The 251,010-nt window shown below is 43.1% G+C and overlaps 1 protein-coding gene across 6 annotated transcripts; it reads left to right on the forward strand.

The window, feature by feature from the left end:
- Positions 1 to 20,172: 20,172 nt before the first annotated feature.
- ASXL2 (ASXL transcriptional regulator 2) lies at positions 20,173 to 242,654 on the forward strand. Of its 6 annotated transcripts, XM_067550474.1 has the most exons (12): positions 20,173 to 20,405; positions 89,744 to 89,826; positions 107,188 to 107,296; positions 118,980 to 119,139; positions 197,055 to 197,170; positions 208,318 to 208,441; positions 214,208 to 214,360; positions 216,742 to 216,905; positions 225,133 to 225,229; positions 226,741 to 226,846; positions 228,961 to 229,690; positions 231,196 to 242,654. In XM_067550474.1, the coding sequence occupies exons 1-12, from the start codon at positions 20,349 to 20,351 to the stop codon at positions 233,644 to 233,646; spliced, it is 4,350 nt and encodes a 1,449-aa protein (XP_067406575.1). In that variant the 5' UTR covers positions 20,173 to 20,348; the 3' UTR covers positions 233,647 to 242,654. The 6 variants fall into 6 exon arrangements, 4 of the variants coding, with proteins under 4 accessions (XP_067406575.1, XP_067406576.1, XP_067406578.1 ...); XM_067550475.1 differs by lacking the exons at positions 20,173 to 20,405; positions 89,744 to 89,826 and adding an exon at positions 100,743 to 100,856; XM_067550477.1 differs by lacking the exons at positions 20,173 to 20,405; positions 89,744 to 89,826; positions 107,188 to 107,296; positions 118,980 to 119,139 and adding an exon at positions 119,817 to 119,908.
- The last annotated feature ends 8,356 nt before the right edge of the window (positions 242,655 to 251,010 follow it).

Here is a 251,010-nt window from a genome sequence, read left to right on the forward strand (position 1 = left end):
GATCCAAGATCTCAGATCGACTCCAGACTGGAGCACATTTGGGGCGTGCAGTCACCATAATCAGTTGTGCTGGCAAGTTCTCTCCATGCTGACCAAACAGGAAACGGGAATTCAAAATTTCCCGGGCTTGTGGGGAGGAACTATTTCCTGTTTATGTGGCCACAGTGCAGCAGACAGCGAATGTGCAAAGCGGTCACAACAGAGCATTATGGGATACCTCCCAGAGGCCAATGATGTCGATTTACGTTGCACTCTGCCTACACAGATGCTCATTTGACCGACAGAATTCGACTTCAGCGCTATGCCACTTGCGGAGGTGGTTTTATTAAGTCGAATTTTTCCGCAATTTGGTTGGCGGGACTGACATGCCAGTGGAGACGCATTTGTTATGTGGTTGACATAAGCCACGTTACGTTGACCTATATTGTCAGTGTAGACCAGGCCTCACTGTTAGCTAGTGCTTCCGCCATCTTTTTAATGTAGCCACCTGTTGTCTTTCTTCATATACATAGAGTGGAAAGTCTTTGAGGCTGGAACCATTGCTTCAATATCTGTGTGTACAGGGCCTAACACAGTGGGACAATATGGTCTGCAGTACAAATAATACTAGGAAGGATCTACAGATCATGCCAAAGCTTCAAGTTGAATGATTGGGAGAATATTGGCGTTCTCAGCAGTGATGGGAAAAGGGGGAGAGGAGCAAAGCTTATAAGGGAAGATGAAAGGTCAGTTTTTGCCATTTTTTAGTTTAATTAAGTGTTGTGACACCCTAAGGAGATTTTTGGTCAACAAGAAGGGCTGAGAACCCAGATGATAGGGGAGAGGGCAGGTCTGGAGAAATAGATTGGTGGGTAGCAGCACAGCAGAGCAATCGCAAGGCTTAATGAATGAGGGCTTGTAAGTGCTCTGGATGTCTCACATGAAAGATGCCAGAAGGGCAAAGGTTTATTTTATGTCATCCATAGTTGCCTAGAGAATTTAGAATGGCCAGCCTTGGTAATGCGTACATTACATCCCCCACAAGATGAGAAAGTGACTTCCAGCAGGGAAGAAGGGCCCAGCCACCAGCAATACTGTTTCCCTACAAAGTTTGCTCTCTGTTTTATTATATGAAGTTCTTAGGATCATATGATTGTCTCTATGCCAATGGCAGAGCTCCAGCAGTAGCCATCTTGGATTAATGTAAGTAACATATTTGCTCAATGTTTGTTTCCCTCTTCTGCCTCAGTCTCCCCATGCACAAATGCAGAAGATACAAGGGCACAGTCACCTGAAGAATATGCACATGCTTTCTAGGCTGCAATTGGATGTCCCTGAGTTCCGGTACTCTATGAATAACAGTGATAACCTTCTCACAAATACATGCAGTGCACAAACCAGCTACGGACTTCCGTGTTTTCTAGGCATGGATTGATTTTTAAACACAAATGTACTGCTATTTCCGTGATGACATGGTCCAGTGGATTTAACAGTACTTGAAATATTTCAAATTCACAGCATTTTCACTTCTCCAGAACTGCCATAGTTTATGGGAAAGTCCTATAGAATTAAATGCTGTGACAGGGCCAGACCGGATGGCTATGAAAGAGTGCTGGAAGGCATGTATGTTAGCCCCAGGCTCCAGAAAGCCCTCTTCCCTGGGTAACCCAGCTGGGGCTAATTCAAGACAATTGGGCCAGTTAGGCCACCTGGAGCCTATCAAAGAAGCTGCCCCAGCAGTTAAAAGCCTCCACTTCAGGCAGGCCAGGAGGGCTGAAAGGGAGTTACCAGCCAGAGGAGAGGAGAGGAGAGGAGAGGAGAGGAGAGGAGAGGAGAGGAGAGGAGAGGAGAGGAGAGGAGAGGAGAGGAGAGGAGAGGCAGAGCAAAGTGAAGCAACGCAGAGAAAAGCAAAGCGGAGCGGAGCGAAGCTGCCCTGCCCTGCCCTGCCCTGCTGCAGCAATAGCCGCAGGGCTTGGGACTATCATCTGCTGCTGCTACCACACCGAGACGGAGAGGCTCCAGCCGGGGAAGGCTGAACAACCCTTCATGCCGGTACCAGGGAGAAGGCTACAGGCCGGGGGGGCCACGGACAGGCGACCCAGGGAAGGTAGTCGGTCTCAGGGACTAAGCAGGGTGAGACCACTTCTCACAGGGTCCCTGGGTCGGGGGCTTGGGGCAGAGGGCGGGACCGGGTCCCCCCCTTCACTCCCCTCCCAGCCGCACCACTGGCGTAGCCGGTGAAGCGCAGGATCCACAGGGCGGAACAGGCGCACCCCGCCACAATGCAAATAATAATAATACCCTTCCTGCAAGAGCTCATAGGACTGGAAGGGACCTCCTGGGTCATCAAGTCCAGTCCCTGCTATCGCAGGCAACCCTGTCATATAATACCATTCGTAAACGTATCGAGCTCCAGCTTTAAACCAGTAGTTGGACTGTTTGGCCCCACTTTTTGTATTGGGAGGTTATTCCAGAACCTCACTCCTCTGATGGTTAGAAAACTTCTTTTAATTTCCACATAAAATGTATTCAAGGCCAGTTTATACCCTTTGTTCTTGTGCCAGCCAAGATTGTTCTTTAACTTAAATAGTTCTTCTCCCTTCCTGGTCTTTACCCCCGATGCATTTATAGCGAACAAGTATATCATTTTGTTAGGTTAAACAAGCCAAGCTCTTTTAATCCCCTCTCGTAAGATAGACACTCCATTCCTCTGATCATCCCTAGTACCTCTTCTCTGCACCTATTCCAGTATGAATTCATCTTTCTTGAACAGGGGTGGACAGAATTACACATAGTATTCCAAATGAGGTCTTATGTGCCTTCCACTATGGCATTAATACGTCCCGATCTCTACTGGAAATACCTTCACTGATACACACTAGCCTCACATTTGCCTTTTTCAGTGCAGCATCACACTGGTGGATCACAATCATTCTGTGATCAACCAACGCATCCAGGTCTCTCTCCTCTTGTCATTTCCAACTGACAAGCCCTCAGTTTATTGCAGAAATTCCTGTTGTTAGTCCCTAAGTGTGTGACCTTGGAATTTGTACTGTTAAATTTCATCCAATTTCTATTATTTCAGTCCTCAAGGTCTTCCAGTTTTTCCCATATAATGTTTCTGATCCTCCTCACTATTGACAATGCCTTCCAACTTTAACTCAACAGCAAATTTAATTAGCACACTCCTACTTTATATCCTGTATCACTGTATCCTTTATATAAGATGGATCAAAAAAGCCTACAGCAAGGTTATCATCCTCTGTCAGAGGGTATAGAATTTAGAGGAATTTCATTAGAGCCCTATTGGTTTCTTCCTCATTAAATTCAATAGAACTTTTCCATACGAGATCCAAAGCCTGTGGCCAAGATTTTCAAATATAGGTGCTAAAGTTAGGCTCATAAATGTACAATTAGGCACATAAATAAGTGACCTGATTTCCAGAGGGGCTGATTACACACAACTCCTATTAACTTCAGTTTTGCAGACAAGTGCCCACTGAATCTAGGAGAGCCAAGACAGACATAGAAGCAAAAAGAGCTGCAGTGAACCGTGCAAGACAAGGGAGCTGAGTGAGACATTCAGTAAAGTAAGGGGAGGTGAAAAGTACATGCAGTGGGCAGCCAATACATACAGAGAAACATGCAGGCTGGGGGAGCCGAGCAAACAGTTACAATCAACATATAGTCTACGAGCTTCGAGAGGCATATGCCAAAGCAGCCAAGGTTAGGGCAGCTATAGGGGACACTTGCTGGGTGTCTGGCTGGTTTTTGTGAGGAGCTGAGTCCCATCGGAGGAAGGCTGATATTACTGAACTTAATCACTCCTGACAGTCCCTGAAGACCAGTAACCAAGGTGCACACTGTTTGGATGGGGAGAGACATTGACAAGACATTATTTAGGAAGACCGTTGGCATTCAGACATGAGTCTGTCTCTCTTTAAGAGCCGGACACAGCAGGAGATTGATGTGCAGAACACATATGGCTACCATGGCAGGGGCTGGACTCCTTAGCAACCGTGCGTAACTATGGGCTCCCAGAAGAGCACCCAGCTCTGTGTGAATCTTTTTTCCAGCTCAGACAGTGAAGAGGAAGCAGCGTCTCGTGTGAAAAAAATACACCCCATGGTTCATTGGAATCATAAAGGTGTGACACACAGATGCACTTGTATTAAAGACCAATGTTTATGTCCTAGCCCAGTCACTCCTGGGTCCAAGGTATCAAAGATTTATACCTCCATCACATGGCAGAGGTCAGTATCAATTGACTCCAGTGGCTGCTGCTGCACTCAACCATAGCTAATCATGGTGATGCAGTATGCCTAAGAAGAGGCCAGGAGCCAGGCACGCTGCAGGAAATGCACCCCATTGTTCCCGGCTCAATGTACACTCTGACTGGAGACCTGAAATAAAGAGCCGTTCGTTGTACTGTTGGCAGTCTTTAGGCTATTTTTTCACCGCTTGTACAACTTCATTTCCTTCATCAGTGCTGTGAATCTAGGCCTCAGGGTCTGATTCACAGATAGATAGTAGAGCATGACCATCATAAATACATCTCAGCTGTGAAATATGCCCAGCCTCAAACCTTTCATTAGTAAGTTGGAGGGATCTGTTTGGGGAAGGTTTATGTAATCACATGCTCTGCTCCTTCCTGCTCTCCTGCTCTACTAGAAGAGTGAGCAACCCACGCAATGTCCTCTCTCCGGGTCTGGGACATGTACTAACAGAGCTAGAGGTCACAAGTGCCATAAATGATCTCAAGCGAAGGCAGCTCTGCAGAGAGGAGGTCCCAGCTGTTGTAAGGACGGCACATGCACACACGGGTTCCCGAGGAAGAAGCTGTGCAAGAAACCTTCAAATCCAGAAAGGAAGGTACATTTTCTTTTTATTGTCATGCTATGTTTCCTTTCCATGGTGCTGTGGTGACACCCAGTGGACTTTCTCCTGTATTACCTTACCCTGCAAGACCCGTAAAACACTAGCCTTTTCTTACCAAGCTCCCTCTCGTGTTCCCTAGATCTGTCTTTCTCTAACACACTCTTTCCTCACATTCTCAACTTTCTCTTTTCTCTCTGCCATGCTCCTTTTCTTCTTCTCGCTCTTCTCTTTCACTCCCTTACTCTTCTTCTCTAACTCTGTCCTCAGCTCTCCCTTGCTCTTTTGTCTCTGTTTATTAGGGATCCTTGTCATTTATAAATATGTTACCACCTTTTGTTCTTGTGGATTGTTTTTCTAACATCTGCTGCTCTTAAATTAAATCATGGATTGGATTAGGCATCCCCATAACCAGCCTGGCCCAATTCCAGGCTCTTCTCTAGTGTGTCCCTTCCATCACTGGATACCCTGCTAGACGCTAGATCCTGGCCTGGTAGCTCTTCCTGTCCCATACATCCTATGCCTTTACATTTCTAATTAATTTGTTCGCATGCTGGAGTATGATGGAATATTGCAAACACCTGGTGCCATTACCCACACTGCTGGGCGTGGTATTTCTTTTTTTTACTATTAATTCAGAATCACGTCTGGGACCAATAGATCCTAAAGATCATTTATTCACTCAACATGCTTGCATCCCTTACACTTGGCTCTTGTCCAGGTCATTAAGCATTCCCCGTGCACCTGGATAACTGCAGCCCTAAAACAAAACCTCATGGGAAAGTTGTAGAATAGAAAGCAAAACCTTCCATTTCTAAAGAACTCACCCTCGCTCTTCCAGTATGTCTCGTTTTCCCTGACCCTTTGGTATGTGACACATGTGAGGGATTCATTATCTGGGATCAGGTGTGTCACACATTCTTCCCTTCCCTTTGTCTCCCTTGGGGCCCCTCAGTTATACCTTGCAAGAGATACCACTCAGATACTATGGAGATGAGCACAGTATCAGATCCTGAATAGAAGTTACTTTTATCAGTCCCCATGACCACCCTCTCCCACAATGTGCTCTCCTAGAAGAATATGCCAGACTCTAGTGAAATGTCCATTGTTTGTTTCCCTGTTCCAATCAGGTTTGTAGTCACTGCTTTGCAAAAATAGTTTGGGTTCCTGGTTTGCGTTGATTGCTGTATTTCTTCTACAACTTAAAATAGTTCTTTTGAAGCTGTTACCGTACAATTGTCTCCCAGCCGCCTTCTCATCTTAATTCTAAATAAACCTCTGCCCCCACTACAGGGCCATCTGCTCATTGTTTTAGCTTTCTGACTCTACATTAGCATATTAAAGTTCCTGCCTAGCGGTAGCAACCTAAATTCTGCTCCCTGCCTGACCTGCATCTGAGTTTAAAGAGACGGGATTAAGATAGTCTCATAATTCTGTTTTAACATTCATTTTTCTTTCTATCAGCTATGAATCATTGGTAAATTAAAGGCATCTTTCATGAAACTGTCTTGCTCCTGACTTCTACGGAGCAAGATAATGCTGGGCTCTTATAAAGGTTAATCTCTCTTTTTTACACCGCCAGTCTCAAAAGTGATTAATTGATCCCTTTATGGTACTATGCACCGCTTTTTCTTCCACAGCTACAAGGGGATTAGAGCCAAGGAGAATGACCTCTCAGGGCGGCTAACCAACCAAACATTTTCTGAAGCAGTTTCCAAACGTCATTTCCATTTCAGCCACACCATTGTATGTGGTACATTGAGAGCTGTACAAATACTGAATTTAAAAAAGATTAAGGAAGTTTCTGCAATAAAACCTGCTTTGCACAACCTCTTTTATTCATTTTCCATGGGCATTTGTATAACTGATGTACCCAAAAATCTTTGCAGAAAGCAAATGTGTCCCAACTACTCATGTAAATGTGCATGTGCACAGGTCTTCATGCTGGAAATGGCATGAATTATTGAGCAAATTTATTTTCACACCACAAAGTACTTATTCAAGTCTTCCCCCTCTTGTTTATAAAAGTTTTGATCAACCAGGGAGCAGAAACAACACCATGTAACTTAGGTGACCAATCAGACCATGCAGATTATGACTAGTGAAATAGCTGAAGTAACAGTGTGGTGGTGTATACAGACCCCACACTGGGCAACACAGGGCCAATGAGCTATTGTGGGCTCAGTCAGGCCCACCCCAACACACCTGTCAGAGATGTCAGTCCTGGAGGGAGGAACTTAAAAAGGGAAAACACAGCATAGACAGACCAGAATGAGGAGGGTGGACCGCTAGTCCTTAAGAGAAGGCAGACTGCAGGCAAGAGCTCCTCTGAGGACTGCTGCCCGACCGCCCCTCCCTAGAGGAAAGAAGGGAGGGAGAGCCCGATGCCAATCCACCTCTTATGGGACGATTTCTCCATCTGAGCCTGAGCCTAGTTGGGGCCACAACTTAACAAAAGCCCTTTGAGAAAAGCAAGCCTTAGTCCACATATAGGACAATTCATTTGTGTTCATTTCTTTTTGTGGTCATGGACAACCCCGGAAAGGGCAGACTGTGGCTCAGTCGGAGGCTCTTACGACTGGGCTGGCATGGTGGACCAGCCAGACATCATAGAGCAAAGGCCTGGTTGACTGCAGGGGCCTTGCTCAGGGCCTAAGGGGCACCATGAGGAAGGAACCCAGTGACAACATGGTGGAGAACTTGGGCATGATCTTCCTATCCCTGGAGAAAAGGGAGTGGCCTGAATTATTGAACAGCCTGGGCCTAAACACATGGGTTGGTAAGAAAGTGACACCATGGATCTGAAATGTCTTCTGAAGTGGATGGCCAAGAACCAGCAGCAGCATCTTGTGCTGCATCTAGCCACAATAGCTAGTCTGGGACTTGGGGGCAATAATAGGAACAGCAGCAATGGCCAACAGGGAGTGGCGTTGATGTAGCCACCAGGCCTTCACCTCCAGGGCTATAGGCCCAGGCCCAGAAATGGTGGCTCGCCAATGAGGCTTGTGAAATTGGGCTCCTCCGTCAACCTGGAAGCTTTCCTCGTGACATTTGAGTGAGTGATGATGGCTGTCCACTGGCTACCTGAGCAGCAGACCCATTTGTTTGCAGCTTATGTGACCGGGCCTTTCCCCAGGGGCTGGATGCAGCAGCAACACAAAACATTGCCCAGGTGAAAGTACCTGTACTGAACTACCTTGGTATCAGGGAGGAGACATCAGTTCTTCTTCGAGTGCTTGCTCATGTCCATTCCACTATATGTGTGTGCATGCCTCCATGCCCGGTTCCTGGAACTTTTTTCCCCTTAGCAGATCCCGTAGGGCTGGCCCTACGCCCCCTCAGTTCCTTCTTTCTGCCCGTGCCGGTTGCTGGAACTTGCCTTGCTCTCAACAAGTTCCATTCCCCTTGTTTGGACTTGTTTGTTATTCTAAGTTAGTTTTAGTTAGTTAAGTAGTTAAGTGTGTTTAAAGTAGTTAGAGATAAGGCAAGTCCCTGCGGGGACTCAGAGCGGCCGGGCTATGCCCCAGTTGCCGGGATTCAAGCCGTGTGCCTCCTGCGGGAAGGCTTTCCTGTTCAGCGACCCCCATGACCACTGCCTTAAGTGCTTGGGGGAAGCGCACAGAAAAGACAAATATAAGATCTGCAGGGCTTTTAAACTGAGGACCATAAGGACCGAGAAATTCAGTTGAAAGCCCTGCTGATGGAGGCAGCGCTCCGCCCGGCATCCGAGCTGGCCCACTCCACTTCGGTACTGAGTGTGACCTCAGTGCAGAGTGCACCGCCGGCACCAGCCTCGACTCGGCAACATGCAACATCGCTGGCACCGAAGAGGAAGAAGCAGCGCGCAGAGTGCGGACACTCCCCTGCACCGTTGCACGGAGATGCACCAGACATGGCCTGTTGAGTCTTCTCCGGTGCCTGCATCTCCAGTCAGGGAGCCTCCCCCAGCTCCTGAGAATGGGATAGTGCCCCTGTCGATGCCGTCGACACCGGAGGCTTTTCAGGCAGCAAGAGCCTTGCTGACCTTGCCTACACCACCGCTGGGACCCCACTCCATCCTGTCATTGGGGGTGCAGTCCATGCCTCAGGCACAGGAAAAGGCCCATAGATACCACTTCTTGGACAAGGAGTTGGACCCCATGGAGGGACCCTCAACAGGTGCAACCCTTCGCCAGGAGGGGTCGCACGCACAGGACGCACCTCGGCAGTCCTCTTCCTCCTCACCGGACGAGGCAGTCTCCTGGGACCACTTGGCACCACTGGAGCATTTCAGGATGCACTATGAGCTGCTCAAGAGGGTGGCCTCCAACTTGGGGCTGGAGGTGAAAGAGTTAGAAGAGGCCGAAGATAGCCTCTTTAATGTGCTGGCGGCGGCTGCCCCAGCAAGAGTGGCCCTCCCAGTCCACGAAAGGGTCCTTAAAATTGTAAAGGCCCTGTGGCAAACCCCTTCCTCAGTCGCCCCTACGTCAAAGGTGGCCGAGAAAAAGTATTATGTCCCAGCCAAAAGGTTTGAGTATTTGTTCACTCACCCCGCTCCGGGAACCCTGATGGTAGATGCGGCTAAACAGAGAGACAGGCAAGGTCAGCCAGAGTCCACTCCCAAGAACAAAGACAATAAAAAGCTGGATTTGTTTGGGAGAAAGGTTTATTCCATGGCAACCCTGCAGTTCAGGATTGCCAACCATCAGGCCCTCCTGGGTAGATACAGTTTCAATCTGTGGGACTCCCTCAGGCAGTTCGCTGAGGCCCTGCCCCAGGACCAGGCCGCAGACTTTAACACCATCATGGAGGAAGGAACCATGGTGGCTAGGACAGTGCTCCAGACATCCTTTGATGCTGCTGACTCGGCGGGCAGGGCCATAGCCTCTGCCATCTGCATGAGAAGATGTTCCCCCCGCCCTTCTTAGCCTCCCTAAACTGGTGGCAGACTCCCAGGGCAGTGATGAAGGGCGTTGTGCTAAGGGAGCTGGTCCCGTCAGTCGCCCTAATTTCCGATGCTTCGGATGTAGGGTGGGGAGCCCACATCAGCACCAACTTAGGCACTCAGGGGCTCTGGTCAGGGGAGGAGAGGCACCTGCATATCAACGTGAAGGAGCTGAGGGCCATTCGCCTAGGTGTTCCTCTGTTTCCTGACAGGCAGAGTGGTATGAGTGCTGACGGACACCACCACAGTCATGTTCTACATAAACAGGCAGGGGGGAGCGCGCTCCTCAGCTCTCTGCGAGGAAGCTATCCGTCTGTGGGACTTTGCCGTGAGGCATGATTTCCACTTGACTGCCTCTCACCTCCCGGGAGTGAGGAATGACAAGGCGGGTCACCTCAGCAGGTCGTTTCTACCCTGCCATGACTGGTTGTTGCACCAAGAGGTGGTGGCTATGATCTTCCAGAAGTGGGGTGTTCCCCAACTGGACCTATTCGAGTCGGCCTGGAACACAAAGTGCCTGAGGTTCTGCTAGCTCCAGGGTCGCGAGACTGGGTCCATTTCCGACACGTTCCTCATCGACTGGATGGGGACCCTCATGTATGCGTTCCTGCCCATTCTGCTCCTGCCCAAGGTCCTGCTGAAAATAAAGAGGGACAGGGCGGACGTTATACTCATTGTTTTGGCCTGGCCGAGACAGCACTGGTTCAGCATGCTGCTGGACCTTTCGATCGCCCCACCCCTGGAGCTCCCGAGGCAACACGACCTTCTCTCCCAGGACCATGGTCGCCTGTTGCCCCTGGACCTGGACTCCCTGCACCTCATGGCCTGGAGGCTCTGTGGCTGACGGAGGGAAAGAGAGCCTGCTCAGTGCAGGTCTAACAAGTCCTGCTTGGCAGCAGGAAACCTTCCATACAGGTCGTGTATCGGGCTAAGTGGAAACAGTTTACCTCTTGGGCGGAGTCCCGGGGCATTCCGCCCAGCCTCTCGCCTTTACAGGCAATCCTGGAGTACCTGCTCCAGCTAAAGCTCCAGGGTCTGACGCTGGCCTCACTGAAGTTTCACCTGGCGGCCATTTCCATTTCTATTATCCACTTCCATCAGCCGCTAGAGGGGAGATCCCTGTTCTCCCATCCCATGTCGGTCAGGTTCCTCAAGGGGGTGGAGAGGCTTTATCCACAGGTCCATGACCTGGTGCCTCCCTGGGATCTCAACCTGGTCCTCTTGAGACTCACGGAGCCCCCCTTTGAACCCATGGCTTCATGCCCTCTGCTCATGCTTTCATGGAAGGTAGCCTTCCTAGTGGCCATTACCTCAGCTAGGAGGATCTTCCAGATTAGGGCCTTGACCTTGGAGCCCCCTTATACAGTATTCTATGACTAGTGACTAGTGAGGAAACATTCATGTGCTTCCACCATTCTTTCACCATTTTCCTTCTCTGGGCCCCCCTCTAGGACACAGCTCTCTATGCTCTTTACAGTGGTATCGGCTCCTTGTTCAGCTGCAAAGGGCTTGCAACTAACATCTGGAATTGCTTTCTCAGTGACAGGCACTCTACCCCTCACCCCCCACTCCATTCCCGAGGAGGTGCTAACTGTAGTTGCATTGCAGGAGCCGGTCTCAACCTCCCACACACCTGGAAGCATGCTGCTTCTCTTTGCTGCAGAGGAATTAAAGAGACTTTCTCCCTTTCCTTCAGCAATTTTGGGACTTCACTTTACTCTTTCCCCCTGGGGTCCCAGCAAAATATTCCTTCTTGCTGCAGGCAGGCAAACCACCTTAACAGCTTGAGCTACATGGAAAAAATCTTTCCCAATAAATATGTCAACAGGGCTATTGTCCACTACCCCAACCTTTAATTCACTTTCTAATCCATTTGTTTCTATGTGCATTTTAGCCAAAGGCACAAGAATCCTGAATCCTCCTCCTAATAAAAGTTCTGCCCTTTGTCCTGGCAATATGTTATCTTCTTGAATTACACCCTGCTTAGTCACAGAAATCTCTGCACCTGTATCTTCCCATCCTAACTATGCCCTGCCAATAATTTAGACAGTCTTTATGTGCTCTGTGTCTGGTTCTGCAGAGTCCAGGACCACAAAACCAATATGATAAGTTTCAGGTGTCTCAGAGGCTTCTGTGCTGAGGACAGCAGGATTAACATGGGTTACTTGTTGCCTGCTTCCTCCCAGCACAGGGCATTTATTCCTCAGGTGATCAGTGGAAGTACAGTGATAGCACTTTTTGGGCTCTTCTGTTTGCACAGGCGGTTTTGGATGGGGATTAGAGGAATGGTTTTGGAGAGGTGAGTGCCCAGCCTCCCTGCCACCCTCCTTCTTCCCAGGAGTAAAATGGGAGCCCTGCTTCCCACCAGGTTTAAACCCCTCTTTCTGTGGTTTACTCTCAATAGGTGCCTGGGTCTGCTCAAAGGCACCAGCTAGAGATGCCATCTCCTCCCCAGTCCTCACATTTTTATCCCATAGGCACTGTTTCACATCATCTTTACATATGCTTAGGAAATGCTCCTGAGCAACAAGGCCAAACATTTGTTCAAAACCTTCAACACCTTTTCCCCGGACCCATTTCCCCATTAGATCTGTCATCCTATTTACGTATTCCCTATTACTCAGAGCAGCATTTCTCTTAAAATTTCTAAATTTTACCTAATCTGTAGTAGGGCTAATTTGAAATCTCTTTAAAATAGTTTCTTTGAATTTACAGTAATCTAAAGCATCCTGAATTGGTATTTCATTGAATATATTCAGAGCTTTACCAGTTAGCTTTGAAATCAGAGTGGGGACTTTCTTATCTGCAGGAATTTCATGACCTGCACACAGCCTCCCAAAAGTAGTAAAATATTCTGTGATATCGTCTGTCTCCTTGTATACAGGACAGAACTGGTCCCAATAGTGGATTTTTGGAGAGATGGGAATAAGTGGGGTGTGGGGATTCTGGTTCTGCTTTTCCAGTTGGTGTTTTCACTCTCTCTCTCTCTTTCCTCAGCTTCTTTGGCGTTCAGCTTGATGTGCTGACCCCTCTCTGGCAGCCTCTTTCTCTTTCTCCTTTGTCTCGAGTTCCTTCATTCTCAACTGATGGACAGTCTCTCACTTTTTCTGCTACGTACAGTCTGGATATTTCTAACTTTGCAGCTGCATCACTCTTGCTCATTATTATGCCTTTCTGCTCCTATTTCCCTTTCCTGAAATAAGCAAACAGAAAATAACAAAAGTGTAACTTTTTCTTGACTGTATTCAGCCAACCCACGTAAAGCCTCACTCAAAATCACTACACCAGGGTATGAAGTGCAAATCTCACTCAGAACAGCAAGCTGTGCATTTCACCCTGTTCGCTGCGCCACTGTGACGGGATCCCCAGGGTACAACCTGGAAATGTGAGACTGCTGCGTTTCCTTAAACTCTCCAGTATGGGTTGTCTCTCACAATGCTCTACTAGTGATTAGCAATAAACTCTCCATGTGCTGTGGTCACGCAGCATCAACGAATGGAGACACATCCAGCCAAGTTGCATGAATGCTCTCTAAGCCACTCATGAACTGTACAGAGAGATACCAGCAATTGTTTCCAGCCCCCAGCATTGCACCCCAGTAACTTACCATCTAACACTGCTCAAAGACCTTCTCTTGAACAGTGCAAGCTCATTAATTAGTTTGCCACTTCATCAAAGGAAAGTGGATATGCACCAGCCTTGCTAATCTGAGCAGATTCCCCAAGCACTTCAAAAACACTTTTAGATAAAATATAAAACAGATTTATTAACTACAGAGAGATAGATTTTAAGTGATTATAAGTGGTAGGCATAGAAATCAAAGATGGTTACATAAGAAATAAAAATAAAATCGCAATCTATATACTACAGACTAAGCAAGATTTGAATCAAGCAGTTTCTCACCCCACTGGATGTCCTAGGTAGTTTACAGTTCTTAATACACAGGCTGAATTCCTTTTATGATACCTCATAAGGCATACTTTTTAAAAAACATATCGTAATCATATCACAGTGGTGAATATGGGAGTTCCAGGGTGCTATTTTGAGGTACAGAGTGTCACAGTGAGTTTAGACATTAATTTACCTGACCAGATCTGTGATACAGTCAGCCCATTTGTGCTGCTCAGGCAACATGGTGGAGCTGGATTCTGATCATAAATAGCCAGTAGAGCATCCTCTTTTGAAGAATTGCATTCTGTTTCTCTAATTTCCTCCTGTAGTTGCATATAGTATTCTTTACTTCCTGTCACAGACTGCTGAATATTATTCCTCTGTGCTGTTAAACAACAGCTAAGAGGTGGCTATAGTTCAGCAAATGCTAAATTGATTCCTGTCTAGTCTGTAAAGTACATTAAGATCCTTTGAGCTGATAGATGTTGTAGAAATATTAAATTATTATTACTTATGATTTTCAGTTTTTGGAACATGCACCTGTTGCTGTTTTCTTTCTAATTTAATGATGACCTGCTTGTTTATGTTAATATATATGGTGTTAGAAATAATCAAACAGGTTGTCCCGGGCGTGGATTGGGGAGACGGAACCCTTTATTGCCTGCTTGTTCCACCTCGATGCCGCGAGTGAGCAACGAGGGGGTTACTTTACAATTCTTTTATCCATAACAGTATGTAAATGTATACATTTTCAGCAACTCCCCATAGACCCTTATTTGGTTACATTGACACCTATAAAATGAATATTAACAATTACATTATATGAATACAATTATACCCACCCCTGTTTGTTGTTTACAGGATTACCATACAGAGGTCAAGCACATCACCTTAAAGCATACACATTTTACACTAACATTCTTTGAAGTAAAGGCATGCTAGGGGGAGAAGGAAGATAATACTTTTTTCCCACCAAAAGACCTTGCACAGGAATGCTGATTAACTTATCCCCTGCACAGATGGCCAGGAAGGAAGAAGAGAGATAAGACTCTAACTAAAATTCACACCAATTAACAGAAACAAAGTTTTGCCTGTAGCTTTGGCCTGATTACTTGTCCAGCTTTTAACTCTTTACTCTCCTACATATGGTTGTTAAATCTGAGGAATTATTTCACTCTGGGCACAATCTTTACCTGGAAAAGTGAATTACCTCTTGCCTTTCTGATTTATTTGTAAAGAGTAAATGTTTGTAATTGCCAAGCAATTAAAGTAATACTTGTTTCTATACATCTGCCTGGATATGTGTCTCTGTTCGGTGTCTAGAGGATCTTTGAGACAACAGGCAGGAGAGCTGATAATGTCAGATCATAATGGTCTGCACTCTCTAGTTTAGGAAAAGTAGTCAAGGTTAGGTGGGGTTAGCTGACATGTTAGCTTGTAGCGAGGTGGAGTGGCCTCTGTCCCCAGTTGAGAGCAAATTACCACTACATTCCCCTGGTAGGCGGAGCCACTGCCTGCCTCCCTGGAAGCAGAAGGGTGGGACAGGAAGGGGAAGTACAAAAGACGGGCCCTGGTTCAGCTCAATTTAGCTGGAGCTGTGGGAGGAGAAGGATGTCTCTCCCCTTTCTCACCACTAGCGCTTAAGCCCTACTGCACAGAGGACCAGGAGCAGCTGCTGCTGCCACCTATCCACCCCCGAACCCCAGGGAGACAGGCAATGAACCTGAAATCTAGGTACCCCAGAGAAGTGTAGGAAGCAGGCCAGGGAAACCAGGCTTTAAATGGGGGTGGTTGTTGGAATGTGCATTGATGTGTTTTGATTGGGACCCTGCTGACTAAGTGGTGGAACTCTCTTCCACCGATAGGGATTTGAGTTGGGACCCAGTGGAGTAGGGTGGGGCTGGGTCCCTCTCCCCTGCTGCCAAACCCATCTTTGGGGTGGCAACTACCTCACACTAGGCCAGGAGGCCTGATTTATAGCTCAGCCCTACTACAAAGCCAGAGCTCCCAGAGTCAGACTGCTTATCTGCAGGCTGCCTAGGCAAAAGCTCCCTGCCTCTGCCTTGGCATTTTAGTTGCCTGATGTAGTGACACAGAGTGGCCTGCCTCCCCACTTGAGAGTGAAGGACCACCATATAGGTAACCCAACTTCCTTGTCTGACCTAGACAAACCCCAAAAGGGTGCTTGGAGCTTGACTTTTTATTTTTTAGAGTTTTTTTTAGTACCTTGACAGAATCTCACTTTTATGCTCTAGTACCACATGGTTTCCTGTAGAATGTATTGACTAATGATGGAATCTTCTGCCACTCCCGAGCAAAAGAGGACAGAGCCTGCAAATGTTCCATGCCAGTTTATATGCAGAATTAAATAAAGATGTCCTCTTCCTCCTGCTGACGGTTCCTCATCCCTGCTCTGTGGGACTAGTATTTCCATCTTAGTTGCTGTACAAACACCATGAAAGTCTCTTACAGAAAGCTTTATAAGTAGGGAATGTATTTTGGGGAGTAAAGCCCCTGTGACAGACTGACACTATCCTGTAATATCTTGGACAAACCTCAAGGAATTAAGATAAACCTTTGGGTTAATATCTTTGGGGTTTATTGTACTAAAATTGCAATTGTGTATGAGTTATTGTGGAAGTGTATGTCCCTCCTCTAGGAGGATGGGATGCTAATGTATTTCCTGTAGTTATCAGCCCTTGGAAGCCAACCTCTTGGAGAGATACGCATCTATGCCTTCACACTGGGTTCTCCAAGGACCAACACACAAAGAGAGGCTTTTGAATAAATAACCTGGTTTTAAACAGGCTCAGGGCCTTCTTCCTGATTCAGGAAACAGACATGGTCTCTGGTTCATAGAAGGCCCCAAACCTTAGCAAAGGGTTGGAAGGACTGGGCCTGCAGAGGCCCCATAAGACTGTGTGCTTGCTCTGAGCTGAAGCTGTGATGAACTTGAAACCACAACCCCATGGATGGGGTATTGAAGGACTGCTTCTGCCAGAGCCTGTGTTAGGGTTTGAGTGATCTCTGGTAAGCTTATTAGTGAGTGTGGGTTCTTTTGTTTTTAATGTCTCTCCTGTAGTGCTTTTATCTTAAGAATAATAGAATGATAACTGTGGACCGTCACAGTTAATTATCTCCGCAGAGAAAGCAAGCAGGCCTGCTTGGACAACCTGTCTCTGCTGGGAACAACACAGCAAAGGGAGGGAACTGTTCAACCTGGAAATACCTTGGTAAGAAGGGAAGGAGATGGGGGTCTCCACTCAAGAGAGCTGATAACCAGGGGATCTGGAAGCCCGTGTGGGTGCCCTTGCTAAATCACTGAGGGGAAATACATGTGCAGTTTCCCTGAACTGTGACAACCCCCATTGTTTCCCCCTTAGTGAAAATCTCAATTTATTTTAACCTTTCCTAGAAAATGACTTACATCCCCCATTCCCCTCATATAGTCATATACCATTTTAATGGGCTGTTTGCTGCTGATGTTTTGCCACTAGCCAATCAAAAAGCCAGTGGCTTGACTCTTAAGTGGTCGCTTATAGCTAGATTGGAAATTAAAAGGCCTTCAGCTGGTTACTTGAAGTTTTGACTTGAAAGTTGCATGTAAAAATTGCTTTTTAAAATTTAATGTAGATCTTGAATGGAACATGGTGGATCACTCTTAAGATGAAACAGATACATGTCCCCTTATCTTTAGCTTTTTGGAGAAATGATCAACTTTAATTTACTTCTAAAACTTAACAAGATTTTTAATTGTTATTGTACTGTTTTACTTGATTTTTATAATTCCAAGCCCTCCCTACATCTTAAATTTACTGAACCTTTTTAGTAACATCCTGCTGGCTTTATCAGTGATTCCAGCACAAAAGGGCTCAATGTACTATCCCTAAGGTGATTTTTCTGGCTGCCAGAGCCATAAATTTCTCTTGGGACTTGAGAATCCAACCACAATCTTTCTGCCTTATTTATCATCACTGGAAATAAAGACTCTGCAGTAAGAGCTCAGATGGCAATTCTGCTAATCATAGATATGTAGGGCTAGAGGGGAGCTTGAGAAGTCATTATGAATAATGCATGAAACTGCGTTCAATCCAGTTTGCTCTCCTGGGTCTATGCTGGTTGTGCAGGCCTAACAGGAGTATATACTTGCCATAGCAGTAAAGTCAGCACATGGTGCTCATGTCTGCAGGAAGCTGAGAAGCTGTTGGGTGAGACTGTTTTACATAGAAAGATAGGTGTTATAAGTACTTAGTCACTTTTCTAAATATAACCATGTTTCAGTAAAACAATAAAACTGAAATTCCAGGATTCATTCAATAGATTCATAGCTTCTAAAGCCAGAACGGAACATTGTGATAATCTAATCTGACCTCCTGCACAACACAGGGCATAGAACTTCTCTAAAATAATTCCTGTTAGAACTAGAGCATATCTTTTAGAAAAACATTGACTTAAATTAAAAATTGCCAGTGATGGAGAATCCACAATGGCCCTTAGTAAATTGTTCTAAGGGTTAATTATCTCACTGTTTAGAGACTTACTAAAACAAATGAACTTTAATGTCAAATGCTGACTTTGCTCACCCCTCCAGGGGCCACTTTGGTCATAGACTTTCTTCAAATCTTCTATTTTGAAACTTTGGTCTAGTCTACACTAGAAAATTAGGCCAGTTTAACCACATTGGTCGGGGTGTGAAAAATCCATACCCCTGAGCAGCATAGGTAAGTTGACCTTAGTCTCCAGTGAAGCACTGCAGTGGCACTGCTGTAGTGTTTTAAGCATAGACATACCCTTCTTAATTCTAGTTAGGGCCTGATTATTCACTGCTTTGCAGCTTGCATAGTCACTTCCACCTGCACAAAGAACATGTCAAATGTTCCCCTTCTAACTGGGCATCACTTTATATCCATTTTGCACAGAAGTAACAACACCACAAGGTGCAAGGCACTGGAGAATCCGGCATTTCCTTCATTTCAGGCAATGTCTGCTCTCCCACACACATACAGCAATAAGGGTTTCACGTTATCCTTCCTGATGAAACAGGCGCATACGATACTGTGCCGTGTGAGAAGCTGTGTCCTTTCCCTGTGAATCAAGGAAACCTGGAACAGCAGGCAGCTGAGAGATTGCATGGAGAGCACTGTGAAAGAATGATACACGTGTGTAACGGGGACCAAGGTACAAACGGGGTGATAATTCGTGCAGAGAGGGGAGAGCATGTTGTGTGTGACGGCCCTGTAACAGGAAAGACGGGACAAGTGCTGGAAGCAGCAGTGTATATATGGGTGGGGAATGACAAGGGCCAGTTGTGGTGGCTGCAGAGAGGGGGGGGAGATTCACGGCAGTGGGGTGGGCGCTGGTGGCTGGGATTGTCCTTCTCGGAGCAGCGAGGGGGGCGCTGAGGATGGGAACGGGGAGCCGCAGCAGGGGTGGCAGTGAGGCGTGGTCTACACAGGCCAGCAGCGGGGAACATGTCCTGACAAGGGGGAGACGGGCGGGGAATGAGGACGTGTGAGGAGGAGCAGTTGTTAGGGGGCAGTGGCAGGGGTGAGGGAGTGGGCACCAGCTGGGACTGGCAGCTGAGGGTGGGTGTAGGTGGCAGCCCTGGGAGGGACCCTGGCAGCAGAGGTGGGGGGAAGGGACCATGGGGCTGTTGGGACTGGCGATGGCAGTTGAGGGTGGCAGTTGGGGTGGGGCCAGTGGGGGTGGTGGGAGTGGGTGGCAGGGGGGGAGGGTGAGCGGGTGGCAGTTGGAGGATCCAGCGGGGAGCAGCAGCGAGGAATAAGAAGGGCGGGGGATGGAGGCGGGGAGCCAGGGCCAACGGCTGGAGGTGGGGCTGGCTGGGGAGGGGCAGTGGCGTGTATGGCAGTTGGGGATAGCAACTGAAGAGGCAGTTGGGGGGAGGGAAGGCGATGGCCGGTGGGGTGAGGAGCGGGGGCAGTTGGAGGCCGTTTGGGGGAGAGGAGCGGGGGGCAGATAGGGGCCGTGGGGAGGAACCATCGGGGAGCGGGTGGGAGTTGGGCGGAACCATCGGGGAGCAGCAGCGAGGAATGAGGAGGGAGGTAAATGGCGGCGGCGGCAGTCAGAGGCAGCAGCAGTAGCCGGGCCCGGCCGCTGGCGAGGGCAGGCAGACACGCCCCGTCTCTGTCATCGCCAGTCCAGGCAGGCTGCTGTGCGCTCTCGAGGGGCGGGGGCGGGGGCGGGGGCGGCAGCCGGCGGACCCAATGGGGCGTGGCAGCCAGGAAAAGGGAGGACAGCTAACGCCGTTTGGAAAAAGCCGTTGAGAGTGGCCGTGGGGGGAGGGGAGGTAGGCGGGCTCAGCGTCGGAGCGCGGCGGGGGGGAGGGGCGGGACTAGTGCAGAGCGCAGGCGTGGCGCTCGCTCTCGCTCGCTCTCTCTCTCTGTCGGGGGCGGGGCCGTTCGTCTCCCGGGCCCGCCTCTCTCCTCGGCCAATACAGTAGGTGGAGTCACGCGGGCGGGGTCACATGACCGCAGACTGTACAGTAGGAGCCCAATATGGCAGCGGCAGCGGCCGTAGGGGGAGCTGGAGCCTGCAGCGCTCGGACCTAAGGCCACCCACCTCTCTCCCCCTTGGTACCGGAGCAGCTGCGGCCCCCCCCAGCTCGGGCGGAAGGATCGGCCGGGAACCTCCGAGCCAGCTGCACCCCATCGCGTGCGACATGAGGGAGAAGGGCCGCAGGAAGAAGGGCAGGACCTGGGCAGAGGCCGCCAGAACGGTACGTGGGGCCTGGGGGCAGAGGCTACCCGGCCTGGACAAGGCAGGGGCATACGAGGGCGGGGGAGGCAGGCGCCGGACTGGGATAGAGGCTTGCGGGGGCTGGGCTGACGGCAGGAGGACGGGGCCAGGGGTGCCCCGAGGAGCCGGACGTCGCTAGGGCGGGTCAGAGGCCTTCTCCTGGCTGGCCCAGGTCGGGCGGGCTCCCTCCTTCACAGTGCGGCCACTTCTGTTGCGCTCTGAAGCTGCAGCCGCCCGCGGGACTGGGACGGGGAGTCCCCGCGCCGGTGGCGCTGGACGGAGCTGACCCCTTGGAGAGCAGGTTGCGATGGGTCCTACGGCCGGCAGTGCCCCGACCTGGACAGGGGTCTCTGGCAGCGAGGTGCATGTGATGCCTCCTGGGCTGTTGGCCAGGAAGGGCTTGCTGAGTTCCTGTGCTGCGAGCAGGGTTTAAGTAGGCTGCCAGGCAGCTCTGTCTTTGATACCCTGCCAGGGCTAGAGGCTTCCCTGCAAGAGTCGGGGCTGAGCAGAGCATCTCTCTCCAAACACTAGTTGAGCTGTTGCAATAGTTTGTCTTGGGCAATTACAGTCTGGGCTTGTCGTTTTTGCTGAAAGTGGGTGTGGTAAACCAAAAATGCTTATGTGGTGATTCAGGAATATTTCGTTTTACAAAGATACCTGCCTTTTGTACTTGGTACTGACAGTTCTTGCTCATTGATGGTAGCTTAAACACAAATGCTTATTCTGAATGCTCTATCTGACTCCATTTGGTCCTGTTAGAGAGAAGACTCTGTTATAGTGACGAGGTGGGCAAGGTAATTGTCATTGATAACTGGCTTAATGCTTTGCAAAACTAAACCAAACTGTGACCTAGTGAAGAGTTATAAACATTTGGCTGGTATCTGACAGATTAAATTCAAGAGAGAGTTTCTCCAGGGAGTAGGTATATGTGTAAATAAAAGGATTTCAGTGACAAGCAACAACTTGACAGGGTGCTGGAGAATACTTAACAATCAGTCTCTGCAGGCAGGAGGCTATTCAGGTGGAAATAGGGATTTGTATGCTGGGAACTGTACTCCCCAGGGACCATGTTAAAGATGAGGCTAGAGATAGCACTTGGTTAAGCAGCTTTACATGGTGACCAGTGTTCTCATTGTTTTCATGTACTTCTCCTGTGTGTTTGTTTCCACCTGTTGTTCTAGTTGTACTTAGCTTGTAAGCTCTTTAAGGCAGGGACTGCCTCATGTTATGTTTTTGTAGGGCTGAGAACAGTAGGACTCTGGTATCTAGATACTACTGCAATGAAAATAAATAACTTATGCATTGCTATTCACCCATAATTCTCAATGCTCTCAACGTGAGTAGAGCATCAGTATTCACATTTTATAAATGGGAAACTGAGTCACAGAGAGGGTAAATCTAAGGTAATTCAGTGAGTCAGTTGCAAACCTGGACATAGAATTTTGGTTTCCCAATTTCATAGTCCAGTGGTCTGTTACATTATCTGCCTTATAGAACTCTATGTAGGTTGTATTTGGGGCATCCTGGTTTTAGAGGATGAACAAAGGAAAAGGGCAGTTCATCAGTTTCTTCTATAGTCCAAGTGTAAGGTAATGGCAAAACCAAACAAAGTGTAAATTGTAGTCAACACAATTATTGACTTAACTGAAAGAGTTCAGTTAAATCCAAAGCTGAAGACTTATAAAGGGATCTCACTAAATTGAGTGACCAGGCAACGAAGTGGTAGTGAAATTCAATGTTGATAAATGCAAAGTAATGCACATTGGGAGGGGAAAAATAATCCCAACTATACATACAAAGTGAGATCTAAATTAGCTGTTCCCACTTAAGAAAGATGTCTTGGAATTACTGTGCATAGTTCTCTGAAAACATCCATTCAATGTGCAGTGACAGTCAAAAAAGCTAACAGAATGAGGAGCTGTTAGGAAAAAGAGATAATAAAACAGAAAATATCATAATGCTACTACATAAATCCATGGTACGCCCACACCTTGAATACTGCATGCAGTTCTAATATCTTTTTTTAAATAAGGCAAACAGAAGTGGAAAAGGTACAGAGAAGGGCAACAAAAATGATTAGGGGTATGGAACAGCTGCCATATGAAGAGAGCTCTAAAAAGATTGGGACTGTTCATCTTTTTAGAAAAAGAAAAAAAGATGACTAAAGGAGATTTGATGGTCTATAAAATTGTGAATGGCGTGAATAGGGAAGTAGTATTTATCCCTTCAAATAACACAAGAACCAGAGGTCACCCAATGAAATTAATAGGCAGCAGGTTTAAACAAACATAAGGAAGTACTTCACACAATGCAAGTCAGCCTATGGAACTCATTGCCATGGGATATTGTGAAGGCCAAGACTATAAGTGGGTTAAAAAAAGAACTAGGTCCATCACGGAGTACTAGCCAAGATGGTCAGGACACAACCCCATACTCTGGGTGTCTCTAAATCTCCAACTGCCAGAAATTGGGACTAGATGACACAGGATGGATCACTTGAAATTACCTTGTTCTGTTCATTCCCTCTGAAGCCTATGTCATTGGTTACTGTCAGAGACAGGATACAGGGCTAGCTTGACCATTGGTCTGACCCATGGCTGTTATGTTCTCTTCTTCTTAACAGCAAATAAAACTTAAGTTCCTGGGAAGTGTTACAGTAGAACCTCAGAGTTACGAACACCTCGGGAATGGAGGTTGTTCGTAACTCTGAAATGTTTGTAACTCTGAGCAGAACGTTATGGTGGTTCTTTCAAAAGTTTATACCTGAACATTGACTTAATACAGCTTTGGAACTTTACTATGCAAAAGGAAAATAATGCTTTCCCTTATTTTTTAGTAGTTTACATATAACATTGTACTGTATTTGCTTTTTTGTTTTGGTCTCTGCTGCTGCCTGATTGTGTACATCCGGTTCCAAATGAGGCGTGTGGTTGATTCATCAGTTCATAGTTCTGGTGTTTGTATCTCTGAGGTTCTACTGTACTTTGTCAAATGAAGCCATATTAGGTTTGCTCAAGATGGAGGTTTGACTCTGTTTCTTGTCCGGTTCGAGTTATACTAGACTCTGGTGTCATCAAAACTAATCCTGGTAACTGTGATTAGATAGCTTCCCATGTGTATGTGAAGGAGACCCCTGGGTCTGTTCATTCTCTGGTGGAAAAATTCTAACGATCTTAAGAGTTTTTGCCCTCCCAGCAAGGAGCCTGTGGATCCTGGGGACTTGAATTTGTTGTTAACCACTTGATAGAAAAATCCAAGGGTAAATGCATCCATTCATTCTGTAGACTGAGGGAATAAAAGGAATCCTAACTATGGTATTGGTCCACTACTCGATGTATATAGTAGAATTATCAATAATAATCAGAAAAGATAGAAGTGTGAAATAAATATTTCTGTTCTTGCTTTTCCCAATTACAGGAGAAAAATCAAATCCTGTCCTAAGATAGTAATGAAATTCCTGCAGTAACTCAGGAAGATGTAGCTGTTTAACTAAAGCTAGACATTTTTAAATCAGCAAGTCCAGATAGGTTGCATCCAAGAACTTTCTAAAAAAGCTTGTTGTGGCACTCTCTGGACTGTTAATGTAAAATTTCAATAAGTCTTGAGGCATTGGAGTATTCCAGATGACTGGGAGACAGCTAATGTTGTGCCAATACTTAAAAAGGGTAAAAGGGATGAGTTGGGAAATTATAGTCCTGTTAGCCTGACATTGATCCTGGGTAAAATAATAGAACAGTTGATATGGGTCTCAATAAAGAATTAAGAGGTAATTAATGCCAATGAATATGAGTTTATGGAAAATAGATTTTATCCAGTTAAATATCTTTTTTGATGAGCATACAACTTGGGTTAATAAAAAATGTTGATGTAATTTATTTTGTAAGGCATTTGACTTGGTACAACATGACATTTTGATAAAGCTAGAATGATACAAAATCAACATGGCGTGCATTAAATGGATTACATGTTTGCTAACAGGTCTCGTAATTGTAAATGGGGAATGATCGGTGAGTGGGTCTGTTTCTATTGGGGTTCCCCTGGGATCACTTGTTGGGCCTTTGCTATTTAACATTTTTATTAATGACCTGAAAAAAACCCAGAATCACTGATAAAACTTACAAATGGCACAAAAATTGGGGAAATAGTAAATAATGCAGAGGACAGGCTACCAATACAGAGCACTCTGGGTTGCTTGGCAAGTTGGGCACGAGCAAACAATATGTGTTTTTAGTACAGCTAAATATAAATTTATATATCTAGGAACAAAGAATGTAGGCCATACTTACAGGATGGAGGACTGTATCCTGGGAAGCAGTGACTCTGAAAATGACTGGAGCAGGGGGACTGGAAATCAGGCATACGTTTTTAACAGTAACCATTGAACAACTTACCATGGCTTGTCGTGGATTCTCTGTCACTGAGAACTTTTACAAAAGCATCCAAAGTTGATTTAAAAGATACATTTTAGTTCAAACAGGAATACATTCTGGGAAGTTCTATGTCCAATGTTATGCAGGAGATCAGAGTAGATGGGCACAATGGTGCCTTCTAGCCTTATTTCCAGAGGGGTAGCCATGCTAGTCTGTATACAGCAAAAACAAGGAGAGTTCTGTGGCACTGCAAATATTAAATTTGTTAGTCTTTAAAGTGCCACAGAACTCTCATTGTTTTTGCTTCTAGCCTTATGTTATATATGAAATACCCCATCTTCTTTTTACCAAGCCTTAGTTCGTCTCTACATCCACAACACTTATTTGGAGCTGAATTACGAAGTGGAGGTAAGGAGGGAGAGCCTGTGTGGAGGCAATACATTCAGATAATAAGAGTTACTCGTGGTGAACTCCTTTTTCCTTCTTCCTGACTCTGTCAGTAGGGCTCGGTAGCTGCTGGCTGGTTTACAGTGACTCTTCTCAGGACAAGGGCTGAGGAACCCTGCTAGTTGAATAGAGGAATTCATGAATGTGAACCAGATGCCACATACAGCAAGAGGTATGTTTTGTTGAACTGTAGTATGCATAGGGCCCTGATTACATGTACTTCAGAAAACTATAACTAAAGAAAAATCTCACCTCTTATCTGGTGCAGTTAGTAATTCAAGGTGAGAATTAATAAGATTAAACCATCAGGTTCTTTTAAATAGTTATGTATGCCAGTCTTTCTTTATTCTGCATGAAGTTCTAATGGTGAATTTGGAGAGCATGGTGGACATTTGTGTGTTATCACTGAGGTTTTGAAATGTGATGTCCCTGGAAATTGTATCTTGTTTGTCGTTCAGTGTAACTGCGTGTGTGTGGTTTTGTTTTGTTTTTTCTTTTTAACAAGATATCTTCTGAACCTGGAAAGAATCCTCAGTATACCAGTACAATTATTCATCCTTCAGCCAGTGTCCCTTGCTATCTCTGTAGGCTGTGTACATGAAAATGCTATCCAGATGTGTTGTGGGCTCATTCTCAAATTCAGTATAGAAATTTTGTTGGTGGGAGCGCCATTGATAGGCGTCTTTGTGCTCCGAGTTGTATAAGGGAAGCATTTAGAGTTGAGCCAGAGTTAAAAAAAAACAAAAAACTTGGTAGCGTATCTGACCATGCTTATTCTGTGAGAAGTCCCCATGTGTGATAGAAATGGTTTTTGTCAACAACATAGTTTGCACTCAATCCATAAGCAGTTCCAAAGTACCTGGGCCCTTAGGCTGTGACATTTTTTCAACAGCAACTCATGATCACAAGGACTGAGTATTATAAATTCCCTGTAAGAGTTTCAGCAGGGCTCTTCTGTTTAACTGTGGGATGTAGAATGCAGCACTTCATGCCACCTGATCACAGGGTTGTGCAGTTGTCATTATATTATGGTTCTCAATACTGACTGCTTATTAAGGGGCAGACAGACTTTTAAATTGGCTCTGGTGGGTATTTAAAGCTTTCAGTGAGCCCAGGTTCTTGTTCATTCAAACAGAGCAAAACCTTGTTCTTATATGTACCTGCACTTTCACACCTTTCATCTAGGTCGGAGTTTTGCCATCATGCTTTGGATCATTGTGATTGCACTCTTTGCTGTGTTAACTCCTGTGAAGTGATGTCTGCTTCCTCCTGCCATAGAAATCTGCCTTGGCTCATTCCTCTGCGCTATAAAGTCAAATCATAACGCTGTTTTTCAGGGGTGTTATAATGCCACAGAATTTGTGATCAGACATCCATCCTAGAGATGATGGAAGGAAACATGCAGGCCCCTTTGTTAGACAGTATTGTTATAACTATTCCTCATTCCAAAGTGTACGGCAGAGAGGGAAGGAACACAAAATGGAAAAATTGCCCACCTGTGCACAGAAGCGTAGAGTCCACTTACCACTTCATGCACAAACCTGCAAATCTTCAGAGGTTCAGAGAATATTGTAAAAACATTTACAGAGAGTTCAAAGGGCATTGTAAAACTTTAATTGTGATTTTCTGAATAATATGAGTTGGCTTTTGGCATAAGATGATACTGTTTGCATTTTAAAAAAACCCTGCAAATGCAATTCAGTTGTGCTGTGATATAAATTAAAGAGCTGTCACTGGAAGCTTAATGTGAACAGTAGCCCAAACCATATTGGCTGCTGAGCTTCTCAACAATCAAGCATTTGGCTCACTTGCCTGCAAAATGCAGGTCAGATCCAAAATGGTATGGTGGGCTCTGGGAAAGTCAGGTGAATGAAGATATGAATCAGGACAAGGCTGGTGGAGGATCTGGAATGTTGGCAAAGACTACCTGTTAATTGTTTTTCAATTGGTATTGTTGGGTTTTAGGGCTAGTCTTTCACTACTAGACTGCCAGTGTAAAGAACCTAGCATCAGAGTAGCTCAAACTACTGAGAAGCATGTTGCAGGATTCTGAAACGGCAAGCGATGTGTAAGCCCTTTAAGAGGGAACTACAGTAACTGAGCCCTGTGGTTCTGAGAGCATGTATTTCTGTTTTGAGATCCTTAATGGGTAAATAAAGGCACATCCTCTACATAGCTGGCATTGGGGGGAAATATCTTTATATCACCACAGATAATTGGGGCATTCCATGGAAAGAATATGGCAGAAAGTGAAGCCAGAATTGTTAATCTGGCTGGCTACCTCAGAATAAATCTCTTCAAGTATGATCATGGTGTTACCTTTACCTAGCACCAGGGCTTGTTTTCAGGTGTTCAAGGACAAGGCAGCTCTGATTTATCCATTAATAATATTGTCCAAACGTTCTTCCAGAACAGCTATGATAGAGTCTGTGGGGATAGAGGGATATAGTTGCTTGCTGTCAGCATGACAATCTGCCCTGCACTTAGAAATCTGCTACAGGCTTCATTTGCATTGAGCAAAACAGTGAGGATGTTGCTTTGGGTAAATGTTGCATAGTAAATATCTGATGTACCTGTCCACCTTGATGTTCTTGCTTTAAATAGCAGTGAGTCTACATGATCCAATTGTATTTGTTCAGAGAATGTACAGACCATGCATGCTACACTGACAGTTGGGTATACACACTTTTTCCCTGTCCAGCAGGAGTTTCACTTTTACCCTAAAAACAACAAAACTGGCATTTTTCATAGAAGAATATTAAATATCTTGTAAATTCTTCTGTAGATCCGCACTCTTTCTGGAAGAGTGTGTGCAGTGAGTATCTCTTGTTTTTGACTTCTTATTCCACTGATGCCAAAACTTTGCCCCCAAAAAGTCTTTTTCACTACTTTTTAGGAGTTAGAGTGGTGCACAAATTTCATTGACTAGAATCAGTTGCAGCCACAGTCTGGAAAAATTTTATTTCCAGCATGCAACATGGTTTATGTTTTTGAACATCATTCTCTGTTCAAGATGGATTAATACATGTGGGATTCTGTAGTCTCCTCTGCCTGCACTGCTATGATTCAGTTAAAGGTATAGGACTCTGTAGGTATATGTGACAGGTGCTTTGTATGTGGTGGTCTTTGGGACGAGACAAAAATCTACCCTTAAAAACGTTAACTATATTCTTGTTGTTTTGTGAATGACATTTGGGAATATTAGCAAAATTCTATCTGTCACTTGCAAAATCCTGCTCTTTACCGAAACTTCAGTGTTTTGTGTTAAGACTATTTATCCTAGCAGGACTACTGACAACTGTGTGCTTGTTAAGTATGTGGTGCAGAGTTAGGTTGAATGAAGTGAGTTTGAAAACAGAGTTTACCCTGTATGTTTGCATAGAAAACTTAAGTGGCATGGTCTTCCTCCATTCTCTTGTTTAGGGTAATTCACAGTAAGCCTGAACATGCTGTGACCTTGATTTAATTTTGTGCAGAAATTTTTACAAAGTGCCTTTTTATAAAAAGACTCAAATGCAAGTTGATTTAAAAGAAAATAAATCAAGGTAATTGAACCTGCAGAATGTTTCTACCAGAGCCACTGATGTTTTGTTTCAATGCAAATCAGTTTTTCCCGGAACTGGCAAACATCTGTTCCCGAAAGGCTCGTTATTGAGGTCTCATCAGGTGTTGGGATCTGACTCGGTCCTGCTGGAGATTAAATCTCTCCTTATTTCCTAATTCCCAGAAGGAAAATGTAGTTTTCAAATACATAGGATATTTATATATAGATATGGTTAAAAGACACTTGAGAATGACTGCATATGAGATGAATTTAAGACTTTTTTCCTTTAAAAATATGATTAGTATCTGAGAGGAACTAACTCAATGTAATCACTACCTCTAATATGCAGAACCAGTTATTTGGTTATGTACTGAAGGGGGTCTCTGTCCTTCAAACCAATTGTGCAAGCAGAGAAGGAAAGTGCATCTGAAGATACTGTGTGAATTTACCTTGGTTTAACTGCACAGTTAAAACAGCTGTTCTCCTGACAAGGTTGTAATCTCATAGATTCCCAGGCCAGAAGGGATCATTGTTAATCTAGTTTGACCTCCTGTATAACACAGGTCAGAGAACGTCCCCTAAATAATTCCAGATCTTTTAGAAAAATCTCCAGTCTTGATTTAAAAATTGTCAGTGATGTAAAATCCACTGTGACCCTTTGCAAATAGTTCAGGGGTTAATTACTCTCACCATTAGATTTATGCCTTGTTTCCAGTCTGAGTTTGTGGCGCTTCAACTTCCAATCGTTGGATCATGTTATAACTTTCTCTGCTAGATCGAAGAGACCATTATTAAATATTTGTTCCCCTTGTAGATACTACTTATAGCCTGCAATCAGGTCACTGTTTTACCTTCTCTTTGTCAAGTTAAATAAATTGAGCTCCTTGAGTGTCACCATAAGCCATGCTTTCTAGTCCTTTAATCATTCTTGTGGCTCTTCTCTGAACCTTCTCCAATTTGTCAACATCTTTCTTGAATTGTGGACACCAGAACTGGACACAATATTGGTTGCACTGGTGCCAAATATTAGAGATAAAATAGCCTCTAGCCCTCTCTACTCCTACTTGCGAATCCCTTTTTTATGCATCCCAGGGTCGCATTAGCTCTTTTGGGCAAAGTGTCACATTGGGAGCTCATGTTCAGCTGATTGTCCACCATGACCCCAAATCTCTTTTGTAACTGCTTCCCAGGGTAGAGTCCCTCATCCTGTAAGTATTGCCTATGTTCTTTGTTCCTGTACACATTTAAATTTAGCTGTATTAAAATGCATATTGTTTGTTTGCACCCAGTTTACCAAGTGATCCAGATTGCTCTGTATCCGTGATCTGTCTTCTTCATTATTTACCATTCCTCCAATTTTTGTTTCATCTGCAGACTTCATCAGTGACACAAAATGATCCCCTTTCCTTCAATCCTGTTAGAAGAGATGTGTGGATATACAAGTTCTGGAACACTTTTCTCAGTACACCAACTTCCTAATAGGAACACTTTGGGAATAGAACCCACAGTGTATTTTCCTCTGACTTAACTATTTTCAGTGAGTCCGCAGCAAATGTTTGTTTTAATTTTTTTTGTGATCTTGTTTTGATCCTTATATCAGCCAAAAATGCCACTCAGTATCTTTCTAGAGAAACAAATCCTATAAGAAAACCAGCGTGTTTTTAAAGCGTAGTGAGACGTTAAGAATATGAGATGTATCTTCTGTAGAAAATTTGATATTTTTTTGACTCCATACTATAGCAGCAAAAATGTTAGATAACTTACACACAGCAGAACAAAAAATGTGGAAACATTTTATTCTCTCAGATAATTTTGTTTATTGAATGGTACAGTTGGTGTGAATGGCAATGGAGCAGCTTTGCTGTTCACGTAAGGTTGTTACCTGTATATGCAAATATTGGGGAAACTGTACATTAAAATAGTGACTTCTAACCTTAGTCCTGCAAATTCATGTATTGCTAGTATATTACATGTATTGTAGGCATGCTGTTTTAATATAAAGAATTAATAAAATTAACATTGAATCTTTTAATATTCTCAGTTTTCTAACCCTTTACTTGAACAAGTAATGCCATTAACCTGGGAGGGGGATCAAGCATCGTGTTTGAAAGTGGAACATGTCCCACTTAATTTCAGTGAGATACCCAGCTATTTCCTTACAAATGTCATTAGCAACAACTCTTCTCTGAAAGGGCCTGATCCAAATTCTAGTGAAATTAAAATTGAGGTTTCTTTACATTTTCTATGTTTGTCAAGTGAGAAACTTCATTGTATTTCCAGAAGTCATCTTTGTGACAGATTTAGAATACTGATAAGTCTCTTCCTCTGGAAATAATCAGTTGACCTGTTTTATCGTCACTGTTTTAATTTTCGCATCTTTGCAGTTTTTATGGCTTCAAGGTCTTAGCCTGAATCTATCCACATTACAGACTGGGACCTAATGTCAGCCTTTTCCTTCATAAATGTAAACTCAAGTTTGAGATATGAGGGTCATACTACCTTGCATGCCTTTGTGCCACACCTTTTGGAAGAAGTAGATGTCTCTGGTATTTTTCCACCACTGCTCACTTCTTAAGCAGTTGGTCATTTTTCTTAAACACGTGTATCCAATTTTCAAGATGAGCATAAAAATATAAAATCACATGATCTCTGTATTATGTGGGGTGGCTGGTGTACAGAAGACATAGCTTATTCAGTGGCTTTCCTACTGTAGACCAAGAGTTTAGCAGGATTCCAAAAAAGAAATGGTCATGTATGTGGATAACTGTATTCTCATTATATTAGTGAGCATTTAGGAAGGGATAAAAACTTTTCTGTACAGAGCATAAACCAGTTCTTGACTGAGTCAATTAGGAAGAAATTTCTTTTATGGTAAGATTATTCCACAATTGCCCACTTCCGGATTTCTTGTATTTTCCTTTGAAGTATCTGACACTGACTGCTGTCATGTGATATAATTCTAAACTAGATGGATTGTTGGTCTGATCCAGCATGACAGTTTATCTGTAGGTTTTTATAGACTTTAAGGCCAGAAGGAACCATCATAATCCTCCAGGCTAACCTCCTGCACAATGCAGGACACAGAACCTCACCCGGTCCTGTAATAGACCCCTAATCTCTGGCTGAGTTACTGAAGTCCTTAAATCATGGTTTAAAGACTTCAAGTTACAGAGAATTCACTGTTTACACTAGTTTAAAGCTGCCAGTGACCCGTGCCTCATGCTGCAGAGGAAGGTGAAAACTCCCCCAGGGTCTCTGCCAATCTGACCAGCGGGAAAATTCCTTCTCGACTCCAAATATGGCGATCAATTAGAGCATGAGGGCAAGAACCAACTGGCAGATACCTGGGAAAAAATTGACTATAGTAACTCAGAGCCTTCCCATCTAGTGTTCTATCTCCAGCAGTTGGGGATATTTACTACTTGCAGTTGTGGATGGGCCACATGCCATTGTTGGCAATCTCATTATATCATTCCCTCCATAAACTTATCAAGCTCAGTCTTGAAGCCAATTAGGGTTTTTTGCTCCCACTGCTCCCCTTGGAAGGCTGTTCCAGAAGTTCACTCTTCTGATGGTTAGAAATGTTTGCCTAATTTCAAGCCTAGGTTATAGGCTAAAGCCCCAATCCTGTGAATATTTATGCCTCTACTTAACTTTATGCATGTAAGTGTTTGTTTGCTGAGTCAGGGCTTTAGTTGCATAAGGATGAGGGAAAGATCCAGATTAACAGTCAAGCGTAGGAAGCAAACAAGTCACTAGTGGTAGATTCTGAAACTTTATCCCACTTGTGCATATGAAATTAACATAATATAGAAATTAGGTATGGCCTAAATATTATTGTGCAGCTGTTGCTGTTCTACTTCAATGCAGACAGGAAAACCATTTCTTTCAAAGTCAGGGTGTGTATGGGCTGTCTTATGAGGGTGAGGAGGGGGAAATGAAAAGTGGTGGGAACCCTGACTGTCTAGTTCTATACATTTTAAAATTTCTAACTCTGTATCTTGATTGTTGGGGAGACCAAAGCCCATACTTCAGCGTTAAGCGTGGAATCCTTTACTCTATTTAGTTCAATCTTGAACTTCAACAGATGTCTCTGCTTTCTTTCGCACTGCCCCAATGCATGGAATGTCTTCTTTGTAAAGCCGTTACCACCACCTTGTAGACTTTACAGAAGAAGTGGATTTTGAGGAAGGTGTTTAAAGAGAAATCAATGTTTGTTAGGTGATTGGTGATAGCGTGTGTTTGGAGTTTTTTTTTTTAAACTTCAGAACCATCAAGCTCTGAACATTTAGATTGTGCACCTGTGTTAATTTATTTTCACCCCCAAACACACGTACAATCTTTTCTCTCCAATTGTTTTTCACCTGCTTTGTCTTCTCCTCCTCCCCCCAAAAATTAGTTTGCAGTATCCTGGGAGGGCCTAGGTCTCCAGGAATGTGTGTACAGCACCCAGTACAATGGGGCCCTGATGACCTGGGGATTACTGCAGAACATATGTTTGAGAATGTATTAACTGTATTGCACTTGTATGGAGGTGTTTTTTCCAGGAGTTTACAAGTCCAGTGGTTGAAGTTGGAGCTTGCAAGTGCTGCTAACCCATAACTCAGGTTCAAAGTTTACAATCTCAGCAAGTCTAACTTTGCTTTCCTTTCTCTGTGGAAAATTTACAGGAAACAAAAAAAATCACATTAATGCAGTGTTAAAACTGCATTGTTTAAAAATCACTAAGGAATTGTTTCTAAACTGAAAAGTGACCCTGTTCCAAGGTGTTTTGAATGCCCATGTCTGCCACTATTTCCATATCCCATTGCTCTGTTTTACAAGTAAAATGATTAATAAACATTCTTGTATGCTTTTGTTGAGAGAGGTTTTGGATTGGCTAAAAGTATGGGACTTTAATTTTATCCCAACACATTTTTATTCTAAAATCCTCTTTGTATAGTTAAAATAGTCTGAGAGACAAAACTATAAACTTTCTGAAACACTGGCACCCCAAAGCAGAGATCTGCTGGCTGGCAAGCAGCCTTTGTTTCTCCCAAGCAATAGTGTATACAACAGTAATACTATTGAATTCAGAGTCTGGTCTAGAGAGCCTTCACTACTGGTGGCGATCCACAAGAGGAGAGGAACCTGCCTTAACTCTCTGATTTTGGGATGAGTTTTCATGATTGGCAGGTAAAGAAACTTTATGAATTAGCATTTACAATACTGGGTGTTTCACTGACTGGAAAATCTGCTCTTTAAGCCATTCAGAAAGCAGTAAGTCACTGAATGTCCAAACAAAACTCAATCTACGTCAGACCCTTGATACAAACAGAAATAACGTAATTGTAATAGAATATTCTCCAGGATCAGTATCTCTTGCTTTGGAAATAAGTGTCTTGCTGTTTATAAGTGCCTTGGTATTAATATATTGTTGTAACTATGTTGGTACCAGAATATTTGAGCGACAAGGTGGGTGAGGTAATATCTTTTATTGGATCAACTTTTGTTTGTGAAAGAGACAAGCTTTCAAGCCACACAGAGCTCTTGTTTAGGTCTGTATAGCTCGAAAGCTTTCACAAACAGAAGTTGGTTCAATAAAAGAGAGTACCTCACGCACCTTGGCACTAGTATAGCAGAAGGTGGCCACTTTTCTGTGACCATGTTATATTTCACTAATGTTATCCTATAATTAAAATGCATTTTAAAATTTGTTAGTAATGCCCAAGAAATCTGAAAAGGATAATGCTAGATGTTGGATATGATCATGAGAATTAGTTAATGGAGTTGTAGCTTCTGTCTAGCTTAGGTACTTATATGACTCTCATTGCTGTAGTACCTGAGTGTCTGTCTTTAGTTTATTTTCTTCTCAAGACACCCTTGTAAAGTAGGGAAATGCTATTATCACAGTTTTGCAAATGAAGAGCTGAGATACAGAGGCTAAGTGACTTGGCAAAATAAATGTATGTTGGAGCAACGAATAGATCCCTGGTCCCTTGAGTCTCATGTTAACGTGCTAACCACTGGACCATCATTCCCCCTCAGTTAGCTCACTACTCCTGTACGTATCTACAAACATAAAAGATACTTAAACAAATTATTTTTGAATAAATGGGAATCCAGCCCTCATTCCTGATTTCTCTGATAAATGAAGTTTTGTGTCCAACAATCTCTTTTATGGCTTAATTGCGGTGTAGGTTGGCTTTTTAATACATAAAAGCAAATATCTGGTATTGGTCACAGATCTACTAAGTGCTAAAACCTTATCTTTCTTTGTCGTAATCAATTTTAATGTGAAATATTTTGTCTGTCAGCACTTTTTTTAAGTGGGGGGGGGAGGGACTACTGCTCAGCAGAACTTTTGTAGACTAAACCTTAGTGTTGGCAAGTTCTTCATTCAATGACATGACTTCCTTTTTAATACAAATAGAACTTAAACAAAATAGATTTTTGTGTCTTAGTTTGTTGTTTTTTGTTCTTAATCTCTCCCTGTCCATTATATTTTTGGTCCTTACTGGAGGAGTTTCATGTGGTGCTGTTGGCACTCTACATTCTTAATGAGAAAAAAACATGACAGGATTAAAAACATATGGGGTGAAATCCTGGCTCTTTTGAAGGCAAAGAGAGTCTTGCCAGAGAATTCAGTAATTGCAGAATTAGGATCTTCATTACTGACTTTTCTCATGAAATTGGGGATTCATCAATATAATGTCTCACCAGAGAATTGTGTATATCACGTAAACTTCCACTAACGTGAGAATTGAAGCCCCATATTTCTTTTAACGAAAAACACTCACTTTATAACTTAAATATTTAAGGTCTAACATGACTTCACAGACCAGCCAATTCAAAGTAAATGCTGCTGCTGCTGCTCTATTGTGCTTTCAATACCTAGGTAGAAAAAGACATTCTAGAGTCTTCTTAGAATTCACTTTCTTTTTGCTTGTGTGAGGACCCTAAAGCGGTGATCTGCTATGAAAGTTGACTCTCTAAAAATAATAGTAGTAGTTATTTTTATTGATGGGTTTCATATTTGTTTCTCAATGACACTATAAAACTCTTGGAATTTAGAGAGAATTTAAATTCTAACCTGCAAATTTAATCTGGGATTTAAATCCACGAGTGCTCTATTTAATTAATGCATAATCGCTAATAAAAATGGTGTCCAAATTCTGACCTTTTCAGAGCTGTGCTGTCTTCAGTGAGGTTACACAAATGTAACAAAGGTCAGACTTTTCCCTGCAATGGGAATTGAGTGAGCATCACTGATGCATGAGTCACACTAAATTCTATCTCACTCCCTGATAGCTGTGCTGGTTCTGTAAAGCTACTGGTAGTAAAAAGGAGTGAACTTACTTATTTTCATTGTTAATTTGTGTTGATTGGACTGAATAAATAAGATACCTTGATTACAAAAATACCACTTTAATGTGTTGTGTTAATTTTATTTTTTATTATAACTACATGCCTACCTGTTGCTCTAACAGAGTGTCTTCTTTAGTTTTCCCACTTCTTCCTGTCTGGGGAAATCTGAACTGGCTCTTAAGCCTCTGCCTAGATCCAGGAGTAAACATTACCTCTTATGGTTTACACAATTTTGTTGTTCAAAAGCATAGTTTTGTTGAACTGCATCTACAATGTCTCACCTAATCTGTCATCACTTGAGAGCAAGGAAAGAGCCTTTTAGCTTCTCCATGCACCCTCTCCGAGGTTTCTGGCACATTTTCCAAAAACTTTCAGTCTGTGGGTGTTGTGGCTGCTGGGAAGCTGCAGGAGGTTAGTGTTCTTGGCAGCTATTGCTCATGCAAGCTGAGTAACTGTCGTACAAGGCAAACTCGAAAGGATTTTTAAATCCATTTCACAGTGTTCAGTGTGTTGACGTTAGTGTAGCCACAGGGAATGAACACTTCACATGTTTCAGTTTTGGAGACGCTTCAGTTGGGTTGTACTGGCTGCCCTGTAAAGTTAAATATGCATTTGATTGTAAATTTGAAGGCATTCTAAAGAAAGCTGCCCCTTTAAGGAGGCTTGCAGAGATGAACTTCAGAAAGGTGGCTCAAGGATTACTGAAGCCAAGTGGCACAACTCTTTAAAGACACGTGTGTTATGGTTTGAGGAGTGAACTGTGCCTTTGGCCTTTTTCTCTCTCTCATTTGCATGCTTTCCAAGTGACAAGCCTACATCTCCACTTCTGAGTGGAATACTGTCGTTTATCCCACTTTAGACTGAAGTACCAGGCTGCATCAGCTGCTGCTCACCATCTGTATTATCTCATGAGGCTTGACTGAGTTTGGAAATGCTATAGGAACTGGAGACCAGTATGAAAATGCAGGGACAGAACAGATTGCTCAAACCAGAGGGCCATCAGAGAGCAAAGGGTTAAAAATAAAAACCTAAACACACATTGTCTTTGCTAACTGTAGCATTTGCCTCATCACAGTAGGTAGGCCCAGTTTAGTCTTGGTACCCCATTCTCCTGGGGACTGAGTTTCAGCCTGCTTTCCTGCAGGTCCACTGTCTTTGTCTTCTCTAATGCACAGCTTTTAAAGGACTGACACCTGTATTATGTAGAGAACGTGGGTGAGGTAATATCTTTTATTGGACCAATGTCTGTTGGGGTGAGAGCAGGGTGGATTGATTTAATTTTCCCACTGATACTTCTTCACATATTTCTTAAACAATGGTGCAAATCTGATCACTAAAACATGTTAATGTACAACTGAGTACAGCATTGTACAACATCTAGGAGGGTATACTTTGTGTAATTTTTTAGATAACTTGATTTTTTATTAATTTAGGAAATAGTACATAATACTCATTACCTGTGTCAAGCTGCAGAGCAGCAGCAGCACATTAGGAATGGTAAGAACTAAATCACACACACAAACACAATAGCACTTATATTTTATTAAACTAAATCTTAAATATTGTATAAATGTATCACATTTGCAATTGCAGCAGTCTCCTCAGTTGCTAGCTGATGGCTGTCCTTAAATTTTGTTTTTAATTTTCAAATTTTATTAACTCCAGCAGACAAGTCATCACAACACTAAACATACGCTGTCCTTAAAATTTCTACAACTAGCTCTCATCTTCCCCACTCCCATTTTTATTCATAGACTGAAACAGAAATATGAGATTTTCTGCTTTTTCAACTCCCAGTTGATTTCTTAGCTTTGAGTGAATAATACCAAACGATGAAAATATTCTCTCTCTGCCTGCAGAGGAAGCTACTGCTGTGAAAAGTTGGCTTAGCAACTGAAGGAACTCTGTTTCAAGGTGCCTGGCTAATGATTTCCACCAATTCAGGGGAGTGACTTTGTTCAAAACATCATCAGCAAACATGTACTGTTTAAATGGTTCCGCTCCAGCCCTGAAATTTATGACTGGCATAACTGAAGAGTGATTTTTGAGATGCCCATTCCATGGGAGCAGCATCTTCTTCTGAAGTTAGGCATCTATCTTTATATTTGGGGTCAAGAATGTTTGCAAGAAAATTAGGTGGAGTTAGTGCTTGATCCATTCGCTTCTTTATTGCCTGCAGTTTCTTTCTGGTGAGGTATTTCTTTCTTCAATGTCTCTTGAAGTGCCTTCCAAATTTTGACAGCATCAGCAATGCAGCAACAATTTCTCAAGTTTGTTTAAGGCTTCAGTATACTGAGCTTCAGTATACTGAGCATATCTTCTACATTCCTCTTTAACCCAATGTTAGATACTGTGGATGAGATACTTCCATCTATTTGATCACACTTTTCTTCACAAAGTTTTATGAGACTAGGCCAGTTCTTAATAAATTGACGAAATTCTGTGGTTGATTGTTTTGAACAAACATCTTGAGGGAGAATTAGTTTGGATCCTCCTGCTCTCTTCAGTGAAGTTGAAGCAAAATGGTTGTTACGGAAGTATTTTGCCACTTCAACAACATTTTCTTTTATTCCTGGAGAAGACGTACTTAAGTCTTTGGCTAAAAGATGCATGAAATGGGCACTCCAGCCATATGTTGTTAAGGAGCATCCTTCCGTTTTTTTCTTCTAACTATCTTCTCATCTTTGCCACGTTTGCAGCATTGTCTGTGACAACACTGCACAAGTGACAGTTGAATTTTTTTCAGTTTATTACAGTTTTCACTGCCACTTCTTTTAAATATTCTGTTGTGTGGGCATTTCCCAATGCATCTATTATTTCTGAAAGATATGCAACTCCATCTTCTGTTGTCACACAGGCACATATTACTGGATCATTGTGTACATTGCTCCACCTATCAAGGCTTAAACTGGCAAATTTCCCTTCAGTATTTCTTGCACACTGTTCAAGTTCCCTCTCATACGCTGTATCTAGCAACCTTCCACCAATGTCTGCTCTACCAAGTAGAGAGTAGCCTGGTTGTAAGGGCTCAACCATGTCAATTAAGTGTTTATTGTTAACAATGCAAAAAGGAGAATTTATGGCATAAATGAACTGAGCAATCTTTCCATCTATGGCGTCTTGTTGGTATTTGCTGGTCCTTACTACAAACCCATCCATGGTGGTGATTTTACTGGATGATTGAAATCTTTTTCTTGCTACTGATACTTCGTTGTCTGAAATATGTTTAGTTGCAGCACTGCTACTAAAAGTACCAGTGAATGACTCTGAAGTTGTTGCAGATGGACAGTCACAGTCTCTTATGCTTAAATGAGATCCTGAAACAAAATTCAAAAATGATTTTGAATAGTTGTTCTCAGTTCTTCACTCTATTATTCAGTTAATCGTTTACACTTTTTTCAGCAAGGATGTAGATCTGATTCCAAATTACCAAAAAAGCTACGAGAGATTGCACTTACTCCAAAATTAAGTGCATTCTAATCCCCATAGAACACACTGGCACTTGTTTTCTTAAAAAAAAAAAAAAAAAAAAAAAAAAAAAAAGTATACGATGGAGTTGCCTTGGGAAAGCTGAGTTATGCTGAAGTAAAATAGGGAACAGACTTATGGCATTACTATTATGGTCTGTGGCCATGATGTTCCAAAATAAGGGGCATGTATTATGTAATATAAAATAAGAAAATGATACCCAGTGGCAACTGGCAACTCTAGATTTCTCTTACTGCAGCTTTCTGTATCGTATACTTGGGTGATTAATTAGCTAACTAGGTTTAGAATCTATCAAGCTAAACTAAACTTTTTTTTGTTTCTAGCAACATCCAACATAGCTAACAGCTTGGGAATTTACTTGTTAAATCACATTTATAGTAAAAGGCATAGAGAGACTTGAAGAATGATGCATTGCAAAGTGAATTATTTAAGTTACTAACCAGTTGATCCACATGTTTTTCAGACATATCCATATTTTCATCCACATCATTTTCTACCAATAGGCGGTTTTCATATGAAGTTTCGTTCTTGCAGCTAGGATCTGTATTTCCTTCTTGGACTGCTTACACTTGACATGTTTTCTTTTTTTACCTGGGGAAGGAATTTTTTATGCCCAGAAGCCATAACACTTTTTCTGTGGCTAAAGTGTGGGGGAATATAGGAAGCTGTGTGTACTGAATAAGGTCTTGCCTTTTTCTTTCCAGTCCACTCCACTGTTCCTTTCTATTTTGCCTCCGTTCTTTGTCTCTCTGTCTTTAAGACAGTGTCTTAACTAACTCCTCTGCCTTGCTTGGCCCAGTTCCTCCTCCACATAAGCACAGAACAACAACAATCCTATCCAGCCTGTGTCTTTCTTTGCACATGTGAATTTAGTCTGCTGAGGAACAGAAACTGACGCAGAAACTGAAAGCCCAGAACTTTCAAGAAGCAAAAGCTGGTAGTTAGGCTGGACAGACTAGAGCTATTAATTCATTTTTATGAGACTGTAGGTTTAGCATGTTTATGATGAGATTTATTTGTAACTGTTATTTTTTTAAACGAGAGAAATTTAGTATTTTATTGACTTTAAAAAAAAAAAATCCGATTTAAATAAAAACTTTTTTTTTATTTAAAAAAAAAAATCATTGATTTTTATTCACCCTGGGTGAGTGACAAACTTTTGAGCTTCAGAAGAGTTCTGGGTAAGCTCAAAAGTGTCTCTCTCTCACCAACAGAATTTGGTCCAATTAAAGATATTACCTCCCCACTTTGTGTTTCTAATATCCTGGAACCAACATGGCTACAACAACACTACATACCTGTATTATGTGTCAGGTATTGGTGATTGGGGTTAACAACACCCATTGTCTGCCTTCCTACAACATTACAGAGCCTCCTGTGACTCAGCTAACACTTGTGTTCCATGTGGCAGTCGCCCACTTGTAATCAGTTGGACATTCATACATTATTCATAAAAAATAATGTAGCTTCTGCTTTCTTCACAATATGTAATTTAAAGATTTAAAGATCAAATGTGCTGCTGAACATGCTGACTAGTCCTCGTTTATAGTTCGGAAGAGTGCTGACAATTACAGAAGTTGCAATGTTAATATCTGAATCAGTATGAAAGTTTCTTTGTGTTTTGTGCCTTCTTCCTAACTGCAGTTGCAAAAGTGAGCTTGTAGAGATGCTATCTTTACTGGCTGAATCAACATTTATTATATCTTCCAGGTAAAATATACTTGCACCCGAAAGGCCAGGACACCCTTTCTGCTAGCATGATCCCCCTCACAGTACCCCCCAAAAACCTGCTGTCTGTCGCATCTCTGCAACAAAGTACAGGACCTGAGGGTCTGCTGTGACCTGGGTGCCTTGGGTAAAGTTAATTGTTTGTTTTTCTCTGGCTTTTCTGAGGTTAGAACTTGCATAGTCAGTGAGCCAGCACTTATTCCCTGGTATTAGATCAAATCCAAATTACAATTACATTGAAATAAGATCTTGTTCAAATAGATGCATAGAAAAGCATTGAAACAGGTAGACACAGGCTACAAAAAGCATTCCTAATATAGGTTGTGACCTTTATTATTGTGTTTTATATGGTATGGTCTATGTACCTCACATGATATTAGTCTCATATGCTAGGCATTATATAAAACACACAGAAAAATGGTCCCTTCCATGAAGAGCATGTGCTCTTTTTCAGTTATAAAGGTTAGATTGCGGGCTGTGGGTCTTATGAGACCTATCTCTGACCATTCTCTGAGCTCTTAAAAGGTTCCTCCTAATATGTGTGGGGGAATTTCAAAGGGAGTTGGCTCATGTCAGAAACTTAATTTGGATCTGGGTAAGGGGATTTTTCTTCAGATTGTGCATTCATTCTCTTGCAATTTAGACACTTATATTTTTCAAAGGCTATCCACCAAGTAGGTTTACCTGCGTTGGGAAATGACCTCTCCGAAATAAAAGGGTTTATTCCTTTGTGGAAATGTTGGGCTCTCCCAAGTAGTCTTTCTGGTTTCAGGATGGTGAGTTCATTATCTTGTTTTATGGCTTTCAGGCTGCTGATAGTGTACAGTACAAAAAATCATAATTCAGGCAAGCACATTTTTATATCTGTAAAACTGGTATAGTTCTTAATGGACATTGTCCTAAAACCAAATCGTAAAGGGCTTTTCATTGTATGAATTAAAAAAGGGAAATGCCAGCTGTCTAGTACTTGTCAATGGTTGCCCCTGGTCCTGAATGCTGCAGCAAACTGGACATTTTGTGGCAGTGTTCAAATGCATGAAGGACATTTCAGTGCAGAGGGTTTTTAGTGAAGTGCATTATGAATGTTCGTTTTAGCATTTGATACTAAAAAAATTGTTAAAGGGAGCAGTTCATATACAGTGCAGTAAAAGTCTGTTTGAATTCATTTCAAGCAATTGTAACTTCCATTTAGCTGCAGAAATTATAATAGGCTGGTGTAGCCTTTAGGTTGAGGGTACAGCACAATATGCAGCTCTCTCACTTTCCCTTCTCCATTGGAGGAGATAGGGGTTTTTAAGGCTTCTTCCACGTAAATCTTCTCTTGAGCCAGTGGGTGGCAGCTTCATCCATGCCCTGCTTGCCTAAAATGGACATGCCCCTGAAATCAAACTGTGCTTCAGTTGGAACAGATTTCTGAGGTTTATCCCCTTGATATCCCCCCTCTCCCCTCCATTTGTGCAACTTTCAACAGGGGTGGCTGGTGACTAATTCCTGTGATGCTTCCCAGGTGTAGCTAGGGCTGCCAGCTGCCCTTAGTGTGAGGAAGCCTTGTCTCTGCTGTGGGTCAGCTCCCTGACTCCACCAGTCATGGAAACACAAATCCTCCCCTTTCAGCTTACGCCAGCTGGTCTGTCCCGCTAAAGGCACTCTCCATCTTCCATGCATCCCCTTGGAGTGCCCAGCCCCCCTTCCACCGGACACTCCAGCAGTATTCAGAGCCGCTGCTTCCAAAGAAGCAGTACCCTCCATCCAGCTCACTTGTTACATCTCAGATCACCACTTTGCTTGATACACAGCACTTGGAAAAGTTTATTGTTAAACCAGATCAGTGTTTCTTTAATAAAGTATAGACATTCCAGTGCTAGGAAGTAGAAGTATTGGAAACAAATGATTACATATAAAATAAAATCATAACACGCATTCTAGAATTTAGATTTCTTTAACTAGATATTTTCAGAACTTAGAGCAAAGCTCCACCACAAAGGCCTTCCACTATTTTTCAGCGAGGCCTGGCTAATGGTTTTTTCATGAGACAAAACAAGCTGCCAGCTTGTCCCCTAGGTAAAGAATCTTAGGTGTCCCTGGGCACCTCCAGATGATCAAAAGTCCTTTGAGCTTTATTCATAAACCAGAAATTCTCCTGTTGTTTGGTCCTTACTGTAGATTTCACAATCTTTTGTTGATTTTTGAGATCTTGATTAGCTGGTGTATCAGTACGCTAATAGACGTACTTTGTGAGACACAGTACCCAATGACCAGACAGAGAGGGAAACATCAGTTACCCCCTGCCTGAAAGGAACCTGTCCAAGGCATGTCACATCCTAGTGACCTGCCTTTAATTTTAATGATGGATTTAAAAACCTAATTTCTGGTATAAATACATAACTTCTTAAATATTATCCATACATACATTTTGCCATACTTATGATGGTTAGTGGGCCACTAGATCTCCATAGAGATTTTATATACCACCTGTTGGTGAATCATTATGCATATATCTGACCCAGGGGGTCCCTGTACAACTCTATGCATCGCCTCTGCCAGTTGGCATCAAGAGGTCCCTGGGTCACACTCCCACTGCCTACCTGAACCAGTTTCTTGTTGGCACATAGGCAATAGGGATTAGTTGAAGTGGCTCAGGCAGCAAGATGGAGGAAACAGTGACCAATGTCTCCTGCATACTCAGCAACTCCCCACTGGCAGAAGGCTGGCATTGCTTTGGGGGAAATCAGTAGAAGCTCTGCCTGCAAATGCTTGGACTAGGTCTGTAAAATCTAGGACAGTCATAGCCACAATGAAACTGAGGAGGCCACCTCTGTGTTCCACAGGGATGTTTCCATCATTGACAGCAGCAAAGAAGCCTCATGGGCATCTTCTTTCACTTGCTGAGCATTATTGGTTGGATTCTGCTGCCACGAGGGAACACTGTTTTGGACTCTCCGTGCTCTTGAATTCATAGAATCATAGAATCATAGGGCTGGAAAGGACCTTGAGAAGTCATCAAATCCAGCCCCCCTGTGCTGAGCCAGGACCGAGTAAACCTAGATCATCCCTCAAGTGTTTGTCTAATCTGTTTTTGAAAACCTAATCCTGTCCTCCAAAGTACTCACAACCCCTCCCATCTTGGTGTCATCTGCATGTTTTATAAGCATACTCTCCACTCCATTATCTAAGTCATTAATAACCCTGCAGGACCCCCCTCGATTCATTCTCCCTGTTTGACAGCAAACCATTGATAACTACTCTTGCCAGTTGTGCACCCACCTTATAGTAATTTCATCTTGGCTACTAGCATTGTCTTTGGTGTGAGGGCAGAGGTACAAGTTGACCTGGGGTAAGTAGCTGGTCTCTTGGGACTGGAAGCAACTTGAATCTTTTGTGATCTTTGGTATATGGCAACTAATTGACACTAAGTCCAGCTTGCCTGGGTGGCAAGATAGACTGAAGTGCCCAAAGGGACTGTGACTCCATGGTAAAACCGTTACAGTGCTTCAGGAGTTCACATTTGTTACTGGATTGGTTAAATCTAATTATAGAACATGCAACTAGTTTAGGGTGTCTGACCTGCTTTCTGGCAGTCTGCCCTGAGGTTGGCACTCATCATCGTGAATGATGCCAGACAGCGTGACAGCTGCTATCACAACTCTCTGAGTTAAAAAATCAAATAAAGAAAGGTAGTGGGAATTCTACCAGTTTTGTGCTAAGGAGGAAAGATTCAGCATTTTACAAAATGACAACTTAAGCAGAAATACAAGGCAGTTCTTCCTTTTGGACACATACAAGTGCTTATATCATACATGCCGATTCTGGTCTCTCCTCCTCCTCCTCCTCTCCCCCCCCCCCAGTACTGGGAGTCAAAGGTTTTGAGAGAGCAGAGGGAGAGGAGAAGAATGAGATGGTGTGTTTCTATAAGGGGAGACTTCAGCAAGAATAAAGCAGCTTGACAGAGTATGCACGCTGTCCCTTTATTATGAAGCAAAGTATATAACTTAAAAAAAAAAATATTTTCTCAAAACGGGGGGGAGGTTCTTTGACAGCAAATGTCAGCATGAGCTGAGGAGTGATGAGATGGTGCTGGGATAAAGATCAGGTTCAAAACTAGTCTGTCTCCATGGAGAGAGTGCAGGAAAGGGTGTGACCCAGGGACCTCTTGGTGCCAATTGGTAGAGAGCACAGGGGGTGCATAGAGTCTTACAGAGATCCCCTGGGTCAAATGGATGCATAATAATTAATTAAAGAGTGGTATGAGAGGTCTCAGAGAGCCAGTAGCCTACTGGTCATTATCATCATTGCAAAATATATATACAGATAATATTTAAGGAGTTGTGGGTTGTGACTGAGTCCCCAGGAACAGTGCTCTGGAACTACTTTGGAGGCAGCCAGTCAGGACTCTAGTGCTTTGGAATCTGCCCCCCTCGGGTCTCCACACACCTGTGCAACCGCCTATTGACTCTGGCCTCATAGCATTCAGCACCCTTGCTATGCCCAAGTTCCCCTTATGAATCCCTCCTGGCTGGGACTCTGGGAAGCTCTACATGCCCACAAAGGGGCCATGCACCCCGCCTTGCAGTCAGAAGCAATTCACAGCCAGCATGGAAGTCAGAAGGGTTTAATAGTTCTCAGGATCACAGCGTAGAAAGACTTTGTTAGCAGCTTACTTAGAAGTTACAGCAGCGTCCACCTGGAGAGCCCCATTCTCGGGCCATATTCCCCCGATCCCTCCTGGGGGACTGCCCTCTTCCAGCCAGCCACTCACAGACCCGTCCCCTTGGCCCTCCCCAGTCCTTTCTCTTTCCTGGGCAAGGTGGTCACTCCTCCTGGTCTCCACCTGGCACAACCTGGCTGACTCAGGAACAAAGGGGTCTGGTCAGTGGGTCCCATCACTGAAATACATGAGTAACATATGGGGGAAACTGAGGCACACATACAGCTCTCAGAGAAAATCCCCAAAATACCTCCACTTTGTCACATCGGTCTACACTGAAAATTATGTTCTTAAGGCAGGTAATCAGGAGGCAATGTATCTTGGAGAAGTGTCTGTTACTTCTGGCTTCAAAGGAACCTATCTGTCTGGTAGTGTATTGGGTGGAGTCTCTCCATGGATGACTGTATAGTGAGCTAAATGCTAATCAAGAGATCTTCAACAGAGGAAATTTACAGGAAGAAATAAACATGATGAGGGGATCCTGTTTATGGGTAAAGACAATGGATTGCAGGGGTGTAGTTGGGAATGCAGCGGTAAACTTGAGTCTTTCACCGAGGAGGCAATCTGTTACAGCGTGACTTGTCTCACTGAACAGAAGATCACAGCCAAGCCTTTAGGTGAGCACTGCTCTATAATACATGAAAGAGTCTAGTTAAGTCTAGGTTCTAGAATGCGTGTCATGATTTGATTTTATATATAACCATATGTTTGGAAACCATTTGTCTCCAATACTACTGCTACTTATCACTTGAATCTCTATACTTTGTTAAATAAACTCTTATTTGTTTTCACTATTAACTTTTCCTAAAGCTGTGTGTCGAGTGGAGTGGTGATCTGAATTGAAACTGATAAGCTGGAGTGTACTGCTTCTTTGGGAGCAACAAATATGGATTCTAGTGGAACAGGACCTGGACGCTCCAGGGAAGTGCTCGCGGAGTTCAGGGGTTGAAGTGCGCCTATCACTGATCTGTAGAGAGAGAGTGGGGCCTGCGTAGGCCTAAAGGGGAGTGCTTGCTTTGCCCATTGCCAGTAGAGTCATGAAGCTGGCTGACGGCAGGCCCAGACAATCCTTCCTCACACTAAGGGCAGGTGGTAACAAAATGCTTCACAACCTTGGGTATTTTGGAAAGTGAAAATCCAGATATATGGAGTCAGTTGAAGGGAAAGAAAGCTGCTAGATATTTGCTACTGCTTCTGGGGGGGAAAAAAAAAAAGACTTCCTTGAAATGCTTAACTCTTAAAACGAACAAGCAAACAAACAGACCCTGAACAACCTCAAGAGCCAATTGAAAAGCTGTTTTGTTGTTCTACAACAGCCATACAACTTATCACCTGCATAGCTAAGCCAGGGTAGGGAAACACAAAGCAGTGGTTTGAGGTAGGGGAAGCCAGTCTAAAAATGGCCTCTGAATAGTAACTGAAGTTTCTTGCCTGGCAGCATGAATTGGCAGCCAGGTCTCTGAGGGTATGTCTAGACTGCAATAAAAAACGTAAAGCACCAAGTCTCAGAGCCCGGGGCAATTGGCTCGGGCTGCAGGGCTAAAAATTGCAATGTAGATGTTTGGACTTGGGCTGGATTAGGCAGTGAGACTCACCCCCTGTGTGTGCTCCAGCCCAAGCATCTCCACTGCACTTTTCAGCTCTGCAGCCCGAGCCAGTCAGCTGACCTGGGCCACAAGCAGTTGTGGTAAGGCTTTTTTATTGCAGTGTAGATGCACCCTGACTTGTTAAAGACTGCAGTTCTGGGATAGATCTTTGTTTGATAGAGAGCTTGAGAGGCTCTGTCGCTCTATAGGCAGAGGGCATAGTGACCTCATAAATGAAATCCTAAGGATAATCCTCTGCTGGGAGGAATTGTTGGTGCTGCTGCTTGTTTAAAGATGAATTTTGCTGCACTGTTGAAAACTGAGATGGGCTAGGTTACAATGCTGGCTGCAGAGTTTAACTTCACCTTCCAAACTGAAAATGAATTTGAACTCTGGCAGCAGAGGTAAAATCCTAATGAAGGCAAGTCAGTCTTCGTGAGTTAGGAGGTTGAGGTGAGCCATAGGCATCCCCATTGTCTTCACCTTGTCTTTCTAATGTTCAGAAAGAACATACCTTTCTTCTTTGAGTAGTATCCCTATGAGTGCTCCACTCTAGGTGCGCTTGTGCCTCTTTGATTGGAGATTTCTCATAGTAGTGTCTGTTTGGCCCTCGCATGTGTGTTACTTGGTCTCATGCTCCGCCCATGCAGTGCTATGTAACAAACAGCACGAACCACCCTCTATTTTTTCTCAACTGCCTCAGCCTAAGATTGAGCTTTAGTAGTTGTCCACATTGTTTTACCTCAGCTGTGTTCCTTTAGTTCTTTTAGTATTTGTTCTTAGTAGTAGATAGTACTTAGTAGTAGTTTTAGCTGTAGTAGTTATATAAAAAAAATTTTTTGAAAAATTTTTCAGACAGACAGAGAGCACTTTTAGACTGTTTCTCCCCTCCTGGAAGTTTTTACTTTACTGTGGGGGCATACCTGGTTTTCCGAGTTTCAAATATTGCCTGTTACGGCGGGAAGCAATCCAGCTGAGTGCCAGACACTCCCAGTGCATCTGTTGCTGTGGAGAATTTCATATTTCCCAGAAGTGCAGCTTCTGTCTGGCATTAAAATCTAGAGGTCAGGGGAAAAAAAGGGGGTGGTGGTGGTGGGGAAAATCAAAGGTCTCCTGCTCATGATGGAGAGCTCTCTGCATCTGGCCTCTGTCCTTGGCCAGGGCCCTGCATACGCTGGTCTTAAGTAAGTCTGCTGCTTCCACTGTCTCCAAACTGCACTCCTCAATGGCATCTGAGAGAGACTCAAGATTCCTCTCATAAGGCTCCCAAAGACTGTCCCTCAAGTTCTCCAGGCAGAGAATCTACCTCAAAAGTCAGTCTCTGAAGACTGCAGCCACTTCAGCACCGACTGCTTTCCAGTGTGGGTCCCACAAGGGTGCTGGCTCCTCAGGCACTGAGGACACAGCCAAACCTAAAGACGACTGTAAAGTCCAGAGCTCAGAGAGGTCATTGGTACTGTCAACAGAGCCAGGCAGGAAGAAGAGCACTACTGCTTCTCCCTTGGTACTGGAGAAGAAGTCCACTCCTGCTCTGTCTGGACTCTCCTAGGAGCAGTCAAGATTCATGGTACTGTCAGTTCCCTCAGCCCCTATCACTTTGGCACAAGCCATAGACATGATACTGACAATGCTGTCAGTACTGTGGGAGTTACATTTTCTCCAAGATCTTGCTGTGTCTGAGACTGCTAACTCACCATGGCTTGGCTATGGTATATTCTTGATCCTGAGGACTACCAGAGCTCTGTTTGCCTGGTACTGATGGTTTCAACTTCACATTTCTTCCCGAGCTCCACCACTACAGAGTGATTTGGAAGAGGCGGTTTCTGATGAAGATCTTGCCTAAGTCTTCCAGATATTTGTGCAAAGCTCTCCTTTCCATTCCTACAGAGGTTCTTTTCCAGAGATCTGGGAGGAGATTGGTCTCACTTGTGAAAGACGACCACAACACCATCTCACTGGTATGAACACCCATGGCTGCCTCCACACATGCCATATGTGCCACCTTCTTGGCCAGACTCAGACCCTTGGGTGATTTATCACCAGCAATTCCTTAGAGCACCGTCAGTCAGAGAGAGAGAGACACACACACATCTTCATCATCATCCTTCTCTTGAGGACTAGAACGTCAGAAAGAAACCTTTGAGGAACAAAAAGCTGGGGTGATGAATGTGTCTCTACTGGCCAACATCTCTTCATTTTTGGATGAAGACGTTTTGCAACCTCCTCCATCCCTGGCAGATGATTTCAAGCAGTTTCAGGAGTTTGTCAAGAGAATTGCAGATTCTTTGCAGATCCCTCTTGAGGAGGTCAAAAAATCACATCATAAGCTGCTTGACATCCTTCATCTGCCCCCATTGCTTTGACTGTTAACCTGTGCAGGGTCAAGTAGGGCCTCATTATCTGGCAAATTCTGGCCACAATTCTGCCTACGTGCAAGAAAGCGAATGAGAAATATGTTTCTTTTAAGGACTCAATTTTTATTCCTCATCCCTCTCCTAACTCTTTGGTTGATGCAGTTAATGAACATGGGATGCAGCACTGTGCTAAATTCATGTCCTACGACAAGGATCACAAGCGCCTTGGTCTGTTTGGTAGAAAATGGTATTTGTCAGCTACTTTACAATTCATAACCACCAACTACTAGGCTTTAATGGTGAAATACAATCATACAAATTGTACCAAGCTGAACCCATTTATTGAGCATCTACTAGCATAACATAGAGAGCAATTCCAGGTGATTATTGCAGAAGGCTAGCTGCTCTCCAGAACATCTCTGCAGGCCTCGCTTGACGCTGCTGCCCCTTTGATTTCTACAATGGTAGTTATGAGGAGGTCCTCCTGGTTTCAGCTCAAGATTTCCAAAGGAGGTCCAAATTATGGTTGAACGCCTCCATTTTGATGGTACTAAACTGTTTGTGAACAATATGGATGAATCTTTGTACATATTAAAGGACTCCAGGGCTACTTTGCGTTTTCTTTGGATCTATGCACCTGCTTACAAGGGAAAGTTCAGTAAGTCCCAAATGGTGCAGAGGTCCCGTCTCGCCCAATTCTCAAGCTCCCAGAGGTGATATGAACTTCAACACAAGAGGCAGAGGTTCCAAAGGAGAAAACAACCCACTTCTCAACCTCCCAGCCTTCTGTCTTCAAGCACCAATTTTGACAGGGTGATTGCGGTCCTGAGGTGTCATCCCTATTCTTACCAGCTGCATTGATTCACCTGTCTTCCTTCCTTCAGTGACCGCCTTTACCGTTTCCGGCAGACTTGGGGCAGGATCTAGTTTGACAATCTGTTTTTCCATAAACCCATGTTGATTGGCATTAATTTTAATTATATTACACTTCTTTACTAATCGAGTTCTCTATCAGCTGTTCCGTTATCTTAGCCAGGATCTATGTCTGACTGACAGGCCTATAATCACCTGGGCATCCCATTTACCCTTTTAAAATATTGGCACAATGTTAGCTGTCTTCCAGCCTTCTGGAACTTCTCCAGTTTTCCAAGACTTACTGAAAATCATCATTAATGATGCAGTGAGCTCCTCAGCTAGTTCTTTTAACACTCTTGTATGCAAGTTGTTTGGAACTGCTGATTTAAAAGTCTAATTTTTAGTAGCTTCTGTTTAACATCCTCCAGAGATACAAGTGGAATGAGAAGAGTTTAGTAAAGAGTAAAATGGAGAGCATAAACAGTGAAACATAACTAGGTGAATTCTCAGATTTAATAATCTGTGGTGTTACTAATATTCTTAAATGATTGATGTAAGTATTCCTTTTAGTTCCACTTTGTACTTCATTCTTATAAGGCGCTGATCCTAGAGATGAACCAATTACACTTGGTCAGGGCTGCTGCAGCAGAAGTAGATTGGGCATGGTATAGAATGGACATGCCAATCCTCCTTAAGCCTGAACCAAGAGGAACTGTAGTAGGGACACCTCTCTGACATGTAAGATGATGCCTTCCTAGGCCCAATAGTGGCCTTTAACATTGAGTGTAATCTTCAGTGAATGTTACTGACTTTGATAACTGGCTTTCTTGGCCTTGTCTACATAGGGAAAGTGAGGTGTATATTTAGCAAACATGTTAGCTAACCCATGTATGACAGTCTGTTCCTCTATGTTCACCACTTTTACAAGACTATGGTAAATTTCATACAAAGTGTGCCTTGTGGCATCATTTGAAAACTCATAATTTGTTGATGATTGTCCTGATAAAATGTGTGGTAGCATTGTATGCAGTTATAAAATTCTACTGTATAAGAAATGTTCCAAGTCTAGGGAAATAGCTTCAAACCAGTTCCCCAGAGCCAAAAGGCTATCCAGCACCTCAGCCAAGTGTCAGAATAATCAAAGAAACTATCACCAGGGTAAGCAGCCACTCTTTGGCAGGAAGAAGAGTGTGAGCGAGAAATTTACATCTTAGCAAACAGACTTTGTCTCCTGAGCCTCAGCTGGAGATGATTTTCAAAAAGGAGGAAGAGAGATAAAAATGAGGAACAGAGGCCTCAGATCCCCTCTTTTCCCCACATGTCTACTCATGACATCCACAACACCTGAAAAACAAGGAAAGGAACGTTGTACTGGAGGAGGGATCCTTGCTGAAAGAAATCCAACCAGACTGCTGTAAGCATGTGGTCAGAGAAACCATTTTGCATTAAATTCACTTAGCTTGTTAAGTATTACTTTGTGTTTTTTACCTTTTATTTTTTTGTAACCAGTTCTGACTTCTATGTCTCATTACTAAGGTTAAGGTTTTGTTGGTTATTTTTAGTAAAAATCATGGACAGGTTGAGGGCAATAAACAAAAATTCACAGGAGCTGTGACCTATCTGTGACTTTTACTAAAAATAACTGGGGAATGAGGGACTGGGGTGGGGGTGGACTGATAGCCTTAGCACTGCTGCTGGGGAGGGGGGCAAATGCACAGCCCCGGATGGCAGGGATGCATGGCCCCATCCCTGGCTGCTGACAGCTTAAGTAGTCACGGAGATCCAGTAAAGTCATGGAATCTGTGACCAAATCGTATCCTTACTCATTACTTGTAATCACTTAAAATCTTTTTCTGTAGTCAATATACTTGTTTTATTGTTTTATCTAAGCTAGTGTGTTCGGAGTGAAGTGTTTGGGAGCCTCCGTTTGAGACAAAAAGGTTTGTGCATATCATTTTCTATTAATAAAATGATGGATTTTCTATGAACTTGTATTGTCCAGAAGGAAAGAGCTGGGCAATCTGAGACGCACATTTTTGGGGACAAGTCTGCGGCTGGGAATTTGCTGGAGTCACTCTGCAATATAATTCAAACGTGGCTGGCTAGAACACTCATAACTGAGCTGAGAGTCATTTACATGTTGTGTGAGAGCAGGCCAGGAGTGTTTGCTCTTAGACTGAAGCAGTGTAAAAGGCACCCCAGGTTGGAGAATTGAGGGGACATAGCTGTTTAACAGTCCAGATTGTGACCCATCCGTGCCTAGGGTAACCCACCTGAAAATGCCAAGTTCAGGATAGGCTGCAAAAAGGAGAGCAGATTCTCCCAGCACTGGTGGCTAACATTGCACTTAGATTCCCCAACCAGTTACAAACAGTACTTCTGGTCCCCCACACTGGTTATCAGGAAGCTAAAACAAAAAGATTACACAGCCCTCTTTACTGCATTTCAGTTTCTGGCTCTTTAAAAGTTTGGATCTTACCCAAATTACCATGCTGCCAGTCAATCTTTTAGTAACTAAAATTAAAGGTTTATTATCAAAGAAAAGAAACAAACGATAAGAGAAATGTTAAATGGTCAAAGCAATCAGATTATATACAAATGATGCCGAAGTCCATATATATATATATATATATATATCAGATTCTCAGTAGAATTGTGGAGTTTGCCTCTGGTGCACATCCAGTATCTGAATGGGTCTCAGTCCTTTCTTTCACAGCTTCAGTTGCATATGAGTTGATCCAGAGGTAAGAAGCAGGAATGAAGACAAGATGGAGATGGTGCAGTTGCATTTTATAGTCTCCGGTCTGCCATGTGGCTTGTTTCAAACACAAGTTGACAGCACATGTGCAGGGAAAGGCACTTGCAGCCCCCCTGACCACAGGCATGTCCCTACATGTCCTGATGACTCATAGGTACTGTCCTGACTTTTCTTCCTGGGCTCATTGTAAAGGTAATGGCCCTCAATGAGTCATTGGTGTTGACACTGACCTGCCTAGGATACAGACATATATTACACATATCCATAACTTGAAGTACAAATATGATACATACACACAAACAACATGGTCATATTTAGCAAATGATAACCTTTCCAATGCTACTTGATATGGCATATCTTGTATGAATCATTGCAATTTTGTCATATAAAATACGTAAAAAATAATAAAATGGTTACTCAGAAACCAAAAATACAGCTCCCTTAAAACAATTCAGCCCAGGGCTTCTATCCAGATGTACCCTATTTAACCATGTAAAATATGAGGATTACTGAGAATCTTGTTCATCATATATAAAGTTCTGCCAATCTCGAAAGACCGAACATATTACTCACCAGGTCAATGAATATTTTAGATCTTACCCAAATACATGCTTACAGCCAATTCTTATTAACTGCACTAAATTTTATTTAAAAAAGAAAAAAGAGAGTATTGGTTAAAAGATCATTATACATACAGACATGAATAAAGTTCTTAGGTCAGTTTCATAGTAGAGATAGTAAGCTGAGTTGCAAAAGTTCTTACAGATTCTTGCAGAATCAGTTCATAGGTTATAATCCAATAGACAGCCCACGTGCAGAGTCTGTATAATTTTTTCCATGAGAAATAGCAGAGTACGCCAGACTGGTGGTGAAGATCTCAATCTTGTGACTCAAGCTTCCGCTATCAAAGCTTAAGCAGATCTGAGGTACAGAATCAGGGCCCTAGAGTCCTTTTTAAAGACCTTTAGCCGGTTTAGCGATATTTTCGGGGCAGCAGTGTCCCTTGAGAGAAGAATAGAATGCACAATGTCATTTGAAGTAAAACCTCCTATTTCCTAGGCACACATGGGCAATTAGCTGCATTGGTTAGCATATGGTAACTAACCATCTCCAGTCATTCACAGGTAGTTACTATAAACTTCAGAGAAATAAAGGCAATGACATTCTACTTTCAAGTTTACTCTAAATGTTAATATCTCCTTTTGATTTCTGAATTAACAGAATATAGTGACAGACCGGAACCATTTGGTTACATTGATAACCTCTAACAATATGTTAGATATGTAGTAAGTTAAATACAGTGATAGACAAATACAATCTTCTTCCTATTTTCTAACAATACAAGTCTATCTAACATGGCTTTGCTAGCTATTTACAATGAATGGCCCTAATTACCATTTATATATTCTTCTGATGTGTCTCTAGAGGTTGAATCTGGGTCATTCGGCCTGCTAGTGGCTTACCCCTTTTGGGCTCAGTGTCACAAACTTATACATACACAACTAAAAGGAACTAACATATTTTATCCCACGATCTTGTAGGATTCTAACACTTGTACTTCTCATCCATCTTTTCTTTTTAATCATCCCTTGCTGTTCTTTATCTAGATTAGTCAGTCCTGTCCTTGCGCTGGGGAGTTCACAATATTTTAAATTCAGTAACTTCAGTAAATTCAAACTTTAGAAGGCCTGTTTGGACTGAATTGTCTGTGGAAAGACACTTCTCTGCAAAGTGCTTAACGTACTTCTGATGCTGTAGAGGGTAAGGAAGGGGCAAAGGGGCAGTGTACTCTTCCTATGTGGGAAGAACATTGTTCCATTTCAGAGAACTTTTGAAACAGAAATGGAGATGTTGTTTTTCAAGTGTTTGCTCATGTCTATTCCACTATAGGTGCATGCACGCCTCTGTGCCCAGCTCCCGGAACTTTTTCCCCCTTAGCAGATCCCGTAGGGCCGGCTCTGGCGCCCCCTGGAGTCCCGCGCACATGCCGCGGTATATGAGGTGCTGCCGGCCCTACGTCTCCTCAGTTCCTTCTTTCCGCTCGTGATGGTTGCTGGAACTAGCCTTACTCTCAGCAAGTACTGTTCCCCTTGTTTGAACTTGTTTGATATTCTAAGTTAGTTTTAGTTAAGTAGTTAAGTGTTGTTTAGAGTAGTTAGAGGTAAGGCAGGTCCTTGCGGGGACTCAGAGCAGCCGAGCTATGCCGCGGTCGCTGGGATTCAAGCCGTGTACCTCCTGCAGGAAGGCCTTCCCTCCACTGGAACAGCCAGTCAGAAGAAGCATGCTTTGCGACAGTGTGAATTTTATAAGTTAAAACACTGGGGAAACACTAACGTGTAAATGTATTTTATGGCTCTCGGTGTCTGATTACATCAGTGCTGCCTCTTCCTTCTTGACCTCATTTCTGATTAAAACCTTGAATAACACTTGGCTAATTGGATGAGTAGAAAAGATACTTGAAATTAGGTCAAGTCCTCTTAGAACTCTTCTCTCTCCTCCTTCCTCCTCTCCCCACCCCCATTGTTGCCGGGACGAAATGACAGCATTTAATATGCTGACTGTGTCCACAAACTGTCTTGTCTAAGAATTAATGAGGAGGAATTTCACAGGAGACACATGGTGTCATTCTTTAAATGTTTGTGGTGCAGAGACAGGTTACTGTTCCCTCTATTCTCAAAGGCACATAATGAGCACCTACAAATGACACCCTGCACTGTTACCTAATCTTTTAGTTGTTGAAGATGGAATTTTGGTTGCAGAGAGGAGGTACTAGGATTTAATGGCTTGTCTCAGTGGAGGACTAAATGCTCTGTTTGATTTTAAAGAACAAACCTTACTGAGAGAAAAATGTTAGAATATGGGGCTACTAATGCACAAAGTGGTGAAACAAACATGGAAGTACATGTCAGATGTTTTCTTCAGTGCTCTGTGAGGCTCAACATTTGTCAGAGCTGTCCTGTGTTAGAATATAGATATTTAGGTCTGCCTGTAAAGGCCTATGATTTTTCCTATGATTTTTTTAAAGTATATTCTTATTACTTAGCTAGTTACCGGGGTATAAAAGCGAAGAATCAAAATCACAAGCCACCTGTTTATGGGCCTTCTCTCACTGTGACAGTCTGAGGCCTTGTACTTTGGCTAAGCAAAAATAAAATCAGCAGAGGCAGCCATAAACTGGGAAGCATGCGGTCACATCCACACATGCCAAACAAATTACATTAAAACAAGGTGTTTAGAAGGCAGTACAGTCTAACACCTCCGGATAAAGAAAAGACCCTAGAATACTTAAAGAAAACTTTGTTTGATAGCATGCTCTCTGGTTTTTAAACGTATCAACAGTTGTGGTTGTAAAATCTACACTTCGTATTGTTTGGTCATTATGATATCCACTGTTCTGATAATTTCTGTCTGATTCTTTGATTGTTTCTATCTGTCCCATAACTAACTGTAATCCATTAAGGGGTGGGGTATGATTGGTTAGAGAATTATGTTACAGTATGTTAGGACTGTTTAAAGAATTATCCTGTAATGTCTTTAAGAAAATGATTGGTTAAAATACACTATAAAAACTGAGGTCAAACAGGAAGTAAAGGGGAAGAAATTACTGGTATGAAGAATTGGAATTGATGCTTGTATGATTATCCCAATAAACTCATTGTATTGCCCGCTGCTGGACTCTGGACTTCTGCTTCTGTCAGCGAACCAAGAACTGAGGGAGGGGACCTTAACATCATGGACTCCATGTCTCTCCAGTTGCATTTAAAAATAAAGCCAATTTCATGCATTCTAGGGCTTCCTGCAAGTGGCAGGAGATGACAAACAGCTAAAGAAACTTCAATTAGAACTGGTAAATTTAACCCCTCATTTACATGGGAAGCTAATAAATAGCAAGAGTTCAACAATATGGTGACACAACACCAGACTCAGAATGTTCACTGAAAATTCATTAACAGGTCAAATTCTTTCTCCTTCCTGATGTTGATCAAGAAAACAAGTCTTAAATAAATATGTAGAGAGCAGATAACTTGGATTACTGTAAACAAAACCTTTGTTCCGACTCTTGCTAGGAGACGCCTCAATATTTATTCTAACAAACCTCCAGGCTTGAACACTGCATAGCTGGTATGGTGCACTTTAGAGGGTTTCGCTCTTCAATCTCAGACTGACTAGACCAGTGGTTTTCAATCTTTTTTTCATTTGCGGACCCCTACAAAATTTCGAATGGAGGCGCAGATTCCTTTGACATTTGACATTGAAATCTTAGACATTTTCGATGGAGCCCCAGGAGTCTGCAGACCTCAAACCACTGATCTGTGGTAACCACAGCCTTTTGTGGATCCCTTAGACATAGACTGCGGACCCCTGAGGGTGTGCAGACCATAGGTTGAAAACCACTGAACTAGGCCAATCATCTGTTCCAAAGCGACAACTACGGCATATGCAACTTGTTTAACTAGATTACAAATGGGAAAAAACTTGTGTTATAGAAATGTAGGGCTGGAAGGGACCTTGAGAGGTCATCTAGTCCTGCCTGCAGTGCTGAGCCAGGACCATACCCAATCACCTAAAGATTTCAAGGATTCATTGAGCAGGACCCATGGAAAGGGCTACAGTGACATACAAAGTATATTTACAGTATATAAGGCATTGTCAAATATTTCCACAACATTTTTTTCTAAGGAATGGAAGATATAATTTAATTAAGTTGTAGTAGAAACCTTCCTCAGAAAATAAAAGGGTGTGTTTAAAACATAGACAGGTCCAGCTTAATCATTTCTTTTTGGGAGGGCCATTTTCATTTCGGAGATGGTAAATCCATTTCCATGGAAAGTCTGTAATATTCATTGAACAGATAGGACCCACAGACAAAATTATAAACAAGTCACCACAAAAAGCAATCCCCTTTCCCCACACCTGTTTTACCTGTGCTTGTTTGCAACTCTTCTAGAAAGGTTTGAATAGTCCTCCAAGATGCCAAGCTTTTGTAGAAAACTAGCAACAGACGTTTTTAAAGAAGAAAAGATAGGATCGAGTTCTGCTCACCATTACACTTGGGTGATCCCCAGTGATATAAGAGGAGTTTCTCTGATGTAATAGAACAGAATGTGGCCAAAAGAATGCTCTGATTATATATTCAGTAGTTTATTACTCTTAGGATATATTTATGACTTCAGTGGGAGTTTTGTCTGGCTAATAACAGGATTGGGTCCCAATAACCATCCCTCAGTTACCTAAGAAGAGTCAATGTAATATACCTACTGGGATCAACAGTAATTTACCAGAGCATTCAAATCCACTGCCTCTATAGCCCTGTTTACATTTGCACTTGAGTATGGAGGCACTCTGCATGGATATTCAAGCACATTCATTTATATCTACACAGTCATAACTGTTCTCTCTCTTTTTTCCTCCCTCCTTCCAGGAAATAAACTCACCAGAGAAAATCTTTTTGCATAATGATATATGTCACCTACCTGTAGACAAGACTGTCATTCATCCTGAATCTGCTCTTTCCCACAGTGCACAAAATATGCAAGGAGCTGCTTCATGCCTTCTCCATCTTTCTCTTCCTGAAGTCATGGAAAAATCATCACTGCTTTCCTGTGGTGTGCCCCTTTTAACGTATTGGATGGTACTATTCAGATATCAGGCATTCAAATTCTACTTTAACTTCCTCGTATGGCGACTCCTGTGTTATGCTCACTCTCCAGACAGAAGTGAGTAGGCTAATGTGGAGAGGTTCTCTAGTGAGTTTAAATGGGTTAGTTCATCATTCTTTGTCTAATGCCAGAATCTAGTGTCTGGAAATGGTGCAAGCCAAATGATCTCTAGTTCAGCTTGGAGCGCAGTTTTACTTTGCAGATTTTGAATTCCATCAGGAGGGCTATAGAGGAGTCTGATACTCACTACTAAGCTTATAGTAGACTGCTGGAGAAACCAAGCACTAGCATCTGTCTATATGTTTGCACTATTCTAATAAGTTAGTTGCCAGGCTAATAGTCTGGACTGCAGTTTATCTTGAGTTTTGCTTTTAGCTTCCCTTTAATTTCTGATTGAAACTTTTTTAGAAAGGCTGCAACAATGCAGTAAACAAGATTGACTAGTTAGGAATGGGTTGGGGAAGTATGAGAGCAAAATGTAGTCTATGGAAAATGGATGTGCGCTCTCAAAGATTGTCTAAGAAATTACATTTGGCAGTATAACTTTTTAAAAAATTTTGCATCAATATCTCCCAGGAAATAAAAACATGAGAGAGGCTTGTAAGGACTCTAGAGGAATTATAGCCATGCAGAAGGAGGATGAAAACCAGTGCAATAAGTAAAGCCTCGTAAAAACCGTTCTTCAAATGTCCAAGTAGTGTGAGCAGCCAGCCAAGGCTGTAGTGGTATTAAGGACAGCAATGAAAACTTACTGACGGATGAGACTGAGATGGCTCAATGCTGGAATTGCTTTTTCTTTCTTGCTTTTTCTTTTCTGTTGTTCCTTACCCTTGGATGTGTGTGTGTGTGTGTGTGTGTGTGTATATATATATATATATATATATATATATATATATATATATATACACACCCCCCTATCTGATTTCTATTACTTGCATCTGACGAAGTGGGTTGCAGCCCACAAAAGCTTATGCCTGCAGAAATTAAATGTGTTAGTCTTTAAAGTGCTACAGGACTCTCGTTGTTTTTGCTGTATACAGACTAACACGGCTACCCTTCTGGAATTTTTCTTTCTTGGTATTCATGCAGGTGGCTGAAGGTCAGATCCCTAGGATACATTGTCCTACTGATGATAACTTCAAGGTTTCATGATTTTAAAAAAGGGCAGATTGTTGGAAAATGAAGGTGGTTGATGCATTATGCCTAGCTGAATGACGTTCCAGGCTCTTTGAAAGGGAGCATGTAGGGAGTAATGAAGCAAAATAACACTACTTATGCCAGACTTTTTTTCATGTCTTGAGAATGAAGTATTGGTACCAAAGCACTAGACTTGTGGAGTAGTAAAATCCATATGGATTCAGGTGATCCTAGATAGCTACAGAATTGTCATTTCTAACTTTCTGTGTGAGCTGATGGAAATGCTGATAATTTGGGCATATTGATATGTATCACTTGGTGAAAAGGGCTGTTTGCTAGAGTTGGGAATGGCCAATGAGATGGATCGCTTGCTGATTACCTGTTCTATTCATTCCCTCTAAAGCACCTGGCATTGGCCACTGCCGGAATATAGGATACTATGCTAGATGGACCATTGGTCTGACGCAGTCTGACCTTTATGTTCTTAAGGCTTCTTGAGAGAACATTCTGGTAGATGGTTTTTTTTGTTCACTGGAAAATTATTGTAAGTGAAACAGCGGGCATAAGGTAAGTCAGTCTTAGAAAGTCATTGACTAACTTGATACACAAAAGTGGCATCTACAGAACTTGGAAGAATAGCGGTGGGGAAACGCAACTACTGTCTTGGAGATAGTGGGTGGCAGAAAAAAGTGTCTGATAGAGTACCCCAAATGTACTCTAGTGTTAGCCATACTTCTGGTTACATCGTATGCATTTAGATCAAAACATTTGGACTGAAATGTTTTTGTCTAACTAAAGTTATGGGGCTTACTATGGAGTATCTGGGTGAAATTAATGGTCTGTGATACACAGGAGATATGATGGTCCATTCTGGCCTTAAGTTCTGAGTTGTAGCAGAATGCAGAGCTTTAAAAAAAGTTGTTATGCTGATTAACCAAAACGGCCTGCTGGCCCGAAGGGTAGAAGTCTCCGGTTCTAATGACCCAATACACTGTAAGAATACTTGTTGTTTTGGGGACTGTATAGCACTCTTGCTTGCTAGAGTGACGTTAGCAGTAGTAACTAGGGTTGGTAAGCTAGGATAACTTGACTGCATTTTTCAGCCCTGGAGAGTAGATTTCGCATTCTAGTGGTGCCCATTACTGATTTTGCTGTGTGGCATTATGGTACAAGCAACAATTGAACTGCCATTTTTATAAACTGGATTCAGTAGGTGCTTGCTGACCCACATGAGGCCAAACTGTTGTGTGGCACCTATACCAGCTGGGCACCCTTCCTGGCCACTCACCAGACTGCTGTGAGGGAATCCAGCTGCTGAATTTCTGGGTGTTTTTAAGCCCTTGGGGATCTGAATGGAGTCTCGGCACTGTCATTGTCTTAGGGCCTCTGCGCACATGCTCTTGGAGTGCAGATCTTCTATCTGCCCCCTGTCCTGAGGTCTGCAACCCCACGGTCCCCTGTCCAGCCCCTATAACCGGTGTTGAACCCCTCAGATTCTCTGCATAGCTTAAACACATCCTCCCCCAGAACTCCACCTGAAAGTGTGAGCCTTCAGGGTTACCTCTTCAAAGGCTAAGTTTCTTGTGCAGCTTACCTATATGCTGTGTATTATCAACTTTTTTCTCTTTTTGAGATCTCCTATAAAATCATTAATCACATAGCAACTTCTTTTCTCCCAATTGTGTGCAATTCTAGGAAGTATTTTGAAGTACAAGTTATGTGAATGCTACTGAGCAATATTAAGTTGTAACATGTTGATGCCAAATTGAGGATTGTGATTAAGTGCTAAGAATTATTTTCTAGTTGGAATACTTTTTTCTCTCTGTTTCCCCCATTATTCAAATGGTGCTTTCCCACCACCTGCAAAAGAAACAAACAACCTAACAGTACTACTGCAGGAAGGAAGGCCAGGCTCTTAGTTTGTAGTGAGTGAGTTTAATTTGTATGGAATGTCTAAACTACAGGCTTACTCCATGTTCTTACGAGTCTTAGCCCAAACCTCCTGCCATACATAGGCAAACAACTCTTAAGACCGTGCTTACATATACTTTGAACCTGACTTTGCTTGTGTGGCTGGGAGTTATGGGTTAAAGCACTTGTCTTGCTTTAAGGCATGCTCCTACTTTGCAGTCAGGATAGAACTAAAGCATGTGTAGTTGAGCTTGGTTAGGTAGCCCTCCAATACCATCCCAGAAATCCTGGTTCCTGTATGTTTTGGCCCTTCTTACTTCCCACTTGCCTCCTATGCACTGGAAGCTAATTGCTGGTTTATGTTCACCTGGCTAGCATTTAATCCTTCATTCCGGGAGACTTCTCCATTTTTTAAACAGTTCAGCCCAGCTCTACCAAACAGCTTACAAAAGGCTTGTCCAGGATGCTGCTACATGACCAAACGAGCACATCAGGTTTTGGTTAACCTCTTGTATGAGTCAGGCAGGAAGCATGATTTTGAGAGAAGCATCTGAAACCTGCACTTGTATGAGACCACTGAAAAGGCTTGTAGAAGTGGGGATCAGGTGAACTGGTGTCCAGTGCAGGTAGTGCATCAAACATATAAAAACCTTCTGCATCAAAGCTAAGGATGGCAACAGTAAGTCTGGCACACTCCGTCTACCTGTCGTACTACAAGACTTGGATCAGGTGCTTGCCTTCACCACAAGCACAGAGCCTGCAGTGCTGTATGACAGGCTTCTGAGCAGACACAGTATGATTTCTAGATCAGAGGAAGAGAAGATGGTAATGGGACTGAATCAGATAGAAGAGAGTCGCAATAACAGACTGGTGCATGAACCGATACAGGATCAGGCCATGTGTCTGGATGGGCTAATGACATCCTGGGAGTATTTTCCGACGATCTGTTCAGGGATGAGCCTGGGAACTGCCTGCAGAGGAAGTGCTACTGGAGCAGGAGGTGAAGCTGCAATTATTATGTGGGAAATTGCAGCCTAGTGGGAAGGATTTGTTATGACCAATAACATTTTTATTATGAAAGATATTACATGCAATGAGGTGGGTCTAGTTTCAGTTGAAGGTGGAAGCCATGACACTTCCCTGAGCCTGGCAGATGGCACAGTTCATGAGATCATGGAGCTCCCACTCATGTTGAGGTACCAAGTACTGAGTGCATCCACAAGAGAGTTCTGCACCCCTGGGAGGTATGCTACGTGGGACACGATGTTGTGGTGGAGACACCAGTTCCAGAGGCAGATGGCATTTGTGCAAAGTGACCAGGATCTGGTGCTGCCCTCGCTTTCTATGTACGCCACAGCGGTGGTGTTATCTGAGAGGATCTGAACGTGTCAATTGCAGAAGAGAGGCAGGAATGCATAGCAGGCCTAGTGGACCGCACACAGCTCCAGTGTGTTGATGTGCATGTGTGCTTTCCTGGGAGTCCACCTCCCTTATAGCATGGCTTGCCACATGTGGTCCCACTCTGCCAGGGAGTCATCTGTGGTGAGGGTGGCTGTCGGGATGGCGGTGGTGAATGGAGTGCCTCAGCGCGCCTTGATAGGATCGGTCCACTAGGTCAGCAATGCGCGGATCCAGCTGGGAATGGTCAAGGCCGAGTCCAGGTGGTCTATATGGGGCTTGCAGACTGAGAGAAGCCACAATTGTAGGTAGTGCATATGGAGGGACCCATGCAGCCTCAGATAAGTGCAGGCAGCCATATGGCCAAGAAGGCAGAGGCAACAACACACTGTTGTGCGCAGGTTGCGGCGCAGGATCTTCATCAAGGCTGTGAGGATGGTGAGTCAGTCTGTTGGGAGGAAGGTGCGTGCTGCAATCAAGTCTAGGCATGCTCTGATGAAGTGGATCGTCTGTGTCGGGATTTCTCCATGTTGACATAGATGCCCAGAGAAGTGAGAAGCGAGCGTAGGGTTGTGACTGCTGTCGCCACCTTGGCAAGGGATGGAGCCATCAATAGCCCGTCATCCAAGTAGGGGAAAACAAAGCACCCCCCTTGGTGGAGGTGGGCTGCTATGACCTCAAAGATCTTAGTGAAGATCCTGGGGGCTGTGGTGATGTTGAATGGAAGGACCCTGAAGTGATAGTGGTTATTGCCCACATGTAAGTGAAGGAACTTGTGTTAGGCCTGGTGGACATCGATATGGAAATATGCGTCTTTCGTGTTGAGGGCTGCAAACCACGCTCCTCAGGGGAGGGAGGGAATGATGGAAGTTAGTCTTTCTGATGGAAGTATTAATTAAGTGGAGATCGAGGGTAGGATGGAGGCCTCTATCCTTCAGGATAAGAAAGTATGGGGAGTAGAAGCCCCTACTGATGAATGGGTGGACTCAGGTTCGATAGCACCCTTCTTGACCAGGGTGTCTGCCTTGTCTTGAAAGAGGGTGTCGTATGTGGAGCTCCCTGGGGAAAGCCAGGGGCTGGGGAGTGGTGAAGTGGGAAGGTGAGAAATTTTATTGAGTAGCTGTGTCGCACGATCTCCGATACACATCAATCTGTGGTGATCTTGCCCCAATGGTGGACGAATATGGCAAGATGGCTCCCAAAGGTGGCAAAGGGAGCTGCACACAGTGATGTGGGGGGGTTTGCAGCTCTTGATCGTTGCGTCAAAATTGGGCCTTCTGCTGATGGCATGGTGGCTGAGGTGGTTGTGGGAGTGGGGATGCTGGTGGGCTGGCTCCTGATACCTAGTATAGATAGGTTGGTACAGTGAGTATGGGTGCTGCTGGAACTGCATCTTAGATTGTTGGCCGCGGGGGTATAGATCCCGAAGGGTCTCCTGTGAGTCCTTCAATGAATGCAAAGCCTCATCTGTTTTTGTGGAGAAGAGCTTGTCCTCATTGAAAAGGAGGTCTTGGACAGTGGATTGGACCTCCCTGGGACCAGATGACTGGAGCCACGTCATGTCTTATCGCCACCCTCTTGGCCAGGGAGCGAGAGGACATGTCCGCTGCATCCACCATGGCCTGCAGGCTGACCTTGCCCATCAGGTGGCTCTCATCCAGCAGGGCCTGGAACCGCTGGAGTTTGTCCCGCGGGATATCCTTCAAGAACTCTGTCAGTTTGGTATAATTGTTGAAAGCATAGTTCACTAGCAGAGCTTGATAGTTAGAAATGCAGAATTGAAGGGCTGTGGAGGAGTAGAATTTGCGGCCCATGAGGCCCAGGTGTTTTGCCGCCTTATCTGTGGGAGTGGTGGAAGAGGTGGAGTGTTGGCATGCCCATTTCGTGGCTGCATGCACAGGGGTGGGAAAACAGAGAGTCAGCTCCCTTAGCTGGCACGAAGTACCTGAGTCGCCTTCTTGGGTGTGGAGGCACAGGACGCCACTGTGAGCCCCCCTGCTTGTGTGTGTTGTAGAATGGCGTCGTGAATGGGCAGAGCTACATGTGTCAGGCCTCGAGACTGGAGAATATCCAACAATGGTCCAGTTGGTTTTGAACCTCATTCAGGGGTATTCCCAAGTCAGGAACCCCCCCCGTCCGAAGAAGCCTCCGGCAGTGGTGGAGTCGTCGGTGTGGGTGGTACCATGACTGGTGGGGGCGGGTCGTGGCTGAGGAGGAGCATCTCATCTTCTGGTAAAGGTGGCTGAGGGGGCTGAAAGAAGCGGCGAGGGTGAGTGCAGCAACTCGAGATGAGATATGGGGAACAGTGGATCTATCTAGCCTGGTGTCCAGGGCACATCCCACTGGCTGCCGCTCCAAGAAGGGGTATGCAGAACAGAGCCCGGAGTGTCCTGCCGCAACTGAGTAGTGCGCACCAGCAGGCTGTCGGGACACTCAGTCTTCGCAGGAACCGGTGGTGCTGGTGGGTCTTGCTTATGCTTCGCCTTGCTCCCTGCCAATGTGGGGGGGCCCTGCAGAGTTGTCACACGATGTCTCACCTGACCAAATGTGGCTCAGGGAGGAAATGTGGTGCGGGGCACAGATCTGTGACCAGGATCTGCTGTTGTGTTCATGAGAGTGCTTGTGACAGATCTTGTGTACCTTTTCACATCTTGGTGGTGCTGATGTATTTGGGCATGAAACAGAGGTTGGGGCACTCACTGCCAGTGATGGGTGCTGCACCGGTGGTCCAAGATCGGACTCTGCACGAGGCTGGAATGCTTCCATCATGAAGAACTTGTGAATGCATTGAAGTTGAGTGTCGCAGGTCCTTGAGGGGAAGGACTTGCAGCTATCACAGCGGGCAACGAAGTGAGTCTTGCTCAGGCAGTAGAGGCAGCATGTGTATTCGTTGCTCATGGAGAACAAGCAAGGACATGAGGCTCAGTTCTTGACCCCTGCAACATGGGGCATAATCCCTTGAAGGGGTTGGGAGAGGTCTATAAGGGGTTTCTATATACACTAACTAAACTAACGTATTTACAGAAGTACTAAGAGAAAGGAAACAGAACTAACTAATTATCTACAAAGGACCATCGCTTTCGTAGAGTGTACAAGTGCAAAGAGGATTCTGACTCCAACTAGGCAGTAAGAGGGAGCTGAGGATAAGTCGCCCCACCCGGCCTTATGTGGCGTCATAAGGTCGTCATGCAGATCAACTGGACATTGCTGCTGAAAAACTTCTGGCTCCAGCACATGGCGTGCATGCGTACCCACGTTTGGAATACATATCACCATCACTTGAACAAAAATCAGAGTTACCCTTTGCCTGTGGCCAGTGTTGTCCAGCCTTTTTAAAGTCAGTGGCTTTTTAAAATTTCTCCCTGGAAAGGAGGCATTGGCTTGGTTCTTAACAAAATCTACTACTTGTTGGATCAAGAGTTGCAATCCAGGGTGTCTCAGAGTGAGATCTGAGACTTGGTTGAGCATTGTGAACCCCTTAATGTGTTTAGATGTTGAGGAATCCTAGCTAAATAAGAATTCTGATTAGTGTGGGTTCCTTAATAATTGCGTAGTGAACAGTTGGGACAAAGATGAAAGAGGCACAGATATCAGAGGAGGAAGAAGAGCCTATTATATTAGTCAATCCCCACCTCTGTGCCAGCACAGGGAAGTTCATTCCAGTTTGTTCTAGTGTTTTTGTCCATTGTATGTCTGAAGTAGAAGAGCCTCTGCTTCCTTACTACAAGGGGGTATTATAAAAAAAGAGAATAATGGGAGAATATATAAAACAAATTCAGGCTGCACATTTCTGGAAATTATCTAGATTGTGTGATCTTTTAGACCAGAAGAGACATTTCCCCAAAGTTCAGCTTAAATTCTTCATAACTTCAGCCCAGTTACAGCCCCATGTACCATCCACCCTGATTAATTCTTTCTCCTTGGTATTACAGTCAACAGTTACTTGAAAGGTGAAATCTTATTCCCTGTTCTCTTCCTTTAACCTTTCATCAGTCAGTAATTCCAGCCCTTTAATCATTCTTGTTACTTTTATTCTCTGAATCTTTTCCTGTTTTTTTTTCTTTTTCATCTCTGGTTTAAAGAATCTAGAAACTGTGTGAAATTTAAAGCTGTTGGTCTACTCGAAATATTTAATCTGTGTTGCATTTCCTTAACTTTAAAATAACAGCCTACAGTAATGAATGGAAACATTCAGAATGCAGCAAACTGTAGTGGGTTAAATATGTAGCTCCTAGCTAGACTTGTAATATCAGTTTTCTTGAGCTTCATGTTACTTGCTTCATAGATTCCAAGCCCAGAAGGAACCATTGTGATCATCTAGTCTGACTTCCTGTCTAACACAGGCCAGAGAATTTCCCCAAAATAATTCCAAGAGCGTATCTTTTAGAAAAACATCTACTCTTGATTTTAAAATTGCCAATGATTGGAGAATTCACCACAACTCTTAATAAATTGTTCAATGGTTAATTACCCTCATGGTTAAAAATTTGTCTAGCTGCAACTTCCAGCCATTGAATTGTATTATATCTTTTTCTGCTAGATTAAAAAGTCCATTATTAAATATTTGTTCCCCACGTAAGTACTTACAGGCTGTAATCAAGTCACTCCTTTACCTTCTCTTTGTTTAAGCTAAAGAGATTGAGCTCCCTGAGTTTATCACTACAAGGCATGTTTTCTAATCCTTTAATAATTCTCATGGCTCTTCTCTGAACCCTCTCCAGTTTATCAACATCCTTTTTGAATTGTGGATACCGGAACTAGACAGTATGCCAGCAGCAGTCACACCACTGCTAAACATAGAAGTAAAATAACCTTCACGCCTACTTGAGAATCCCCTATTTATGCATCCCAGGATCTCATTAGGTCTTTTGGCCATGTTGTGCTGAGAGCTCGTGTTCAACTGATTATCTACCACGACCCCAGATCTTATTCAGTCACTGCTTCCCAAGGTAGAGTCCCCCATCTTGTATATATGCTCTGCATTCTCTGTTCCACTTTACATTTAGCCCTATTAAAGCACACATTGTTCACTTGTGCCTAGTTTACCAAGTGATCCAAATCACTCTGTCCTCTTCATTATTTACTACTCCCAATTTTTTGTCACTTGCAAACTTCATCTGTGATTTTATTTTTTCTTCCAGGTCATTGATAAAAATGCTAACTAACATAGGGCCAAGAACCAATCTCTGTATGACCCCACTAGAAACACACCAGCTTAGTTTTTGATTCATTTATAAACTAGCGCTCATCATTTGGTACAACTGCAACTGGAAAATGGTTTAGTTCTCATTGATCAGCACAAAAGTATGTTGTAAATTTCCTAGCATAGAAGCTGAATGACCAGATGAAACTGAATGACTGCAATAATGCCCAGTCATCTCTAGAGACCAGATTAGAGATCTATGTATCTAAACGCATGAACTGAATCACTGTTTAAGTGTAGGACTTAATTTGTGATTTCATTAGTACACTTTGCAAGAGGCACAAGTGGCCGTTATGGGAGTTTCCACCTTCAAAGTGATGGGAGTTCTACACCTGCATACGATCAAGAAATTCCAAAATGCTACATTTACTTGTTTTGTGGAAAATTATTTCCAAAGGCAAGGAGAAAAACTTCAGCTGGCTGAAGTGGATGTGAAATCATTTACCAACCTCAGAAGTTAAAAAATTATAAATGAAATATTCTCCCCCCTCACTCCAAAAAAAAAAAAAAAAGAGGTCCAGAAATGATTTTAAAAAATCATTAGGGTTTATGGTCTGTGGATTTTTAAAAATGTATTTGACAGTTATTGTATTGACAACTTACAGACCTATAGTGAGGAAGGTGATTTTTTTGGATATGCTGCAGGAGCTCTCACTGGGGGACTCAACTGAGATCAGGGCTGTAAGTACTATGCTAGGCTCTGTACAAATACACAAGACAATCCATGCTGTATGTAGCTTGCAATCTAGTGGAGAGTTTGGTGTGTATGAGAGTGAGAGACATGGGAGCTGGAACTGGGACTCTCAAAACTTCTGTTGTATTGTGTTGCCAAATATCCATTAGATGGGAACAGTTTTTAATCTCTGACGCTCTGGGCTGGATTAAATCTAGTACCCTATAGGCCAGAGACTCTACAGCTTGTTAATAATGCGTACAGGCAGCTAGCCCCCAAATTTTGAATGTTGACATCTTTTGAGAATGAAACTTGCTTTCTGAGAAGTTTTAAGTCAAGTTCTGATATCTTTTGGAGTTTATAGAGGAGGCTCTTCCACTCTCAGGACATAGGCAAAATTACCCACATGTTGCTGTATCTCAAACATTCTAAATCACATCTTGCACAACTTGTACTTAATGGGACAGCTCCCATTAACTGATGATACCGACGATAAATTCATCAGAAACAGATATTAGCATGATCTCCACATTTATTTTTAAATACAAATTGTTTTGTAATTCAAAATTCTAACAGTTGCTCCAGGGCCCTTTCCCTAACTTCTGATTTTTCCCCATCAAATTTAGGTCATCATCTGGATCCGAACTGCCAATCTTCAAATATGCACAGACCTCTTTTGCCAAAATGACAGGAGTAACTGATGACAGGAACACATGCTGCTGTTCTGTGAATTATCCCATTCAGGGAGACATAACAAACATAGTTTATACAAGTGTCTGTGAGGCGGCATTGAAACCCTTGCGCTTCAGGATTCTTGGTTTTTATTCCTCATTTTGGTAGCAGATTATGGTTACAGATGACATAGCCAAATATAATGTAGAACCTGTTGGAACTGTCTGTGGGGACTGAATCCAGAACCTCTGGAATTTAGGCCATACAGCTGCGCCACTGCTCTATGTTGGCAGGAGAGAGCTTTCCTGTTGGCATAAAAAGCCCACCCCCGTGAATGGCATAAGCCATGTTGGCAGAAGAAGCTCTCTCACCGACATAGCACTGGGCACACCTGCGCTTATGTCAGTATAACTTATGTCGCTCAGAGGGGTGGAATATTCACACCTCTGAGCAACATAAGTTTTGCTAATGTAGGCGGTAATGTAGGCATAGCCTTAAAAGCATGTGCTTCTACCACTTGATCTAAAAAACCATCTCTCTTAGCAAGGAAGCAGTCGCAGTTGTAAACCTTCATGTTGTTTAGCTGCTAGTGGATGACACTAATCACACTGTGAACATGCTTACACAAGCACCCAATTTTTTCACATTCCTTCTGAAAGACTGTGGCAAAGTGCATGAGACTCAGTTCTGTCATAGTGGAGATCTGGATTCTCTTCCCAGCTCCGCCTAAAGTGGCCTTCTGGAAGCTCTGTTACCTGTGAAATAAATGAATGGTAGTTATGCCACTGGAAGTATGTCTACACTGCGGAGTGAAGTCTATTTATTTTAAATCGACTTTCACCCGCCGAATTTTAGAAGTCGCACCAGCGTGATCACACCACACTCGTGTCAAGGGATTGTGTCCCCACTAGCCATGCTTGGGTTGACAATCAAAGCAGTGCACCATGTGTAGTTGTTCCACAGTGCAACTAGCTGCAGAGGCTTTTGGGGGGAAGGTTGTTGTCCTCCCATGATGCAATGTCCTCCCTCCCTTTTTGTCCCAAATGCTTTTTCGTGCCATTTTTCTAATCCCTTCAGTCTCTGCTGCGCGCACGCCATTGCTGGAGAGGCATGGAGCCCGTTCAACTCTGTACTATCATTGTGAGCATCACAAACATTTCACGTCTTATCCTGCAGTATTTTCAAGGGCGAGACAGGGATTTCAGTGCTGAAAATTGTGATGTTACTCAAGATGTCCTGCTCCAAGCCATAAAACGAAACAATTCCCGTTTGCTGCTGCGGTCAGTGGAGCACCGTTTCTGGTCCTGGGAAACAAGCAGTGACTGTTGGGATCCTTATGAAGGTGTGGGATGATGAGCAGTGGCTGAAAAACTTTCATATGCGAAAGGCCACTTTCTTGAAACTCTGCGCAGAGCTGTCCCCAGCTCTGAAATGCATGAACACTCACTTGAGACCTGCTCTGACAGCGGAGAAGTGGGTGGCCATCGCTCTGTGGAAGCTAACAATTCCAGACTGCTACCGGTCATTTGGGAATCAATTTGGAGTTGGTAAATCCACCTTGGGAGCTGCTGTAATACAAGTTTGCAGAGCCATTAACAGACTTCTGCTAAGAAGGGTAGTGACTTTGGGAAACATGCAGGACATAGTGGATGGGTTTCCCACAATGGCGTTCCCATAGATGGCATGCATATCCCTATCTTAGCACCAGACCACCTACCCACAGAGTTCATTAATCAAAAGGGGTACTTGTCAATGGTGTTGCAGGCCCTTGTGGATCACAAGGGGCGCTTCACCGACATCATTGTGGGGTGGTCTGGAAAAGTGCATGACACGCGCATCTTTAGGAACTCAGGTCTGTTCCAAAAGATACAAGCAGGGACTTTCTTCCCTGACCAAAAAATAAATATTGGCAATGTTGAAATGCCAATAGTGATCCTGGGAGACCCTGCGTACCCATTGCTCCCCTGCCTGATGAAGCTGTACACTGGGCACCTGGACAGCGAGAAGGAGAGATTCAATAATAGGCTCAGCAAGTGTAGAATGGTCATGGAATGTGCATTTGGATGTTTAAAGGCTCGCTGGCGCAGTTTACTCAGTAGGCTAGACCTCAGTGAAAAAAACATCCAAGCAGTTACTTCTGCATGCTGTGTGCTCCCTAATGTCTGTGAGATGAAGGGGGAGACGTTAGGCTGACTGCCAATTTTGAGCGGCCAGACAGCAGTGCAACACTAAGAGCCAACCGCAGAGCGCTGCATCTCAGAGAAGCCTTGAAAAATTGGTTTTGCAGTGAGACCTAATGTTTCTGAAAAATCTGTGTTCTGTCTTCCCTTCCCATCCCCTACCCATTCCCTGGCAATACAGCACTTTGCTAGGTGCCCCCCCACCCTTCCTCCGGCGCTAATACCCGCGGTCTCAATAAAGAAAGAGTAATGATCTCTAAAGCAGTACATTTTTATTGTTGGTCGTTAACAGTGGAGGGAAAGGAAGTTATTTCAACACTTTTCATGCATTGTAATGAGGATGTGAGGGGACACAGAGCAAAGTGTCAATGAGCAAACAACACAGTGCCATTTCTTAAAGACCGGCGGCTCTTTCTGCTCCCCTCACCTGGCGTGGAGTGGAGCACGTATGGCACCCTGCTCAACCTCCTCCTAGAGCACTTGGGGAATGGGGGCTAGGAAAGAGTGCATGAATTCAGAGTTTTGCAGGGGCTGCAGAGGGAGTCTGTCCTGCAATTGCTCTTCTTGAAGCTCAGTCAAATGCCTCAACATGTCCCACTGATCCCTCATTATGCGCAGCATCTCATCCTGCGTTGCATGCTCACATTCTTGGGCCGCCTTCCTGCTCTCCATGTCCATGTTTATTTTCTCCGATACTGAAATCCTCCAGGGTCTTAGCTCTGTGTCATCCATGAAGGCGTTTATTATCTCAGTGAACATGTCATCCCGAGTCGTCGTCATTGTCCCCTCCCCCCGCCCCCGACTTCTAATCTGCAATTGGTGATCAATGGGAGTAGTAGATGCTGAGCTGAAGGCCGTGCTGTCCACTGAAAGGCAAGCAAAGCACAAGATATTCATTGTTAGCTGGTCCCATGGACAAAAAGCAATGTTACAATGTGAAAATAACTCCCCTTTATATTCTCAAGGGAACAGCAGACCCACATATCAATCTTTACCTATTGTAGGGGTCGTGGTGCCGTTCCATTCCAGCCATGGTAAGCAAGCAGCTGGTGCATCCATTTCAGGGAAATCCCCGTACTGCATGCTGCATAAGTCCATAGTTCCCCAACCAGCAGAATTGTTGTGCCCCCCGACCCTCCCAAAAATTGGGTTTTGAAAAGTTGATACAGAAGGGGGGTGGGGGTGGGGTGAAATTCCCACGGGCAAAACCATTTCCCCACGATTTAAGTTGACGGAACTGACCAGCCAGTGAAGACGTGTACGTTATGTGGTCGACGGAAGCCGCATTCAGTCAACTTACCTTCGCAATGTAGACCAGGCCTAAGTAAGGTCATGAAAGGCATAGAAATATTGTCAGTGCAAGAAATGGATTGGAACTTGGGATCTCAGAGCCTGCAATTTAGTGCACCTTTCTGTTGACTACAGGACACTGTTTAGGGAAGTCTCTCTCTCCTCCTCCTCCCCCTCCCCCCATTTTCCTTCCCTAAATTTGGTGGCGGTTGCAGCTGCTCACATCATTCATGGAAGCTAGCGACACTGTGTCTTGCTCAGATACTGATTCAGTAGGTGATTGAATGGCCTCTTACCAAGACTATTTTGACTCAGGATTGTTAATGTTGTTGCTCTTTGTTGTTTTACTGCCTTCCCTACTTTGCTTTTACTGACCTCACTGTGTAGTTCATGGCAGTATCAGGACTTGCTTTTGCTGGGAAAAAAACATAGTTCAGTGAATTTTCAGGCATTGACAAAGACAATCAAATGATGTGGCCAGAGGCTTCAGACAGGCATTCATTGCTCAGGGTTAGTTACTCATGGAGTTGCTTAGTAGTGTTGCTAGTATCTTTGTTGATGCTGCTGATTGGAAAAGCCCAACAGAGGTGATACACTGACCGCAAAACTGTATAAATATTCTGAGCTTCAGCTGTTCAGAAGAGCCTTGAAGCACTTGCAGAGGGAGGATGGGGAGCTATGTTTCAGAACCAAGTCACTCTTCCTTACGACTTATGAAATGTGTTGTAAATGTCAGTTAGTGCTGTGGAGAGATGGCAAATGCACAATCCTGGAGCTTAAATTCCCAGAATGCACAAAGTGAAAGTTTGACTCTCCCTGACGTGAAGGGATCATCTCCATAGATAAGACCCATGTTTAGTTCTTCATGTCTCACTGAATCCTCCTCAGAGTACTAACAAGTAACAATGGCAATTGTGGATTGGACGCCTGTCCACCAGGAACTGCAGTGGTGGGGTTATAATGGTTCAATATAGCAAAGTGTTGGCTGTAAATATAGCATGGACTATTTTTTATCAATTTTGCAGTTTTGAGTTTGTGGTGCTCTCACAAGAAAGGAGGTTGTCAAGTTTTAGGGCTTTGTCATCTTTGGTTTAGATGAACATTTTAAGTGTGGGATAAAGGAGTGGAGGAATTGTCAGACTGGATCAGTCCCAAAGTCCATCTAGTCCAGTATTCTGTCTTTGGTAGTGGCCAGCACCAGATTTTTCAGAGGAAGGTGCATGAACCCTGCAGTATGCAGATGTGGCATAGTGTGCTCCCCATGTTAGATGTCTCCTTATCCCTGTTGTTAAGATTAAACCTTGAAGTATGAGGTTTAATATCCTTTCCACAATTGTTAGCATTAACTGTTTCTAAAATCTTGTCAACCATAAAAGTGTCCACTCCCTCTTAGCAAGATTCAAAGTTTGTCTCAATGACATCTTGAGGCAGATTTCCAAAGTCTAATTATGCATTGTTTGAAGAAGTATTTCCTCTTACCAGTTTTGAATTTACCTTTCAACTTCATTCAATGTCCCCTTACTGTCAGGGAGAACAGAAGTTTTCAATCTCTGTTCCATTCTTCGCCTCTTCTTTGTATGGCATTGGTTTGGTTTGCAACGATCAGTTTATAGGTCAATGTCCAGGTTTGAAATCCAGTTCATTGCATCAGGGGTAAGTCAGTGAATGTCAGTGAGGCTACACTTAACTGAACACTTAGAGGCGGAGTATATATGTTCCATGGTTTGAGGCACTGGTCCACAATTCCATTCTATTTTATTCCATTCACTATTTTCTATCATGTACCCTCTTACTCATCTCCTTTCTAAGATGTACAGTCCTCAAATATTTTCAGTCTCTTCAGTTTCTTCTCCGTGCTTTTAATGTCTCTTGTTGTCTATCTCTGAATCATCTTGAATTTTGTAACTTCCTTTTTGAGGTAGGCTGACAGGAACGCATACACTATTCTACATGAGGCAGCATATAATTTGGTGAAATTCCTTAGTCCTTTGTGGTCTTGATTTACCTAAATAACAGTCATTTTCTCCTTCTGCTCTCAACCTTGAATAAAAAGAACAAGAACAAAACATCCACTTCAGCAATCTGAGTATTAAAATGAAAAGCAAAGAACTCACAATATGTAAATTAAGTCTGATGTAAATTTAAAAAAAAAAAATTTTTAAATCACCCTACTGTGGAGTTGTGTGTTGTTTTAACTCCCCCATTTGCAAAGGTGGTGATAGTTGGGGATTTGCATAGGTGTTGTGAAGGTTAAAAGGTTGAAGTGTTTGGAGATGTAAAGCTCTATATCAGTGCTCAGCATTTTGTTCCTCCAGGTAGTGTTTGTATCCAAAGGAGGCCTTTCGATACCTTTGTTTTCCTCAGGTCTATCTGCTGTGGATGGAGTTATCTGCCTTTCAGATTTAATGGTGCTTTCAACTTTAGTTGCGGTTGGTGTAACAATTTCTCACTCCATAAACAGTGCGGAGGGCAGCTTTACAAAACACCTTCTCCTGGGAGTTTGATTCCTTGCTCTTAACAGGAATCTGCTTTTTGATGACTGCCAGTGAGTGGACAGTCTGCTCCTCTGCTCCTGATTGCTCAATAGAATCCTAGAGCTGTGGCATAGTTGAGTGATTTATGCAGTGCAGACTTCTGAAAACTGATAAACACCTATTGACATATACAGTATAAACAGAAAATTCTCTTAAGCCGATTAAAGTTATTTCTGATCCTCTGTTTGGTTTATCTGTAACACTAAAAGGTGGCATAACCTGCAATACCAACAAGATGGTGGGAAACCTGTAAAAGACTGTACACTTGCTTCCATTTAAAGTCAATATCTGGTAAAACAAACAGTAGAAGCTCCTTAGATGATTAAACACTTGATTCAAGTATTAAAATTCTCCTTAAACCAGTATTGGGAGCAGGAGAGAAACTGTTTAGTTTGATGCTGGTGTCCCTGACCAATGCTGACATCACTCTTACTACCAGAGCATAGCTGCAGGCAGGTGGCTTAGAAATGTCACTTTTAATCTAGAACTCCCTTTTCAAATCCAGTAGTCTGCAGGTGGATGAGTGTTGCTCATTTTGTGTGAGCTTTCCAACCAGTGCACTGAGATAAACAAGGTCAGCTTAGTTTTAAAGCTGCAACAGTACTGATAGGCGTAAGAAGAAAAGCCTTGTGGATAAAGTTGCCTTTGCTGAAGAGACTGAGAGGCCTAGACAGTATTGCAGGTCCAAGGAGATTCTTTTGAGCTGTGGCTCTTTGAGAGGTGTGAACTGCTTCCATTCATCTCAATAGACAATTAATTCTAAAATCTAATTGTACTACTTTTAAATATCAGTATTAACTATTTCACCATTGATCAAAGAACACTAAGAAGCGGTATGATCCTTTAATAAAAGTTCTGCACCAGATACTATGTATTGCATCTCATGTTGGTGTTGAATAAGTAGAGCTTTTACCTCTGCTTTAGGAAAATACAGTCACGGAAATAGAAAGCACCAAGTCCAGTTTAGTTAATTTCTATCAGCCAATGGAGGCTTCTGTACAATGTATATTACTGTATTGTCCATGTGGCTATAAACTGGGTGGCCACAAGGTGTTGCTCATGATTCACATTCAGATGTGCTTTAGCTGGTTTCTGTGGCAGCAGGACAGTTCTATCCTTAAAGGTAGCTATGAACGTAAGATGTAGGTGAAGCTATCTTCCCCCAACATGGGATTTAAATGTATACTAATCTCTGTCATATTGGCATGTGCTTAAGGTTGAGCATGCTGCTTTTAAAACCATTTAAAATAACTTGTTTCTCTTTGCTATTTTTTGGTACTTTTCTTCCTCTTGTTTTCCACCTGTTTCTTTTTTGGTCTCATTTGCATGCTATCCTGTTTGTATTGGTAGTGTACTGAAAAATTCAGTTACATCAGGAATTGATCCCTCTGCAGAAGTCTTGTGTAGCAGAACTTAATAATGAGCCCTTTCCTCTTCCCTAGAAAGTTCCTGCTCGGAAGGAAGCTGTTGTTGGCAGAGTGGATCTGAGACACAGCAGCTATTGTGTGATTACTTTTTTATTTTACAAGAAAGAAAAGGGTCTAATTACACTAAGCTGGGTGTGGAATGTGAAATGTGGGTGTTACCGCAAGTTTTAGCACCTACACTAATGGGAATCTAGAAGCTTGCTCTTGTTTTGTAAGTGTGCTTGGTTTTTGCTAGTCATTGTGGATAACTAGTTGTGCTTTCGAGATGGGAGAAGAAATATGTGATATCCAAAGTAGCTTTATCCTGAATTGTACTTTCATGTCTAGAGCTATCTGGTGTCATTATTTATAAAACTATGCAGTGCTGTAGGCGTGTTGGTCTCAGGATATTAGAGAGACAAGATGGGTGAGGTAATGTCTTTTGCTGAACCAACTTCTGTTGGTGAGAGACAGATGCTTTTGAGCTTACACAGAGCTCTGCGTAAGCTCAAAAGCATCTCTCTCATCATCAGAAGTTAGTCTAATAAAATATATTACCTCACCCACCTTGTCACACTGAAGTTATGATTTATTATAACCCACTTAAACCTCCCCCTCCCCCCGCTTTGTTTTCCTTTCCCCCTAACACTGAAGAAGTGTTAACAGGCCACTTCACCTTGAATGGCCTCTTGAAATATGTGTTAACTATTTATGCTAACAAATCTGCTCCACCTTGTATTTAGCTGTGACACTCTGAGTATGTCTACACTGCAGTTAGACACCCACAGGTGTCCCGTGCTGACTGACTCGGGCTTGTGGGGCTCAGATTAAAGGGTGTTTGATTGCAATGTAGATGTTCGGGCTTGGGCTGTAGCCCAGGCTCTAGGACATGTGAGAGGGGAGGGAACTTTCCTAAATCAATTTCTGTTTAAAGCAGAGCAGATCTTTTAGAAAAAATCCAATCTTGATTTAAAAATTTCCAGTGATGGAGAACCTTTGCTTTAGCATAAAGTACAAATATGTGCCTTTTGCCACTTACAGTTTCAGTTACTGCAGCATGTTTTGTATTAGGTTACTTCAGAACACGCAAACATCAGCGAGTGCAGAACAAGTTGCCTGCCTACTTAGGCTATGTCTGCACTGACGGCGGCAAAGTTGCCGCCGTCAAATCGACTTATCTGGATTGACTGAGCGGTCAGTGAAGACCTGCTCAGTTGATCCAGCAGTCGACGTTATTAATCCATCCCCGCAAGTGGCGCAGTGCAGTGAAGACGGTGGGCAGAAGAGAAGCACAGCAGTTGATGGGAGTTACGCAAGTTCTTTGCATACTTTGCATAACTCCCGTCGACTGCTGCCAAATCGCGGAGGTAAGTGTAGACCAAGCCTCTGTTGGGTATCATATAGGGAGCAGTCTACACTTACGCGTCACAGCTGGCACTCACTTCCACTCTAAAATCCCATTTAAAGTGTTTCTTTGAAATGCGACCTGCAAGGAATGTGTATTTTAAAAAGGGTCTGGTAGCCCTCTTGCTGCTTTATAAATTCATAAATTTTAAGTCGGATGGAATTGCTATGATCTAGTCTGACCTCTCCTGTGTAACACAGTCCATAGAATTTCATCCAGTAATTCTTGCATAAAACCTGTAACCTGTGGTTGAACTAAAGCATATTTTCTAATCTTGATTTTGAAGACTCAAAGCGATGAAGCCACTACATCCCTTCGTAAATTGTTTCAATGGTTAATTACCCTTATTGTTACAAATGTGCACCTTTCATTTTCAGTTCAAATTTATCTAGCTTCAGTTTCCAGGCATTGGAACTGCCTGCACCCTGAGTGGTTTTCCAGTTTTTTGAGCTGAGCATCTGCCTTTGAGTTATAATTCTTGGTTGTGTGCCCCCCACCCTCCGACCCAGACAGGCTGGGTAGCCTGCTGAGGTGAGTCAAGGGGTGGAGATGGCACTTCATCCCTGGGCCCTGCTGTGCAGCACTGGCCTGATCTCTCCCGGGCCCTGCTCGCCCTCCCAATAGAAGTCAAATTATGCCCAAGGGCCCCTCCCAGTATTCAGAGCCTGGAGCCCCAAGTAACCCTCTTCACCCTTGCTGGGCCCAGGAATTTTTATAGCATATTGGGGGTTAGCCTCAGAAAGAAAAAGGTTGAGACCCCTGGTCTACAGTAAAGACTAGTGCAAACAACAATTCTTCTGCTACTTCACAATTCTCTTTAATTATCTTCCTTACCACTTAGTGTACAGGTCCAACAGTCATGCACCGTTATCTTTTGAATTGCAGTAATGTCTTGAGGATCAGGGTCCCATTGTGCTAGTCACTGTATACATAGACCGTGAAGAAAGACATTGTCCCACAGAGCTCAGTCTAAGTCCATGATGAAAGCCCACACAGGTGGCTGCAGTGGTGGGGGAGCACAAGCTAACAGTCGATAAACATAACTACTGCTTATTATACTTACGTTTCTTGTTTCTAAAGTGTTGACATCAAGTATCTAATGTTTATCTTTTGTATTGTTTGTTAGTAGCAGCATTATCTAGTGGATTGGTTTCAGAGCTGGATGCCAAGGTCTCCTGAACTCTAACACTTGTATCACTTCCTTTCCATAGACTTGGGCATATCACTTAGACCAACACTTTAAAATTTTATTTTTTAAAAGATAGTCACCTAAATAAAACAGGCTTGAGTTTTGGAAGTACTGGACAAACTCTAACTGGGGGCTCGTCTTAAACACAGTAATTGCTTATATGGTTTTTTAAAATCAATTAAAACTGTGCAAACTTTGGTGTGTGGACACTCTTAGCTGATCTATTTATCTAGTATTCAAATTAAATGAAATCAATATGGCAGGCTGAAATCGATGTAAGAGTGTCCATACAGAGGTTTGAGTACTGGATTAGCTTAAATTGATTTTAAAAACTCACCTTTAGTTTAAACTAATGCAAGTCTGTGTCTAGACTAACCCCTAGATGAAGCCTTTACCGGCTTCTTTAGACTAGATGAGAAAACTGTTTCAGGATCCTGAACTTGGTTTTGAGAATGTTCTCTGTTTGTTACTGGCTATGGCATCTCGATGACAGCAGCTATGAATCCTGGCTCTAAACAAATGAGGAATGGATTCATTCCTCTTGCTGACTTTTATGACTAACAATAACACAGTAGTTCATGTTAAAACAACAGTAATCAAATCTCATTCTTCTGGGTACATATGTGTTTTCTGCAGAGGTCAAGATGAATTCCTCCTCACCCACAGCCCTTCTTAACAACATTGTGCAACTGACAGGTGCATTGTGGGTTTCTTGTTTTTTTTGTTTTTTGTTTTGTTTTGTTTTTTCTTCAGAAGCATCAGATAGGGACTGCTGCCAGTGGTTTGTTTGAGGTTTCAATTTCTGTGTTCCTAAGTAGAACTAAGTCCTGTGTAGGTCAAGAGAATTCATATGTTGCTATCTCAGAACAAAAGTAAACCTATTCCAAAGCGCTGGGAGGAATGAGTGAAAAAGAAATGGAGAAATGGCATGATCTGTGCAAATGTCAAAAGATTAAAATAACAATAGAGGTTTTAATACCCTGCTAGAAAAAGTCACTTCTGTCAGCTCACCCTCAGACAATAACCACAACTTCTGCTCCTTAGCCAACATGACAAAATGTTAATATATGTAGAACTTCAAGATCCCAGTCCAGATTGGGCCACCTCATTCTGGGCTTTGTACGACAACATAAAAGGACATTAATTTTTTTTTAAAAGCCTCCCTAGAACTAACAAGCCACTGTTTTAACAGTCTAAATTACATGATTTTTTTTGTCTCAGTTGCCTTTAAACATTTGTTTTATATCCCTCAGTGCTGTGTCTGTATAGAGCAGTATATTTTGACATCTATGCTTTTCTTGGAAAAAGTCAGGCCAGGTCTACACTACAAACCTAGTGAAATCCACACCCCTGAGTGACATACTTCTACTGACCTAATGCCTGGTGTAGACAGTGGTATGTCCACAGGAGAGCTTCTCGGGGAGGTGGATTAATTACGCAGACGGGAGAAGCTCTCCTGTCTGCATAGTAGTGTCATTACTAAAGCGCTACTGTGGTGCAGCTGCACCGGTGCTGTGCTATATGTGAAGACAGACCCTGACTGTGTTTTATGTCTGTAAAGTGCTAGGCCTACTTGAGGAAAAAAGGCTATATATGTAACTCCTTTGCAGGAAACATTATTTGATCATTATACAGTATTTTATGGAGCTTCCAAAGTAGTAGTCTAGGGGAGTTGGGCACCCAGCTCCCTTAGAGGCCTCTTTGAAAATCTCAGCCTCAGTGTAAATGTAAAAGTTTCCATTTGCTCCACTGTGGTAGTTACCCTGTAAAATCAAAATTGAGGCAGTCTCTTGCATTCTGATCCAAAGCCCCCGACAAACCTGTGTTGTAAAACCTTAGTTCCAGTGGTTGACCTTATAATTACATCCAGATCCATGTGAAAAATCAGTGCCTTTACACTTCTCAATAAGATTATACAAGTGCCACAGCACATGTTGGGCTTTTGCGTATTTTACTGTATGTAGAGGCTCTTCCCTAATATATGGGTTTAATTTTAGTAAAGTATTAATCCTGCGTTTAGTAATTGCATGGAGTCTAGTAGGCTTGTGACATGTAGGAGTTTAGTAGCCACTTCTGTTGTTGGTGACTTCTTAAATCTTGAGGGCAAGCTTAGCTTCCTTGCCTGACATTTATTATGCATTCATTCATGTTCTCTGTAGTGATTCTCTTCATGGCTCTTCCAGGTCTCTTTTTAGCTTCAAAAAGAGACAATTAAGGCGGGATAAGATAGAAGTCTATAAAATCATGGATGGTCTAGAGAAAGTGAATGTGAAGTGTTATTTACCCCTTCACATAATTGTAACCATAACTAGTGGTCACCTGATGAAATTAATAGACATCAGGTTTAAAACAAACAAAAGGAAGTACTCCTTCACACAACACAGTCAGCTTGTGGAACTTGTTGCCAGGGGATCTCGTGAAGGTCCAAAGTATAATTGGGTTCAAAAAAGAATTAGATAAGTTCATGTCGGAAGGGTCCATCAATGGCTGTTAGCGAGATGGTCAGGGACACAACCCCATAATCTGGAGGTTCCTAAACTTCTAATCGCCAGAAGCTGGGACTGGATAATGGGGTAGATCCTGTCCATTCCACCTGGCACTGGCCACTTTTAGAGACAGGATACTGGGCTAGATGGACCATTGGGCTGACCTTGTATGGCATTTCTTATGTTCATGGCTGGAATACTGGCCATCAGGCTGTTGGTGTGTGTGATGTGGCTAGAAGGCACAACAATCTTAGGTTACTAGTAAATCATGGAATTGATGACAAGGATGTAATTTTAGATTGAAGCAAACTGTGACCACTCCTCCCTCTGTTCTTAAGGGAATGTTAGCAGTTGCTGGATTCTAGGCTCTGGATCCAATGCTATTGGTAGGGCACATATAAAAATAATAAAAATGTATGCCTATTACAGTAATGCCTAAGGACTGATGAAGAATGGGACCCCACTGTGCTAGGTGCTGTACGAACACAATGGAACACTCCCTGCCCCAAAGATCTTATAATCTAAATAGACAAGACAAAAACGGGGGAAAGGGATTTAACACACTAAGTAAACAACATGAAGGCAGTGACCGTCATATTAGTTCCACCTTTATTTTGGGGGGCAGGGGGAGGAGGAGGGATGGTTTAGCTGGGAGGGAGGGAGGGAATGATGGGTATAGTAGAAGTTGGCCAAGTATCTTCATTCAAAAGGGTCATTTAAATTTTTGTATAATTTATTCCTATTTGGTTGATAACTTGACAGGTTTGTTCAGGAGTGTTGGTTTGTCCTGAAAGTTTGAGTAAATGGTTATATAGATTTCAGGCATGGAAAGAATAGAGGTGGGGAATCAAAATTGCCAATGCTAAGGTTCAGACAATATTGTCATGATCAGCAAAGTAAAAAATAGTGAGCGTGTGCCTTCGGTGCTGCTTTATGATGTTTTAAAGACTGAAAAGTTGCTCTTATTAAAAATGTTGCTCATGTCTTACATCCCTTTTCTGCTCTGGAAGACAGACGACTGGAGAATGAGTGAAATTTTAGCATCACTATTTGAGTGTGAAAGTTGAACAGAGTTATGGGATTTTTAGTTTAAAACTTTGTTTTGGTTAACAAATATGCCTTTTATCCAAAATGTTAGTCATTGACGTTCAATAGTTAAAGATTCAACCTCCCCCTCCCTCCACTCTATCACTTAGGACAGTGGTTCCCAACCTTTTTGGCTTGAGGACCACAGATATAATTTTTACAACCCTGAAGGGCCACCAGTCTCTGCCAGCAGTCCCTCCTCCCCTGCAGCCAGACAGAAAGAATTCAGGGAGAAGGCTGCCTCCCTCCTCGCTGATCTCCCGTCCCCCTGGCTGCAGCAGGGAAACTGCATGCATCCTGTAGCCCCACACACTCCATCTGGGTCCCTAGACAGAGGTTCCCTTCTGCATCCAGGGGGACTGGCTCTCTGGCTCCAGCAAGGACCCCAGTGCCTAGGGACTCAGGCAGAGCGGAGCACTTTGCCATGCTCTCTGCTACAGCCAGGGAGAGGTTCACAATACAGCCTCTGAAACATCCCAGACGTTCTCCAGCAAAACCAGGGAAGGCCAGACTTCAGATTTCTCATCTCTAAAATATAAATAGGCAGAACCCCTGCACACATTTGCTCCCTATTTTTATTATATTTTGGGGCCTGGATGGGTAGAGGGACTCAGGAGAAATCTTTATTCATCTAAAAAGCAACTAGCTCAATTATATACTAAAAATCCTTTCCAGATCATCTTTAACTTAGCCACATTGCAAATATTTAGTTTCTAATCATGTTCTTGTAGTCAAATATAAACTCAAAGGGCTTGTCTATATGGGGATTTATTCTGGAGTCTATTCCTGATTAATTCCATGTGTGGATGGTTTTATTCTGAATTAGTTTAATGCAGGTCGATTAAACTAATTTGGACTAAAGTATTATTATTCAGGAATAAAATAACCCACTCACTGACGTAATCTGGAATAGTTAATCTGCTATACATTCACACCCTACCTTATTCTGGATTAATTTTCACATGTAGTCAGCCTTAAATTACTGTTGGTTGTAAAAATGCATGTGAGTTAAAGTTGTTAGTGAAATTTATAAATTTTGCAGTAAGTGCTTTGTTGAATTTTAGCTACGCAAACAATGTAGTTTTATCAGAAGTTCTTGTATCTTAAATATTATCCTAATTGTTGAAATATATACAATTGTAAGTAAATATATTTTGCTGTCAAGTGGTGCTCTAAAAGATTGCTGATGTGAAAATTGTTGCTGGCTCTTGTTGGTTCTTTATTGTGAATGAAGATTTGGTGGGAGTTGTTTTGGAGTTTTGTTTTTAAAACCTTAGCTCCTGGAGTCCTTTATTGTCAGAATCTGTTTTAATTTTTAAAAAAGGTCTACCCCTCATAGTTGTGGAGAGAAGCTTGATAATCTCTAACATTAAAGTCTTAAAAGCCAGAAGGCAAATAAAAGGACCTAAATATATATCTCTATATATCTATATATTAGTTTTATATATATTTATAAACATCTCATGGATTTTGTGGCCCTAACTGGTGATATTTTTTGACACTTCAGGTTGGCAATACTGGGAAAATTTTCTGGTAGCTGTGAAGGAATTGGATATCCATTTCACTCAGTTCTGTATAGGTACTTTTAGTTGATTCTGTCACTGTATTTATTCTCTGAGTACCTACCACATATTTAAAAACACAACTATTTCTTCCTTCCCACTCATCAGGAAAAATTGTTTGACTAACTTTATAGGGTCTTGTATGTATGAAAGAGATTATTGTGGGAAAGCCAAGTTGAAGAGACAAGCTTCTCATTTAGTTTGGAATGGGGGATAAGGTTAGTAGTTATTCTTCGTTCTGCTGGTAGCGAATTCCACAACTGATGTCTTGCCCCTAATAAAACTTTGGTTGTTCTACACTTTACTGGCAGTGGTCTCAGTCAGTTTACCTGGTGGTAGATCTGGCAATCAGGTAAAACAAGGAGGAAGACAATTCTCAGTCTAACACAGTGGTGAAAGAGCAGGTTCAGGACTATTTAGAACAGCTGGACATGCACAAGTCCATGGTGCTAGATGCAATGCCTCTGAGGGTGCTGAGGGAGTTGGCTGATATGATTTCAGAATCATTGGCCATTGTGTTTGAAAACTCGTGGTGATTGGGGGAGGTCGTGGATGATTGGAAAAAGGCAAATATAGTGCCCATCTTTAAAAAAGGGAAGGAGGAGGATCCAGGGAACAACAGACTGGTCAGCCTCACCTCAGTCACTGGAAAAATCATGGAGCAGGTCCTCAAGGAATCCATTTTGAGGCACTTGGAAGAGAGGAAGGTGATCAGGAACAGTCAGCATGGATTGACTAACGTGATTGCCTTCTACGATGAGATAACTGACTCTGTGGATGTGCGGAAAGTGGTGGACGTGATATACCTGGACTTCAGTAAAGCTTTTGATACAGTTTCACAATTTTCTTGATGACAAGTTAAAGTAGAATGGGTTGGGTGAATGGACCATAAGGTAGATAGACTGTCTAGATCATAGGGCTCAATGGTAGTGATCAATGGGTCAGTCTAGTTGGCAGCTGGTATCAAGCAGAGTCGGTCCTGTGGCCAATTTTGTTCAACATCTTCATTAGTGATCTGGATGATAAGGTGTATTGCACCCTCAGCAAGTTTGCAAATGACACTAAGATGGGGGAAGTGGTAGATACATTGGAGGGTAGGGATAAAATACAGAGTGACGTAGACAAATTGGAGGATTGGGCCAAAAGAAATCTGAAGAGGTTCTGCAATTATGCAGAAAAGGATCTGTTGGTAACAGTGGACAAGAAGCTGGATATGAGTCAACAGTGTGCCCTTATTGCCAAGAAGGCTAATGACATATTGGGCTGCATTAGTCAGAGCATTGCCAGCAGACTGAGGGAAGTGATTATTCCCTCTATTCGGCAGTGGTGAGGCCACATTTGGAGTATTGTGTCCAGTTTTGGGCCTCCCCCACTTACAGGAAGGATGTGGAGAAATTGGAAAGAGTCCAGCGAATGGCAACGAAAATGATTAGGGGGCTGGAGAGGCTGAGGGAACTGGGCTTATTTAGTCTGGAGAAGAGAAGAGTGAGGGGGGTTTGATAGCAGCCTTCAACTACTTGAAGGGGGGTTCCAAAGAGGATGGAGCTAGGCTGTTCTCAGTGGTGGCTGATGACAGAACAAGGAGCAATGGTCTCAAGTTGCAACAGGGGAGAGGTCTAGGTTGGATATTAGGAAAAGCTTTTTCCCTTGGAGGGTGGTGAAGTACTGGAATGGGTACCCCAGGGAGGTGGTGGAATTTCCATCCTTATATGTTTTTAAGGCCTGGCTTGACAGAGCCCTGGCTGGGATGATTTAGTTGATGTTGGTCCTGCTTTGAGCTGGAAGTTGGACTAGATGACCTCCTGCAGTCCCTTAGAACCCTAATCTTCTATGATTCTTTGAGTGCCTCTCTAGTGGTAGACGGCCAGCTGTATTCCACTGGAATAATGTCATGGTTGCAAAGGGAGACTTGACTTGGGGTGATGTTAACACTGATCTGTTTGCTAAGCAAAATAGCTGCTGGATTTTGTATCCGTTGGAGCTTTTTCAGGATATGTGGCTTCATGCCATAGAAGAATTGCAGTACTGAATATTTGGATTGCTGTATCTGGATCTACTTCTGATGAGATGGGCCACAGTCTTGTCCATCTAGAAATGTGCATCAGTGTAGAATATTTACTATTCTGGAGGAAGGAAGAATGTTTGTAGTACCTTCTAAACCTAGTTTTTTCTTTTCACCCCTTCTCCTCTTCCCAGCCCTCCTGTGGTGATTTGAGTAATCTGTCTGTACAATTTAAGAATTCTGGTTGATATTATGGAGCTATTATAGCAATTTTCATGTTATCGTTGAATAACTATATGTATGTGGATTCTATCGTAGGCTGACAGGACTGTCACATCTCTGCCAGACCAGGGACAAAAGTCTGTCATTAAATGTATATGGGTGGCTATTCAGGTGGAAATATATTGGGACAATGGGGTTAGCTCAAGTCTCAAAGGGCCAGTATTCTTCTGTCCTTCAGCAAGTGGCTGACATTTAGAGCAGTGGAAAATGTCTCGCATCGGAACAAAGGAACCAAGTATTGGTGGTGACACACAAAACTCGAGTGACTCAGACACAAGAAGCTTTGGGCAGGAAGGTGGGGTATGCTTTCATAGGAGTGAGGGCTCAGTTCACCTATGTGACAACCAAGGTCAGAAAACACAAGCTGAGTTAGAGGGGAAGAAAAGCTTCATGGTTCAGAAGTCAAGTCATGAGCTGCATTAGAAGAGTCTTCGGACACCCACTGAGGACCTGGACCTTTGTCCAAAATATACTCCAAGGCAGTGATACTCAGACCTCAGTGGTTCAGGAGCCAAATTAGCGATCAACATTACCCAGAAGAGCCACAGTAGTGTGAATTCATTGTTTCATTTACTATTTTTATGTAATATTTTCACAGCAAAATGACTGACCAAGTATTTTACAATTGGTTAATTACATAGTAAAAGCATCCTGATTGGTTAGTAACTTAGACTGGTTAATAATTAAATCAGTGTTTTTATATTGTGTGCTGCAAAGAGCAACAGGAGATACACTGAAGAGCCAATGTGGCTCCCGAGCCTCAGTCTGAGTATCACTGCTTCAAGGTGTTGAGGAAAGTGAAACACGGCCTGTGTGTAGGGTTTATTACTTTTGTATAGATCTCTGCATTTCTTGTGCTACTAAAGAAAGAGGAGTGGTTTTAGAAACCTGTGCAAAGTGTGGTTTCTGTGTTAAGTCTATCATGTGCTGTTGTGTTAATTTTGATGGCCCCAAAGAGTCAAACATGTTAACATGACCTTATCACTGTGCAATGTTCAACAGTTTAAATGAAATTCCAGATGCATACACACCAGCCTGCTCGATACCATGGCAAACATACCAGTAAATTAATGTTAGAGGTTAAAGGTTAGAAGTGTATTGATTGAAACACACAGAAGGAAAAGAATTAAAATACGACAAAAAGCATTGACACTGAAATTGAGTGATTATGCAAAACAAAAGATCTGATCTTTTAGAAAAACACCCAGTCTTAATTTAAAAACTGTAAGTGGGGTGGTGGATTCTCCATGACCCTTGGTAAATTGTTTACCAAATTTACGTCTTACTTGCTGTCTGTTTTTACAACCGTGACCCTTTAAGGTGTAAACTGTAAACCAGATGACTCACACCTTCGGGTGCCCTTCTGGGAGAAGATGTGCTTAAGCTATGGGGGCGGGCCTGAAGCGTTTAGGGACTAGGCGGTTGGACTGCGAGGTCTTACTTCTCAGGTGGAGGTGCTAGAGTAAATGCACCCCAAGAGTGTGCATAGAGTCCTAGCCTCTGTTCAGACTCTGCAGGCATAAAGAACATGGGATCCAGTGATCAGTTACCTCACAGCAGTCTGGTAAGTGCCTAATAGAGGGTGTTCATCTAGCTCTGTGACGCACCCCCCCCCCCATTCACTTTCACTGTAAACTCATCTTTTCCCAGTGTACATGCTAAAACAGGCATCCTGCTGTCTTTCAGTATACAGCCCTTTTTTTTTTTTTTTTTGCATTTGTAAGTTTACTGAAGGTGTAGCCTACATAGACCCAATCAGGTTTGTCCATCCACTGAAGTAAGAATGGAGAATCCCAATAACCTTACGTTTTAAATGGTTAAAAGAAATTTGAAGTTATGATGCAGGGTTTATGTATTTAATCTACACAAGGCTTGCAGTTATAGTCTCAGGTAAAAAGGGTAGGGAAGAGATTTCAGCAAACCCAATAATTCCCATCTCTGAATGCACTTCTTGGAGACATGAAAATGGTTAAGTGTGGATTTATCTAAGATAAAATATTTTGTTTTTAAAAAATTGCAGATAAGTAATTTGCCCTCTTAATCTGTTTTTTCATGCTAGGTCCTGGAGAAATATCCCAATACACCTATGAGCCATAAAGAAATTCTTCAAGTTATTCAGAAAGAAGGACTGAAAGAAATCAGGTGAGTTGTTCTACCATTCAATCCTATATTGTGCATTTTTTGTTACTAAAGATAAAATTGTAAAATTTTCAAGTGCATAAAGGACTTAGGCCCCTAAATTCTATTTTAAGAAATGATTCCCAAGTGACTTAGGCACTGTTGAAAATTTTACTCCCAAGTGATTGGTGCAGTTCATACTTCATTCGTAAGGAAGCTCTCTATCTGTTCCGCAGCCTTTGTAATTGCTTGTAAAAAGGGACATGCTGTGGTAGATAGGGTTCCAGTTTTATTGGGATAATCTTTTTATTGTAAAACTGAAAATTACTATACTAACTTTTCTTAACTTACATTCACTTTTAAAAATTTGTAATTAAACATTTTTCTGGAGTGTTTTTAGCTTAAACATTGTCACATTGTGCCAGTGCAGAACTGGAAAGAAAAATTAACTGGAAACAAACTAAAACAAACACAAAAACTGACCTTTTTTCTTCTACAGTCCAAGCTTGAGAGAAACACAGGAGACAAACAAGCAGCATCAGCTATGAAAAGTGCAACTGGATTTTTAAAACTTTCAGTAGTTCTTTAAGTGCTTGTCCATATAATTTCCACTCTTCATGCACATATGCTCAAGTTTGGAATCACTTGGCCAGCAATGTATGTTGGCTCAGCTGTTTCTCAATTCCTTTTTACTGTCTCTGGTTGTGAGTTGGAACACCTCCACCTCTTGCTCACTGTGCAATTGTTTTTTCTTGTACATAGTTTAGTTAGGTAGTTCTTAGTTGTTAGCTTTTCCTCCTTAAAAGAATCCCCTCGTGACTGGCTGTGAGACTTTGCCAGTTCTGGGTTCTGCCCTTACAGCAGAGCTGAATTCTCCTGGTTTTAAAAACCATGTCTTGTGATGTGGTAATGATACTTAACGATGGGCATATGAGATGCCTTCTGTGATGAGGGAGGTTTCCTGAGGAATGTGCCATTTGCACATCATTTTCTAAGGAAAGGCAAAAGGCTAGGGAGACTCACCTTAAACTCATTTGTGTTAGCGAGATTTATGTTAACCTCATCAGATCTATGGTAGAGAGGCTGACAAACTAGAACAAGCCTCTTCTCATAGACTCATAGATTTTTAAGGTCAGAAGGGACCATGGTGATCATCTAATCTGACCCTCCTGCACATTGCAGGCCACAGAACCTCACCCTTTCTGAAATACACCCCAACCTCCGGCTGAGTTACTGAAGTCTTCAAATCATGGTTTAAAGATGTCAAAAAACAGTTCAAGAGAGTTGGCGGTTTTTCAAGGAGATGTTAGTAAGGGCACAAGAGCAAACTATCCTACTGCATAGGAAAGATAGGAAGTATGTCAAGAGACCACCCTGACTTAACCAGGAGATCTTCAATGATCTGAAACTCAAAGAAGAGTTCTGCGCCAATCTCCTCTCCTTGTGGCTCCAGCTGGGACCCCAGCGCCTATGAACCCAGGCAGAGTGCTTTGCTGTGCTCCCTGCTACAGCCAAGGGGAGGGAAGTGCTGATCTCCAGTCGCCTTGGCTGCAGCAAGGAGCCCGCACCGGTCTTGTAGCCCCACAGAAACAAGCTCCGATGGGAACCACAGACCTAGATGGAGCTACTATTATAAGGTGGGTGCATAATTGGTTGGAAAACCATTCCCAGAGAGTATTTTATCAGTGCTTCACAGTCAAACTGGAAGGGCATATCAAGTGGAATCCTGCAGGTATCCGTTCTGGGTCTGCTTCTGTTCAATATCTTCATCAAGGATTTAGATAATGGCATAGAGAGAACACTTATAAAGTTTGCGGACGATACCAAGCTGGGAGGATTGCAAGTGTTTTGGAGGATAGGATTAAAATTGAAAATGATCTGGACAAACTGGAGAAATGGTCTGAAGTAAATAGGATGAAATTCAATAAGGACAAATACAAAGCACTCCACTTAGGAAGGAACAATCAGTTGCATGCTTACAAAATTGGAAATGACTGCCTAGGAAGGAGTACTGTGGAAAGGGATCTGGGGCTCATAGGGGAGCGCAAGCTAAATATGAGTCAACATTGTAACACTTGCAAAAAAAGCAAACATCATTCTGGGATGTATTAGCAGGATCTCTCAAGGTCCATTCAGTCCTATGAGTCTGTGATTCTCTATGGTATCCACCCTCCTGGCCCTTTACCCCTACTACCAATCTTGGGCCTATTGGGCACCTTTGGGATTATAGCCAGCTAGGAAGCCGCCTTCTGCGGCTTCATCTAGAGTGAGATCTCCTCCTCCCACAAAACACAGGGGAATGCTACTAGGACCATAGACGGCAGTTCCTAGGAACAAGGCTTCAAGGAAGAGGATCTGCATGCTGAAGAACTTATATGAGCAGGTATTTCTTCTTCTTCACTGGCTAAGACAATTGTACTTTCTTTATCAAACACCAAGTTGATGATTACAAGACCTTTTATGTGCAATTATACCATATTACAAACACCCCTGAAATACTAGTGGAAGTTCTCCGAGAGAAATCCCATAACTCCTAGACACTTTTCATGGATCTCTGCCTAAACAGTTGGCAATGCCAATGAACAAGTGACTGCTGGAACCAACTACACACCTCTGGCAGACATCAGCATCTCCAGTGCCTACATCCAAAAGAGCTGGTAGATACCAAGGCCCATTGTCAGGCTTTGAGCAATTCTGTATGCATCCTTTTTCAGGCTCTTCAGTTGTGGCTGCAGTCCATGAATGAACCCGGGAGGATTTGATAGCAGCCTTCCGCTACCTGAAAGGGGATTCCAAAGAGGATGGAGCTAGGCTGTTCTCAGTGGTGGCAGATGCAGAACAAGGAGCAATAGTCTCAAGTTGCAGTGGGGGAGGTCTAGGTTGGATATTAGGAAAAACTTTTTCACTAGGAGGGTGGTGAAGCACTGGAATGGGTTACCTGGGGAGGTGGAGGAATCTCCATCTTTATAGGTTTTTAAGGCCTGGCTGGGATGATTTAGTTGGGGTTGGCCCTTCTTTGAGCAGGAGGATGGACTAGAAGATATTCTCCTGAGGTCCCTTCAAACCCTAATCTTCTATGATTCTTTGTAACTTTCCTACCATATTCTCAATCCCACGAGTTCTTCACAGATTAGGGAAGATGAAGAAAATCTGATTCTCATAACTCCAGATTAGTCCAGATACTTTGTGAGACAGATATGGCAATTTCCTTGAAAAACCTTATTCAATTAAGCTTAAGTATCTTTGGCCACATTGCCAGAAATGTGGATATGCCATTCTCCTCTTATACTTAAGGGAATTCCCTGAAGACCTGTCAAAAATGTTTTGTGCCTGATTCAGTGGTAACCTCATCTAGGAAGAGAGTGATCCTAATTTCTAATTAGGAAAGAAAGCCTAGTGAGTCTGTATTATTGGGCTGCATGAGCAGAAAACACTTTATAGACAGGAAAAGATTCTAAATATTTATGATATAAGTGATTCTTTTGGGTGAATTCCTTGCCCTGTCCTTAGCTTTCACTTTTTTATTTGATTTGTAGTCAAAGGGAGAGGACCTTTGCCTTTCAACTTAGTCAGCCTCCCCATTGCTTTAGCTTTCAGCCATTGATGGCAGTGAGCTTCTGCCCTCCTCATTCAAATAAAAGGAGTCTGTGACATGTTCATCTAAACTGAATTTCTCTTCCACTTATAGTAGAACACTGGTTATGAGAAGTACTGAACATGTTGTGCTTTTAAGAATGCATCAGCTGCAGGAGCATGCTTCCCTCTGACTGCTGCTTACCTGTAGATTTTCAGAATAGTCTCGGGAGGGAAATGAGAGCCCAGTCATGTCAATCACTAAACAGTTGGACAGAGTGCTTTGGAATATATGTTGCGGACTTTGTGTTGGCCAGGGTGATCAACTAGATATTTTCCATCTCTATTTTATATGATTCTAATTTTTAAGAGGATTTTTCCTGTCTTTAAAAACACCATAAAATGGTTCTGATTTTTAATCAGTTTTTATTTTTTGCATTACAAATAATCCAAAATGAATATCTTCAATTTTGGAAGAGAAAGTTAGAATTCTACATCATGGACGAAAGCAGTGAGAAAGGCAGGGCAGCTAAAGTGAAATATGTTTCTGCTGACTTAACTTTTTGCCTCTAAAGGTTTCTGTATTGATGGTTCCAAATAGGTTTGAAATACACACCTTGGTAATTCAGGAGTTGACTACTGCCATAGAAAAGAGTTTCTCCTGCTTTCTTTGTTGCTGCCCACACTGTATGTTGCCAGCATCATTTTACCTTCCATCCTGCAGAAGAAGAAAGGGAGTTAGTGACTACTGTGTTGTGGAACAGCTGGCAACAAATATTCTTTCATGAAGTGGGCGCAGTGATTTCCACCTTGAAATGGCGCACACTGCATCTCTGGCAATTTCATTTTCTGCTCCCTAAGAGGCCATAACGATTGTTTCTTCCCTGTTCCTTGAGCTGAGAGTGCGTTTTCATCTCATGGCATGCGATTTTAGATAATGGACAATATTTGTAACCACAAGGAACCAACAGATGGGGAAAAACATACAGAACTAATTTTATAATGAAAAAATATCAAAACCCAGGACAGAACAGCAATGGACAGCGTTATTTTTCAACTGACTACCTGTAACCTGCTGTGCTTGCTTCCTTCAGCGAGTCTGCATTTTTAGCATCGCTGGTGAATACCTATCAGGTTTTCATTCCCTGCATTAGGGCCATTTCTTTCATAGTGCCAGTGGTCCTGACTTGACAATTCTTTCAGTGTTGCTTAAACTGTTGAATTTAAATTTGTTCTCCTGCTATAGTCTCTGTGGGTGGGTGCTTAGTCTTCTCTTAATGAAATCCTTGGCTCCAAGAAAATTGTTGATATTGCATAGCAACATGAAGCAACTAACTGGACTTACTATATTCTTTAGCAAATTGAAGTAGAAAAGTTCTGAATTTTGGGGTCTTAACACAGCTGTCATTCCTTCCTCCCCCAGTGAAATACTTCATCTGATGGCATGGTAGCATATTAATTTATAAGACCCACACTTGGGGAGAAGGACTGGATTTCAAGGCTCTGGCTGCTGGAAGAGGAGTACAGAACATGGATTTAATTCTGTGCACTAGGAAAAGGAATTATCATAGTAAGCCAGCCTTATTCTAGGACTTGATTTACTTTGATAAATATCAGAAACAGCTGCACATTTTTTTTTCAAGATTACCTAATTTCACCTTGGAACAGATGGGCACACCACCCAAAATACTACTACATAAGAAAATGCTGCTAAATTTTGCAAACAAATATTTTGCTCTTCCGATTCAATAAGGCACATAATGAACTTTCTGTGGTTTCTTTTGGGTGAAAATAGCTTGGAGTGTGCAGGAGCCCATCTTTAAAAAAAAAAAAAAAAAAAAAGACCCTGAGTCATCTGATCCAACTGCACCAAGCCCTGCTGTTAAAACCATTAATGCTATTGGCTTCAGACTTGCTTCCGTGTTTGACATAATAGTAAATCTCCAGTAGTTGATGTAAAGTAGCTCATGCCACAGGGGCTCTTACTATACCTTAAAGCAGCGGTTCTCAACCGGTGGTACGCATACCACCGGTGGTACTTCAAAGAAGGCTGGGTGGTACGCAAGTCGTACCGTGCCGCCGAATCTGCCGCCGAAGGTTCCCCCTCCTGCCGCCGCAAAACCCCGCTGCTGCCGCAAGTCCTCCCCCCCCCCCTTTTTTTGCCCCCCCGAGTGGTACTCTGGTCAGGTACAGTCAGGTCAAGTACCACTTGACCTAACTGTACCTGACCTGAGTGGTACTCGCGGGGGGGTGGGGAGGGGGGTGGGGGGGTGTTGAGAACTGCTGCCTTAAAGCACGGTTTGGTTTTTGTGAAAGCAAAATAGAAGAAAAGGGAATATTTTTTCATGTGTATAAATGAAGAAATTTGGCTGTTTGGAAATATTTAGATGCTTAAGGAGATAAAGCACAGGATCCTGGAATGCTCATACTCCTCCTTTCCTTATATTTCCAGGAAATCTGTATGACTTTTCCCTTTTAATTTACAGGGAAATTATATATGAAGGTTTAGAAGGAATCCAAGTTGGATAAAGGCATGAATTGCCAGCACCCTCTTAAAATATATTAATCAGAGGAAGGCAGGCAACCAAGAGCTAAAGAATCATATTGTTTAAGAAAATAATGTATACATTGATCTCCTGGCTAAAGCATTGGATTTGGGACTCAGGAGATCTCAGTTCAGTTCCCAGCATTGACGGAAACTTCCTGAATGGACTTGGGCAAATGGCTTACTTTCTCTGCCTGTTATCCATTTATAAAATGGGATGCTACTTACTTTCCTAGGGTGTTGTGAAAATAAATTAAGGTAAAGTAGTTGGATACTGTTGTTATAGAGGTCATATAAAAGCCTGCATACATTTATTTGTGTGTCAGTGAGGATATTTGCAGGATTGTGGGGTTCGTATTAGATAATTACTGCTGCAAGGCAAACACAAAATGGAATATTAAATGTGTAATTGACATTTACTAACAGAAGGTGCTTAATTGACAGCAGTGGGGACTGAACCACATCAGAGGTACAGCAGGAGTATAATGTTTATACTCCTAAACATATAGTGTACATATATACATACAGTATAATGTTTTCCCCACTGGTGTGCCTCAGTTGTGAGCTGGCAGGCCAAAGTTTAAGCGTGAGGTGGTATTTTGGCAGTTTTCATGCTTATTCACCCCTGGATTGAGAATAACGACAGGACCTATATTCCAGTCCGCTGATAAATATTTTTAAGATAGTTCTAAAATTGAAATCTGTGGGTTTGTTAGGAACAAAACTGGAAATGGTTTTTCATTCTTACACCAGTTTGGTAATACAGAAAAAGATGAGGCTTTACAATGCAGTCTCTTACATAATCAAGACAAGCCATGCTCAGTTTACCTCTCATTCTCTTCCTTTTCAGGCTATGTACATTCTCTGGCAAATACTGCTAGGAATGCAAAATTATAAAATACCCGGACACAAACAATTGCCACAACATAGGGAAATTTGCAGTTCTTGTCTAATAGTGCTCAGCAACAAGCATTTTCAAACTGTAGTTGCAGTACTGAGAGATCCTGTGTAAATGTTTTATTATTGGCTGCAACTGCACCTTCACCATCAGTGCCAGTAATGCTTCAGGGAGAAAGAAGGATAGAAGCATAGAGTTAAACCAGCCTTTCATTTATGCATACTCTCACTTCAGGTTTCTTGGATTATCACCCATGACCTATAAAGTATCTTGTAGGTATTCAGAGAGAAGAAACTGGAAAAAGTGGAGGCTAATTAAATAAGTGCAGGTGTAATCCACACTTGGGGCTTGTCTTCACTTACCTCCGAGATTCGGCGGCAGTCGACCGGAGTTACGCAACCTACGCAAAAAACTTGTGTAACTCCTGTCAACTTCTCTTCTGTGCTCCATCTTCACTGCACTGCGCCGACAGGAACACCGTTCCCGTCAGTGCAGCGCTACACTACTTGAGGAGGTGGTCTTAATATGTCGATTTCTGGATCGACTGAGCGGGTCTTCACTCACTGCTCAGTTGATCCAGAGAAGTTGATCTGACGGCGGCGAATTTGCTGCTGTCAGTGAAGACATAGCCTTGGTTTCTTAGGGTATGTCTACACTGACGGAGGCAAAGTCGCTGCTGTCAGATCGATCTTTCTGTATCAATTGAGTGGTCAGTGAAGACCCGCTCAGTTGATCAGGAAGTCGACCTAGTAAAACCACCTCCTCAAGTGGCGCAGTGGAGTGAAGACACTGTGCAGAACGGAAGTACAGCAGTTGATGGGAGTTATGCAAGGTACTCTGCGTAGCTTGCATAACTCCCGTCGACTGCTGCCGAATTTCAGGTAAGTGTAAACCAGGCCTTAGTCACTGTCAGTAGAATCTTTCTTGGTCTTTATGATAGATGATCTCTGAGGTGGATAAATCTCCTTGAACTGACCCGGTTGAAACTGGAGTCACTTTCCAATTTACATTGCAATTAACAATTGTAATGTACAAATGTAACATATATATATATATAATATATATTGTATATAATATATTATATATAATGTAATATATAATGTTCCTATTGAGCTCAATGAAAGATGTTCATTTTGACTTCTTTACATATAGGCATGTCTAAAACATGTGACTTTTGGTATAAAATGTCCGTTATTAGAATGAGAGCCTCTTGAATTCAAATGCTTGTAGCATCTTCAAACTGTACAGGTGACATCCAAAAGGTAAATGAAAATATTTATGAAGTTGAGACTTTTGGCTTCATTTCCAAAGCTGCCTCATGGTTAAGCCCATGGGGATGTAGGGTGTGGTTGTCCAAAAGAAATGTAGCCACTATCCCCCTGTTCCTTGTTTTAGGATTAAATGTTTCAGAATTTTTTTGTACCAGCCAAAGGCTTTGAGATTCAGACTCTAGTTTGGAACCCGAGTCTTTTAGATCAAGACCATGTTCCGCTTAATTGAAGATTCCTTCTTTGTCTGGCCCATAATATATGACAAGGCAAAATTCTTTTTTCTGTTCCTCAGCTGAAGCATATGCTTCTATTATGTGCTCCCATGACATTTTTTCTCCTCTTGTTCCTCATTTGAGTCCAGTTCTTTTCTTTTAACTGTTCGTTGTCTGGTTCATTCATATGAGTCAAGTTTTACTTATTGACCCTAATTGCAAGAAATAAGGATAGAAAATATGTTCTCCTCTGTTTTTGAAGATCCTTCTGCACACCTTTGGAGAAATGTGACTCTTAACATATTCGTTTTGTTTGTTGTGCTCTCGCCCATACTTTTACAAATGTTGACTGATAGGGCTTGCTGCAATCTAATGCTTTATGAAAATTGAAGAAACTGGTCACTAGCCCCGTTAGTGGTATAGAACAGTGACTTGTATCTGCTTTTACAGACCTTAAAACAAGGCATTCTCATCCCAGCACTGGTGCCTGCCACTTAAAGGGGCTTCAAACGTGACTTATTTGTACCCTGAGTACATTCATCTGCTCATAGAGAAGTCAGAGGTGGTGTAGAAGCATGTGTGGTGGGTACCTATCCCCTCCTTGTAAGCTTTCCTTTGGGCAGTCTCTCTAACATTACGTTTTGTTTATCTCCTTTGTAGAGTTTGAATCTTATTCTAATGAGCATGTGTCCTATTTACTGAGCCACTGGTTGTCTGATTCCCTGCCTTTAAGGTTCTCTTTCTAGTGGAAATTGGCTCTAATAGCTGTGTGGGGAGTTGTTCTTTCTTGCTTCCTATTGCTTTTTGCCAAGGATGTTCTTGGTTCTGTTAAGAGTTTTGTTTTTTAACTGGAAATAGTATCCAAGTTTTACTTGCTACAAGAGATCCCTTTCTATGCTTTGTTCATCTCCTATATCACAAAATGAAAAGCTCCGACACACCTCTAGGTTTTTGGAGGGCACTTAAATTCTGTCTGGACTGTTCACAGCTGTTCCATAAACTGGAATTTTTTTGTTCCTTTGTTAGTAAAAGGGCAAATGCATCAAAACACTGCTAGCAAAGTGAGATCTAGTATCACCTATTACGTTCTGTTTCTTGAGCATTTTTTAGTACTTACACCAGTTAGGATAAGAATAGTCTGGCTCATATAATAAGGTAAGGACTTAATGGGACAAGAGACACATAACCAATTTTCACTACGCTCCCTGGCAGCTGTGCCTGGCTTTTCTCTCCCCATTGCAATAGCCCAGGCTTGTTGATATTCAGGGCATATCACAAAGCCTATTTCTTCACTTAAGCCTTTGGTTAAGAAGAAGCTTCATGAGGGCTTACGTTAATGGAAAGAAAAGTTTAGTTGGGGGCTGCTTGTGAGTTAGCTGCTGGTTTTATTTTGATTTTTTAGTAAATGTGTAGTAAAAGCTGCTGATGGGTGAGTATATATGCATATGTAGATATAAAACTTAAGAAATTTGTATGAGCTCCACCTAAAAGTACAGAGGGGTGAAAAATCACTGCTTGTTGAATGGACAAAGACAAGTATATAAAGATTGTGGTGGTGTACCTAATGTAATGAACATTAATATTCGTAGGAGAAAGGTAGACTGGGTCTTTTCCATATCAAAGTTTTCTTAGGGCAGAGAAGACTTCCCTACTCAGAGAGACTTGCAATCAGTGCAGAATGAACTAAATACATAGAATTATTTGGCACATTAACTTCTGAAACTTTTCCCAGCACTGTTGTCTTAGCTGAGATCTTTGTAAGGTTCAGGCAGACCTGAAGAAGAGCTCTGTGTAAGCTTGAAAGCTTGCCTTCACTCACCAATAGAAGATATTACCTCATCCACTTTGTCTCTCTAATATCCTGGGACCAGCAGGGCTACAATAACACTGTATCCCACTCTACAGCTCAGTTGCCAGCAAAAAGTTGCCATGTATCCAGCAGTTGCTAATAAGCAGAAGGCAGGTTTGTGGGGCTGCATCCAGGGAAGGAAGTGCTGTGAGGTGCCTTCCTTGCGTGCAGACCAGCAAACCTGCCTGTGGGCAGGGTAGCACAGCTGCAGGAAGGGGGAGCTGCATTTGCAATCCAGATACTGGGGCGTTCTATGGGGAGCGAGAGAAATGGGGGCCTGTGATGCTGCACCATGCCTCTCCCTGTGCTCTCTGGGAGTCAGGGTTCAACATGTGCCAGCACTTCCTTCCCTGGGTGCAGCCCCCTGACAGGGCAGAGCCTGGAGAGCGCAGGGAAGGTACTGTGTCCTTTTGTGCAGGCAGGTTTGCAGGGCAGCAGCCAGGGAAGGCACGTCCCCAGCACTTCCTTCCCTGGCTGCAGCCTCCCAAACCTGCCTGCAGCTGTGGCCTTTCTTCCAAAACACCTTGTTAAAGCAGCACTATTGAACTCTGTTCCAAAAATGTGTATTGGTGCAGCTATGCGCTCCCTCTGAAGGTCTTCTGTGGATGGGGATGAGAGATTATATTAATTATTAGATCATTGCTTTGCTTACGTTTTTAAAGGGGTGTCTCTCTCCTTTTTTTGGGTTGCAATCCAACTCCAGAAGGTAAGACCCACTGCTAATGTTCTAAAGCTACTATTATGTGTAAGCTTAATTGAACTTAACTCACAGCCGCAGAATTAAGTCTTAATTAAGAAACCAACCAGCTTGCTTCATGCACCGGTCTATAAACAGTGTAGTAGCTGTATAATAAGTGTTAAAGCTTTCAGTAGTTGAATCTTCCTTTTTGGTGCATGCTGTTTGCATTAGCACTAGAGTGCAATGCAAATTTGAAACTAATCTGCTTGTGAAGTTTGTAGAAGATGTCAATTAGGTTAACAGCATGTGAATGCCTAGTGTCTTACAAATTAACATGAGAACTGTTCGTGAACCTGAAATGTGAGAGCAAAAGCTTGATTTGCATGATAGTGTATGTTTGTGCACCTCTTTATTTTTGTTGTTTTGGAGGAGAATTGTCTTGTTCTGAGTGAAATAAGTTTAACGCATGCTTTATAACTGAGGGTTTTTTACTATGCACAGATACAGCTATTTTGAATTGTAAATGTACATTCTAGAGTTTGGAAATTAGTACAAACAGTATCAATTCTTAATTCAATCCCTCCATGCTAAAATATTCCAGTAAACAGACAAATTAAACTGCATTTTTAATCAGAGTTCACCTCAAATTTTCTGTGTGCTCCATTTTTTAATGCAAAAAAAATCTTATGGAGGGAAATCGAAAACTCTGTTCATATCTATGTAGCTCAGATGCAAAAACACTGAGTAAGGGAGGGGAACTAATTAAAAATCTAAACAAAGCTAACAGTGTTCAAAAGCATAAGATGAAAAAAATTCCAACTTGAATGTGTATATATTTATTACACATAGCACTACATTACTTGGACATATTTTATTTTAAGGTTCCATTAATAAATAAAGGGTTAATGTTTAATAGATGTCATAAATAGTTAATTTAGTCCAACAGGTGGTTAGGTTGCTTATAGCTATTTACAACACTTTCTGCAGATTTGTAATTCTTACTACTCACATCTGCAAGATGTTTATAAAATCTATTATTATTAACCTGTTATAAACCATTCCTAAATATAAAGTGTGCTCTATTACTCTAGTAAATAAACCTCCCTTCGGTTGAAATTTTCCGTGGAGCTATGTTGGTGTTCCAAACATATACACACATTTAGAAACAAAACCCCTTTTTGTGCATGTTTCAACCAGAAATCTTGTTCACATATAACTCTGAACGAATTTTGCTGAAAATTGAGATCAAAGAAACAAGCCCAGTTTGAAAGAAGTCTGTAATAGGTTTGAAATTGAATGTGGGAAGAGTGGTCCCCTATAGAGACACAGGCATGTGTGCATAATAGGAATTTGTTAGGCTTCTCTGTTTGATTTAAACTTTTTAGAATGTTAGTATACCTTAATCTAAACTAACAAAGATTTAAATTTGGCTACTCTTACAAAATATCAGGATATGCATAACTTACCTGAATAGTCAAGTATTTTAGAGGAATGAGTGGAATAAGAGGGCTGGTGGCCCAGAACAATTGGGTACTCTTTTTCTCATTTCTGTTAGACTGACTGACTTTAACAATACTTTGCAGTTTGCCCTTGTGTAGCATATTATAAATGCTGTTTAATTAACACTCACAGTAACTCCCCTCAAAAGTGAATATTGTTAGAAATAATCAAACAGGTTGTCCGGGGGTGGGTTGGGGAGGCAGAACCCTTTATTGCCTGCTCGTTCCACCTGGACGCTGTGAGTGAGCAACGAGGGGGTTACTTTACAATTCTTTTATCCATAACAGTATGTAAATGTACACATTTTCTGCAACTCCCCATAGACCCTTATTTGGTTACACTGACACCTATAAAATGAATATTAACAACTACATAATGAATATAATTATACCCACCTCCGTTTGTTGTTTACAGGATTACCATACAGAGGTCAGGCACATTACCTTGAAACTTATTAACATTCTTTAAAATACACTGTATGCAAGAGAGGGAAGGAAGATAATGCTGCATTCCCAGCAAATACCTTTAACAGAAGGGAGAATAGTTATTTGTTAGTCTCATTCCTTGCGCAAATGGCTAGGAAGGGAGGGAAAGAGAGATAACAGACTCTAGCTAAAATTCACACCAGGTAACAAAAACAAGGTTTTGCCCGTGCCATGACTCCATTCCCTTTAGTTTAGGCCTGATTACTTGTCCAGCTTTTAACTCTTTACTCTCCTACAAATATAATAATTTTAATTTTACAGATGGAGTAGCTATCTTATTATATTGCATGTCGAGTCTCTCTTTGAAAGAAGAATTATGATTCTTAACATTTTCATTCATGAATTGGAAGAGGGGATAAGGAACATATTAAATTTTCAGAAGATATTAAGTGAGAGAGATGTGTGACTATTTGAAGGCTACCAAATAAACTTCCAACCTGATGGAAATAAATCAAGTATACAGTATAATAGTTGAGGTATGAGACTGTTGGGGAAATATGGTGATAAGTATTAATGGAAATTAGAGAATGAGTCAATGGAAGCTAATACAGTCAGTACACAACTTTTCAGTGGGAATGGTAAACTTTGAAAACAGTAATCCTGAAGAGGCCTGCAAGCAGAAGTTTGTTTAATATAGTGCCTAATATATACAGAGCTTCATAAACACATATAAGATGCATGTCCAAAGAATTGATAAATATGGTATGTTGGGGAATAGTTAATGCACGACAATGAGTGTAGACATACAGAAATAAAAACTAATGAATAGCACACTTGCTCTGACCAAGGCTCCTGTGTTCATAGAATCATAGAAGAGTAGAGTTGGAAGGGACCTCAGGAGGTCATCAAGTCCAACCCTCTGCTCAAAGCAGGACTAACTTCAGCTAAATCATCTCAGCCAGGGCTTTGTCAAGCCACAGCTTAAAAACCTCTAAACAGTGCTTCACCACCCTCCTAGTGAAAAACTTTCCTAATATCCAACCTAGACCTCCCTCAATGCAACTTGAGACCTTTGCTCCTTGTTCTGTCATCTGCTACCATTGAGAACAGCCTAGCTCCATCCTCCTGAAACCCCCTTTCAGGTAGTTGAAGGCTGCTATCAAATCCCTCCCTCATTCTTCTCTTTTGCAGACTAAACAAGCCTAGTTCCCTCAGCCTCTCCTCATAAGTCTTATGCTCCAGCCCTCTAATCATTTTTGTTGCCCTCAGCTGGACTCTTTCCAACTTGTCCAGATCCTTTTTGTAGTCAGGGGCCCCAAACTGGACACAGTACTCCAAATGCAGCCTCACCAATGCCGAATAGAGGGAAATAATCACTTCCCTCGATCTGCTGGCAATGCTCCTACTAATGCAGCTCAATATGCTGTTAGCCGTCTTGGCAACCAGGGCACACTGCTGACTCATATCCAGCTTCTTGTCCTCTGTAAACCCCAGGTCCTTTTCTGCAGAGCTGCTGCCTAGTCCATTGGTCCCCAGTCTGTAGCTGTGCATGCGATTCTTCCATCCTAAATGTTCTCTAAAATTATCTGGAAACTACCATGGATACCACACGAGCTTCTAGAAACGAAAAACCATAGCACACTGGCAACATCATGGATACGTCTGTGTGCACACATACCCTTTCAGTCTGGATATTGCACTTGGTACAGTTGCTGGATAAGGGTTGATGTGCTGTGTTGGCCCCATCTTTCATCAGGATGTTATGGTACTTTATAGATGCTCCTTAGGCACTTCATTTGTTACTGTGTCCTATAAAACTAGGACAAGTAATGAGAGGCACGTTTATACTGTTGCTCTTCCTGCTTTTTAATAAAGGTAGTTCAGGGTTGGCTCTGTGTTTGCCTCACACTGCAGCATCTCACCAAGAAAGCCTAAAGGTGCTCCAGTTAAGGACAGTAATGGAATACCTGGGAAAGTAATCGAAGTTAACACTTCCTTAGAGAGTGAAGATCACAGAAACTGAAATTTTGTGAAGCGTTTTATTCTTCATAGAAGATTTTTCTGGATCTAGACACAATGCCTGAGTATATTGGATACGTGGATCAGTATGGCTAATCCTGTAAGAAATAGGAATTATATACTGAAAGACTGGAGTAGTCCTTTGCTGCTAATAATGTAACAGATAGCAAAGATACCATCTCTTTTGAGCTTTATTAGAAGTGAAACTTAGGAAAACTGTTGCATATGCACACAACATCAGTTAAGCCAAAAGGATAGTTAGAGATATAAGGTGTGACAGCCATTTTACAAACAAATTTGTTTCCAAAAGCTCTCCAGAAAACATAATCCGTTTCGTAAGCAGACAGCAGAATCCATGTTTGCATTATGTCAGGACTCTGGTCATTGGGCTCAATGCAGGAGTGACTGGATGAAATTCTATGGCCTGTGTTAAATAGAAAGTCAAACTAGATGATACAGGGCTTTAGATTTGGAGTCCGGATACCTGGATTAAATTTCTGGCTCTCACTGGCCTTCTGTGTGAGTGGGGCAAGTCACTTCATGCATCTGTGCCTGTTTCCTGTCCCAGCCATTGACTTGTCTCTACAGACTGTAAGTTGTCTAAGGCAGGAACAGTCTCTCACCATGTATTTGCATAGTGCCTACCAGAATGGGCCTCCAATTTGAGTTGGGGTCGTGAGGCCCTACAGCAGTATAAAAGTTAAATACTAAATTCTCACTGACTCTCCATTCTGTATACCATTTGTGTGTTGTCTTAACCTATACTCCAAGTTTTTTTGGGAGACTGTCTCGTTTTCTGTTTGTATAACATTCAGCACAATGGGACCCTGATCTGTTTGGGGACTCTTCGTGCTATTGTAATAGAACTCAGTGATGATTAATGAACTAATAAACTATTAAGTGCTATAATGTATAGCACTTAATATGTTAATGTCTAATTTTGGAGTGCATATATGCTGCCTGAAACTTCTGTGTACTGTCTTCTGCCCCACATTTCCCCTCTTATCCCCTATCCCAAATGGAAGGGAGGAAAACAGTACAAGGTGACTTCACTTCTACAAGGCTAATTTTGTTAAACTTTCATAGTAAAATTTATTCACTATAAGTTAAAAGATGGAAAAATATATCGTATCTGAAATGTTGAATCCGTTTACAGTTTTTGACTAGTAGCTCCTGCATAGGAGCGGTGGAGGGGACTGGAAGATAGAAGCTTCCTACCAGTGCTTAATACTTGCATGGTATTTTTCATGTGTAGATCTCAAAATTCTTTACCACATAGGGTAAGTATCATTATCTCTATTTTACAGAAAAGATAAGTGACTTGCCTGAGCCCACACACACAATCTGTGGTAGTTCTGGGAATAGATGCCAGGTCACTTGACTCCTCGTCTCATGCCCTATCCACCCAACTTTTGTGCCTGCAAATTGAGAACAGTGTGAAATGTAAATTGTATAGGGGAAAGCAGCATTAACAGGGAAAAATGCCTATATGAGTCTTCATGTTTCAGTTCTAGTGGCCCAGAATTAAGGATCCAGACACTTTATACTAGTTTTCTCAGTGGGCAACATTTCATTGTTCCCCTCCCTTCCTTATCCCTCATCTCTTATTTCATTACAGTGCGTATTACACACACACAGCTTTTGGTATCTCTTCACCTGGCATTTTTCCACATATAGCGGCCAGCTTACAGCAAATCGGAGCATACATTTTTAATAGTGATCTGAATATTTGTTTTTTAAAATAAATTTGACTGCTCTTGAAGCTAACCCCCCTTCCCCAGTTTCATTCTTCTGCTCATCTTCTCTCACCCTCTTCCCCTCCTACCCCAAAGCTCCATTTGAGGTTATTGTAACTGTTTGTCTCCCATTTTGGCTACACTACAGTATAGCAAATCATTTTCTCTCCCCTGCCCCTCAGCTCAAGGAAAACTGAACAGGAGCAGGTTACGTTCTTTCTCTCTTGTTCTCTGCATCTAACTAGACTTTGCACTGCTTTCTTCGAGAGATTTTCTAATTTCGCTGCTTGAAGCGGAAGGATTTTCATAAGTTAGGGTGTTTAAAAATAAAGCTGTCTGTCGGTATACTTACTTCATTAGCTTGGAGGATTTGAAGAGAGGGTTTGAGGTGTTCAAATTTGACTGGAATTTTTTTTCCCTTGACTTGGACAAGGGCATATTGAATCTGTCCTAACATTGCTTGAAAATAGCAACTTCAGCTCCTCTCTCCTCTGTGGCTGATTTAAATAAATGAAATCTTTCCATCACTGTATGCTTTAGAGTCTAATTATGAAAGGTTTTGAGAAGTCATTAGTGTCTCATGCCTGTTTCTCAGAAAATGACTAATATTGACCAAGTAAACAATCTCTAGTAGTGTTTCTTCAACATCAGAGGCTAATCCTGTGCTTTTGTTTTCAGTGGGACTTCTCCTCTTGCATGTCTGAATGCTATGCTGCATACAAACTCCCGAGGGGAAGAGGGCATTTTCTATAAGGTCCCAGGGAGAATGGGAGTGTACACACTGAAGGTAAGTCTCAGCTGGGGGAACTTTCTTTAAAATATGAAGTGAACTTTTAGCCATTTTAATAGCTGTTGGATCGATAGCCCTGATGAGTGAAATGCTCCATGTCCATTGGTCCTCAGCAGCATAAGCAATTGCAGTAGAAGCTTCCTCAGTGAACCTCAAACCTGATGTGGAGGGACCATTTCCACATGAGAAGAATGTTTAGTCCTCATGCCTCAGCAGTTCTACTTTCTGCTGAGCCTACAAATAAAGGGTGCCAACTCCTGCTAATAAGTTGATATGAATTCGTGTCCCCTCAGAACAGGACTGACACATTGATTGAATGTAGCCCATTTATTAGCCATCAAGTGGTAACTTTGTCCACCACTGATCTGGATTTGTACCTAGAGCGAAAGGATTCCCTCTTCCATTACCAACTGACTCAAACCATCCAGTCCTTCAGCCTGGGAATTTATTAAAAAGAAAAGCCTAGGATTATTTTATTTTGAATCAGTCTCATTTGTAAACTATTACAATCTTTATTTGAAATCTTATTCTCCAATTAAACTATTGAATTAACCAGACTCTGGCACTGTTATAGATTTTCTATAGATTAAATGTAAAAACTCACTCACTGTCATTAATCACGTATATGTAATCAGAGATCAGCACCTGTGTGTAATGCATGGAAAGAAAATTTGAGTTATGAGGGTCTTCAGTTTGGGGGAAATATGCTGGAGGTCTCATGCATCCATTAGCATTTTTTAAAATTACAGATAATTTTCAAACAGAATATACTGCACTGAGCGTGAAGTAACTCTATTTTGGACATCATTATGGCAGGTGAAGATGAACAGATCATTAGACTGGAATTTGGTGGTTCCGTAGAGACCAGTGACCATGACCTGATTACATTCAGTATAGGCACACCCAGGAGCGGCCCAACCAGGAATATATCTATACTTGCTTTAAAAGGGCAAGTCTCCTACAGCTGGGGAAAATTATGAGCAAAATTGTTCAAGAGGAATAATTTAGACAGAAAAATTAATGAAAATTCAGAAGAGTTAAAGAAGAGTTTATTAGATGGCCTGAAAGTCGCAATTCCATGTTCAAGGAAAAAGGACAACTTTAGTTAAGAGCCCATCATAGTTAAGAGGGGAAGTGAAGGTAGCAATTAGAAATAAAAAAGCAATATATAACAAATTGAAAAAGGGGAATTAGACAGCAATCAATGTAAATTAAAAATTCTTCTGGTGTTTGTCCTCACACTCACACTCTCTCTCTCTCTCTCTCTCTCTCACTCACTCTCTCTCACACACACACACTCACTCTCTCTCTCTCTCTCTCTCTCACACACACACACTCACTCACACACACACAAAATCAGAATCTTTTGGCTATCAATATCTGTTGCAGCCACTCATGTCCTTATGCTCCCATATAAAGGGCAGAGGAGCCCACCTGCTATTCATTTCCTTCCTGCTATCCACAACTGTGAGACAGGGCTTCACAGTGACTGCATCTTGATGCAGTCTCTTATCTGTTTACTCTATTTTTTGGTAAGTATTAGTGTCAGTTTAGAAATAGTTCTTATTTCAGTGATTGCACATGCCAATTCCACTTCAGTGTGTGCAAGCCCAGTGCACTGTCATCAGAGATTTTTCCCTCAGCAGTTCCTATCAGGATGGCACATGTGCCCTCTGCTGCCTCTCACCTTTGCATGAGGGAAGAGCTGCACCAACCCCTCTCAGTTCCTTCTTACCAGTTGTGACAGTTGTTGTAGTGTATTATCTTGCTACTGCAAGTTTCCCTTCTGTCTATATATAGTTGGTACTTGATTTTAGTCGTAGCTTTAGCGTTAAGTAAGCTATAGTTTTAGGTTTTCTTTAATAAAGTGTGTTTTTTCTATACTCAGTTCCCTTTGTTGGGTACTGCTTTCAGTGCTGGGGCATGCCTCAGGCTTCAAGCCCTTTGAGTCCTGCAAGAAACTGATATGAGTGAGCAACCTACACTCCAGTTGTCTGAAGTGTCTCAGGGAGACTCACACTGCAAAATCTCCAGGGTCTTTAAACAAAGAATCAAAAAAGACAAGGAGACTAGATTTAATTTTTTTCTGATGGTGGCAGCCCTGTGCCCACCCTCAAAGCTTTTCTGCTTGGAGTGGATATCGAGCACACCTGCTTCAGTCAGGAGTGCTCCTCCTGTTCTGGTGGAATCCCATTGCAAGTCATCATCCTTTGAGAACAAGGAAGAGGCACCAGAACATAGCTTCAAAGGACTCCGTATCTGGGAGATCAGGGTGCCAGACACCAAAGTCCAGCAAGTATGCTGAAAAAGATGACGGAGTACACTCAAAGCCAAGGCACTCCCAAAGCAATAATCTGTTCAGGTGGGACTGTTGACTCCAGTGCAGCACGGGCCCTGTTGAGACCAGACCCTGAAGCAGTACCATCTAGTTCAGCAGTGCTGTCCTTGTTGATTCAGCAGCAAGACGCTATCCTGTTGCCTTTAACTCTGGAAGTTTATGCTGTGGCATGTGATCGGCTAAGTTTCTTGATACCAGTTGTACCAGTGATCAAGAATCCACTTGCCAGGTACAGTTGGCTACTAATAAATATTTTCTGGCTACTACATTTCAACATTCGGTAATGTAGGCTCCTCCGGATACCTTTGAGCCTCATCCAATGGTGCTGTCCAGAAGGAAACCAGTGATCTCTCTGGTACCATCTTCTCTGGGCTAGCAACATCAATACCTGGCACAGACAAGAACAGTTGCCTTCACCCCTCCCCCCCAGCCCTCTCCTCCTTCTCAGCACCACCACCACCACTTGGTCAGAGTTGAGTTAGTTTAAGCAAGAGTTGAATCAAACCATGTATATCACCCTGACAGATAGTACAAGCAGGCTAGAGTAATACACAGGCGGAGACTACTATCCAGCCTGGGACTACCCTTCCCCAGTTCAAAGTCTTTGTTCTCCAGACATTCTTCCAAGAGCTGAGATGCATGGGGAGAGAGGCTAAGTGATTGTCACTTATCCTCTTTTATGCTTTCTTCCAGCTTGCTGGAAAGATCATTGCTGTGATGTGGGAGTCAGGCAGCCCCCAATGGACAGGCAGTCTCCATTGCCTATGTGCTCTCTCTGAGGAGTCTCTGGGACGACCATTGGAAGAGTGGATTCCCTTTATTGGGCCATCAGCACATATCTGGCTGGTCCTTTGTTGCAATTAAAAGGCATCTCTCAACCTCACAACATATTTCAGTGCCACACATTGCAATACTTCCAAACTTCACATATAATGATAGCACATACAATCCAATAGGATATTCAGCAGCTTAAGACTTACAGAATGATTCCTCACAAGGCATACTTTGTACAAAACATGTCCTAATCATACCACACTGCTGAATATGCAGGTGCCAGTGTGCTACTTCAAGATGCAGAGTGTCACACTGTAGGAGCTGCTCAAGTGGTGCTCCCCATTAGTAAAGCTAGCCTGGAGGCCACCAAGGCGCTGTAGTAAATGCCATCTTCCCTCTCCCATGCCCCTCCATACTCAAGAAAGGGCTGAGTGCAGGTATTGTCCACTCTTACAGGAATGTACGCATTTTTATGCCCACCCCCTCAGTGGTTGTTGGTGGATTCAGCTGCTACTCTGAAAGCAAAGGCTGCACACAAGCTCTATTTGGCAGAAAACCTTATTCAACAGCAGGACTGCAGCTCAGGATTGCTAATCAGCAGGTATTGCTGGGCTGCTATGACTTCAATCTCTGGGACAATGTCTTGAAGTTTAAGGACAGATTGCCAGAGGACACAAGGTAAGAGTTCCTTGCTATGGTGGATGAGTGAAAGTCTCTCTCTTCTGGGATGGGGAGCAAACTTGGACCATCACCAGGCACAGGCCTATGAACTGAAGAAGAGACAAGACTTCACCTAATTGTTGGATCTCAGGTTTGCAAAGCCTGCGCTATGCTATGTTCCTACCATTCACTGAGGGCAGGTTGATTCAAGTGTTGTGTGTCAGCAGGCAGGGCTGAGCACAATCATAAAAAAGAGTTTTTTAAATATATTAGGAAAAATAGAATCCTGACAAGGGTATTGGTCCATTACTGGATGGAAATGGTAGGCTTATCAATCATAATTCAGAAAAGGCAGAGGTTCAATAAATACTCCTGTTCTGTATTTGGGGAAAACAGATGATGCAGTCTCAACATATGGTGGTAACACTCTTTCCATTCCATTGGTATCTCTGGAGGATGTTAAATAGAAGCTACTAAAGTTATTTGCAGTGTTGTTCTAGCTGTATTGGTCCCAGGATATTAGAGAGAGCTTTTTATGGATCAATTTCTGTTGGTGAAAGAGATAAGCATTTAAGCTTACACAGAGCTCCTCTTCTGGTCTGGGAAAGATACTCAATGGCACAGCTAAATACAAGGGTGAAATAGATAAGGAGTTAACACATGTTGCAAAAGACCATTCAAGGTGAAGTGGGCAGTTAGCACCTCTACAATCTTAGGACAAAGGAGGATTAGTACACTCTGGGTTCCTGGACATGAAGAAGAGCTCCCCGTAAGCTCAAAAGCTTGTCTTTTTCCTGAACGTAAGTTGGTCTAATAAAAGATACTATGTCACCCACCTTGTTTTGCTATTAAAGGGAGACATTTTTAAGTCCGCAGGTCCAGATAACTTGCTTAAAAGAGTTTTAAAAGAGCCAGCTGAACCATTAAAGTTAATTTTTTTCAGTAATTCTTGGAGCACTAGGGAATTTCCAGAAGACGGGAAGAAAGCTGATGTTCCAATTTTTAAAAAGGGCAAATGAAATGAGCCTGATAATAATAGTCCTGTCAGTCTGACACCGATTCCAGGCAAGAAACTGGAGCAGCTGATATGGGACTTGATTAACAATGAACTAAAGAAAAGTAATGTAATTAATGCAAATCAACATAGATTTATGGAAAATAGAGCCTGTCAAAATAATTTGCTATCTTTTTTTGATGGGATTACATGTTTAGTGGTTAAAGGTTGATGTAATATATTTAGACTTCTGTAAGGCATATGACTTGATGCTGCATGACATATGGATTGAAAAACTAGAACGATATAAAGTTAATATGGCACACATTAAATGGATTAAAAATTGGCTGTTAGGTCACAAACTGTAAACAGGGGATTGTCATCAAGTGAGTGTGTTTCCAGTGGAGTCCTGATCGGTTCTTGGCCCTATGCTATTTAACAACTTTATTAATGACCTTGAAAAAAACATAAAATCATCACTGATAAAGTTTGCAGATGAGACAAAAATTGAGGGAGTGATAAATAATGAAGACTTGTCATTATTCAGAGTGATCTGGATCACTTGGTATACTGGGTGCAAGCAAATAATATGCATTTTAATACGGCTAAATTTATACATCTGGGAACAAAGAATGTAGGCCATACTTAAGAGCTACAAAAGAATTAATGCGATCCTGGGGTGCGTAAAGAGGGGAATCTCAAGTAGGAACACAGAGGAAATATATTATTAATATAACCTCTGTATTCCTACGTGAGATTCCCCTCTTTACGCACCCCAGGATCGCATTAATTCTTTTGTAGCTCTTAAGCATGACCTACATTCTTTGTTATATTATTTGCTATATTAACAATATTTGTTATATTTACCTCTGTGCCACTGAGTATCTTTTCCAGACCTGGGACCTAATTGGGAAAGTGAATGGATGGTTAAGTTGTAAATAGGGTCTTGACAAACAGTATGGTGGAAACACAGGATGTTTCTACTAGCTAAGAAATATGAGGTTCAGCAAAGAAAAGTGCAGAGTCCTCCACTTAAGAAGGAAGAATCCCATGCACAGCTATAGACTGGGGACCGACGAGCTAGGCAGCAGTTCTGCAGAAAAGGACCTGGGGGTAACAGTGGATAAAAAGCTGGATATGAGTCAGCAGTGTGCCCTGGTTGTCAAGAGGCTAATAGCATATTGGGCTGCATTAGGAGGGGCATTGCCAGTAGGTCGTGGGAAATGATTATTCCCCTCTATTTGGCATTGGTGAGGCCGCATTTAGAGTATTGTGTCCAGTTTTGGACCCCCCACTACAAAAAGGATGTAGACAAGTTGGAGACAGTCCAGTGGAGGGCAACCAAAATGATTAGGGGGCTGGAGCACAGGACATATGAGGAGAGGCTAAGGGAAGTGGGCTTGTTTAGTCTGCAGAAGAGAAGAATGAGGGGGGATTTGATAGCAGCCTTTAACTACCTGAAAGGGGTTCCAGGGAGGATGGGGCTAGGCTGTTCTCGGTGGTGGCAGATGACAGAACAAGGAGCAACGGTCTCAAGTTGCAGTTGGGGAGGTCTAGGTTGGACATTAGGAAAAAGTTTTTCACTAGGAGGGTGGTGAAGCACTGGAATGGGTTACGGGTGCTGCTCATGGTAGAATTGGGATATTCTCTTCAAACCTCTCCTCCCTCTTCAGGGACTCCTCTCAGGTAACTTCTTATGAAGGACGTGTAAAGGCTCCTAAGAGCAGGAGTAGGAGGTGGTGGAATCTCCATCTTTAGAGGTTTTTAAGCTGATGCTTGACAAAGCCCTGGCTGGGATGATATAGCTGAGGTTCGTCCTGCTTTGAGCAGGGGATTGGACTAGATGACCTCCTGAGGTCCCTTCCAACTCTAATATTCTATGATTCTAAGATAGACTGCAACACATTGATGCTAGAGACTATGGCCAAGATAAACCTGGAATGTAAAGATCAGGTTCCACATGAAGAAATGATTCAATGACTGGCTCTCTGGAAGTGGGGAAAGCGGTGGACATGATATATCTTGACGTTAGCAAAGCTTTTGATACGGTCTCCCACAGTATTCTTGCCAGAAAGCTACAGAAGTACGGGTTGGATGAATGGACTATAAGGTGGATAGAAAGCTGACAGCATTGGTGTACGACACTACTGGAACTGTCAGTAGTCACTCTGATCACCCTGCCTTTGGTGCTGGACCTAATCACACAGAACTGCAACCTCCTCACAACCTCACGGCATGTAAGCTCGAGTCTCAACCTCATGGTGTGGAAGCTTCATGGTTAAATCCCATGGAGTCTGCATGCTCAGGGCCTGTCAGAGAGGTCCTCCTTGGCAGCAGGAAACTGTCCACTAGGGCTATGTACTTGGCCAAGTGGAAGAGGATTTCCATTTGGGCAATGCAGAAGGGCAGCCCTCCGATGCAAGCTGCATTACCCTTCTTTTTGGGCTATCTACTGCACTTGAAGCAGCTAGATCTGGCAGTGTCATCCATAAATGTGCACCTAGTGGTGATTTCTGCATTCCATCCTGGGGTAGATGGTCGATCAGTTTTTGCTAATCCAATGGTGACCTGTTTTCTCAAGGACCTGAATAGGCTTTACCCTCAAGTTGGCTGTCCAGTACCAGCATGGGACCTTAACTTGGTGCTCTCCAGGCTAATGGGGCCTCTCTTTGAGCTCTTAGCAACATGTTCGCTCCTCTACTTCTCATGGAAGGTAGCATTCCTGGCCGTGATAATCTCAGCTAGGAGAGGGTGTCTGAGCTTGAGGTTCCAACATCCAAACCTCCATACACGGTGTTCCATAAGGATAAGGTCCAGTTGTGACTGCATCCAGCCTTCCTCCCTAAAGTGGTATCCCAGTTTCATATGAGCCAGGACATCTTCCTCCCAGTATTCTTCCCTAAGCCACATGCCAGTAGCAGGGAATAACATCTTCATTCCCTAGATGTCAGGCAGGCACTGGCTTTCTACATTGAAAGGACAAAACCATTTTATAAATCAAGCCAACTCTTTGTTGCAGTAGTGGACAGGATAAAGGGTCTCCCAGTGTCATTCCAGAGGTTTTCATCATGGATCACGTCCTCCATTAGGACTTGCTATGACCCGTCAAAGGTTCTCGGCACTGACAGTGCACTCCAGAAGGGCTCAAGCCTACTCAGCAGCATTTCTGGTGCATGTCCCTACACAGGAGATCTGAAGGGCTGTAACATGGTCATTGATCCATACGTTTATGTTGCATTATGCCGTCACCCAACAGGTTATGGACAATGCAGCATTTGGCAGAGCAGTGCTTCAGTCAACGATTCCTTGAGCTCCGACCTCTCCTCCTATGATCAGCTTGGGAGTCACCTACTTGGAATCGCCATGAGCAAGCACTCGAAGAAAAAATGGTTACCTTCCTTTTTCATAACTGTTATTCTTTGAGATGTGTTGCTCATGTCCATTCCAAGATCCACCCGCCTTCTCCTCTGTCGGAGCCAGTGGGCAAGAAGGAACCGAAGAGGTGGTGGGTCAGCAAGGCCGTACATATGGCACCATGGAGGTGCAACTCAAGGGGGCTCCTGCACCAACCCGATGAGTACTGCTAGGGGGAAAACCTTCTGACAACTGTGCACACGGCGCTTACACACTTACTTGGAATGGACATGACAACACATCTCAAAGAACAGTTACGAAATAATAGGTAACCATTTTTTTTGCTCTTATCCAGGCAGTTAAGCTTTTACCTTAAAACACACTCCTGCCATGAAGCTTAGAAACCCTAGTCTTCCCTTCAAACAGTTAACGTTGTTGCTATTATAGTCTTCCCTTCAAACAGTTAACGTTGTTGCTATTATTATTTGTATTTGTATTTTATTAGTACCTAGGAGCTCCGGTCATGGACCAGAAGTTTATGCTAGATGCTGAACAAATACAGCACAGGCAGACAGACTCTGCTCCTATGATGCTGTCTGGATTAGGGATGACCATTTATTATAATATATCAGTATTGCAGAGTTACAATAATTTGTACAAGATATGCCATGTACTGTTGGAAAGGTTATAATTTGCTAAGATTGATAAGCACATTTATATGTATGTGCTAAATATATATGGCATATTTGGCAGCAGCACTAAGCCTACTTAATAGCTCATTAAGGGAACTCACAGGTACAATGAATCTAGTGAAAGAACCCAGGGGCTACACTTTGATTCACCAGGGCATGTAAGAACATGCTTATGGACAGGGGACTCTGTGGCTTTTCCATGCCACGTGCTGCGTGGCTGGGTTTGGGACAAGCCACATGACAAAGGAACATAAAGAGCTACTGTACCATCCTCATCTTGTCTTCATTCCTGCATTACCTCTGGATCAACTCATATGCAACTGAAGCTGTGAAACAAAGGACTGAGACCCATCCAAGTACTGGATGTGCACCAGAGGGTCTGTACAAGCCTTCAACTCTATAGTTCTACTGAGAATCTGATATATATGGACTTTACAGTCATTTGTATGTATCTGATTCTTTGGCCATTTAACATTTCTTCTGATTTGTTTCTTTCCTTTTATAATACACCTTTAGTTTTAGTTACTATTTTGGGGGAGATCCAAACTTACATTGATCTTTGGGGTCAGGAGAACATTTTGGTAAAGGGAATAGAGTTTTTTAAATGACTTTTCTTTACTAGAACTAGTTGCTAACTGGGAGCCAGAAATGTGTTAAAGGGTGCTGTGCAACTTCTTGTTTTAGCTTCTTGATAACCAGTGTGGGAAATAAGAGGCACTGTTTTGTAACTGGTTGGTGAATCTAAGTGCAGTGTTAGCCAGCAGTTTGGAAGAATGTGCTTTCCTTTTTGCAGCCTGCCCTGCGCTTGGTATTTTCAGGTGAGCTACCCTAGGCATGGACAGTTCATAGCTTCTAAGAACTTTCAATCTAAGACAAGAGAAAACGGATACAGACCAATGGGCAAGCCCAAGGAAACAATGAGACAGTACTGGCCAGTCTGATAAGCACTGGTCCTAGCACACCAGCTGCCCAGTCATTGTGAAGTTTTTTTAATAGGCATCACGGCAAAAGAGAGTTTTGAAGAGGGATTTAAAGAAGGCTAGTGAGGTGGCTTTGTGGATGTTTGAGGAGTTTCTGCCAAGTGTGAAAGGCAGCATGAAAGGTGGTTGAGTTGCTATTGGACACTTTGTGATCGGTGTGGATACCAGTGAGACCCGGTACGCCCTATTTGCAGATCAATAAGGTTTAATGTGCAAGGTTTTTTGTAAATATACTAGTTAAGTACAAAGCCTAAAATTAACTACAATATATTATACTTACTAAGCCTGGAGAGCTAAGCAGTCACTCAGAAGGCTGTACACAGGAACAGCTTTCTTCAGGGGCCCCGCCAGGGAGTCAGTGGATCCTTTGGTTCGACTGGCAGCACCTCCCGCGGAGTCAGGTGTTGATGGAGCGCCCCCCTTTGTCTAAGTAGTGACTTTTTATACTCTTTTATACACAGCTTTTACCTAATTATTTGTTATTTATTATATATGCTAATTACTTACATTGGGTTTTTACTTTTAATTACATTTTATTTTTACTATAATAATTAGTCGTTAAAACAACATCTAGTGATAAGAGGGGTGGTGTAAAAGTATTTCCCTTGGCAATGAAACAGTGTACCCCCAGATGTTCAGGAATAACTTCTTGTTCCCATTACCGTTACCTATGTGCAGCTGCAAGCAATACATGCTGTGTATTTTGTCTTGTGCCGTAATATGCAAAAACTAAAACATCTACAAAGTTATTCAGTAGTCCTATTCATTTCTGCCAACTAAAAAATATCATGCTACAAAAATCAAAATAGCCAAGCAAGCAACTTAAAGCTATGCTAGGCCTGTAAAACAGTAGTCAAGCAATTCAAATTGTACTGGGCCTCCAACAGTTGTTCAAAACAAATCTAAGTAGACAGTGAAGGCTGGCGTCAGTGGTAGAGGTGGGAGTTGACATCTGGATAGGTAGGGGTATGGAGTTTAAAAAAAAAAAAAATTCCCATGCAAAATGATCCCTTCTCCCCCACAGAAAATCAAAACAAAAACATTGAAAATATTAGGCTAAATTCCCCATCTTAATCAATTACTTTTTATGGCTCATCCACCATCCTCTTTTTAGAAGTAATCGATTTGGATTCTAAGCTCATCAGAGGATGGGATAATGTCATATTCATAGAATCAGATTCCTACTTATCCGTAAAGCATCTTGTACACTTGATGTTACATGAATAATCGGTAAGAAAACGATTATATTTGTATGGTTGCAGTCTTTTGTGGCTGTGTGGTGGAAGAAGATTTGTTATTATTTAACTCACCTTGTGCTAGGTGCTTTCAAACAGCCAAGGAAGGGTCCCTTTCCTCGGGAGCTTGCAATCTAAGGCCAGACATAGAGGTTAGGGAGCAGGACTACAACAAATAAAGAGCTTGTTCAAGAGGGACTTAGATCTGGAGAAGGGAGGTGCTGTGCTCAAGAGTTCAGAAAGGGCAGTGTGAAAGAAGGAACAGATAATTATACAAGAAGCTGACAAATAATTAAATAGTATTATCGATGAGCAATGTGTGCAGGTTAAGATGTGGAATGAGACAAAGGCAGATATGTGAGGAAGGACAGAGCAATTGAAGGATTAGGAAAATATAATAGGATGATATGACAAAAATGACAGGCAAGATAGAGGAGTTTAGTGGCAGCATGTTGTATGAACTATTATAACATAATGTGGATGTGTGAGAAGCCAGAGAAGAGGATGGTCTCTGACATCACTCTGCTGCATTGTTAGTGCTTAGTAATTAATACAGAAACCCTTCTCCTTTGAGGTTCTTTTAGTTTCCCGTTCATTTTCTATGGAATTGGAGTAGGCTACATTGACTCTGCCTGTTTTTCTTTCATTTGCAGAAGGATGTTCCAGATGGATTAAAAGAGCTGTCTGATGGCTCTGAAGAGAGCAGTGATGCACAGTCAGACTCTCACAGTTCGGAGAACAGCAGCAGCAGCAGTAGTAGCAGCGATGGCGTCAATAACAAAGAAAGAAAGAAAAGCAGGTGGAAAAGGAAAGGTAATTTGCCCCTTCAAAAGTGACGTTGCCATGTTCTAGTTCTAAAAGTGTCTGCAAAAAGCACTGAAACTCTTACAGATCACCTGTTGCTTCCTAAAGAAAAACTATACAAAAAGCATGCTTTTCCCTATCCTGTTCATGTCTGAGCTCACCAGATGAAGGAATGTTTCCTTCATGTTGCACCTGTGCTCAAGAAAGGATTTCCTGGAAAGGCAACTGCATGTAGCAGTTTCTGTGTTGGGAACTCAATCTGAGTCACAGGCCAGTATGTTATGCTACAAGCCCAGGCCACAGCAGGCATATCTCTTCCTCAGTGCAAGCAGACACCAGCCTTCCTCCCCAACCCCCAGCATGCAGGAAGGCAATGCCTTTACATTCTGGTCTCCTTGGGCAGTGGAGGAAATTCCAGCTACTGGTGAGCAGTGGTAGTCCAGGTGAGTAGCAGTGGTGCTGAAAATGCGGGGCTGAAAGTGTTCTCACTTACCAGTCCAGAAAACATGTGGACTGGTCCTGCTGCAGTGTTTTTCTTTCGTGCCATGTTCCATGATACTGGATATTGCCTAGTTTATTATATTTTCAATATTTTGTTGATATTGATGTATGTACATCATCAGTATTTGCACACACATTAAAGAAAACTTAATTGTCCCTTGTTTGGCATTTTCTCTCCCAGCAAAGTCTGAGGAGGCATTGGAGTCCAATGCTGCCGCTGACATCACAAGCAATTCCTGTTTCCAAAATCAAGAGCAGCTGCACTGGCTCAATAAAGGTAAGTGGAGGAAATATCATGTTTCACTATCTGTTTTCTGCTAAACCTGATATTTTCTCCACTTTATGGAGCCATTGCTGCTCCTCCTGGATATTGAAACATGCCATGTTATGGAAATCAGCAGCAGCAGAGACTATATATTGTGGTAGTGTCTAGAGCTCTCATCCAGGTTGAGGCCCCAGTGTGCTAAGCGCTGTACAAGTGTTTGGTAAATGACCCCAAAAAGTCTGCAGTCTAAAAATGTGAGGTGGGGGGAAGGAAGAGCAAGTTGGGTAACAAAATTAATAGAATTTTTTAGCTCACGCTATCTGTGAGTACAGTTCTCAGGCAATCCGCATTCATAATCACAACTACCCATCTGTCTTGTCTGTTCAGGCAAACTGGTCCAGAATAGAAGTGAGGACATTATTACTCTTGATTCTGTGCTATTTCCCCAGATCATGCTGCCTCTGTTTTCTTTGACCAAGCCAATGTGAAATGCAGAAAGATAACCAATAAGATTTTAAAAATAATTTGTGTTAATTACCTAACGATGTGTTAGTAACATACGTAAGGATTGTTTTTGAAAGATAGCTTTTAATCTCTCTCTTTTTAAATAGAGTTTTTGGGTTCATTTGCTGTTCATATCCAACAGAACATCCTCCCCTCCTTCCTTTCCTTTTTTCACACCCATGTTATATGCAATATTATTTTAAAATATTCTTTTCTCATCCTACCACCTGTGATTGCATTCCAGACACTGAATGCACTGTGCCATATCTGCATTCTCTTCCTTTCACAGAAGTTCTTCCAGCCTTAGTCCCAGACTTGTTGTTTCACCTACAATGTTTTCTCAAGAGTTGATGTGCTGAAACGTGTCCCATACATATTCTTAGAAAGAAATGGGTCAGCAAAAGTAAACAGGAACAAACCAGTTTGTGGAAGAACTACAGTAATTAGTTTCAGTTAAATACAATGGCTGATTTTTTGCCAACTTTTTTTTCTCTGCTGTTGAATCATTTTGAGAGGTATAGTCTGGATCTTAAGCAAAAGGGTTATGTCTGTATTGATTCTGGTATATTAAGAGCCATGGAACCTGGTTCATTCCAGAAAATGCAGTTCTCTGGCCAGTAGTTCTAATGAGGTATAGAGGGGATAACTTCATTTCAACATGGCCATGCTCAGGAGTGTGTGGTGTTGTGATGATTGTGCCTACAAATTTACCCTAATTGTAAGCTCAATTGTAAAAAAGCATATGAAAGTTCATAAGATATTACAATAACCTGTAACAAATGTTGATGGAAAAAGTTTTCTGTAATAAATGTTATAAATAGGTGCAAGAAAACAATACAGAGAACCTAAATTAGTCCCAACAAAAGAAGGCCATGTTAATATAACTCAAGGACTCTGTTGCAATCATGCTTGATAAAAACAAAAGAAGCAGCAGCATCAAAGAAGAAGCAGAAGAAATAATGCTCTGAGAGAGGTCACTCCCCCGCATCGAAGAAGTCGAAGGACTCGGGCAAGCATAGGGCCACAACAGGTCCAACAGGCTGAGCCGAATTAGCTGGAGCAGAGCTTGCCACCTAGGGCCCTGAGCCCTCTGAGAGAGCCATCTCTGACTCCGGGAAGTGGAAGAGGGCCTCTACAGCTCATGGTGCTGTCGATGCCGGAGGCATTTCAAGTGGCAAGGGACTTGATGGCCCTGCCTTTGCCTCCAACGCCTGTGCCCCAAATGGAACAGATGAGGGGGAAGGCACCGTTGTTGAAGGGAAAGCCCCAATGGGACCCCCCCAATGGCTGCACCATTCCGTGGAGCCCTGGTGTGCCTCCCCACGAGCCAGGTTGCTGCGGAGAAGGTCTTCTCCCTCGAGGCACCGATTCCTGAGGATGCGTTCCTCGTCAGTGTCGGCGCGGCACTGCTCTTGGTCACTGGAACTGAAGGTCTCGTACTTGGAATGGCAGCACTGATCCCATTCCAGGTCTAGCAGACACTCACCATCTGGGAGTCTGCACTGATCGTGATCCCCGGCAATGAAGAGTTGGCCCATTATTTCACGGTGCAGAACCAGGTTACTGGCATCTGGATGCTCACCCACCGAGCACCAAGACACACATGCCTGTTTCTCCTCCCAGTAAAGGTCCCCTCTGCTGCGGCACAAGTCTAGCAAGTGGTACCACTGGTCACTGACATTGCGCTCCCCAATGCCGAAGTGGCGTTTGCCAGAGCACCAAGGGGTTTGGGAGCCCAGACACCACTCCCGCTCTCCGCAGCACTGCTGTGTGGGAAGAGAATCAGGCACAGCCCATCATTGGTCATTGGGAAATGAGTCATGTTCCTCATGGGAGGACAGAACCTCGGCTTCCCGCCCCAGTCAGCACCACCAACTTGGGGTTCAGGAGTAAGGTCCTGGCCCAGCCGCTCCTGGTTGGCCTCAGGGCCAGTGGCCGGCTCAATGGCCATACTGGAATCCCTGGGGGTTCCCGGTGGCCCAGGACATTATTCCTTCAGGTCTTCGGGGAAGCAATCCGCAGCCCCAGTGCCGCCAGAAGAGTTTCACAGCTCCACTTCAGAGGCAGAGTCGGACCGGCTGGAAGGGACATCTGCAGCAGTCCCTATGTAGCAGGGGAAGATGCCACCATGTCCTGCGCTGGGGCAGTCTTCCTCCTCTTCCTCTGACAAGGTGGTTACGATAGGTCCATCAGCTCCCCTAGGCCCACTAAGAGTTCCTTAAGAGTGTGGCCTTGAACTTGGGTTTGGAAGTAGAGGAGCTTAAGGAGACATTGGACAGCCTCTTCAATGTGCTGGCAGCTGCAGCCCTGGCCTGGGGTTGCCCTGCCAGTCCATGAAGGGGTTCTCAAGGTGGTTAAAGCCCTATTGCAAACACCATCTTTCCTGCCTTCGATGTCTAAAAGGGCAGAGAAGAAGTATTATGTTCCTGCAAAAGGGTTTGAATACTTATTTACGCACCATCCCCACAATTCCCTGGTGGTGGTGGCCCGCCAACGATCGGGACAGATGGGGACAACCCGGCACGACTCCCAAAAACAAAGACAATAAAAAAACTGGATTTGTTTGGGAGAAACGTATATTCAATGGTGAGCCTGCAATTCCGAATTGCTAATCAACAAGCGCTGTTGAGGAGGTACAACTATAACCTCTGGGATTCCCTCGAGCGCTTCAGTGAGGCTCTGCAGCAGGAGCAGGCACTAGACTTTTCCACCATTTTGGAGGAGGGCAGAACTGTGGCCAGAGCCGCTTTGCAGGTGGCCTCGGATGTGGCTGATTCAGCTGCAAGATCTATGGTCTCTGCGATCTCCATGTGCCTGTGCTCATGGCTACAATCATCTGGTCTGTCCCAAGAGTACACCAGGACCTTCTGTTCGGTGGAAACTCACTCCTCTTGGACCAGACCGACACTAAGCTCCACTGGTTGAAGCATTCAAGGGCCACCTTGCGCTCTTTAGGCCTTTACATGCCTGAGGCCTCGAGAAGGCAGTTCCATCCCCAGCAGCAGCAGCTTAGGTACCAGGCCCAGAGCTTTGGGATCTACAGAAGGAAGGACAGAGAGAGAAGCTTCAGGCATCGTTGGCCAGCTCTGTCTTCCTCCTCGGCTAACCAGCTGGGTTTTTCGCGGTGCTCTAGTGGGCAGCGTCAGTCGTTTTGATGGTCTGCCTGAGGACAGCCTTCCAGTCTCATGCCAGGATCCTAATTCCTTGAGATTCTTGAACTGTCATGCCCCCTTCCTCCCAGCATGGGCCCATAGAACATGGGATTGTTGGGTCCTTGGAACCATCGCAGAGGGCTATATTTGCAATTTTCTTCCCCCCCCCCCCACTCCACTTCCTGTCCCTCTTCAGAGATCCCTCTTGTTGTTGGTGTTGATACCAGTGTGGGTGCTTGTCAGTGTAGACTGCGTGTGTGTCCCCGTGTAGGTGCTGTCTTAGCTCTGCAGATAGCTGAGACAGCGCTCACGATTGAATGAATCGACATGACCACGGATTAGCTGAGCAACTAAGGCACCTGGGCCAGGTTTTATTGCATGTGGCACAGTGAGAAGCGACCTACAGAGCATCTACGGGTCTGCTTCTTATATGAGTGAGGTGTTACAATGGACAACGGCGGGACTTTCCGTTATCTCCTACGCCGGACAAAGTTGTTCCCTCTGACACCCTCTTTTTATACACTGTTACAGACAATTTCGTTCTGCCCCCTTCGACTTAGGTAGTTGCCACCCTCTTGAGGTTGTCTAATACCACTCTTTACCATAAATTGGACAATTTGGGAAAAACAACTCCATTTATTACCTTATTAGACATTTCTATTTATTAAAGTGTAATTTCAGGGAGTTAGTATTTTTAGTAACATTTTGATAATAGTACTATTTTTGGAAACGTGTATGCTTGCAGTATCAGTGTTTTCTCTGTGCCAGTTTCAGTTAGGTTGTAAGTTCACAGGCTGGTTTCCGTTAACTTGGTTTTTTCCACTTAAGCCTTAACCTGTTTGCAGGCCTTAAGCTCTCACTTCTTACTACACCTCTCATGAGCAACTCTTCATGCAGGAGGTGAAGAGCCTTCTCGCACTGGGGGCCGTGGAGGAAGTTCTACTGGACATGAGAGGAAGAAGTTTCTATTCCCGTTACTTCCTCATTCCCAAGGCATAAGGGGGCCTCAGGCCCATTTTGGACCTGAGTGGCCTGAACAGGTACCTCAGAAGGCTAAAGGTCTGCATATTCTCCCTAGCCTCTACATTATCCCCTCTTTGGATCCAGGAGACTGGTATGCTGCCCTCGACCTAAAGGATGCATATTTCCATATTGCGATATTCCCTGGCCATAGACGTTTCCTCCAGTTTGTGATGGGTCATTTTTGCTGTCAGTTTACAGCCCTCTCCTTTAGCCTGTCTTCTGCTCCAAGGATATTTACAAAATGTAGGTCCGTGGTGGCTGCATATATCAGGTGTCAAGGGGTACAGATTTACCCGTATATGGATGACTGGCTGGTCAGGGGCAGGTCCCAACATCAGGTCCAAGCCAGTGTCGACTTAGTTCAGAGCACCTGTCACTACCTAGGCCTGCTGATGAATGAACAGAAGTCCACATTAACACGGGTGCAGAGAATAGAATTCATTGGGGCTATTCTCGACTCCATGTGGGCCAGGGCGTTCCTGCCACTGACTCAATTCGAGGCCATATCAAACCTTATCACGAGCCTCTGCGCCTGTCCTCTTATGACGGCATGGACCTGCGTACAGTTGCTAAGCCATATGGCAGCATGCACGTACGTGGTGCGTCACGCACGTCTGAAACTTGTCGCTCCAGTTATTGATGGCCTCTGTGTCTATGAACAGACACTCCTTGGACAGGGTAATCACCATACACCCTCAACTCCTAGCCTCCCTGAGTTGGTGGTTAGACCCCCGGTCGTGATGGAAGGAATGCCCTTTGCGGATCTAGTCCGCGCCCCCTCCTGTTGGATGTTTCGGAGCTGGGGTGGGGAGTGCATATCAGCTCCAATCACAGTACCCGAGGGACCTGGTCAAAGGAGGACTGTGGATTACACACAAATATCAGGGAGCTCAGGGCAATTCGCTTGGCATGAGGGGTGTTCCTTCCCTTCTTGAGAGGCAAAGTAGTCCAGGTCCTGATGGACAATGCTGCTGTGATATATTATATCAACAGACAGGGTGGGGCCTGCTCCCCAGGCCTGTGTCAGGAGGTAGTGTGTCTGTGGGATCTAGTGATAAGCCACGATATTCACCACATGCCTTCCTACCTCCCGGGTACATTACATTTGCAAAAACGCCACAGCGGACCTCCTCAGCAGGTCCTTCTTACCTTGCCACAAGTGATCTCACCACCCGTCAGTAGCCTACATGATCGTCTGGAAGTGGGGATTTCTCTAAGTGGACCTCTTTGCCTTCAGGTTCAACAAAAAGTGCCATCAGTTCTTCTCCATTTGCGTGCTCAAGGATGGGGTGCAGTCAGATGCCTTTCTCTTTCCATTGTCTGGGAAGCTTTTGTACGTCTTTTCACCCATTCTGCTGATTCAAATGGTCCTGTTAAAAATCAAAAGGGACAAGGTGAATGTCATCCTCATAACGCCCGAGTGGCCTCAGCACCATTGGTTCACAACGCTACTGGAGCTGTTGGTTGCTGCCCCCGCCCTCCTCCCCCACAACACCACAGAGCTGCCTCGTTGGCAGAACCTCCTCTCTCAGGATCAGGGACGGCTCCTGCACCCAGACCTGTAATCTCTGCATTTGACAGCATGGAGGCTGAGTGACTGAGCCCAGAGGAACAGGCTTGTTCGTCTCAGGTGCAGAGAATATTAATGGGCAGCAGAAAACCTTCCAACAGGGCGTCCTATTTAGCCAAATGGAAAAGGTTTATCTGCTGGGCCACATCCCAGGGAGTCTTGCCCCAGCAGGCATCGATGCAGATGGTGCTGGACTACTTGCTACACCTTAAACTTCAAGGCTTAGCTCTTGCCTTGTTGAAGGTGCATCTGGCGACTATTTCTGCCTTTCACCCACTGATCCAAGGGAAGTCAGTTTTCTCCCATGCCATGGCAGCTAGGTTCCTGAAGGGCATAGAGAGACTTTACCTCCAGGTTAGGTATGCGTTCCCTCCTTGGGATCTGAATTTTGTTCTCTCTAGGGTCACAGGGGCCCCATTCGAGCCCTTGGCAACCTGTCCCTCTTGTTGCTCTCCTGGAAGGTGGCCTTTCTAGTTGCAATTACCTTGGCCAGAAAGGTATCTGAAATAAAGACACTTAACTTGGAGCTGCCTTACAGTCTTTTATAAGGACAAGGTCCAACTGAGGCCCTACCCGGCCTTCTTGCCCAAGGTGGTGTCCCAGTTTCACTGGTCAGGATATTTTCCTGCCGGTTTTCTTTCTGAAGCCTCATGATTCGAAGAAGGCGCAGAGATGGCACACGCTGGACGTGTGAGAGCCCTGGCATTCTATACTGAGAGGACAAAACCGGTCCGTAAGTCTATGCAGCTCTTTGTGGCAGTGGCTGACAGAATGAGGGGCCTACCTGTATCTACCCAGCAGATCGTCTCTTAGATAACCACCTGCATTAGGGTCTGCCAAGTGCAGGCAAAGGTTCCTCTTCTGGAAAGCATCACAGCCCATTTGACCAGAGCACAGGCCTCATCGGTATCGTTCCTAGCACAAGTGCCCATTTAAGACATATGTAAAGCTGCTACATGGTCATCAGTGCACACCTTCATGTCCCACTATGCCGTCGTTCAGCAGGTGCGGGATGACGCCAGCTTTGGCAGAGCGGTGCTGCAAACAGCTCAGCTGTGAACTCTGAACCCACCTCTCAGGTACTGCTTGTGAATCACCTAAAATGGAATCGACATGAGCAAGCACTTGAAGGAAAAACAGTTACTTACCTTATAACTGTTGTTCTTCGAGATGTGTTGCTCATGTCCATTCCATGATCCGCCTCCTCTCCCCACCCCTGCTGTCGGAGTTGATGGCAAGAAGGAACTGAGGAGGTATAGGGCCACCGGCGCCTAATATACTGCGGCATGCACACGGGACTCCAGGGGGTGCCGGAGCTAGTGCTACGGATACTGCTAAAAGGAAAAAAATTCCGGTAACCGTGCACGGAGGTGCGCACACACCTAGAATGGAATGGACATGAGCAACACATCTTGAAGAACAACAGTTACAAGTAAGTAACCGTCTTTACTTTAGTTTCACACAAAAAATAACATATGACCAGATGACTAGCGAAGATAGCATAGATGACAAAGGGGAAGGGATACAGGTCAGGATAAATAAAGAACATCTCAGAGATCTTCTGAGTAATTTGAAATGAATTCAAGTTAGCAGAGTTTGATGCTATTCACTCCTCGGTGCTGAAGGAATTAGCTGAAGAAATCTCTGCACCACTGGTGGTAATATTTGCAAACTCATGGATGACGGAGAAGTCCCAGAAGACTTGAAATGGGCTAATGTAGTGCCCATCTTTAAGAAGGGGGAAAAAAGGAGGAGCTGGGGAACTATAGACCAGTCAGCCTGACCTCGATATCTGGGAAGCTACTAGAGCAATGCATAAAACATTACATTTGCAAATAGCTGGGGGATGAAAGGGTGAGCACTAACAGCCAGCATGGATTTATCAAGAACAAATCATGCCAAACCAGCTGGATTTCCTTCTCTGACAAGGTAACTGTTGGTGGACAGGGAGAATGTGGTGGACATAATATACCTGGACTCCAGCAAGGCTTTTGACACAGCCCCACATTACGTTCTCATAAGTAAGATGGAGAAATGTGGATCCTTGGGTGCATAAGGGGGCTGTGTTGCACAGCAGTTCCCTCTGGTGGAAGTATTTGGCGCCCTGTCGTCCTGTGGGGATCCCTCCATCCTCTTGGGCTTAGCCAGGATACACTCGGTGCTGTCTGAGTGGGTTGTGGGGAGGGGGTGAGCCTGGGTGTTGCGAGAAGATCAGCCAGGGACCCTGATCCCAGCAAGTCTCATTAACACTTCCCTACGTTGCTCCCCCTCCCCCCAATCTCTCTACATCCCAGAAGTGGATGTACAGGGGCCTGGAGACCAACATCTCGCCTAATCTCTTCGCAATTTGTGTGCCCTACCACACAGGTATTTTCTTCGCAGTGCATGCATACAATTACAGCAATGCAGCCGGGACCTAGTTCAATGTAAAAAGACTTAACCAAAAAAAAAAAAGGTTGTCCGAGGATAAGAAGTGTTCACTGGAGTTTGTTGCTTGCCCAGCACAAAGCAAATTTAGAGGGAACTTTGGGCACAAGCCTGTTTTTGTCTTTTATACTGTTAAAGGTGAAACAAGAACTGAGTGCCAGCTAACAAAGCAACAGAAATGTGATTGACCTCCATGGACAGCTCAGTTCAGCTGGAACAAGGGAACTATCAACCGTTCAGTGACCAGGCCCACGAAATGGGAACTTGTTCCTGAAGAAATCGGATTGTGACAAACTGCAGCATCTTCATCAAACTGCAAACCCTGTTCTTCACCTGCTATGACACTTGCTTCCCCCTCCAAAAGACTCCAGTCTCTGCAGAGTGAAGTGGTGGTGGGGAAATGTATAAAGCAAACATACAAATGGTCACACTGGGTCAGACCCAGGGTCCCCACATGGGCAGGAAAAAGGGTACACTTTACCAGGGCCTGGAGGCCCCCCAAGCTGCAACCCCCATTACCATGAAAAAATTTGTCATGGCTCATGAGAGTGTATGTATGGGATGAGGGATTGTGGTATGTGTGTGGGAGGGGCCTATGTTACAAGTTTGTACTGGGCCCAAAAAAATTATGCTTGGACCCTGGTCAGACCAATAGTCCATTTAGCCCAGTATCCTGTCTTCCGACAGTGGCCAATACCAGGTGCTTCAGAGGGAATGAGTAGAAGAGGCAATCAAGTGATCCATCCCGTCGTCCACTCCCCAGCTCCCAGGTGTTTTTGTGAGATGTTCACTGGTGGTGGTCATAGGAGCCTAGATCAATGAACATGCACACAGTGATAACTATTTTAAGGTCAGTCAGTCAAAAAAAACACTGACAACTTGCTATTTGGTGCTCCTTGCCCAAAGGCCTCTGGGTGTCACAAGACTAAATGAAACTGCAAAATTAACGGTTAGGGTGGGCACTCAGAAAATCTGGTAAATGAGACTAGGGAATACTTGTTTCACCTCCACCAAAATAATGCACAAAGTCTACAAGCCTGCTGCTGGTGCTCAGTGTCGCAGGACAGAGAATTCAAGCCTCATGCACCCAAAGTAGCAAAGGCCTTGCCTCCTGTCCTGAGCATGCTCATGATGGCTAACGCTGCAGTCCCTCCCATCTCTGTCTGACTTTGGGGCAGAATGCAAATATGTTGCAGCAACTCTGAGTTCCCCAAAGGGTCTTCTTGGTCTGAGGGACTAGATTGCAGACAGTGCTTTCTGTTTAGCTCACAGCTGGACTATTGTTGCAAGAGGTCTGACCTTGAGATCTTGGATTGGGAACCTGTCGTGATGTGGCAAAGAGCCAGGAATGTTGTTGAGCAACTTCTTAATTTCTCTGTGTCCTGGTTTCTCTTTGTGTGAAATGGGGATAACATTTACCTACCTTCCAGGGATGGGTGAGAGTTAATGTTTGCAAAGCACTTTGTGGATGAAATGCACTGTAGAAAAACAAAGCACTTTGAAGATGAAATGCACTGTAGAAATACTAAGTATTTATTGTTCATTTTACAGAGTGGCGTTTGCAAGAATTGCTTTATAGAATTGTTCTGGCTTCTTGTTTATAAGTAATTAAAGGTTTTAAAGTCCTGTATGAAAAAGTGGCACACATCAATATCATGTTTTCCAAAAGGCTGTACAACAACATGAATTTACAATTATCCTACAAGTACCAATTATGAGATGGTGTCTAATAATAATACTGAACACCTTTCATCATCTTTTTTTACCTGGATGAGTTAAACATGAGTTAAACAAGAGTTTAATCACCTAAACATCTCTGGAAAGTGTAAGCATTCTTACATGAGTTAGTTTAGCAGTAATCTTATTTGGCCAGTCACCAATGAGCATGTGAAAAGAGAACAAAATTAAACAAAATATTCAGAGGATTTGGATCAGTCCGGATAGAAACTCATTTTAAAATCAAGTACAGTGACTTCTGGGATTAAACTTCATATTATTCAAAAACATAGCTGCTTTTTATTTTTTGTCCCTCCTCAGGATTGAGTGTGATGTGATTGTCCATATGCCAATGCAGAGGGAAGGACATTTTTTAATAGAAAGCAGTAAAAAGAACAATGTCCTTAGCACAATGTTACCACTATGTCAATGGAATTATGAGCCCTCAGCACTTCTTAGGATGAGGTCCTAAGCGTCTAACCTTGGAGCTCAACTGGTGGGAACATAGACTGGCTGCAAACATTTATATCACTGTATCTTCTAGACCAGCTCTGAGCAGTGCTATATGATTCTGGTAAAAATGTCAGCTGCTGGCTTTGTCCTCTGTGCAAGCACTCCTGATATTGGTACCGTCAGTGGAGCCACCATGGTGGTAGTGCAGCAGTGAATGATTTTAAGAAAGATGTTAATGCAGCCATGCCTTTGGGGAAAGGTATAATATTGTGACCCGCTACCTCATCTCTAGTCGACACAGTGTCGGCCATATCCTGTGACAAGTTCCAACACGTTCTTATAGTATTTCTTGCTTCTAAATGTTTGCACACTATAAAAAGACACAAGGAATATTTATAGATATCAGTGAGGTTGATTATTAAATGTTTTTTTAAAAAATAGTAAAGTCATTATGTGCTTCACAACATTTTTAAAAAAGGAACTCCAAGTCTTAGAAATTAGGGAAAAGACTTACAAGGTCATGGAATTCATCCACATGATTGTTCCCTACAAGGCTTTTTCCAGTCATGTTTTAAATGACCCCAGTGATGAGGCCTCCCTCTGTTCTCTTGAGAGAGGATTCCACAGGCTAAAAGATTTCACTGTTGGGAAATTTTCCCTGATAGTCAACCTATAATTTCCTTTTATTTCTTCCCATTTGCCCTAGTTTGATCCCTGTGTATCATTCCACATAATTCCTCTATTTCTTTGTTGTTAACCCCTTCAAATACTTGTAAACTGTTTATCATACCCCTCTTGGGCATTTGGCCAACTTAGGCCTGGTCTACACTGGCCGCGGGTTTCAGTGGCAGCCTACGGAGATACGTGAGCTACGTACAATAACTTGCGTATCTCCCGTCGACTTCCTAACGCCTCCACTGCACTGCGTCAATGGGAAGTGCCCTCCCGTCGACGTAGCGCTATGCTTCTTGCCGGGGTGGTTTAAAAGAGTCAACTCCTGGGTTCGATTGAGCAAGTCTTTACTGCCGCTCAATCTAGTCCGCAAAATTGATTTTGCACTGCCACTGTGCCACTGGCGGTATACGTATATTTAATTAGTTTACTCTAATTAGTTTAATTAGTTTATGCTCTTATACATATTTAATTACTTTACTCTTTCCTCAACAATAAATACCTCCAGCTGTAATTACTATTGCTCTTCTCTAAATTCATTTTCTAAAAGAAAAGTATTTTTCCTTGGATTACAGTTGGCACTAAAGGAAAAAGGCATGAGCAGACTTTATTAGAAGCGTAATTGCTAAGTTTATTTCTTCTGCGGATCAAAATAACTGTGAAAAGAGGTGTATCCTGCGTAAAGAGCAGCAACAATCCAACAGTATGACTGGCTCTGTGCTCTGTTTGTGGCCTCTATACAGCAGCAGTCTGCAAAACTACCTGAGAGTGAGCTTCATAGCTTTTGAAAAAGTTTATGATCCCAAATCATTAACACTGCATATATGTACACTTAAAAATGATAAATACAGCTACATTTTATAGCAAAAGATTTGAAAATCACTCTTCCTTCATTTACCTGCCAAGTCCCAAGTCCAAGATTCAGTGTCTCCCGTACAAGAGTTGACGAGATCACAAATGCCTGGAGCAATGGAGGAAACTGCTCTCTTCTCTGTTTTAGGTATTTGATGTCATCAACTGAGGCGGAGGACACATGGAATCCTGAACTTGGGGCTTGGCAGGTATGTAAATGAGGAACTGATTTTCAGACATTTAAAAAAACCCCAAACCCTACATTACTTATATTTCTGATCTCTCCAATGCCTAGTGCTGTGGCGTTCCTGCACTTCAGTTTCACAGATTAAAACACTAATTGGATGTGCTCTTCGCAAAAACAGCAGACAGGAGCTAAACAAAATAAATGTGACTTGCTTCTTACCCTGAAGGTAGCTAGATTCAGGCAGTAACTGGCACCCGAAAGCAGCAAAGGAGGGGGAAAAAAAGCCTCTATGAGCAAAGCACTGACACTGGACTTATGATGTTCCCAATTAGTTTACAGCAACAGATGTTTTTCATCTAATCATAACGGGTGGTAGGGCACAGGCAACAGGTGAGATTTCCAGATACATGGCATGAAATTCTGACTTCTCTTGAAGTCAAAGAGAATTTTGCCTATGGCTTTGGTGGGGCCAGGATTTCACCCTTGGGTCTTAGACCCTTCAGGACTCATGCAGCATATTATATTTATTACTTTGCATTAATTAACCCTCATATCCACTCTAAGAGATGGATTAGTTAATTATTCACATTGTACAACTCTCTGGAAGCATAGACAAAGGGACTTACCCAAGAGCAGTTTGTTGTCAAAGGTCAGATTGGAAAGTAGGAGTCCTGCCTGGCAGTTGCCTGCACTAATGATTGGTGAACACACCTTGGTATGTAAAGAGCAGGCGAGATGGTGATGTGTAGTGGTTTGATCACAGCCCAGAAAATCAGGACTCATGCATTCTAATCCAACCTCTGGGACTGACTTACTGTGTGTGCTTGGGTAGTAAATCACTTGGGCTGAAATTTTCAAGTGACTGCTACTTTTGGGTCCATCAGTTTGTGACCAGTTTCAGACATCTAGCGTCTGGCTTTCAGAAGCACTGTGCACCTGCAGCTTCCTTTGAAGCTAGCTGGAGTTGTGTGTGTTTGGCATAACTAAACATCAAGCCCTACTGTGTCGAAGTAGATTACCTGTAATTATGGATATTTTTGTAAATTTTGGCCTCAATGTCTCTGTATCTCAGATACCTGTATTTGAAGTAAATAGAATAACAAACAGTCCTGTGTGATAGGTGTGAATATTAATGACATAAGGTGCCAAACTCTGCTTGGTAAATTCATGCAACCCCAGTAGGAGCAGAAGAGTTGAAGAGGCATACCTGAGGGTAAAAATTGACCCTATGCTCAAAAAGCTCTTTGAACCAAAAAAAAAGAGCTTATTAATGTAATGATGTGACTGATATTTATCCTTTAAATGATTTGGGATCCTGAGGAATTTCTGTTATCTTAATAAAAATACTGGCATTCATTTTTAATAGAAGTTCTGCTTTTTAATAAAATGTAGTTTTGGAATACTGAATGCATTATTTCTTGCCAGATGTAACTTCTGTTGAGTACAAAGAAATTATACCCAGTGTATAATCAGCAGCTAACCCTGAAATGTATACACAAGGAATGAAGCTGAGTGCAATTTAAATAGCTCGGTAAATAACAAGTTACTATAGTTCAAACCAAAATAGCAAATTGCCCAACAGTGAAAATGTGACCCAAGACAAGCAATGAAACTTCATTCACATTGTGGTGAGTAGCTAAAATGATGGCCTTGAGGAGCTTAGTTGATATCATTATTGGTCTGGCTTTGGGGATGGGGGTGAGGACATAGGATGTGCATTTAGGGAAGTCAAACCAAATCAACGATGCACTATAGGACCAAGAGCTTGATGTTTCTTAGGTCTTCAATTCCAATATGTCTGTGCTAGGCAGGGACTCCATCTGATCTGCACCGACTCTTGCCAGATTAATCAAACTAAGTTGGTAGTGATTGTTAGATGTACAAGAAATAGGGGGTTGCTCAACTGAGGGTTTCATTGACAACTTGTAATATTAATACAAATCAACATGGGTTTATGGAAAATAGATCCTGTCGGATTAATTTGATACTGTTTTTTGATAAGATGGTGAGTTTGGTTGATGAAGGCAATAGTGTTAACATAATATACTTAGACTTTTGGAAGTATATTGGTTTGATTTCTGGAAGTATGTTGGTTTGATTTAGTATCACACAACATTTAGATTAAAAACTACAACTATATAAAATTAACATAGCACACATTAAATGGATTAAAAACTGGCTAACTGATAGGTCTCAAATGTAATTGTAAATGGAGAATTGTCAAGTGGGTGTGTTTCCAGTGGAGTCCCACAGGGGATCAGTTCTTGGCCCTACACCATTTAATGTTTTTTTTTCCAAGAAAACATGAAATCATTATTGATATAGTTTGTAGATGATACAAAATTTGGATTAAGGGGACAGGTCACTGATACCAAATGATCTGGATCACTTGGTAAACAGGGTGCAAGCAGTAAATGTTTACATCTAGAAACAAAGAATGTTGGCCAGAGTCCAGAGGATGGAGGGCTCTATTCTGGAAAGCAGTGACTCTGAAAAATATTTGGGGGTTGTGATGGATAATCAACTGAACATGACCTTCCAGTATGATGACTCTGTGGCCAAAAGAGCTAATGTGATCCTGGATGCCTAAACGGGGGAATCCTTGAGTAGGAGTAAAGAGGTTATTTTACCTCTGTATTTAGTACTGGTGTGACTGCTGCTGGAATCCTGTGTCCAGTTCTGGTGGCCACAATTTGGAGAGGGTTCAGAGAAGAGTAATGAGACTGATTAGAGGATTAGAAAACGTGCCTTACAGTTAGGACCCTACCAAATTCATAGTCCATTTTCGTCAGTTTCACAGTCATAGGATTTTTAAAATAGTAAATTTTATTGTTTCAGACATTTAAATCTGAAATTTCACAGCTTTGTAACCAGGGGGATCCTGATCCAAAAGAGGGTTGCTGTGGGGGGTGGGGTTGCAAGATTATTGGGGGATGGGGGGGAGAGGGTCAAGGTATTGCCACCCTTACTTCTGTGTTGCTGCCTTTAGAGCTGGGCGGACTGCTGGCCGGGCACCCAGTTCTGAAGGCAGCGCCACCACCAGCAGCAGTGCAGAAATGAGGGTGGCATGGTATTGCCGCCCTTACTTCTGCACAACCTCCCCCTCCGTGGCTCCAGGCCCAGTGCTTAGGAGTTAGAGGCTTGGGCTGGCTGTGTGTTTGTGTGGGGTGACCATGGCACACCCCTGACCACGGGGCTCTAGGCAGGCACCCACGCACCCACCCGTAAGGCTGGCCCTGTCCCCCCCAGTAACACTCCCCCAACCCCCATTACCATACCACCCTCACTCAGCTGCTGCTCTCCGGGCGCCCAGCTCTGTGGAATCTGGTCTCCCCTACAAGAGCCAGATTTTACAGTCCATGACGCGTTTTGCATGGCTGTGAATTTGGTAAGGCTCTATAAGTAGAGCCTTGATAGACTCAAGGAGCTTAACCTGTTTAGTTTAACAAAGAGACGGTTTAAGGGGTGGCTTGCTCACAGTTTATAAATGTGATAGCGGGCTCGTCAGTCTAGCAGAGAAGTGCATAATGCTATCCAGTGGCTGGAAGTTGAAGATAGACAAATTCAGACTGGAAATGAGTAAATTTTTGACAATGAGGGTAATTAACCACTGGAACAACTTACCAAGGGGCCTGGTGGATTCCCCATCACGGACAATTTCTGACTCAAGATTGGATGATTTTCTAAAAGATCTGCTCTAGGAATTATTTAGGGAAAGTTCTCTGGTGTGTGTTATACAGGAAGTCAGACTAGATGATCACAATGCTCCCTTCTGGCCTTGGAATCTATGAATATAGAGTTGTAGCTAATTTGCCTAATAGTGAGCAGAGAGGTTGTTGCTCAGACCGAACTGGACTTCTTGAAAGCTTTAGTCTCTGTAGAGTACAACCCATTTGTAAAGATGAAGATGTCCACAATCCACACGGTAGCGCTCTGTGATCTCTATGCTTTGACCACCTCGATCTAAAGGATTCCTGCCAGTGTGACTCATATAATTAGTAGGCAGAGCTAGAATTGCTGTATTAGAAACTTTGAAATCTGGAGACTTCGTTTGACCATCCTGAACACTGATCAAGATTGGATGTTTCTTCCTAAAGATATGTTCTATTTCAACTTACTATTTGGTACTAAATACTAGTATGCATAGGCCAGAACGTATAGGAGTCATTAGTTCTAGCGCCAATACCATGCAGCTAAAATACGGAAGGAATGTTTTTATTACAGTTTAATGTCTTTCTAGTTATTTTTAAGCAGAGCACACAAACATAGAAGCTAAAAATAAAATGTGCTTTTCCATGCCTCTGTAGCAGAGCACAGCAGCAATAGGTAGTGAGTTTCTCTCTCTCCATGCCACCTCTACAGGGCATTGGCAATGGCATTGCCACATCTTCTGATCTAAAGATGCTGTAATTTCTATTGCCAAGAGGTATTGCAGGTTCCAGAGGCACTCACTTCAGCTTCCCCAGTTTCAAACTGCTGATTTTAAAGTGCTCACTAAGCCGGTAAAGTCTGTGTGTGGGGGTAGGGGGAGGGAAGCTGCTTTGCACTTTCAACCGGATTATATTTTTCACACTAGTTTCCTGGAAATTAAATGTCATTTTTATTTTCATCTGGTAGTGGCATGAAACCCCAGTGGACAATGCAATAGGAAAGATAAGATAGAACAAGTGAACGTTTGCTTCAAGGCTAAATTTGACATCCATATCAGCTTGGCCATTGATATGAGCACATGGCTCCCTGTTTTTCACTGCACATAGTTTTAAACTTTGCCCTTGCCTTCAAAGCTTTGCACTACTCGACCTTCATCTGTGTATCCACTCTGGTCTTTGTTATATAGCTCTGCCAATGATACCAACTACAGGACCCCATTTGTCTCACTTTTCCATTCCCACCTCTGTTCCTTTACTTTTTCTATTTCTATATGGAATTTCCTTGCCCAGTAGCAACTTACATGTATGAACTTCCTCATCAGATGAAGTTCAGAAAAGCACCCATCAGATGAACAGACATAAAATTGTTGTGAAATCTTAAAGGCAAAATCCCAGTTGCCATGACACTGTCTGCTCAGCATGAACATCAGCAGATTGACATAGTTTATCTGATCAGATACACCAGACATGCCCAATTCTTTCACAGCATCACAAGGGCTTTAGCGCTTTGATTTTAGGTTTCTATGCAAAGTTAGTGTAACAAAAAGCGGTGACATTTCCCTCCTCTCGGAGACAGCAGGTGCGTCCTGGAGCACCTCTGCTATTGAAAACATGTAAGCAGCTGTAAGCAGACATGGCTGAGAGTAACCCATCATCAGGCACCCACAATGTAGCAAGTCTAAACCACCCAACTATACAAGACAGCTGTTATTTGCCTGGACTCCAAAGAATGCATTCTAGGGTGAGGAGTATTGCAGGGAATTTTTCAAGCCTGTGTTGTTCAGGTTTTGTTTTGTTTTTTAAATTAAAGATAATATCTATATGTGAGTGACTCCTTCAGTGTCTGGGGGAGCCCCCAAAGAGCTGGTGTAGATAGAGACTTCTGGTAAAGAGTGACAAGCCAAGTTCAGTGGTGATTCTTTTGTTACCATCACAAGGGATGGATGGTAACAATGAAGCAATAAAGGGAGAATAATAAGGGAGGAAACATGCTCTTTAGACTAGACTCTAAACCAAAAACTAAAGAAATCACTAGCAAAGCAAAAATTAGTTAGGGAAAACCCCTGGTGTGGTTGTTGACTTCCTACAGCTTATCACCGAAACAGCAATGTGAGAAATAATCACAATGAAGGGCAAATTTCTTTAGTCTGAATTTAACCCTATGCAGAGTGTTTGCAAAAGCCCATATACTACTTAAGTCCACGTAAGGATTTTTGCATTTCAGGACAAACACAAGCTTATTTCACTGAGTTTATCAAATGCTGTACATATCTTGCTTGAAATTGGGCTTCTTTAGCTAATTTTCAAGCAAAATTCAAATCTGTGCATTGGTGTTCAGTGCAAAGGTAGCCATCCACAAAACAAGAGGCGAGAAAGAGGCAGGTGTGTTTTATATGGCCCCAGGCTACAATGTGAAGGAAAAATCTCACTACCTACAGTCAGATCTGTAAGCCACCCCAGAAGCCATATGAGTTCGAGTGGGGCAGCATGGCACCATTTTTCTACAAGACTCTCTAGAGAGAATGGATTGTTTGTTTTCTCTCATAAGATAACAATATTCATATTTGGTCCTTAAGTACATTTTCTGTAAAGGTCTCAAAGTGCTTTAAAAACAAATGAATTAAGTCTCACTTCCTGCTGTAGATTACACGGCAAAAGTGGCCCATCGTGATCATAGTCTGACTTCCTGTATCGAGCACATAATTTGGTATACTTCCTTTCTTAAAATTCCAATTGCTGTAATCCAGGAGTAGTCAAAATGCAGCCTGCAGGTGAGAAGTGACCTACAATTGTAACGTTTCCAGGTAACCATGGATCATTTTTATATCCATGTGTCATTTAAAAGACCTTTTGAATTTTATCTTCTATTCATGTGAACACAAACTGAGTCCTGTGTAATTTGAACTGGTCTGAGAATTGAAATAGCAAGCAATGCTTGTACAGCATGTGGAAACTAAGTTGCAAGGCTTGGTGAGCCTGACTTCTCATTGGGAGAAGACAGAATTCTAACAGGGAAGTGAATGCAAACTGGGTTAGCGGATGAACAGATGAGCTGTGTTCTCCCCTCCTCCCTTTGCTTAGAGGCTTTGAGCTGAGCTCTGTGGAACTTTGCAGTGTAGCTTAATGTGACATCATTTTTGCTCATATACATATAAAACAGGAAACACATTCAGATAACATCAACAGCCACTTCCTTATATGTACAAAAATAAAGAGCTCTGACAGCAGCAAAACTGACACTTTGATTTTAAAATGGATAGAAACCCAGCATTTTGTAGACCCACATGGGTATTACCCTGAGCCAATCAGGAGCATAGGGGAAAAAATTTAAAAACAAACCTCATACATTGCAATTAGAATCCATGCATCTCTGCATTAGCTGAGGGTGGGCGGAAGCCTGGAACATTATTGCAAATCTTCACAACGAGAAACAATGTTGAGAGAGCAGCCTTATGAAATTCCACTCCAAGGTAAGATGAAGTTACTCGAGCGGGCAGTTGCTAACAAACTTTCCTTTGTAAAGAGCTAGGCGTTTGTTTTTTTGCAGGGCTTGCTCGTAGTTTCTGCTATTGTAGGAATTGGTAAGACCAGCTAGATACCTTTCTCTCTGGACGTGAAATGGAACAGCTGCCAAACTTTCTCCTTTTTGGTTTAACAATAAAAATGCAGCTTTTCTGGACACAGCCCAGTGTTTGTAAAAGGGCGTTGCCAAGTCTCTTTGGATTATACATATTCTTTCACATTATCCTGGAAGCTGGAAATTGAAATGTTTCCTTGCCAAATGCCTTTTCCACCATTTCACATATGTTTGTTTTTGCAGGGTTACAAGCAAGCAGTGGGTGACACAAATTAGTTTATCCTGGTATAGTTGCTCAGTATTACTAGGCTGTGTGTGCATCCTGGATTGTCATTCTAGGGACACTTGTGAGCACTGGATTACTGGCATTGACTTGTTTACTTAAAAAAATAAAAAAGGCTGTGCTGAACTGGCCTGAAAAGAAAAACACATAGAAACAAGCTCTGCTTCCATAGAGGTCAGTAGCAAAACTTCATTTGACCTTGATAGAATCAGAATCAAGCCCATAAAGCATAAAAAGAAAAAACTGACTTTGCCAGTTGAGGTAAGGAAATAAAGGGTAATTGGCTCCAGTATGAGATTGTCCACATTTGACAAAGTCTCTTAACAGTTGATGCAACAGGAGGTGGTTTTATTTTGTAGTTTGTCTGAGATTTTTGGTGTCCTTAGCTGACCCTCTCTAATCAACAGGGCATGGATAGAGAGAGCCCTTATTTTGTGTAAACTGGCACTTTTCTAAGGGTTTCCTTGTGATCAGATGGCTGTCTAGCTCTCTGTAGCAAACTGAAGAATAAGTTCAGCTGACGAAACGTTAGTAAAGAACCTGGGGCCAAAAAGAAGGAGGGGAAATTTGTATTCCTTAAGCATGTATGTGTAATGTGTGGCAAGAAGAATTGCAATAATCTGGGAGATTTATACTGGCAGTCACATACAGTCACTGGTAAAACATCACTGGCTTTTCTAAAAAAGTATATTTTTCTAACATAAAAGATATTCCATGATAAAGATGAATTGATTACTGGACAGGAAGTTGGTGGTTCCATAGGGACAGAGGAGAATCACAACCAGTAATATATTGGCAGATTTCCCAAAGCTGAGGAAAATTATGATAAAAAATTGATGAGGAAAAATATGAATGGAAATTAAGTTATTTAAAATTCCTTACCAGATGGCTAAACTACCACAATTCCACAATTATGAAAGAAAACAATTTCAGTTAAAAGCCCATCCTGGTTAAGAGGGGAAGTGAAGGCAGTATTAGAAATTTGTATACAGTATATATAAAACAAAGGGAAAAGGCATAAGTAGAGAGCCATCATATAAATTATAAGTTATTAAGTGTAGAAAGTTGATTGGGGAAGCTAAAGACATGCTGGTTCAAGGACAGTAAGTAGAAATTTTTTATGTATGTTAGAAACAGAAATCTAACTGGAGTAGACTTATTACTAGATTGAGATGGTAAAATTGTTAATGGAGAAAAGGCAGAGGTGTTTAGTAAATATTTCTGTTCTGTATTTGAAAGACATAGATGATGTATTCATATCATACGAGGATGATAAAATACTTGTTAGTCCATTCATAAATAAGAAGAATATTAACATTACTAGGGATAAAGATTTTAAATGAGCAAGCCCAGATAGTTTGCACCTATGGATCCTAAAACTGTTGGTTGAGGAGATCCGTCTCACTGATGTTAATTTTTAATAAATATTAGAATACTGTGGAAATTCCCGGAGACTGGTAGAGTGATAGTGTTGTGCCAGTATTAAAAAATGGCAAAGGGATGACCCATGTAAGTATAGAGTGGTTAACATATCAGACCCATGCACATTAATAGAAAAGGTGATATGGGATTCAGTCAATAAAAAGGAGTGGGAATATAATTAATGCCAGTGAACATGGCTTTATGGAAAATAGCTCCTGCCTAGCAAACCTGATTTAATATTTTGATGAGATTACGAGTTTGGTTGATAAAGACAACTGCAGATGTAATATACTTAGTGTTCCTAATGGGGTTTTGTAGGGGTCAGTACTAGATCCAGTGCTATTCAGTATTTTTATTAATGGTCTGGGGGTAAATATAAAATCATTATTAATAAAATTTGCAGATTATAGAAAGAGTGGTGGAGTAGTAAAAAATGAGGACAGCACAATCATACCAAGTGATAATACAGCCAGATGCAAAGTTGTGAATCTAGGAAGGAAGAATGCAAGCCATGCTTACAGAATGGGGGATTGTATCCTGGAAAGCAGTGCTTCTGAAAGGGTTTAGGGATCACAGTAGACAAATAACTGAACATGAGCTTGCAATGAGATGCTGTGGCAAAAAGGACCAATGCAATCCATGTATGTATTAGTAAGGGAGTAGTGAGTAGTAGTTTTTAGTGATTTTTATCTCTGTGTGCGGCACTGGTGAAACCAGTACTGAAGTAATGCATCTGTTTCTGGTGTCTATGTTCAAAAAAGGATGTTGAAAAATTGGAGAGGCTGCAGAAAAGAACTACAAAAATAATTTGATGGCTGGAAAATGTGCCTTACAATGAAAGACTTAAATAGCTCAATTTGTTTAGCTTATCAAAAAGAAAATCAAGAGGAGAATTCACTACAGTGTATAAGTACCTTCTTAGGGAGAAAATACCTGGCACCGGAGCTCTTTAATCTAGTGAAGAAAGGCAGAACAAGAACCAATGACTGGAATTGAAAGCCAGACAAATTCAAATTAGAAATAAGGCACAAATTTTTAACAATGAAGGTTGATTTAACTATTGGAACAAACAACTAAGGGAAGGAATGGATTCTATATCTCTGTGTAACTTTTGGTAACTAGCTGGGGGAAAAAAGGAGCTTTGGCTAAAACTTCACAGTTCATAGCAGTTTATCATGCTGCCATGGCCTTCGTTTTTTCTCTGCTAGTTGTGTGGCAGTGTGTGAATCTTTGTGAATCAGTGTGTGAATCAGGACACTGACGGTGATGTATTTTCCCATGTCTGTAACAATTTAAAATAGGGGTTTCAAATGTGCCCTCCTTACCCCCTCCGCAGCCTGTAAAGATTACATGTCCCGGCATGTTGTTTAGATCAATATGAAGCAGTGCATACGGGGACTGGTAGTTTGTGTGTATGAAAGATTGCTAGGCCAAGATTTTTACTTTTGAAAATCAGGCTAGTTATTTAGGTGCTAAATAAAGGTTTAGGAGCCTCACTTTAGACACCCATTTAAAAAAAAATCATGGCACAAAAGTGGAAATTAAGTGAAATCTGAATCTGTCAAGATACCAATGGGGCATTATACTGGGCAAGATTTGGATTAGTGTTTAAAAAAAAAAAAAAAAAATCTGGTCAAGGGTGATTCCATAATAGTTCTTTGAGGAGTGTCCCTATGGGTGCTCTACTTCAGGTGTCCGTGCGCCCTGTGCCTGTAATCTGAGATTTATGGTAGCAGTGCCTGATTGGGTCACACATGCATTGTTGCCATCTTGCACTACCTCAGTCAGTTACATAGTGTTGTTCAACCAACCATCCCTCAGTTCTTTCTCTACCGCCTCTAGCTTGAGTTGGAGCACTTAGCAGCACCTCTTATATCCACTTAGTGTAAAATACCTGATTTAGTTAGCAGTTGGATAGTTATTCTTACCTTTCCTGCTCACCTTAATTTCTTTATTAATTTTTTTTTCTCATTAACTCATTAGGAAAATAAGTTTCAGTTTTTCCCATTTACATCTTAGTATAGTTGCACTGTCCCCATCCCTCAGTTCAGGGCAAAGAGCCCTTGTCCAAAAAAGCAAGCTCAGACTTCACCACTGAGGGAGTCCACTAAGAAAAAGTGCTCCTCTGCTGCTGAGACCACATTGGCACTGTTAACGAGAATAGGAAGAAGTTGAACTGAGCCTGACCACACCTGGAGCCCAACAGAGGTGGTTCCCACCCTCACAGATCATAGAATATTAGAGTTGGAAGGGACCTCAAGAGATCATCTAGTCCAACCCCCTGCTCAGAGCAGGACAAACTAGAGGTGGGGGGGATTGAACACACAGCCTCATACATACAAAGCATACGCTCAAACCACAGAGCTACCTTAGAGACACAAAGATCATCCAGTACCGCGAGTGCACAGAGAGCAAAAGACCATAAGCAGGCAAGCTCTGATAAAGGCTCAAAGGCCAAAGTAAAACCCTCAGCCTTGGTATCCATGGAGCCAAAGAGACACTGAGCAGCTCAACATCATTGCAGTCAATGGTGCCATCTGTGGTGCATAGCACTAGACCCTTGGCACCGGCGATGACAACTCACACGTTGGTACTGCCAATTATGCTGACATCAATACTGTCCTTCCCGGTACCGCAGCAATTCCTGGGACACAGACATACTGGTGTCATCTACTCCAGAATCCCTGCTCTTTGGTACTGACGGTACTCCAACCCACTCATTACTGAGCTGCCTGACCATTCCAGCCAGGTCAGCCCCTCTGCCCCCCACTCTCCCATGACCATGAGAAAGAAGATGAAGGGGAAATATATTCACCCCATCATTCTTCACCTGCACACTCACCCAGACCATCCCACCAGTCAGATTACCACTAAAGCTCAGAAGCACCTAGCTGGTATGGGCATTCTTGGGCACCTCCTTCCATGCCATTCCATTCACCATGGCCCAATCTGTGGGCTGTGTACAGGGCACAAAATCGCAAGCCCTACAGCCCACCAAGATCAAGAGCGCTATGATGTCCGCATTCAGCCATACCAGGACCCTCAGAACCCCAAGACGAGGCGATTGAGGCAACTAATGATCAGGCAGCCTTACCACTGGCAAACCTATCATTTTCATCTCCGGATGAGACAATAATGCCCCTACAATCCATCACGAGGGATGATTTCAGATAATTTCAGGAACTCTTCAAAAAGGTAGCAGAGTCCCTGGATATATCCATGGAAGAATCTCAGCATAAATTGGTAGACATACTCCAAACATCTACCTCAGCAAAAATAGCACTGCCAATTAATGATGCTGTCGTGGAGCCTGCCAAAGCCATCTTGCAGATACTGGCAACAGCACCATCATCATGCAAGAGGCTGGATAAAAAATACTACATCCCATCTACGGGAATGAAATTTTTGTTTACACACCCCACATCAAACTCTTCAGTGGTGGATGCAGTAAACGAGGGGAAAGCAACACCATAACAGAACAACCCCATATGACAAAGATTGAAAGAGGCTAGACCTTCGGTTGCAAGGCATACTCATCTGCGACATTACAATTTCAGATAGCATATTGCAAAGCCCTCCTATCAAAATACACACACTTTTTTTTGCTAAAATGTCAAAATTTATTGATAGCTTGCCAGATGACAAAAAAGAACAATTTAAGGCCAACATCACTGATGGTCACCTCATTGCCAGGACAATACTGCAGGCCTCACTCGACTCTGCAGACATGGCGGCACACTCTATTACTACATCAACAATAAAGCACCATGCATTATGGCTCCATCTTTCAAGGTTCTCCAGATAGGTGCAGTCAACGGTCAAGGACCTGCCCTTTGAAGGCCCAGAATTATTTGTGGTCAAAACTGATGAGTCCCTTCATACTCTGAAGGATTCAAGGGCAACATTAAAGTTGTTGGGCATCTATACACCTGCAAATAAGAAGAAACAGGGCATGTATTATACACAGAGATTCCAACCACCTTACACATAACCACACAGGCAATACTACCTATGCTGTAAACAAGACAAGCCAGACAATGACAAACTCGAAACCAACCTTCAGCCTCTCAACAATCCACCTCAAGACAGCAATTTTGAAGGTATGGTCAAGAGCACAAGACACCAAAGATTCTAACACTGGAAACGCAGATTTCTTGACCATTCAGAGATTCCTTGTCACCTTTTTACTGAGTCTGACAGACCACCACAGCAGACAAATGGATTTTGGAAATTATTGAGACTGGTTATTCTATCCCTTTTATTTCCATCCCACCTCTCCACCCTCCTTCCCCATCCCTCTTCAAGGACCCCTCTCACAAATACTTGCTGCGACAGGAAGTAAACCACCTTATACATCTAGGTGCAGTAGAATCAGTATCAACACACTACAGACAGTAAGGGTTTTATTCACACTATTTTCTAACACAGAAAAGACAGGCAGATGGAGGCCTATCCTAGACCTAAGAAAACTCAACAAATTTGTCAAAACCCAATGTTTCAAAATGATTACGTTAGTAACTATAATTCTGCATAATAATAATAATAAGTCTGCTCTCAACCTCCAGGACACACATTTTCATATAATGATCCATCTGTCAGACAGGAGATTGCTAAGATTCACCTTAGGAGAACAGCACTTCCAATACAAAGTACTTCTCTTTGGACTATCGATCATCAAAAGGGTTCTCTATAAAGTTTTAGCAGTGGTGGCAGCACATCTCTGCAGACACGAAATCATGATATTCCCATATCTGGATGACTTTCTAATAAAGGCACCAACACAGCATGAAGCGAGAGAGGCTACCAGAAATCATAGAATCATAGGATATTAGAGTTGGAAGGGGCCTCAGAGGTCATCTAGTCCAACCCCCTGCTCAAAGCAGGACTAACCTCAGCTTAACTCTCAATAACCCTCTTCATGAATCTAGGGTTAGAAATAAACAAAAGTCAACAGTCCAGAAATTGGAATTCATTGGGGCTTGTCTTAACTGCCCAAAAGCTATAGCCGCCTCATCTGAACAACGCTTCATCATGCTTGTCAACTTAATATCAACGGTTACAGACAGCCCACAAACATCAACCAGAACCATGTGTGATGAATGGATTGCTATTTGGAAGTGTCTGTCCTGCGTCAGAATACCAGGAAATCAGAAGAAGGTGACAAACTGGAGATCTGAACCACAAGTCAGAGGTCAGGAGCCATGCCAGGTCAGGATGCCAGGAAGTCAAGCCGAGGGAGCAGAAGCAGAAGGTGGAGGCACAAAGTACACAGTCCAGAGGGTGGATCCCAGTTGTTTGCACCGCTTCCTCTTCCTGGTAGAAGTAGCGCCAGTGGGCCAATCAGCTGCCAAATGAAGTGTTGAAGCATAGCTGCTTCTGTGGACCCGGGTTTGAGGCTCATGGGTCATGACATCACCCCTTCCCTTAGGGGTGTCTTCTGGATGACATGGGTCCAGGTTTCTTGGGGTGGCTGCTATGGAAGGTCTGAACCAAGTCAAGAGCATGAACATTCTCTGCTGGCTTCCAAGTGTGTTCCTCTGTACTATAGCCTTCCCAGTCAATCAGCTGCCACAGTTTACCTTGCTTGATCTTGGAATTGAGGACTTTGTGGATGGTATATTCCTCCTGACCTTGTACTTGCACTGGTGGGGATAGTGATAAGACTCTGTGGGGAAATGTGTTCTCAGTGTAGGAATGAGACATGGAATACGAGAGGGACTCTAAGGGATTGAGAGAACTGGAGCTCAAAGGTGACTAGGTTGATTTTTGTTGCTGAATCTGACATGGGCAAGTGGAGCGGCTCAGTTTGTTTTGGAAAATTTGAGATGAAAATTTGCGAAGCCTAGAAAATGTTGTAGGTTGTGCACACAGTTAGAGACAGCCTGGACCTTGTGCAGGTCCATCTTGATTCCATCCAGGGATAGGATGAAATCCAGGAACTCAGTTGAGGTCTGATTGAACATGTGTTGTTGTAGTCTCTTCAGGAATGTGTGGAGTTGAGTAGTTTGTTGGTCCAGGTCGTCCGAAAATATCAATAGATTCAATTATACCTCTACAAACTGATCCAATAGGTCTCGTAGCACATCGTTAATTAAGTGCTGTAATGTTGCTGGGGTATTAGTCAATCCAAATGGCATGTCTAAATATTCAGACTGTCCATAGCGGGTTTGAAAGGCAGTCTTCCACTCATCCTCCGCTCAGATATGAACAAGATTGTAAGCTCCCCAGACATTCAGTTTAGTGAATATGCAGGTGGCCCCCACATGGTCCACAACTCAGGGATTAGGAATAGTGGGTAATAGTTCCACATTGTTACCTGGTTTGGGGTGCAGTAATTGATGCAGAGACAGAGGCTTCTCCCCAGTAGCCTTATCTTCCGTGAGTGCTCCTTTAGCATCTCTGTCATCTAATGGCCCCACTGGTTGTTTAGCAGGCTTCCTGCTTCTGATGTACTTAAAACAATTTTTGCTGTTACTTTTTGAGGCTTTGGCTAGCTGTTCTTCACATTCTTTTTTGGCCTTCCCAATTATATTTTTACACTTCACTTGCCAGAGTTTGTGCTCCTTTTTATTTTCCCCAATAGGATTTAACTTCCACTTTTTAAAGGATGCCTTTTTGCTTCTAATTGCTTCTTTTATTTTGTTGTTTAGCCACGGTAGCACTTTTTTGGTCCGCTTACTGTTTTTTAAAATTTGGGGTATACATTTAAATTGAGCCTCTATTATGGTGTCTTTAAAAAGTTTCCATGCAACTTGCAGGGATTTCACTTTTGACTCTGTACCTTTTAATTTCTGTTTAATTAATGTCCTCATTTTTGTGTAGTTCCTCTTTCTAAAGTTAAATGCTGCTGTAGTGGTCTGCTTTGGTATCTCCCCCACTCCTCCCCCAAGGGATGTTAAATTTAATTATGTTATGGTCATTATTACCAAATGGTTCAACTATACTCACCTCTTGGACCAGCTCCTGTGCTCCACTTAGGACTAATAAAGAATTGCTTCTCCTGTTGTGTGTTCCAGGACTATCTACTCCAAAAATCAATCATTTAAGGTGTTAAGTAACTTTATCTCTGCATCCCATCCTGAGCTGAGATGTACCCAGTCAATATGGGGATAGTTGAAATCACCCATTATCACTGAGTTTTTTTATTGTTATAGCCTCTCTAATAGAATCATAATCATAGAATCCCTGAGGTCATCTAGTCCAACCCCCTGCTCAAAGCAGGACTAACCTCTGCTATATCATCCCAACCAGGGCTTTATCACCATTAAAGATGGAGATTCCACCACCTCCCTAGGTAACCCATTCCAGTGCTTCACCACCCTCTAGTAAAAAGTAATGTAAGACCTACCCCACTGCAACTTGAGACTGCTCCTTGTTCTTATTATCCTCCCTAGAACCCCCTTTCAGGTAGTTAAAGGCCGCTATCAAACCATTCTTCTCCATAGAGATTTTAAGTCCTGTGACATCAGTGCCCTTGACCCTCTTGTCCACATCCTTTTTGTTTGGGGGGCCCAAAACTGGACACAATATTTTTCACCAATGCCGAATTAATCACTTTGACCTGCTGGCAACTAATGCAGCCCAATTGGCCTTACTGCTTTTTCACACTGCTGACTCATATCCAGCTTTTTATCCACTGTTACCCCCAGGTCCTTTTCTGCAGAGCTGCTTCGTCGGTCCCCAGTCTATAGCTGTGCATGGGATTCTTTCTTCCTAAGTGGAGGACTCTGCACTTTTCTTTGTGAACCTCTTCTTTTGGATCCTCCAGTATTTTGTGCCCTGTATCCTATCCCTACCTTGTATCTCTCCCCCCAGCTTGATTCCGCAAACTTGCTGATTCTACCCCATCCTCCAGATCATCCCATGATCGAAGAATGCTCTTCGACACCACCTGCGTAACCACGCATTTATCAATACGGTCCCTACCTGGGCCTTTTCCCTGAACAGGGAGGATGGATGAGAACACCACTTGTGCCTCAAACTCCTTTATCTCTTTTCCCAGAGCCACATAATCTCCCTGAGCGTTTCGTAGTCACTATCACCATTGTAGTCCGGTGGTCAGTAATAAATCCCTACTGCTATATTCTTATTATTGAAGCATAGAATTACCATCCATAGAGATTTTATGACATAGTTTGTTCATTTAAGGTTTTTATTTCATTTGACACTGCTTTTTCACATGTAGTGCCACTTCCGCATCAGTACGTCCTATTCTGTCCTTCTGATATATTTTGTGCCCTGGTATTACTGTGTCCCACTGATTCCCTCATTCCACCAAGTTTCTGTGATGCCTATTATATCAATATCCTCATTTAATATGACAAAAAAAGGAGAGTCCTGTAGCACCTTAAAGGCTAACAAATTTCTGTGGGCATAAGCTTTCGTGGGCTGCAATCTGCATCTGATGAAGTGGGTTGCAGCCCACGAAAGCTTATGCCCACAGAAATTTGTTAGCCTTTAAGGTGCTACAGGACTCTTGTTGTTTTTGCTGTATACAGACTAACACAGCTAATCCTCTGGAATATTTAATATGAGGTTCTCAAGTTCACCCATCTTAGTATTTGGACCACTAGCATTTGTATTTAAGCATTTAAAAATTGTCACTTTTTAGCTGTCTGCCTTTATGTGATGTATTGAATGGGACTGTCTTTCATTTGACGGTTTCTCAACAGATCCTACCAATATTTTATCCTTTTCCAGCCTTTTTTCCTTACTAGGCTATAGAGAATGTCCATTAATAGATCCTCCCCTAAGGGATGTCTCTGTCCGAACCAAGTGCTTCTCCGCACCTGTCGGCTTTCCCCCAGCACTTATTTTAAAAACTGCTCTTTGACCTTTTAAATTATATGTGCCAGCAATCCAGTTTCATTTTGGTTTAGGTGGAGCCCGTCCTTCCTGTATAGGCTGCTCCTTTTCCAAAAGATTCCTCAGTTCCTAATAAATCTAAACCCCTCCTCCCTCACCATCATCTCATCCATACATTGAAACCCTTCAGTTCTGCCTGTCTAACTGGCCCTATGTGTGGAACTGGAAGCATTTCAGAGAATGCTACCATGGAGGTCCTGGACTTCAATCTCTTACCTAGCAGCCTGAATTTGGCCTCCAGCACCTCTCTCCTATCCTTCCCTATGTCATTGGTACCTACATGTACCATGACCACCGGCGTCTCCCCAGCACTACACATGTCTGTTTAGAAGTCTTCAGAGATCTGCAACCTTATCACCCGTCAGGTAAGTCTCCATGTGGTTCTCCCGGTCATCATACATCCAGCTACCTGTGTTTGTAATGATCGAGTCCTCCATTACTTTCCCTAGTAACTGAAGTTCCCTTCCTTGGAGAAGTATCCTCAGTGTGAGAGGATACCATGACATCATCTATAAGACGTGTCCCAACTATGGATCGTTTCCCTTTGCTCCAGTTTGATGTTCTCCTTCCCTGAGACTTTCATCCTCCTCAACAATACAGAGGTTGTCAGACCAGGGTGGGACCATTCTACTGTCCTGGAAAGTCTCATCTATGTACCTTTCTGTCTCTGTTAGCTCCTCCAGTTCAGCCGCCCTGGTCTCCGAAGCCCCGTATGTGGACTCTGAGGGCCAGGAGCTCCTTGCACCCAATGCACACACATGCTCCTGCCAATCATACATGTTGTATTCAGTGCAATAAACTGGATAGTGCCCACTCTGTTGCTGGACTTCTGCCTGCATTCTATTTTTACTCCTGCAGCTCTTTCCTTTTTTGTTTTGTTTTTTTATTGAGGGAGGGGGTTATTGTCTTTGGTTTACAGAATGTTAACGAAGTGTATCTAGCTCCCCACTCTCCCACTCCCCCTCTAAACTCTTCTATTAGCTGCCCCTGTTCGTTAGCTCCCTGGTTGCTTAGACCAGGTCTATACTTACTTGGAAATTCAGTGATAGTTGACGGGAGTTATGCAAGCTATGCAGAATAGCTTGCGTAACTCCTCTCGACTTCATAACTCCCCTTATATGTGGCATCTTCATTGCACTGCGCCGATGGAAAATGCGTTCCCATTGACAGAGTGCTACGCCATTTGAGGGGGTGGTTTTAACATGTCGACTTCCGGATCGATTGAGCGGGTCTTCACTGACTGCACAATCGATCTGGATAGATCGATTTGACAGTGGCGAATTTGCCACTGTCAGTGATGACATACCCTTAGAAGTGGGCTTTTTGAACCCTGCTTCTTCCTGAGTAGCCCTGTCTCCTGGTTAAGGGTTGATGGGTGCTAAAGGGCTTAGGGATCAAAGCCTTGTTAAGAAACTCTGTCTTGCCTAGCAGGCTGCTAGGATAAGCACACGGTCCCCCAAACAAACAGACCACACGATATAGAATCATAGAATATTAGAGTTGGAAGGGACCTCAGGAGGTCATCTAGTCCAACCCCCTGCTCAAAGCAGGACTAACCTCAGCTATATCATCCCAACCAGGGCTTTGTCAAGCCTCAGCTTAAAAACCTGTAAGGATGGAGATTCCACCACCTCCCTAGGTAACCCATTCCAATGCTTCACCACCCTCCTAGTAAAAAACTTTTTCCTAATGTCCAACCTAGACCTCCCCCCTGCAACTTGAGACCGTTGCTCCTTGTTCTGTCATCTGCCACCACCGAGAACAGCCTAGCCCCATCCTCCCTGGAACCCCCTTTCAGGTAGTTAAAAGCCGCTATCAAATCCCCCCTCACTCTTCTCTTTTGCAGACTAAACAAGCCCAGTTCCCTCAGCCTCTCCTCATAAGTCCTGTGCTCCAGCCCCCTCATCATTTTGGTTGCCCTCCGCTGCACTCTCTCCAAATTGTCCACATCTTTTTTGTAGTGGGGGGCCCAAAACTGGACACAGTATTCTAAATGCGGCCTCACCAATGCCGAATAGAGGGGAATAATCACTTCCCGTGACCTGCTGGCAATGCCCCTCCTAATGCAGCCCAATATGCCATTAGCCTTCTTGACAACCAGGGCACACTGCTGACTCATATCCAGCTTTTTATCCACCGTTACCCCCAGGTCCTTTTCTGCAGAGCTGCTGCCCAGCTCGTCGGTCCCCAGTCTATAGCTGTGCATGGGATTCTTCCTTCCTAAGTGGAGGACTCTGCACTTGTCCTTGTTGAACCTCATTAGATTTCTTTTGGCCCAATCCTCCAGTTTGTTTAGGTCACTCTGTATCCTATCCCTACCCTCCAGGGTATCTACCACTCCCCCCAGCTTAGTGTCGTCCGCAAACTTGCTGAGGGTGCAATCTACCCCATCCTCCAGATCATTAATAAAGATGTTGAACAAAACCGGCCCCAGGACCGACCTCTGGGGAACTCCACTTGTGACCGATTGCCAGCTAGACAGGGAGCCATTGATCACTACACGTTGAGCCCTATGCTCTAGCCAGTTCTCTATCCATTTTATAGTCCATTCATCCAACCCATACTTCTTTAACTTGCTGATAAGAATACTGTGCGAGACAGTATCAAAAGCTTTGCTAAAGTCAAGGTATATCACATCCACCGCCTTCCCTACATCCACAGAGCCAGTCACCTCATCATAGAAAGCAATCAGGTTGGTCAGGCATGACTTTCCCTTGGTGAATCCGTGTTGACTGTTCCTGATCATCTTCCTCTCCTCCAAGTGCCTTAAAATGGATTCCTTAAGGACCTGCTCCATGATTTTTCCAGGGATTGAGGTGAGGCTGACTGGTCTGTAGTTCCCTGGATCCTCTTTCCTCCCTTTTTGAAGATGGGCACTATATTTGCTTTTTTCCAGTCCTCAGGGACCTCCCCCTGTTGCCACGAGCTTTCAAAGATAATAGCCAACGGCTCTGAAATCACACCTCAGCCAACTCCCTCAGCACCCTCGGGTGCATTGCATCCGGCCCCATGGACTTGTGTATGTCCAATCCTTCTAAATAGTCTTGGACCCGTTCCTTCAGCACTGCGGGATGTTCGCCTCCTTCCCATTCTGTGCCACCCAGTACAGCAGTCTGGGAGCTGATCTTGTCTGTGAAGACAGAGGCAAAAAAGATATTGAGTACCTCAGCTTTCTCCACATCCTCCGTCACTAGGTCGCCCCCCTCATTCTCTAAGGGGCCCACACTTTCCCGAATCTTCCTCTTGTTGGCAACATGCCTGTAGAAACCCTTCTTGTTCCCCTTCACGTCCCTCGCTAGCTGCAACTCCAATTGCGCTTTGGCCTTCCTGATTTCATTCCTGCACGTTTGAGCAGTGTTTATATACTCCTCCCTAGTCATCTGACCAAGCTTCCACTTCTTGTAAGCTTCTTTTTTGATATACTTCAGTCAAGCAGCAAGCACACCACAAACACACACAATACAGACAACAGAATCACCCAAAGGGTCGCATAGTGGCTCCTCCTTCACCTGGAGAACTCCCTCGCAAAACTCCCATTAGCTGCTCCTTTTTGCTCTGGGAATCCACTAATGGGACATCAGGGGCGGAGACTTAAACTGGGGCTGGGCTTCGTGGATATTGCATCAGCAGTTGTCAGCAGGCTACGAAGTTGAGGGTTGAAGCGTGGTTACTCCTGTGAACCCTGTGGACCAGAGTTTGAGGCCCGTGGGTCATGACAGCCCCCATCTGTCCACTCGGCTTCAGGTCTGCAGGCAATATTTTCCCCTTGTTGACTCTGGCAGCAGTCTGAATGTAGCTGAATGGAAGTCACTTCCAGCTGGACATTTCTTAGTTTTTATGAGGCGCCTTTGAGACATGTATGTGCTGTGGTTAAGATGCTAATGTTGCTATCGTTGCTACCTATTTCCCTCCTCACCAAGTTCTTCAAGTCAAATCATACAGCAAGACCATGTTCCATGCCCAGCAAGTTCCATGCCTAGCTGAGCCAACTCAGCCTGGCTCAAGTGGGTGATGCTCCAGTCTGGCTCACCAGTAGAGGTACACAGCAACCAGATCTTCCATTTTGTGGGAAATTCTGCAATTTTGAATTTTTTTCTGTTCCAAAACTTAGTGAAAACAAAAAGGTTTTGTTATGAGGAAATCAACATTTGCTTTTGGTTTTGACGTTTTAAAAAAAGTATATAATATAAAATGTTAAAAAATTGAACCAAAAAGTAATTTTGAAACACAAATTTAAATGTTCTATTTCAACCTTTTCAGAAAGTTCCATTCTGATTTTTTTTAAATAAAGTTTAGTCAAAATTGACATGCTTCTGTGAATCAGCATTTTTTGGACAAAAATGTTCCATTTGAAAATTTCCAGCCGGCTGTACTGTCCGTCCTGGAGGCCGTGAGGGTCCTGATTAAAGTCATTACTGTGATAACGTACAGGATGCAAGCAACTAGTCTGGCCAATAGAGAGGACAGCTTCTGATAAATGCTGAAGTTGGTCGAGTTTCTGTTCACAAGTGGGCAGAAGCAACAGCAACAGAGTTCTGTTACCCATTATTCCCCAGTCTGTACTTTCCAGTTCCTTTGATTTAGGGACCCTATTTCAGTTCAATAGGATGGGAGTCTTATTCGGAGTAATCAACACTTCCTTTAGCCAGAGGCACCCCTGCAGCTCACCACAAGCAGTTTCCAGTGTTGCTAGGTCTGATATTGCAGAGTGTCGCATACCGTTCTTGATGAGATTACAAATCGTAGTGTCATGGAAGATTAGGATTAAAAAGGACCTCAGGAAGTCATAAAGTCCAACCCCTGCTCAAAGCAGGACCAACCTCAGCTAACTCAACCCAGCCAGGGATTTCTCAAGCTGGGTCTTAAAAATCTCTAAAGATGGAGATTCCACCACTTTCCTAGGTAACCCATTCCAGTGCTTCACCACCCTCCTAGTGAAAAACGTTTTTCCTGATATCCAACCTACACCTGCCCCACTGCAACTTGAGACCATTGCTCCTAGTTCTGTCATCTGCCACCACTGAGAACAACCTAGCTCCATCCTCCCTGGAACCCCTTGCCCGCCTGCAGGTAGTTGAAGGCTGCCATCAAATCCCTCCTCACTCTTCTCTTATACAGAGTAAATAAGCCCAATTCTCACAGCTTCTCCTCATAAATCCTGTGCCCCAGACCCCTAAACATTTTTGTTGCCCTCCACTGGACTCTTTCCAATTTCTCCACATCCTTCCTGTAGTGGGGAGGGGGACCCAAAACTGGACACAATACTCCAAATCTGGCCTCACCAGTGCTGAATAGAGGGGAATAATCACTTCCCTCAATCTGCTGGCAATCCTCCTATTAATACAGTCCAATATACCATTAGCCATTTTGGCAATAAGGGCATATTGTTGACTCATATCCAGCTTTTTGTCCACTATAACCCCCAGGTCCTTTTCTGCACAATTGCTGCTTAGCCTGTCAGCCCCCAGTCTGTAGCAGTGCCGTCCTAGGTGCAGGATTCTGCACTTCTCCTTGTTGATACAGATTTCTTTTGGCCCAATCCCCCAATCTGTCTAGGTCATTCTGAATCCTATCCCTACCGTCCAACATATCCAGCACTCCCCCCAGCTTAGTGTCATCTCCAAGCTTGCTGAAGGTGCAATCCATCCCATCCTTCAGATCAATAATGAAGATGTTGAACAAAATGGCACCAGGACAGACCCCAGGGGCACTATGCTTGATACTGGCTGCCAAGTAGATATCAAGCCATTGATCACTACTGGTTGAGCTCGATGATCTAGCCAGCTTTCTATCTGCTGTACAGTCCATTCATCCGACCCATACTTCTTTAACTTGCTGGCAAGAATACTGTGGGAGACCGTATCAAAATCTTCGCTAAAGTCAAGGTATATCACCTCCACTACTTTCCCCACATCCACAGAGCCAGTCACCCCTTCATCGAGGGGAATTGGGTTGGTCAGGTATGACTTGCTCTTGGTGAATCCATGCTGACTGTTCCTGATCACCTTCTTCTCCTCCAAGTGCTTCAAAATGGATTCCTGGAGGACCGGCTCCATGGTATTTCCAGGGACTGAGGTGAGGCTAACTGGTCTGTAGTTCCCTGGATCCTCCTCCTTCCCTTTTTCAAAGATGGCACTATATTTACCTTTTTCCAATCATCCAGGACCTCTCCTGATTGCCACAAGTTTTCAAAGACAATGGCTCTGCAATCTAATCTAATCAGCCAACTCCTTCAGCACCCTCAGATGCATTGCATCCGGCCCCATGGAATTGTGAATGTCCAGCTTTTCTAAATAATCCTGAATCTGTTCTTTCACCATTGAGGGCTGCTCACCTACTCCCCATACTGTGCTGCCCATATTATCTTCCTTATAAGAGCCTCTTCAGATGTTATATTTACTGATCTCAGAAGCCTGAAACGCAAAAACTCTGTGGGAGCTTCCCTAAGGTGAACTCCCAGGTAAACTCCCTCTGTTTGCTGCTTCTCTGTTCTTCAACTGGCTGTTTGTTTGTTTTTCAAGGTTACTGGCTCGAAACAGTTGCCCTGCCTCAAAGCCTCACCCTTCAATCAGCCACTCAAGGTGCACCTGCAGCAAAGCACTCCCAATTTAAACTTTTCAAACAAGGAAACACACAGTCAAACTGTCAAACAGTTCCTGCAACTAGCACCAGTCAAACAAATGGTTTCATAGACAGACACTCATTCACCCCATGAGCTCACAACAAAACCCCCCATGTGCGGTACTCACTGTAGCCCTTCTCGGACAGTTCCCGGGGAAACTCCCTCTGTTTGCTTCTCCTCTGTTCATAGCTCGCTTGGTTTGCAACTGGCTGCTTTTTTATAAGTTTGTTTAATATGTTGATGTAATATACTTAGTTTTCTGTAAGGCATTTGATTTGGTACTTCATGACATTTTGATGAAAAACTACAGTAATACAACGTTAAAATGTCACACTAAATGGATTACAAACAGACTTACTGGGTAGGTCTCAAAATGTAAGTGTGAACAGGGGTGGTGTGTCTAGTGTGGTTCTGCAGAGATTGGTTCTTGGCCTATGACCATATGGACTTATGACCTGGAAGAAGATAATCACTGATAAAGTTTGCAGTACAAAAACTGGGGGAATGGGAAATGATGAAGAGGACAGGTCACTGATACAGGCTGATCTGGATCACTTGATAAACTAGGCGCAAGCAAACAATATGGATTTTAATACAGCCAGATGTAAACGTATGCATCTAGGAATAAAAAAATGAAGAGTATATTTACAAGATAGAGGGCTCTGTCCTGGGAGGCAGTGACTGAAAAAGATTTGGGGGTCGTGTTAATCAGCTGAAGATAAACTCCCAGTGTGACACTGACCAAAAGGGTTAATGCAATCCTAGGATGCATAGACAGGTTAATCTTGAGTAGGAGTAGAGAGATTATTTTACCTCGGTATTTCTCATTGGTGTTACTGCTGCTGGCATAGTGTGTCCAGTTCTGGTGGGCACAATTCAAGAAGGATGTTGATAAATTGGAGGGGTTCAAAGAAGAGCCGCAGAATGATTAAAATATTAGAAAACCTGCCTTATAATGAGAGATTCCAGGAGCTCAATCTATTTAGTTTAACAGAGAGATGATTGAGGGATAAGTTGAATACAGTTTTTAAGTACGTACATGGGGAACAAATTTTTGATAATGGGCTCTTCAGTCTAGCAGAGAAGGGTAACAAGATCTAGTGGCAGGTTAAAGCTAGACAAATTCAGATTGGAAATAAGGCATACATTTTGAATAGTGCGAGTAATTTGCCATTGGAACAATTTACCAAGGGACATGGTGGATTCTTCATCAGTGGCAATTTTTAAGTCAAGGTTGGATGCTTTTTTAAAAGATATGCTGTAGTTCAAAACAAATTATTTTGGGAAAGCTCTGTGGCCTATTATAAGGAGGTCACATTAGATTATCACAGTGGTCTTTTTCTGGCCTTGGAATCTATGTATCTATCACAGGGCTGCCAGGCCAGTTGACCTTGTTTAGGTGAGTGTTTTTAAAGGGACTTGTGTCCATTGGATTGGAAACACTCAACAGCGACAGTGGGTAAATGCACAAATTCTTTTGTCAAACGTGTTTAATGTGCTCAGGAAACCTAACTGATTGTGTAGAAGTTAAAGGGTTTCTGGATATGCATAATATTGACAGGATAATTTAAACCACTTGTGGGGTCTATCTCTGTTTAATGTCACATTAATCTCTTATGGATACCCCAGTACTATTATGCCCAAGTGGCTGATTAAAAACCCATTTCTGGGAAGTCTGATTGGCAAATATTAACGTACCTGATTTCTTTCTTTTTCTTTTTCTTTTTCTTTTTTTAACTTTTCTTTAAAGTTCATTTTAACCTTCAACTAGTTTTTGATTTATACAGAAGTATCTGGAACCAGAAAATGTCCACATCCTGGTCATTGCAAACTCCATGCTTAGACTGGAAATACAAGTAAATAAAAACTGCTCTATATCAAAAACCTTGTATATAAAAAAAAGTTACTCGGGCCACCTCAAATCCCCATTTTCTCTCCTTACAGGCAGTCAAGATATGGATGCTTATAGTGCACACATTTGAATGGGAGGCAAGTACAGGCAACATACTGAGGAGATAGAGGGGGGGAATTCTAGAGTATTAGTAACAAAACTTCAAATATCACTCCTGATATTACATGTCCTAATGGTTGGGAAGTACTATCTTAGGTGACTATAAAACTTTCTGTGAGGAAGTGATTCCAAGGCAATTTGTGATCCTCTAATAAACCTCTCCAACAAATGAAAGGAGAACATAAGGGTTATGCCCCTAAGCCAACTGACAGGAAGCTGCATCAGATGCCGCCATCTGCATACGGTATCAAACTCCAGCATAGTTAACATTTAAAAAAATAATCTGTTTCCAAAAGACTGTTAAACCTCGGAAGATACCATTGGTAACATACCTAAAGAAGCCATTTCAAATGATAGAAAGAGCCAAGTCGTGTTGGGGCTCCCTACTCAGTCTCCCAAGAGAACTCTGCTAATTGCATGCAGCTGGCTAGGAGCAGCACTTAAAGAAACGGTTCGCTGTTTTGTGCCCTGTGCCTTCCTGTTCTGGAATATCCACCTGCACTGCTGACATGATGAACTGAGGAAACTCAAGCCAAAGAGCTGAAGTTTAAGACCAAAGAGGAATTGAAACCTCCAGTGTATGATTGCAGCTGTTTAGGCTAATCTGAGGAGCAGCAAGAATAACTTTGTGTCACCCTTTCTATAGCATCGTTCTCATAACATAAAAATGGCTATACTGGGTCAGACCAACAGTCCATCTAGCCCAGTATCCTGTCTTCTGACAGTGGCCAACACCAGGCTTCTGAGGGACTGGGCAATTACTGAATGATCCATCTCCTGTCATCCAGTCCCAGCTTCTGGCAATCAGAGCTGAGCATGGGGTTTTGTGTCTCTGATTATCTTGGCTAATAGCCATTGATGGATCTACGCTCCATTAATTTATCTAATTATTTTTAGAACTCAGTTATGCTTTTGGCCTTCACAACATTCCCTGGCACTGAGTCTCATAGGTTGACTGTACGTTGTGTGAAGAAGTATTTCCTTATGCTTGTTTTAAACTTACTGACTTTTAATTTCATTAGGTCACCCCTGTTTGTTCTAACCTCATGCAGCAGATTTCTGCAGGTTTCTTTGCACTGGAAATTTAAGACATACCCGTTGCATGTGCATTATCTTATCAGCAGGACTGAGCAGTTACTTGTACATTGTTCTGTTTCACTAATACACTCTAATGGCATCTGTTGTGATACAGAATTATTTTCCTGCCTAGCCTGATGGTTGTGCTCTGCACTACTATTAGAGCTAAGAGATGGGGATGGGGGGTTATCTGTGTGTCTCAGAAATCATTCCTCTAGCTGATAAGAGATGAATATTGATAAGCTTTGAAGGGCATTCCATCCAGATCTCATTTGGAACAATGTTGTCAGCTGCACTGGGCTGGAAGAAAAGGGTGTGTGGAGTTCAAGGCAGGTGGGATAAAAGGACCCTTTTTCCCCCCAATATCATGTGGTACTTGCAAAACTTGAATCCCAGTGTTGGATCCTCTTTGCTGTCAGATAAATTTGCATTTTACATGCACAATACCTGACTCTGAGCGGCATTCCTTTTGAGAAGAGGTCAAGGCATGCAGTAACAGGCAATTGAGTGAGATAGCATCTCACCAGTAAACTAAAGAGTGAACTTAGACTGACCTTGACATTATCAGACTCAGCTTCCGTCACTAGAATGAAAAGACAATAGCCATGAGCTCAAAAGAAAAAGAAAAATGATTCCAAATAAAATACTGTGTGGTTGTATGGGCTATATAATTTGATGGGGCTGGAGATCAACTAAACTAAACCACGTGCTTGTGAGCAGGGGAATGAGATGAGGTAGTATTCTGTTCAGTTCAAACTTTCACAGCACTGTCTCCTCTCATGCAGTAGAACTTCCTGGCTCTTATGGATAGAAAGTTTGTAACCTGTGTTTTTAGGGAGAGCATCTGTTCAACTCTTTGAGAGCCGCATACTTGCTAACCCTCCCAGTACAAGATGGGAGAGACTCTTGATTGTGGTGTAGACCTCCTGTGTCTTGGACAATCAGGTGCATTTGATTATACTATATTTATCATAAATGGAAAGCAAACTGTCACTGTTTTATTATGCTTTAGTAGCACTGATATCTCCACACAAATGGTATGTAATGTCCTTGTGTCTGATGGGTCATTACCATGTTACGGCATGTGCGTGTTGAATTTGCATTGAATTTAGATTCCGTGTTTGGCAACTATTTATAGTGGGCATCTACAGAGTCAGCTCACTCAATGAGGCCTTGACTACACTAGCACATATGCTGGCAAAACTTTTGTTGCTCAGGGGTGTGAAAAAACACCCCACTGAGCTACATAAGTTTTGCCAGCATAAGCGCTTGTGTGGACAACGCTATGTCAGCGGGAGACACTCTCCCACCGACATAGCTGCCGCCGCTCATTTAGGTGGTTTTATAATGGCGATGGGAGAGCTCTCTCTCATCACCATAACGCAGCTACTCAAGTGCTTTTTACAGCTGGGCCACTGTACGTTTTAAGTGTAGACTAGCCTTGAGATTGGTTTCACATTTAAAGCACTGTGTCAATTAGCGGCTAAGACATAAGGACATGAGTAATCTTCCCAGGTCCCAAGAGATATCATACAGCATCTCCATTGAGTTGCTGAAGATAACTTGTCACCTCTGTATTAGGGCTACATATGGCCAGTAGGGCTGCGTTTTATTAGTAATTAGAACGGATCTAGAACTCAGGTGCTCTGGCATTCTAGTGTCGGTTCTGCTGCTGACTTACATGATTTACTCAAGGCCATAGAGCAAGTCCGAATTTTCACTTTTGTCTGCTGATTTTGAGTGTCTTACGTGGGGATGATGTGAAGAGGTGCCGAGCTCACACAACCCCATTTATAGTCCATGGTTCTGAGGGTGCTCAGCTTCTCTGAAAATCAGGCCAAATGTGTGTCAGACGGGGACCAAATATCAGAGGCCACTTTTTGAAAATTTTAGCTTTTGTTTCTCAGTGCCTTAGTTTACTCATCTTAAAATTGGATTAATTTAGAAGCAATGACTTCTCACAGGAATGTTTGAGCTGACCTACTTTATTTGTAAAGCACATTTAGCACTCTCAAATGGTCCTATAGCAGTGCCAAAGAATTATTAAGATATATACACTTGATGACACCATTTCTATTTGTCCTGGTACAGTTCTAGTTTTGATAACATTTAATGGCAGGACATTGAAACTTCTCAGAATATTTTTGAAGCCATCATGTCATGAGAATATTATATTGTGATTGATCGTGTAATATCTACATGTCGTCTTGGAGATGTTGCACACTGTTGATACAATAACTTGCACAGAGGATGAAGTTTTTAAAAGTGCAGCCCAAAGCTTGTTGCTTTTAACCACCGAGTATTTTCTCAACTGTGGTTTGGTTTGTCCAATGTTGAAAGAATAGCTTGTGTGTGACAGAAGTACTGGATGTCAGTAAGAGCAGGGTAAGCAGTGAAATAATTATTCAAAACCTAGCCATGTGAAAAGCATTTGGGACAATGGGAACTGAAGCAATTTCACCTAAAACCTGAAATCCTCATTGGATTTTAGTATTTAACTAAATAAAATTAAACCGCTTCAACAATTACTTAGTGGAGCAGAAAGAAGTGTGCTTTTTCCATTTCATTTTCACTCCTGCCAGACCTTCCCAGGTCTCTTCGACCCCTCCCCTGGGAATGAGCAGTGTTGATAAAAGCCTAGAAAATTGCCTCTAGAACCAGAGCTTGTCCACCCAAATGCTTGAAACATGGCTCTAGTTTCAATTATTAGCTATGAGAAATCAGGATTTTGTTCCTTTCTAACATAGCATCTGTGCTAATCATGTAAAGACATCAAGCTGGTAGCACATTCTTAAGGTTAGCTAGCTTTTAAAGTTGCCAGTTGACACAAGTAGGAGGGATGGATTCTATCTAAGGTATTTATATGGCCCCCCCATTACCATAGTATCTGAGTACCTCATGATATCGGTTGTACGGTATTTAGCCTCCCTTACAACTCTGTGAGGTAGGGAAGTACTATTATCTCCTAGTACAGATAGAAAATTGAGTTACAGAGGGTGTGTGTATACTGAAAAAAAAATAGCAGCAATTCTCAGAGCCCAGGTCAACTGATTTGGAGTCATGCTACGGGGCTAAAACTAGCAGTGTAGATGTTCCTGCTTGGGCTCTGAAACCCAGTGCGGGAGGAGAGTCTCTGAGCTCGAGCTCCAGCAGGAATACCTTTACACTGCTAGCTTTAGCTCCTAGAGGGACCCGAAGTCAGCTGACTTGGGCTCTGAGACTTGCTGCCATGGCTTGCCCAAGGTCACTGTAATGGAGTAGGCTTTGAACCTGCATCTCCTGCCTCACAAGCTAGCACCTTAATCATGGACCATCATTCCTCGTAATCCAGTTCCATTTGTGTAATTAAACCAAGGACAGCCAAAGGCTTCAGAGTTTTTAATTGCAGTCCATGGCAGCTCTTCCTGTGTAGATGCAGTCTGCAGACATCCGATTCCAATATATAATTTTGCCTAACTGCTTGGCTCAAGCAGGTTGCTGTATTTAGTGGTGAGTGAGGACAGCTGCAGAATGTGCCATTGTATTATAGGCGGCAAAGGTAGCAATGACAGTAGTTAAAATTGCTCAGAATTTTCTATTATAAAACTCTAATTCCAGTTGTGCTTATAACTTTCTCAAGCTTTAGCGTTGATTTGATCCTGTTGTGGTTTGTTTTTATGCAGGGCATACATTTAATTTGAGCCTCTATTATGATGATTTTAAATAAGTTCCTTCCAGCTTGCAGGCATTTCTCCCTTGTGACTATTCCTTTTAATTTCCATTTAACTGCTTCCTTATTTTGTGTAGTTCCCCTCTTTGAAGATAAATGCTACTGTTTTGGGTTTCTTTGGGTTTCTCTACAAAGACACTGAATTTAATTACATTATGGTCGTTATTATATTAATGTCTGTATGGTCAGCTATATTCACTTCTTGGACCAGATCATGTGCTTCACTTAAGACAAAAATCAAGAGTTGCCTCTCCCCTTATGGGTTCCAGCCCAGGGCTAGTTTCTCCAAGAAGCAGTAATTAATGGTGTCCAGAAATTTTATCTCTGTATACTGCCCTGAACCCAATTCTACTATCAAATTAATAGGGGCTAGTTGAAATCTCCCATTAGCTTCTCTAATCTCCCTGAGTATTTCACAATCACTTTAACCATTGTGGTCAGGTGATCACTCGTATATGCCTAGTGCTATACTTTTATTATTGAAGCAAGCAATTTCTATCCAGGAAGAGTCTATGGTAGTTTGGTTCATTTATGATTTTGACTCTATGCTTTCTTTCACGGAGAGTGGCAGTCCTCCACCAGTGTGATCTATTCTTCCAGTCCTATATATTTTGTACTCTGCTATTGCTGTGTTCCATTGATTATCATCATTCCACCATGCGTCTGTGATGCCTATTATATCCTCATTTAATATCAGGCACTCAAGTTTACCCATCTAAGTATTTAGATTGCTAGCACTGGCATACACGCACTTATAAAATTTGTCAATGCTTAGTTGTCTGCCTTCCTCTGATATAATTGAATTGGACTCTTTCAGTTGAGCATTTCCTCTTCAGTTTCTACCTGTACTTTATAAACGTCTATCCTCTTTATTAGGATATAGAGTGTCCCCTTTAAGAAATCTTCCCCTAAGGGTTGTGTCTGTCCAAACTGTGTGCTCCTCTGCACTTGCTGGCTTTCCTCTGCCCTTAGTTTAAAAACTTCTCTACAGCCATTTTAATTTTATATGTTAGCAAACTAGTTCTGGTTTGGTTTAGGTAGAGCCCATCCTTCCTGTAAAGGCTTGTCCTTTCCCAACAGGACCTAAGAAACCTACATTTCTCCTCCACACACCGTTTTTATCCACGCATTGAGACCCTGCAGTTCTGCCTGTCTAACTGCTCCAGTGTGTGGAATTGGAAGCATTTCAGGGAATGCTACCATGGAGGTCCTAGATTTTAATCTCTTACCTAGCAGCCTGAATTTGGCCTCCTATCTTTCCCTATGTCAAGGATACCTACCTGTACCATTACCACTGTCTTCTCCCCAGCACTGCACGTAAGTCTAGCTAGATGTCTTGAAAGGTGCACAACCTTCACATTGGGCAAGCAGTTCACTCGTCACAAACCCAACTATCTATATTTCTGATAATTGAATTCCCCATTACTATTATCTGTGTCGTCTTAGTAACTGGGTTGCCCTCCTTTGGAGGGGTATTCTCAGTGAGACATCATCTGGAAGGAGGGTCCCAACTATGGGATCTTTCCCTCCATTCCAGCCTGATGGTCTTTCATGAGATTTTCATCTTCCTCAGCAGCACAGAGGCTGTCAGGCGTGGGGTGGGACCACTCTACTGTGTCCATGAAAGTTATGTCTATGTCCCTCTCTGTCTGCCTTAGCTCCTCCAGTTCAGCTACTATGGTCTCAAGGCCTGTATGCAGTTTCTGAGGGTGGTGAATTGTTTGCACCAAATGCACACAAATGCCAGCTGTTCACAATGCAGATAATCTCACATGCTGCATTCAGTGTAGTAAACTGGATAGTTCCCGCTCCGCTGCTGGACTTCTGCTTCCATTCTTTTTACTCTTGCAGGGTTTCTTTGTTTTTTGGGGGCGGTTATTGGCCTAAGTTTAGAGTGTGTTTGTTAGGTGTATCTGTCTCTCACAGTCCTTCTCTAGAAACACTCTTTTTTTCTCTAGGAAGCTATGCACCTGAGACTAGGGGCTTATGACGGTGCCTCATCAGCCACAACAGCATGACCACAGTACTACAATCAGTAGTGCTTATCATTTTTTGTGCATATCAGATGCCTACTAATCAAATAATCCTCTCCCAGGCACCTGCATTTACTTGTTTACTTGTTTTGAGGTGTGTATATCATGGCAACAAAGTGATCTGTCTTGCTGTAAAGTGGATTAGTGAGCAATACACCTTCCAGCAACAGACAAAATGATGGCTGGGGCACTTTTATAGCAAACCGTTATAGATCACAGCAATCTAGCCTACCCGGGTAGGAAAATTTACTGCTGGGGCTTGGACTCAGTGAAATACAGGGGACTCTTCTATCCATGTGCTCTTCTTTCTTTTAACTTCTTTTATTCAAAAATAAATTCCTAGAAGAGAGAGAGAGGAGTAAAAATTACTTGAGGGACCTAAGACCTCACAATTTTTCTCTCTCTTGGGTATAATAAAGAGCTCCAGAATTCAGCAAAAGCAGAATGCTATTACCTACCTTTCTCCTGCACTCATACATGGTGATGTGTGCGGTACAGGAGCCTAGATACAGGAGTTCAAAGAAATGTGGTCATTCCCTCCTCAAACATCTACATTAGCTTCCTATTCATTTCAGGTGTGGTCTCTATTTATCTGCTCTGGGTTTGAGCCAGCAACCTAGAGATAATAGTCAGTGTGCCATTGCAATGCACTTGAGCCATCCAGTCCCCTTGTATTTGCCTCTTATTTTGTCTTTCCCTTTGTGATTATTTGACTTTGTGACACACTGGGATGCAGTGTCTGTGAAACACACCCTAAAGAGGAAAAGGTGCATTCTGTTTGACTTCCCTGCAATTCTTGCTGCTTGAAGGCATGGTGATAGGACAGCAAATGTACTGGACTCCACAGCCCCGGTTCCAGTTCAGCAAAGGCAGAATAGATAGAGTGATCCTGGGACTCTGCTAGCTGCCCTTGGACAGCAACCTGTTTCTTTTCAATCTGGCATGGCATTAGTCAGCACATAAACAAACACAAAGCTAGAGGGTGAAATCCTAACCCCAGTGAAGTCAATAAGAGTTTTGCCATTGACTCAATGGGGCGGGATTTCACCCAAAGTAGGTTGCACCTAGATACCACAATAGTAAGCTGATTAGAAATAGCTAAAGTAGATTTGACATAGGGCTGCATAGTAGTTTGGATTGAAAAATTAAACATGAACCTAGGAGCAGAAAGTCTCCCAGGCACTGAGTCCTGATTTCCTTTCCTAAACTGCAGTTGGTTTAGTGTTTTGCTTTTTAGTGGCACCCATTGTTGTTTTCCAGTGTTTAGAGAAGTTTTAACTGTAACAAAGCACAGAAGCTGTAGCTGATCTCCTGCTGACTGCAGGATTGTTGGGATTAGATTCTTCAAACGAGGTAAAACCCTCAACTCCTCCCCTTCCTCCATCCTGGGCAATATAAATCAGTTGGAGCTGTAAAAATAGGATCTTAAGAGAAATCCTCTCCATGATATTGAGGGCAGTAGCTTCCCACCCACACAGTCCTTGGATGGGTCTTTTTACCAGGAACATACACTGTACAATTTATTTTCTATACCTACTTATTCTTCTGTTCTTAGTTGTAATAATGTCAAGGTTCTGTGTAGCTGTGAGATCCGTTCAGGCAGGTGCCACATAGAATTTGTGCTCTGGTTCTTGTTTCATTGCCGCAGATCATGCAGGCATAGGCTGGCTCCCGGATATGAAAGCTGAGGCCTTCTTTTAATAATAGATTTTCACTATTGAGAGGAAAATAAAAGCATTTTGAGGAGTGATGAGGTTCCGAGACATGAGATTATCTTATTACAGTTAGTGTTACTTCAGGGTTAAGGTCTTCCTGATGTTTTGAGAGTGGTGTCTCTCTGAGAGGCTGTGTGGTGCTCTCTTTCTAGCAGCATCTTGCAGACCAAACAACAAAGATAGGGGGTAAGTTGGCTCCTCTTTTCAAATTTATTTCATTCACTTATAACAAACCCTTCTCAGATATTTTTGTATTGTTAGTCTGTGTACGACCGCGTCTGGTCCCGGTGGCCCTTCCTCGGGCCCAAGCTCTGAGGAAGGCCACTGCACCTTCCTACAAGGGGATGTTAGTGTCACGCACAAGCCTTAGTCCTGGCCCTCAGGCGGGGCGGGCGAGCAAGCAGTGTCCTCTGGTCCGTTGAGCAGGGGACTGTAATCACTCCCTGGGTGGTGAGGACAAGGGGGAAGGGAGGGGGACGCAGGCCCACCCGACTCCACTGCAGCCCAGCCCAGGGCCCTAGCAGTGGCAAAGGTGTTGCCACTGAGTCGGCGGGGCTCCACCCGCAACACGCCAACAGGGCTTTCCCCTGTCTCAACCACGGCTATGGCTGTCCCTGGGACACTTCCTCCCCGTATCCCCAGGTACCTGTGTCCACCGGGTCTTCGGGGTCGCTGGGGTACACGGCCCAAGGTAGGCCCGCCAGTCTCTCCTCGTCCACAGGGGGCAAGGTGGTGAGCTCCTCTGCGAGGGGCAGCTCCTCCAGGTCACAGGGCTCAGGGGATGGCACGGTCTCAGGCAGCTCCTCCAGGTCCTGTCCCGTCTCTGGGGGCTCGGCATCAGGCAGCTCTTCCAGGTCGGGTCTGGCCTCGGGGGGGATCTCCCAGCCCTCAGGCTCAGGGGATTTGGTCCAGTCACTGGGACCCAGCCCAGTCCTTGGGGCCTGTAGGCCTAGGCCAGTCTATGGTGCCCGGGGGCCCTATCCAACTCTTAGGGGTTGGTTGCTTGGGCCGCTTCCGGGGTCCTTGCTCCGGGAGGCGCTCGCTTCGAGCAGCGGCCCGGCCTGGTTCAGGCCTTTGCTGCAGCTGGCGGGACGGCACGTCTGCCTCCGGTGGCAGCTTGTCTCTGACTGAGCTGCAGGACCTGCTTTTTGTACTCTCAGCCCCGGCTGAGACTCCGCCCCCCTGTTGCCGGATTGTACGGCCGGCGGGACCTATCCCTAGCCGGCTCTCCAGTTGCCGGGCAGACTGGACAGCCGGCCCTTTCACTGTCTGCTCTGGTCCTGGGAGCCCTTCCTCCGGCCCAGGCTCTGAGGAAGGCCACTGCACCTTCCTACAGTCTAAAAAGTGGTTCCTGCCACACACAAACTGGATCTATCCTTGATTACCACACTCATTTAGTTTAGATCTTTGAAGAGGTTCAAGTCAAGAGACAGCTATGGTTCATGAATGTATATATGCAAAGACTGCAGTATGAAGAGTAACAGTCTTTTTGAACTATTAGTGTCCACCTTTGGAGATAATTCATGTTAAAGACCTATAACTGTATGATATGATTTGTTGTCACTGTTAAGATAAGAATTAAGGAGCATTGTCACAACTTTGTGGGGCTCAGGGATTGACTTGCATTGGCAAAGCTGTTCAGGGGATGTTTGGTGCCGAAGACAGAGGAGGAGCACTTGATCTCTGAGTGTATGTCTAGACTGCAGTCTCTGGGTGTTTAATCTAGCTGGCTCGAATGTCGAAGCAGTGAAGCTGCAGCAGTGCAGGCTAGCCCCATAAATAGTTACCCAGGGTTCTAAGTGGTCTTGTACAGCCCACACTGGAACACCTGCTGCCAGGGCATCACAATTCTGGGACCTGAGCTAACTAGATTAAAGCTAGCTCAGGTATGTCCACTTGAATTGCAATCATACCCAATGATTGCAACCTAGACGTACCTTGAGAGAAGTCAGTCACTTGTGGTTAGTCCTTTGGCCTGCCCTCTCTTCCTAGCAGGAACTTATGACCAGATGACAAGGTAAGGGGCTAAGAATGCTCTTTTCAAAATAACTTCATTCACTTATAACAAACTCTGCAAATTCACCGCCATCAGATCAATTTATCCAGATCGATTGAGCGGAAGTGAAGACCTGCTCAATTGATCTGGAAGTTGATTTAATAAACCCGCCTCACCAAAAAGCATAGTGCTGTGTGAATGGGTACTCCTTTCCCATCAGCGCAGCGTAGTGGAGACAGTGCGCAAAAGGGAATTTAGGAAGTCGACATAAGTTACGCAAGCTATTCTGTGTAGCTTGTGTAACTCCCATTTACTGCTGCCAAATTTGCCTATCAGTGTAGACCAGGCCTAAGAACAACAGACGACTGAGAATCACTCTGGTGATAGGAGAGATTCATCCTGAGAGTGATTTTTGTGTTGACTAGTTCTGACACCCATACTGAGAATGAGAGAAAAGTCAGGAGCACCCCAACGGTGCAGGACAATATCCAGTCATTTATTATCTCATTTGTTTTTGGTTTTTGTTTGTAACATTTAGGATTGGGATTCTCTGCATTATTTTTAAAAGGAAAAGGTATATGCGATTAGCCTTACTTCTTCTATCTATGATCTTGTCAGCTCACAAAGGGTTGCACCTGGTTAGTGCTTGGATAAGAAACAGGATGCTCCAGGAAGTGATCGTGATGCAAGAATAGGGTGTTAATCCCAGAGTTCTGGTGAAATTGCAGTTTGGCTAACTTGTGTGTTTAATTTCTCCACTGTTTCAGTTGGATATGGGATTCTTCTTCATCTCCTTTGTTAAACTGTTCTGTTTGTTCTTGAATGCAGTTAGAAGCTGTTGGATGTCACCAGCAGAGGCAAGTGGCTGCATTTCATTGGTGGATGCAGTGGGGTGGGAGGGTGTGCATTTGGGATCACTGGAGGATGGTAGTCCCTACATAATGCTAAGGGATCATTTATCGCTATATTTTTCTAATTAAATGCTCCTTTCAAAGGAAAACCATTGGCACCTTGAAATTCCCTAGTGCTTTGAAAGTGTCCTCTCCTATGGCTATCTCATAAAACAAGACAGCTTTGGATCCTAGCAGGGTCTTTGGAGAGACAGTACTAACTGACAATGTACTCGGCATCATTGTGCTTTCTATACCTCTCTCTCTGCTGCTAATGTTTGCCATTGTATGTGCCCAAAGTCTTGGAATCGCATGTCACATTTATTAGGTGTAAGTGCTGTGGTGTAGTTTGCATTGGAAGGAAAGGGGTATAAAGGTTTGACTCTAGTCTCATGAGGTTAGATTTGTTACTGGTATTGTTTAGCTCATAACATGAACCAGCAGAGTGAGACCCTTTTTTTAAATACCTTATAGCTAGAAATGTCCATTAATTTCCCAGTATGTTCCCACAGTGAACATATGGTTGAAGGTTTCCCCAATTGCTTTAAATCATGCTATAGTCGCACAACATTAAGTTCACATTTCAATAACGAGTGCAGTGGAGTCCCCACGTCAGTCATGCTAATAACCCTCTTGCAAGGCATATTCCTCAGGGAAGGATTGGGAGAGAGGGAAGCCACTGAGGCAATGCTGACAACTTTGCTCAACAATCACCTCCTTCTAGCTGTTGATTTCCCAGGTCTCTGCTGCCAGCCAGGCCTGGTGTTCTACCAAAGGAGTATGTGTCAGTATGGAGTCCATTGTGACTGTTCATGTGTCTCATGCATGCAAGATTGGATTATTTTGAATAGCAGTTTCTGTCTCTACCGCCTCATGTTTCTGCTGACAGCATAATGGGCGGAGCAGCTACAATTCTGCTGCAGTTCCCTCTTACTGCTCATGGCATCGAGATGGAACGCAGCAAGTGTCCAGCCTGCTACTTCTCAGCTTCAAACTCATTTGTTTTTCTGACATTTTGGTGAAGAAATCTCCATCACTCTCTTCATTCTTAGGTGGGTTTTTTTAAATGGGATTTTCCAAAAAACAAATGTGAGGTGAAAACATCCCCCCAGTTAAACCCCTCTTTACAGCCTACCACTATGAATCCAGGTTTAAACCCTGCCTGACTGGCAATGGACTTATCCCCCTAGTCGATGGGTATAGTCAATGGCTGTTCTGTTTGGGGGAAAATCATAAGTGTGCAGTAAAAGCAAATCATTCTCGTAAGTCGAGGAATGTGAGCTGAAACTATACTTGTGCAAACAATTGATGCACATCACCATAGATCCAGAAGAGATTACCTTTTTCGAAGAATGAAGAGAGTCATCTTCAGTGAGTGTTCCCTCAAGCAGACACCACACCCCAGGATCAAGCAGAAACAGGAAAGAAAATATTGCACCAAAATTGGCACTGACTACCTTGGTATTGGGCCATTGGCACAGGCTATTATACCAGCACTGGGACTGATAACCTTATAGGCACAGGAATGACTAACTCAGCAACACCCCAACAGTGGCACCTGTGGCACCCACATAATTGTTGGAACTGACACTAGTGCCCTAATGCAAGGGTGAGACTGAAAGGGGCCAAGCAGAGTCCAGGTACAACGCTAAAACATTGGGAGACACTGTCTTGGAAGGAAGAGAAGAGACAGCACTCCTCCAAAGACAGGGAGGCTAAGTCCTCTACCAAAGTGAGAGCAACACTCAGAAAACCAGCGCCGATAACACCACCAGCAAAGATTCTGGCATTGACCACCACACGAATTGTGGGCCCTATATATGTCCTCACGGAACTGCCTAGATCTCTTCTGTGGACATCTTCCACATGGGTCCAACACCTAGCACCAGTCTGAGTGCTTGTCCACAGAGATTCTGCATGTAGAAACTATTCAGCCTTCATCCAAATGAGTGGATATGTGCTACCAAGTGCCCTAAAAAATTTCAAGCACTCTTAATCCCACCCAAACTTGGGATGTTTAGTAGTTGCAGCCATGCAGGATAAGTCAAAATCTTGCCAAATCTCTGCAGCAATTTAGCAGACTTCCTGAGCAGACAATTAGTGATGAGCCATGAATGGTCCTTACCCACATCCATTGTGGAAAAGGATACTCTGTCAGAAGAGATGATTGATTATCTGCCACTAGGGACAGTGCAAAATGTCAGAACTTTTGATCCTCAGGAGACTTTTGAGTTCAGGGTTGTTACTAGATATCTTCCTTCTACCAGGGGGCCAAAGGATTGCTGTACACCTTTCCACTAGTTCCTGTGATTCGCAGAGTGATTTCCAAGATCAAAAGAGACAAAGCCATGATTATTTTGTTGGCTTCTACTAGCCAAAGGAGTTCTGATGACAGATGTCCATTCAGTCTCTGGGACAGCTCCCTGACTGCCTGGGTCTGATCTCACAACAGATGGCCAAATACGCCATCCAGACCCAAAGTCATCGCAAGAGCTGACAGTGTGGCTGTTGGGTGACTGAGCACCATGGACAGGGACTGCTCTTTACAGGTCCAGTAAATCCCGATACAAAGCAAACAGCTACCAGAAGAACATATTCTTCCAATTGGTGATTCTCTATATGTCCAAAAAGGCCAAGACTGCGTCCAGGCCTCAATACCAAAAATCTTTGATTGGCCTGATGAGATTCATTAAGTAATCTTTCGCTCAGCTTTCTTAAAGTCCATATTGCATTCATTTCAGCTTGTCACCCACCTGTGCAGTTGTGCTCGGTCTTCCCTCACCCCACTGTATCAAAGTTTCTTAAAGGGCTACTACACACTTACCCACCAGTCAGACAACCCAACCCTGCCTGCGTCCTCAGTATAGTCCTCCTGAGACTCACCGAGCCTCCATTTGAGCCTTTCACAGAATGTGCCTTACATCACCTCACTCTGAAAAAGATCTTCCTAGTTAGTATCACTTCAACCAGAAGAATGAGTGAGATTCAGACACTTATGGCTGAACTTCCGTGTGCAACATTCCATAGGGACAAGGTGATGCTAAACTTCACCAAAATTCATCCGCAAGTTGGTCTTAGTATTTCACCTGAACCATTCAACCTGTCTTCTTTCCCAAACCACATTTGGCACTGGGAGAAAAGAAACTGCACACACTAGAACTGATCCTCTTCATTCCTTCTTGCTATGGACTGTGAACTTTGGACAACAGTAAGGTGGTAGAAAGTGGCCCAAGGAGGGCAGCCTTAAGGTGCTCCTGGGTGTCAGACATTTGATAACCCTGCCAGGGCCCTGGACTGGAGCCTGGTAGAATGGAAGGGCTCGAGCTCCCTTTACCACCCTCCCCCTCTGCAGTTCAAAAAGCCTTAACCCCCTGACCACTGGCCAACACTCCCCATGAATGCAAACCACCACAGTGCTGCCTTTATTGTCCAGGGAAGAGGAGGGGTGATGAAGCTACAGGCTACCTTAACTAATGTTCCCAGAAGTGCTTTGAGATCTTCGGGTGAAAGATGTTATAGAAGAGCAGAGTATTAATGGAAGCTTGCCTTTTGTTCATGGCTAAAAAGCAAACGGCCACCTTTGTGACCATTCCAATCACACTGTCGTAGTCTGATTTGAAGCCTATCCAAGTGGGGTTTAAGGGTATGTCTCCACTGCAATTAAAAACCTTCGGCTAGCCAGGGCCAGCTGACTTGGGCTCGCAGGGCTGTTTAATTGAGGTGTAGACATTGTGGCTCAGGTTGCAGCCTCTGCTGTGGGATCCTTCCATCTTGCAGGGTGCTACAGCTGGGCTCCAGTTGGAGCCTGGACATCTACACTGCAATTAAACAGTCCCTTAGCTCGAGTCAGCTGGCATAGGCCAGCCACAGGTGTCTAACTGCACTATAGACATGCACTAAAATATTGGTCAAGAGCAGATGCTGTTGGGGATTGCTTTTCACCAGCTTCTTAGTTATCTTGCCTAATAAGAGAAGATTAGCTGCCAAAAGTTGTTTGTGTCAGCTCTTTTCCAGAGCAGCTAGTCTAAAGATGTATTGAGTATCTGTCATCAGTAAGATTACCAGCTACCTGTGCTGCTACTCCTGCATAGCATGCTCTTCCTGGATTAATCAATCAGGCCACTACCCTCTCCTTTAACTTTTTCCTAAAACCCACATATGTATGAAATCCCCTAATTAATGTTGGCTATCTTGAGGTTTATTTAGGAATAATTAGTACTTTTAGCTAAATTTTAAAACTTCTTCAGGAGGAGTGTGTTTGTGTATGTATATCTCTATATCTTTGTTTCTTTCTCCTTACCCTACACAGTGACTCAGGCAATGATGTCTGGACTGATAAATTGGCTCACTGTCAAGAACAGTTCTGGTGATCTGTGATCATGATATTGCTTCTGCAGAAGCAGAGGAGGCTCTCCTATTCCCTCTCATGGCTGTGGTATATGAATATAGAGCACAGGTTGTCTGATCCCATGGTACAGTGGCATTCTCTGTTAGCATATAGTGAAAGACGACTGGCTCCAGGAGCCTCCAGAGATGGATTGACATGGTTGGCCTAACTCTTCAATGTGTGCTCAAGTAGTGGTCTCAGCATGGAGTAGTTGACAATTTGACCTGGATACAAAGGTAATCACTACCCCTCACATGCACTCCCCATGTCTACACATAGGCTGAAACCAGAACTAGCATGTGTCTTTCTAGAGGAGTCCTGGGGTGGTAGCAATTCCAATAGCCAGAGGAGTTGTTTACTTGGATATTATAGGGATAACAGCAACATGATGGAATAGTAGTCACGACTGGTGTACCAGGTATTGAAGGGTATGTGCTGTTTAAGAAAGACAGAAATAAAGGCAAAGGTGGTAGAGTAGCATTGTATATCAATAATGAGGTAGACTGTAAAGAAATTAGAAGTGATGGAATAGATAAGAAAGTAAGTCTGGGCTAAAGTCACATTGGGAAAGAAAGCTACTAGAGCTTACCGTGGGATAGTGTTTGGGGTGTGCTACAGGTCATCGGGATCTGATTTGGACATGAACAGAGACCTCTTTAATGCTTTTAATGAAGTAAATATTGCTGGGAATTGTGTGATTATGGGAGATTTTAACTTTCCAGATATAAACTGGAAGACAAGTGCTAGTAATAATAATAGGGCCCAGATTTTCCTGGATGTGATAGCTGACAGATTTCTTCACCAAATAGTTACTGAACCAACATGAGGGGATTCCATTTTAGATTTGGTGTTGGTGAGTTGTGAGGACTGCATAGAAGACCTGGTTATAGGGGACAACCTTGGTTCGAGCCACCATGAGCTAATTCAGTTCAAACTAAATGGAAGAATAAAAAAAATAGATCTGTGACTAGGGTCTTTGATTTCAAAAAGTCTAACTTTAAAAAATTAAAGGAATTACTTGCGGAAGTGGACTGGACTGAAGAACTCATAGATCTAAAGGTGGAGGAGGCTTGGAATTACTTCAAGTCAAAGTTGCAGAAACTATCTGAAGCCTGCATCCCAAGGAAGGGGAAAAAATTCATAGGCAAGAGTTGTAGACCAAGCTGGATGAGCAAGTATCTCAGACAGGTGATTAAGAGAAAGCAGAAAGCCTACAAGGAGTGAAAGATGGGAGGGATCAGCAAGGAAAGCTACCTCTTGGAGGTCAGAACATATAGAGATAAAGTGAGAAAGGCCAAAAGACAAGCAGAGTTGGACCTTGCAAAGGGAATTAAAACCAACAATAAAAGGTTCTATAGCCATATAAATAGGAAGAAAACAAAGAAAGAAGAAGTGGGACCGCTAAGCACTGAGGATGGGGTGGAGATTAAGGATAATCTAGGCATGGTCCAATATCTAAACAAATACTTTGCCTCTGTTTTTAATGAGGCTAATGAAGAGGTTGGGGATAGTGGCAGGGTGGCTAATGAGAATGAGGATATGGAGGTAGAAATTGCCACATCTGAGGTAGAAGCCAAACTCGAACAGCTTAATGGGACTAAATCGGGGGGCCCGGATAATCTCCATCCAGGAATATTAAAGGAACTGGCACATGAAATTGCGAGCCCATTAGCAAGGATTTTTAATGAATCTGTAAGATCAGGGGTTGTACTGTATGACTAGAGAATTGCTACCATAGTTCCTATTTTTAAGAAAGGGGGGAAAAAAGTGATTCGGGTAACTACAGACCTGTTAGTTTGACCTCAGTAGTATACTAGGTCTTGGAAAATATTTTGAAAGAGAAAGTAGCTAAAGACATCGAGGTTAATGGTAATTGGGACAAAATACAACATGGCTTTATGAAAGGTAGATTGTGCCAGACCAACCTGATCTCCTTTTTTGAGAAAATAACAGATTTTTTAGACAGAGAATACAGTGGATCTAATTTACCTAGATTTCAGTAAGGCATTTGATACGGTTCCACATGGGGAATTATTTATTAAATTGGAAAAGATGGGGATTAATATGAAAATTGAAAGGTGGATAAGGAACTGGTTAAAGGGGAGACTACAATGAGTCATGCTGAAAGGTGAACTGTCAGGCAGGAGGGAGGTTACTAGTGGAGTTCCTCAGGGATTGGCCTTGGGACCAATCTTATTTAACGTTTTTATTACTGACCTTGGCACAAAAAGTGGGAATGTGCTAATAAATCCAAGGATGACACAAAGTTGGGAGGTATTGCCAATACAGAGAAGGACTGGGATATCTTACAAGATCTGGCTGACCTTGTAAACTGGAGTAATAGAAATAGGATGAAATTTAGTAGTGGAAAATGCAAGGTCATGCATTTAGGGACTAATAACAAAAATGTTAGCTATAAACTGAGGATGCATCAGTTGGAAGTGACAGAGGAGGAAAAGGACCTGGGAGTATTGGTTGATCACAGGATGACTGTGAGCTGCCAGTGTGATATGGCCATGAAAAAAGCTAATGCGGTCCTAAGATGCACCAGATGAAGTATTTCCAGTAGAGATAGGGAGGTGTTAGTACCATTATACAAGGTGCTGGTGAGACCTCATCTGGAATATTGTGTTCAGTTCTGGTCCTCCATGTTTAAGAAAGATGAATTCAAACTGGAACAGGTGCAGAGAAGGGCTGCTAGCATGATCAGCGGAATGGAAAACCTGCCTTATGAGAGGAGACTCAAAGAGGATGTGGATATGTCACTAATACACATGAACCTGCCAGCCTATAGAATAAGTGTACCCTAATAATTTGGGGGTGAAGAATCCAAGTTTGGACTTAGGAGGACCCATATTGCTCAGGGTATAAGAAGGGGCAAACCATGTTACTTGGGGCAATCATCAGCTACTCCTTCTTGAAGCTTCTTTTAGTTAGTGTTAAGATTTTTGTTCTTCAGTTATACTTAGTATTATTTGTAGTGTTAGTCTTAGCCTTATAGCTCTTAGCTCTCAAGCATTGCCTAGCTCTCCACCCCTCTACTCAAGAGTTGACGAACCGGACAGCTCTCTCAACCAGGTCATCAGGAAGGGGTGTGAGTGTATTAATTCAAAGCATACCGTAGAAATATATATATCACGAGTCTCTAAAATAAGACTAATCCTGTCCATTATCCATTTGATTGTTCATTGTCTTTTAATCAGTCATTTGTCCATCATTTTATGTTATCTTAATAAAAGCTTATAAAATTATACAAATTTGGCTATGAGTGTGAGCATTCCTGTCGTGCACCCCGGGGTCCCTATAAACCTCTTCTGGAACCTGATTCTGGGACAAGAACCTCATTATCTTCTGATCAGATCGATTGGCGAGCCCATAACCCCATTCAAATTACTAAAACACCCAAAATCTGGCAACAAGAAGCAGTGAGGGCAAAAAACCTAGCTGGCTTCAAGACTGAGTGTGCTTAGTTTATGGAGGGGATGGTATGATGGGACAGCCTAATTTGACAATTAACTGATCTTTGATTACTAGTGGTAATATGCCAATGACCTGTGGTGAACCTTTTGATGGGGTGGGTTCTGTGTTACTATAGAGAATTCTTTCTTGGGTGTCTGGCTGGTGAGTCTTGCCCACATGCTCAGGGTTTAGCTGATCGCCATATTTGGGGTCAGGAAGGAATTTTCCCTCAGGGCAGATGGGCAGAGGCCCTGGGGGTTTTTTGCTTTCCTCTGTAGCATGGGTCACTTGCTGGTGGATTCTTGGTACCTTGAAGTCTTTAAACCATGACTTGAGGACTTCAATAAATCAGTCATAGGTTAGGGGTCTATTACAGGAGTGGGTGGGTGAGGTTCTGTGACTTGTGTTGTGCAGGAGCTCAGATTAGATTATCATATGGGTCCCATCTGACTTTAAAGTCTATGAGTCTATCAGCATTTGTCATGATGAGGATGGATTTTGGGGGCTCTGCTTTTAGCTTGAGAATAGAGCTGTCAGTCTGCAGGGCTGTGGTTTGCTTGTTAATCTGAAGATTTCCACCTTGTTCTTATCCCCTGATTAACAAACTAGATGGACACATTTGAAGGAGCATGTTTTTGGGATGGAGTCACTCCTATGTATGGGATAGGATACATGCATACTTGAGCAGCCTGATTTCTCTTAGTGTTTCAACATTAAACCCCTCCTTAGCTCCCAGCCCTCTAGTGAGGCCCATTCGGAGTTGCCTTTATTCTGTATTTCCTCACCCAGGGCAGAGGTGAGTTTAAACACACTTTCCTCCCTTCTTTGTGCTCCTCCCTGGTGCCTGTCAGTGGTAAGTTTCTCTGCCCTTGCATCAGAGGAGAGTCACCCATTATGAGCAAGAGAGAGTGGGTGAATACAGGGCTGGTCAGGAGGCTTCAAGAAGGAGAGAGGAAAGTGTGTGGATTCCTGAGATGAGATCATGAGAGTGTGGATATGCATGAATGTGTGTGGACATGCCTTGGACTTGCTTAGTGATGTCGTTCATTTCCTCAGAGCTGCCAGTGCCAAGTATATTCCAGTATCTCTTTGTGCGTGCGTGTGTGTGCAGCAAACAGTTGGCCCTTTCTACATCATAAAAACCTAATCTCATACTAAGACTGTATAATCATAGTTACAGCAGTAAAAGTTTCAACTTCACCCATAGCAAAGTGCAGGACTGGGAATTCTGGAAAGCTGTAATTGGAACAGTATTTTGAAACATCAGTTTTTCTTTCATTTCAGTGAAGAGCACTTGTGTGGAAGAAATCGTTTTTTAAAATGGTGGGTGGCAATTGTAAGTCTGATCTTGTTTTGATATAAATTCACTATGGCGTTCTAGTTATGATAAATCATATACCTGTAAAATAAGCAAAGCATTGGGTTAATGAGAGATACATTTATGTGCTTCTCAAAATATATTGTGATGACTTTTTTGTATGTTTTATGTAATATATCTGGATCCCATTAGCTGGTTAAAATTGGGTTATTTTAAGCTTATGACTGCACATAGTTGAAGGGGGGGGATTGTATTTTTAGTTCAGCTTGCCTGTACTTCTTTCCCACTGAGTAAAGTGCAGCCTTTGCTTTCTGAATGTGTACATTTCCAAGCAGAGAACCCCAGGGCAATTCGTGCAACTCCTTTAACAGGAACTCTGGGTCTAATATTTTAATTTGTTTTTATATTGCACACCCAAAACTAAAATGAAATCAGACACAATTTTTCCCAGTAACGTTTCTACTCCTGAGCTCCAAGCAGCAGAGATGAGTACATGGTCCATGTGGCCACATGGCTTATGTTGGCTTCTGTTGCAGGGATGATTGGATAGGTGAAGGGCTTGTTTCACCAGCAGCTTCTGGGGCACATTGTACTATATTTAGATTATACTGCATTTGGATACTGTTACATTTTAAAGACCAAAAGAATATGTGCCTCCATGTCTGAAGATTGTGAAAACTAATTTTAATTTCATACCAAAGAAAAGAATAAATCCGATTTACTGTGGCAGCTGGAGCAGAGATTATTTGAGCACTCCTGTGGGCAGAATGAATTGTCTGTGCTGTATTGCCCACTCGCTGGGTGGCAGTAATGTCTGTATGTGAGGCACCAGTAGTCAAATTAATTTTTTCACTGTCTTTTAGAGGTCACTGAAGCAGTTATCCAGCTAAAGACATTCTTTGTAATTCTCTGTGGGATTATAAAAAATATAATATTTTAAATTTAAATTTATCAAAAACTTAATTTAATTGCTCTAAATATTGTTTCTAGGTGCTTACTGGTTAAGGTTACTATTTCTCTTGTTAGCTGTAACACGTCAAACTGGGATCTTGTCAGATCTTGTGAACGATATAGGAGTTAAGCTGTGCCAGTACCATCGATCTAGGGGACACTGTGTTGCTAGATGTGCGTCCCTCCTCCTGCATGAGTTATAAAATGAAGGTCTTTGGCCACTTGTCATGAACAACCCTTGATACATTTAATTGCACAAGGATTTAGTGGTACTAAACCACTGTATTCTCTCCATGTTCCAGTTTATGAATATTTTGCCTCCATAAACTCTCCCTGCAATTGCAGTTAGGGATATTTCTTAGCTTTCTGACCCAAACGGTTGCGTAGTTTTGCTGTGCATTATTAAACAGCTGCTATTGTCTTCCCTAGAGATGGTTTCACTTCAGTGGTTGGCAAAATGATTCCTAAGTGTGTAGTATATACAATGTGATCATCAGGTTCCTAAAGCTCATTAGGATGATCCATTTAGATAAAGCTGCTATATAAATGCCAGTAAAATGGCTAGGCCGCTCCAGCTGGCAGGGGCCAGGTATTTTATAAGCAGGAGCATGTCCATGCATGGGTCAGGTTTTCAGAGGAAAAATGGTGGTTTTTTAAGCTCTACTCACAATCCAGAAGATACCTACTCATAGTGCCAAAATATTAGCTTCTCTGTCTGTCCCCCTGATTTGCTGAGTGCTCTCTCTTGACTCCTCTACACCTGGTTCTACACAGAGAGTTCTCCAGATGCTTTCCTGGGTTGGCTGGAATCCTTGTATTCTTCATGACTCAAAGTTTCTACTGCTTTTCCCTTCTCTCTCCCCCTTGCTCACCCTTATAGCTCTGTCAATAATTGTCAGTCCTGACCTGTAGCACCACTTACTTCCCAGTCCTGGACCCCCTTTCCTTGCTGCACCAACAAACTTTGTTTGCTCTGCAACAGAACCTGTTATTCTAGTTCAGGATTTCACTCCTATCCCACTTCCTTGCCAAAGTTCCTCCTTCCTGACCCACTACACTGCCTGCTCTTTCAGTCCTGGGCCTCTTTTGAGTAGTCTGTCAGTTGTCAAATTGTATGATAGATTGTTGATATAAACAAATCTCCACTGAGCAGGATATGGAGCCCACCATGGCCATGTTCCCTGTAATGAAGCTGAGAGTGGAGCCCTGGTTTTCAAAGATGAAAGGCTAATGTACTAAACCTCTGCCCTAGTGAGGCCTTGCTTGTTTATAAACAGTCCATCCCAAAGCTAAAATCTTCCCAGTTACTTGGAGAAATGTTTGTTGTTCTTCGAGTGATGTCCCCGTGGGTGCTGCACTTCAGGTGTCGGTGCCACTGATTGGAGATTTTCGCAGCAGTGCTTGTACGGGCCACGCATGTGCAGAGGGTGTCTTGTGGTGCTCTTGGTGCCCTTACTGCTGCTTGCGTGGCCTGACCCCCTCAATTCCTTCTCAACCATCCCCGGCCAGAGACAGAGCTCCACAGCACTCCTTTCCTCCTAGGATAAAAGCTTTAACAATAGTTAATTTAGGCATAGTTTAGGCATAGAATAAGTTAGTCAATTTAGATAGTTTAAAAAAAAATTATTATAGTTAGACATAAGGGAATACTATCTTCCCTTAAACTTAGAGATGCCAGGATCACCAGGATTTAAGAGATGCAAGTCCTGCAGAGAAGCAGTCCCGATCTTGGAGAGGGACACATCCCTGTCAAGTGCACGCACTGCGCCAAACTCAAAGCGTGAACCAGGCAAGATAGAGATCTCTGCCTCAAACTTATCCTTATGGAAAAGTCCCTGCATCCTACCTCTGAGTCTGATACTTGAGAAAAGGACAGCACTATGGCTCAAACCTCCAACATTAAAAGAAAAGGAGCCACAACCTTGCCTGTTAGAGACACTTGAAAACTAAAGTGGTTTACCTCCCATGCTGTCTACCTCACAGGAGAGTTCAATTATGATACCTACCACTTCTTGCACCATCGGTGACGTCAGCTACGTCACAGTCGACATCAGCTAAGTCAGTGCCGAAACCCGCACCAACATGTATGCTGCTGCCTTCAGCACCGCCATCTGCACCGTCACCACCATTGGCACCGGTGAGGGAAAAGATAAAATCCGCGGTACCAACCACCTTACTGAAAGAACAGACAGCCTACGCACCAGTGGCATGACAAACATTCATGGCACCGCACATGATAGGACACACTTCTCTATGATACTGACAGATCATCCTACATGCAGGCAGCGCAGTCATCCATCTCACCTATTCCCACTCCACTATCCAGCAATGACAAAGAAGGCTCACATGGAGTAGTCTTCTCCCTATATCAGTCTTCCCCAGTCAGAAAGGACTCTATGCGTTCATTAAGATCACTGGCACAAATTGAAAGGACTATGAGGGAGTGGATTGAACAGATGAAACTGCTCTCTCAAAGATCTCCTCATTGACATGACATTTCAGGGGACTCGTGCACATCCCATAGGGCTCAATAGGGTGCGCCTTCAACATTGGCCACAGCTTTAGAAAAACTTGCCCCCACCATCCCTTGGACAGGACGTGGATCCTGAGGAGTCAGATGATGGAATGCAAGATGAGAACTCTCCAGCTCACAACTCCTCCTCATCTCCGGACGAGGCAGTGATGCTGCCCCCACTGACCACGGTCGATGATTTCAAACAATTCCAAGAATTTGTTTAAACGAGTAGCAACAAGTCAGGATATACCTCTTACAGGAGGTTGAAGAGACTCAACACAAGCTGCTACAAATACTACATACGTCAGCCAATCAAAAATAGCCCTGCCCATTAATGATGCAATAATGCAACCTTCCTATACCATCTGGCAAACACCGGCATCAATCCCACCAACCTGTAAGAGGGCTGATAGGAAATACTATGTTCCATCAAAGGGTATGGATTTCCTATTTACTCACCCTCCTTCTAATTCCCTGGTGGTTGATGCAGCACATCAGAGGAGTAAATAGCCAAAATCCACTCCAGGCAATAAAGACAATAAACGTCTAGCCTTGTTCAGACACAAGGTGTACTCCTTGACAACCTTGCAATTTAGAGTGGCTAGTTATAATGCCCTATTAGCCAAGTATGAACACAACAATTATCGAACTGAAACAATACTTACCTGAAGACAAGCAGACATAGCTGAAATCACTAGTAGACAAGGGTCAATTAATCACATGAACAGCTCTGCAGGCATCCCTCAACGTAGTAGATATGGCAGCCCGCACTACAGCAACAGCCGTTGCTATGCGCCGTGCCTCCTGGCTCCAATGTTCCAGCATTCCGAGGGACCTACAGACAAAGGTGGAAGATTTACCCTTTGATAAGGACAAGCTATTCTTTAAGAAAATAAATGAGACTTTACATTATTTGAAAGATTCCAGACATCCCTCAGAACCTTAGGTATATATACTCTATCGTTCAAACGTAGAAGGTATCAACCGTACCAGACGAGAGACTTCTCTTTCAACTGCCAACAAAGGCCTTACAATACTTACAGGCAGAAGCAGAGGCCACAGAGGAGACAACTGTCGAACCAATCTACCTCCTCTCAACCTGCTCAGTCCAAGCAGTTGTTTTGAGGGTTTGGTTGGGGGGTCTGAGACACACCCCAACAGCAGGAACACCAAACATTTTTGGATGCCAGTTATGCCCTTTTTTCACCAAGTGTGTGGCAGTTACCACAGACAGATGGGAACTAGAAATAATCTACATACGGCTACTCCGTCCCCTTCATATCGAGACCACCCACCCTCCCTGTCTCTCTTCAGGGACCCCTCTCACGAGCACTTGCTACAGCAGGAAGTGCTCCACTTACTACAACTGGGAGCAATAGAAAAGGTCCCACCTCAATACAGGGGGAGAGAGGATTCTACTCCCAGTATTTTCTTATTAGAAGAAGAATGTGGGGTGAAGACCAATTCTAGATCTCAGAGCGCTCAACAAGTTCATCCGTGTTCAAAAATTCAAAATGGTTACTTTAGCAGTGATAATTCCTGCATTAGAATGGGGAAATTGGTTCTCAGCCCTCGACCTAAAGGACACTTACTTTCATATTACCATACACCCATCTCATCAATGGTTTCTTCAGTTTATAGACGGTATGGAACACTACCAATATGCGGTACTACCCTTTGGTCTGTTGTCCACACTGAGAGTCTTTTCCAAAGTACTTTTGGTGGTCGCGATGCACTTATGATGAGTAGGGCTGATAATTTTTCTGTACGTAGACAACTGCCTCCTCCAAAGCGCAACCTATGTGGAGGCAGAATACAATACACAGAGGATCATAGATATTTTTGAGGGGCTAGGCCTACAGTTAAATTACCAGAAATCAGTCACGGTACCAACTCAAACCCTAGAGTTTATAGAGGCACAACTCAACTCAATGAGGGCAAGAGCAATACTACCAACTCAAGGATTCCACACAATATCGAACCTTATTCTAGGAATCAAAATGTGTCCCTGTGTTACAGCCCGCACTTGCCTCCAGCTGCTGGGCCATATGGCAGCCACCACCTTTGTGGTACAATACGCCAGCCTGCACATGAGAGGCCTCCAAGGATAGCTACGTTCAGTATTCCCAAACAGACACAGCCTGAACAAACAACTAACAGTACCTCCAATAATCAAAGACTCCCAAAATTTTTACCGAAGATATCATCTTCCTTCCATGTGAACCAAGCCATATACCTGCCAACATTTTTCCCAAGCCCCACAAAGACTAACTAGAGGCTAGATGGTATACATTAGATGTGCGAAGAGCACTATTATTCTACCTCAACAGAACTAAAATGTTTCACAAATCACCAAGACTATTTGTCTCTACAACAGACCGCTCAAAGGACACCACAATATCCACCCAAAGACTATCCAAATGGATATCAGGATGTATACAACTATGTTACAAACAATCAGGTACAAAAACCCTGGTCCGTATCAAAATTCACTCTACTAGAGCGATGGCGACCTCCGTTACCTGCCTTAACAACATTCCCATATCCAAAATATGTAGAGTGGCCACTTGGGTTTCCGAGCACACGTTTATAAAAAATCACTATGCGAACAGGACTAATGCTAATCTGGATACTCAACTAAAGTCCACAGTATTAACATCAGTTACCGGGACTGATCCAAAGTGCCCCCGCCAGTAGCAAGATACTGCTGTACAGTCACCTGAAGTGGAGCGCACACACGGACATCACTCAAAGAAGAAGAGAAAGTTACTCACCGCGTGCAGTAACCGAGGTTCTATGAGATGTGTGTCTCTGTGGGTGCTCTACTACCCACCCTCCTCCCCTCTACTTCGGAGTATACATAATTCTCGACGGTAGAGAAGGAACTGAGGGAGTTGGGGCGCTTGAGTGGCGGTTAGGGTGCCAACAGTGTCACAAGACACCCTCCGTGCATGTGCAGCCCGTACAGGCTCTGCTGTGAAGATCTCCAATCAATAGCACTGGGACGCACCAACAGCTGAAGTAGAGCACTCACAGGGGGAGACATCTCGAAGAACTTCGGTTACTGCACGAGGTGAGTAACTTTCTCTTATCCCATTCACTCCTAAATTCTGTTGTCCATCTATTGTCTCTTGTCTTATACTTAAATTGTCAGTTCTTTGGGGTGAGAGGCTGTCTTTTTGTTCTGTTTGTACAGTGCCTAGCATGGTAGTGTTCTGGTCCATGACTGGGGCTTCTAGGTGCTATCATAACACTACTTGTAGTAATAATAAATTCTGCAAGGAGTATGGGGAACTAAACTGGAAGAGCTGGAAGTATTAGTCCATAAGCTAAATTATGGCTTAACTTGTGTCGCAGAGATTTGATGGGATAAATTTCAGTACTGAAATATTAGTATAGAGGGTTATAGCTTGTTCAGGAAGGACAGACAGATAAAAAAGGGAGGAGGTGTTGCATTATACATCAAGAATATATACACTTGTTCTGAAGTCCAGAAGGAGGTGAGAAGCAGACAAGACACCTTCGGGTAAAGATAAAAGGGCAAAACAATGGCAGTTACATCATGCTAGGGGTCTACTATAGATCACCAAATCAGGAGGAGGAGGTGGATGAGGCATTTCTGGAACTAGTGACAGAAATATCCAAAACAGAAGACCTGGTAATAATGGGGGACTTTAACTACTCAGACATATGTTGAGAAATCAATACGGCAAAACAGAAAATTTCCGGAAAACTCTTGGAATGTGTTGGGGACAAATTTTTGTTTCAGAAAATAAAGGGAATAACCAGGGGGCAGCCACTTTAGACTTTATTCTGACCAACATTGGTTGCAAATCTGGAGGTTGAAGGCAATTTGGGTGAAAGTGATCATGAAATGACAGATTTCATAATTCTAAGGATAGAAAGGAGTGAGAGAGCCGCAGAATAAGGACAATAGACTTAAAAAAAACCCAGACTTTAACAACTCAGAGAACTGGTAGGAAAGATCCTATGGGAAGAAAAGCAAAGAGAAATGGGAGTGCAGGAGATCCAGCAGTTTCTCAAAGAGACAGTATTAAAAACACAACAGCAAACTATTCTGATGTGAAGGAAAGACAGATAGTAAGAGGCCATTATAATTGCATCAGGAACTCTCTAATTACCTGAAAAATCCAGAAGGAATCATATAAAACTTGGAAACATGGACAAATTGCTAAGGATGAATACAAAAGAATAGCCCAAGCATATATGAAGAAAATCAGAAAGGCAAAGGCACAAAATGAATTACTCTTAGCAAGAGATGTAAAAGGCAAAAAGAAGAGGTTCTATAAATACATTAGAAGCAAGAAAAAGACAAAGGAAAGTGTAGGTCCTCTTCTTCGTAGTGCATGAGAGCTAATAACGCACAACACCAAGAAGGCTGAGGTGTTTAATGCCTATTTTGCTTCAGTCTGCACTAAAAAGGTTAATGGTGGCCAGATACTTAACACAATTAATATTAACAATAAGAAAAAAGGAACAAAAGCCAAAATAGAGTTGCGGGTTACAGAATATTTAGGTAATTTAGACATATTAAACTCAGCAAGGGCTGACGTTTTTAAGGTGTGGCTTGACAAAGTCCTGGCTAGGATGGATTAGTTGGGGTTGGTCCTGCTTTGAGCAGAGGTTGAACTAGATGATCTCCTGAGGTTCCTTCCAACCCTAATCTTCTATGATTCTATGAAATTCATCTCAGAGTACTTAAGGGACTAGCTGAATAAATCTCTGAACTGTTAGGAAATATCTTTGAAAACTCATGAAGGATAGATGAGAATGAGTCTCAGGTGACTGGAGAAGGCAAATATAATACCTATCTTTAAAAAGGGGAACAAAGAGGACCTGTGGAATTATAGCCCGTCAGCCTGACTTCAATACCTGGAAAGATACTTAAACCAATTATTAAACAATCAATTTGTAAGCACCCGGAGGATAACAAGTAATAAGTAACAGCCAATATGGATTTGTCAACAACATCATGCCAAATTGACCTAATTTCCTTCTTTGACTGGTTTAATGGAGTAGTGGATGGGGAAATTGTAGACATGATGTATCTCAGCTTTAATAAGGCTTTTGACACAGTCCCACATGTCATGAATGAATGGACTATAAGGTGGATAGAAAGCTGGCCCGATCATCAGGCTCAACGGGTAGTGATCAACGGGTCGATGTCTAGTTGGCAGCTGGTCACAAGCAGAGTGCCCCAGGGGTCAGTGCTGGGGCCAGTTTTGTTTAACATCTTCATTAATGATCTGGAGCCTGGGGTGAATGGCACCCTCAGGAAATTTGCGGATGACACTAAGCTGCGGGGAGTGGTAGATATGCTGGAGGGCGGGGATAGGATACACAGTGGCAAATTGGAGGGTTGGGCCAAAAGAAATCTGATGAGGTTCAACAAGGAAAAGTGCAGAGTCCTGTACTTAGGATGGAAGAATCCCATGCACAGCTACAGACTGGGGACCGACTGGCTAGGCATCAGTTCTGCAGAAAAGGACCTGGGAGCTACAGTGGACAAGAAGCTGGATGTAAGTCAACAGTGTGCCCTTATTGCCAAGAAGGCTAATGGCATATTGGGCTGCATTTGGAGTATTGTGTCGAGTTTTGGGCCCCCCCGCTACAGAAAGCATGTGGACAAATTGGAATGAGTCCAACAGAGGGCAACAAAAATGATTAGGGGGCTGGAGCACGTGGCTTATAAGGAGAGGCTGAGGGAACTAGGCTTGTTTAGCCTACAAATGAGAAGGATGGGGGGATTTGATAGCAGCATTTAACTACCTGAAAGGGGGTTCCAGGGAGGATGGAGCTAGGCTGTTCTCAGTGGTGGCAGATGGCAGAACTAGGAGCAATGGTCTCAAGTTGCAGTGGGGAAGGTCTAGGTTGGATATTAGGAAAACCTTTTTCCCTAGGAGGGTGGTGAAACACTGGAATGGGTTATCTAGGGAGGTGGTGGAATCTCCATCCTTAAAGATTTTTACAGTGCAGCTTGACAAAGCCCTGGGATGAGATAGTTGGTGTTGATCCTGCTTTGAGCAGGGGATTGAACTAGATGATCGCCTAAAGTCCCTTCCAATCCTAATCTTCTATGATTCTTCTAGGTAAATTAGTGAAATGTGGGTCTAGATGAAATTACTATAAGGTGGGTGCACACCTGGTTCAATAACTACTAAAAGAATAGTTATCAATGATGTACTGTCAGACTGGGAGGGCGTATCTAGTGGGGTCATGCTGGGTCAGTCCTGGGGTGGGTGCTATTTAGTGTTTTCATTAATGACTTAAATAATGGAGTGCAGTGTGATGATAAAATTTGCGAATGACATCAAGCTGGGATCGATTGAAAGCACTTTGGAGGACAGGACTAAAATTCAAAATGATCTTGACAAATTGGAGAATTGGTCTGAAATCAACAAGATAAAATACAATAAAGGCAAGTGCAAAGTAGTACACTTAGGAAGGAAAAATCAAATGCACAACTACAAAATGAGGAATAACTGACTATGCCGTAGTACTGCAGAAAAGGATCTGGGAGTTACAGGGGATCACAAATTTAATGAGAGACAATAATATGATGCAATTGCAAAAAAAAAAAAAAAAAATGCTAGTATCATTCTGGGATGCATTAACAGAAATGTTGTTTGTAAGACATGGGAGGTAATTGTCCCAGGCTATGTACACACTGCCTTTGGCAAATTTGCTGCCATCAAATCGATCTTTCTGGATCAATTGAGTGGTCAGGGAAGACGGGCTCAGTTGATCTGGAAGTCAGCGCACTAAAACCACCCCCTTAAGTGGCACAGTGCAGTGAAGACGCTGCACACAACGGAAGTTAAAAAGTCGATGGGAGTTACACAAGCTACTCTGCGTAGCTTGTGTAATTCCCATTGACTGCCGCCAGATTTTCAGGTAGGTGTAGACCTGGCCCCAGTCTACTTAGCACTGATGAGGCCTCATCTGAAGTACTGTGTCCAGTTCTGGGAGCCACACTTTAGGAAAGATGTGTACAAACTGGAGAGAGTCCAGAGGAGAGCAACAAAATTAATAAAAGCCTTAGAAAACCTGACATATGGTTTAAAAAAAAAAAGTTTAAAAAAAATGTGGGCATGTTTAGTCTTGACAGAGTGGGAACCTGATAAGTTTTCAAATATGTTTAAAGCTGTTATAAAAATGACAGTGATCGGTCGTATACTGAAGGTAGGACAAGAAGTAATTGGCTTAATCTGATGCAAGGGAGATTTAAGTTTTTTATTAGGAAAAAGCTTTCTAACTATAAGGATAGTTAAACACTAGAATAGGCTTCCAAGGGAGGTTGTGAAATCTACATCATTGGAAGTTTTTAAGAACAGGTTAGACAAACACTTGTCAGCGATGGTGTAGGTGTACTTGGTCCTGTCTCAGCTCGGGACTGGATTAGATGACCTCTTGAGGTCCCATCCAGCCCTATATGTCTATGATTCTATAGCTCTGTGACAGGAAGTATGGCTTTATGGACAGAGCACTGGCCTGGGATTCAAGAGAAGTGGGGTCAATTTCGGACTCTGCCATAGATATCCTGTGTTGCCTTGGGCAAGTCACTTCTCTGTAAAATGGAGATAGAAATACTTTCATTTCTCCTTCCCTTTGTGTGTCTTGGCAATTGATATTTTAAGCTCTACAGGGCAGAGATTTCCTCCTGTGTTTCTACACTTTAGCAGCTGGTGTGCAGTGCCTATCATCCTAACCAATGTTGTCTCATTATTTCCTTATACTCCCCTGTCTGTATCCATCTGTTGTCTCTTGTCTTATATTTAGATTTCGTTGTCACTGTCTTTTTGTTCTGTGTTTGTACAGTGCTCAGCATAATGAGGTCCTGGTCCATGGCTCGGGCTGCTAGGTGCTGTGGTAATACAAATAATAAATAATCAGTGATGGGGAAATCTCCTGAAGTTTGAGAAGTTGGTTTGGAAAAGCACATAAACATTTGGATGCATATCCAAGATGTATCGAAACCTAATAAACCTGCAAACTTGGACTGAAATTCTTCTGACAGCTTGTTCATTCACAAGATTTCAGCCCTTCCTGCTTTTGGTTTGGCTGAGGAACAAGTGACATCAGCCTCTCAGGTGAAATTTCAACAGTTCTGGATGGAGGTGGTTGAATGAAATGGAAAGATAAAGAAAGTCAAGGAAGTACAAGGAAACAGTGAGACTATATTGGTCAGCATGATGGGCAGCAGTCTCAATGGCCATTGCTACTTGTTAGTCACATTTCCATTCTCATCCATTGTTGCCAAGATGACAACCCCAATCATTAACCCAGTGGTGCCCAAACGTTTCCTGCCGTGCTCCCCCTTACCAGTAACGGAATCTGTCTACCTCCCTCCATTACTTCACAGTTAGGTCAGCAGAGGAGCTTGGGCTAAAGGTGGAGCTGGGGGCAGAACTGGGGATGGGGGAGGAGCTGGGGCTAGAGACAGAGCTGGCCTGGGGTGGAGAGGGAATGAGGGCAGAGCAGGGGGCAGAGTGGAGCTGCGGCTGGGGACAGAGCGGGGCTGGGTGGCGCTCCCTCCTTGCCCCCCGTGGGGACGGGCCCAAGCCCTGCCACAGCCCCCCGCCCTCCTCCCCCCCCCGGCAAACATTCCTCAGTTTAGGGATCACTGCATTAACCACTTGACTCCCCTCCCTCCCATGAATTGGGTGTGATGCTTGGTGGAGCTCTTCCTATATGTGTGAAACTGTCTGGATTCTCTTGAGTCAGAATTCATTTCAGAATTCATTGTGGTTGCAGCTGTCAGGACAGGCCCAGCAGCCCCCATTGCACAGAGAATGTCAGCGGCTCCAAAATCTTTCCTCATGTGACCTGAGAAGAAAAACCCGTTGTATGTGGAGACATGGTGCAAACCAAGTCATTTACGGTTTAAAATCAGGTGGCAATCCCACCTGAGGACGTTATATCCATCACTTTTATAATATAACTCTAGAGCTTGGGATTATTTGTGTAACACTAACTCCAAGAGCTCCAGGAATCTAGTAACATCAGGAAGTACAATTTCCCTGCTCTACATAGGATCATGTTTAAAATATATAAACGGTAACACTAATGCTTACGTGACCCTTGCAAGTTACAGAAGTGAAAGTAGAGCATTTTTAGGAATACAAACCATACTGCGTTTATATTCACTTTAGATACACTGAAGTTTTATCTGAACAATGGAAAGCCAAAGGAAACAAGTTTTGCTTCTAAAACTTTCTATTTGCCGGAATGAGAACTCCCACAGCAGATGCACACCCTGTAAACTCATTTGTCAGTTTAAGCTTATGTATGTGTGCGTGTATCTTTTTATTATACCCATGCATGTCTGTATTGTGAGTTCAGAGAGTTGGATCAAAGACTGAGCCATTTATCCTCACAGTTAGGCACCCATCACTTGGTGAGTCAGTAGCTAAATTAAACAACTGTGACCTTGCCGACTTTTTTAAGCTCTTCTGTTTACACTTCAGAATTCCTTGTGGTTACAGCTGTCACTGCAGGCCCAGCAGCCCCCATCGCCCAGAGAATGTCAGTATTAAAACAGTGCAAAAAGTGACTCTCAGAGATGAGAATCTACTTCCCAGCATGCATGGCTTTTGTTAGTTTAAAGGAACAAAGAGTTTGGCGTGAAGTATGTAATTTAGAATGTGTTTCATGGGACTGTGAGAAATTAAAATGAGGCAAAGCACTTGCCTGTAGTGGTTTTAGCTTTTCTGCTGTGCACAAAGCTAGTAGTTTCTGTCTTGATTGGTTTCGGAGAGGATGTGGTCTATGTTCCTGCTATTCAAATGTCTCAAAGCAAATAGCAGCCAACCCTATTTGTGTGTGTATGTGAGAATCTGTGTTTAGGTACAAGAGTTGTAAGCAAGAATTTGATCTTCTATACCAGGTCTGGGGCCCAGAGGTTGCCGAACCCAGAGTCATTCTTGCAACTTGCTGGCAGACTGAGGAATGTACCAATTTTGTATAAAATGGGGCAGATTGCAGCTGCTCTCATCTTTAATAAGAGGTGAACTCTGTGGACGCTTCAGATCTTAGGATCCAATGTGACCAGGCTTTTCAAATCAGGATGGAGGTACATCTTCCATAAAGTCCATGTCTGCATCTAAAGAATAGGGTAGTCAGATGCTGTCCTGTATAATGTTATTTTTAAAATGTTTATTATGACCCCCCCATTCCTTATTTCCTTTCTAAGGTAAGCAATCTCAATCTTCTCACTCTCTTTTCATGTGAGATTTTCCATGCCCCTAATGATTTTCTGTGCTTTTCTCTGATCCCCCTCTAATTCTGTAGTATCCTGTAGTATTCTTTTTGAGATGGGATGAGCAGTGCAGCATACAATAACCAGATCGCTGATTTTCATAAAGGTATTATAATATTCTGCATGACTTACCACCCCCATTCTTTGTGCATCCTGTCATCTTGCTGATTTTTTTGGCTACAGCTGTCCACAGTGAAGGGTCTCTTTGTGAGCTGATACTTTTAATTTAGAACCCTGGAAGGTGTCTGAGTAGTTGAGATTTTTTTCCCCTCAAAGTTTATTACTGTGCATTTAACAAGATTGCCATCATCTTGCGCAGTAACCTGCCTTGGGTAGGTCTGTCTGAAGTTCCTCACCGTCCTCACTAACTTTGTGTCATCTGCAGCTTTTGCTGTCTCATTACTCATCTCCTTTCCAGATCGTTAATACATATATTAACTACACCAGACCTAGTGTGGAACCCTGAGGAACCCTATTGTTAAGCTTTTGCCATGATGAAAATTGACCGTTTCATCCTACTTCTTGCTTTCTGTCTCCTGGCCAGTTTTTGATCCATGACAATACTTTGCCTCTCCCCCATGAGTACTTAATTTCTTCAGTAGCCTTTTGTGAAAGACCTTTTCAAAGGCCTTTTGAAAGTCTAAACAAACTGTCAACCAGTTCTCCTTTATTGACATGCTCAATGAATTCTAATAGGCTAGTGGAGACATGATTTTCCTTTGCAGAAACTATACTGGTTACACCCTATAATATAATTATCTTCCAGATGTTTTATTATACTATTTTAATGATCATTTCAAGCAGTTGGAGAGTTACAGAGGTAAGGCTGACTGGGCTGTAAATCCCTGGATCACTCTTAGAGCTTTTTAAAAATAGAGGTATTACAGTTGCTACCTTTCAGCTTTCTGGTACAGTAATTGCTTTTAATAAGAGGCTGCATTTTTCTGCTAGCAGTTCAGCCACTTCTTACTTGAGCTCCTTCAGAATTCTTAGATGTCTACAACCTGGGCCTGATGACTTACTGCATTTAAATTAGCAACTTGTTCCACAATCTTCACCTATCAGTGTGTGCTTCTGTTGCTGCAATCTGTCATAGTACTGCATGTCTTTCTCAGGTATGCCTTTTGAGAACCTGCTACTGTTTTCTTAAGTAACATCAGTACTGCCTCTAAGAATTTTACTCCTTCTAGTTTTGCTGTGAGTGCCTTTTGATTAGCCATCTCACTTTACTGAAATCTCTCTCTCAAGTTTTGGTCACTCATTTTCTGGTACCTTACCTCCCTGTAGGATGTTGAACCTAATTCTATTGTAGTCACTATTAATTAGTGGCTCTGCTACTGTTTCTTCTTGAATTAACTCATGTATGTCACTTGAGAGTAAATAGAGTTTAACCCCGGGGTTCTCAAATGGGGTCGTGAGGTTATGATGTTGTTGTTTGGTCACGAGCTGTCAGCCCTCATGCATGCTGGTAAGGATGGCATGGCTTGGGGGAGGTCATCACTTTTGGGGCGGTCATCACAGCCTGAAATATTTGCAAAGGGGAGCCCAGCAAAAAGCGTTTGAGAACCCCTGGGTTAACCTGTCCTCATATGTGCTCTAGAACTAGCAGTACCAAGAAGCAATCATATTGTTTCTCCTAACTTTGTCCCATTGTGCCATTTGCTCAGTTTATAGGTAAGTAGTTGAAGTCCTCCAGTATTATCATTTTGTTTGATTTTGTTGTCTCTTTTGATCTCCGCACTCTCCATTTCCTTTTCTTTATCTGGAGGCTGGAAGGATAGCCCTTTACATTTATTTACATTCTTACATCTTGGGATTCTTATCCATACAGATTCCACTGTGTGGTCCTTTTCACTTCAATTTTGATCTTGCTAGAATTTGTGGGATCCTTTAGCTATGGCACTACCACTTCACATCTTTGTTTTCTTTATATAATTCTTAGGCAGGTATTACAGTATCCCATTGATTCCCCCCCCCCCCTCCCCCCAATTTGGTCATTCAACAATGTTTCTGTAATGACTATTATATCAAAATCTTTGTTCATCGTGAGGCATTCTAATTCATGTATTTTTGCTTTTAAGTGCCTCATATTTGTATGCAGACATTGACAGTTTTAATTTTTGACCAGTTGCCTGTTTTTATTTAACTCTTTAATCTGACACCCTGCTGATTTCACAGACGTTTTCTGTGGTCTTTTCTTGTCCTTGTTCTATACCTGTTGTATTTTGAACCCCACCCTTTATTGGATTAATTTACCATTGGATTACCAATGTCCTGAACAGATGTCTCTGTATGATTTAAGTGTTCCTTAGCTCCTGTTGGCTTTCTTGCATCATTTCAGTGATGGGCACCAATATTCATTCCTGCTCAGAGGAAAAGCTCTGAGTAGAAATGAATGAAACTGGGTGGAGAGCAGCGTGGTGGGAAATTTGGGTGGCTTTCAGCCCTGTAAATGACTTTGGCTGTGCTCTCATGGCAGATTGCTTTGATTATCTTGGCCCAAGCAGATACACACAAAACACATGATCAGCGGTGATTAGGTCTCTGGAAATTGTCCTTATCACTGGTTTGTTGGGTGTAGTGAGTCCTCTTGCAAAGTCTAAATGTCCTGAAGATTGAAGTGTTTCATTTGGGGAGAGGAGTTCCTACAAATGTGGAAAACCCCCTTCTGTTGCTGTAGGATGCATCTACAGTGCGTCGCTACTGTGGCATAGCTATGGAGCCGTACCTGAACCACTATAGTGCCCATAGTATAGAGGTGGCCTGAGAGGGTTACAAGAAAGGCTTCTTTTTTTTCTCCAGAGCTGTTTATCCTCTTATATCCTCTTAGGGAGAGGAAGAGAGTATAGAATCATGTTCTACTTTTCCTGTTTAATCTCCATTTAATCATCAGTGCTCCCCTTCTTAACTTCATGGTGGTGAAGCGTTTATGTGATCATAAGACATGATATCATAAGACATTATTATAAGACAGATGTTTTTAAGAGCGTTGTTCCCAGTCGTTTATGGGCTACTGTACCAATTTGACCAGACTGACATATCAATTATACTGGTCTGTACCCACTCAGACCCCAGTCAGTTGTGAATGATCTAACCCAGCAGAGTTTGAGCTATGCCAAACTTCAGTCTTGTGATCGTCAGAGCAGCCCAAGCTCTGTGAGGTTAGAGCACAAATAACTGAATCAGAGATGGGCAGCAGAGGTACTATAGGGCCCAGCACAGGGGCCCATCAAAGAGCGTGGTTCTGCTCCCACTGAAGTCAGTTGCGACCCCTTCATTGACATAATTGAGTGTAGAACTGGGCAAGAAGGCAGTGAGGGATACCAGCAATACCAGTCACAAAACCCGGAGGTGTGAGAACGGATATGTGTAGCATTCGCTTGCAAACCACGTCAAGGGTGAGAAGAGGCAGTTAACTGAGGCTGTATGGTCTAGTATTCAGAGTCGAGAATCTGGGTGGAAGGGAGGCTTTGGTTCTAATGCTGGCTAAACACTGACTTAGTAGGCTACCCTAGTCACTCACCCTCCAAGTGCCTCTGCTGTCCCACTTGGGGAGATGAAGGGAAAAAGCAGGAACCTCTTCAGTGATAATCAGCTGCCGGTTTGATATTTCTGCCCGGCACTTACCTGAAGAAATAAACTGAAAACAATCCCCCAGATAAAAAGTAACGTTTCCTAGATGTGCAGCTTACACAGACCCAGTGGGGGAGTATGCTGGGGTTAGTCCCTGAGCATGGGGAAGAGTGACTGATGCCCTGGGGGCATGTAAGGAGTAGATTGTTTGTTTGTTTTTTCTACAGCCTATATAATTATTTCTGGTTTTTTTTCTTTTTATTTCCCTAGTACCATCTAGACTATCACAGACATCCTCCCCACAGTCAGGCTGCCCATCTCCTTCTATCCCAGCAGGTAAAGTCATCTCACCATCCCAGAAGCACAGCAAGAAGGCACTCAAACAGGTAAGTGGGATAGTCTGTGTGGTCGAGTTCTGAGAGTCTAATAGTGAAGTTGCTTTATTCCTCCTTCTAACTTCCCAAGTGAAACTCCAGGGATACAGTTCAAGACTTTGCCTTCTACTTCTCACTAAGCAGAGTGAAGAGCCACTGGGTGTGGCTCATGCTGCAGTATCAAATTCCTGTGCCTTCATCAGTCTTCATCAGACTACAAAATAGCTGGCTGACATTATTTTTCATTTTGGGGACAGGTGGGAGGCGGAGACATATTTACTTTACTCTTAGTCTATTTTCCTGATTGCCCTCAGCTTTCCACAGATTGCTCCACATCCTTTTTAGGGAAGTTCTGAATAAATGGCAGCTCTGGCGGGTTGTTCCATTTTGACATTCTTCACATCCCAGTTGTGTTGTATGCACAAATTTCCCCTGCTTATTCTGTGCATATTTTCACCTGCAAGGAATTCCATGTGTGTGTGAGTGGGAGGCACAATCTTGGCATTGGACTCCTGCTGTGGCCAGCGCCAGCCTGATGGGTGGGCGACATGAGCAACCGCCCAGGGCACCGTAGTCAGGGGGTTGGGCCGGGGGAGACGATGTCACTGTGGTCAAGAAGCTGCAAGAGGGCCATGCCCATCCAGGAGTTGATAAAGGGATCTATGAGGCAGGAGCCAGCTGCTCACATGAGTTCCCTCTCCACCATCCTGGCAGCATGACACGTGCAGTGCTGTTGCCGCTCCACCTGCTGCTGCTTTGCTTGCTGAGCGACCGCCCGCTGCGCAGAGAGCAGTGCTTAAAGGGCACCAAAGAAGGTTCACCCGGGGTGCCATTTTCCCTGGCGGTCCCATGACGTGTGAGAGAGGACGTGTTCCTTCCACTACTGGGGAATGACTGTTGTGGTGTAGAGCAGTTATCACTTGTTTCACCATAAAGTGTGTGAATATTTTGGATGTTCTGTTTCTTTAAATAAAAAATCCAAGCACGATTAGCTGGCTGACTGGTCTAATTTGCAGGCATTCTGTCAAGTGTATGGCTTAGTTATCAGTGGTAGAAAGGAAATGCTCCTTCAATATTAGATGTAGCCCTTAATAAAATGGCTCTTTTTAGGGATTATGAGGCAAATTGCAGAGAAGATGTTTGTATAGGGATTGCAGAAAGTTGACAAACCCAGTTACCCAGTCTTCAGGATAAGATTTTCCCCTACTTAGCGGAACCGGTTTCCTGACTTGTCTCCCCAGTTAAGAGGCAGCAGGGAGAATTGGGATGTGCAAAAATCATGGAGAAGGTCCTCAAGGAATGCATTTTGAAGCACTTGGAGGAGAGGAAGGTGATTGGGAACAGTCGGCATGGATTCGCCAAGGGAAAGTCATGCCTGACCAACCTGATTGCCTTCTGTGATGAGATGACTGGCTCTGTGGATGTGGGGAAAGTGGTGGACGTGATAAACCTTGACTTCAGCAAAGCTTTTGATAGTCTCCCACAGTATTCTCATCAGTAAGTTAAAGAAGTATGGGTTGGATGAATGGACTATAAGATGGATAGAAAGCTGGCTAGATCATCAGGCTCAGTGTGTAGTGATTAATGGCTTGATGTCTAGTTGGCAACCAGTAACAAGCGGAGTGCCCCAGGGGTCGGTGCTGGGGCTGGTTTTGTTCAACTTCTTCATTAATTATCTGGAGGATGGGATGGATTGCACCCTCAGCAAGTTTGCAGATGACACTAAGCTGGGGGGAGTAGTAGATATGCTGGAGGGTAGGGATAGGATACAGAGTGACCTAGACAAATTGGAGGATTGAGCCAAAAAAAATCTGATGAGATTCAACAAGGACAAGTGCAGAGTCCTGCAATTAGGATGGAAGAATCCCATGCACTGTTACAGACTGGGGACCGACGGGCTAGGCAGCAGTTCTGCAGAAAAGGACCTGGGGGTTACAGTGGATAAGAAGCTGGATACGAGTCAGCAGTGTGCCCTGGTTGCCAAGAAGGCTAATAGCATATTGGGCTGCATTAGTAGGAGCATTGCCAGCAGATCGAGGGAAGTGATTATTCTCCTCTATTCGGTATTGGTGAGGCCACATCTGGAGTATTATGTCCAGTTTTGGGCCCCCCACTACCGGAAGGATGTGGACAAATTGGAAAATCCAGCGGAGGGCAACAAAAATGATGATGGAACTGGAGCACATAACTTCTAAGGAGAGGCTGAGGGAACTAGGCTTGTTTAGTCTGAAGAAGAGAAGAGTGTGACCCGTCTGTACCTAGGGTAGCCACCTGAAAATGCCAAGGTTATGGCAGACTGCAAAAGGAGAGCAGATTCTTCCAGCACTGGTGGGTGACACTGAAGTCCGACTTCACAACCAGCCACAAACTGCTTCTGATTCCCCACACTGGTTATCAAGAAGCCAAAATAAAAACATACACAGCCCCCTTTACTGCATTTCAGTCTGGCTCCCAATCAGCCACTAGGTCCAGTAAAGAGAGCAGTTATTTAAAATTCTATGCTCTTTACCAAAAAGGTTTCTCCTAACCCCAAAGGGTCAGCCACAGTACCAGTTCAATATAAGTTTAGATCTTACCCAAAATACCACGCTGCCAGCCAATCCTTTAGTAACTAAAACTAAAGGTTTATTATAAAAAGAAAGAAACAAACTATAAGAGAAATGTTAAAGGATTAAAGCAATCAGATACATACAAATGATTTGAAAGTCCATATAGATCAGGTTTCTAGTAGAACTGTGGAGTTTGCAGGCTTGTATAGTCCCTCTGGTGTACATCCAGTACCTGGATGGGTCTCAGTCCTTTGTTTCACAGCTTCAGTTCAGTTGTAGATGAGTTGATCCAGAGGTAGGAGAAGACGGAAGACAGATGCTGAAAAGACAAAATGGATGTCGTGCAGCTGCCTTTTATGTCCTTTGGCCTTGGCCATGCTGCTTGTGGAATTTTACAGGAATAAAATGGAGTCCAGAGTCACATGAGTAAGTCCTGGTGACTCATCAGGTATATCCCTGGCTTCTCCCCCTGGATCCCCTGGACCTGTCAATTTCTTAATGGGCCATTAAGCAGGCTAGTGCTGCAGCCATCCTGTCTGGGGTGTCGCCCGGCACAGCAGAATTTGAAATACAGATATATCAAACATATCCATATCTTCCATTACACATATAACACATGAACATAAACATCATCATCTTACTAAGCACATTATAGCCTTTCTAACAGTACCTGACATGGCATATCTCACATGAATTATTATGATTTTGACATACTGACGTTAAATATTATAATAAATGCCCCATCTCCCAATCCGGCCAGCGTGACAAAGAGTGAGGTGGGATTTGATAGCAGCCTTCAAGTACTTGACGGGGGGTGTGTTCCACGGAGGATGGAGCTAGGCTGTTCTCAGTACTGGTAGATGGCAGAACTAGGAGCAATGGTCTCAAGTGGGGGAGATCGAGGTTAGAAATTAGGGGGGAAAAAAATACACTCGGAGGCTGGTGAAGTACTGCCATGGGTTACCTAGGGAGGTGGGGGAATCTCCATCCTTAGAGGTTTTTAAGGCTCGGCTTGACAAAGCCCTGGCTGGGATGGTTTAGTTGGGGTTGGTCCTGCTTTGAGCAGGAGTTGGACTAGAGGATCTCCTGAGGTCCCTTCAACCTTAATATCCTGTGATTCGTGTCTTTGGGGGTTGGGAAGAATGAGCAATGGGAAGAGAGGATCTGATTAGAGTGGTGTTGTGCAGAGAATGTTGCTCGAGAAACGGTAAGGTAACTGGAAGCAGACTGGGACCCTTATTTCTAACCAGGGAGGGCTCAGCTGACTTCAGGGAGAGAGGGCTGCTCTAGGGAGCAGCATCGTTCTGTGGGTACCTCTTCACAGCAATCTGTGGTATGTCTACAGCTCGGGTAGACATCTGCAATAGCATAGCTAAAAATAGCAGTGTGGATGCAGTGACGCAGGCTTCAGTAACACAAGTATGTACCCAGGATCTCGGGTGTGTTGTACAGCACACGCAGAAGCCCACACCACTGCACATGCACTGATATTTTTAGCTATGCTAGGGCATGATACCTTGAGCTGTAATCACACCTTGAATTAAAGTGTAGACATTCTCAATGTGACACTGTAACCTAAGAACATCCCAGTGCCAGAGGACAAGGGGCTGCCTGATATCTAGTAGAGTTTCAGATGGCCTGACCAGTTCAGTGTATCCCAACCCATTACAGTCAGAAACTGCGTCTGATACATATCGTGTAAAGTATCTCTGAAAAACTAACAGAGTGATCATTAATATTCTTGTGTGGTGTCTATGTTGTAAACGCCCACGGGATCATACAAATATGGATGAAATGTGGGACTGAAGTGTGTTAACCAGACTAGTTTGGGAGTAGGTATACAGGTTTCTTCCAGACAAAGGACAAGCCTTGGAAGAGGAGTCAACCCTAGAGAAGTTGTGGGGAAAGAGAGCCTGTGAAGGCAGGGTAGGAAAAATCACAGGGAAACTGCAACAAGGAAGAGGACTGTGTAGACCTAGGCTGCTGGTTACATGGTCCCTGGAACCCAGTGTGGAGGGATGGTCTGGGTTCCCCTACCTGGCACTGGGAAGCAGCAAAGGACTGTTTGAGGGGCCATCCAGACAGCTGGTCCAGCAAGACTTTGATACTCCTGAAGGGAGGACTATATAATGACCTAGGGGGAGGAGTGAGTTGCAAAGAGAGAACACTGTGAATTACAGGAAGAGAGACCACCGTAATGATGGAGTGACCATTGGCAGGGTGCGCCATATAGGAAGAAAGCCATTGTGCCACACCTGGCCAGGAGAAGGCACTCATGTAGTGAGTAGAGCCCATCATAGGGGGTAACCTTCAGAAGAATCCATTCCAAAGGTTCGCTAGACAATAAAATAGGGGGCAAAGAACCGCAAGTTATCTTGCACCCATGAAGACAAAGGAACTGAGTACTTTGGTCTTTGTGGGATATCCTGAGTTAAGGGCATGGTCAGCCATCTTGCTGGAAGAAAGTGTGGTAAGAATCTTACCTTAAACCAAGGCTGTAGTTTGCTCAGTCTTAGTGACTAGAAAACATATTTTTACTTCTGTTTTTTCTATTTTTACATTCTAACTTTATTCCTACTGATATCATTTAAAATACTATCTCCTTTTGTTAATCAACTTTTCGCTTTTACTCTCAGCCAACCCAGTGCGGTGTTTGAATCAGTTATCAACAACAGTTAAAGTGATAAGTTATGCATTTTGTCTCTTTAGAGGAGCGAACAAACCTGATTATTCTTCTTGGAGCAGATGCAGATGTGGATGTGTATTCCACTTAGATGTGCACACATCTGATGCACCAAAGTTAGAAAAATTTGCCTAGCAGTACCTGTAGAGTGCTGGCGCTTGCACCTAATGGCCATAGCCCCTTCCCTAGCTATATGAGACAGAACCGCCCTGACCCTCTCTCTGTTCCTTGTTACTGCCCATGGCTGGAGTCAGAGCTTTATGTGATCTTGACCTCGCAACCTGTCAACTAGTTTAGTTTTTTCCCTTGTATATAGCTACTAGTGCCCTTCGTTTAGTGAGAGTAGTGTTAGTTGTAGTATTTTGTTTCCTCTGTGATGCTCTCACCGAGCTTTAAACATTGTCCTTCAGGAGGGGGGACAATCCTCAACAGCACATGGTGCTTGCTCTGTCACAGTGAGGCCCACATCGAAGAGCGTTGCATAATCTGCAGATTGTTTAAGAAACAGACTCAGGTGGCTCAGGACCTTCGCCTTATGCAGCACCTGCTTGAACAGTTGTGTTTCAGTACTGTATCCTCATTGGGTCAGAGATCACCCTTGGGTTCCAGGAGTACTGCTGCTATAAGTTCCAGAGCAGGTGCCTCTCTGAAGAAATAGAGGAGCCATTCCCCATCAATTACACGAAGGAAAACATTGCATAATAACAATTGAGACCGGTCTAGGTCTCAGAGTGACTCTTCTACCTCCCCAGGAAAAGCATGGACTGTCACGGAGTTGGTACTGGCGCACGGGATGGCCCTCCCCAGTACCAAGTAGAGAGGTTAGAAACCTGTACCATTAACTCCAGTTCTGGCCTCCGGGTGTCTGTTGAGTATGGTACCAAGGGAGATGCTAGTACCGACTGTTTTCACATTGTCGCCGTAGCAGTCAGCTACAGACTTCCTCTGCTTCTCCATCCCAACTTTTTCTTTGGTCCAGGACTTTGCCAGGGCTGCATCTATAGCCCCATTGTTTGAATGAGCTGCTGAACCTTCGGGACTGTCAGCATCACACCCCAATGTTCCCCTTCCAAAAGTTGTGAAATCAGGGCTGGTCCCAGAATTAGTATGGGGGACCTCGGCACCAAGAAACTGCTCAGCACCGCTGCAATTGGCAAAACAAATGCTTCGATGGCAGCTTTCACTGACCTTGACATCAGTACCGTCAGACACTCCGATACCTCTGCTGATGTTGGGACCAACACCACTTCCAGCACCAGCATGCTCAATACCGACACTCAATTCCATCGGCAGAGCCGCTTCCTGCCTCGTTCTGGGCAAAGGACAAGTTAGACCAGTTACTCGCTTCCTCTGGTCTCACTCCACCCTTATCTCCAGGATCCTGAGACTACTTGGCGTCTGAGTTGGGGTCATCATCCTCCTGCTCTCCATCACCTGACCAGCATCAGGGGCCGTTTATGGACCATTACGGGTACCGAGATTGGCGCTTATCTGTGGTTGGGACAGAGGTCCCTAGCCCGGCACCTATTGGCCACCAAGACCTTTATCCATGTCAGTGGCCTCTGCAGAATCTGTGGTACGCGCCTCGATTGTGGAGCTCCTGCTCTTCGCTTCACTCAAAGGTGAAATTTCCAGCCAGGTCTGCAGTGGGGACCCACTTGCAGGCCCAGGCACTGGCTGTCGTCCTCCCTGCTGAGCCATCAGAGGGATCCCGTCTGAGTCTGTCAGAACAGGATCTGGCTCTGGGTGAATTAAGGGCCTCATCCTCATCTCTGAATGATTCTGTGCTGACTGGCTCATTCTTCCCTTCAGCATTAGAGGCTTTTAAGGCATCCCAAGACTTTTTGTGGCGTTATAGCAGCTTCCCTCGATATCCAAGGGGAGTTCTTGCAAGAGAATACCTACAGATTAATAGATATCCTGCAGCCATCTGCCCCGGGAGAGTCACCCTCCTTATCAGTGATGTGCTGCTTGAACTGGCTAAGGCCCTCTGGAGCATGCCAGATTTGACTAAGTGCTTGGAAACGCACTATTTTGTTCCCATGCAGAGATTTATGGGGTTTTACTCCCATCTGACCACAAATTCCCTAGTTGTAACTGTGGTGAATGACCGAGCCTGGCAGGGCAGATTTAAGTCCACCCCAAGGATAAGGATTCTAAATGACAGGACCTCATAGGCAGGAAGATCTATGCCTTCTCTTCATTACAGATGCGAGTATTACTGTCCAAAGGGATCTCACAAAACTGGGTGACTGGGCAACAAATGGCAGATGAAATACAATGTTGATAAATGCAAAGTAATGCATTTTGTAACTCTTTGCAATCTGCTTTCGACTCAACTAAGTAATTTTTTTAATTAATTTTGTCTTAAGTAATTTTGTATAGTCTACAAATTTTGCCACCTCACTGTTTACTCCTTTTCCCAGGTCATATATGAATATGTGAACAGCACTGGTTGCATTACAGGTCCCTGGGGAACACCACTGTTTACCTCTCTCCATTCTGAAAACTGACCATTTATTCCTACCCTTTGTTTCCTATCTTTTAACCAGTCACTGATCCAGGAGAGGAATGTCCCTCTCCTCACATGAACACTTACTTTGCTTAAGAGCATTTGATGAGGGACCTTATCAAAGGCTTTCTGAAACTCCAGGTACACTATATACACCCTGGATCATCCATGTCCACATGTTCGTTGAGCCTCTCAAAGAATTCTAAATGATGGGTGAGGCATGATTTCCTTCTACAAAAGCCATGTTGATTCTTTCTCAACAAATCATCTTCATCTACGTGTCTAATAATTCTGTTCCTTACTATAGTTTCAACCCATTTGACTGTACTGAAGTTAGGCCTACTGGCCTGTAATTGCCAGGATCACCATAAAAAATTGGCATTACATTAGGTATCCAGACATCTGGTACAGAAGCTGATTTAAGTGATAGGTTACATACCACAGCTAGTAGTTCTGCTACCCTCTTGGTTCTCCCTGTGTGAAGAATGGAGTTGTGGAAGTGCAAATTTGTCTTTCGGTGTGTCCCCAACACCTCATAATCACTGGTATCAGAGACTGCTCTCAGGTCCAAAAAGCAAGGACACTTTGGGCCAGATCTTGTCCCTGATGAAGCCGCTTTCCACCGGTTCACCATAAAGGCAGCTTAACTGACTACATGAGGATTACCCTGACGTGGTGGAATCCTCAGGTGATGAAAGGCCAACATAATAAATATAACCACCTTCTCCTTATAATAAATATAACCTCCTTCAAATAGGTGGTGTGGCCAACGAAAGGGGGACATGGCAAGGAAGCTGCAAAGCCTAGCTGATGCCAGTCTGCCAGAGTAGCCCCTTGGCGGCCATTATCCTCATGGGGCGACTTACACAAGCCCTGATGCCGGCATCAGTATTCACACTCTGTGCTAACTCTCTGCTTGATGTACCTTCTTCTTTACACAATCTAGTTTAGTGTATGAATAAAGAGAACAATAAAATGTGTTAGATAATAAATAAAAAACACATGCACTCATATGTTGACTAGGTGCCAGGAATATGGGACTCTGTCTCCCCCTGTGTCCCTGAGAAGCATCTTTGAGAAGATGATGTATTAAGTGCTGTAACTGTGGGGAGTTGGAGGGAGAGGCACAACAGTGCTGCTTCTCCCCCTGAAGAAAAGCGATAGTATTCCCAGATCGGCTCTCTGGTGTGCATGCTACTCAGAAGCATACTGCCATGCATCCAGACTGGTAATATTTAACAATGAGTTAACAAGGGGATGGGGGGGAGACAAACAAAAAGAAATAAAAGGAAAATAATCCTTCCAGGAAATGGTTTAAAACTGCAGCAAGCTGTTTTCAACTCGCTGTGTGGAATACAGACAACATGCTAGACACAGCAATCAGCTTTCAGGGTGGAATTATTTTTAACTCCTTAAGGAAATGTACCCGGATTTTTTGGAGGTATTTGCAGAGTGTTTCCACTGTTGCATTGAAACACCTTTTTGCTGCTGCCTGAATCAGAGCAGCATTAGGGGAAAATTCATTTTCACTCTTTTTTAACTGGAATGGTATATTGTTTGAAAGTAACTTTAAAGGGACGCTTTCAACTCAGATTGGGCCCAAAATGTAGATGATGTAAAAACCGAGCTTTTACAAGAGCAAACACCAATCTAAATGTTGGTGTGGAATTAAAAAAAAAAAAAATCTCTTTTTAAATGAATAAACATTCCTCTCCTTTCTCTGGATCCTCACCCCCCAGCAAGTGTTTGCAGCTCAAACATTGCAGCACCCAGAAGCTGAAAATGACAAACAAAAACAAAATTGAGTTAATTGGTTTACACTGTCCAAGCTGAGAAAAATGCATCAAATAAATTGTATAAAGACCAAGAAGTGAACTGGATTTTTAGAACCCTTTCATTTTTAATAATCTCCTAATAACGTAGGACTGTAGTATACATACACACCAGCAACTTGCAAGAACAGACTGGTTGGTGCTACCTCTAGTCCAGGATCTTCTTGGCAGTAGCTGTTTTAGAAGAAGATTCAGAAAAACCTGCTGTTGGCAATTATGGTAGGATTTGCTCAGAGGAGAAGTTTCTTCCTAACCCCCGTCAATCAATGATTGACTTCTGTCCTGAAGCAGAAGGATTTATAGCCATTCTAAAAATACTTTGTCCCGTCTAATGTAACTGTGGATATCTGCATTATCATTACAAATGTCATATTACTTTTATTTTTAAATGCCATTTATCTTTTGGCCTCAATTATATAGTGTGGTAGTGAGTTGCACAGGTTATTTATGCATAGAAAATACTTCATCTTACTAGTTTTAAATGTGTTGCATTTCAGTTTCATTGACCAAACAATCCCCTTGTCTTGTATTATGAGTGGTGAATAGAAGCATCTAATCTCCGTCTCTGCTCTAGTCATTATTTTATGTACCGCTGTCGTAGCCCGACTTATGTCTCCTCTGAACTAAACATTCCCGATCTTTTCGATCGTTCCTTGTACAGAAGTCTCTCCAGGTCTCTATTTGTGTTTCTTCTCTGTGAACCCCTACTATATCTGATATATCCTTTTAAAGACAGGATTACTAGAAGGCAACACGGTATCCAAGTCAGAGTGTCCCATTGATTTATATAATGGCATTATAATATTTTCATTGTTGCTTTCTATCCCATGCCTAATTTCCATCCTACATTGGGCCTGCCATAGTTTATGCCACTTTCTGTTGGCCTCATAAGGCATAGTTTTCCATTTTTTTTAAGGTTACCATTTTGGCTTGAATGACCTTGTGAACTTTATTATTTAACCCAACTTTCCTGTCTTGCCATCCTGCTTCCTCTTCTAATTAAGGGTATGCACACCTTCTAGGACTTGATTATAGTTGTTTTAATAGCTTCCATACAGATTCAAATGATTTTAACTTTCTTCACTTTAGATTTTAGAATTTTTGACTACCTGTCTCATTTTTAAAAATTCCACCTTACTGAAGTTTAGTGTCACTGTACAATTTTTTGTAAGATTCCTCCCCCGAGGAAGCTGAGATTAATTATATTGTAGTCACTATTATTCAGTGGCTCTATTTATTTATATATATATATATATATATATAGTTATTTCTCATGTTCTCTAGAAATAGCTGTTCCAAGAAACAGTCATTTAAGATGCTTAGAAACTGTTCCACTTAAACCTTTTCCTGTTGTTACATCTGAACAGTTTATATGCAGCCAAAGGGTAGAAAATGTTTCTCCTTAAATTGGACAGTGCTCTGGAAGCATGGTATGCATTTCTGAAGCTCTTTAAAATCCTTGGCGGAAGGGTGCTATCAGGACAAAGTACTACTTGTTGTAAAGGAAACTGTTTTGTGTGGCAGTTATTACAAGCTTGGTTTGAATTTTTTATCAGTCATGTCCTTCTCCCCACTCTCACTAGGCCCTGAAGCAACAGCAACAGAAGCAGCAGCAGCAGCAATGCAGAGCAGGCATGCCTGTGTCTTCTAACCAGCATCTTCTGAAGACTGTGAAGACAGCCAGTGACTCCACACCCGCTAAACCTGGTACGAGGCAGCTAGATTTCCAGGCTTTCTTTTATTGTCATGTCTCTCTAACGTGCCTTTCCTTGGGTTTAGAGGAAGAGGGAGGGAGAGGGAAGTCCCTGTTTTCCAGAAGAATCTTTGTATTTCTAACCTGCTCCAGCTTCTGTCCTCTTGGCTTTGTCTATACTAGGAAAATGCATTGTATCAGGGTGAAAAAAAAGATTTTAAGACCAGAAAGAACAATTATCATCATTTGACTGATGCTCTGCACAGCCCATAGGATTTCACCTAATAATTCTTGTATCAAGCCCATTCCTTCTGATTGAGCTAGACCATATCTTTTAGAAAGCAATCCAATTTTGCTTTAAAGACTTCAAGTACTGGAGAATATACCACAACCATTGGTAAGATGTTCCAACGGTTAATCACCCTCACTGTTAAAAACGTCCACCTTATTTCTAGTCTGAATTTGTCTAGCTTCAGCTTCTATCCACTGGATCTTACTGTGCTGTTGTCTGGTAGACTAAAGAGCTCTCTGCTATCAGAAATCTTCTCCCCATGTAGGCATTTATAGACTGTGATCAAGTCACCTTGTAATCTTCTGTTGGATAGGCTAAATAGATGTAGCTGCTAAGTCTCTCACTATAAAGCATGTTTTCCAGCACTTGAATCAATCGTGTGGCTGTTTTCTGAACCCTTTACAATTTCCTTACGCTTTCTGAAGCATGGACACCAGAACTGGACTAAGTATTCAGTGATAGTCTCACTAATGCCTTATACAGAGGTAATGCCACATCCTTACTCCTTCGCAATATCTCCCCTTATGCATCCAAGGACCGCATTAGCTGTCTTAGGCACAGCATCCCACTGGGAGGTCATGTGCAATTGGTTGATCATGTGCAATTGGTTATCCTCTATGACCCCTATGTCCTTTTCAGAGCATCGCTTTCCAGCATATACAGTCTTTCCATCCTGTAACTAGGGCCTATTTTTTTTTTCCAAGATGTATATCCTTGCATTTAGCTGTATTAAAATGCACTTTGTTCAGATTAACTCAGCTTACCAAGTGATCCAGATCACTCAGGAGAACTGATCTGCTCTTTTTATTTACCAGTCCACCAATTGTTGGGTCATCTGCAGACATTACCAGCAGTGATCGTATATCTTTTCCCAGATAATTGCTAAAAATATTAAATAGACTTGAGTCACGGACAGATCTCCATGGATCTGTTCCCCACTGGAATTATGTTTTAACTAGTATGCTGTTAAGCACAGGTTTGCCTTTGTCTGCACTAAGGGCATAATTGTGTTTGATACTGTGCTAATTAAAATGTGTTAGTTAATATATTTTCCTTAGTTTACACATCAGAATTCTCCCTTCTCAAAGTAATTTCAGAGGGCCTGAATCGGGGAATCCATATCAGGAACATCTTGTCGGGGATGGTGCATTTTGTAAGCAAAATGCTTTCTTAAAAAGAAAAAGGTAGAAGGGAGTAGAGACAGCTTTGGTGTGAGGATGACACAGCTTCTGTGGATGACACAATGCACAGAAGCCCAGTTCCAGCAACCCCCTCAATGGTACCAAAAGAAGTTGTAACCAGAGGTTGTGTAATGTACTACCTGCAATTATTAGCCCCTTCCTCCAGGAATAGGGCTGTTACTCTGTCTTCCACCTCTCTTTAGTGTTGTCCCTGCCCTTCCACTGAAATCTTTATTTCTACTCCTTTAAGCTTTGTGTTGAGAGAGGCTCAGTCTACACTACAGAGTTTTGCTGGCATAGCTATGTCAGCTGTGGGTGTTAACAAATCACACCCACTAGCTAGCGTAGCTGTGCTGGCAAAAACCTTAGTGTAGACACAACTATGCTGACAGAAAGTGGTTCTCTTGGCATAGCTATCGTCATTCAGGGAAGTGGCTTAGCTATGCCAGCAGAACACTTTTAGTTGACTTACACTGTGTCTCCATTAGGGGGCTCTGCTTCCATAGCTATCTTGGTGTAGCTATGCCGGTAAACCATTCGTAGTGCAGACAAGACCAGAGCAAAGTCCTGAATGGGATTGCAATTACTGGTACCCCTGAAAGTGATGCTCCCACTTGCCTTCTGACTCAGTGACACCCTCTTGAGTGCAGTAGGATGGATCTGTAGAGAGAGGAGGAGCACACAATATAAAGCTGTGTAGATGGGCTTGGGGAAGCCCAGTATTGCAAACTCTGAATGGTGCTCCAAATGCTTGGTTCCCAACCATAACATTAATTAATGTCTATATGATTTATTAATGCTTAATTAATGTTTGTATAGTGCTTTGAAGTTGCATTATTATTAATTATTTATGATCATTATTATGAATGTCATAGAGAGTGTAACATTCTTTATCAGTTTGGGTGAATAAATAATCCTACCAACAATTGGCAAATGGTCCTTCATAAAGGTGCAAGGATTTAACATTCACTTTTAAGGATTAATCTCCTTTCTTGTTTGTTTTAGTTTTAGTTAAGAGCAAAACTAAAAAATTCGTAATTTTGACAGTTACTTATGTGAGACCAGCATAACTATAACTTTACCTTGTGACATATCACAAGATATCGTAACATGTTGCATAGAAGAACACCAGCAGGCAGGTATTAGACTGGATAGATGGTTATGACCATTCTTGTGAGTACAGTGAGTCTCCTGATATACACACACTAACGTACTTACAATGCAGTTAACTCCAAACCTGGAGCTGTCATTATAGTGTCTGTCTAGTAGCTTCAGACAAAAAGGGAAGAGAAACAAATTAGGTCAGTGCAAAATCACATACCTTCACTCCCAAATCAAAAGCTTATTCCAGTTCTTGCAAAAGTGACTCATCTGCTGCAGCCTGCTAGCCAGTATAATCGAGTGAAACATTAACTGCAGAAAGAAGATCAGAGGGAGCAGTTATAAACGTGAATAACTGTTGGCTCTCAGATCTGCCTGGTGATCGGACTCCATGGGAGTTCCATGCTGAATGTTAGGGTTCAGCTTGGCCAGGTAGAATTAAGGAGAATGTTGATGTTTGGCTGTCTTTTGGGCTTGTTCCTGCTTAACTGTGTGTGTTTGTTTATTCCCTCTTTTCAATTGACCCTAAGAGAATCCAAACCAAACCCAGCTGACGTCCTGGCTAGCTGTTTAATTGCTGCTGGAATGTCCTACGTAACATCTGTCCAGATGAATGCAAGGTTGAGGCTAGGCTACAGATTTCCAGATGTACTTTGTGTGTTGTTTAATAATGAAGTAATTGTCTGGGTTGGCATTCAAGGAGTCCCAAGCCAGCTTTGAAGGTAAGACCCTTCAAAGGGGAAGGGAAGTCAACCACGTCTTGGTTGTTTCAGAAGCACTTCTTGTACGTGCTGTGCCGTGCATGTACGGGAGCTATAAGGGAGGCTTGCAAGAGGAAGTACCAGGGGAAGGGTACGCCTCTGACCACTCCTGGATAGATGAAGAAATGCCTGAGAAGGGAGCTAGAAGTAGTTTGCATGGATAATCTTGTGTATCTTACACTTATGTGTAGGAAAGGGTGTGGCCGGTTCCTAAAGCCTTCCATGCAAGCTGGTGGGAGCCCAGTGCCATTTAAAACTATTCACAGAGTTTTTCTTGCTAATCAGTTTAAACCTGAATGGCTCTCTGGCTCTTCAGCTTGATCTTTCTTCTCACAGCTCCCCTCCTACCCTGCTCTGAATCGCAGAAAAACCTCTCCTGGCCCCTGCTTCATGTCCCCAGGGATGGAGTGCATCTTACAGCCAGCTTCTGGCAGCAAGCTGGGGGATGAGCATGCCTGGCCTTGCCACGTAATTCTGGAGTGTAGTAGCATAATTTTGGTCCAATATGCTAAGTGGACCACACCCGTATTACTTAACACTTTAAATCTTCAGAGCATTGCACAGCTTGCAGAATCCCCTCCCTGCTTTAGGTTTACACCCTACCAATAATTACAGACAGTTACCACATGTCCCCTTTGGTCATTTCTTAGCCAGATATACTGAGCAGCTCCCTTCATCATTTTTGTTATTTTTCTCTGAATTCCCTTCATTTTGGCTGGGAGATACCCTAAATCCAGCATTCCATTCATGACCTCTTACTCGCCAGCCCAGAGTTAGACTCATTGGGAAGGGTATGAGTGAGAGAGAGAAGCAAAAAACATCCAGCAAAGTGGTGATTGAGGCCATCAAACTAACTTCACTTGTGACCTAGGAGTAGCTCTCTCCCTCACCCTTTGGTCTTATTAGACCCTCAGTATTTCTGGGCCGGAGACTTGGGTGTTTGACTCCTCCATACAACAGGGTATGATCCTGAGGGAAATGTTTTGGTGTTACTGTGACGTAAGAGATCAATAATGTTCAATCACTTTGTGATTTAGGCTTAGTACACACTTACCAGGAAATTCAGCAGTTGACGGGAGTTATGCAAGCTACACAGAGTAAACTCCTGTCGACTTCCTAACTTCCTTTAGCACGCCATCTCCACTGTGCTCAACCGACGGGAAATGAGACACAGTTCTACGCCTTTTGAGCAGGTAGTTTAATTGAATTGACTTGCGGCTCGATTGAGTGGGTCTTCACTGCTGCTCAATCGATCTGGATAGATCGATCTGATGGTGGCGATTTTGCCGCCGTCAGTGTGTACATACCCATAATCTTTTGTCCTACTGAGTTCCTTTTCTCTTGCCAAGGGACTGGAGCACGTTTGGCTGTGTTGAGTGCAGGCCTGTTACTACATATACATCTAAAGTAGTAGGAAAACAACTGCTAATGGTCTTAATTCACCTTATTGAGGAAGAGAAAGGGGAAAGAAATGCACAGACAGGAGCAGCAATCTTTTTCTGTGAGCAGAAAAAAATGTTACTGTTGTAGAAAGAAGAACGTCGAAAAACTGAGAAGAGCAGCACAGATGACAGGAGTGGGAGGAATTGATTTACGAAGAGATTTTAAAAGACTGAAATCTGACTAGCTTGGCTAAGCAATGACTTTAGGGAAGAACATGATGATAATTTGAAGTATATGAAGGGTGTAACCACTAAGGAGGGAAAAGAATGAATGCGAGTGACCTAAGGGAATGTAATCAAGAGTAATGGGTTGAAATGAAGAAACGGAAAATATAGGTTGAGTATCACGAAATACTGCCTAGCAATGCGCTCCATCAGCTCGCAGAGCAGCCTCTGAAAGGAAGTGCTGGCAGTCTCATCACTGGACTGGAAAATGCATGAAGAATAAACTGTTTGCATGGATGGGGAATAGATTTAGATGATCAGAGAGCCTGTTTTCTCTCTCTGTCTTCTGTGATAATTTGATAGCTCCAGAAGGCCCTACTGGTTCGAGAAGACTGGAAAATCAGTGCAAGGAGAGGAAAAGAATGTAGGGCTTGTCTACACTTACAACACTGCAGTGGCACAGCTGTAGTGTTTAGTGAAGATGCTACCTGCTCTGACAGAAGAGCTTCTCTTGTCGCTGTAGGTACTTTGTCTCCCCAAGGGGCAGTAGATATGTTGATGGGAAAAGCCATCCTGTTGACATAGCACTGTCTAAACTGGGAGTTCGGCCAGTATAACTGTCACTCAGGGGTGTGGATTTTCCACACCCTTGAGCGATGGAGTTATAGCAACATAAGTTTCTAATGTAGACCAGGTTCAGGGTCCATCCTGTGGAACTTCTTGTCCTGGGACTGTTGTGAATTAGGGTACCCATACTAAAGAATGCTCTGTTACACCCACACAGATCTCTTGGGTAAGACTTTGTTGTTTGCAGATCGCCAATGTTTCAATGTTTCAGTTTCCTGTACAGCTTGGGAAGGAAGGCAGTCAGATGGACAATCAAGCAGCCCTCAGAACTCCACCTCCAGCTCCTCTCCCACTGTTAAAGCTGAGAACTCCCTGCCAGGCGTGGGGAAGAAACCGTTCCAGAGATCTGACAGACTGCATGCAAGTAAGAGATGTTTTTTCTGCACAAAGAGGATTTTGTTGCTCTGATGCCAGAGTAAAAAGCAGAGCAGAAAATTAAGTAAAAGATCCAGCTAATTCCAGTGTTGGAATGGTTTCTGGCCAATCCTGGAAGCCACTTCTGCTCTTCAGCATGAATTAGGGAAAATAAAACCACCACACAACTCAAACCCTATACACACAAACATGTCACTGCCCAGGCTCTTCTCATGGGGGAGCTTTGCTGGCCCCTGTATTCACAATCCTCTGTGTAACAGGCCGAGAGGAATTCATTATTAAGCAGCCTTTTCCTTTTAGCACTTATGGTGTTTCCATTACCTTAAAAAACAAAAAATAAACCCCCATCCTTCAAGCCTGAGTGTGCTACTTGTTTCCTGCCAGGTTTTTAAAGTTAAATGTTTCTCAATTCTCCTTTCTTTTTTGTGGTTTGTTTTACAGATGCTGGGAGTTTAAATGAAATCTCACTATTCCCTCTATAGACCATGGGAGTAGGGGGACTGTGTGCTCGCCCCTAACTTCACATAGGTCAAAAATTCCATCCATCGGTAACAGTTTTTGTTGGATTTGATCTGAATTAGTGGCCTTGAGGTGAAAGGTTCCATCCATATCCCATTCTGAGTCCTCTGCAATCTCTCCACGTCCCCTTAAAATCTTGCGTTGTGACAATCCACCCTTTGTCTGCTAATACCTGAACATGACTCTGTCAAGAACCCATCGGTGCCGCTTTGTCAGTCACTCGAGCACTACCACCCTCACACAGGAGGGTGTGGCCTTGTTCCCAGTGCACAGGTGTCCCCATCACATAAATCACCATCACAGTTGGCCCTAATTGATCCCTTTCTTTGCCTCAGCCTAGATGCCAAGGACTGCCTTGGATGCCATGGAGACTGGAGCACTCTAGGTCAGGGCTGAGATACATTGATGGGCCATGTGACGAAGATTGATTTTGCTGTACCTGTTCTGGGCATAAACAAAGGACAGCACTATCCAGGGCTACTGCACTTGCCCAGCACTAAAATTCACTTAATTTAACATTTGGAAAAAAAAGAATACGGCAAAGCAATGTTCATTTATCGTTTGTGGACAAGCTTTGGCTGGGATGATTTAGTTGGGGTTGGTCCTGCTTTCAGCAGGGGGTTGGACTAGATACCTGCTGAGGTACCTTCGAACCCTCATCTTCTGTGATTCCTTGGATATATGCATGTGTCAGCACTTTGCCAGTGAGAGGACTGCAGCATGGCTCACTGGAGAGAGCTGCTTTGTATTCCAGACCCAACTCCATCTGCAGGTCAGGGGAATAGTGCAAACCAAACAGAGGAGTTTTCTAAATGACTTCTGAGTGTGCGAGTCACCTTTCCCAAATTAAACAAGCGTCCATGGGAGTTGCGCTGTGGGGAACATTTCCCTTAAAATCATCATCATCCCCACGCTCAAGCAGAACACGGAATGACTCTCCATTAGGCATTTTGTTAATGTTACATTTTTAATTGAAATTCACAGAACATAGTGGCATATTGCAAGCAATGCATAAAGGACAAGTCCAAAGGAAATGGCATACAGTGGAGGGGTGCTCTACCAGGTCAGGCTGTGTCTGAAATTACAGTGCTCGTGTGAGACTTTTGTAGATGGGGATTAGTACTAGAACTGCAGTACTGGTGGTTAGGACCTTTACCATGTGGGAAAAGGGAAGAAGAGACCATATTTTTCAGTCCTGTTGCTTTGTATAGCATTGTGGTCTCAACACAAGCAGAGCTGGTTGCTGAAAACTGTGTACATGATGCTGATTTTTTTCTAAATCCCTTCTGCTTTTGCTGAGTACAATATACAAATTAACCAGAAAGAAATCCAAAGGAAGAAGCTGCCCCAGGCCATAGGATTAAAATAGAAGATTAAAGTGCACTTGCCAAAGAATATCCTCCTAAGAGAGCCTCTGAGTGAGAGACTCCTACCCCAGCACAGGGGAGATTCTGCTATCTTGTTACCTTGGGCAGCCAGGAATCCTAGCCAAGTTAGGCAAACCCGGACAAAACAGAATATTAGAGGTTAATATTTCCTTTGGCAATGAGAGACCTTCATAGCCCCGAAGTTCCCCACATTTTGTTTTTAATTATCTCATCACCCTCTAACCCCCAAGACACCACATAATGCTAATCCTTGTGGCAGAAGGTAGATGTTATTAGCTCTGCACCTGACTTAGCCAGGGGACTTACTGATCCCTCCCTTCCAGGGTTTGAAAATGAGCCATCCAAACAGCATTATGAATGTCTTCATGTAACCATGAGCAAAATGAAGAGCAGCTCAGAGATAGGGGAACCCTTATTCTTGCCTCAGATGATGTGTTACACAGACCCCTGTGGTTCTTTACAGGGCAGCTGAAGAGGACGAAATGTGCTGAAATTGATGTGGAAACACCTGACTCCATCCTAGTGAACACAAACCTGCGGGCGCTGATCAATAAGCACACATTCTCTGCCTTACCCACAGACTGTCAGCAACGACTGCTGCTGCTACTCCCAGAGGTGGACAGGCAGGTATGCCACATATTCTATTCTAGAGAGGACGTGGGTTCCCAGGTAACCACCTACAGAATCTCCTGGGATTGTTCACACGATGAATGTAGGCTTCAGACACATCAATTGCCAATTCACTGAGATACGGGCAATCCAAGCTCAAGTTTCAGAACATAAACAGATGCCTGCTGGAAACTGGGATGGAATTTTTTCCTCCACATGCACCACTATTTGGAAAAGACACGGAGTGTTACTTTCAAGGTAGCATTGGGTATTGGCAGATATCGGAGATGATGAGCCACTGGTTTTGTCCAATATGGTGATTCCTATATTCCTAATAGTCAGATAGTGGATTCAGCTGTAACCGAAGGGTCATGCTAGGTGCAGGCTCTTTTTTCCAATCTTACAATGCAGTTTTATCCCTGTAGCCTTTTAGCAGAGGTACCTACCAGAGCTTCTCTAAAACAACTCTTATACTTTAGCCCAGTCCCTTTATGGTTTCAGGATTTCTGAATAGCTCTCATGTTAGCACTGTTGTTTGCTGGGTTTGGTGAAATGGCACATGAGGCTGGATAGTGTTCTAGCCTTGCATAGATGCACAATGCTTTGCATTGAAGGGAGAAGGTGTTAATGAATATACTGCAATAACCAATGACAGAGGCACAAGTTGTCAACTAACTTACTGTTTGTCAACACAGAGGAAGATGTTATCCATACTCCAAAGTGTCAGTTCTAAACTGGAACACCGGGCATACAAGTTAGAGCTATAGAACATGGAATGAGGGACCACTCTGGAAGTGGTGCAGATTTGTTATGTTTTGTGGATTATTAATGCAAGACCTCTTGAAAGAATTCTGTGTTTTATGAAAGGATCTGAAAAAGTGGAGAGGATAATTCAGTGCATAAAAAGAGGGAAGTATATGGAGTAGCAGGTTAACAAATTATGTAGAGCGGGGAAAAGGATACAAAGGAGGCATAAAGGAAGATGGCTTAGCAGGTCCGTAGGCAGTTGGAGGAGTAGATGGAAATGAAGGCAGCAATGTAAACATGGGTGAAGTTCCACAGGACCTTGATGCTGAAGATGAATATTATTATTTAATATTTTATTCTGGTAGCATTTAGAGGCCTACACCCCCATTGTGCTAGGTACTTTATAAACAAATAACAAAAAGCTTGAACTTGATGCAGAGAGTGGAGTGACATGGACTGAGAAGTAGAAACATGATCATTAGTAGCAGCGTTCTGTAAAGATTGAAGGGGGCTCAGATAAGATGGAGAGTCCACAGAGGAAGAAGTTGGAATAGATGAGATGAGCTTTGACCCAGGAATGGATAAGGGTTGTGTGGCACAAGAGAGAGGAAAGAAGGGATTTCAGAGATGTAAAGCACGGGTTCTCAACTTTTTTCATACTGAGGTCCCCTTTTCTATGCCAGGACAGCTAGCCATATGAGAAGGGTAGAGTGATTGCAATACTCTGACAGCCCTAGATTGAAAGAACCCATGATATGGTTACAGCTAGCACTGGGTGATATTTTTCAGCGAAAACTTTTTTCAGAGAAAAATGCAGATGTGGTGACGCTGAAACGTTCTATAGATTCTAAGGCCAGAAAGGAGCATTGTGATCATCTAATGACCTCCTGCATAACACAGGGCAGAGAACTTGCCCACATAATTCTTCTTGAACATCAAATTTTGTTTTAAAAATTCTAAGTGATAGAGGCTCCACTATGACCCTTTGCAAGTTCATGTCTGTTTCACTGAATTGATCACAGCAGGGAAAAAGCAAAAAAAAAAAAAAAATTTTTGAAAAAGTTGAAACATTTTGTTTTCACGTTTTCAAAATGAAATGTTTCAATTATTTTTTCCTTCAATTTTATTTTTTAAAAAGTTAGACAAAATGCTCAAAATTGAAACAAAACGTTTCATTTCACACAAAACCACATTTTAAAAAGATTTTTCAGAGTTGACAGCAAACAAAATCCGTTATTCACATAGTTCTAGTTACAGTTTGGCTGCTGGAGGTGGTGGGGAGCTGAAAGGTGACACTGGATGAGCTGTGGTTAATAGTGATGGCAAAGGAAAGAGGAGGGAGGAGCTCAGGTTTTGCCACGTTGAGTTTGAGATTCCCTACTGGCCCAGCCCAGCATTCAGCCATATTCCAAGGAAGAAGCCAAGTGGTACCATGTTGGCACAGTCTGATTAATGTGTGCCTGCTGCCTCCCACTCAGTAGTGCATGATCTCACCTGCAGTATTGACTACTCTCGTGACTGAGAGGGTAGGCTTTGGAAGAGCTTAAGCTACATGGGGGAAGAGAACAGCATTAATGTTCAAAGAAGCTCATCAGTAAGGTAGGGAACCTAGAGTACCAGTCACAGAAGGCTATGGTACTGGCACTAGTGGTATGTCCCAAGAGCTGGGAACGATTAACTGCCTTCACTAATGAAACCGGAGTAACTCTTGCTTGCAGTTTCAAGCTCCCTAGAGACCGATATGACAAATAAAGCATGGGGTTGTGTCCCTGACCATCTTGGCTAATAGCCAGTGATGGACCCATCCTCCAGGAACTTACCTAATTCTTTTTTGAATCCAGTTATACTTTTGGCCTCCACAACATCCCCTTGCAATGAGTTCCACAGGTTGACCGTGCATTGTGTGAACAAGTACTTCTTTGTGTTTGTTTTAAACCTGTTGCCTATTAATTACATTGATTGACCTCTGATTCTTGTGTTATGTGAAGGGGCAAATAATACCTTCTTATTCACTTCCTCTACACCAGTGTTTCTTAACCTGGGGTTTTAGAGGGGTCGCAAGTGCAGAGCTGGTATTGGGGGTGGCAAGAAAGGCAATTGCCTGGAGCCACAGGGGCGCCATGAAACTAAGTTACATGCCTCAGCCCCGTGGGGGTGGGACTCAGGCTTCAGGGGTACAGTAGTTTGGAAAGGTTAAGAACCACTGCTCTACACCATTCATGATTTTATAGACCTCTATCATATTCTCCCTCATTCGTCTCTTTTCTCAGCTGAACAGTCAGTCTTTTTTAATCTGTCCTCATAAGGAAGCTGTTCCTTACCCCTAATAATTTTTCTTGCCCTTTTTTCTACTGTTTTCAACTCTAATATATCTTTTTGGGGATGGGGCAACCAGCACTGCACTCAGTGTTCGAGTGTGGACATATCATGTATTCATATTGTGGCATTATGATATTTATTGTCTTTATTATCTATCCCTTTCCTGATGGTTTCTCACATTCTATTGGCTTTTTTGACTGCTGCTGCATATAGAGCAAATGTTTTCAGAGAACTATCTGCAATGACTCCAAAATCTTTCTTGAGTGGTATCAGCTAATTTAGACCCCATCATTTTGTATGTATAGATGGCATTGTTTTCCACTGTGCATTTCTTTGCACTTACCAACACTGAATTTCATCTGCAATTTTGTCATCAGGTCACCAGTTTTGTGAGGTCTCTCTGTAACTCTTTGTAGTCGAGTAATTTTGTATCATCTGCCAGCTTTGCCACCTCAGTGTTTACCTCCTTTTCGAAATCATAGAATCATAGAGTTGGAAGGGACCTCAGGTGGTCATCTAGTCCAACCCCCTGCTCAAAGCAGGACTAACCTTAGCTAAATAATCCCAGCCAGGGCTTTGTCAAGCCGCAGCTTAAAAACCTCCAAAGATGGAGTTTTCACCACCTCCCCAGGTAACCCATTCCAGTGCTTCACCACCCTCCTAGTGAAAAACTTTTTCCTAATGTCCAACCTAGACCTCCCCCACTGCAACTTGAGACCGTTGCTCCTTGTTCTGTCATCTGCCACCACTGAGAACAGCCTAGCTCCATCCTCCCTGTAACCCCCTTCCAGGTAGTTAAAGGCTGCTATCAAATCCCCTCTCATTCTTCTCTTCTGCAGACATTTATGCATATGGGTTACCTAAGAAGGTGGTGGAATCTCCATCTTTAGAGGTTTTTAAGCTGCGGCTTGACAAAACCCTTGCTGGGATTATTTAGCTGAGGTTGGTCCTGCTCTGAGTGGGGGATTGCACTGAGGTCCCTTCCAACTCTATGATTCTGTGTTGAACAGCACTAGTCCCAGTACAGATCCTTGTGGGACCCCACTATCTACCTGTCTCCAATGTGGAAACTGATTATTTAGTCCTGCCGTTTGTTTCCTGTCTTTTAACTAGTTACTGATCCATGAGAGGGCCTTCCCTCTTATCCCATGACTGCTTACTTTGCTGAAGAGCCGTTAGTGTGGGACCTTGTCTATGGGTTTCTGAAAGTCCAAGTACACTATATCCAAAGGATCACCCTTGTCCACATTCTTGACTCCTTCTGAGAATTCTAATAGATTGGTGAGGCATGAATTCCCTTTACAAAAACTGTGTTGACTGTTTCCCAACATATTGTGTTCATCTATGTGTTTGATAATTCTCTTCTTTACTACAGTCTCAACCCATTTTCCTGATACTGAAGTAAGACTTATCAGCCTGTAATTGCCAGGATCACCTCTGGAGCCTTTTTAAAAAATTGACGTCACATTAGCTGTCCTTCAGACATCTGGTAGAGAGGGTGATTTAAGCAATAGGTTACATAACTGAGTTACAGATGGGTAGCCGTGTTAGTCTATATACAGCAAAAACAACAAGTCCTGTAGCACCTTAAAGACTAACAAATTTCTGCGGGCATAAGCTTTCATGGGCTGCAACCCACTTCGTCAGATGCATGAAATAGAAACCACAGATTGGAGGTATATATATAAATCCAAGGGTAAGAAACATAACAATGGGGAGGGCAAATGCTAAAAAAGTCAATTCGGTTACAGTAGATGAGGCCTATTCACAACTGTTGATTAGAAGGTGAGAATGTGTGAACAGTGACAATTACTTCTTGGAATGAGATAACCATTCCAAGTCCCTGTTCAGACCCTATCTGTGGTTTCCATTTCATGCATCTGATGAAGTGGGTTACAGCCCACGAAAGCTTATGCCCGCAGAAAATTTGTTAGTCTTTAAGGTGCTACAGGACTTCTGTTGTTATAACAGAGTTAGTAGTTCTGCATTTTCATATTTGAGTTTCTGCCAAACTCTTGGGTGACTACTATCAGATTCTGGTCTTAACTGTTAAATTAAACAGTTTGTTCCAAAAACTCCTCTAATGACACCTCAGTCTGGGACAGTTTCTCAGATTTGTCACTTAATAAGAGTGGCTCAGGTGTGGAAATTTCCCTCGCATTCTCTGCAGTGAAGACTGAGGCAAAGAATTAATTTAGCTTCTCTGCCATGGCCTTGTCTTTCTTGAGTGCTCCTTTAGTACCTCAAGTGTCCAGTGGCCCTACTGATCGTTTTTGGGGCATCCTGCTTTTGATATACTTAAAAAGTTTTTTGCTGTTAATTATTGTCTCTTGCTAGCTGCTCTTCAAATTCTTTCTTGGCCTGCTTAATTATGCCTTTACACTTGACTTGCTAGAGCTTATGCTCCTCTCTGTTTTTCTCAGTAGGATTTGACATCCAGTTCTTAAAGGATGTTTTTTTGGCTCTGATTGTCTTTTTCTCTTCTGTGTAGCCATGGTGGCATTTATTTAGTTCTCTTACTGTTTTTTTAAATTGGGGGTATACATTTACTTTCACCATTTATTATGGTGTTTTTAAATAGTTTCCATGCACCTTACAGACCTTTTTCCTCTTGTTGCTGTTCCATTTAATTTCCTTATAACTAGCTTCCTCATTTTTGTGTTGTTCCCCTTTTTGAAGTTAAATACTACTGTGGTGGGTTCCTTTGGTATTCTCCCCCACTTCCCCCAGGATGTTAAATTTAATTTCATTATGGTCACTATTACTGAGTGGGTTCAGCTATATGCACTTCTTGGACCAAATCCTGTGTGCCACTTAGTTCTAAATCAAGAATTCCTTCTCCCCTTGTGGGTTCCAGGACTAGTTTTAATGGTGTCTAGAAATTCTATTTCTGCATGCCATCCTTAGGTGACACGTGCCCAGTCAATATAGGAATAGGTGAAGCCCCCCACTATTATTATTGGGTTTTCTGTTTTTGTAGCCTCTCTAATCTCCTATAGCCTTTGTGATAATGAAGTCTCTAGCAAATGAGGAATGGTGGTATTTGCAGCTGGATTTTGCTTGCAAGAGAATCCACAGCAGATGGTGAGACGTTTCTGTCTTGACTACTAGTTTAGTATAATAAAATGTGCAGGGTGCGGTACCTCAACTTCGTTTGCTAGTCAACTTGCTTTATCGTCCTTCAAATGGGAACTGTGATCAGATGCCACCTACCCTGTATTCCTTCTGCGGTCTTGTTTACCAAGAGCTCTAGCTAATGCAGTCTAGTTCACTCTGCATGCCAAGTCCCTGTGCTGAATCAGAATTTGACTAGGAAAGAGTTTTGATTAGTTGAATAAATGTTCTCTTACCCCTGATGATGGATTTTAGATTCCAATAATACTGTAGTGAAGTTCTTAGAACTACCCACCACTTCCAGTGCTGTTTTGCTCCTCAGAGAATTTTGCATGTTCTATAAACTAGATAAGGAAAGTTGCTTAAACTAGAAAACTGGAGAAGGGAAGAGGTAAAGCCATAGATGTGCCAAACCTACATGGTCACACACTTGTTTTCTATGTGTTTGGCTATGATCCAGTGAACGCTGTGGGTGTTGGTGCAGAAAATCAAAATACTATCTGATGGGCTCATGGAGAGCAGAAAGGCACATATCGAAAGTGTGCTTTATCAGACAAGACCCAAGGACCATCCAGTCCTATAACTGGCTTCCAGCAGATGCTAAGAGAGAAGAACCTCCCCACTCCCAGCCCCACAAAAGTGCACAAATACTATGCCATAGCCGGGGTGAGGGATTCTGCTCCATACAGTTGATCAGCATATACTTGGAACAGGAGAGAGATTTCTGCTTTCCCAAATCGTTAGAACACAGTTGCTCAGCTGCCCTTCATTGCAGATTTCAGGGTAAGTCTGTCCCACGCAAACCCACTGTTACATCACTGCCATTATTTAAATTAAATTATCTGCATCACAAATGCTGACATTAAGTGAAAACAATGCTTCTCTTAAAGAAACAAATCTTGCATTGTTGAAAGTTTGCTACATAATTCTTCTTCCCTTTGCCCTAAATTTCTTTTGTTTGGGCCTTGGCAGATTTAGAGAGTGCGAGGAACCTAATAGCAAGGTTTTATGTCTTTTTTAAGAAACAAAAGCAACCATCCATTGGCCCCTGATGAACTGCTCTGATTTATGGAACTGTGTGGTTTTTGCTTGTTTCTGATACATGAGACTTGTAATTCTATGATATGGTGAGCAGAAGGAAACCCAGACCTTCTGCTGTTACCCCTGTTATTGCTACCCAAGGTGGCAAGTGTACAGCTACTGGTCAAGACTACACGCTTTCTCTTTTTGCAACACACACTGACACATGGCTATTCTGTTCGGTTGGTGGTTATTTCACAGGCTGTACTATCCCATCCTCCATTTGGCACAGCTCTGGCTGCAATATCCACGGCTATGATTCTGTACATTTGACACTTTTATTATTATTTGTATTATTATAGCATCTAGCAGCCCTAGAGGACCAGGCCCCCGCTGTGGTGGGCACTTTTCAAACCCAGAACAAAAAGATGGTCCTTGCAGCATGGACCTAAGTATAAGACAAGAGACAACGTATGGAGACAGGCCCTGATGGGAGAGTACAAGTAAACAATGAGACAAGTAGAATTACTTTTAAAAGGATTTTTTGGTGTCCCTTACTTCCTCTTTGTGTGCCTTTTTGTTTTCCCCTGGAAATTGCCAGGGTTGCTGCTTCTGAGAGCAGCTCAGATTTTACTCATTTAGAAGGGCAGCGTGCCCTGCAGAAGCCTTTTGAGAGGCAGCTGCAGTGCTGCTTTTCTGTTTTAAGTAGTGCAACTTGTAAAGTATCAACTTGTGCTTCTCCCTGTCTCCTGTAGGGCCCTGTGATTCTCATTTATCCAGGGTTTTTGTTATGTATGCTTGCTTAACAGTGGAAGGGTAGAGGATTATGGTGAAGGTGGAAGGGCGAGGGAAATCCATCAGGATTCTATGGGACCCAGATTTAGATGAAGGAGGGCCTTCTGGGGCCATTAATATCAGAAGAGTGACTTTGGAGTGCCACAAGGCATTGCCAGTTCGAGCAGTGATCTTCAGATCCGGACTCTGCTTCTGATCCCTGGGTGGCAGTAAATGAGTTAACATTTGCTTGCTTTACTGTTTCTCTCAGGTTGGGGCAGACGGTTTGATGAAACTAAGTGGCTCAGCACTCAACAACGAGTTCTTCACTTCAGCTGCCCAAGGCTGGAAGGAGAGGTTGTCGGAAGGTGAGTCTCTTGCCACTTGGAAGCAAGAAGGTGTTAGCTGTGAACTTTTGAGGAGTTTCTTCTTATGTAGCATCTCCATTACTGGAAGTTTGCAGCCATGATAGTCAATTTGTTAGGATCCTCTGCTAACCTCTTTGCGAATATATAATTCTCTTGATCCTCCCAGGATACCACGTTTCTCTCTCCCTCCCCCCAAAATATCTTTTTTCTGCCTTTTGGTCTTCTGCTATCAACTTTTCCTTCCAGTGCCCATAAATATGCATTGCCTGCTGAGCGCCTTAAAATGTGCTCTGCAAATCAAATCTTTCTTTTCATAAAATCTCTTACTACTGTTTGCTAAATTCCAATAATCTTCAATATCTTCTTATTGATTATGCAGTCTATCCATGATATTTTTAGAATTCTTCTGTAACACCATAATTCAAAAGACAGTGGTTTGTTTATTATTGATTGTTTACATACCCATGTTTCACAACCACAATTTAACACAGATCAAATGTAAGTTTTTAAGAGCCGGAATTTAGTCTCCAGAATATCTCTTTCTTGTTGTTTTGGTGCTGACTTCAGTTTCTGATCTTCCATCTTCTGTAATGATGCTTCCTAAGTAGCAATAATCTCACTTGTTGTACAGTTGCATCACTCATTGAAATCTTGCATGTTTTCCCAGGATTCTTGCATACCACCATGTCTTAGCTACATTCAGTCCTAGACTGTATTCTTTGCCATATTCATATACAATCTTCACCAACTTCATCAGACATTCTTCTGAATCAGCCAACAGCACTTTGTCATCTACATAGCCAATTTTATTCACCCATTCTATGTTCATCTTAATATTTTCTTCTGTTTCTTTACTTAATATCGTCAAAGACTCTCTTTAAAGGTTGAATAAAGGGGGTTTAGAGAATGCATAATGGGGATTTCAGGGAGAAATTCAAGTTCTATAATGATTTAACAGGGGAAAACAGCTGCACTCAGAATGGTCCATGAGGACAAAGTGCCAGCCAATGGTTATCCAGACTGAATGGCAGAGGGGAGGTTTTATTGGAGACTTGTCCTTTGAAAAAATGTGACTTGAAGCACATGGCAAGATGACTATGTTTCTGGAGGTAATGAGTAAGACAAGACAGTGATTTATAGCTGAAACTGAAAGGGGAATTTCAAGAGGCCGAATGCAAATGCCCAACCTGGGCTTCATTAGGACATTGAAGATTAATCCCTCTTAACTGCAAAAACTGCCATAGGATTCTTAAATGACCACCAGACCTTGGTTTTACATCCTCTTGAGAGACAGTACTGGTAAACTAAGAGTTATATGTCAAGGTCATTGTTACATCTGTAATAATACACAGCCTGTAAACTGCAAACTAGCTGAGCTAGTTCCCAATGCGCTGGTTTATCTAAAAAATGACAGGGATCCTGAAGTCTGTCCATCTATTTCATGATTGCAATTGGCCTAATTATTCTTGTTGATTGCACTTCTTGCTGATATCCCTTCTTCTGTATTGCAGGTGAGTTCACCCCAGAAATGCAACTAAGAATACGGCAGGAGACTGAGAAGGAGAAGAAGGTGGAACTATGGAAGGAACGATTCTTTGAGAGTTACTATGGTCAAAGGTAAGAAATTGGACTGTCTTTTTTTTCTCATGGCCTGTCCTGAAGCACCAGTTCCCAGAATTTGGAGCTCCTTTCTTTCATGGGACCCTCTTTTTCACTGAGCTTCTAAGATGATCGAGGGTCAGCTCCATCTGGCTCTCATGGAATCACAGAAAAGATCTATTAGGTCATCTAGTTAATTCCTGGTCACTGCTGGATTGTTCCCTAAAGTATATATTTTCCACTGTTTATCCAGTCTAGCTTTAGCATTCTTTGTCTCCTGTAGTGGTGGATGTCTTCAAGGCTTCACACCTCTTTTCCCCAAACTTATCCTTACAATTTTGGAAGTTCCATCTCTTAAGGTTCTCTTGGCATATTCCAGCCAAATAAGTTATTTGACATTTACTTTGTCTTTGATTGTGATTTTTGACCCAAATATGTTCCACAGCTGTGCAGAACCTCATGGATTCCCCGTGTCTTGATTCACAGGGTGTTTAGCTGAACTCTCAGAATAAGTATGCTGTGGATTTCACACATTGTTCTGTCTGCCTTATTCCTAGCTACAAGCAGCTCTGCCTCCCCACTGTGGGATAAGGGTTTGCAGGACATTTCAGGTTCCTCGATCAGTAGCTGTATGCTATAAGAAAGTGAAAAGAACAGAGGTAGGATTGTACTGTAAAAATAATTAATAAAGAGTTCCTCTCTCTCTACAGAACTTCAATAATGAGCCACTCTGCTCAGCTCTGGGCATCACCTCACTTCCTGCCCATTCATCTGATTCATCTGTGCTGTTTTAACCCACTGTGGAGCCTGGGCTGCTCCAAACCTTATTCTCATGATCATGAGAGTATCCCACACTCTGGTGTGTTAGTGACAGACACGTGTGAGGCAGCGGGCACTGGCTAGAGATGAGGTCTTAGTCTAGTAATTGTCCAAAAGGTTAAGCCCCTTTTTGAAATACTTTTGACAACAGTAGACTTCATTAAAAAAGTCAAGTGTCCTTTCCTGCAGTGTCTCCAGGTTCTTGCAGTAGGGGCATTTTTTCAGAAAAATTCACATGCAGGGAAGAATGGGGGACAAAGTTGTGTCAGCGTATAGAACATTATATGTGATTATATTATGTCCTGCAAAATATGGGGCGAACCAAAAGTGGAAGACGTAATGGAGAATATAGACCTATGAAAAGTCGGGGGGTGGAGGGGTGGGTAAACCAAGGTATGGAGAGGGCAACTGCCCCCTTTGGCCTGTAGCAAACAATGCCCCTGTCCTGCATGGGCAGTAGGACAACATGCTAATGGAGATTCCGTGCACAATGGCAGGTCTGGTTTCTGTACATATGTATCAGCAGCTGTTACAAGATCCTATGCTGGGGATGAATACTGCAGCAGCTGTTTTGCTGGGAATTCAGGTTCAGATTCCCAGCTTGTTCATTTGTTACCCGGGCTGATGGGGGATTAGGGGCAGCAGTGAGGTGCTCCTGAGGGTGCAGGGTGGAGAAAGATATTAGGTGTGGAGATCTTTAATCATCTACAAACAGAAATACTCTCCTGGAAGAAGTTTATTCCTTAATTTTAGACTGAGGGTGCTTCAGTACTACAGGGATCAGGGACACTCGTGCTGGAAAAAAAATGGTGCAGTCTCTTGAGGGATTGTATCAGTTTCCAGATCCCTTTTATAAACTCTAGGTTGTGGGGTTAAGCCTATGGGGAACCAGATTGCAGTCCTACAGGTTTGTTGGAATATCCTACTGCTATATCCAAGGATGGCTGCTTAAAGGGAGTTTTTATAGCCAGCCATAGCAGCAGCTTGTATGTTGAACATTTTAACCATTGGCCAAATATTTTTCAGTTTGTGACCTGGGTAGAGGGAGAGCCCTGTACCATGTAACAGGGCCCCTTTTGGTTGATTTTTGAAGAGCACTTCTTGTGAACTGTTAAGTTCTCTGTGGCTTGGAAAAGTGGTAGCAGCAATGAAGGGTGTCAAAAATGGTGGGCTTAAAATCGGGAAATGATGTGTGTAAAGTGTTTCTTTAGGGCTCTGGTATGGATACAGAACCCTGTGCCCCCATTTTCATGGCAAAGAATGCTTTTTTCAGACATAAGTTTTACAAAACATAATTTCTTTTTTCTTATTAGTTCTGGAATGAGTCCTGAAGAGTCCAAGAGACTGACAGCAAGCACCACCACTACTGACATAGGTCCCAGGAATCCACCAGCTGAACAGATGAAATGCATGCTGGTCTCCAAGGCACCACCCAGCAAAGAGGAGATAACTCCTCTGTCAGAGTCGAAAGCACAAGCAGTCCAGGTACCATCACCAGCAGTGAAAAAAGGAGGAGAGGAAAGAAGAGAGAATGTGCATCCCCAAATAGGAAAACCTGCAGCATCTGTAAATGCCTCAGATAGCAATGCACTGAAACTTAGTGACCAAACTCTCTCTAGTTCTCTGAAGTGTGCTGAGGAATCCATGCAAGAGAAGCCAGAAACTGCCTCCGGTCAGAAATCAGAAGAAGAAAAACAGCACACTCCATCCAAGGATCTGTCGGCAGGGGAGAACAGAAGCACCTCAGCTCTGGCCCCAAACAAACCAAAGAGCCCCAAAGCAGGCGAAGCAGTAGCAAGCATGGCGAGTCAAGCGACTCCCCAAGAGACACCTAAAAAGGAACCCCCTGCAACTGAACAAATGGATGTCAGCGCTGAGGGCCTCAAAAGGAAGTCAGAGAGTCAGGAAGATGCACCAATCAGTCCTGAAAAAAAGCCACGAATCATGGACAACTGCCAGTACCAGCAGTCATTTCGGACCCAGCCACAGTCCTTTCCTGCAGCTGGGGAGGGGGCACAGGTGCGAAAGGTTCCCCCACTCAAGGTAAAGGAAAGTGGAGACCATTCCATCAGGGGGTTATACAGGCCATTTCCACTGGTAACTCTTACAAAATGTTTTGCCTCCATTTTGATTTCAGCTGTCCATGTAAATCCTACTACTTGCATATTATAACAATGAAAATATTTGATACAGGAATCCCAAAGCCTCTGCTCTTTGGCCACGGGAGTCTGCTGGCCTGCTGATCAGATTAAATAAGGCTCTCTAACACATGCACACCTGTCAGAGGGTATTTCAGACCAATCATGTTGGCACGGTTGTGTGAAAACCCAGAATTGGAATAATAGGGGACACTGTAGGTCAATATTGAGTAGATTGGGAAAGCTGTGGAGGAGTCCCTAAGACTCAAATAGCAGGGAGGAGTGTGCAATGCGTTACTGATGTGTGGACTTCCCCAGAACTTGAATAGTGGATGAGGATTGAAGGATATTGGCAGCTTCCCACATTATGTCAAACAAAAAACAAACTATCCACCTCGGCTCTACAGAGGGCCGGGTCTTGGAGACTATGCATCACTACTTTGAGGCTTGGTGTTACCAGGACAACTTTTAACAGCTGGATGCAATGTTCTTGCTTTCTCTCAATCCCAGTATTGAATAGGGAAGACTTTTGCAGGGGGCAGGGCAGCTCTAAAAGCCCATGATCTGCTGAGGTTTAGCAAGAACCTAGATTCCTGCTGCAACCTAGATATAGGAAAGAGAGCAATATATCAGATACTGGTGTAAGGGGAAAATAAGAGAGGCTATGAAGGGAAGGTTCCTGCCTTTGGCTTAAAAAATGCAATTCATCTGGCTGAGATCCAGTTCATGTGACCTATTTATCAAATATCAAAACTGCTCCTGAGCATTTGGAAACCGTCTAATTCGTGAATAATGGACATACTTTTTTAGGTCATGTGACTCTGTCTCAGCCAACAGGATTATATGTGTGCAGATAGCTGCAGCCTCTTCACTGGCAGTGTGTTATACACAATGATAGAACTTCAAATGTCTACCTCACAAGTTAATATTTTCAAAAATAGCTCTCATTTTTGTGGATGCAAAAGCATGAATATAAATAATTATTGGTATAAAACTGTTCCCACAGTTAATTGCACCCACAGTTTAGGATCTTTAAAGTCTAACTGCCTGATTTCTAGGCATAATCAAGAATTTAGATGTCTCTGGCCTAAATGGTGATTGGCAAATTGTGTCCAGAATTACTTATTCCCATAATTTTGCCCCTTCCGAGCTGAAGCTACATGGACATTGAATTCTCTCTCGTGCCTGTTGTACCCTGGATTTCTCAACTGCCTTTACAAGTTGGTACCACAGGATTAAATTAGATAGGTTGTTTAAAAAAAATCTTTACCAGCTGTTTTACCCATTTAATTTAACTGAAGGCTACTAAGGATTGTCTTAATGTCTAAATTTCTGAATGCTACTGATTTAGAATCTGTGGGTGGAAAATTCCCTTCCACTCAGTGCTGTCTCTTTTCTACTTTTTTCCAGATTCCTGTCTCCAGAATCTCCCCCATGCCATTTCTTGCTAGCCAGGTCTCTCCCAGGGCTTGCTTTCCAACCTCTGTCACCAGTCCCGGAAGAACAGGGGCCAGAACTTTGGCAGACATCAAAGCGAAAGCCCAACTGGCCAAGGCCCAGAGGGCAGCAGCTGCAGCAGCAGCAGCCGCCGCCGCTGCTGCAGCCTCCAATGGGAGAGCCATCCCAGGGCCTGGTCCAGGAGGAGGAGGAGGAGAGGAAAATAGTACAGCAACAAGTGGAACCAATGAAACTGGAATTCAAAGCAGTGCACTGGAACTGGCAGGAACTGGAAGCGGGGGAAGTACGAGAAGGCCTTTTCCCCATTGTCCAGGGACCCATTCCCAAGCGGAGACCCAGGCCACGGAGCAGACATCACCTTTCAGTGTCTCTAGAACACAACTACAGCAAACTCCCACAGTATCCAGAACCGCAACCAGCACCAGAGGCACAGATTCCGCATCACCAGCCCCACCAGCATTAGAGAAAATGAACAGAGTAAAAGTAAGCCCTCCAAATGTGACTGTAAGTCAGGTTTCCAGAACATCCATTGCCTCAAACCACATATATACTCTCAGTAACAACAGACAAGAGAAAGCACCTTCAGCTCCAGCAGGTCTAATCCAGATCTCAGGGGCACCACCTGTCAGGGATGAAGCAGTCTATGTCAGTGTATCCAGACCAGGTGCTGACAAAAATGTGACCAAGTCAGCACTTACTGCCACAGAAGGGACCAGCCTAATTATTCCTAAGAGCAAACCTCTTTCCCCTCTGAGGTCTTCACTGGCAGCCGTAGTCTCAGAAACCCAGGCTGGTGTTGTAGTAGCATCTACTATATCTACTCCATCCTACAGCACTTTGTCAGTAGCCTCTAGCCTTAATGCTCATGTAGCTCCCTTGAGCACAAGTGGGCCTTTCCTGAAGACAAGCTCCAGTATTCCTGCTAACAATCCCTTGGTCACCCAGCTGCTGCAAGGTAAAGATGTCCCAATGGAACTAATCATGCCTAAGCCTCTCACCAAAGTAGAAATTAAAACTGTCCCACTAGTTCCGAATGAAGCAAAAGGGTCAGGGTTTTCCAATGCCACAAGCACAGCTGGGAACGGCACTGGAGGGGAAAGTGGCGAGAGACAATCAAATTTAGCCATGCAGCAACTTGGAAAGATCTTTTTCCCAAGCAGGCAGCTGCCCCATGTTCCAAGGACCTTTCCCTTCTTCTCAGGAAAGGACCTGAGGAACACTAGTATTGACCAATATCAATGCCAAGAGGCACTCGACAAGGCAACTCAAGAGCAGATCCTTCAGACTCTTATCAAGCAGGTCCACAGACAGAATCTGTTCTCAGTCCTGCAGCCTTCACAGCTCAGCCTCATTCACTCAGGTTTCCAGTTAGACAACAGCTCCACCAGTCAGAGATTCATGCTGGGTTTCACAGGCAGGAGGACATCCAAGCCTGCCATGTCTGGCCATTACTTGCTGAACATTTCCACATATGGTCGCGGTTCGGAGAGTTTCAGGAGAGGTCTTTCAATGAACCCTGAGAACCGCTTGTCTCTGAATGATCCTGCTGATGATCCAAAAATAGAATTTGGGGAATGTGAAGAAATAGCTGGCAACGGTAGCAGCAGTGATGAAGGAGACGCAGATGATGAGAGCACTGGTGATGAACACGAACGTATCATTGTAAAAGAGGAGCCCTTGGCTTCCCAGATCTCTGGCCAGCATGAAAGAGAACAGCTATCACACAGTGTAAACGCTTTTTCAGATTATAATGTGCCAGCTAGAAAGAACGTAAAGAAGGAAGCAGTCTTATCTCAGCAAGCAGCAGCCAGCCAGGCAAGTGTTCACCGGTACCCAGGAGGCCAGGTGTTTGATGGAACCGCATTAGCAAGAGATTTAATTCAGGCAGCCCAGGAGCAAATGGCACATGCTATGAGAGGAAAAATAGTGCACAGCAATCCTGAGGCTTATAGCACTTCTGCACCACCTGTAGATTCTATGTTGCAGCAGCCTCCACTGCTTTCCCGTTCACACCCTCCAAAGTTGTATCGAGACACTGCAGCACAGCTCATTGGTCCTAGTTATAGTGGCACAATCAATGTCTCCACCTCTCCAGAGGGGAACCAAGGGTCTCTTGTGACTGGGCTGTCCGAGTGTAATCAGCTGGCCAGTAGCATGGGAAACGTCATGTCTTTCTCTGTGACTGTAACCACCATTCCCGCCAGCCAGGCTATGAACCCTGGCAACCACAATCAGACCATCCCAGTTCAGGCCTTTGGTGACAACAACAGCATGGAGGGTTCACCTTCTAAATGCTACTGCAGGTTGAAAGCCATGATCATGTGCAAGGGTTGTGGTGCCTTCTGCCATGACGACTGCATTGGCCCCTCTAAGCTCTGTGTCTCCTGCCTTGTAGTACGGTAACTGAGACATATGAGATGAGGGGAAGGATGGCCTGGTTTTGTGCCTCCTTTTGAAATGAGAGCAGGAAGAAAAAGAGGTTTTACTGCCTTGCACAAGAGACACATTACTGAATCAGGAATACAGAGTAGCGTTCTTCTTTTATTAAAGAAAGAGCACCTTGTTGTATAGTGAATCTAAGTTGAGCTCAACTATGTGAATTGTGACAAGAGTTTGCACTTAAGGAATCATGTAAATATGTCACATTATTTTGTTTTAAAATTATATTTTCAATCTTTTAGGAGACAACGTTTGACTTGTACTGCAGATTCATTAACCCCACCTATCAGTCCCTACCCCAGGTTAGCCTAAGCTCCGCTCTATATTGAAACTTCCAGCCAAACTTTAACCCCTTGGTCTTTCCTTGGCAAAAGAAAAGAACTGGAAAGATTAAAAGAACTGGGAGATCAAGAAGATTTAAGCCTTTATACTATCTGGCACAGAACACTGAGGTGTGGAGTACCAGTTCAGGCTTGGCTCAGTCTTTTATTGCTCTTTTGTTTTAGTTCAGATGTTTGAGAAGTGGGAGGCATTATAACAGCCTTTCAATGGTTGCCTGTCAGTTGCCACTTGACTCCCTAAACTTTTGGAAGCCAAAGTGGGTTGTGCAATAGTGGCTGGGGTTTTTTGTGCATATCACTCCCTTTCCAACTCATGAATTACAATAACATTGTCCATAGGAGGGCAATACCTTGGGTCGCAGTTACTTCTAGGAGATTGGAAAGGCAACTATCATAGTCATAATCTCTAAGAACTCAAGTAATAAAAAGCAGCTAGTGACTATTTAAAGCAGAAATCTCTAATATGAATTGAACTACATTTCCGAAACTTGCTTTACTATGCATTTCAGTGTAAGTACTGAGGTGCCTCCCCCACAATTTCTAACCATCAAATATGACAATACATTACACAAGTTAAATGCACTAAATGACACCCTCCAACATATTGCTTGTCAGGAAGCTTGCCATGGCTGATGAAGACCTCCATAATAGGCTAATTTATTTCGAGAATCCTGTATCTAGCTAAGAGTAAGGCATGGGACACAAGGGTTGTGTGACCGCATCATTGCCCATGAGGATATTTCTTCAAGTTTCAAAACATCAAATCCTTTCGCCTGATCTCCAATTTCTACTCTGAGACCCAGGATTCTAACAGTAAAAGTGACAAGTCAGGAATGAGAAGCAGTGGCAGAAGTATGTGGGGATCATAGGAATGGACTAGCAGGGGTTCCTGTCATGAATGAGGTGTACTGAAAGAGCTGTGTGTGAGGCGATCACCCAGTGCTGGCCTATCTAATGCCAGGTTGCAGCTAGTGATATCAATCCTTCAATCTCAGTAGCATTAATATTCACAATGTCACCCAAATTAATCAATCAGAATTGAACAGGCATTACAGCACCATCATCTCAGCAACAGAGATGTATGACAGACTGGCCAACAAAATACTTAAATGCCCATCCCTTCCCACACTGTGAGAGTTAAGCATACTCCAACCCCAATTCACAGTATCAGAGCACTAGGTTATCTCTGCCTTCAGTCGGGAATCTATAGGTAAAGTGCTGTTCCCCGCAAAGAACATCAGGTTCAAGAATCACATCCAATTCCATGTTGTCTCTGTTTGAGAAACAAATACATCGATCAGGTAGAAATCCGTGTACCTTTTTGACAAAAAGCTACGGAATTCACTTTTAATCCAAAGGCCTTTTTAAAATGAAGCAAAAGTAATAAAGTAGGAGTGGTAAGTTACCCCATTAGCTAGTTCTCTCAGAGCTTTGGACTTTTTTCCAGTTTGAATGTACTCCTCCTCCTTCCTCTCACATGAAAAGAGAATCTAGGGTGCTGTTAAGTAAAGGAGATGTAGATCATTGTACACAATGTATTTTACCAAACAGTGGGTGGCAATTGATTTGTTGATAACTGAAAATTGACAATTGATTTGTTGATAACTGAAAATATCTCCCTCCCTGCTTTTGTCTGTGTGTGCCACCTTCCAAACCAGGATTATCAACAGTGAAATAGCATAAAATGTATTATATTCCCATCTTCAGTCTTGCTCATCCTAAATATTTTGGAGGAGAAGGTCCCCTAATTTCTAAATACATATAGGTACTTAGTTATCACAGTGATGTAGGATGTTTAAGTATCCAGGTAAATATTTTTAAATTCATCACTCTGTGGCAGAAAAATTAACACCAACAAAAAATAGCCTCTGGGTTTTTTTTGACATGCCAAAAGTGCTGTCAGCAGCATTTAACCACTAAGCAAACATTATCTCCAAATTTGGCATATTCTAGATGCTATAGCTAATGATGATGGAGTGCATGCAAAGAAGCAAACCAAGGAAAAGAATCATTTTGGCTTCTGCCATTGCAAAAACACTTAATCTGTCACAGAGGTGGACCTTTGTTTTATGGGCCTAGTGCACTCAAGAGCAAGTGCCCATTACGACAGTTCACGCACTACTTCCAATGTTTCTCTTCCCCAGTGCAAGAAGCAGTTCTGCAACATCCTCTGAGTTATGGGATACAGTGTCAGATGGATATTATGGTATCAGGCACACAACTAACTGCTAACTGAAATGAACAGGACTCCTGTTCTCTGAAGCACTGAGAGAGATCCGTTTCTGTTTCCTTGCTGTCTTAGGGCTTGTCTACACAGGAAAGTTTTACCAGTTATACCGGTATAATGATGTATCTTCTTCTTTCTGGCCACTTCTCTAATTAGGGTTGGCAACTTTTATAGCCTTCTTCCAAAACTCATGATTTTGGCTGTCCTGCAAATTGGTCTCTCTAAGGTCAGCTGATATCCTGTCTGTGTTCAGAGTCTTTGGTCTTCCCTTTGGTCATAGGTATAATTATATATATAAATATACATACTGGCATAACTCCTCTTTCCCAACTGACACAAACTAAAAAGGCACTCTTAGGCTGTGTCTAATTGGCCGCACAGTTTAGCCTATGGAGTGTGAATTACAGTGCACACTAGCATGACACGCTGTAATGCCCCTGTATGGATGCTGTCTGCATGAACTAAAGAGTACCTAAGTACCTAAAAGACTAAGTTAATACAAATGAGGTACCTTTTAGTTCTCACCTACAAGGTGTATACAGGGGAGTTACAGCACATTATGATAGTGCCCACTGGAATTCACACCCATTCCAAACTGGGGGGCCGTTTAGACGAGTCCTTACACCAGACTAACAGTGTCTTCAAGGGGAGGTTATAATGGTATATCAGTTTAAATCCACGTCTTAGTTTATACCGGTATAATTGTCCTACATTGACGAGACTCATAAGAAGGGAGCAGAAGACATTGGGGGAACAGCACAAAGTGGCCTGTGGGCCTGTTTGTGTTTGCTGGGATTTTATGCCTGTTGCAACTTTCACTTTAAAAAGCCCTAAAATTTATTATTTTCAGCAGGACATTTTAAAATAGTCAGGAGCAGAGCCCCTAACTTTGATTCCAACCTCAACCCGCTTAACATTTGTGGTGTCGCCTCAGTTGGAGTTTGCATGTCTGGCTTCACATGCTCTGTACACCTATTTCTCTCTGTGATGCTGTTTCTGAGACATAAGTAGCTGCTGTTACATGAAATACAACCGCAGGAACTGAATTACTTTAGAGAGTCAGTATCCAAGCAAGAAGGGAAGTAGATCTAGGAAGTGTCCAACTGGATTTGTAATGACCACTAAGATTTCAGTAGGACTCCACTGTCCTTTTTAGTGGTCATTGTAACTTTATTAGATGGTGATCTAGAGGTTTACTGCTCAGTTTAGTGCCTTAGCTATCTTTGGATGGGTCAAGAGTTTTGCAGTTACTACTTCATTCTACCCCTTCCCAAAGTAATGAATCCTCTTAGCTGAAAAGCTTTGATCTTACCACAATTAAACAAGCTCTTTACGTGGAACTTGATAGAACAGTATCCCTAGGTTCACCAGAGGGCATTAAGCAGCTAGGTAATCATTAGAAAAGATGGGGTTTGGATTACTAAACATTTAAACAATAGGTTTGCCCAAAAACTTTTAAACTTTTTACATTTCACAGTGCTGGGTTTTGAATAACAGTTGTTTGACAGGAAAAACCTGAGGCCAGGGTAGAAGTATTCCCTTTGTTAGTTAGTAGGCAACCGTGTTGCTGAGACTTTCCCCATCAGCCCCAATTCTTCCTAATCATCTGTCCTACGTCTCCTCCAGCAAAATAATAAACCTGCTTTCCTACTGGCTACAGTTAGTCATTAAAGGGATATTGTGGACTAATTTAGACATAACATTTTTGGCTTTGGCACTCAGATATTACAGTGATAGCACTTTATAATAAATGCCCATGTAAAAATGGAACACTCAAAATATTTTACAAAGCTTAACGTCAGAGCAATGTTTGTGACGTAAAATACTGCAACAAGAAAAGTTCATTCAGATTTAAAACTTCCCCTGCTGGGATCGCATCCAGGCACTGCAGCATGAGAACCAGAAAGTGAAACTGATTGATCAAGTATCACTGCTCAGTGCAAAGAATAAATACTTTTATACATATTGCATGAACGGAGAAGTAAATGGAATTTTAGAAATGATTTTCAAGTTTCTGAGATAGCATTAGTAACCAGGAAGGAAACTGGTTTTAAGGTTTTAAAGTTGACAATGTCCCATTTTAAATGTGAGGAAATGACTGATACTGTGTAAACAATGAATTCTATCAGCAGAGTTGTACTAGGTTTACAACAGTAAAAATGTTCAGGAAGCCATTTCCTGGACGTTATTTATTGGACAGATGAATAATTGCCAGGGATGAACACACTGCTGGTCATTACTGCTTAAATTATGTCCATTTAAATTGTTCTAGAGGCAGTTAAGAGCATTATGGGCCCAATTCTTTCCCACTCACTCACGAGTGGTCCCGTGGAAGACAAGAATACATGCATGAGTAAAGGCTGCAATGATGGGCACTGTAATTGGAACTGGGTTGTGTTTGCTTTAGTCTAGTGAGGAAGGCTTTCTGCATTTCATTTGGAGTCGTTTGTTTAGGCTCAATTTTTCAAAAGTAGTCACCAATTTTAGGATGCCTCAATCCTGGGGACTGGATTCTGCTGAGTGCCCACAATTCCAGCTTTCAGCACCTCTGAAAATCAGGACCAAGCTGTAAAGTGGAGCACTCCAAATTGAAGATCACTTCTGAAAATGTGGCTTTTATAGTGGAAGTAGGAGGACAAGGGATGGCATCCTCCCATTGGATGTTGCCACCTGCTGCAGCTAGCATGGCTTTTATCACAGGAGGGTAGGAGCCCATTGCCAGGAAGTTACTGCCTATGGCATCGCACAGCTCTGAAAACTATCCTCAGTTAATCCAGTGTGTCTGAAACCAGCATGGGTGAGAGAGGGTCTCTTAGAATTCAAGTATTGTTGCCACCAGGAGGAGAGAATGGTTCGAACGTTTGCTAAGATAACGAGTTTTCTTTGTTACATTTTTTTAATGCTATACATTTGATACAAAAGAAGATCAATTTTAAGAGCTTACAGTAATATATTTTAAGTAATATATATTTTAATATTTGTGTAAAAAAAATGACAAAGGAAGATTTGTGAACTAGATATGCAGGGTGTTGTGTGTGTGCAGTTTCTCAGCAGGGTCAAGATGATTTCACTGGCAAGGAAACTGAAAGCACTCGGGTTTCCATTAATGCAATAAAAATGGGGATTCTTAAAACAGAAATCCAATATTGTTTACCAGAGGCTCTTTAATTTTTGTTTGGGCCACAAGGCTTATAAACATGATTTAGAAGATGATAAACTTTCATCGGTCTTTTGCCTTTTTAAAAGGGACTTAAATTGGAATAGAGGGTATGTACAGAAAATCAAGGTGACACCATTTTAAAATTCATATTTTTTCACAAATATAGAAGAATCATATTTTACATAAGAATTTTAAGTATTTGAAATAAATATGTATATAAATATACTGTATGTACTTCGTATATTCTTTTATTTTACATTTTAACTGTATTAAAATATTTGAGCTGTTTGGATTTGAGTTCCTACCTATGTATTATTGAAAAAAAGAGAGAGAAATGAGTACTGCTTCTTGCCATTGCAGCAGATTGTAGGGTAGCAAAAAAAACTTGAAGCTCAGCAAAGAATGAATTGGAATAGTTTAGCAGTTTTAGAAATACTGTACAGAAATTTTTTTCAGTCCTGTGTCCTCTTTGTGTTTCCATTTATGTTCTACCCTATTTTGGCTCAAAAACACCCAGAACAATCTATGGTGAGAAGACAAGGAGTTGAGGTGGAGCTTTATACAAGCACTGCCAAAGAGACATATTGGTACAGAAGCTAAACTAAAATCAAAAGCAGCCATTAGAATTTTAATAAATGTAGCTCATAGTTGGATTCTTGTATGATCCTCTGATAGTGCAGATGGGGAGTGTATATGCCAAGAGCCTAAGTATGTTGGGATTTCAAGGCAACACTCAAAGGAGTTTTCTTTTGTAGGACTTTGGGTCCAATATCACAGTAGTGGATGATGTGTGCCCTCAGTCACTACTGGAAAATGGAATGGATTCTCTTCTGCTAAACTTGGGCAGGATCGCTAGAAAACCCCATAAGGGAAGCAATAGTAAATCTGCTGAGACTGCTGGCAACATGCCTCATAGGAATTCTGTTTCCAAGATGCTGTAACTTGGATGCAAGGATTCCTAGAGGTACAAGATCATAATAATTATATGAATATAAAAAAGACAAAATTCTAGTTAGGGGAGAATGATAGTGGCTGCAGACTACAGTAACAATCAGCTATGATGCATGTGTATTATATATAGCACATCCAGTGCACTCTGCTTAATAAAGGGCCCAAACCTGTGAAGTGCTCAGCATCCTCAATTACCAGTGAAGTTACTAGCAGCTGAGGTTGTGGTGCGTCTTACAGGATTAGGCTAAAGTCCATAGTACATGTGTCTCAGCTGATTTGTGTTGTAATATCGCATCCATTTCCGCACCCTCAGTAATTACATCACAGACATGTCTGGTTTATTACATAAACAGTAAAGCTCTTAAGACAATGTTCAGGGTTTTATGAACCCAATCATTCAGGAACACAATACATTTAAATTGCTGCCCTTTTGATCAATGGCCCCTGTTTTAGGCCTTCATTTGTCCCTTGGACATCAACTCTATACACATACAGGGTCTCCCCAGCAAGAAAAGTCTCCCCCTCAATGACAGGGTGACAGAATTGGCTCTGTCAGTCCCTGGTGTGGGGCCATACCAAGCAAGGGAGGTGGCTTAGCTAGAACTTGCCACACTCTGTCTAGTGTGGGCTCACAGAAAGCTCCAGAATATGGAAGGTGCATAAAGATGATACACAGACACATTTGCCCCTTCACCTTCTCGGTGGTGCCAAGCTCAGCTCAGATGCATCTCCAAATTTGAGCCACTGGGTTTACCATAGCCTAAACAGCCCTGTATGAACTGTTGGAATCTCAGATAAACAAGAACTGTGTTTACTATAACTCTGGGATTGGGACTGGGGTTTGTGTGGAGGAAAACTGAATGCAAAAAAACTGCTTGATTTGTGTGACGGGTTTGACTTTAAATTCTAGATTCCAGAAAACTCAAAAGACAGACAGACAGTTTTGTTATAGTTAAGATTATTTTCCAAACATTCCAAAATAGGCCAGGCCCCTATTTACATACACATAGTGAGATCTTCTTTTAGTAAAGTCATTTTATCTTTCTTTCTATGAATTGCAATCTGCACAATCAAAGGGGTTTTCACTCTGAACAGTTGCACTATAAGAAGGTTACACTGTTTGGGTGTGTATATGTATATATAACTAGAGTATATATGTGTGTGTATATATATACAACTATATTTTACATAAATGTACCTAAAAAGGCTGTAAATCATCTCAGGATTCTGGTGACACTAGGAAATGTTTGAGAACAAAGTTTGAGTTACCACAAGCCTGAGATGGAATTACAGGTTTTTATATTCGTTTTAATATTTAAAATATATGGGTTAGAAAAAATATACAGTGTATGTTGTTTTGATCTGCTGCACTTTGTCTAAACTTTCCTAGTCTCGCTGGTACTGCTGCAGCTCCTATCCCTTCCTTCTCCTCTTAGAACTTAGAAACCAACTTTTTTCCTGTGGCTTTTCTTTCAATTGCTCTTCTCAGAGGCTGAATAGCGTTTCTATTTGAAAAGCTGTGCCAAGAATTTAATATTCCTGGGTTTTGCCTTTTATAATAGGAAGTCACAGCTGAACCCCAGTCCCAACACTGGGGAAAGTGAGCTGGTAGGTGACGCAGCCAGTTGGCAGTTTGCTAGTTTGCAAATGGACTATTTTAGAATCAGAGTCAATCGATCAATCAGACTTAAATAAGAAATAGTCATTTTCTGTTGTTATCCAATGATAAGTTTGTACTGAACAAGAAGATTATTGTAATTCACTATCCTCCTTAATAAGGAAATTACACAACTTCCAGGCATTTAAAAAAACTGCATTGGTCAATTCCATTAAACCAGCAATCACATCAGGAAACTATATGACCCCTAATATTGCAGCTTTGCAGATTGTCAGAGTTCATTTTAGTAAACTGATTCTCTCCGCATATGGAAAATAATAATTTTTAAAAGTCTGCTTCGGGGTCTGCTGTATAAGATTCCACCTTAACTTCTCACCAGCATTAAGAGGGATCTGAGGAATGCTTTTTAAAAAAAAAAAAAAAAAGTATATTTGTATTCTGTCACTTTGAGATCTGTGTGTCCATAGGAGGTAGCACTTTGAAAAGCGAAAGCCTGCCCTGTGGCTTATGTCTTACTGCAGATTCAGTTCCTTTTCCCTCCTTATTTTTGTCATGTAAAACTACCTTCTTCATAAATGAATGTAAAATACAGTAGTTCTTCAGCACATGGATAAATGTGTATTTTATCTTAATGTTTCATTTTACGTTAAATAAAAGCATATGATTTTATGGTCACCATTGCTGTTAATGTTGTCTTTTTAAATGGTACTCTCTTGGCCTTCAAGAACGTGAAGCAGCCAGCTATCCAACACTGAATTACTTAATTTCAGGTCCAGCACTGCAGGAATGCCAGTATCTTTTTTTTTTAAACCATCTCCCTACATTTCGTGGGGAAAGATTTGCTGTGCATACTAAGTTGGTAATAAACATTTTGAATTTCTCGCATGTGTTTCATCTGAGGATCTCAAATTGCTTTAAAAAACATTAGTGCACTGTAAGGTATGAATAAATATACTTATTCACAGGTGAGGAAACTGAGGCACAAACCACACTGACTTGCCCAGGGTCACTTATTGAGTCTAACAGGAACAGAATTCAGATGTCCTGTCTTCCAGTCTTGTACTCTAACCAGAATACAAACTTCAAAACTGGCAGTGTATTCTCTCCCCTACAGAATGATCAGCTTTCTCCCCAGTCTTCTTCTGCAATCCAATCTGTTAAAGTGCATCCCCATTTCCAAGTATGATTTTTTCCAGCTAACACCAGTGTGCACAGTTCTGTTGGCATAATAACAGGGTGCAGTTATGTAGCCATCCAGCAATTTTTAAGTTGTGGCAGCAGCCCTGGTCTGCCAACAATGTGATTCTTCCCAAGCCTCCTGCACTTGATACTGATCATTTCTAATTTTCTCTCCAACTCTTGCCTCTTATGGAAAAGAGCTAATCGCTCCCCTGAGGCAGCACGGAGCTGATCTTGTAATTTCAGTATTCCTTTTTCCTTCTACAAAGCCTACAGAGTTTTGCTGAGTAATTCTATTTTCTCTTTCAGTTTACACCTGGATGCATTGCAAGCCAAAAACATTCCATAGCTTGCCCTTTCGCCTCCTTAGCCTTTCCTTTCTTGTGCCCTACTTCCAGATCAAACACATGACTCACAAGACTCCATGGATTAGAAGGCTCAGAGATGACCTGAGTGTCCTTCAATTGCACTACACCTCCTCCATGTTCCTTAATAGATTTCTTTACAAAGATTTCCAAAGCCATGCTACAGGAACCCCAGAAGTCCCCGCTAACTCCATTTCACTCACTCTAACCCTAAATTAAAAGTCAGTTGAATTCTACTGGTTAGCCTAATACCTAATTTCTAACACTATACACAATTAAACAGGATAATCCCTTATCAACCAGTGTTAACAGTTACTTGAACATGTCACACACACACAAGCAGAGGGGTTTACTCCCTTGCTTCCTCTGATAGCTAGTGTGCTAGCAATCAAGAGGTGTTTACTCTGTCAGGACCCACCAGGCACTGTGGCAGCTAGGGACAAGCTGGCATGCAGTCCATGGTAGATGAATCAGGGTGCAGCCCAGGAGAGCTGGGGGACTAAGTTAAGGTAGTGCAGAGCTACTCAGGTTCTGAACAACTGTGGCCTTTCTGGAAGCACAACTAAAACATGTGTTAAGGGGATTTTGTTGAATTAGCAATATTGAGGTACCTGAAGTTGAAATTGCAGTCATATTGGGGCCCAGTGACCCACACTGTGAGGTGGTGTGAGAATTGATTTATGTATGAACTTTAAACAGCACAAACCCCCCCCCTCCCCCCATCCCAATCTTGCAAGAGTCAACAAAATCCACAATGTGACTAGTCAAGAGGAAAAAAAATCAAGTACTACCACCGACGGACTGAAACGACACAGTAAAAGCAGAAATATTACAGAAACCACACCAACATCTAGAACGTGCTGCCAAGAAGAAGCTGGCATGCCCAAGCGAAAACGCAGGGCATGCTGACCCCTGCTGAACGGCATGAAAGACAGCTTGTGCGCTTTAACACTCTGCATTACCACAGATGAGCTTCCTAGGTGGCTAAGACACCTGAAAAACCTTGCCACACACTCCTTGAGGCTCCTGGCTGGCTCGCCACTTTTGCCTGATCCGTGTTGAAGGATGATAATATTTGTATTGATTGCCAATTGATCAGCAGGTAATAAGGTTCTTGTCCCAGAATCAGGCTATACAGCATTAAAACCAATGAGGTCAATATCATGTAGGGAGCCTTTGGGTCTATGGCAAGGACACTCACACAGATGACAAAGTAACACTTAATCTATATTAAAATGAGAAACAAAGCCAGAAAAGCTCCAAGCCACATGAAAAGATAGGAATATGCATATTTACACCCATCCTTGACAACTTGGTGGTAAGAGACAAAGGACCAGCCCTGTCTGGCATGCCAAATGAGGCCAATGGTCCAGATTTCTCAATGCCCAAGACTTATGGTAGATAACACTAGAGCTGAAGGGTTAAATGATAGATAGCGCTCGCTAAGCTAAGATTAAAGACTAATGCTCCACGTAGTGCGTTGCCCTATTATAGGGCCTGAGTACCATGATGAATATTCATACTAATACACAGTCTTCCATGCCCAAATCTAACTTCCTCCACCACAGACTACTGAGGTGTACTTATCCTATAGCTTAACCTATTACTGCAATTTTAACATATCATACCTGTCACTTCGTACTTAAGCGGATTTGCAATTATTACTTTCATGGTCCTGCAGTTGCCATTTACCATTTGGTTCTAACTCCTACCATTGAGCAAGCTTTTCCTAATTCCCAAAATCTAAAGGTAATGGCCCTTGTTGGGCCATTTATATATCACAAAGGTTGCATGTCTATTATACTTATGCTAACTTGCTTAAGCTAATGTATTACAGGATACTGGCCTGTAGGTTCCTTACATTACAGCTGAATATAGTGAAGGCTAGCTAGCCTTATGGGCTACAGTTATCTAGGCTTTCTTCCTGAGGTCCTTCTCTACTATAGAGTCCTTGCACTGAACTCAGTAGAGGGGAATAGGGTTGGTAATGGAGCAGCACAGGGACACATACCTCGAAGAACCTCAGTGTGACGGGGCACCTGCTCCTCACTGGCCAGGAAAGGGTTAAGCGGGCCCTTGGAGAGGCTGCATGAAAAGTAGCCAATAGGAAGGGGCTGCGTGGCAGCCAATCAGGGTCCAGGAGGCCAGTATAAAAGGGATCTGGAGAGCAAACTGTGCCACCCAGGAGCTTGAAGAGAGAGGACTGTCAGCACCCTGGACAAAGTAGTGGCTGGCTGCTGGACTCAGCAGAGCCAAAGGCCCTGAAACAAAGGCGGAGAAGGTACCGGGACTGCGGGGAAGTGGCCCAAGGAAATCCACTGAGAATTAGGGGGAGATGCAGCAAAAGGCAGCCACACACAGGGTCCCTGGACCAGGACATGGAGTAGTGGGCAGGTCCACGTCCCTCCCCTCTTCCCCCAATCGCCATAGGAGTGGTGGCAGGACTGTGTTGGCCACAAAGGGAAGTGATGAGACTGAACTACCGAATCCCCCAGAAGGGGCTTTGGAGTTGCAGTCATGATGGATGATTAAAACCATGAGTCCAAGCACAGCGTCTGAGGTCAAGTCCTGCTCTATTGAGTAGCATTCTGTGAACATGTGAGCTGATGCCCAGGTTGCTGTTTTGCATATGTCCATGATGGATACATTGTTGAGTAAAGCTGCTGATGTAGCAAGTGATCTGGTGGAGTGGGTGCAGATCTCTGGTGGGGATTGCAGTTGTTGCTGATGATAGCAAAGTTCAATGCACCTAGAGATCCATTTCGAGAGCCTTTGTTTGGATATGGCTTCTCCTTTAGATCTTTCCATGATGGACAGAAATACCTTTGGCGACTTTCTGAAAGATTTAGTCCTGTCAATATAAAATGCTAGTGCCCTTCTGACGTCCAGAGTGTGAAACATTGATCCTCGTCAGTTCCAACGAAGTTTGGGAAGAATGACGGGAGATGGAGAAAGTGGTTCAAGTGGTATGAGGAAGCTATTTTAAGTAAAAATTTTGGATGTGGTTTTAGAGTAACCTTGTCTTTGAAGAATATTGTGTACGAGGGGCATGCCATGACAGCCCTAAGTTCTCCCACTCGTCATGTGGCTGTGATAGGGATGAGAAAGGCCACCTTCATCGATCGAAAGAGAAGTGAAAATGTTGCCAAGGGTTCAAACAGAGGCCCAGTAAGGCATTGTAGCACTAGGGTGAAGTCCCATGGTGGAGTAGGGGCTCATATTTTGGGGTGAAGGTTACAAATACTTTTTAGAAATATTTTAGTGGTAAAGTGTGCGAAGACTGAAAGCTCGTCAACTGTGTGATGGAAAGCTGTGATTGCCACAAGGTGTACTCTGATTGAGCTCATTGATAGACCCAATTTCTTAAGTTCGAATACATAATCTAATACCATTGGTAAAGGAAAGATAGTCACCACTGTTATCTATTTTGGCACCATATCTGGAATCTCTTCCACTGGTGCAGGTAAGTATATTGTGTAGCAGACCTTGTGCTGCTTAATAGCATGATCCTTACCTCCTCTGAACAAGTCATTCAGTTGCCTTGGAATCACTGAGTAGCCATGCCTTCAGGTGGAGTATTATCAAGTTTGGGTGGCAGATTTGGCCTGAATCCTAAGACAGGAGATGTGCAAGGAGGGGAAGTGTGTGTAGTGGACATACCGCCATCTTCAACAGGTAAGGGAACCATGTTAGCCTGGGCCAAGTGGGAACTATTAAGATGACGCTGGATTTGTCGGTATTTATCTTGTGTATAACCCGCAATAGGAGGGATGGGGGGAAACACATACGGTAGAGGTGTGTTCTATTTGAGGAGAAAAGCATTGCCTAGAAATCAAGGTCGCAATCCTGCTCTCCAGCAGAAGTATGGGTAACTTGGCATTCTGGGTTGTCACAAAGACGTCTGTGGTTGGGAACCCTGAACTTTTGAATATCCTGTGTAGTACCCTGGTATTTATTTCCCACTTATGGTTCTGAGACAATTTTCTGCTCTATGTGTCCACAGTGATATTTTGGCATCCCGTAGATAGGAGGTTGAGTTATTGATGTTGCGCATGCATCACTTCCATAACTGAATCACTTCTGTGAATAGGGAGTGTGACTGTGACCCCCCCGACTTTGTAAGTTTTTATAAAAACATACAAGCAATGTTGTCCATCAACACTTTTATGGTCTTGTCCCTGATCTTGAGCAGGAAGTGTGAGAACGCCTTGTGGACTGCTCGCAGTTCCAGTACGTTTATGTACAATGTTGATTCTGCGGGGGAACACCTACCCTGGATTGTGTGGTTGTGCCAGTATGTCCCCCAACCTAGCAGAGAAGCGTCCATTGTATCTTTGATGGACGGGACTGTGCAAAGGGAGCTTCTGTGCAAACATTGTGTGGTTGAATTCACCAATGCAGAGTTTTTTACTTTGACTGGCATCGTAAGGCACTTTTTTATATTGTGTCTGTGTGGAATATATACTGTCTTGAGCCAAACTTGGAGGCAGCACATGTGTAATCTGGCATGCTTCATGACAAATGTTGTTGCTGACATATGGCCTAATAGTTAGAGGCAGATCCTGGCAGAAGTCTGCAGGCTGGTTTGTGTTGTAATGATCAGACTGACTAGAGTGACCAATCTATGTGATAGCAGAGAGGCTTTGGCCTCCAGTGAATCGAGGTAAGCCCCGAAGAATTTTAGTCTGTGTACAGGTGTGAGCACTGAGTTTTGCTCATTTATCTGTAAGCCCATCTGTGTGAAAAGAGTTATTGTTTTTTGGGTAGCTCCTAAAATGACTTCTCGGGTGGAGGTTTTGAGTAAACAATCGTCTAAATTAGGGGAACATTATGACCCCTTGTCTGAGGAGGTGAGCCACCACAAGAACTTTGGAGAACACCTGTGGAGCTGTTGACAGGCCGAAAGGGATTATTTTGTATTGGTAATGATTTTGTCCCAAAACAAATCAAAGAAACCTCCTGTGTGAAGGATGCATCCTGGAGGTCGAGGGCCGAGAACCAGTCCCCTTGTTCTAGTGCTAGAATTGTTGCTAGTATTATCCTCCTAAATTACTAGTCTTCCATCCTCTTTTTTTTTCCCCCCTGAGTTAAGAAATAATGAAAGTAGAAGCCCTTCCCTATGTGTTGTGTTATTACTGGTTCTCCAGCATTGAGATCCAGGAAACGATTTACTTCCTGTTGCAATAGGTGCTCATGAGAAGGGTCCCTGAAGAGGGATGGGGAGGTAAATTGGACTGAATTCCCAGCCTCCATAATTTCCACTATCCATTTGTCTGAAGTGATGGTCTGCCATGCTGGATGGAATGGAGTCAGACAGTCTCCAAAAGGATGGATGGTTGTGGATGGTTCCAGCACTTGAAAATGAGGTTGGCATCTCGGGCCCTCAACCAAACCCTCAAAACTGTCATTTAGAGGGGGGTTTGCTGGGATGTCAAGGGCTGAGATGGAAGTGGTCTCTGTCTTGTGGGTCTCTGCCTATGTTTTTGTGGGTCATATTGCCTCTGTGGTTGTGCGGAAGGTGCAGATCTTGTTCTTTGTGCTGAATAGTATTTTCCTTTTTTTTTTCTTTGTGTAGGCATATAAATACCTAAAGATCGAAGAGTCGCCCTGGAATCTTTTAATGTGTGCAGCGACTCATCTGTCTTAGCTGTGAACATTTTCGGATCCTAGAACAGGAGATTCTTGACAGTGAATTGTATCTCTTTAAGAAATCCGGAGAGGTGGAGCCAGGAAGCTCATTACATGACTATAGCTGTGGCAATGGAACATGCTGCTGTGTCTGCTGAGTCCAGTGAGGCTTCTAAGGCTGTTCGAGCTAGAAGGTAGTGCTCCAAGATGACTGCTTTGAATTGTTCCTTTTTGTCCTCAGGGAGATAATCAATAAAGTCAGACATCTTTGAATAGTTGGAGGGGTTGTATTTGGCCATTACTGTCTCATAATTGGCGATCCTGAACTGAAAGTTCATGGATGAGTAGGCCTTATGCCCAAAAAGGTGTAATTGTTTCCCTATCATATGGAGTGGATCTGGAGTGATGTTGTCTACCCCATTCATTCACAGCCTCTCCCACCAGACAGTTTGGTGTGAGATGAGAAAATAAAAATTTTTATTAAGGGATGTAATATTTTTTGTCCGCTCTTTTGCAAGTGGGAGAATTGTTGCTGGGGTCTGCCAGATGGTCTTGGCCAGCTCCATGAGCACCTCGTTTATTGGGAGAGTAATCTTGGAGGAAGTTGATGTTGTAGGATGTCCAATAACTTATGTTGGGACTCTGCAACTTCTTCCAGTGGCATCAATAGTGAATCTGCAATCCTCTTAAACAGAGGAACTGTTAAAACTCTTGGAACTGTTTAAAATTATCACTCATCATGGGTGATGGGGGCATGATGGCTTTGTCTGGGACATATGGCAGCTTCTACATATGTAGTGAGGCTGGCACGATTGAGGCTTAGACCTCTCCAGACGTGGTTAGCTTCGGTGTATATACCGAACAGGCATTCTCTAACTAGAGTGGTCATGGTTCCCCCACAGGTGCTGTCATCTCTCAATTGGTGGAGGGACCCAAGGGAAGTGATGATGGGCATTCCCTTCAGAGAGCTTATCCCATCTGTGACGATCATCACAGACGCATCCGATATGGGATGGGGAGCTCACATCTGTCGCAACCGGGGTACCCAGGGGCTTTGGTCACCGGAGGAGAGAGCTCTGCACATCAATGTACGTGAGCTCAGAGCGGTCCGGTTGGCCTGCAAGGCCTTCCTTCAGTTCCTGAAGGGCAGGGTGGTCCAAGTCCTCACAGACAATATGGCAGCCATGTTCTACGTGAACAGGCAGGGGGGGGCACGTTCCTCGGCTCTCTGCCAGGAAGCTATCCGACTGTGGGATTTCGCGGTGAGGCACGATTTTCACTTATCTGCCTCTCACCTCCAGGGGGTCAGGAACAGCGAGGCAGATTGCCTCAGCAGATCTTTCTCACCCCGCCACGAATGGTCCTTGCACCAGGACATAGTGGCTTTAATCTTCCAAAGGTGGGGTGTTCCCCGTCTAGACCTGTTCGCTTCAGCTGGGAACAGGAAATGCCCGAGGTTCTGTTCGCTCAGGGGTCGAGAACCGGGCTCACTGTCCGATGCCTTCTTGATAGACTGGACGGGGGATCTGATGTACGCATTCCCCCCCATTCCGCTCCTGCCCCAAGTCCTTCTCAAGATCAAGAGGGACAGGGCAAACATCATACTGATCGCCCCAGCGTGGCCGAGTCCTCCACTTAGGAAGGAAGAATCCCATGCACAGCTATAGACTGGGGACCGACGAGCTGGGCAGCAGCTCTGCAGAAAAGGACCTGGGGGTAACGGTGGATAAAAAGCTGGATATGAGTCAGCAGTGTGCCCTGGTTGTCAAGAAGGCTAATGGAATATTGGGCTGCATTAGGAGGGGCATTGCCAGCAGGTCACGGGAAGTGATTATTCCCCTCTATTCGGCATTGGTGAG

Source organism: Emydura macquarii, unplaced genomic scaffold, assembly GCF_026122565.2.
Source record: "Emydura macquarii macquarii isolate MOO-44397 ecotype Brisbane River unplaced genomic scaffold, CSIRO-AGI_Emac_v2 contig_1300, whole genome shotgun sequence".
Lineage (NCBI taxonomy): Eukaryota > Metazoa > Chordata > Testudines > Chelidae > Emydura > Emydura macquarii.

Bases quoted from the DNA above. Each gene is read 5' to 3' on its own strand.
- ASXL2 (XM_067550474.1), top strand. From the start codon at position 20,349: ATGAGGGAGAAGGGCCGCAGGAAGAAGGGCAGGACCTGGGCAGAGGCC. The intron at 20,406-89,743 runs GTACGTGGGGCC...TTTTCATGCTAG, and splicing joins GGGCAGAGGCCGCCAGAACG to GTCCTGGAGAAATATCCCAA. The intron at 214,361-216,741 runs GTAAGAGATGTT...GGTTCTTTACAG, and splicing joins ATCTGACAGACTGCATGCAA to GGCAGCTGAAGAGGACGAAA.